Source organism: Rhamphochromis sp. 'chilingali', assembly GCF_963969265.1.
Source record: "Rhamphochromis sp. 'chilingali' genome assembly, chromosome: 2".
Taxonomy (NCBI): domain Eukaryota; kingdom Metazoa; phylum Chordata; class Actinopteri; order Cichliformes; family Cichlidae; genus Rhamphochromis; species Rhamphochromis sp. 'chilingali'.
Window position 1 is genome coordinate 1,875,917 of NC_137930.1, and position 256,456 is coordinate 2,132,372.

General features: G+C 44.7%; 4 protein-coding genes across 4 annotated transcripts; 2 read left to right on the plus strand and 2 right to left on the minus strand.

Annotated features, from left to right (window-relative positions):
• Positions 1-13,602: 13,602 nt before the first annotated feature.
• Positions 13,603-21,059, minus strand: znf277 (zinc finger protein 277; the record flags this gene model as incomplete). The annotated part of the gene is made up of 12 exons (XM_080875313.1): positions 13,603-16,059; positions 16,254-16,428; positions 16,514-16,556; positions 17,645-17,741; positions 18,195-18,262; positions 18,387-18,519; positions 18,598-18,708; positions 19,412-19,503; positions 19,739-19,821; positions 19,935-20,023; positions 20,298-20,511; positions 21,032-21,059. 12 exons carry the CDS (start codon positions 21,057-21,059, stop codon positions 15,870-15,872), a joined length of 1,323 nt encoding a protein of 440 aa, XP_080731439.1. The 3' UTR covers positions 13,603-15,869.
• Positions 21,060-35,504: 14,445 nt separating this feature from the next.
• On the plus strand, positions 35,505-238,070 carry immp2l (inner mitochondrial membrane peptidase subunit 2). The gene is made up of 6 exons (XM_080874409.1): positions 35,505-35,593; positions 58,616-58,757; positions 72,906-73,009; positions 197,251-197,316; positions 224,067-224,169; positions 236,028-238,070. The coding sequence occupies exons 2-6, from the start codon at positions 58,623-58,625 to the stop codon at positions 236,148-236,150; spliced, it is 531 nt and encodes a 176-aa protein (XP_080730535.1). The 5' UTR covers positions 35,505-35,593; positions 58,616-58,622; the 3' UTR covers positions 236,151-238,070.
• Positions 35,603-38,590, plus strand: LOC308392340 (E3 SUMO-protein ligase ZBED1-like; the record flags this gene model as incomplete). Its single annotated transcript, XM_080875316.1, has 3 exons — positions 35,603-37,201; positions 37,464-37,725; positions 38,072-38,590. The coding sequence occupies exons 1-3, from the start codon at positions 37,020-37,022 to the stop codon at positions 38,588-38,590; spliced, it is 963 nt and encodes a 320-aa protein (XP_080731442.1). The 5' UTR covers positions 35,603-37,019.
• On the minus strand, positions 171,986-190,073 carry LOC308391711 (leucine-rich repeat neuronal protein 3-like). The gene is made up of 2 exons (XM_080874408.1): positions 189,858-190,073; positions 171,986-174,755 (listed from the first exon to the last, which is right to left on the minus strand). The coding sequence occupies exon 2, from the start codon at positions 174,389-174,391 to the stop codon at positions 172,289-172,291; it is 2,103 nt and encodes a 700-aa protein (XP_080730534.1). The 5' UTR covers positions 174,392-174,755; positions 189,858-190,073; the 3' UTR covers positions 171,986-172,288.
• Positions 238,071-256,456: the final 18,386 nt, after the last annotated feature.

The window sequence follows — 256,456 nt, forward strand, 5'->3', positions numbered from 1 at the left end:
TCTGAAAGCAGAGCCTTTCAGCGCCGGTGGGAGGCTGAATATATGTTTACAGACATGCTGGTAAACCGTGCGTCTTATTAGTGGAGCTAATGTGGCTGTAATGAAGGAATTTAATTTAAGTAACTGCCGTCTCCTTACACATGTTTCTTAGATTAACCACACTTATACAGACTGTATATCACAACCAACTCTAACATGTTTGTTCGCAGAGAAAAGACACAGACAGACTACGCTAACGACATGTGATGTTACAACACTGGTGAAATATTAGTGTCATTTCATTCATTTCAAAGGTTTATTTGCATGACGCACAAACAGACACAGTTGAAAGGTACAAATGTGCATGACACGAATTCAAACGTGCTGCAGATGTGTGTCACAGGTTGATCTGGCTGTAGGCTGTGGCACTTGGCCAGAGGTGGCGCTGGTTGACTCGACTCCATGTTAGTGCACAAAGTAAACTGCTCGCTGTAGTTGTGAAGCAAAAACGCTGAAACCGGAGAAATAAACCGTGCGAGGGGAACGATAACAACGACAAGAGTCTCCCGATCGTTGACTCTTGCTGTCCTGTGAACAACATCGGCGTGGTGTTACTTGTTTGCTGTTTTCGCGATCGCGTCGCGCGTGAGGATATCACCAGGTAAACTCGCCACATTTTAAACATTTTGTTGTTCAACAGCATCAAGACTGACGGAGTGTGTTTGAGACAACCTCACACGTGTCACAGGTGACACATTTGGCGTTTTTTTGCTGGTTTGTCGGTAGCAGCTCCTGAAACGCAAGACTGCCACACATCTGTTCGACCAACGCCAGTTGATCTAAACTCCAGTAGATCTGGAACACCGGCTCTCACGGCCGCTGGCAACTGTCGGAGGAAGATGTGGGCGAAGAGGAATCCCCCCGTCGTCCGGTCAGAGAAAGGATAGCATGTGCTCCATCAGTTCGAGAGCCGTACCGCCACCCAGGCCTGAGAGGGAGAGGAGCTTCTCGGCTCGCTCTGCATCGGAGAGGGCATAGCGCCGAAGAAGCAGCTCCTTAAGGGCGGCGTATTTCCCTCGGGTGTGTGGGTCCCGGAGGAGAGTCAACGCATGACGGGTGGTTGGCGGGTCGAGAGAGGCCACCACATGGTGATATTTCGTGTCGTCAGCCGAGATGCCACAAAGGGCGAACTGAGCCTCCACGTGCACGAACCACGACGGGGGATCGTGAAGCCAAAAGTCCGGCAGCTCGAGCGCCACAGCAAACGCAGCTGCAGCAGGAGGCAGAGGGCTGGCGGCTGCTGATGCATCCAGAGCGGAGTCGGCGCCACCATCGGACTACAGCATGTTGGAGTCAGGGGTCACCAATGTGGAGGTAAACACAGACGACACGAGAGCTCTCGATTAACACTCCTCGTTTATTACTCATCACCACACAACTGAATACTTTTCACTCCAAAACACAGCAACAACACTTCCTGAGAACTGGGTGTGAGTGGAGCCCTCCAGTGGTCCACCACAATATTCTATTATTTTTTCATCGCTCAAAATAAGCGTCACACTCGCGGAAGCCGGTGTAGCCGCCGAAACGCCTGCATTTATCGAGACTTTCAGCCCCAGGTAGGCCAATTATGGATCTTCGGATCCACATTTTGTCAGCAGCTCCACCGTGAACTGTGTTAAAAACAAACACGCTCACGCCTCACAGACGACAGCTTACAGTCCTGTAAAGATGAAAGTGACTTCGTACAGCCCCGACCTGCAGACGCTGTGCGCAGAGGTTCAGGAGCAGAAGTCTTATTGTAAGCATACCACGGCAGACCCCACGATGTTTGCATGAACACGCTTTTCACACACAGTTGCTGACGCACACAGCCGGCTGTAGCTTTGCAGCTCACAGCCCGACACACACCAACACAACAGCATAGATCGCACAGACGTTAAGGTGGCGAGGCGTGTTTGCGGTCCCGCTCAGGTGCGTACTCCTCCCCTGCAGCGGCGCTGCAGACCACGCTGTCATTTCAACAGCAGGTCTCGATTTGTGGGACAATCTGAGAAAATTATAAGAAATGAATGTGTAAAATAAAAAAGGTTTTGCTCAGACTGTCCTGCAGCTACAGAAAGTTTATGTTAATTCATAGAAATGTTCTTAATTTAAAATGTGGGGAAAAAAAACAAAAAACTACCAACTAAACAAAACAGGGAAGAATTTTTGTCGTGCATGGTTGTTTAGCTGTTTGCCTATTACTGAATTACTTCGGTTTAGTAGGAATGACGATGTGGGAGGTCTTTACCAGCAGGACGAGCTGAAAATCGATGCCCTCCTTCACATTTTCCATCATGATTAGAGTCTTTCTCTGCTGGAAATGAGGCATAAAGCATGTAAACGGTAACAGTGCTGATAATATTCTGTGATGACCAGAACAGCACGCACACATCCAGCACTCCAGCTGCTGTCCTCTGGCAGGCTGTGATGATTCTCAGCGACTGTCACTTCCAGTGTATTTGCACCAAAGTGGGTTTGACAGTGTTGAGCAGTGAGTGGCTTTTGTGTTACTACCAGGAAACTGCGGCAGAGGGGGAAGAAGTGTCTCTGCACTTCGAGAGTTTCCTCTATGAAAACGGGAGTGATGACAGGACTCGCTCTTTCCTCCAGGGCTGCGGTCAGCTGCAGACTGCCGACGGCCTGGGAGGACGACCGCACCGGCAGCATCTAAAAAAAAAAGCACTGCTGTGCCTGCACTTACAAAAGCCTTTACAAATGTTGATGCAGAAAAGTCATGATGACAGATTAAAGTCTGTGAGTGAACCTGCTGCTGAGACAGTCCAGTCTGCACTGCAGGAGTAGCCACTTACTGTGCGATGCTGTGTAAACTGTGCACCAGCCTACCCTCGACTGCTGCGTTCACTTATCGTTAGCTCTGCAGTTTCAGAAGCATGTGAGTTTGTCTTTAGAGAATCCTGTTGGTTCTGCTGTTTCCGTGCAGGAGAGGGGGAATATCTGCAGGTTCTGGGATCCTTTTTTTTTTTTTTTTTTTTTTTGGCCTGTCCCGTTTGGCTCTTTTGCATCAGAATTGTTGTCTAAAGGCAAAGAAAGATGCCCAACGGATTTACTTTACCAAACTGACCATCCCAGCCTTGCCGTAATGGTCCATTTGATTCACCTTTTATTGTTTATTTTATTTTCACTTACTGAATACGGGACAGACTTGACTGGGGGAAAGAAGGGGAGAAAGAAAGAGGGAAAGAGAAACAGCTGAGAAGAGGGACGGGGGAGAAGGGCAAAAGACAAAAACCAACAGAACGGGCAGAGAAAAAAAAATGCATATATCAATCACCTGGATCACCTGCTGAGAAAGAAAAAAGAAAGCAAGCAGAAGAGAACAAGAGTAATAGAATAAACAACATCACAATGATATATGGGAATATGACAGTAAATACTAAATGTTAAACATTATTGTGCAGCACATAAGATCAACAGAACACAGTGTGCTTTGAGGTAGGAGCCAAAAAGGGTGTAGTTTGTGGGTGTGATCACCCGTGTGTACACCTGTGAGCATGGACGCGCTTGTTTTTTTAAAGGTTCCTTCATGTAATGATCTGCTAGAGGGTGTGGGGGGGCCACAGCCCCGTCCTCCAGGGCATGAAGCAGGTATGGAGGAGATCAAAACTCCAGACATCCAGAGGCCCCCAGAACACAAGAGACCAAGGAAGACCAACAGAGGGGCAGCCGCGCCACTGTCCCGGAAAGACCTGAGGAGAGTCCCAGATGAGGGCTCACTCAGCAGCCGCGGAACAGAAGCCAGGGGGAGTTGCAGTGACGCGCCCGTGAGCTCCGCCGGCAGCCAGCCGTGCCTGAGTGACCGAGCGCCAGGCCGAGAGGCCGGGGGCACCCCACCTCCGAAGTGGCCCGAGCGAGCCCCAGGCTCCAGGCCCCGATAAGCGGCCGCCAAGGAGTGAGCCGGTGTGTACCTGGACGCCCATCCCCGGACACAAAGAACCACCAACGCACCGATGTCTGAGGGAGTCCGCCACTGGCAGGGGAAGTGGTGGTAGGGGGAGATAGGCCTCCAAACCTTGGAGGGCCTGAGATGTCCCCAGAGAGGTGGCGCCTGACACCCAACCTGACATATAGACACAGACATACAGGCACACACAGATACAAACATCCATTCCCACCCTCATGCTCTCATATGCACTTACTCCACACTCAACCAACGTGGAGACAGACATAAAGAGACGTTGTACACACGATCACACTCCCCAAGCGTACTCTACAAACCGGGTCTAGCTGCCCCCGCCCCTGGAGGGGGGAACTGCACCCAGACCCAGGTGGTGTTTCCCTTTTCCCTGCGGTGGGGGGAGGCAGACCGCCCCGACTCCGCAGCAGCAGGAAGGCTCCACACTCCAGACCGCAGTCGGACGGCCAACTCCTCCTCCTAGTCCTAGCCCCCTTGCTCCAGCAGGTCGCAGAGAACGGGGGTGGGTTCTGGGATCCTGAGTCGGGCCTCTGGCTGCTGCTGCCACTTCAGTGGGAGAAGAACGCCGAGTTCGGCAAAGCTCCAGTCCAACGAGTCACGGTGAGGAACATGGTGCATGGAGATGTAACCACGTGGGCGGCTGCTTATTAGAGTTACCCTAACATCAGATTGTGTTTGTAAATGATGACATGGTGGCGCAGTGGTCTTCTTTTCTATCTGGACTTTCCTTGTTCTCCACTGGCCTGCATCGGTTTCTTCACGCAGTCCAAAGACGTGCATGTTGGGTTGAATAATCTAAACTGGTTGTGAGCATTGTCAGTCTGCCTGTGATGGACTGCTGACCTGCCCAAGGTGTAGCCCAACCGGCCAGTGTCACCGGGATGGACGATGGATGTTCATATCCCTAAGCAGGCATCAGTGACAACATAGATGACATTGACTCATTGACTGGCTGTCAGATATATTATGAAAGAATAATCTGGATTGTTGATAATCTCGTCTGTGAGCCAAAGAAGCTCACAAAGCACCTCTTAGATGAGCTTATCATCAGCCTTCGGGTGCCTCTGAGATCGGCTAATCTACCGGGCCATGGCCGAGTTTGGCTTCTTGGCCTGCAAACACATGCTGTGCTCAGTTTGTGGAGCAATCCCACTTGGACACCAAATGATGCTCATGTTCCTTTGGAGAAAGGTGGTGCTTCTGTGTGAAAAAGTACCGACTCTGAAATGTATTTAAAGTAAAAGTAGCTCCTTAAAGAACATTATTATCGCCTATAAGTATGCAAAGCTAACGAATACAAACTTTATTTCAGTCTAAATTTTAATAACTATTTTCTGTTGCTTGTAGAGATGGACTTTGCCACAACTCACAATAATTTCTGTCTCCATCTCTGAGTGAACTTGGCTCTCTGTCTTTTCTCTCCCTGTCAGATACACCAGCTGGGCCTTTAGCTGCAACACACTGTGACACACACAGTTTGTGTGTTTGCTGATGTTTGTCGAGCTGTTAGAAACGCTGCATTTCAGATGAGCTGACACTTAATAAACATTACTTCCTTTATGCTACTTCTGTAGCATCTACAGTGGATGCAAAAGTATTCGGCCCCCTTGAACTTTCCCACATTTTGTCACATTACAGCCACAAACATGAATCAATCTTATTGGAATTCCAGGTGAAAGACCAACACAAAGTGGTGCACACGTGAGAAGTGGAACGAAAATCATACAAATCCAAAGCTATAGTGGTGCTTTTTGGGAACATTTGAGTCAGAAGACGTTATATTATCTTTATTTTTGTCAGATATCTGAGCACCATGTGATCAAACATGCTGCTTTAACCCTACAGAGCCCTCCTGGAGAGAGAGAGTGAGGGAAGTCTGCTGTCTGACTGATGTTGTTCAGCACCTGAATCAGAAGCTCGCCGAGCTCGAGGCTGACAAGCAGGAGCTCCGGGAGAAGATCTGATCCCTCCTGAACCACCGAGCTTCTCCCGTCCCACCTGCCAAACCCGTCATCAAGCCTGCTGTGGACATCGGCCAACTGCGCCGGCTGACCCGGGAGCCGAACGTCTCAAACAAGCACCTTCGCTCCGTAGTTCACCTGGCACTCGCTGATTTTAAGAACCATCTGGGGCAGTTCGATTGTCCTCTGGGGAAGTTGGCTCAAGTGGAACAGGAGGCAACCAGTGAGGTGGAGAAGCTACGATCCCTCGACAGGAAGGAGGCGGTGGAGAGGAAGAGCCTGTACAACAAGCTGCTCGAGCTGCAGGGGAACACCCGGGTGCTCTGCCGCTGCAGGAAAAGCTCGGCCTCCAGCTGCTTGGATGACCAGGAAGTGGTCGTCATCCAGAAAGGAAGTAGAAAGAAGTTCCAGTTTGACAAAGTCTACTCTCCCAGCAGCACACAGGTAAAGGCTTAGACTTCTTCCACAATTCTGAACACACAAACTTACGATTTCAGACAGGAGCTCCTCCCTCAAGTCATGCCTATTTTTAAACAATACAGAAGCAGCCAGTGGTTGGCCTACCGACACTCAACTGGAAGCCCATTTTAACCACATCTTAAAGATAAATGCTCAAAAAGTAGAAGATGAAACCTTTCAGATGAAGACTCGTTTTTTTGGCACAGCAGTTTCATTCCTTTACGAGCTTTTCTGTTTGCAGGTAGCTGAACATTCGATACAAAGAGACGGATGCTCTCTGAACACAAACTCTTACTTTAGATTGCTTGCTGGTGATCTGGGGGAGGTTAAGAGGTTGGATTATATTACAGTGTCTGTGTTAATTAACAGAAAACTTAGCAGTTAAAAGCAATCCTGCATATTATTAAATACCACAGCTCTGTCATTAATTTTCCCACCGGGAAGGTTTGTTTTTGATCGTTAATTTGCTCTAGATTTTAATGAAGCCCGGGCACTAACGAGCGCTTGGCCTTCGCAGCACTCAGCTTATTAACGTTGATTGGTTTGTAATTTTTGTTTAATGCCTCATAAACAAATTGGCATGAGGCTTCATTTGACGATCCTGTGGGGAGCGTGGATCTGCATCCAGAAAACCAGAACATGCCCAAAAAATCCAAGCAGCAAACCTCGGATGGTCGAATGCCCGTCATGCTGTTTTTTTCCTAGCCAGCACTAATTATCTGCAGATTTTGTCCCTGCTCTCTGCAGGAAGTCGTGTTTGCAGGAACTCTGCCTGTGATAACTTCCTGTGTGGATGGATATAACGTCTGTATTTTGGCGTATGGACAGATGGGCTCAGGGAAGACGTACACCATGATGGACAACATCAGGTCATCCGTTCTCAGTAGGAACATTAGGTACATACATCCAGTTTAGTGCTTCAGGTTCTCTATAAGATCTTAGAACAAAGCACCAAAACGCAGCTGTAGCCTGAGAAGGTTCATTTACAGATCTGCATGTGAAGCATGGCCGTTAGAACCTGTTCAAAGGTTTAAAAATAATCTGCCGAGCAAGATGTAAACGAGCGTGTTTACAGTGGGGCAAAAAAGTATTTAGTCAGCCACCGATTGTGCAAGTTCCCCCACTTAAAATGATGACAGAGGTCAGTAATTTGCACCAGAGGTACACTTCAACTGTGAGAGACAGAATGTGAAAAAAAAATCCATGAATCCACATGGTAGGATTTGTAAAGAATTTATTCGTAAATCAGGGTGGAAAATAAGTATTTGGTCACCTCAAACAAGGAAAATCTCTGGCTCTCACAGACCTGTAACGTCTTCTGTAAGAAGCTTTTCTGTCCCCCACTCGTTACCTGTATGAATGGCACCTGTTTGATCTCATCATCTGTATAAAAGACACCTGTCCACAGCCTCAAACAGTCAGACTCCAAACTCTGCCATGGCCAAGACCAAAGAGCTTTCGAAGGACACCAGGAAAAGTATTGTAGACCTGCACCAGACTGGGAAGAGTGAATCTACAATAGGCAAGCAGCTTGGTGTGAAAAAAATCAACTGTGGGAGCAATCATCAGAAAATGGAAGACATACAAGACCACTGATAATCTCCCTCCATCTGGGGCTCCACGCAAGATCTCATCCCGTGGGGTCAAAATGATCATGAGAACGGTGAGCAAAGATCCCAGAACCACACGGGGGGACCTGGTGAATGACCTGCAGAGAGCTGGGACCAAAGTAACAAAGGTCACCATCAGTAACACACTACAACGGCAGGGAATCAAATCCCGCAGTGCCAGACGTGTTCCGCTGCTGAAGCCAGTGCATGTCCAGGCCCGTCTGAAGTTTGCCAGAGAGCACATGGATGATACAGCAGAGGATTGGGAGAATGTCATGTGGTCAGATGAAACCAAAGTAGAACTTTTTGGTATAAACTCAACTCGTCGTGTTTGGAGGAAGAAGAATACTGAGTTGCATCCCAAGAACACCATACCTACTGTGAAGCATGGGGGTGGAAGCATCATGCTATGGGGCTGTTTTTCTGCCAAGGGGACAGGACGACTGATCCGTGTTAAGGACAGAATGAATGGGGCCATGTATCGGGAGATTTTGAGCCAAAACCTCCTTCCATCAGTGAGAACTTTGAAGATGAAACGAGGCTGGGTCTTCCAACATGACAATGATCCAAAACACACCGCCCGGGCAACAAAGGAGTGGCTCCGTAAGAAGCATTTGAAAGTCCTGGAGTGGCCTAGCCAGTCTCCAGACCTCAACCCCATAGAAAATCTGTGGCGGGACTTGAAAGTCCGTGTTGCTCGGCGACAGCCCCAAAACATCACTGCTCTCGAGAAGATCTGCATGGAGGAATGGGCCAAAATACCAGCTACTGTGTGTGCAAACCTGGTAAAGACCTATAGTAAACGTTTGACCTCTGTTATTGCCAACAAAGGTTATGTTACAAAGTATTGAGTTGTATTTTTGTTATTGACCAAATACTTATTTTCCACCCTGATTTACCAATAAATTCTTTACAAATCCTACCATGTGAATTCATGGATTTTTTTTTCACATTCTGTCTCTCACAGTTGAAGTGTACCTCTGGTGCAAATTACTGACCTCTGTCATCATTTTAGGTGGGGGAACTTGCACAATCGGTGGCTGACTAAATACTTTTTTGCCCCACTGTAAGAGTTTGAACAGAACCTCAGAGGATTCGATAAAAGCAGCATAAAACACGACTGTTCTGTGTGGTCAGTCAGATAAATTCATGAAAACTCGCTGGAGAACAGTCCGAAACCTCATGGTGACAAAAAGACCCAACAAAGGCTGAGATGTCTGCACTGAAGCAGCACCAGAGAGGACAAAGACGGTGAAAGACTTTGGGTGGCTGCTAACCGTCTGAGGCATGACGTGTTTAACATTTATGCAGACCTGCTCGAGTTAACGGTGCTTTTTGCAGAATTGAACAGTACAGTCAGCGTTGGTATCGGTGCAAAGACGGTGAAAGACAGAAAGTGTTTGATATTAAACAAACCCTGAAATGTCTGCGTGTCCAAATATTTATGGTCCACACTGTAAGCTGCTGGTGTTATCCCCCCACCTGGAATAAGATCATCTCCCTTGCCATCATCAAATCAATACACCTGTACTGAATCAAATATTTATATCAATATTTCACAGAGCATAGAGAATAGATTGCATAATTAATAGGCGTCTATTGTTTCGGCTGCTTCAGGCTGCAGGAGGGTTACCTGTTTGGGGAAAGCCTGCGCTGATATATAATAAATGAAGTGTTTCAGCCTCCTCTGCACCTGCTGGCATACAGACACAGGCTCGTGCTAAGGCCGTGCAACACCGTGGAGTTTAACTCATCTTCTCTTGAACGCTGAAAACCAATACGAGAAACTTATTATCAGACACGTTCCAATCGACTCTTCTCTGAAGCCATTTACAGTCACCAAAACTAAAACCGAATCAGGTCGGTGGTTCAACCCCGGGTTCCTCCAGCCTGCGTGCTGGAGTATCCTGAGGCGTAAACCCCCCAAAACACTGCATACACCACCAGCTTACAGCTGACTTAATAGTGGGTGGTGGTGCATGGCCGTTCTTAACTGGTGGTGCGATTTGTTTGGTGAATTTTGATAACGGAGGAGACTCTGACATGCTACCTAGTGGCTGTAGCTCAGGAGGTAGAACCAGTAGAGGTCTTCTACGGATCGGGAGGTTGGTAGTTTGATCGACGGCTCCCCCAGCGTGCATGCCAAATGTCCTTGGGCAAGATACTGACCCCAAGTTGCTCTTGAGTGTGAATGTTGTACAAAGAAAGACTCAAATTTAAAATTCCATCTGAAAGACAGTCAAGGGAGCATAAACTGGAAGAGTTTAAATGTTTTCAGAAGCTGATCCTCAAAGCTGAATTTAGTACAGGGTTGTCTACATAGCTGGGAATAAACTTTGTGAATACCCTCGTCTACCTCCCTGGAACATGATCTGCTGTGTGGGCCCATTGAGACAAACCTGTGCCTCCTGACAGCCGTGCATCCATGTTTGATGAGGAGAAGCTGCAGCTCAGTGCGGACAGAGGTCGAGTTTCCCGTCAGAGAGGAGACAGAGACCAGCAGGACAAACCCGTCCCAGCCTCCTCACGCTCTCTCGTTACCTGCTGAGCGCTACGAGCCGGCACTAACACGAGTTTGTTTCTCTCAGGTCGGTGCGAGAGGTGCTGCGCATCTGCTCCGAGAAGGAGAAGGTGTCCTACACTCTGAAGGTACGGCAGCAGAGTTTCACCGAGCAGCCACGAACACTTCAGGAAAAAAAGTTGTTTCGAGTGTGCCAAAAGTCTCTGTGGGAGCGCTAAAGTAGAGCAGAGTCTACTTCTTTTTAATGACGACACTTCGACTTTAAGAGCCGAAGCGGAGATGTCGAGGTAAAGCGAAAGTTCGCTTGGCTGTGGCAGCGCCGCCTACGCCGATGTGAACTTTGGTTCGTAAGCCAACATTAAACTGAGACAGTTTTATCACACAGCTGGATAAAAATACTTAGAAGCTGTGAATGAACTTAAAAACCTAATTTATTCTTAACTCGTGAGTCTGATCAGTGCAGTCGATCCAGGAAATTACTTTAAAACCTGCACTCTTTCTAGTGACCAGCAGGGGGCGACGCCTCTGGTATTACAGAAATCTGAGAGACGTTTGTGGTGTCAGTCGTTGGTCTTTCTCTAAACATGGTGGTGCTGATTTTATAATTGTGGGGCTGTGTCCCAATTAAGAGACCGCATGCTTGAAGTACGCATTTTGAGTGCGATTACGTCACCGCCACGCAACGACGGATGTCCCAATTCGAAGTGTACTTCAAATGCGCCACGATCGCCCCATATATAAATATATATATATAGTCGACCTTAATCTTGCAGAGAATGTGATGATTTTGTGGATAATTAAAGTCAGTCATATATCCACAAACACAACAAGCTGAAAGTCAGTGATGCTGCTCGGTTTGCAGTCCTGAATATCACGGCACAAGCAGGATCCACTGCACTGTTAATGTGAGCTGTGTTATATTGCTGCCTCTGTTCGGTGGTGTCGAGCCAAACGGACTTTAACGTGTGTTTGAACGAGCTGACGGTTCACTCGTTAAGCTGAAAGAAAGATGCTTTAATCACAGCAGTCACACATGTGTCCACTGCACCATCTGGAACTCTTGTTTACACTCGTAATGACACAAACACTAAATCCTGCTTCTCTGTGCTGTTGTGTAGCAGTGTGTACACCTGAGACTGTCACCTGTCTGTCTGTCCTGCACTCTCTCTCTGTTTCTTTCTCTCTGATTGTGGAATAAAAGTATGAACGTGTGTTTATAAGTTACACTTGTGTTTGAATCCTGCAGCTTATCACACATTTGATGTCCATGTGTGACGACTGCAAGTGTCCAGAGTGAGGACAGACTGAGGGACCCACTGCTGCACATCATCTGTGAGGCTTTGCAGCCCTGATGATCCACCAGGACAAACTCGGCAGTGTGTGAGGAAGAGGAGGAGGAAGAGCCAGCAGCAGCTGACAGATGGAGAGAATAGACAGACTGTTCCCTGTTTGTGAAGGACTGCTAGGAAAGTTTAACAGAACTGTCTGTGCTGAATCAGTCTTATTAGGTAATGTTCACATAATGTGATCATCCCAGTGTTTCCAGTGTGGGAGAAAGTACTCAGAGTACTCAGGGCCTTCAAGTTACACACCATGAAAGGCAGCAACAAGTTTAATGTTCAGAAACCTAAAGTCTGTATCAGCAGCAGAATGGAGCTAAAATAAATGTTGGTTTCAGTTCTATGAAGCTTTGAGGATTTTGGATCAGTAGCTGCTGTGTTTGTTGCATCATATTGCTGTAACTGTTTATATGCTTTATATATTCTGAGCTAAGTTGATCTATAGTGTTACATCATATTCTATAAGGATGTTATGTGTTTGTAGACTTTCTGCCCAGTTTGACCCATTTAGCAGACGTCAGCCTGTTTAAGGCTCTGATGTCTATTCTGTGTGACTTACAGCAGTTATGACATGGTCTGATTTTCTCACCCAATAAAGGAATATTTCATATATCAGTCTACTCTTCATTCTATCAGACACAGTTATCACAGCTCGTACATTTGCTTTATACACATATGTAAGCATTGAGCCAAATGTAATAATGCCAACGTATTAAACGAACAATATTTGTCTCTTATATATAACACATCTGTATACACACTCACAGATACTCGTCTTTGAGTGAAGATTTAAGGTGATAGGACATATAAACAACTGTTCAAGCTCACTGCTGTAATATATCATAATAATCTGACTATAACTTTAATATTGGCCATATTATATTTACATTACCACAGTGAGATGACTTTAGTCTCATGACCAACATCAGCTAATTGTTATTTACTAGCTAATCTTAAATGACTGTTCAGCACAGGAATGAAGCCCAACAATCATGTTTTACGGTCCTTTGGTCTCAAATGAACAAAACATGTTCTCCTTCGTTTCTGTCACACAAAGCTGTATGACACGTTTCTCGCGGTTAGTATCATGGTTGCTAGGCAACCTGAGCAGCGCGACGAAGGCAAGACCGTCCTATTTCACAAGCCTCTCACTTCCGCACTTCTCATACTTATAGTACGCACCGTGCGTAGTGCGCGTACTTCAAGCGTGCAGACCCTGAATTGGGACACAGCCTAGTGGTGCCGAGCTGGCGCACCGAGTAGTTCCTGTTACCTGCTGTGTGTCTGTTTTTACAGGTAAGCTGGGTTCCAAATAATACATATGTGATAGACAACAGTAGCAATCGAAAAGCTAGAGAGCCAGTTCACGAGTTTAAGGGTTGATAGCGACGAACCACCACCAGCTGTTGCTAAAAGCACCTTTGTTAGCTAGCAAAGTATTTACAAATAATTCTCCCGTTCATTGATCTGAGCATGCGCAGAATGATCCACAGCGCTCCTTTGATCTTCTCGAACGATCATCGTGACGTCACGGTGACATCACAATGATCCTTTGAGAAGATCAAAGGATCATTGTTATGTCACAGCGACGTCACATTCTCTGCCACGCCCACCGAGTCTATAAATAGGAGCTCGTTCAACAGTTTACAGCAGAAAGAGACAGTTGTTTGAGACACAGCTACCCTTTGCATTTAAATCATTCAGAGATTTAACTTTTGGACACTTTTGAGCTTTAACCCTTTACAAAAATGTCACAGGGAGATCCGTCAGACCCACTGCAGCGTACGAGAGAGGAACTCGAGCATGAAAATGCACAGCTCATGGAAGAAAACGAACAACTCATAGAATTCAGTCAACATATCACACTAGTCAGTCAAAGAAATATACAACTCAGGGAAGAAAACGCACAACTCATCGAAGGAAATGCACAACTCAGGGAAGAAAACGCACAACTCATCGAAGGAAATGCACAACTCAGGGAAGAAAACGCACAACTCATCGAAGGAAATGCACAACTCAGGGAAGAAAACGCACAATTCGGGCAAGCATACGCACAATTGAGGCAAGAGATCGCAGAAGTCAGACAAACTGTGGAAAATCTTCAGCGCCCAGCGGTACATGAACAACAGACAACAGAAAGAGAATCGCCTGGTTCGTGGGGTGTAAACCTACTTAAAGTAGGTTTAACTGTTGCCGGATGTGTCATTGCGCTTCCTGCAGCTTTCTGGGTCGCCTCTAAGATTTTCGGCTGAAGCGAATGTCCCGCTCTGTGGGGTCATGATTATTGTCATGACCCCACAGAGCGGGGATGGCTTGCGTATGCTTGCATGCACACGTCCCATCGACAACTGTGGATTGTGGTCCGCATCCACAATGACAGTAGAGCTGTCATTGTGGATGTGGACCAGTTACCCTTTAAAAACAGTAATGATCTTTTCCAGCCACAGTCCACCTTCATCCTGGCGTTGTTCCCGCTGGTGCAGGGTCCGCTCCTCAGCAAAGGTTTCTCCGTTTGGTTCTGTCCAAGGCGTCCTCGGGTGACGCGTTGATGGTCTTAATGTCTTCCCTGATTTTGTCCATCCACCGTTTTTTCGGTCTGCCTCGAGGCCGGCGTCCGTCTGGGTCGATCCTTAATAGTCGTTTTTGCTGAGTTCTCATTGCTTCGAATCACGTGTCCATACCACCTCAGGCGGGATTCGAGCATCTTTTGAACTCGAGCCACAGTCCACCGACCTGTCATAAATACGCTGTGCTCTCCTTTATGTTTGATTTAATTTTGCCCCTCACCCCCCAACCAGTCATGGCAGAAGACCGCCCCTCCCTGAGCCTGGTTCTGCCAGAGGTTTCTTCCTGTTAAAAGGGAGTTTTTCCTCTCCACCGTTGCCAGAGTGCTTGCTCATAGGGGATCATTTGATTGTTGGGGCTGAATTTTTGGATTTCATTTAATTGGCTTGAACTGAAAAATCTAAAAATTCATGTGAGGGCTTCACATAGTGGAGAGCACTACATTTGCTAACTGCTCTTTGTTTATTTGTAGATTTTGTAGTTCTTCCTACTACAAAAACTACAAATGAAAACAAGGCAGTTAGCAGCAAATGAAAATAAATAAAACACTTAAAAAAATCTGCTACTGCTCTGTGTGTTTACTTCAGTGAACACTTGTATGTTTTTGTGTTAGAAGATTATAGATTGTCCAAAATGTCCTACAGCCTGCCAGAGTACGAAATGAGGATAAAACAGGAAGTTTGACAGCAGTGAGTTCCTGCAGCGACCTCTCGTTTCTCTCCTCAGTGCTGCATGTTCGTGAACGTGAGCCTGGACGCGAAGGACGCGGTGAAAACTCTGAGCGCTGCAGTTCGGCTCCACCATACGGCAGGTGTCGCTCAGCAAAGCGATGCAGAAAAACAACAGAAACACCAAATAGGACAGATGTTTCAGGCACGAGACGTCCCTGGGCTTTCTGAGGGGACAACAACAACAATAATAACAATGTGCAGTAAAACATACACTCATTCTTTTCATTTATTAAGTTCCTGTGTTGTGTTGTTTGTGTTGTGCGTAGTGCCGACGCGGGACAGTTTGCAATTGTGTAGTGCTGTTGTTCTAAGTGTGACTGTGCAATGACAATAAAGAGTCTCTCGTCTCATCTTGACGATGAGCTCGTCCACCACAGCACTGAATCCAGCTCAGTTACAAGTTACAAAAGAAAATCATTTTTACTCGAGTACTAAAATTCATATTCAAGAAAACGCATGTTTCAGCTTCATTGCACGAGGCAGAGCAATTACGTTTCAGCGGACATCATGGCGTCCGCGTGTCCAGCTGTGGAGAGGACTCTTCTTTTGCCTTTCTTATCTTTACTAAGTAGAGACGTACAGGAAATAGTTGAGAGGGAAAGGGCCGGACTCAAACCCGTGCCGCTGCGTTCCAGCCATGTGGCATGTGGTCACCATGAGCTGAGCTCAGCCGACGTCAGAGACGCCTTTGAGTCAAACGTATGACACGTGTCCGTCTGTGGTCCTAGCTGCTGCCTCCTCGCTCCTTCAGCAGCTGCTTGAGGACACTGGACTGTTTCAGCGCTCTCAGGTTAGAGATGTCCTCCGCGATGACCGGGATCTCCTCGCCGCGATGCTCCTCGTCACCGTCGCCTTCCTCGCTGTCAGAGAGCGTGCACAGGAGAGCGTCGTTCTCGTACGTGGGGAAGTAATACCTGCGGAGCGAGACGACGTTTAGTGCTCAGGCTCAAATTAGTCCCAAAAAGGACGCCATTTTCCTCAGCTGATAAAAATACTCCAAATGAAGTGTAAACATCTGTGGCGTTGACCACGTTCATCAGCAGCTGTACGCCAGCTTTAAAGCCCGCGCTCTCATTGGTTAATTCTGCAGGCGCTTCCTTAAACCTACTGCGGCTGGTCCCAGGCGGACATCTCTGGCAGTTTCATCACGTGACCTTCAGCCGCGATGTGACGCAGGGCGTCCGCCCGGCAGTCGAACATCCGCGTGCAGCCGTAGCAGCGGCTCTGATGGATCTGCCGCCGGATGAAGTTCACCAGTTTGACCTGCTGGTAGAACTTGAGGTCTGAGGGAGGACAGAACATTAGAAACACTCAGAAGGAAGAAATAGAAGCAAACTGCGCTCGAATTACCACGGCGATTTCACCCACTGAGCTCGGTCTTAAGGAGGTGGAGGTCGAAGCCGTGAGCCTCCTGCAAACACAAAACAGAAAGATGTCAGGGTCACGCACGCGACGCCCGTTACAGACTTCATAAATAACAAAACCAGAAAGCAGAGAGAAACTTTTCTGCCTCTCAGGTAAACTCGTCACTCGTGAGCACAAACTTAGAGTCACGTTTGGGAAACTGGTTCTGACTTTAAACCAGAACGTTTAATCAACGACAAAATCGGACTGCAGTCGACGTCCAATCCTAGATTTATTTATTGTTCACGAGTGTTAAGTCTAATTGTTGAATGTTGTCATCGTGTTTCTTAAATTTGTACGGTCTGAGTTCAACCTATAGGATCAAGACGTTCCTTTGTCTCTGACCTCTCCAGCCACTCTGTGCTGGGGGAGCTTTTATTGCAGATGCATCCTGACAGATCTGTTGTGAGCTTCCTGCTTTTATGACTGACACACACACACACACACACACACACACACACACACACACACACACACACACACACACACACACACACACAGAGCCTTGTCTTAGAACCATTGGGGGGTTTTACGTGGGAGGTGCTTGTGTTGTATTGTGTATTGTAACTGCCATGTCAATAAATAGCTACGGGGGAAGCTGCTCTTTGAAGGACTTCGGGCCTGAGACAGGACAGGGGCGTGGGCTCCAAGAGCTGGTTCTTGACCAAAGACTTCCCTCGTTAGCGAGTGAAAAACCGGTTGAAGATGTTCTGTTATGTCTTGTTTCCTTCATGATGAATAAGTCTCTAAACTAGCGGGGCCTGTGGAAACACAGACCCAACAACGAGGAAACATTTTTATTTGCTCGTTAAAGGTTTGACAATCATGTATTTATTTGGAAACTTTTCAAAATAAAAGGCGCTTCATTTTAAAAGCTCTTCAGCTTCGGTCCGTCTGTGTGTGAGGGCACTTTCTGAGTAAAATCCATGTTTTGTGCGAACGATGGATTCATATGTTTGCAGAGACCTCAGGAAGCAGATCGTTTCCTGTTAGTGTGCACTGTCTCCGTTCTCCCAGAAGCCTTTGCAGAATCGTTTCAGGGATGAAAAGCAGAAAACGATATTTTCCTTCTCTGAAACTTCTACGTTCCCGTACCTTCATATGCGCGTAGATCTGCTCCAACGTCTCCGATTGGTGATCACAGAACAGACACACTGCAGAGACCGGATGAGCCTGCCAGTCCGACCAATCACTGCGGACGATACAGAGATGAAACGAGCAGACTGAAAGCATTCACACAGGATCAGAGGAGGACTAGGAAGTGGACTTGATTGAAACTTTTGCATCCAGGCTGACACAGTAAATAAGAATATTATCAGGAGGGACAATCCAAGGTTCAGTATCTGGGATCGAGCCGGGGATCAAACCTCCAACCTTTCGCTGCACCTCCTGATCCACAGCTACCCCGAGCTCACAGCACCTGGTTAGCGCTGGAGATCAAGCGTGCTCGGACTGGTGATGTCGTGTTGGTTTAAAATAAACGTTACACCCACTAACTGCACCATCTGGTGGTAAAAGCTGGTATTACATGCAAGTGCAGCCCGGCCCGGTTTTTGCCTTTAACACGACACAGAGCAGTGTGTATGACATGCATCAGGACACTTTAGTTAATGCCGTCCTCACAGAGCTACATGAGGATACTTACTCATCCTCATCATCCGCCAGCTCACGGTCATCTTCGCTTTGCACCTCCTCCCACGTTTTTCCCAGTTCCTGACAGGACAGGAGGGACGCTTTAATATTGGAACAATACATTCAGGTCGTGCGTTTGCTTCTACAGAACTGCTTCGTTTATCCTGACGTGGAAGCGTGTGGCGAGTGTGTCGCTGGGTTTTACCAGGTAGTTGATGACGTAGAAGCGGTCGTACTCGTGGTTTTTGGCGTTGATGCGGCGGTGAGCTTTTTTCCTCATGTGATCCTTCAGCGTGGTTTTATCTCGAAACGTTTTCTCGCAGTACAGACACTGCAGACTGAAGCGAGGGGAGCAAAATGAAAAGGCGCGCGAAACAAAACTTAACGCTGTGAATAAAAAGCAACGATTAGCGTACCTGTCCAGTTTGTCCTGCAGCGTGTCGAGGAACTCGCTGCAGTAGACGATGTTGTCCGGCAGTCCGATGCTGAAGGAATGCTCTCTGGCCATGTGGTTCAGCAGAGACGACCTGGAAACAGCACGTGGAGCCATTTTTAATAAACAAAAGAAAACATCAGCTGACATCATCACTGTTAGCACTGCGCTGCAGTCCTTTGGGCTTCGTCCAGAAGTTCCCATTTGGACAAGACTTCAAGATCCACGCAGCGTGCCCATAGTGGCAGACAGAGGGAAGCAGCCTCTCTCGCCATGGGCCGCTGCATGTCCAAATGTGAGGAGACCCGGAGCGGACGCGGGTTATGTCTCTCGGCGTCCTCCCGCAAGGAGCTGGAGGTGGTGCCTGTGCAGAGGGAGGCCGAGCATCTGCGAACCAACACAGTGACTGAAAATGGATGGATGGAAACTTAACTGGAGGTAAGACACAGATCCACACAAGAACTGTGGTAAACACCAGTGAGTCACACCTTCATGCCATTCATGAACCAGCGCACACCTGCACAGGTCTCAGACCTGACCCTTAGCAGGAGAGGAAGAAGGGTGAGGAGCTGCACTGGTCTCAGATCAGCTTCTTGGTTCAGGCTCAGACATGTCACTGAATGATGTTTATGGAATTATGCGTAAAAAGCAGCTTTTTGGGGGTTGGATCATAAGAGATGACTACAGGAAGCAAAGAAGCTTTTAGTCACATGATTTCAGGAAGCTCTACCTTCTGTCTGCTTTAATCTAACACACGTGAGGTTTCCAGGACTGATGGGAATCCCGCGGCGCTTTACCTGTTTCCCGTGAACTCTTCGCTGCAGAACATGCAGAGACGATGGAAGCTGCTGTCGTCTCGCTCCTTCTGCTGCTGCTCCAGGACCTCCTCCTGTGGGAGCACAGAAGAAGAGCTCAGAGGAATTCTTCAGAAAACTACCTCAGAGTGCTCAGATATTTAAAGTGCAGAGGTTACAACGACACAAAGCGTGTCAAATCACTCAAATCTGCAATTTTTCTGATTTTTCCTGATTTTCAGACTTTGCCTCAAAACAAAGTTTAAAAGAAACGAAACTTCCAGCAGCACAAGATTCACTCAGGATGCTCCGAGTGTCACGTCTCCTCACCAGTCGTTTCTGCTGCAGCTTCTCTCGGAGGACTCTGTCTTCTGGAAGGACGTCACACAGCAGGAAGTAGTCCTCCTGCTTCTCTGTCAGGTCAGCGAGGAAGAAGAGTTTTTAATGAGTCATTAATCAGAGCTGGAGGAAGTGTACGTGGTTCACTTTGAAAGGTCAGGTCCTCTGTGGGTTTGAGTGAACTCACCGACTGGGCCCGTGGAGTTGGTTTTGATGACGCTGCAGAAATCTGTGAGCGGCTGCTCGAGGAATCTGCCCTTCCAGTACAGCAAGTACCTGATGGAGGAAACTCGTCAGTAAAAACCGACTCACAGCCAGGTTTACCGGCGCACAGAAACACTTCGTCACGGTTCATAAAAGCAGCACACTAACAGGCGTGGACATGCTGGACTTGTTGTATATATTTATACTTGTAAGGTAAGGGTTTCCCCCCATCACCCCAAATAATTACAGGAAGTCTTTGGTGAAATGATCGAGTTCCAAATGCTAAAAACATCCAAACGTGTTCCCGAGAGTTAAACGAGTGAGCCGGAGCATGTGTGGCTCGTACTTTGGGACGTCTGCGATGAGTTTGACGTCGGCGATGACAAGCTTGTGCTCCATCAGCAGGTGTCTGAGGAGGACGTCTTTCCGCGGCGGTGGGACGGACTCAGAGCAGAACAGGCAGACCAGCGGCTCGGAGCCGGGACACTGAACACCGGGAGGGCTGGAGATGTCAGCCGGCTGATCGGGGAAACACAGCGGCTCCAGAATGCTGTCCTTACCTGAGAAAGCAGAAGAGAGACTACACCTTATATACCACACACACTCTACTCCAGACCAGGTGAGTCAAAACCAAGCGGAAGCGAGAATGTACAGCCTGGCATGAAGAAGCATTTCCCTCTGATCTACAAAAATCTGTCTGTATACAATTATTTTCATCACCCGTGGGGACAAAACTATGATCTAAAAGTAAAAAAATAAATTAATTAATGAATTAAATAACTCATTAATCGAACTCAGACTTTACACGCTGTTAAATCCTGAATAAACTTCACAGCTGTCAGACTGAGTACTGACTGAATATAGAGATTGCTGTATAATCACAGTTAGCAGCCCAGCTATTTCCTAGCCTGCTAGCTTAGCCGGGCGGGTTCCCGCCTGCTTTTCTGATTTTTTTTAGCCTTTTTTCTGCTGATTGTGGATTCCCACAGACTCGGAGAGTCACCGACACCCAAACCTTTGCACGCAGACCACCAGATATCAGCATTAAAGCCGCGGACACGTTTAAAAGGTCACACTTACCGTCTTTACTCGGCTCGCTGGCGGCCATGTCTGGTGTCACGTGGTGCAAATAACACAAATCGAACCAATCGGAGGCCGTAAAATGCCAACGAAGCGCCTTCGCGGACCCCCGGTAAAACACGAATTAGAAAAGGTGCATTCAAGTGGTTCAAGGAAATATAAAAACTTAAGTTTCGAAAGCTGAAGGTTAATTAATGTGAATGAAGTTGACTAACATGTAACGTTGGACGTTGTTGCATATATATAGCAAAGCATATAAATCACATGAACACTCAGATCCTCAAGATATAGCTGAGCGTGTTCTCTGAACATGAAAGTTTAGTGTTCATAAATCCCCATTTATTAACATTACATTAGCATATGTGTCCTCCCCTCTATTACAAATTTTTAAATGAAACGTTATTTGTGAATGTGTACCATGTGTACAGGTGTAAGGCTCCCTAAAATAAAAGTCTGAAAATAACATTTGAGTTTCTGTACAGGGGGGCACAAGAAGGCTGGATATGGTGCAAATTCTTAAATAAATGACCCAAGTTTTATACGTGAAGTCAGTTTTAAGGTGGAGTGGCTGCTGATGACACACAGCTTGGATTCGGGAATTCACTGGAAGCACGTTGTGGTCAAAGACCACTGGGGGGCACAAACAGCTCAGTGTTCATCCTGCAGTCTGACTCACTCTGTTATTCTCAAAAAAAAAACCCCAAAAAACTATAGATAAAAGCAATGACAGCAATACTGCAGAAATAATAAACCTTTCTCCCTTTAAGCACAGAATGAAAATATGAAAACACACTGTCAGCTGTTTTTTTTAAATATTGCAAATACATACATGATGTGATGTCATGCCATGGTGATAATCTCATATATGACACGTTATTATGACTCTGTAATCACCGAAAAGTGCTCACAGTCAGTCTTTGTGACTGCAGTTTGTTAGTCCAGCATAAAGAACAAAGTATTTCACAAACACTTTTAACCAGTATATAAAAAAATATTTTGAGTTTTAAAAGTTCATGTTCACTGGCGCACACACTACCAGACACTCCTCCATGCTTCATGGTGGGAACCATGCATGTAGAGACCATCGTTCACCTTTGTGGAACCAAAGATCTCAGATTTGGACTCATCACACCAAAGCACAGATGGTCTAATGTCCATTCCCTGTGTTTCTTGGCCCAAACTAATCTCCTCTGCTTGCTATTTGACCATAAAGGCCTGATTCACACAGTCTCCTCTGAACAGCTGATGTAGAGTGTGTCTGTTACTGGAGCTCTATGTGGCATTTATCTGCGCTCTGATCTGAGTAGCTGTTAACTTGTGATTTCTGAGGCTGGTGGATGAATGTATCCTCAGCAGCAGAGGGGACTCTGGCTCTTGCTTTCCTGGGGCGGTCCTCGTGTGAGCCAGTTTCTTTGTAGCGCTTTATGGTTTTTGTGAAGTTTTTGCAATTTCCTGGATTGACTGACCTTCAGTTCTTAAAGAAATGACAGACTGTTGTTTCCTTCGCTGATTGGTTCTTGCCATAATATGAATTCTAACAGTTGTCAAATAGAGCTGTCAGCTGTGTACTAGGCCTGCACAATAAATAAAAAATTTATTGTCATCACAATATCAGCCTGTGCGATGGGCCCATTGCAAAAGACGGCGCAAACTGCGATAATTGGGTACCTTAAAATGTTTACGCACGTGCTTTAAAGAATTTGCCAATCAAAGAAACCCCTTTACACATTTGACCAGTCGAACAGAGCCCTTCACGGCATTAACCAATCAAATGGATTAGAGGCCCGCCTCCTATGTAGGTGGGGAGCGAACAACGCTGCAGCGACGAGTCGGAGTTGTAATGGCTGAGAGCGAGACGCATGACGAGAACGCTACTGACTATGAACTCGTGGCTAAAAAATAGTACCTCGCTTATTTGGAGGTACTTTGGATTTGGTAAAGACGACGTTCTCCAAACACAGGTGCTCTGCAAAACTTGCCGAACACTCGTGGCAACCACCAGAGGAAACACGACTCCACCATCATCTTCAACACGACCACAGAGAACTGTTTGAAGAGTTCCAGAAAGACAGGGCTAGCTAATGTTGCTAATGTTAAGACAAAGAGCGCCGCAGTCCAACGGCCGTCTCTGTATCCGAGTTTTTAAAGTGGAACTCCTTATGAGAAAACGTGGAAGCGCTACAAAGAAATAACAGAGGCCATTACACATTTTTTGACAAAGACATGATGCCTATAAATACAGTTAGCAGGGAGGGCTTCACCAGTCTGATACATAAAGTGGACCGGAGATACCGCATCCCCTCAGGAAACTACTTTTCCCATGTCGCCATTCCACAAATGTACGAAACATGCCGCAAGACTAGGGTGGGTTTTAATAATCGATTCATCGATTAATATCGATTCTGGCTTGGATAACGTGATATCGATTCATTAAAATCCTGAATTGATTTTTTTAATATAAATGTATTTTGCCCGAAATTCCAGAATCTCAGGTGAAACTTCACAAAATTTTGACAACCACCAAACATTTAAAACAGTGAATGAGAGCAGGAACACAGATTCTGCACAGAGACGTAAACACAAAGCGCCAACGGATCAGGATCAGTGAGATGTGACTTTCTCACCCGACGGCACGGACACGCTCGGGGCTGAAAGCCGACAGCTCGCTGATTCTGATGTTTCGGCGGGTCCGCGCTTTGTGTTCACGCCGTTTTTGCACAGATTCTAAAGCTGTTAGTTTGATCTCTCTCCAAACAATATTGACCGAACCAGCAGCAAAAGAAGATCCAAACTACGCTTCACATAAACATCGTCATGGATTCACTCTGACTGTTGCTGTTTTGCTTCCACCAGGATAAAATCACACTTCATGCACAGCTCTCTCTCTCTCTCTGTACTTCAAGAACAGTTTCCCGTCTGTCCCCGAAATCTGTTTTCTGCATTATTTGCTTGGTTGTTACGCACAAGTCTACTGTTGTTTACAGGCTGTCGGCCGATGTTTTTTTTACTTACTTCCAAAGAGAAAACCTAATTTCTGCCGTTCAACAGGCTTCTGAACAAATGTAAACTTTTTAAAATGATGCAAAACGCTGTCTCTAATAAAACCGCTGGAACTTCAGAGACAATGTTCATAAGCTGGTTAATGGTTTTCTTTCGTTTTTGATGTACTGCAGAATATTTTTATAAAATCCAGGCCAGGAAAACCACCTTCATGTGTTTCTGTGTTTTATCTTCAGCTACTTTGACACAAAGGCCTCTGCTGTGATGCTCACACCTGTGATAAAGTCTTGCGTGTGTCAGCTTCCTTTTTATAGATACAAAAATATGTAAATGTGCTGATCTGAATTATAATCTGACTGAGGCAAAATTTCCCAGATTTAAATCGAATCGAATCGAATTGAATCGAATTGTGTATCGAATCGATTCAGGACCTTGTGAATCGGATTCGAATCGATTCTAGAAATCATGGACGATACCCAGCCCTACACAAGACCGTCACATTTGAACTGAGCCAAGCTGAAAACTACGCTACAGACCTATGATCAAGTCGTACAACGGAGCCATATATGAGTTTCACAGTGCTCTTCCTCACCGAAGACTTTGAACTGAAAACACGGTGTCTAGAGACTGTGTGTTTTCCAAACTCTCACACTAGTGAAAATATAGCCCGTGTATTACGTGAGGTGCTGGCCAGCTGGGATCTTAAAGAAGACCCAAAAATTTTTATGGGGGCAATGTTTCAATGTTAAAGTGCACTTTGTTGTTACACTGCTAATACAGCAGCTTTCTTTAAATAAAACTGTTGCAGTAAAACGGAAATTATGTATTCGGGGTTTTTTGTTTGTTTTGCTATTTATTTTATCGCAAGTCATATCGTTATCGCAATATTGATCGCAGTTATCGCACATCGCAGGGTTTCCTGATATCGTGCAGCCCTACTGCGTGCCACCCTGACTTCTAGTCCCAACCAGATTCAGAAGGCAAGAAATTCCAGGATTCCAGCTTTGGAGTTAACACACCTGTGAAGTGAAACCATGTCAGGTGACTACAGCATGAAGCTCGCTGAGAGAAGGCCGAGGGTTTAATTCCATGTGTTCATCCATAGTTTTGATGCCTCCAGTGAAAATCTGTAAATAGTCATTAAAATAAAGAAGAACCAAATATAAATATTATATATTTGTGATTGTTATTTATGTTTTTGCATATTTCAGTACTTATTTTTGAGAATTTCTTGTTCTATTAATTGTAGTTATTTGTAATGTTTTACTCGTTGTTTGGTAGCATGCTGCAATACTGAGACCTGAGAATGTCACGGTCTGTGTGGCAGACTGTGGGGGAGAAAGGACCTAAATGCTGGACTCTGTGCAGTAAACAGTGCGTTGATTTACAGTGAAGTAAATGTAACACACAACAAATCTCCAGTGCGCTCCCACGACTCCCGTGTCGCGCCTTCTCCCAAGTGTCTGTACTCTGCTCCCGAGTCTCCGCACTCTCCGTGCAAAAACAAAATCCTCTAGCAAACAGAGCCCCTAATCCCAACGGTTTCAAAGTCCGACCGCACGTCCAGCAGCGCTGTCAAAACAGTCCCCAAAAAACTGAAAAAATCAACCGCAGTTCTGCCACAGTTTTGGCAGCTGGCCCGATGGACGGTGACGGCAGGAAAACAGCTCGAGCGGCCTGCCACAGGTCTGGCAGCTGTGGCATAGCAGTTCTGGTGGCCGGCCAGTGATCTGATGACAGCCTTGTAGTAGGTCCAGCCACGTAAGAGCTCCGATGGCCCATGGCGAAGCACTGCAGGTGGTTTGTGACACGCAGGCCGTGCTGGTGTGGCAGCTGCAGGCAGTGGAAATGATGGTGGTGTAGCAGCCACTGGGGGTAGATTGGACGGTGATGCAGCAGCAACAGGTAGGTAAAGTGATGGTGGCGTGGTTATGGCAGGCGGTTGAGCAGGTGAGGTCTCCAACATCATAGACACAGGAACAGCAGCACAATGCAGAAACAAACACATATCATATAACAAGAGTCATAAATGCTCATGGACCCTGGGTCGCTCAGACCCAGGTCCTGGACAGAGAATCTGTTTTTCATTCATATCATGTCAAATGGCTGAATGACAGTGAAGCTGAGTCTGAGCTCTCTTCTGCTTTAGTCATTTGTGGCACAAATTTAAAAAGTTTCTGGAAACATCCCTCAGAGGTTTTGGTCCATGTTGACATGACATCATCACACAGCTGCTCCAGATCCATGATGTGAATTTCCTGTTCAACCAAATTACATTCAACTCAGTTCACTTTTATTTATACAGCAAAAACAACAACAGTTGCCTCCAGGTACTTTATATTGTAGAGTAAGAACCTTATGATAATAAAGAGACAAAAGAGAAACTCCAACAATGACATGTGAGCAGCACTTTGGCGACAGTGGGAAGGAAAAACTCCCTTTTAACAGGAAGAAACCTCCAGCAGAACCAGGCTCAGGGAGGGGCGGGGCCATCTGCTGTGATTGGTTGGGGTGAGAGAAACATAGGTCTTACTGTAACGATCATAGCAGGTGTTCAGTAGAGCAGATGTTTGGTGCTGACACTGGAGCTGCTTTATTTCCTGTTCCAGGGCAGGTTGTTCCTGTTGCGCATTAGAGAGGTCAGTGGGAGGAGTCATCCAGGGGGGGGGGGAAGATTATTCTGGAGACTCCCACCAGGTGATCTGTGAAATCACCTTCAGATTAAAAGTGGTCACCTGGACCTTTATCAACACAAGAAAGCGCTCACAGTCAGTCACTAAAAGCAACAAATAGTTCAATCCAATCACTGAGCAACCACCGCTGTGTTGTCTTATTGTCAGGAGATTGCCGTCTTATTTTAAGTTTAGCGTGACATAATGCAGCTTGAGTGTTAGGACTGCCTGAGAATCTGTAAAACAATCAAATATTTATCAAACACAGTATTTACAAGCTGCAGTTCCTCCAACGTCCACCAGAGGCTCCAGCGCTGAGGCAGTCCCCACAGACTCCCATGTTAAAATGTCCGCCTTCAATGGATCCTTTCGTCCCTCATAGCAACTGTAGCAACCACAATGTTTTTATAAGTCGCCCGTTTGAATTGTACTAAGGATTAAATTTTGCATTACTAGGGGTGTGGCCTATTTGAATGACAGGTGGATGGTGACACAGGCGAGAGCTGTCTGCTCAGCTTCACCTGACCTGGACCTCAGGACCATGTTTATGCTTTGAGTCTTCTGGAGCATTTTTAATGACATCATCTGATCAATAATAAGACTGCTGTGAAGTTACTGCACCAACAGAACGTCCAAGAAGTCCGAGCTGCAGTTTTACTGAGTGAAATTTGAAGAGTTCTACTCACCAGAACTGGAAATTGTGAATGCAGAGTTGCCATGTAGAAAAACTCCAGACTGCCCGGATCTTTGAACTTTATGCTAAAATAATTCTCCTGTGACGATGTTGGATTCAACAAAGATGATCACAATCAGTGCAGCAGAACAGGAAGTACTTTATTTATTCATTACCTACATTACCCAGACCGTCACAGCTGATGTGAGGTCGGCTTCATATCGAGAAGAGCTGATCGGTAAATATTTCCATTTACAGACTCTGCATCTTCATCCCTTCACTGTAAAGCGTAAACACTGTGCTGCCTCTCACTGTACCTGTCTTACATCAGCCTGTTGCAAACTTCAAATTAGTGTCACTCTGTTCATCCAGGCCCCACTTTGCCTGTTTTTACACATCCTCCATCCCGGTCTTCCAGATTTATCTGCACCGTATCTCCGTTTGCAGCTGCTCTGGCCTGATCCTCTCCATTAAGCTTCCACATAATCAAATCTACTGACAGCTCGCTGCAGAAACGCTGCTTTCCTCCGGCTTTTCAAAGAACACACCACCCCCTCCGCCTGACTGCTGCTCTCCACTCGGGTCCAACCTGGATGCTGCTGGCGATGAATTGTTGCATAGCAACCGCCTGCTCGGCACCTACGCCGTTCCTCGTGTTTGGAGCCCGAGAACCTCAGAAGACGTCACGATGCGAGCTGAGTCACCCACACGGATCAGAGTCACAACAGCCACAAGGGCTCTTCTTCCTCTGCTCTTTATCCAGCTCTCACACACACACACACACACACACACACACACACACACACACACACACACACACACACACACACACAATGCTACACAACACAGAACTGTGTGTAACATGTTTCCTAAACATCTGCAGGTGACCACCTACACCTGTGACAGTGATGTCATGACTGCATCCATGTCAGAACAGCTCGGGAAATCCCACCAGATGTGGGTGTGTGTCATGTGTTTGTTGTTTTTCTGTATTTGTAGGTTTTTTTCTGCTGTCTGTGTTTTTGCTCCGTCTCTGTTGCTACATTTCACGTCACTTTTCTGGTCTCAGAAAATTGTTATTTTTCTTTTGGTTACTTCATGTTTTACTTTGTTTTTCTTGTTTTGTGTAACAGTTGTGTTTTTCTTTACTGTACTGAAGGTCTGCCTGGCTGTGAGTAAATGAGTGCATGCATTGTTATGATCTTTAATTCATGTTGTTTGTAACTTTTGATCTGGATTATTTTATCCATCCATCTTCTTCCACGTATCCGGGGTCAGAGACAGAGAAGCCCAGACCTCCCTCTCCCCAGCCACCTCCTCCAGCTTGTCCGCAGGAACACCAAGGCGTTCCCAGGCCAGCCGAGAGATATAATCTCTCCAGCGTGTCCTGGTTCTGGCCCAGGGCCTCTTGCAGTGGGACATGCCTAGAACACCTCACCCAGGAGGCATCCTTGTCAGACGCCCTTATCAAACCACCTCAACTGGCTCCTTTCGATGTGGAGGAGCAGCCGCTCTACTCTGAGCCCCTCCTGGATGGCCAAACTCTTTATCCTCTAAGGGAGAGGCCAGCCACTCTTCGGAGGAAGCTGATTTCTGCCACTTGTATCCGCACTCGTTCTTTTGGTCACTACAGCTCGTGACCATAGGTGAGGGTAGGGACGTAGATCGACCGTTAAATTGAGAGCTTCGCTTTTACTCTCAGCTCTCTCTTCACCATGACGGACTGTGTTGAAGGGTTTTTTTGTGTTGGAATATAATATATTATGCTCCGTAAATGTTCCGGCTTTGTTAATCTACTGTGTTGTTGTAAAGTGTTGGTAGATGTCGTAAATTGGGTTGTGTTGGGCCACCATGCGGTCACATTAGGTTAGGTGGGTACTCAGTAGGTGGAGCAAAAGTTTTCTGACTGTGGCAGTTTATAGTTGTTTTAGGTATAACACCAGGAAAGTGGGGAAAGCCTGAGTTAACTTAGTGAGTTTGTAACTGGCTTTGTGTGACTGCTTAACTTGACCACCAATGTCAGGGTAAGTAAATCCAGAAAGATGCTCTGGGATTTGAAATACAGGATCCTGTGGCTTGTGGATGACTCACTGATTTTGTCAGATAACGATGACAGATTACCTTTAAGCTCTACCTGTGAACACTGGATATCTTCCAATTTTTCTCAGCCATGTTGCAATGGTAGTACAGAAGGTGCAGGGGAAATAATTTGCATAATTTCAAGGCACACCAGAGGGCAAAATGTACACCTGTATTCATGTCTGTCCAAAAGATGCTCCGTGCAGCCTTCCATGTTGGATCTTCTTCTGATCATAGTGTCTTTCAAAAGTCTTTACCCAGTTTGAGACAGTTTCTCTGCTGTGCAGTGAGCTCCATCCGCCATCATCTTATTAAACACACATTCCAACAAACGTTCACAGCGGGAGCGCCTTTGATCGCTGGCATCTACACTTGGCCGACTTCTCCGATCACCCTCTCAGGTGCAGCTCAGCTGATAAATCCAGAAAATATCAGTAAAGAGGAAGAAAGAGCGTTTGTGGAAAGGAGAGAGCAAAAACACACCAAATGCCCCCATCAACCCACACCCAATACACTAACATAGATTATGTACAGGCTGCTCTCCATATGCAGACTGAAATTATTGAACAGTTGTTGATTTGTTGCTCAGAGTTCCTGTAATTGGTCGCATAATTGTTTCCAGCTGCTGAGGCAACAAGAGTCAAAGTTTGGTGCCTGGAGTCGCCCTCTGAGGTGACTGATTAGCTTCAGCAGCTGAGCTCAGTGAGGTTTGGAGGGAACAGACTCAGACTGTCAGCTGATTGCAGTCAGGCTAAATTATCCATTTACAAGCTGACATTTAGTTTTCTTCTCCTCGTTTTCCATTTCTTATCTCTAACCTTGAGTTAAGGCCTGGAGATGGTTGCATTTCTCTGTTCCTCACACTGCAGTTACCAAATTCTGACATACTGAACTCATCTCTGTCTGCTAATTACTCACTCTGTTCAAACAATAAGATATATGACATCTCATTCACAATCTGTATTAGTGATGTATAAACACATAGTAAGTGAAGAAGAAACACTCAGCAGCTTAGACCCATCTGCTCTTTAAGTGTGACGTATGAACCCTGCTGCCAGGTCTGAACTACTCTGTGTTTACTAAGACTGTTGTGTTTTTAACATGTTTTAATGCTTTGCATCTTGTTCTATTTAATCTGAACAAGCCCCTTAAAAAAGCCCAAACCATCGGGAACCTTCACGTTAACTTTTATCAAGTGGAAAAAAGTTAGCGTTCATCCTCCAGCTTCACTGTGTTTATGTTATGCTAACATAGCTGTGTCGCTAGCAATCACGTAGCACATCATTATATAGCAGCTAGCCCAACTTCAGTAACCCTACAAACGTCACTGCTGTTTAGTTTACTGTCTTCATTTATGTTGGAAATAACAGCAGAGCTGTACGTTTGAATTTTTCAGAACCCTCTCAGTCAGAACATGCTATATCATGCTTAGATGGAAGCTAGCGAGCTAACTTCCTGCTAACTTCTAACTAAACTTCATAAATCCTGTTTTCATGGATGCCTGGATGTTAAACTTAATTGTTACACCTGGTAAAGCAGCAACGCTGATCATTTTATTAAAGATGAAAGAATTTAGACAGTTTGTAACTCTCAGTGATGCCGCAGTGTTCGTTTGGCTTTGGGACCTGAAGTGGAGTTTGGATCCGGAAATGGCTAATGACGTCAGACTTACCGACCAAATAGACACAATCAACAAGAAACTGGAGAGACTTAACAAGATGCCACTCAAGAGGCTAAACCAACTAAAAACACAAAGACTCTGTTTTCATTAAATTCAGGTGTTCCATTCACCTCCATGTGTATAAAGTCAAGCAGCTAAGGATGGGATGATCTGATATCGTCGTGTTGGTGTTGTTCCCACATCATCATGAAAATGTTGTTCCAGGTTCAACATTGCAAGTGACCAATCACATTGTTGTGACGTTATTCTTTTGCGCGCCAAGCCATTCGTGCATTTATGAAATTCCAATGTTGCAAGGACAATATCAATTCTGCTTACCGTTTATTAAAGGGTTAGGGTTAGGGTCAGGGTCGGCAGACAGAGGCGGTTTCTTGCAGCTTAAGTACAGTTTTTTGTTTTACGGCGGTTTTTCCCGAAGTCGCAAAAGTATGACGTCACAACATTCTGATTGGTCACTTGCAATGTTGAACCTGGAACAACATTTTCATGATGATGTGGGAACAACACCAACACGACGATATCAGATCGTGCCTAAGGATGCAGACTGCTTCTACAAACGATTGTGAAAGAATGACTCGCTGTCAGGAGCTCAGTGAATTCCAGTGTGGTACCATGATAGGACACCACCTGTGCAACACGTTCAGTCAGGAAATGTCCTCACTACTAAATATTCCACAGTCAGCTGTTAGTGGGAAAGAGACTGGGAACAACAGCAACCCGGCCATGAAGCTGTAGGCCACGTAAATCGCAGCGCGGGGTCAGGAGATGCTGAGATGCATAGGTCGCCAACTTCCTGTCATTCGCTACAGACTTTCAAACTTCATGTGGCCTTCAGATTAGCTCAGGAACAGTCAACTTCATGGAAACAATGAGCAAACTAGTGATTAAACAGAAGCCCCCAAACCCAAAATCACTGGGTCAAAGTCCAAAGTTCATGTCAAACAAAGTGGAATAAAGACTACAGAGCGACAGCTTGGAGCCATCAAACACTGAACATGTCGATCAGGAATCAACAAATCACTGATTCAAACTCAGAGCTCATAAAACAACTTTCATGACTTTTCATCTTCTATGAAAACATTATTATTATCCTATTTTTGCTGCTTTATATATTTTAATTTATAACTCTCTTTTGTTGTAACAGCCTACGTGAGGCAACTTTGAAAAGCAACACAAAATAAATGATTATTATTCGATTATTGCATCGAGCCTTTAACCAAACTGTGCCCTGTGACTGCTCCTCTGTAATATTATAACCTCTCATCTGTGGTTCCTCTTTAAAACACTGTGGAGACGTGGAAATGGTGGTTTAAGGACCAGCCACTCGGTGTGATAATGGCTTCTACATTCCACTTTTAATTAAGCCCTGAAGGAGAATTCAGGCCCTCATCATAAAAGAGCTATGGCTGCTTTAAAACTCTGATTGGTACGAGTACTTCCTCATTTGAAGCGGGCCTGCTTCCTTCATGTCTAATTCCTCGGCTGCTCTTCTTTTCTCAGGCAGGAGGTGATTGTACTCGTGCTGCATTTGATCCCGACTGCTGCGCGCTCAGCTGAGACCGCTCAGTTGTCCATCAGCAGCCTGTTTGACGAAGCCAAGTCTTTTAAAACTCGAGTCTTTTAAAACTCTTTCTGCTTTTCTGAGGTATAATCAGCTCTCCTCCAGAGACACGTGAGTTATTCTGCTGAATAATAAACTCTTAAATTTAATAAAACACAAGCCTCTGTGCGACCTGAGCGGGCAGCAGCTTTGTATTTTCCTTCCTTACTTCATTCATAACACACGTGAAAAGACCCAGGAAAACCAAGTTAACGATAAAAACGATAACAAAATAACGCTGAAAACCGATAAAAACCCTGAAAACCAAACATTTCACACCTGAGCCTCAACTCTCGCGGCCCGGTACCGGTCAGAGGCCCGGAGGTTGGGGACCGCTGCTTTAAACCGCTCTCTTCTATGGCAGAAATTTTTACTTTAGCCACAAACCTGTTAGCGGTGACCAAAGTTACACCAATATTAACTGCCCAACACTTCCGTTCCTCTAATCTGTCCTCTACTGTCCAGTTGAAGCTCCAGCAGTGAGCCCAGCAGCAGAGACAGACAGGTTTGGACCATTTATAGTGTGGGGATAGCTTCAAACTTCACCATCTCGTCCAGTACGAACACTTCTGCCTCCAAAAGTCTAAGAAGGTGGCGACCGCAAATCTCATCAGCGCTTCAAAAGCAATCTCAAATTTCACATCCCGACCTCCTGTCCTCTTATCCTCGCCCGAACCAGGAAAGGAGGTGAGGACGAGACTTACAGAGGATTTAACGACGTGAGAAGACCTCACCTTAGAGCCTCGTTTTAAAGAGCTGTCATTGACTAAGTCACAGGACAGAACTGATGTATTTTATGATGTGCTCGTGGAGTAAGTTTGGTTGGCTGGTCACTCTTGTGAAGGTACTGGTGTAACGACTCTCACAAGCCTTAGAAATGCCTCTGTGACTTTTCAGACTGATGATGTCACCGATGTTGTTCCTCAGCTGGTTCTTTATATCGTGGCGTGATCGTGATGTGCTGCTGGTTGAGATCTTTCGGCCTGTTTCACTTTGTCAGACAGCTTCTGTTTAAGAGGTTTGTGAGTCAGCAGGTGCCACAGTGATCAGCTTTGCTGTGGCAGTGAAACTGGGCTCAGTCACAGTTAATTCATGATTTAACAAAGAGGGCCGGCAGGTTTGGATAGTTTGATGCCTTAATAAACGAACTCGTCATCTAAAAACCGGATTGTGTGTTTACTCTGATTATCTTTGTGTAATCTAAAAATTTGTTTGATGATCTGAAACATGTAGGTGTGACAAATATGCAGAATCATGAAAATGAAGAGTATATACTCTTTCTTCCTTATTGCTTGTGTCAATGAAATATTGTTTCATGAAGACTCGAGGTAACTTTTGGATACGACTACGTGACTCGCAGAGGTCAGAGTGTGCGTGCTTATGGATTAACGTGGATGTGAGGGACACACCAGGCTGTACTCTGACTTTTTGAGCCTTTGTGTGTTTTGCCTCACGATTCAGAGCTTTTAATCAAGTGTACCTACATCTGTCATTGACATATATGTATTAAAAAAACAAAAAGAACTGATGCCGAGCACTGAGTGACACTTGGGTGACTAACAGACAAGATGAACAGCATCCCTCTGAGTGGTTTTCTTTGCAGCTGATGTGAGTCATCAGTGATCATTTCCTCAGGGAGACACTGTTCTGCTCTGTAAGTGTGAGCTCTCGCATTCATTTCCCACAGCAGGCTGTCCTGAAAGTGTCCATTAACAGCCTGAACGTCTGCAGAAATGGCAACATGACTAAAATGTAAATGCAAAGGCTGTTGTGTCAAATTAAGAGTCTATCTAATCTAGCAGTCTGGGGTGTCCTCGAGCCTCTGAGATTGATTTCTGAAGAATATGGCTGGAAACACTCATTATTTCTCTGATGAGACCCAAACCAGCAGTATGTTAGTCCATCTGTTAATATTCCTCCCTCTGTCTGTGGCACTCAGCTTTAAAGGCCATTAGTCTGATTGAGCCAAAAACCCCAGATGATTTTAAATTATCAAATTTGGTTGGAAGTCAAGGTGATTAAGAAATTATCCACAGCTTTCCAATAAAAGCTCAAACTTATTTTTACAAATCTAACTATGAGATAAAAGTAAAAATCTTAGAAAGTCACTGTTTGTGTCATGAAACACAGGAAGATGCAGACTGTGGAAAAAGAGCTGAAGCAACAGAGAACAACCCTTTATCAAATAAAGCAAAGTCCAAAAAACACAGCAGGGATTAGAGGAAGAACCGAGCGTCCCATCACAGCACAAAACAACAAAGTGGGAGGTAAAAGCTGTGGCTTTGTAAGTTCATGTTTCAGAGATGAAACTAAAACTTAACATTCAGTTATTCAAAAGTTTGAAAGGTTTGAGGCTCACAAATCTGAGATTAAGGCACAAAAATCAAAATGAGGAGGTAGAAAGGGGAAACATTTTGTAAATCAAATTTTGTAGATAAATACATTTTATAAATATGTTTTTAAATCAATTATTATGTAACACTCGGGATTATTAGCTTAATATTTGTAGTCTCTGAAGCCAGCACATTTTGTAGGTCAAAACTTTACGTGATACCAAAATGAATGAATAAAATGAGAAAATCTGAAACATGTATTTTTCTCATTTTATTTAAAAAGAAAAGAATTGACTGATTTTCGTTGGATTTGAAAGTTAAAACTGTGACAAATAAAAATAATCAAATAGTAACAAAGCATAAAACAACTGTGCTTTTATCCTTTAATTTTACTATTCTCGTTGTCCAAAATTGACCTAAAGGGCTTCCGTACATCAGAAAACGAGAGCGGTACGGACAGGCTTTAGGACCGGGGGGCCGACACGTGGTGACAGGACAACCGGAAGCCAGAACTCACGTTACTGGTAGGTGTGTTAGCTTTTAGCTTCTGAGCCTGTATCGCCGCTGCGCTCGTGCTTTAAACGGTGTTCAGTTGGTGGGAGCTCCGCTCCCCGCGTGTCTCTGCCTCTGTGAGGTCACCCACGTTTGTCTGTGACCCTAACACAGTCTGAAAAGTTAGCAGGACGGCTAGCAGCAGCTCCAGCTAGCTGTTAGCACACACAGGTCAACAGCATTGACAGGGAGCCTAAAGGTGGACGGAAGAGATGGTGTGAGGATGAGTGTTGTTAAGGTGGACTGTTATCGAAGATAGTTGATGGGTTTTTGTGAAAAATGCTGAAGAAGTGTGCTTTGCTCCTTGTGCTTCATCGTGTTTGACTTTAATAAACTGACTCGTGTCATGTAAAGCTCCAAACTCAAGGGATGAACTGATGTTGCCACATAAAACAGGCAGCTTAGCAGAGAGCCAGCTGTAAAGGACATCTCTGGGATACTTAGGCAACACAATAAGCCTGTCTCAGGCCACATAGACCAGTGCTGCTCAAGTTACTTGAAAATTGTAATTAGTTACTAATAACTGATTAGCTCTCCAAGAAAGTAATCCCATTACTTTACTGATTACTTATTTTCAAAGGTAATTAGTTACTTTTTAAAAACATGATACACAACCTGAATACGTAATAAAGTTATAGCCCTCTAGCCCAGTTCTGTTTTTTCTGCATAATCCATCATATAAAATGTAGTAAAATGGAAAAATCTCTTTTTAAAACTTTTCATTAGTTTTAATCTTTTAACTTTATTCACATTGCATCAAGCAAAAATTAAATTATATGCAAGAAGAAATGTGTTTAACATTTAAAGCTATTTTCTGCATATTCCAGCATATAAAATAAAATCATGTTTTGTGTTTACACTCTTTCACATAGATGCAAGTAAAACACAGCAGAAAATAAATCAAATCAAAGACTCAGCAGCTCTTAAATCTATTGTCACCTGTTTAGCATTAGTGTGGCGGGTGGAGGTTTGTCCACGGCGGTCATGTCAGTGGGAGGATCCGGGGGTTTCTCTGTGAATGTCACATTCCCGTGGCAGCGTGCTCGCTGCTCGCTCAGATTTGAAGTTTAATTTTTCGCTGTAGAAACAAGTTTCTACAGCCCTACATGCCCATCTCTGCATACGACAGTGTTTACCAGCAGAAAGACTGTTGTATGTAGGGCTGCCACGATTAGTCGACTAGTCACGATTACGTCGACTATCAAAATCGTCGACGCCTAATTTAATAGTCGACACATCGTTTAAATGCCGTAAAATCCTGAAAGGTGCAGGAATAACAGTAGGATTTTAAGAGTGTAATAACGGACTGAAACAGAAGATGGCGGAAATGCACCTACAAGGATACCGTTAAACGCCAAAGATGAAGAAGAAGAAGAAGAAGCAGCAGTCTCCGTTTTCATGGCTACTCGGCAAAGGAACTCGAAAGTCTGGGAGCATTTTGACCAAACAAAAGAAAAGAAGGTCCAATGCAAAATCTGCAAAATGGAACTTGCCTTCCATGGCAGTACAACGGCGATGCACGAGCATCTAAAAAGGAAGCACGTCGTGGCATCCGACGACGAAGTGGTACAGTCGTCTCGGTAAGATAATTGGCTAGTTAGCTGCTAACATTATTATAAACAGCAAGCTGCTAATTATTTGTGCTGTCAGCGTTAATCTCGTTAGTATGATGTTAACGCCATAACCGCATTAACGCAGCAAATCCCCGTTAGTCAGTGCCATGCAGCCCTCGCACCGCGTTTTCGCGCTAACGGGGATTTGCCGCGTTAACATCGTATTGACGAGATTAACGCTGAGAGCACTACTTGTTATTGCTTATATTAATAGCTGTTAACATTACAGGACTGCTAAAAAAATACGTTCGTCTTCAATGGACGACTTTGTCACCAAGCCAACAACATGTACACCTCGGCAAGCAGATGTCCTGACTGAATCAATCTTGAACATGTTGGTGACGGACATGAGACCCCTGTCTATGGTTGATGATCAAGGTTTCAAAGAGATGATCAAGCAGTTCAACCCATATTACCATGATAACTACCTACCAGGCCGATCCCACTTCACCAAATTGATGGAAAAGAAATATGATGCTGCCTTTGAGAAGGTTGGTCTCTCTTTCTCTCCACTCTCTCACACCACAAACACAAAATAGCAATTTGTATTAGAATTTAATAAATTTCATGATGAAATAATATAGAGCTTGCTGACTGAGGAACCAATAAATTAATCTTGGTTAAAGCATGTAATGGAAAGTTGTTGTTTTTTTTTTTTCTGATATGTTGAATGTTTATTGTTTAACATACGTAAGTGTATTTGATGTAACTGAGTTATTCAATTGGTAAATTCAAATCTTAATGCATAAACTGACAAGCATTATTAATAATTAAAAAATATACTGTAATATATTTCCCTAATGCTTACTATTGTTCCAAATCATCTCATATCTTTAGGTAAAGCAGACCCTTGGTGGTGTCAAAGGTTTCTTCACCCTGACTGCTGATGTCTGGACCAGTCGTGCAACAGAGGCCTACCTTGGTGTGTCTTGCCATTTCCTGAGTGAAGATTGGAAGATGAAGAGCTTCATCCTTGATACCATGCCTCTTGAGGAGAGGCATACTGGTGCCAATATAATGACATGGATGGAAGAGGTGCTAACAAAGTTTGACATCTTGCCTGCCAAAATAAAAGCAGTAGTACATGACAGTGGTTCCAATATGGTGGCAGCAATGCGACTGCTTGAAGAAAAACATGGATGGGCCTCTATCCGCTGTGCTGGACACACACTCCAGCTCATAGTCAATACTGCTCTCAAAGAAACCACCATCAGCAGAGCACTAGGTGCTGCTAGGCAGCTAGTGGAGCACTTTAAGAGAAGCGAGCTGGCTAGTACAAGACTAAAAATGAAACAGGAGCAAATGAATGTGAAGAAAAATAAACTGATACAAGATGGAATAGTACATTCCACATGATAGAAAGACTCCTCGAACAGTGCTGGCCTCTCACTGCCACTCTTTCAGATCCCGAGGTAACGCCAAGGGGGAAACACTACTTCGACTTGAAGCCAGAGCAGTGGGTGCTGCTTGAAGAACTGAAGCAAGGTTTGGCACCTTTTGAGACTGCTACTGTTTACCTTAGTGGACAGAAGTACACAACGGTTTCAGGTCTTCGACAGGTGGTCAAAGGGCTGACACGGGCTGTACACCAAAGCCAACTGGAGACGAGCTCAGGAAAATCTTTCATTGCCAGTGCAGAAAAAGGCATAACACAGAGATGGGGGAGTATATGTACTTTCTCAGCAGACAAAGAAAACCCTGTTATTCTCGCAGCTGCCTTGGACCCCAGATACAGAAAGTTGACGTTTTTGGCTCCTGAAGATGTCATCAGAGTGCAGGGGACTGTTGAAGTGCTTGCTGTCAAAGAAGCAAATGCTGGGACACATGAGCATGCAAAAGTGCAGACAGCCAATGGTTCAGGTAGAACTGAAAAGACTGCTTTTGACAACCTCCTTGAGTCTGACACAGACAGTCAGGGTGACAATGAGGAAGAAGCATCTAAGGAGGACCAAGATGTCCAAGTTGTGAGAAGTGAAGTTCAGCTGTACTTTAAAGAAGCCACAGTTTCTAAAAAGGATGATCCTCTTAAATGGTGGAGCGAAAATGAGGGACGTTTCCCCACACTATCAAAGCTAGCTAAATCTTTTCTGTGCATTCCTGCAACCGCCACCCCATCGGAGCGGATCTTCTCCACAGCAGGGAACATCTGCTCTCAAAAGAGAGCAAGCCTTTCTGCAGAACATGTAGAAAAGCTAACTTTCCTGGCTATAAACAATAATCTCGTGTAGATTGCTATACTGACTATATAGTCCCAAAGTTCAATATAGTTGTGAGGACTGAGCACAAAATGCTATTTTGTTATATTTGTTTTCGGGTGGCTTCAAACTTGAAATTTCATTAAAAGTTTAATAAACTATCATCTTGTCTTTATTTTTAGTTTCACATACCTTAAACACTTAAAGCTGTAAGCTAATGATAGTTGTATAAGAGCAGATGCATGCTGCTGCAATAATCTGTACGTTTTACGTCCAATGGATGCATGATCTGATTAGTCGACTAATCGCAAGAATAATCGGTGACTAGTCGACTATCAAAATAATCGTTTGTGGCAGCCCTAGTTGTAGGTCAGCACGTGTCCTTAAGTGTCCTTAAAGAGCTGAACTTCCAGCTAGAGGTGGGCGATATAAACGATATACGATAGAGATTTTGACTATATCGCTCTATCGGGATAGTGCATGTTGATGATGTCATCAAGCTGCGCCTGTTTTGGTCGAAAGCATCGCAGTGGCTACAACCATTATCATCTGCAAATTATGGCGGGCGACAGTCACAGCAAAGACATGAAGCACTGTTGAAATATGGGGAAAGCCAAAAACTGCGCTTCCTCCACTTCCGTAACATTGATTCATTAATGTTGAATCCTCTCACAGCTGTTCTATTCCCATGTTGTTGCAGTATATTAATGACTAACCTGGTATTGTGGATGAATAATCTCAGTTGTTCTCCTGACTGAAGTTTGGCCCGTGTACAGCATCCTGCTATGCGATTGCATTTGTCCCTGACCACCAGAATCCCTCACATTAACTTTTATCGAGTGGAAAAAAGTTGGCGTTCATCCTCCAGCTTCACTGTGTTTATGCTATGCTAACATAGCTGTGTCGCTAGCGATCACGTAGCACAACATCATATAGCTACCAGGTAGTCCAACTTCAGTAACCCTGCAAACGTCACTGCTGTTTATTTTTCTGTCTTCATTTATGTTGGAAGTGGTAGCAGAGCTGTACGTTTTAATTAGTTTCAAAAATCTCAGTCAGAACATGGTATGTCATGTTTAGGTGGAAACTAGCGAGCTAACTTCCTGCTAACTTCTAACTCCGTTAAATTTAATAAATTCTGTTTTCATGGATGCCTGGATGTTAAACTTAATAAAGCAGCAACGCTGATTATTTACTTAAAGATGAAAGAATTTAGACAGTTTTTAACTCTCAGTGTTCGTTTGACTTTGGGACCTGAAGTTGACGGAGTTTTGGACCCAGATTACTCCGCGAAGCTCCTCACTACGGCAGCCGTAATGCTCTGACAATCCATCAAGCAGTGCGGCTTACCACAGTTGTACTAAAATATTTTAACAGATTTGTGCCCAAATCGGTTCGAGTTTCGATTTTTGAGAAAATTAAAGGATTTTAAGTGCGCCTTATAGTGTGGAAAATACGTTATACAGAAGAAAAGAATATATCATTACCGCACATGCTTCAAATTATATCGCGATATGAATTTTAGGCCATATCGCCCCGCCCTACTTCCAGCTGTGCCGACATGTGTATCATCAGACTGTGGATAAGACGAGCTGTCTACAGATCTGATTATTAAAGACACGTTTACACCATCAGCTGCATCACTTAAGCTCATGTGTTATTTAAACAAGGAAAATCACTTAGCACGGTTGTGTGTTTATCGGGCACAATGGCTGCACCTGTGCCCGTCGGTATCTTCTTAGTGGTTTCACAGATCCCACATCTGCTCAGTGGTCCAGAACCAGTTCTTGAAAGTCACACTCACAGACTGTATATAAAAGATGGCTGTAGCCACTGTGGCGTCACTCTGTGGTTTTCAACTCTGGATTTTTTAACCTCCTAAGACCCAAACTCTTTCACGACATGTATTTTTAATTTCTCTTTGCTATCTGGGCTGATTGGGACCTGATGAATGTTAAAACAAAGATTTACCTGATTTTTGTTTCTGATGAAAATAATATCCACATATGAGGACATTCGTTTTAAATTTCGATAGAACAGTGGCAGTATAACATCCTCGTAAGTGGATATCAGGCCCTTGTAGAGCAAAATTTATTATTTTGGTTTAGACAACACAACATGTGATGTCCACATATAAGGATGCCAGGTCCCAGGAGGTCAAAGCATTTTGGACATGTTGTTACTACCAAACACAAAATAAAATTCAAATGGAAGCTGCATGTTTTGGAATGTCACAATAATCTCCTCCTGCATTTCCAAGCTCTAATATGTTTAAGGCCATTCTTGGGATTTGCGTAGTTAAACCTCATTATTGGGAACGTGTGTTACAAATTTCAACCACGTAGTTTTGTAACTGATCTTTCTGCAGGCCTTCAAACATGAAACTGCAGCAAATGTTAAAGCAAATTCAAGTTTTCCAATTTTTACATTCAGAATGGATGGATGCAAATTCTTGAAGTCATATTTTCAGATCTTTGGCCTAAAAGTTTGAATGGCGTATCTGAAGCAGCTCTCTAGTTCCCATCATTTGAAAATCTTTATGACCAAACTCAGAACCTTTCTGTTAAGAGGTGTTTCAGCACTCTGTCCACGGACTTCAGGCTGGGAACTTTTCTTGAATTTGGTCATTTGATCGAACAATATATCTATTACATCAGCCTTGAGAAACAGAGCCTTAAAAGGCAGTCAGAAAATTCAAATGTAAGACTTCTGAAGACTAAATCAATCAGAGGGTTGGATAGAATCAAATTCCAAGGACAGAACGAAATCAAATGTGACAAATCTGTGTCCTTTTACTTTGAACAACCTGCTGCAGCCTTTTTTGTCCACTGCAGAAATGATCTGATCGTCTTTTGGCTCTCATCGTTTATTCATTAATCCTGAGAGCAAGTAGCAGCACATCCAAGGACATGAGAACAAAAACAGTCACAGACAAAAATATTGGTTTCAAACAGGAAGTGTCTGCTCTTCCCTTTAATGAACAGAGCGCAGCAGGATTCATGTGGACAGAGACAGAAATAAACTGAACTAATTACAGCAGGTGGATCAGGACTTCTTCAGCGGTCTGATTCACACAGGTCTGCTGCAGTTTCATTGATAATATCTGTGCAGAGGATGATGAAGGTGGAGCTGCCAGGCAGGAGGAAGACCTCAGAGGAGGTTCATGGATGCAGTGAAGGATTGGTGCAGAGGGTTGGAGTGACAGACGAGGATGCTGGGGTAGGAGGAGGTGGAGGCAGCTGAAGCAGTGTGGCGACCCCTAAAGGAAGCATGAGGCGGTGCACACTGGGTCTTTATATCATGCTCTTCCTCTTATAGCTGCTCAGTGGCTCCATAGTGTGGTGGTTAACACATTTGCCTGATCTGCACCCGACATGAAAATCTGGCGGATCGAGTGTGTGGATCCGCCCTCTGTGAGAGAGAGCGTCTGATTTCGTTCAGCTCGTCTCCATCACTGCTGCAGCAGTGCTGATGCTGTTTAAGTCCATCATCCTGTTATGTTTACACTCAGTAACTGACATTTGACTAAGATGATGCTGTTCTCAGTTATACCCTGGACCTTGCTGTTCCACACCAGCCTCACCGTCTCCGTCTGTCCTCAGATGTTGACGCGTTCGATACTTTGATCATATTTTTAAGGTCGTCCGTCCTCAAACGCCCGTGGGGATGCTTCTGCTGGCAGATAGAGATCGAGCTTAGCTTAGCAGCTGCTGCCGCCTGAATTTTAGTTGGTAGATTAACAGAACTGTCGTTCAGTTTGGGACTTTTATTCATTTTTCTTTTTGTTTAGATTAGCTGTAAGCTGAATATTGAGTTTCCGTTGGGAACACAGAGGGGCAGATTTGATGGACGTTTCTGACATTTTAAAGATTCATCACACAAAAAAAAAACACTGGTGGAAAGATAACTGATTCTAAAAGTTTGTGGAGCTCGGTAATAATTGCAGCTTTCGCTTCTTCCTTTGTTCGAAGGACCCTTTTGTTGTGTTTCAGTAATATGAATTTGATTAGTAACTCTAGATTTCTTTTCATGAAATACTCTGAGCTGCAGTATAATTTCCACAGTAGCGATAATGTTATGCTGTCATGTTGCTGAAAGGCAGTTTGAGCTGCCAGCTTGATTAAATGTCAGATATTACAGATGTAATCAGCCGCGCTGCTGTCCTCCCTCCTCAGGAATATCAGATTATATTGTTGTTGTGGACTCGCACAGCTGAATGATATTTTTTATTACTTTTTATTACATAAACAAATAAATCTACAGTACATAACAAAATGAGACACGCACACAAGAAAAGAGCAAAATATTTATTTATAGCACATTTTTCAGAATCCGTCCAAGGTCGAAACATGCGTTGGAGCCCATAGACTGTATATAAAAGATGGAGTACAAACACGGCAGCTTCCACCACCAGCTGCTGTGTGTTTTTAATGAATTCAGTTTATGAGAACGAATCAGTTTGTTGGAAGATGTAATTATGCATTAATGAGTGCATATTTATGAATATTTCCTGTATTCATTTAGTGAAAATGACTGTGGCGTGAATAAGACACGGCGGGACCACGGAGCAACGTTCAGAGTCATCTTTATTTACATCTCACCACACCACACACACACACCAACCCCTGAGTCCCCGTGTTTTAACACGGCGGGCGTGATTGCGGATGCCGTGCAGGTGCGTCCGCACGGCACCGCAAACCACGCCCCACCACAATGACTAAACGTTGTGATTGATTCTAATCAGTCTGCTGAGTCTGTTTTATGCTGCTTTAACTTCAGCAACGAGAACAATTCAGTTATAATACAGAACTAATCAGTCGCTCAAGCTGCTTTATACTGTAAGGTCGACCCTACAATAATATACACGGAGAAAAACCCAACAATCATATGACCCCCTATGATCGAGCACTTTGGCGACAGTGGGAAGGAAAAACTCCCTTTTAACAGGAAGAAACCTCCAGCAGAACCAGGCTCAGGGAGGGGCGGGGCCATCTGCTGTGATTGGTTGGGGTGAGAGAAACATAGGTCTTACTGTAACGATCATAGCAGGTGTTCAGTAGAGCAGATGTTTGGTGCTGACACTGGAGCTGCTTTATTTCCTGTTCCAGGGCAGGTTGTTCCTGTTGCGCATTAGAGAGGTCAGTGGGAGGAGTCATCTGTGGGAGCCACACTCTCAGGCTTCAGACTCTAAATGCTCAGTTTTTCTGTTCTTGAATCTGTGTGATGTCATAGAGAGCAGATTGCCCTAATATGGTCATGTCAGACGGCCACCCTGACTGTGAACGCAGAAGCCCCGCCCACTTCTATGTGAGCATTTAGGAATACAAATAAGGCGGCTTACATAAGTCAACTTCAAATATGTATGCATTTCATATTTCAGAGGGAAAATGACAGAAACTGCTTGGCTAAATATGACTCCACCCACCAGCTTCTGGTCAGCTGACAGGTGCAGCAGGTGTAGGTGACATGTGGTGTAGATGTGCGTCCTGGTTGCGTTGCTGCAGTGTGATGTGGCGGTGGGAGGAGTCGTGCTGTTCCGTGGTGTTTGCTGCTAAACGACCTCAGCAGGGAGGAAGATAACTTTTTTTTTCACCCCCAGCTCACGAAAGCTTTGGGGAAAGAAACCCACATTTCACCCGAAATATCGCACTCGGGAGGAGATGTCTCATTTGTTCTCTTCTAAGTGCTGTCATTTGTGATTTTTGCTGTCGTTTCTCTTGACAAGTGCATTTTGACACCTGCTATTTGGTTCATAACAAGCCTGTGAAGCAGCCACAAGGAGAAAGATGTGCAGTGCTGCCTCGGCCAGGTTATTTCGGTGTAATTTCTGTGCTGTCGAGTGGCTTTCAGCCTGTATTTGTGTTCCAGAGTGGCTGCCGGAGCTAATGACTGCATCGCTGGTGGGCCAAACTGCCCATTAGTCCTCCAAGGTGAGCGGAAGCAGGCATTTTTGTAATGCCTTCCCTGCTGCCGTTGCCTAAAAAGCCACGTCTGATGTTCTGCATGAGAGACAAATCCCATTTGTGTCCCGGGCAGTGGGCCTGGATCCGCCCAGCTTACAGTCAACACTGACACCCGTCCAGTAATCACCTTAGTTTTGGCTGAGCGAGCACGGCGAGGCTCGGCGGGCTGGAGATGAATAAATATTCAGTTAAGGTTAAAGAGATTATCTGGCGGATGACTTATTTCATATAAGTACCTCATACAAAGTCAGAGCAAATGTCAAAGTTGTCGAGGGGGGGCTTTTAGTTGGCCCTCTAAATGCGGGCATAAGGGTGCTTGTGTGTGTTTGCCGGTCACAGACTTTGTTGTGGAGCTCAGAGTCTGGTCTGTCACAGGATATATGGGCATCAGATGTGCTGTGGATGATCTGGGTCCACACAAGATCGATGTTTATCTTCCTGGTGACCTTTCCTTGAGATCTTAGCTGCTTGGACTTGGTGAACATCACCTACCAGTGTGAGGATAAACCCCTAAACTGCCTGTTCTCTTACAACCATTACCACACTATAAAATATTTTCAGTTTTACTCCTTTATTGATTTTTTGTGCAAATTCTAAAGCAGAAAATTCCCCTCCTGTGTAAAGCGTCTTCTTTTGAAGAGTCGGTGCCCCGTTATTAAAGTTACTACCAGAAGAACTCCCCACAACAGAAGCTGTCTGATAAAGTGAAGCAGGCTGAAAGATCTCCACCAGCAGCACATCACGCCACGATCTAAAGAACCAGCTGAGAACCAAAGTCAGTGACATCATCAGTCTGAAAGGTCACAGAACCACAGTGAGAGCCGTTATCTACACATGGAGGACGCTGGAACGGTGCTGAACCTGTGACCATCGACGACGTCAGAGGTCATGATTCAACCACAAGAAAGAGAAGAAATGGCTCCATGGGAGAGTTTAAGGAGAAAACCACTGCTGACCAAAAAGATCACAAAGGCTCATCTCACATCTGCCAGAAAACATCTGGATGATCCCAAAGAGTGTTTGAGCCCCGTCACATCTGATGAGAGATCATCACAGCAGCGGCAGACACGGTGGTGGTCTCGCTGTAACTGAGGGAACCATGAATCGACCAGAAAACCCTGACGGAGGATGTCCGCGCATCAGTTCATGCCATAAAGCTCAAGAGCACTCGGGCAGCAGGACAATGATGCAGATGAATTTGGAGTTGTCAGCACTAAATCAGACTGAGATGCTTCATGTTGGAAAACCCTCCAATGTGTCTGAATTCAAACACACCATCAGGTGACCTCCATGTGTATGTATCGCCAAAGGATGGACTCTTTCATATGATACTAATGTTTAGGGCTGCTCGATTATTTTCACTGATATTGAGATCTCGATTATTTGATGATATTTATTTAACAATAACAATGTGTTGAATAATGACTTTAAAAAATAATATAAAACAGTGCAAATACTGATAACAGTGCAAATGTTTGCAGTATAACAAATCAATGAAAAATGTAAACATCTATGTTTAGTGAACTTTGCAGTGTTGCTCTGTGGTGCAGCTACACTGTAGCAAAGTTTACACACTGTGTCCACTTGATCCACGTCAGGGCAGGGATAGCTCAGTAGGTAGAGTGGTGGCCCCATAATCGGAAGGTCGGGGGTTCGACTCCACTGAACGGCTACCCTGAGGTACCCCTGAGCAAGGTACCGTCCCTACACACTGCTCCCCGGGCGCTGCACTGGCGGCTGCCCACTGCTTCACTGGGTGAATGGGTTAAATGCAGAGGAACTATTTCCCTATGGGGACTAACACGCACACTTTACACTTTACTTTACACTTTACACGTCTGACTGAACCCATAATGTTTCCACACCACTCAAGTTTTGTTTTACCTCTTTTCAACCAACGGCAGTCACTCTCCTCTCCAAATAACTTCTGCTGAGCTTTCCGAGCTTCCCTCGGGTCCTCTTATTCAGCGGTCCCCAGCCCCCGGGCCTCGGACCGGTACCGGTCCGTGAGTCGTTTGGTACCGGGCCGCGAGAGTTGAGGCTCAGGTGTGAAATGTATAGTTTTCAGGGTTTTTATCGGTTTTCAGTGTTTTTTTGTTATCGTTTTTATCGTTGACTCAGTTTTCCTGGGTCTTTTCACGTGTGTTATGAATAAATCTTCTTTTTTTCGGTACCGGTACTAGTTTGATTTTGTTGTATTTATCCGCGACACCTTAAAGGCCGGTCCGTGAAAATATTGTCGGGCATAAACCGGTCCGTGGCGCAAAAAAGGTTGGAGCTCGATTTGCCACACGGAGCAGCGCGAGAGTAAAGCACGAGGGAGGGGCTAATAATCGGCTCAGTCATTTTTAATGATCGCTGAAAGCCCAGATCGTAATCGAGATTAAAATTCGATTAATCGAGCAGCCCTACTAATGTTTCACAGACCCGTTGGCATGGAAGTGTATCAGATTAAAATACGACGAGGACATTCATGCACGCTTTTATTTTTTTGGTTCATGATGTTTCACCATCAAAATGAAATGTTGTCTTTTTCAAAGGACCTGATTAAAAAAAGACAAATCTGCAGACCACACTGTTTCCCATGATGACACGTTAAATGAACAATATCCAGGTGAATCTGTTTCACATCGAGACCTGGGCGGTGTAGCTTCAGCTGTGTGGCTGCAAACAGTTTAACACGTCCACGTCGAGCACTGAGAGGACTTGAAGCAATAAAGTTTCAGATGCATTATTAACAGACGTGGCTTAAATTAAGTGTAACAATGCTGTGAGTGCACAGCAGCTTCCTGTTTACAGTGTTCAGCTGTCGTCATGAGGAAGAGTATGTCGCTGTTTTTACAGGATAACGAAGGTTCGCTTGTTTGAGAGTCTGCTGACATCTTTCCCGTGAAGACGGAGAGATGAAGAAGAGCTTCGTCTGCAGAGGAAGAAATGGCTGATGAGTCTGGTCGCTGTGGACTACCCTGCTGGTAATTATGGGATGTCTGCTGGAAGTCTCAGAGATATGATGAGGGGAAAATCCATTCGGTGTCCATCTCGTCCTTTGGGGGACAGGTGGAGGTGAACGCTGGGTCGCAGGCAGACCGTGACATTTGCGGGCGCTCTGGGCTCTACGTCCTCCTGAAGAGGAAGCTTCTCGTCTGTCCCCACTTTAAAGGACGACTTCCTGCATCTGTTGTTTTCCTGTAGAAGAAGAGACAAAGAGTTGGAGACAGAAATGGTTAAAAACAAACTCATGGGAAGGCGTCATGGTGGGATACTGAGACGGTGACATTTGAGGCTCGTTGATGGAAGTGGAAATTACACGGTTAAACTTTTGGTGAATCCAGACGTGGTGAGTCATCTCATGACTTTCACAAGAGTGATAACGTTCATGTCAGAGTTTTGCGTCTCTATAGAAGTTACGTCTTTCCTTTTGTTCAGCTGCTCTGCAATTACAGCGTCTCGGAGAGAAAGGCCCTTTTCATGTAACGACTACAGCCTGGAGGTGTCTGGGAGGAGAGTGGCTTTCTGGGGTGAATCCTCCTCTTTGCTGAGGTCCTGCATCACAGAAGGGCCACGCTGGTCTGAGTGGAGCCTTTAGGACCCCAGTGAGCTCAGTCTGTGGGTGGTGCTGGGTGCTTTGACTCCACAACGACAGCACAGCTGCTTGTCGATTGTCCAGATAAGGAGAGCTGACACAGTTTGTGAAGCTCTGATCAGAAGAACACATCTGGGCGGCCGTGCCTGCTGCAGCCATGTCCTCCATCTCAAAGGATATTCCTTTAAACGTGTGTCTGTGTTTATTCATCTTCAAGGCCGACCTGCAACAGCTGACCGTCTGTTATCAGTTGTTGCCACACCCATAGATAAGGTTCGCCCTCTTCCACATCCTCGTATTATGACGTGACCTGCGTTTGTTTAGGTTTTTGTTGTTGCTGAGCAGACGACACCCTGCATGCTGCATGTGAAAGCAGCAGAGGTTTTACATGCGCTGACTGTGCGCTCTTCTTTCTCTTTATTACAGATCAGAACGTATCGAATGCACATGCTGGGGGCAGTTTGTAAGCAGGGGGAAAGCTAGCACTCACTGAATCCTACAGTTTGATGAATAAAGAGTTTCTCTTTCAGTCTTCTGGTTGTGCAGATGAACACACTCCATGGTTTTATTCTTGGTTCTGCTAGAGCAGCTTTGCACGAGTCAGATTATCAAAATAATCTCTCTTTATCTCATTCTGCACCTTTGTATCTGAAGCCATCAGGCACGCCTGGTCTTCATATCCTCGAGGGGAAAAGGGAAAAGCCAATCCTTGCTTTTGAAGGTTGTTAATCCAGTTAACCCTGGAAACAGAGCCGCTCACCCTGACATCATGCCTGTGACGAGTGGACGGACACTTCTGCACTCATATTTGAGATGTCTAATGATTCCATATCCACAAGTCGTACAGGATGTAAATCTCTCCTGTTACAAGTGTAGTAAAAAGGTTCTGTGTAGCTTCAGGGAACCAAATGTAGATCGAATAGAAAGCACTGGACGGGCTCATTAATGTCAGATGTTACAGATGTTATCAGTACGGCTCCTTTTCTTCCCCTCAGCAACAGCAGATCATTTCTTTGCCGTGAACTCTGGCAGCTGACTGCTGTTATTTGTGGTTTGTTTGGTCGCGTAATAATAATGAAAAAAAGGAGTTTACTGGCAGGAAATGCATGAAATCAATCGACGGTGCACACAGATGTCTGAGATATCGTTCTCACACTGGCCTCATGCTCGGATGATTTCAGAGGCAGCTCTGCAGATTGACGCGTTTGTGTTAATGAATGGATTTTGCTGTACAGGCCGGCGTGAGGTTTGTCCCCCTGCGGCCTGATTAGCTGCATCTCAGACATTCTTTTATTGTTGGGTTGATATTTACTTTCATCACCTGCAGGCTCATAATATCACTGATGTCACTAACACTGGTGGCATTGATTGGCTGTTGAGCCAGAGGGACCCACAGCACAGTGTTACGGGTGCAGGTTTACAGAGAGCACAAAGTGTGCAGTAATTAAAACTCATCTCGGCTGCCTCGGGCATCCTTCTTCATCACCCGGATCCTCCCTCAGCACCACAGCCCTCTCTTTCCTAAACCTCCATCATACTTAGCTGTGGGTCAGAGCTTCTCCACGGCCCCCCTCCCGCTTCCCCTGTAAAGCCCAGAACTGCTGCGGAGGCAGAAGTGGAAGCTGGTTTGTGGGGAAATCTCCCAGCGGCTGGCTGTAATCAGCGTTCCTGCTGCCTTGCTGCATCCTCCCCTGTGGATTTATCGGTCTGGAAAAGCTTTGGGACGCTAACATTAGTCACCGGCTGAGATGGAGTCCAGCCCAGAGACCCAGAAATTCAATTTTAGCAATTGGAGCAAAAGCACAGCACAATGTCTCGGCTTGATAGCAGCTGATATGCTGACCTCAGGTCTGCTCCGGGGCTCACCGCTCGCTGAATCTGAAAGCGAGCGGTGTATCGGGCTCATCTGAATAAATTGAAGCGCTTAGTGGAATTGGGTTTGTTGAACTCCTGACGGATCTCTGAGAAGCTGCTTTTCGACATAAAGAGGCGTCCCCGAGCACACACGGAGCATCGCTCTCTGACTCTTGTTGCTCTTTGAAAGCAGCAGCCTTTGTTTCGTGCCCGCTGCAGTCTAATAACCCCAATAAGTGTTTGTTTATGGTAACCTGCCTGGTCTGTTGCCGCGGCTCCTTACAGAGCTCCTTCTGCATGTCGGGCACCGCCACGAATGCCAATGCGACAGAGAGATGTGCCGCGTTAACTCGTTTGTCACCGCGTCAACAATATTAATGCCTTCCCTACAGACTTGATAAAGACCGCTCCCCCGGTGGAGTTTAATGTGCTGGAGTGCAGTTGTCACCACGGCGGCGTGGACACCGGGTTCCTCAGACGGGCCCCGGGAACCACAAACCTCTCGTTCTCTTTAAGCCAGACGTCTTCATGCTGCAAGATCTTTGTTTTTGAAGCTTCAGCTTTAGTTTTCATGTAAAAGGAGCTAAAAAAGTCGCGTTGGCCAACAGCAAAGAAAGGACAGAGAAATGGTATTTTGCCAATATTTTTCAGATTTGGTGTTTTTTTTTTCTCCAAATTCACTCAGAATAAGAACTGAAACTGTTGACAAGTGTGGCTCAGGATGCAGATTTTACATTTTTGTGTTGTTATTACGCCTGCTTTTGATAAATTACTGAAAAATGTCTGAGAATGAGGCGAGACAAGCGAGAACTTGACAGCCACTCGCAGCTTGTTTTAAGAGCTCTTTGTTAGTAGGCCTGTATTTATCTGAGTTTTCTACCCATGAAAAGCAGCTGTGAGAATGTACAGTGTGTGTGGAGAGTCCTTCCTTTTATTAAATGTGTCATAATCAAAAGACGCGATTATTGATTGTAGTAGCTCATCACAGCTGCTGATGCTGAGGTTGTGGAGAGGCTTTAGGGGATGTTCTTGACCATAAACTGTGATCTGAGCCTCAAGCTGATGCTGATACCAAACAGACTGCAAGATTTTTAAATCCCTGGTAGCCCTTCGGGCCGGCACTCTTCAGTTTTTGGTAGCCCAAAATAAATTTAAGTAGCCCGCATAAAAAAGAGCAATTTATTTTTATGTTTTGTTTCCTGTTTTGTTTCCGTTACAATATTATACATTAAAGTATAATATTGTAACGGAAACAAAAATTAATCACAAAATAGTTAAAATACAAATCACAACATTGTATAAAAATTACAGTCATCAACTCAAATACTTGGTTCTCATTGAACAGACATTTCTATGAACTTGTAAGAACTGTGTAGGACATGAATCAGTCTGTGTCAGAGCCTGAATCTGACATTTCCACTGGAGTCACGGGTAAGAGGCAAGTGGAACCAAGATCGAGGCCGTTTGCTTTGTGAAGTTTGCAAAGACTGCTACATTGTGCCAGTGGTAGTTCACTCTTTGCAACATAGTAGCTGTTCTAAACAGATTTTCAGGTTTATTTTTAGTCTGTTTTTTGCAATTGGAGTTTGTTCTGGGAAAGATATTGCAGACTGAGCAATAATGCATTTCTAATGGGTTCTGATGGGGTCTTCCTTAAAATTACTGGTCCCAGTAACAAAGGCGCTTGTCGACTCCGAAATCGAATGAAACTCACAACACACCTGGCAGAACATCATGTTATTTAGCTCGTCATATTGCAGCCACAGAAATTCTTTTGTCCATGAAACCATAAAGCTGCACTTTCTTTTTGCCTTATAGTCTGATTTGTCATAACTTCTCCGTTTTGTGGTAAGCTTTTCTTTGGCTGTCACTTCTTCACCCTGACCTGTCTTATTTGGCTCAGCAGAACTGAAATGCTTTTACACACGACTCACATAAGCTCAGCGATTCTCTGCGATCAACCTCTCACATGTTTAAGCTGCGGGAGATTTCACTTGTCATGTTTGCATAGTAAGCTAACGATTAATAAGACGATGTCAGAGGAATTGGTGCACAAATTATCATCACTCACAGATCAGTGCTGTCGCTCTCTATACACAGTTCGCACGATTGCAAAGTGAAAGCAAAAAACAAGCGCAAATTCAAACGCGACTTCAATATGTCACATATTGACAGTGGCTCACCGATGCCAATGACATAATTACCCAGCTACATTTCTGAAAGAATGCAAAAGCATTGACATATATTTTTCCTTCCTACAATAGCCCGACGGGCAGGGCAGAGATAGATTTTGGTAGCCCGACTGGAAAAATCGCTAGCCCCGGGACGTCGGGCTAGCGATTTTGTGAGCCCCGAGTTCCTATGAATAAATGTGCGTTCCCAGCCGGTTGGCCGGCGCTTGCTGGGTGAAACCAGTCTCAGAGGTCAGACAAGCGACTGTTTTTACGCGTTATCGTTAACAACAACCACGGTAAACCCAGCGTGTGGCTCCGCCGTCCGCTTGTTTATTTTCCACATAAACCTTTCACAATAAAGCTGAAGATTCTGTTGAGATTTTTCAAAATAAACTGAAATGATGACAAACACAAAGACCAGTCCAAACAAATCGAGGACCTTGTTCCTAAACGAGTGGCTCCCTCTGTAGCACGGACATGGTTTGGTTATAAAAAGTCTGACGCGGACCAGAAAACTGTACGATGTAATTTATTCAGGAAAGCCGTCCCCACCTCAGACTCAAACACGACAAACCTCTTCACCCACCTACGCAAGAATCACGTGACAGCGTGGAGAGGGTTTACGCACGGGAAGCAACAAAGAGCCGTCAGGTGCTCCAAATAAACCTTAGACTCAACGTTAGAGCAGGCTTTTCCTCGCAGCACGCCGTGTAATAAATCCTCACAAAGACAACGGCGGCTGTTACAACTTATGTGTAAAAATGTATCGTTTCATGCATCGGTCAAAACACTCGACTCCAGGTACACGACGCCCAGCTGGGAACACTTCTTCTTATATCGGGATTTGAGATTTTAGTCATATCGCACAGCCCTATCTCATATGTCTCAAATAAAGACGATATTCCCAGACACAGCACAGCACGTGCTCTGAAGAGTCGAATGTTTCAAGTATTTTGACAGTTTGCACGTTTTCAGCATTAATTGACAGAAACTTTGGTGCTACTTTGTTAAAATGATGAAGCTGAAAAGTTTTGTGCCCACGTCCGTGAGCTATAAGCTTCTCGTGACTGTTAAACGCTCTTTTGCTGGAAAGCTGCAGAACTCAGTGAAGGCGCTGAATTATTGATAATATGCATTTTTTTAAATTAAAAACCCAGAAAGAAGAGTAGTTTGGGGGCGTCTTCCTATTAAAAGGAGCTGTATATTATGATGTGGACATTTAGCTAACAAGGGGAGAAGCTCATTTTTCATTTACCCGTCACTTTGATGTGGGCCTCGCTGTGTCAGCCATTTAAATGTGCCGACAGGAAACCGTGGGAAATAAGGTCGTTTTAATGCGAGCGCCGCGTGGCTTCGAGGTGTCGGCGCAGAAACGATTGGACCGTAAAAGCGAGCGGAAACCTTGAAGCTTCCTCTGATCATTCGCTCTGTGGGTGAATTATGCGGCCGGCTGCATGGACGTGTAATGGCAATATGTTCACGTCAGGATGGATTGTTATGGTAGGATGGATTTTCTGCACCGGCGCCGGAGTTTCCTCCCTGCAGCACATGGCGGGTGACTGATGTCTTACAAAGCCCGGTGGAGGCAGACCGCCGTGGTTAATAAGATGTAACGTACACGGAGGCCGTGGACGCTCCTTTATGTGAGGAGGCTGCAGCTCTGTGGTTGCTGCTCTTTACGTTGCCCGAGAAGTGTCCAAGCAGTCTCTTACTGTTAGACGCTGCTATTCTCATCATGTCTCACCTGTTCTTGATTATCCTCCATCCTCCTTTCCCAGGTTCCTGCTCTGTCACTCCAACCCTCTGCGTGCCATCAATCTTCTCCGTGGTCTTCGTCGTTCCTCCTCCCTCGCAGCCGTCTCCATTTTCCAGTCATCGCTCCTCCTTTCAGAGTTCCTTCTCTCACCTTTACACTCCTGCCCTTCCTTTCTCTCTCGCTGCCTCCTACGATGCCTTCCCCCTCTCCTCTTCCTCTGTGTGCCAGCAGTAGCACCACCGCCGCCCTGTTGGCCAACAGCACTGGACAAAGTTAGCCTGACTCTTTCCACATTTCCCAAATACACCAGATCTAAAAGTCGCTGCCTAACTGTGAAGCACAAACCCAGCTGTGAACACGATGATGTGACTGACAGCATTTCCATCTCCAGCACTTCTGTGAAATGATTTCTGTGATGTGCATGGGGCAGATGCTGCAGAGAGCCGAGCTGCTGCTCTGCTCGTTTCTCACTATCAGGGGACAAATAAAGCTAGCAATTCCCCAAATGCTCCAGTAGTCCTTTAGCCTGAGTCAAGAACTGACCTTATTGTGTAATTTATAAATGTACATGTAATTATTTTATCGTCCGGTTGAGCTTCTCGGGTTGTACAGTGTGCCTGCTGTCAGTATTTGTCTCCATGGCTGCAGACAGATTTCCCTCAGGGAGAAATCGAGTTAAACCTGAATGTTGTCCAAACACCAAATACACCTGTGGGTTGTTGTCCGTCCTGCTCCACCGTGTTTCCCTTTGTCAATGCGCTGCTGGTAAAACCCTATCAGCCCTATTCTGCTGATGGCTGTTTAGCCTCTGATTAGTTAACTGTCAGCGCCCAGTGACAGCAAACAGCCACCTTTTAAACCGCTTCATGGAACGGGCTGCATAGTTTTCATAAATTGCATAGTTACGTCACATATATAAGAGACGTTTCACCCCAATATTTAATAGACTTTTCTGTGAGTTTCAGACGTATTGGCTGTAGGTACGTCTCCCTTCTCTACAATATAATGAAGCTAAATTGCTGTTGGTGTGTGCTGCCCAGCAGCATGACCACCAAACACGACTCGGTTACTCCGAAAAAGCTGTAAAAACAAAAGCTTGAAAGTTAAACTTGAGCTACATGAACATCAAACACACTGTTTGGCCCGTTTGGTCTGTGCGTCCCTGCAGACCTGCTGATCAGGTTGATGTTGTGGCTCTGTGAGCTGCAGGGATGCTGGCTGCAGGTCGAGAATCGGTTCGTGTACCGCTGCGCTCGCCCAGCACTGAAAAGCAGCAGCTGCAGTCCAGAGGTTGGAAGTCCGCAGACCTGACGAGCCAGCTCGTTAGTCCGTCTGCAGCAACCACAGTGCGATTCTGTTAGAACCTGAGTCTCCCTTAAACATCTCCTGCAGGTTTTTCTGTCTTCTTTGCTGCAAACTGCTTAAACTGGAACTCAAGTGCAAGTTTGCAAGCGAGATGATGGCAGTTTGTTTACTTCCACCTACAACTTGGATTCTTCTGTGTGGAGCCAAGAAATCAGTTTTTCTTGGGAGCGTTTCATACTAACAGGGTTTCTGCAGTCTGTCTGCTGGTATGTTGGGAAAGTGTTCCTGCGCCTCTTCGCCTCACAGTACTGAAAAAGCTTCCTGGTATTGACATGCAGTATGCTGGTAAACTGCCACGTTGCATTGAGACGTTGAATTAGAGGGAGAAACAGATTAGCTTTTTTAATCCCTGAATGTGTTCACGCGGCCTCGCCGACACTCTCTGAAAGCGTGGAGGCAGAGTACAGTGTGCTTTGATGATGTTTCATCTGAATTCTTGTGATGTGGAGGTAATAGCTGTGGCAGATCTCCAGAGTGAGGACGGCCGATGTGGAGGCGAGGCTGTTAGCTGTTAGCTGAAGGCAGCGGTGCATGGCTGCCGCCGCCGCCGCCAGCTGCTCGGTCATTTCACGCCTGTCTGGGCTTCCTGGAGCGCACCAGCAGAGTGGATGAAAAACTCTGTCAGGAGGGGAACGGGCTCAGCGTGATGTGTTTTCAGCGTTCGCTGTCGCCAAACCTGCGATAAGAACTCGCAAAAGGACGACTTAATATAAGATAAGATAGAACTTTATTAATCCCTCGGGTGGGTTCCTCTGGGAAATTCGACTTCTTTCTGTGGCGAGTTTTCGTCAGTCAGGGTCGTTGGTTTACCCGCAGCAGGCAGGGCCGTCTCTTAATTTGGAAAGTATAACACATTTTTCTAAAGAATGCAAGCAGCAACCATTTAGATCAGGTTTCACACACACGACTCCAAATATCATATAACGTTTCAAATATAATGGTTAAGGCAGATTTTAGATGAATATTTGTCTCCACCAGCAGCTCGAGTCTTTGTGCTTTTCACTTTAATGGCGCACAAAAGCATCAGTATCAAACATTGCAGAACAGCACTACCCCGTGTTGTGTGCTGCGGGGCTCATTGTTCTTGCATCTTTATGACCTGTTGCATGTTTGTTTCCAGTCCTGCTGCAGGTTTCATCTGCATGAGTGCTTCTGCTTGATGCTTTCAGACAGTTTTGGAGGTATAACTGGATATGTGCATGACCTTGGCACAAGCATTGTTACAACAGCTTTACTTATTGTAAGAATGCTTCTTGTCAGTGACTCTTGTGCGACTGGAAACCTCCCTCTTGTTTCGTTTATCAACATTTTCTAAATTGCCTGATTTGCATTTTCTTTGTCACAAACTACAATTTTGGTTTTTGCAAATCTTTTTGATCTATGAAACCTTCACCACATTTTTTCTTGTTAATTGAGAATTTTGATGCCATTTTCCCTTGAATTTCATGCTCCCCTAATGTGATGCCAGTCATGTGGAAAACATCCATTTTCAGGTCAATGACTGATTTCAGTGTATCTGAAAGGTCTCACATGTACTTTTCACTTAACACACCTTATTTACCTTTTTGCTTCCAGGTCTTTCTCTTAGGGGTGGGGAAAAAATCGATTCTGTGTAGTATCGTGATATTCTGTTTGCTACTAATGTATCGATACAGGGACAGCAGAAATCGATATTTTGTTACAAAAAAGGTTTTTGTGCTCTGACTTCAGAGCATGTTATGGAAGCCCGTTTCCGCCACTAAAAAAAAAAAAAGGATCCATAACTCGAAATTTTGAGTTATTATCTCAAAATTCAGAGTTATTTTAACTCAAAATTTTGATTTATTAACTCAAAATTTTGAGAAAAGCAACTCAAAATTTCGAGTTAGCGCTGCCAATCAGTAATCTACGTGAATGACGTCATTTCCTTGTTACCCGGAAGCTGAAGCCCTCAGCTACAAATGCTACAGCTAAGCTACCAGCATTACATCCAGTCGTGAATGCACAGATTGCTGAGTGTTTTCAGCCTGGCTTCACAAATGATGAAATCCCCGTGTTATTAGCTGAATCACATGGTGTTGCTATCAGCAAACGTACTCGCATTCAGTTAAGTTGGACTAGACTGTAATACAAACCGTTCAGTTTGTCAACAATAAAACTGAAATGAGAGAAAGACTGAGTGCGAGACTTTGACATTAGATAAAATGAATATTGATAAAGTTTACCTTTATGTACAGAATCTGAATATCGCAAAATATTTTTTAAAAATTGCAATAATATCGTATCGTGCGTTAAGTATTGTGATAATATCGTATCGTGGGATTTATGGTGATTCCCACCTCTACTTTCTCTGGTGTGTTTCTATTAATCTCCCACTGCTGCATTGCCCCGCCTCCCCGCAGAGATCAATAAAGTTTAATCTAACGTAGTCTAATCTGAGCGCTGTTTATTTTCCTGCGTGTTGTCGCGGTAACGTCGACTTCCCGCTCTCATGTTCTTCTTCCCTGTCCAGATCTGCGATGGCTCAGCAGGCCACGGCGGGGCGACGCTGCCTGCGAGCATTCGTTAGCGGATTCTTCGTCGCCGTCCCCGTAACCGTCACCTTCCTCGATCGATTCGCCTACGTGGCACGAGTGGAGGGATCATCGATGCAGGTGAGATATCACAGCACATCCGCTTATCAGGGAGAAGCTCACAGCGTCTGCTCGCAGAGGTCAACGGGAGGGGAAGCCGCACTCTCTGGATGTCTGACTTTACAGATAAAGAGCAGGTCAGAGGTCGGAGCATCGTCACAGCGTGCTGAGGATTAGGAAGTATGAAGCCTGGAAAGCAGGTTTCTAACTGAAAACTCACTCCGGACCATTTTTTAGCTGGAAGCTGCTCACGTCCTGCTTACAGCCCAGATTCTGCGTTTCTCTTCTTCCTAGCACAGCGTCCAGTTTGGCAGCTGAATTAGAGCCAAACTGTCAATGTTCAGGACCCACCCAGGATCAAGCCTGCTGTGGACTGGAATCTGCTGGAACACCAGTGTCACTTCCACAGTGAAGCCAGTCTCACATCTCCAAGGACTAAGAAAGAAGCTCCTGCTCCAAAATCAACGAGCTCAACTGAAATCTGCCCACATGGACGAGCCAAACGGCCTCTGGAGAAAAGTTTGATGGTCAGACGAGACAAAGATGGAGCTGATTGGAGGAGCAAAGGTGAGGCTTTCAACCCTGAGAACACTGCAGCTGTGACGCATGGCGGTGGTAGCATCACGCTCTGGGCTGTTTCACTGCCAGTGGTGCAGGTACACAGTATAATGTTGGTGAAATCATGAAGAAAGAGGACTACATACACATTCTTCACATTCTTCTATGTATTCTTTAAATACATAGAAGGTTGAACCTTGGATGTAGTTGGGTGTTCCTGCAGGACAACGATCCCGAACAACCATCAAAACTGATTTTGGAATGAAAGCAGAATAACATCAAGCTTCAGGAACGGCATTCCCAAAAGCCAAAAGTTTGTGGAGCACAGGAGGAAAACCAACCAACTAAATGACTCTACCAGTCCGTCCAAGAAGAGCGGCCAAATATCAGCCAGCAAGCTGGAAGCTTGTTGTTGGATCCCAAAAGCATCTGGCAGAGATGTAAGTGGCTAAGAGGCATTTAACCAAATATCAGGGGTGTATGTATATATTTGAGCCTGTGTGTATACTTGTGTGTGTGTGTGGATTGGTTCTGGTTTATCAAAGCCATTGGAGATGTATGCTGTACAATCATTCCACACTGGAAAAAGACCAGTTGATGTCAGAAGAAATGAGCCAGTTCCAGGATTGATGAGTTTCTCTGAGTTAATGTTACGCAGTAGTGTGGAACGTCTTTCAGAGCTAAACTCAGGGAGTCCAAAGGATTTTAGCGAACAATGAAAGAGATTTTTTCCTTCTTCATTCACACATGCTCTGCTGAGCTTCTGTAGTGCACCGCATCACATTTCGTGGGAGAAACAAAGACAGAACTTTAAGTCACGACCTGCTTCCCTGCTTGGCAAAGAGGGAAGTATTATATTTAAAGGTTGCAAACAGTGCGGGTGGCTGCAAACATCAGCGTTCACAGATGCAGGCCTCTTCATCCAAACCGTAAATAAAGCTGCTCTCCTCTCACATGAGGAGTCTGCTGGGTTTTGACCGACTTGTTTCCTGTCGTGCAGCTCATTATCCCTGACATGTGTTGCATTATACATAAAACAATCTGCTGTCTATTTTTAATGAGCATGAATTTTAAAGCTGCGTGTCGCTCTTCGCTGCGTGTTGTAGAGTCTTGTAGCTGCTTTCGCCCGGGTCGTGACAGCGACCTGAGAATCCAATCAAATCTTAAAGCATCAGAGAGAACAGAGCTCCTGCTCTGCTTTGGGCTTTAATCTGTTGACGTCATGCTTTGATCCATTGGGAATTTGTCTCTGTGAAGCCTCAGCGAGGAACAAGAAGGAAAGAAATGGAACAAAAAGTACTTATTCCCTGGATAAGTAGAGAGAACGTTACAATGACCTGAGCAGTAAAATCATACACTGCAGGCTGCTTTGGTCTGGAGTGTATTCGTCTGCAGACTTTCTAATGGCCAGCAGGGGGCGAAAAGACGTTTGGTTGTGTAGAAGCCAGCTATCTGTTTGTATCATATCTATGTAATAGACTCCGATTTGTTCACACACTGAGGTTAATTATGGAGTTCCACAGGGTTCAGTGCTAGGACCAAGTCTGTTTACATTATACATGCTTCCCTTAGGCAGCATCATTAGAAGACATAGCAGACATAGTCACTGCATACACTTTTTCTGACGACATAAAGCAAAGAGGAAAACCAGCCCAAAGAGAGCAGTCGTCATGGTGATTCTACTGTAGAAACATGAACAGGTAGGACAGAAGCTCATCCCTTCGTTACCTGTTGAGGTTCAGCAGCTGCTCACTTCATCACGGTGCTGGTCTGGGGTCAGCATTTACCCAGCTTTAACATCACTCTTGGCTAGCTTAGCGTTAGCATGCTGTCTGCATGTGCTTGCAAAGAGCTGAAGTTGTGTTAGCAGTGTAATGCAGCTGTGTCTGTCCTGGAGCAGTCTGCACTTTACCGTCGCGCTCTCGTCCTTTTGTGCAATTAAAAATAAAAGAACCACTTTTTGATTCCATCCCTACAGATGACACCCAGCTCTATCTGTCCATGAAGCCAGATAACACACACCACTGAGTTAAACTGCAGGAATGTCTTAAAGACAAAGACCTGGATGGCCGCTAACTTTCTGCTTCTTAATTCAGATCAAACTGAGGTTATTGTATTTGATGATGATTTACTTCAGAAACTTAAACAGGCACAACTGATGCTGCAGCCTGACTGCTCATCCATTTGTTACCTGTTGAAGTTCAGGGTCTGGCTGCTGGGCTGGGGTCGGCCTTCACTCTGGGTCTTAGCTAGCTGGCTAGCTTAGTGTTAGCATGCTGTCTGTGCAGATGCTTGCAAAGAGCTGAAGTTGTGTTAGCAGTATAACTGGAAGTCCTGGATTTCTGTCCGTTATGGTGTCGTGTGATACAAGTGGTGGTGACTGTTTACCCAGTTTTAGCTGTGGGACAGACGGCCTCACATCTGACTCTAAAATGTTTTGGTATACCGAGGAGTTCATGGTCCTTTCAGTGACTGCACCGAGCCCAAAGCACCATCCCTCCACCATTGTGATGATAACTGTTTCATTTCCTCCAAACGTGCAGCTGTTCATGCCGCTGTTTGTTCCAGAAGTCTTGTGGTTTCTTCATTAATTTGTTCTTTTTAGAGAGAAGCAAGCCATACTTGTTCAGTCTTCTTCTATTTGTACGCTCATGAACTTTAACCTTTAACATGCTAACTGAGTTAGAGTCTGAGATGGAGCTCTTGGGTCTCTCTGCAGGTTCACTGAGCACTGCATGATTTGAAGTTGGGTAGACTTGCTAGAACCTCAATTCCTGGAATGATTCTAGCATTGTGCTAACAATCCAGAATGATATTGGCCTTTAAGGTTTGACACAGAAGTTGCAGGGTAGTTTCTCTGAAGCCTCAAAAAGGCTAAATGAAACTAATATAGTCAAAAAAGTCCAATCCATGTGTTTCCAAAGCTGTCTAGTTTCATAGCTACCCTGTGTAGGACCAATATGCCATATATTCTGGATAAATGTAGACTTTCTATGAACCAAAAAAAATGGTTGTCTGAGAAATCCATGTCAAACCACTCGGCTCCATTCGCTCCAGCAGAAAATGTTTGCCTTCTGGTTGAATTCAGATGCTATAATGACATTTTACTGGTAAGATACAAGGGAGTAACGATACAAAAACTCGGCCGCAGAATGAAATGTCAGCGCTCGACTGCCGTGGAGTCTTAATGTGGCCGAGCTCCGTGATTCGTCGGTCAGGTCACGAGAGTTTGTTTGGTGAGTGAGGATGAGCGGCTGTGTCCCCGCTGCTCTGCGTTTACTGCAGAGCATGGCTCGCTCCTTCTTTTCACGACTATTGCATGAATTTCCCAGAGGAACCCACCCGAGGGATCAATGAAGTTTCATCTAATCTACTTTCACATCATTGTCATAAAATCACGTAGTTAAAGCCGTTTCTTTTCTTTTCTTTAGCCTCGCTGGTTAGCAGGACTCACTTCAGAAGTGAAGTTGCAGACAAAGTGATTTCATTGATCCTGCTGTTACAATGAAAGTGACCACCCACCCACCTACAGTGCCCTCACCAATCACAGCATTACGGCGCTCCACACAGACAAAATGCTCTATAACACCTTATTAAAGAACACAAATGAGAGTCAAAGATGTTAAACCAGCCTACAAGAAGTCCCAATGCCATCGAGCATGCACCTTGATGCTGGGACAAGCTCAATTTGTGGAGCCACCACTCTGCAACCCACATGATCCAAAGATTCTTCTAACAGCACCCCAGAGCATGTCTGCACAATGTTCGGCCGTGACAGTGAGAGCAGTGAGTCTGCTGAGTCTGCAGGAAACATTTCCCTGAAGTCAAACGGCTGAATGTTTAGAAAAAGACTTCTGCAGCAGCCTCGTCGCAGAGCACTGAGAGGCCGAGGCTCTGGAAAGCACACAGAGCGAGTGGTGTGTGTGTGTGTGTGTGTGTGTGTGTGTGTGTGTGTGTGTGTGTGTGTGTGTGTGTGTGTGTGTGTGTGTGTGTGTGTGTGTGTGTGTGTCATAAACCCGTATACACTGTTGCAGTGTGAGGACCTGTCTTGTGCACCTGCTCCCTGTAGCAGTGGCTGAGTGTTCAGGCGTGTTTGAAGGTGAGAGCTGGGTTAGGATTATGTTATTAATGGCTGTATTTAATCTTGAACTAAGTCAACAGGAAATTAATTCCAGTCAGTGCGAGGTGTAGTCTCAGATTGTTTCATCCTTTCTGCGCTGCTTGGATTGTTGTCATGGAAACAGTGCTTTCCAGCCTCCTGAGTACGTTTGTGATCGTGTCCTGCTCGACTTCTTAATTTACGATGAAGAAAAAAGCAACAGTGTAAAACCAAAGACTGAATTTTCTCTCCATGAAGCCTGAAAGGTCGAGCGCAGGGTTTGCCCGAGTTGCTGGGAGCACCTCAGGTTTCTGTCATTGCAAACGCAGTTTCACGTCTCACCTCAGCTGTTTGTTTTCTTATTGTTTTATTTATTAGAAAAGAGATCAAACAAAGAACAAACGATAAAAAGAAAATTGTACTAATCAGTCAGTTTCCCTGAGACCACATCAATTATTTAGTCAAAGAAACAAACACACCTGAGCTGCTGGTATTGCAGGTAAAGTCTTCGTCTTTCCCTGATTAGCACTCTGCTCGCAAAAACAGCAAAAAATCAGACAATTTAAAAGCCACTTTACAGATACATAGTTACAGATACATAGTTACTAGGGGTGCAACGATACACAAAATTCACGGTTCGGTTCGATACTTTGGTGTCACGGTTCGATATTTTTTCGATACAAAAAAAATGTTCATGCATTTTTAATTTGTCATTTATTAAAATTATAAATATATATTTTAACTCAAAAGTACAGTTTTTAAATTTAACCCTAACCCTTGTGCGTGTTTTTTATTTTGACAGCGAATGCGCACCTGCGGACCACTTATGTGCAGCCCTGGTTATTTAGCTCGTCATATTGCAGCCACAGAAATAATTTTGTCCATGAAACCATAAAGCTGCACTTTCTTTTTGCCTTATAGTCTGATTTGTCATAACTTCTCCGTTTTGTGGTAAGCTTTTCTTTGGCTGTCACTTCTTCACCCTGACCTGTCTTATTTGGCTCAGCAGAACTAAAATATATATACTGCTGCTTTTACACAGGCACTCACATAAGCTCAGCGATTCTCTGCGATCAACCTCTCACATGTTTAAGCTGCGGGAGATTTCACTTGTCATGTTTGCATAGTAAGCTAACGATTAATAAGACGATGTCAGAGGAATTGGTGCGCAAATTATCATCACTCACAGATCAGTGCTGTCGCTCTCTATACACAGTTCGCACGATTGCAAAGTGAAAGCAAAAAAACAAGCGCAAATTCAAACGCGACTTCAATATGTCACATATTGACAGTGGCTCACCGATGCCAATGACATAATTACCCAGCTACATTTCTGAAAGAATGCAAAAGCATTGACATATATTTTTCCTACAATAGCCCGACGGGCAGGGCAGAGATAGATTTTGGTAGCCCGACTGAAAAAATCGCTAGCTCCGGGATGTCGGGCTAGCGATATTGCGAGCCCTGTATCTGATTGAGGAATCACTCATCTTTGGAAAAGAGAGTTTATTACAGAGAAATGTCTCTTTCCAAAATAAAAGCTATACTATCCGCTTCTTCTGGGCTATATTCTCAGCAGCATAAGGAGAATCATTACGTTAACGAGCTAACTGCGCTAACACACTAGTTCCCACCAATGTAATTGAGCATTGCATGGCACATCCAACATACTGTTTTACTTTAGTCCATGACTCGCTTACCTTCAGGGTCATACGTCACATGGAAACCAAAATAATTCCAAACGCCAGATCTGAATGAGAGTGGGGGAGGTCCATGTTGCAAGGAGAGCTTAACTTCTGTCTTGCTAGCTTGCCCTGCGCTCTTCCTTCTGACTATGCTGTCTGTGTTGAGCGCTCAGTGGATCTGCGCTCGACAGTGCAGCCTAGGCGGAGTAGTCGAACGCAGATCCACTGAGCACTCAACACAGACAGCATCGTCAGAAGGAAAGTTGATAAAATAAATTACAAAGTTTGTATTGTTCGATACATATGCGTACCGAACCGAAAGCACTGTATCGAACGGTTCAATATCGATACGAATATCGTTGCACCCCTAATAGTTACAGATACATAGTTAGCTTACAGAGTTTTATCACAGGTGTATCGAAGAGTCGGGGTACACCTGTCACTTAACTAAAGTCCACAGTAACTACATACATAGCAAAAAATAGAAAATCATTTGTTTGTTTTTTAGACATATTTCTAGTTACAGAATAGATTTCAGAGGTTTGTCCCTCAAAACTGTAAATGCAAAAAAGTTGCACAAAATAGTTTACAGGAAATTTATTTGGAGTGTCTTTGTAGTTTCATTTTTGAGATATTTTTTTATAAACTTTCAGAAAAACGAAAATAAATATTATTTGAAAAAAAAAACAGCATCAAAATAAACTATTTCCAACAGTGAAATTTAAGTTTAAGCCTCCCAGAAATTTTACAGAAAGACATAAAGTCAAACACGACTTTCAAAAACACCAGTAAACCTTTGAAAGGTCCTGCAGGGAGAAAACTACATTTCCCACAGAAAATGGCGTCACTTCCAGTTTTCGAAGGTAATAGCGGCCACGCCAGTTTGCGCCGACGTTTATTCGATTGTAGGAAGTGATATGAACAGCTGATCAAAGCGTGTTTCTGGATTTTAATGGTTTTGTTGTTGCCAACGCTTTTTATGCGATTTTTGCAAAAAGCCGTTTGTGGATGAGACCGTGACCTACGACAAGTTGAATGTGTGTTACGTAAGAACAACTCCTTGTTATTGCGCTATCTTACGTGGTTGCAATTTTACTGGCATTTAAAAATAGTTACACAAAACAGAGCGTGCATGCTCCGATGGGCTTAAAAAGATGTGCTGGTGACATTAATAAGTTAACTTCCACAGTCTGTATTATTATTAACATTTTTATAGCTTTCCTTTGTGGTCTTAAATAATCTGCTTTCATATAAACATCCTTTGGTTTCAGGCTTGTTTCACACTACAAGCATCATTGGTGTCATCATGCTACAGCTTACACACACACACACACACACACACACACACACACACACACACACACACACACACACACACACACACACACGTGTGTTGTTGTTTTTGGATCCAGAGAATATGCAGGTCACAGCTTTACTTCCTCCAGACTGACTTTGTGTTTCACTGCGACAGCACTCTTATCAGCAGAGTGAAATGTTTGGGGTGAAGGTCTCAACACTCTGAGCTGCTCTCTAAGTTTTCTAATAGTCAAACCAGTAAACCTGGACACTGTCCCATTAAAAGTTTGTGTTCAGCACTTTGGAACAAACCGAAAGTCTCAAAGTGCCCGGGGACCCGAGAGGCTCGATCACAAGGCTGAAGTAGATCAGACAGGTAGTCTTTTTTTAAGACAATAAAGAACTTTAAAGAAAAGTAAAAGGATTTTAAAATCAATACATAACCTGACAGGTAACCAGAGAAAACAGGAGTGATGGGCAGGAGTGAAGGTGTCATCAATCATCCCACACATGGGAGCAAGCATCAGGGATTCGGGTTTCTTGCACCTGCGTGAGTGTGACGGACTACAAACGCTGTGTCGGCGGTCGCGCTCCTCCTGAAGAAAGACTTCAGCCAGAACATGGTATACCGTCTTTAGACGTCAACGAGCTGTCTGACTTCCTCTTTAGTCTCGTAAATCCTCTTTTTCGCGGATGCCTGCAGGGTAAAAATGATCCTAACACCTGTGAGAACAGCCGCACTGATCATTTTAACTCGAGCTCAATAAATTTGGACCATTTCTAACTACCAGTGATGTCTCAGAGTGAGTTGGATTATGGGAATGCAGTTCAGATCAAGTCACAACAGCAGCCGCCTCAAAGTGCTTTACATGTTTACGTAAAGACCCTACAGTAATGTGGACAACACCCCAGCAATTAGACCACCCCAATAAACCTCCGACAGAACCAGGCTCGGTGAGGCGAGGGAGACGGGGAAATGCTTCCAGTAAAATACTTGAACCTTCATTTGTGACGTTTTTATTGGAAGAGTCCGCGTGCCGTGCAGACCGGGCGGCGTACAGCGGTGACCTTTGCTTAAAGACGTTCCCCGCAGTGTTTTGTACTTTGCAGCTTTTTTTAGACTTTAAAATACAGGCATGTGTGTCCTCTAGACTTTGCAACATGCATTTTTAATGATAAACCCACAGGTGGTTTCTGCAGGGTCCAGGAGGTAATTTCCCTTTTACAGAGGTCACTGCATCGTAACAGGCAGCAGTGCGTCTGTGTTCTGGTTCCGGGTCAGTCCCAGATCAATCAGCTGCAGTCTTTCTGGGAAAGCAGAGTCACTGCAGCACTTTCACAATCAGTGCATCATTATTATTGTGAATATAAATGTGGCTGAAGCTGGTGAAGTATCCGTCTCTAGCTGATAAATCGAACTTACCGGCTAACAGCGTTCATATTTGTTTTGGGTCTGACAGGAAAGCGATATTCTATCAATTACCCGGCAGGCGTGAAATGGCCTGCGCACGCACTGTTAAATGAAAGAGTCGCCGTGCGTCATGTTGCATGCTGGTGTGATTGGGCTTCGTCACGCATGGATCCTTTGATGAAGTGACATGAACAGAGTTGTAAGAGTAATGATTTTGTTGTTTGTAGTGGTGTCAGACAAGCGAGGGGGGGGGTCATCGGCGAGCGTGTGAAGAGCTGTCTCAGAGGACACGGGTATGCCCAGCTACAACACGGCGAGATGAAATGCTTGGTTTAGAGACAGCCCAGCTGACTGTAAACTAACCACGTGGGATCTGTCTTTACTCTCAAACATAATTTCTTCAATCCAAAATATTGGAAACTTATTTGTTGGCACGATTTATCACCCAAACAATTTTTGGCTGCTTTTGGCACTCGTGGCTCCGTTACCCCTCTGAACGATGCTGTGCGGTCCAGATGTGACTCGACAGTCATGACCTGGTCAGTCTTGATGTGGGTTAGGGCTGGTGTTGTGTGAGCCAGATGTGGCATGAAGCTCTTATTGTCTTGTCATTCAGGCTGACAGATCATCCCCCTAAAGTGCAGATTCCCTGACCAGTTGCGAGTAGTTGGCCGCCCAGGTGATTTGTAAAACCCAGTTCATGAAGACTGGCGAGTGACGCCCTGGCAGCAGCCAGTTGCTGGGGAAGGTTTGTGCCCAGTTTGTGAGTGGTTTCTGGAGACGGCTGACTGCAAAAAGGTTCGTGGTTCTTCGTCTAAAACCAGAACGGCCCCGTTTTTACAGATCTACAAGCTTTCCAAAGATGCATAAGGCCAAAGCTGACAGCTCTGACTTCTTCTTAAATGAAACTTTTGTGCTGCTTTCTGATGTTTCTTTACTCTTGGTTTGGGTTGTTGTCATTTAGGCACCAGCTGCTTCCTTAGGCTCACAGATACTCGTGGTTTAGGGTAAAACCTCAACCTTACAGAGACAGTTTAGGAGCCACATCTTAGCTCCAGCATATAAAGTTGGGCAGCTCACCAGTGGCTCGCTCTGAAATGTGAAATAATAAGAAGACCTGAATCACAGCCATTGTTCACAGCTGTGAAACTTGATTTTCATGCTTTATTGGACTAAACCGAAACAATGGCTGCCTGGAAGGTAGGAGATCGATCCGAGAACACGTTATTTCCTCCGTCTAATGGGCTTAAATATGAAACCACTAATGCATGTTCCCCTTTAAAGCCTGATATTAAACTTTCTGGCTTTACATAGCAGTTACATTTTCAATTAAGACCCAACTACTGAAATCCAGCAGCTGCACCAAGTAAAGAGCTGACACACGAAGTTTTCTTATATAGGTTTTGTTTTACATTTGGCGTCAGGGTTATATGTGGTATTTCTTCAGATGAAGTTTAATTCTAAACTCGCTGCATTTGTTTTGGGAGAAAATGTCCCTGAAGGTGCCGTATGCAGAGTTCTGCCATCCATAAATCAGCAGAACATATAGTTCAGTACATTGCTATAATAACCATAAGGGAACTCATTAAGCTGGGGTGATAATTCAAAGTAAAACCGAGTCATCGGGGTGTGGGGAGGCTGAGCAGAAGATTAAAGAAACAGGGACCGATGCAGGGAGGTTGAAACTGGGTTTTAATTGTTACAAAATTATATGTATGATAGTCATTAGTGGCAACATTCAAGTTTTCTGTGATGCAGGTGTTACCTTAACATGTAAATGCACAGACTGTAAATAATTTTAATGTTTGCTGAAATTGTCCCAAGGATTGATCATTGATCCAAGGTCCTACCCTCACCTAGTACCATTACCCCTGTATAGTTGAACTGGGCTTCCTCTGAAGGGACTTGGCTTTAGAGCTGGGGTGGGAGTTCAGAGCAAACCCTCTGCTCCTCCACATTCAAAGGAGCCAACTGAGATGCTTCAGCATCTCCTGGACTCTAGATGACGTGTTCAAGAATGCTCTGCCAGGTGACCCTGGAGTAGGAATAGGACACGCCGGAAGAGGTCAAGCAGGCATCCGGGGGGAGGAGGCTTGGCTTTCTCTGCTTTGACCGCTGACTGTGACGCATGATAAACATCAGATAATAGATTAATAGGTGGACAAATGTTGGATTAACACAATTATGAAGGTGAATATCAGGGCTGCCACGATTAGTCGACTAGTCACGATTACATCGACTATCAGAATCGTCGATGACCTATTTAATAGTCGACGCGTCGTTTGAAGCTTTGTAAGATCCTGAAAGACGCAGGAATAAGTAGCAGGATTTAAGAGTGTAATAACGGACTGAAACAGAAGATGGCAGCACTGCATGTACAAGGATGCCAGCTGCCGTTAAACCCCGAAGAAGAAGAAACTGTCCCAGAATTCATAGCGCAGCCCAGCGCAGTTTCCAACAATGGCGGCAGCTAGTTAGTTTTAATATTACTCTTATTAATCTTTCTGGGTCACAAAATAAACGTTTAACATATTTTCAGGCGAGAATGTAGCTGTGTAAACCTCAAATATCTGCTCAGTTTATCAGGACACCACATATTTTCAAAAGCGCTCCGACATTTTCGGAGACGTCTGTTACCCACTAGCTCGATAGCTAGCCGGGGGCTAGGCTAACTAGAGCCGTGAGAACACCGGACTCCTGGCAAATCATCTTCAACCCCACCGCCGTCTTTCACTACTCAGGTTAAACATGATATATGAGTCACTTAGATAACTTAAAAATGTTATTGTTTGGCTTTTTCAGTATTTTATTTGTTCCTGAGTAAATCGGTTTGGCTGAGATTAAAGTTATAGTTTTTACACAGCTGAATAAACGTCAAGCAGACAGCTGATTATCAGAAGTGTGAGATGCTCCAGAATTTACTCCGGTGTCCTGTTATATTTTAGATAGCAAGGAGTTTATTAAACTTCACCGAAACAATCTGCAAACTTCATTAAAATTTAACAAACTATCATCTTGTCTTTATTTTTAGTTAGAACAGACCTTAAACACTTAAAGCTGTAAGCTAATGATAGTGATCATTATGATGGTAGAGCAGATGCTGCTGGTGCAATAAGCTGTATGTTTTACGTCCAATGGATGATGATCTGATTAGTCGACTAATCGCAAAAATAATTGGTGACTAGTCGACTATCAAAATAATCGTTTGTGGCAGCCCTAGTGAAGATGCTGCAGAGGATGGAGATGTGCTGTTTGGTGCCATCCATGAAGCAGATGATTTACAGGCAGTATGAGAATAATGAAACTATCTCAGACAGTATACCAACGACCTTAAACCCCTACATGGAGTCTGTAGGTCTGGTGTCTTTCTGCTCTTATTGCTTAGAGCTGACCCTGAACTGTTAACAGTGCCCAGCCTTCAGATGAGAAAACCTTTTTATGTAGGTAACCCCCTGACACTGACCTCTGGGTAAACGTTAACATTTTAATCTGAATAAAGATTTAGCAAACACATCTATAATTGTGTTACCGGGTGAATATTGAGGAGGAACGGCCTCATGGGGGTCAATGTTGGGATTCTGTAGGGGGTGTGTGGATATCGCCAGTTGTTAAAGCAAACCAAATAAAAGTTTTGCCCTGCGTAAACATCACGTTTCTCGCCAACGGATGTGTGTCTCCCTTTCTATTTACCGGTTGTGCTGATGTGTTGTGTGAGAGCACGGTGCCTGCTGTTTACTCTGCGGGAGACCAGATAATTTCTGTAGATAATGCACACTGCTGTGCAAAAAGTTTATATGCATCTGATGCTCAGATTCCTATCCGTCGGGGACGCGTGGGATCATCTCGGATGCATTGTGCAGCACAACAATGAGCCCCAACATTCATCCAGAGTGATAAAGGACTATCATCAAGCAGAGAAGAACAAGCAGTCCTGGAACAGATGGTGTGGACCCCACAAAGCCCCCGATCTCAGCATCGTGGAGTCATTCTGGGATTGCAGAAAGAGATGGGGGAAAGTTTAGATGTTACTGCCAACTCGTATGGAAAAGGGAAAACTTTCCCTCGAACAGTGAATGCGTATACATCATGTAAAAGACTAACAGGACTCTCACGTGTCATATGGACTTTTTCATGCGGTTGCTGTGACAGCCCTTGTCCAGTCTCTGGATCCAACCATGGAGGAGTTTTCAGTAGGAGAGTCTACAGTTCTCAAACCCACGCATGGTCCATTAGCTCCAGTGTGTGAGCAGCTGAATGCTGCTTGTTTCTTTGGACTGCACAGAGTCCTGAGTTCGCGCCCTGGGCTCGGACTATCAGTGCAGAGCCGGCGCCCGTGGGAGAACCTTATGCAGAAATGACCCGGACCATGTTGATGCCATCTCTCGCCTGCGCAGTGTACATCTAAAAGCAACCCAACCTCACCAGGCTTGGCTCCCTGTGTGCTCGTCTTCTCCCACAAAGTGACGTTCTGGTCAAGCTAAACTAAAATCATAAACCAGCGGTCCCCAATCTTTTTTGCGCGACACACCGGTCCTACGATATTTTCACAGACTGGCCTTTAAGGGGTCGCAGATAAATACAGCAAAATAAAACCAGTACCAGTACAAAAAAAAGAAAATGTATTCATAACACACGGGAAAAGACCCAGGGAAACTGAGGTAACGATAAAAGTGATAAAAAATAACGGTAAAAACGCTGAAAACCATAAATTTCACACCCGAACCTCAACTCTCGCGGCCTGCTACCGAACGACTCGAGGTTGGGGACCGCTGTCACAAACCATACCTGATTTTTAATTCGGCTGCTCTCCCTCCAATCTAGTCTTCTTGTTCGGCGGCTACTTTTCAACGGCTTCCTGTTCTGACCATAGATCTCAAAATTGCACCGAAGACAAAGACTGGCTTCTGAACGTGAGAGATTTTTGGCCACACCCACAAACTGTTGTCTTGCTATCAGCCAGATTTGAGCTGTTTTCCCAGTCAGTTTAGTGCTACCCCAGGAGAAGACCATAAGAACTGAGATTATTTTTAACTAATAGGTTCCTGTCATTGCAAAGATTGTACACATAACATCTATGAACAGTGATTTTCTATAAACTGTGTTTGTGGTTCTGTGTTCAGCCATTCCTCAACCCAGAGGGGGGGTCCAAGTGTGACGTCGTCCTGCTGAATCGTTGGAGTGTGAGAAACTACCAGGTCCAACGAGGTGACATCGTGTCTGTTGTGTGAGTAAATAAACCAAACGACACACGTGTGCATGAAATGGTTGTTTTGTTGAGAAATTATCGGACGGTGATGATGTAAACAAAACCCCCGGTGCGTCTTTCACTCACGTTTCACGTGTACGTTTGTTTTTGTGTGGACGAGTCTCAGAAGTCGCTCTACGGCTACACAGCTAAGCTGCTGGGTTTGTGTTGATGCAGAAACCTTTTCACAGCCTCATATTCAACACCATCACTGAGTATAAAGACGTGTTTGAACAAAATACCTGCAAGAAAAGGACAACAAAAAACCAGCGTGTCAGAATGATCTGAAAGTGACAGATAACAAATATCTGCTGGAGAAATCAAACGAAGCCACGAAACGCTGTGATTAACAGCGGCTGCGGTATTTTAAAAAGTTTGCTAGCTCTGATGGGGAACGTGTTCCCAACATTTGTTTTGTTGTGTGTCTCTCTGTAGATGGCGGCTGCTTTGGAAAGCTTAGCGCAGCGAGAACAATAGGAGCGCTCTTTATCTGACATTTCACGGGTACAAGGAGATGAGTCACTTATAAAACTAATATAATTTTTTTATCAAAGCTGAGCCGTTGGTCTAACAGTTGGATTATAGCTGTGATAACACACTGCAGCCTCAAAGTCAGAAACACATTAAAGCAGGGATGTATGCACGTTTTCTTCCAGTGTTTTCCTTTTGTTAAACGGACACTCGGTCCGTTAAAAGGATTTCTGGAAGTGACTTTTAAGTTTTAACTAGAAACTAAGTTTGTGGGCGGTATGTTCCTCCCGGTTTGGAGGCTAAATCACTTTTGATGATTTTGCTATACAAGTTGTGATTGGAAAGTTTGGTCGGTCCATTGATCCATCCGTCTAAGATCTGGACAAAGGAAGGATTGTAAGTCTGCTAACTCGGGGAGTGGTGAGTTTTGCATTTATATGGATTTTTTGCGTATTCTGTGTGCAGGCAAACGATGGCCACCGCACTGTGGTGCATAAGATAAGATAAGATGAACTAATACCACAGTGCGGTCTATGAGTCTTTTGCCCAAGGTAGAATATTAATTAGAGCTCCTCTAAGTCTCGAAATTCTTGACTCCATGAACATTGAATAAAACAACAAGGATGCTCGTGGTTCGAGTTTGGACTCTTCGACTGAAAACTGTGACTCGGCCGGACGCCCCGGTCTCGTCTCCAGGTAAGTCAGATTCCCACATCCGCTTCGTGCGCGGCGGATTCTGCTCCGAGTGAACCAAACATAACAAACAGCGAGTGTGGTCCATCGAAAGAGCACCGACGCACACAGAGCCTTCGCTGCTCATTAGACAAATCTCGCTGGAGAATCACAAGTTTTTGCATCCGAGTGCAGCCGGAATGTCTCAGCCGTCCGTCCTCAGTCCCAGACGTCCGCCGCTCCATCGATGTTCCTGTGAGCGTCACACACACTGATTCAACCTGTTCAAACTGGAGAAGCTGCAGTCCCTCCAGCTGCTCCGAGACCCACAAAACTGAGATTTCACAATGAAATTGACAGATTTAACAGCCTTTTCCAGCTGTTTGATGGCGTGACGATGATTCTGTCATTTTCCCCCTAATTTTTTGTTATTTGAGGCAATCTGTGACAGGAGGCAGGAAGACGAGTCCTCCTCTGTGATTTTGCCCGGATGGCAGCTCCTCTCTGCTCAAGAGTCGGCGCTTTTGTAGGAAAAGATGTTTCTAAAAGTGTGTTCCTGTCGGTGCACGGAGCACAGCAGCTCCGAACCGTAATTTAGCCTAATCTGAGTCTGAGTGCTGCTCACTTTGAGCCCCTATATTGTAGCTGAATGCATAAAGAGGCCTCTTTCTGGAGGAGGGGAGGCAGAGCAGCATCACACAGCTGCACAGCCATATACAGATGGAAAGGGAAATGGGGACACTGGTCGTGTAAAGTTCACCTGAGTGCAGAATCTCTCTGACATTTAGACTCGATCTGCTGTTTTTGTGGCGTTATCAGCTCAGTGCACCTCAGCCCTCCTCCCGTCTCTGCCTTTTTCTCTGTTTGTCTTCCAATCTTAAATCACCACCCGTTTACGTGGCAGCCCTTTGAAGAAGAGGGGGATCTTTCCTCAAAGCAGCAGATAGCGAGTCCTCCACATGTGAAAGTGATCTGTATCGCCTCACCTCATCACTGGGGATTGTGTTCAAATCTCTCGTAAAGCCGCGTCTATCATCCTGCGAGGCCGCCTCGGATTTAAATTTCAAACGTGCGACTACGCTGCGGGCGAGGCTTGTAATTGGCACTCGTTTTAAGGAAGATCGTTCGGGGGAATGTGCCGGTCCGTAGAGTAAAGTCTTATTTACGCTGGTTGGCACGTGCTGGAGAAGGAAAGCAATTGCGTCCCTTTCTTTCTGGAGAGCTCGGCGCTTCCGTGGCTGTTTGTTTGGTGAAGACCAAACCTGATTGATTTTACGTTCGACCATTTTCCTCTGAGCGGCCTCGGAACAGATTTGTGCAAAACATCATTTTCTCCAGGACGGGGAGGAAATGTTTCAGGCGGGTTATAAATCTGCACCACGAACGACGTATGGAGTCCCGTGCTCCTGCGCTCCTTTTGTTTTGCAGGGTTTGAAAGCTTTAATGACGGCTATCCTGGATCGTCGGGTAACGTGGTGAGATGAGCCCCAACCCAAAGTTAGTTAGATGTGAACTTTTCCACCACTTCTCCAGACTTTTGTCTCAGAGGCAAAGCGACGTTCAATCAGGTTCAGCAGCCTGGAGAAGTGCCAGGAAAGCACCGAAAATTCATCCCAGTACTGTCATCTGTGAACTGGGTGTTACACTGGTGAGAAGAGTCACTTTTACCAACTCCCAGCTCCTCATGTTACATTTCAGAGGGGATCTACTCCACCTTTCCTTATTTTCTGTCAAACACATCCTGTTCCAAAGCTGGATGAGTGGGAGAGATGTGGTCAGAAGACCCACCCACCTGCTGGTCAGGCCTTCTGTTTATGAGGGGAAGCCAATCATAAAGACAAGTTGGTGTAAAGAGAGAGCAGCTTCGACAGCTCATGTCAAATGGAGGATAAACTGAGGGGCTGTGAGACCCTGTGTGAGGTAAATAATGATTATGAACTTTAATAAGTTACAGTTTTGTGATGTGCTGGGTTCATGTTGTAAAGGGGACAGTCGAACAGCGGCAGACTGACGTCCTTTTTGTAAAGAGTCGTCTGCGTTGCCAACTGGAGACACGCAGAGAAACGAAACCTGAAATAATTCGATTCAACTTTATTTATACAGTTGAATCGGTCAACAGTCGCCTCAAGGCGCTTTATATTGTACAGTAGATCGTACAATAACATACAGAGAAAACCCAACAATCATGTGACCCCCTATGAGCAAGCACTTTGGCGACAGTGGGAAGGAAAAACTCCCTTTTAACAGGAAGAAACCTCCGGCAGAACCAGGCTCAGGGAGGGGCGGGGCCATCTGCTGTGATTGGTTGGGGAGAGAGAAGGAAGACAGGATAAAGACATGCTGTGGAAGAGAGACAGAGGTTAATAACAGAGGTCTGTTAACACATAGTGAGTGAAGAAGAATCATGTCAAGTAACAGCTGGTCGGGTAACCGGTTTTATGACGACCTGTGTTCTGTAGTTTCCCTGAAATCACGTTGAGGTTTTATTCTTGGCTCGAGTTGGAGATCCTAATCACGAGTTCTTGGTCGAACGTTTCACTGTCGTTCTTGTTTTTCTAGCTCAGACTGGAAATAATCTAGTATTTCTAGTACTTTAACAAAACACTCAAATAATGAAGGAGAGGATGCTAAAATATATAAATGAAATGTAAGTACAGGTTATACTTGTTTAACGTTGGGCCTTTCCTAAACCTGATGTAGGTTTTTGGTGTCTGCAAGTCAGAATAAAACCCAAATATCACAAATATGAAGCAAGATACAAACTGATAAACTTGTGATTCATGCTGAACCTTAGAAACAGGGCTGTGAAGAAAGGATTTGGCCACATTCTGATTTCTTACTTTCATGTTGTTTCAGTTCATCGAACAAACTTTAAGACAAAAGATAACCAAGTAAATGCAACATGCAGAGTTCAATTTCACAATCCAGACCTGATCTCTGTCACACCTGCTGAAAAAAATAAAGTGAAGCAGGCTGAAAGATCTCAAACAGCAGCACATCACGCCGCGACCCAGTCAGTGACACCATCAGTCGGTCACAGAGACTTTTTAAGGCTCCAGAGAACCACAGTGAGAGCTGTTATCCACGCACAGAGGAAACCTGGAACGGGGCTGAGCCTTCCCACCTCCCCAACCTCTGATCGAAAAATACGAAGGTTTGGCAGCGGCCGAGTTGAAGTTGGACTGACTGAGGTCATGACAAAGAATCTCGGACGTGATATGAAGGAGTCACTGACGTTGTTAGGTTCAGGGGCAGGTCGCCTCTACATGGCTTTAACGCATCGTTCCTCCTCTTGATGTCCCGTGTGCCGAACTACCAGCTCGTGTGTTTCTGTCGTCGGCGCTGTCTGCCATGTTGGTTTTGATGCCCTGCGATGAGAGTGATTCTAGAGGCTACACCAGGCATGGGCGAACTACGGCCCGGGGGCCACGTGCGGCCCGTTAAACGTTTTGATCCGGCCCGCCAAACTTGAAAAAAAAAAATGTAATAAATTAACCTTGTTAATGTTTTATTTCCCCTGCAATTCTGATGCTTCCTCACTAGATGGCGCACTCTAGATATATTGGCTTTGTTGAGGTGAAGCGGCGTAGGCCTATTACTCCACGTTTGCACTTTACCCTGTGACCTACCGCCCCTCTATGAAGATGAGCGGACCCAAGAAAAGGAAAGTGGACAGAGAATGTCGAGTGTTCAAAAAGGAGTGGACAACTAAATATTTTTTCACTGAACACCGATCATCTGCTGTTTGCCTGATATGCCAAGAAACTGTGGCGGTTTTTAAAGAGTATAATATTAGCCGTCACTTTGCCACAAAGCACACAAATTATGGTAGCAAGCTCTCAACAAAAGAACGGGAATCTGCTGCTGAGAAGTTGGCAGCTAATTTGAAGGCTCAGCAAAGTTTTTTTCACCGTCAAACTGCCATTCAAGAATCAAGTACCAAGGCCAGTTTTATGCTTTCATTCAAAATAGCAAAGGCCAGCAAACCACTGTCAGAGGGCGAGTTTTTAAAAGAATGTATGGTAGAGACAGCAGGTATTTTGTGCCCAGAGACCAAAGACAAATTTGAGAAAATCAGTTTATCACGGCGGACAGTGACTCGCCGTGTAGAACTAATAGATGAAGATATCACCAGCAATCAACGAAACCTTTGAAATAACGGAGGAGTTTTTGACAATGGAGTCTCTGAAAGGACAAACACGGGGAGAGGACTTGTTTGAACGAGTGTCTGCTGCCATCGAAAACATGAAGCTTCCCTGGAGTAAGCTTGTTAACGTCACCACAGATGGATCTCCAAATTTAACGGGAAAAAACGTTGGCCTGCTGAGGAGAATCTAGAATAAAGTGAAAGATGAAAACCCTGACCAGGATGTGATTTTCCTCCACTGCATCCTCCACCAGGAATCTCTATGTAAATCAGTGTTACAGCTGAATCATGTTGTGAATCCTGTGGTGAAACTTGTCAACTTCATACGCGCACGGGGACTTCAGCACCGTTAGTTCATTGAGTTCCTGGAGGAAACTGATGCGGATCACCAGGACCTGCTTTATCACTCCCGTGTCCGCTGGTTGAGTTTGGGCAAAGTGTTTCAACGAGTGTGGGAGCTCAAAGAGGAGATTGGCGTGTTTTTGGAGCGGCAGGGGAAGACTGATGAATTTCCTGAGCTGAGCAACAAGAGCTGGATGTGTGACTTTGCGTTTGCTACGGACATATTTTCACACTTGAATGAGCTCAACGTGAAACTGCAGGGGAAGGAGCAGTTTGTGCATGACATGCACACAAACGTGAAAGCCTTCAAATCCAAGCTGGCTTTATTCTCCAGGCAGATTTTGAACAAGTCATTCACTCATTTTCCTACACTAGCCACGCTGAAAGAGGCCGGAGCAAAAGTAAAGAAATACAGTGAGTCACTGGATGCACTGCACGGAGAATTCTGCCGTCGGTTTTTGGATTTCGATAAAATTGACAAGTCACTTCAATTGGTGGCCTTTCCTCTGTCACAAGACCCCGAAACAGCTCCAGAGGAGCTTCAGCTCGAACTCATCGACCTTCAGTCCGACCCTGCCTTAAAAGAGAAATTCAGCTCTCTGAAACTAAATGACTTCTATGCTTCACTCAATGATGCCGCGTTTCCAAATCTAAGGCGAAAAGCGCAGATGATGTTGGCTTTGTTCGGCTCTACCTTCGTGTGTGAACAGACATTCAGCGTCATGAACATCAACAAAGCCAGCCACAGATCCAAGTTAACAGACCTACACCTCAGATCAATCCTGAGAATCGCCACAACAAAACTAACTCCAGACTTTGATGCGCTGGCTAAAAAAGGAGACCAACAACACTGCTCCCATTAAAATGTGTGTCTCTCCGTGATACGCACGTTGTTAAAATGAACAGTGCGCGCAGATCAAATATAACGCTTCACAGACTGACTTGCTGCAACTGTTTCGAACTTGCACTGGTCGTTGTTGACTTTTGGCACCGGAGAAACAAATTGAATAAAAGGAACAGGACAAGTACATCTGCATCTCCTACCGTTTTTGGGGAAAAAAAAAAAAAAAAAAGTTAGGAGGAGAGTGATGTGATATCCTGAAGGATAACAGAACTTTCAGTGCTTTAAAATAAAATGTTCATTTATTTGATTTTCAGTGTTTAAAGGCTCATTTCGAAGTCAGAGATTTTATTGTAATGCTTTTCTTCATTTAAAAAAAATGAAATTAAAGCACATGTTTTCTCCATATCCCAAGATGTGTATTTTTCCCCCAATGAGGTGATGTTTTCAAAGCATGCCATCTATCTACTCCTGTTCCGGCCCATTTGTCAAATGTTAGAACTCAATGTGGCCCACGAATCAAAAAGTTTGCCCACCCCTGGGCTACACGTATGAAATGAGAAGGGCGTGCTTTTGCATTGTGACGTGTGCCGTTTACGCGTCGGGTCTCTGCGAGTCATGGCGCGCTGAACATGGCTTCAGTCGTGTTTCTGGGGTTGCTGGTGTTGTTAGAAGAGGACGTGTGGAAACGTCTTCCCACTGTGGAGATTTGTGGCAGGTAACGCAGCACAGATTTGACGTGTCTCAGCTCCTGAGGGTATTCACGGGCTCCCCAACAGGACGTTCGAGTGTTAATTTCATTCCCTGGTTATTATCGTAATGAGATGAAATGTAAGCCTGACTGTTATAAACACGGGCTTCATTCCCACGTCTGTAATCTTCAGCACCTACGGCACACTGAGACTTTTAACCCTCTCCAGGCAGACGTTGCCGATTTGCAACAGTAAAAACTAACAATCTGATCACCCCACATACGAGTTTTTTTACTCAGAAGCACCACTGCAGGACTCGGTCGTGCATAGCAACAAAAAGTTTAATTTGAGCCTGAGAGGGTTGAGGTGTGAAACTAAAATCTTCCCCCTTCTGCAGCTCTTTGAGCATCGTTTCATCCTTCGACAGTAATTTCAATAAGCATTGTCGTTTCAGCGCAAAGACTCTTTCTTGTTATCTCTCTATACCTACATGCCTCTTTCTCCAACGTCTCCAGAGATCAGGACACGTGTCAAAGTCTCAGTTAGTCGTTTCTTAAAATTATTATTATTTTCTGAGGCGTAGACTGTTGAGGTGAGGAAGCAAAAAGCCTGTGGGGTTTCTATAAGCGTCTCAAATACAGATGCAAACGACAGGAGAGAAGAAACCCGGTGAAAACAGCGAGGCGGAAATAACGAAGGGAGTCAAAGAAATGAGCGCCGTGCTCGTGTGCTGAAGGAGTTCAAACTGAAGGAGCTGGAATAACAGTTATTGCAACAAATTGCGTTTTTGCTGCACGCTGTTTAAAAAGAGGTGAAGCATTGCTCATGATGCCACAGCAGCTGGTTTCCTTCGTCTAAACGAGGCGACTCCCAGCAGAACAGGTCACTCTGCAACACCACTGCAGTGATATTCATTCATACTCAAAGAAAATTACGAGGGGTTTGCTAAACGTAGTATTGTAACCGAGGTGTTCACTGAGCAGCACACTAATGCGTTTCAAACTCTGGATGGGTGGGCGTGCACAGCCCAGTTTATTTAAAGGTCGACACTTAGGATGAATTTTGAGACATAAAATGACAAAAAGCTGTTTTGGGTCTTGGAGTCCAATTAAACTTTCCACATATTTCAAACAAGATTCCCCAGATTGTGTCAGATGTCTTTGTTTTTCAGTATAAATCATTTTCTTCCAGTGCAAGCTCGTCTTATCCAGTCGCGTTGGTCTGTGAGATTTCCCACCAAAACAACGCTATCAGCTTATTGGATCTCACATCTATAAGAGCTGCAGTACTTCCTCATTAACTTAAAAACCTATCAGCTGAATTCAGCCATAAATAAAGTCAGTGTCTTTTACTGTAACACATATTATGAGGATCTGCCTCCCTAATAATTGGAAAAACTGACTCCTGCTCTCAGATTCACTTGAAGTTTCATATCCCTGCACTAAGATGAGTATCTGTGGAGTAATAATTCTCCAGTCGTCTCGGAGGGGCGCAGACGTGTGACGTGCTTTTAAAACCATTTCACCTTTCAGGTAGATGTCTACTCTTTTTCATGCTCTCAGCCTTAAATGACTGTTATTACTCTTCATCAGTGTCACACATGTAACCAGTAGGTGGCCGCCTCTAAATACCAGTAGGTTCTTATAACCGTATTAAATGCAGGTCACTGTGCCCCATTGAATAGAAATAATGGGTTGAGTGTTTCCAAGTGAAAACAGCAGGAAAATGAGACATTAGGAGGCTGATGGGCAGCAGACGCATGTCCTCCTGCAGGCTGCTAATGGTAACGTAACATTAGAGACCGATAACAGGGAAGAAGTTTAATGTTGTATTTCAATGGTTGTTTGGTTCGTTTCATTCCAATCTTGCACCACAAGAAACTTTCAATAATAATTAACCAACAGTCTTAATTTAATTACTGCTCATGTTTTGTTTGTGAGGTGTCAAAGATTTATCGTGTTGAGGAAAACATTGTAGATTTTTATAAAAATATAGACGCGGTAAGCATGCACGGTAGCACTGACACACAAAGCGCAACCTTTACAGCACACCAACACAACCGGCCAACAACAGCGACGACCAGTAACGCTGCCAAACACCAACCAGCGGCAACGACAGGCCAAAGACGAGAAGGAGAAGAAGGAGCAAGCGCCGTCGGCTGCAGGCGTCCTCCAGCAACAGCTTCGCTTCATGCCAAGTGGCTTTATTGTCATTCCAACTGTGTGCAGTGGTACAGCACAGGACTACATAAAGTGCAAAAACTGCAAAAATAGGAATGTGCAAAAAGTAGCTTCATGCCTCTCCAGCTGTGACAGAGTCTTGTCATCATGGTGGTGACCAGCAACTTTGACAAACTGGTGATAATTGATGTCCTGGGAATAACAAAGTTCAAAGATCATCAGTAGGGTTGATGTACGCCTGTTTCCACACTGTCGCACACTTTAAATGTGATTGTTTACATAACAAAGACACGATTAGTAATCGCAGATTACTGGTTAGAAGCTCGAGGAGGCGGTGCTTACTGTGGATATAAGGCTTTTTTTTAACCCGGCGTTGGCTGAGACAAGCGACCTGATCAAAAACAGGAAGAGGAAACAATGTTGGATTTCTGCTGTAAGGCTCAGAAACCATAAAAATAACACGATTTCACTCGTAGGATGAACCTGAAAGAACGTTTGATTTTTCTATAACAAAATGATGTTTTCCTACTTTTGCGCCTGAAACTCAGTTTAATGGAAACCAAGTTAATTGGACTTTACTTCCCCGCGGCAGTCACTACACCTTCACGGTACGATCGCACAGCTTCACACGGTTTAATCTGCTGTCATGCGTCAGACAGCAGCTGCCTCCTTCAACACATTTCATAAAAGAGAGGGCGAGCGAGGAAATGAGCGGAACGGCTGCGGTGTCTGTGTTCACCCGCTACGTTTATATATTTATTTCTCATCCGATTCCTGTTCAGCAGAGCAGGAAATGAAGTATTCACATCTTCTTAGAGCTCAGATTTATGGCCTTGCTGATTGCTAATTGGCTAGTGAATAATCACGTGTAGTACAGTGAAGACCAGAGAGCGGAGGGACCTCGTCGCTGTGGTTTACTGCTGAAGAGTGTTTGTGACGTTCCTCCTCACCTGTCTCAGGTGGTCATTAAAGGTGTCTTGCTGTGACACCTGGATGAAGTTCATCAAATTAGATAGAAACGTTTTAGATCTGCTTTTAGAACAAGAGTGCATGGTTTCATTGTTTCCAGTCTTCATCTCCAGACGTGAAGCTTTATTAGCTCAGCTCGGCATAATAAATGGATGAATTTGAAGATTGTGTTCAGAACTTACCCACCAATCATCTGATTTGATCATTAAGTGTCATCAAGCGTTCAGTAATGGCTGCCGTCCGCGAACGAGAAACTCTTCACAGCTAATTATGTGTTCTTGTCTTTGTTGAAGGTAAATAATCATTTAGAACAGTGGTCCCCAACCCCCGGGCCTCGGACCGGTACCGGTCCGTGAGTCGTGTGGTACCGGGCCGCGAGAGTTGAGGCTCAGGTGTGAAATGTATAGTTTTCAGGGTTTTTATTGGTTTTCAGTGTTATTTTGTTATCGTTTTTATCGTTTACTCTGTTTTCCTCGGTCTTTTCATGTGTGTTATGAATAAATATTTTTTCGGTACCGGTACTAGTTTGATTTTGTTGTATTTATCCGCGACACCTTAAAGGCCGGTCCGTGAAAATATTGTCGGGCATAAACCGGTCCGTGGCGCAAAAAAGGTTGGAGACTGCTGATTTGGATCAAACAGCATGTAAGCACGCAGAGTGAAATGCTGACACACGTTTATGCTAACGCAACGAGCCAGAGTCCGCTCTTTGTCCTGCTGCCAAAGTATAATTCCAGCACAGTTGGTGGAGAATAGCAGGAGACCCAAATCTGAGAGACGGCACATGAGTCCATGCTGGGCTCTGAAGCTGATTTCCATTAAACTGGTGTTACAGGCGGGCTAATTAAACGGGCCCACAGAGGTTTCAGTCTTAAAGAAGCAAAAACACTTCTCAGCTTCTCAGCAGTGAATGAGACATTCAGCTCAGTTTACCTGCTGGGAGCACACCTGATCTATATAATACATGCAGTATGTGTTCTGTACACATGTACTGTTTACCTTCAGATCCCCCCCACTGTCACTCAGCACCTGATCCCACAGGGCTACGTATTCAGCCACCAGCTGCACACCAACCCACCCAACCACCGTCATCATCATGTATACCGATGACGCCACCGTGGTTGGGCTCATCTCTGATGGAGGTGAGACAGCGTAGAGGGCGGAGGCAGACGACCTGTCCCGCTCAGAGACCGTCCTTAAAACCAAAGAAGTCGTAGTGGACAGACACAGGTCCACTGTCCTGTCGTTATGGATGGAGAACAGGTGGAATCCGTCTCCACCTTCAGGTTCAGGTTCCTTTGCAGAATCAAAAGTTAATCCCAGTTGTTGCTCTGACAGATGGATTGTCACTGACTTTGGTTAACCTCAAGATTGTGGCTTTTAGTGAGTCCTGTTTCCTGTAACACCAGTACGAGAGTCCGCTTCACCCCGTCCCAGCGATTAGCCTGTGGCAGGTGCTAACTGTCATCTTCCCACAGCCTCCCTGAAGCCTGTTCATAGGCAACCTAACAACACCGCTGAACACACTAATCACAGCTCTCGCCTACATTATAACACTCCTCACCTACTGGATCGTTTTTAAACTCTAAGTACTCTCATGTGCTGCTAATGCATTGTTAACTTCAGAGTCCAGAGCAAACAATGACGGCTTCCTGTTGAGGACCTGACTTGAAGTGAATCATTAAATTTATGTTTGCTTTTCATCGACTCTCGTTCTGAAGTACTCACGCGCTTTCTTTGAGCCACAGCTGGATTAAACCCCACCCCTGCTGGCCTGCCTGGTTGCTGTCCAGCGATTGGTCACCACGCTGTCTCCTTGTGAGAACCCTGATTGGACATCCTACAGCCGGTACTTCAGTTACCGATCAAATCAAAGAGTGTAATCAGACCTCTGTATGATTACAGGTGTAACTGTGACCGATTATCAAGATGAGTAAAGTCGCACACCTGTTGCTGTCGAACTACTTCGACCAAAACCGCCGTTTGCTCCTCCTCAGTGATGTAGTTGCCGTGGGATGAGACTACAAATGGAGAGCGCTACATACAAGACAACATAATATCTGCTCCTGCCCTAATGTTCTGCCTGCACATGCTTATCCACGCCTGATATTGATGCAATTAAAAGATAAAACACTCGGAGGCAAACCCATTTATTTCTCTTTCTGTCTGTGTCCTTTCTTCTCTGCATGCTGGCTAATACGGGAGACGTCGTCAGCGTCCAACCACACGGCGCCTTCTTTGTTTTCCTCCCAGTATCTCGTACTGGCATCAAAGCAGCACACGGCTCTCCTCTAATGTTTCCTTGTCTGCCCGTTTAGTGGCGGCGGATGCCTCCCTCCCAGCACCCGTTAGTCAGTTGACATATTGAGGGCACGATGAAGGCTGTACGTTAACGCTGCAGGGAGCGACACACTTAAAGGAAGCAGGTGGGAAAAGAAAGGGAAAAAGTTCTTTCTATCAGGATGTCGTTTCAACTTTTTGGCATAAATACACGATAAAAATCCCACATTGGAAATGTGGATGTCGCCACAGAGTGACTAACCCAGCCCAGTATGACCTCAGAGCGCTTTATTAATGTCAGGCCGGCAGAGTTGAGCTCAGCTGTAACTCGGCACTTTAAGGCGTTTCTGTTTGCTGGCTCCGTTTAGTCATGTGCTCATCACGCACAGTGTGTGCTTTGCTACCAGTTAAAGTGCTACACCTGAGAAACCCTCCTTCTCAAAGGTTTTCAAGGCGATTAGGATAAAATAGAATAGGATAGAATAGAATAGGATAAAATAGAATAGAATAGAATAATCCTTTAATTGTCCCACAACGGGTAATTTGGTTGTATCAGCAGCAAAAAAACACACATATACAAAAAGAACAGGACATAGAACAGAAAACAAAAAAACACAATTGTTACATATTTGCATCATGACAACAGTTACCAGAGCAGAGTTGTTCAAACTAGCGTACAGATAGTGTGCAGACAGAGCAGGACACTGAAAGATGTTTAAATAGTTAAGAATAGGGCTGCTCGATTATGGCAAAAATGATAATCACGATTATTTTCACTGAAATTGAGATCTCGATTATTTGATGATATTTATTTAACAATAACAATGTGTTGAATGATGACTTTAAAGATTGTCATAAAATAATATAAAACAGTGCAAATACTGATAACAGTGCAAATGTTTGCAATATAAGAAATAAATGAAAAATGTAAACATCTATGTTTAGTGAGCTTTGCAGTGTTGCTCTGTGGTGCAGCTACACTGTAGCAAAGTTTACACACTGTGTCTACTTGATCCACGTCTGACTGAACCCATAATGTTTCCACACCACTGAAGGTTTTTACCTCTTTTCAACCAACAGCAGTCACTCTCCTCTCCAAATAACTTCTGCTCAGCTTTCCGAGCTTCCCTCGGGTCCTCTTAATCAGCGGTCCCCAACCCCCGGGCCTCGGACCGGTACCGGTGCGTGAGTCGTTTGGTACCGGGCCGCGAGAGTTGAGGCTCAGCTGTGAAATGTTTGGTTTTCAGGGTTTTTATTGGTTTTCAGCGTTATTTTGTTATCGTTTTGATCGTTTACTCGGTTTTCCTGGGTCTTTTCACGTGTGTTATCAATAAATCTTCTTTTTTTCGGTACCGGTACTGATTTTATTTCTTGTATTTATCCGCGACACCTTAAAGGCCGGTCCGTGAAAATATTGTCGGGCATAAACCGGTCCGTGGCGCAAAAAAGGTTGGAGACCGCTGGTGTAAATTGTTGTGACACGTGTTCGAAACACAGAGAGGTGCGCTCGATTTGCCACACAGAGCAGCGCGAGAGTACAGCACGAGGGAGGGGCTAATAATCGGCTCAGTCATTTTTAATGATCGTTGAAAGCTCAGATCGTAATCGAGATTAAAATTCGATTAATCGAGCAGCCCTAGTTAAGAATATTTAGAATAAGTAGAAAAGTGCAGATTGTGTGATTGTACCTGTGCATTAAAAAGTAGACATGTAACTTCCAATAAGTTAGTTTATATATAAGCTGAGAAAAGTAATGTGCAGTTACAACAGTAGAAGTTATTACAGCGCACATGTAAACATCTGTGTTTGTTGGGAGCAGTTCTGATTGTACAGTCTGACAGCTGCAGGGAGGAAGGACCTGCAGAAATGCTCCTTCATGCATCGAGGATGCAGCAGTCTGTCACTGAAGCAGCTCTGCAGCAACATCTACATGCATGGGCTGGGAGACTCTGTCCATCAGAGATGTTATTTTGGCCAGAGTCCTTCTGTCTCCACCACCTGCACTGGGTCCAGGGTGCATCCCAGAACAGAGCTGGCCTTCCTGATGAGTTTATCCAGCCTCTTCCTCTCAGCTGCCGATAAACTGCTGCTCCAACATACCACACTGAAAAAAAATGACAGATGCCACCAGAGTCATAGAAGGTCTTTAAAAGCGCTCCCTGGACTCCAAATGACCTCAGCCGCCTCAGCAGGTAGCGTCTGCTCTGACCCTTCCTGTAAAGAGCATCAGTGTTGTGGCTCCAGTCCAGTTTATTACTCAGGTGAACACCCAGGTACCTATGAGAGTCCACTATCTCCATGTCCACTCCCTGGATGTTCACCGGTGTCAGTGTGGAGGCTCTGCACACTGACACTGGTGAACATCCAGGTAGTGGATGTTGCACCTTTGCACTGTTTAGGCCAGACGCAAAGAAGACGCCACACACGCGACGGTTTAAGCTGAACATGTGGCGATGAGCTGGAAGTCCCAGCTGCTCCACATCCTTTAAGCCAGCGCTGGAAACGAGCTTTGATCCAGGCTAATTCCTCTGCTGCCAGGAGGCGTTCCCCCGCCCCCCCGAGCTCCCAGCAGGCTTTGTGTCGCCAGCGTTTTAACACAGTTCCGTTAATTGGTCCTGTGGTGGTGCTGCATTAAAACCAGAGCAGAGAATCAAACAAAGTGTGAACGCGCTGCACAGGAGTCCTGCTTTAAACCTGGTTTCACTCTGTCATCAGGTGCAGCCACACGTCATGAAGAATTAGTGGAGGAATTTCCTTTTATATGCGTGAGTTATAGAACCAAGAAGTGGAATTTTGAGTGTAGTTTTACTGTTGAATCAATACATCGTTTTATAGAGCCGAGACATTTACTGCAGTGCGATATGCAGCGTAGCAGCGCCCCATTAAATCACAGCTCCCAGCAGTTCATCTCAAGGTAATGATGACAAATTAAAATGACATAAAATAAAGTAAATTTAAGATCATATTTTTAATGCTGGCTTTTAGCTCTGGCATACAGACGTGCTGATGGCGTCCGTGCACTCGGAGGATTACCTCCAGCTTAATGTTCTTCGGTTTAAGTCGGAATTAAAAGTGGAAGCATAAACATGGATGTGGATTTATGGATTTGTGACTTTGCTCGACTGTTTTTTTCCCACAAAAGCTGTTTAAGATTCTTCTTCTTTGATTTTGGGGTAAGACTTGATGATGAGATGACAGACGAGTGAAGTTTAGATATTTGCTGAGTGGGCGTCCATCTCAATATTTCCTCCAGTGTCCGAACAAAATAAAACATTTAAACAAGTTAAAAACGGGTTTTTCCTTTTCCACGGATGCAAAGAAGACATTTGAAGCAAAAAGTAGAAAATGCAAGAATATTGTTGTTTGTTGGCGTCTAGAAGTTTGTTGTACACGTACAATGACAATAAGAGGCTATTTTATTCTGTTGTGTCGATCACAGTGTGTCGGTGCTTGTTTTTATCACGTTACTGCAGCAGGGAGTCGGGTTCAGAGACCCAGGATGGGCTGGCGTCCCCCTTCCTGCTCACTGGGAGCTGCTCTAACACTCAGTTTAGCTTCACCTGTTTTTCTGCAGTGAAATCTTTGATAAATGGCCGGCGCTGAGCGGTCACGTGGTCAGTTTGTATTTTTGGATGTGTGTGGTGGCTCAGCCCAGAATCTCAGACCGAAATGGACGATTCAACCTTCAAGGCCTTTTTTAGACGGCCGCGATGAAGCTTTTCTCTCTGCGTCCGTCACCATTGTGTACTTTGTATTTTATGCTTTGGTGGTTGAATTCGATCCAGGACATGATTTGCCATCAATAATAATAAATTCCATTCAGGTTTATTTATTCATATAGTGCCAGTTTACAACAACGGTCACCTCATTGCACTTTATGTTGTGACGTAAAGAGCGTCTGATTATAGAGAGAAACCCGAACATCCTGCTATGAAGGAAAACCTCGCTTTTAACAGGAAGTGACCTCCGGCAGAATCATCTGCATCCGATGGAGCCTCTGTTCAGTTTCTCTCAGAACATTTTAATATCTTACTTTTTATTTTACTTTAAGACCAAAGACTAAAACTGGAGCGATGAATGATGTGTGGATGTCTTTCTTCGTGGTTCCTAAAACTACACTAAACTCTGTTTATTTTATGTAAAATTCAAATTTTAAAGTCTCTGAATTTATCATTTTCCCCCTCAGTTCTTTATCCTAGATACGTTCACCACTTTAATCACAGAAAACATCCAAGTCAGCGATGGAAGTGCTCCATGATTTTCTCAGATATCACTCGGTGTATGTCACAGTCAAAAGAGAACTGATTGACCTGAGGCGCCCACCTGAGCGCGGCGGCAGGTGGTGGGCGGGGTGTGAGGGGTCACCTGTGATGGGCCTGGGCTTTTACCAATGAGAAAAATATTCTTCCAGATGCTGTATTAAATTTTATGTTTTGAAGAGTAAAGAATGAGATGTGTTTTCATCTGATTAATAAAACTTGATGCATTTGATTTGCTATGTGGGGGCTAAAACAAGTAACCGAAGCAAAGTGTTAAACTTTGGTGTTTCCTGGTGAGAGGCTGCGCGTCCATCAACAATGCAAATGGAAATCAATGCCTCAGGAACAGGAAATCGTTGGCGTCCAAATGAAAGAAGGTGGAAATGCCAGTCACACCCCAGGAGGCTGATGGATGGAAAGAAGAGGCCTCCTGGACGCCCTCAAGGCCTGGACGGGAATACAGAGAGTGCGGTAACCGTGTCCAAGGAAGATCCTGCATCTCCGCAGTTTGATTTAAACAGACAGGATGCAAAGATTAAAAACCAACGTTAATGAATATGGAAATGGAAAGAACTAAAATTAGGCCGAACTAAAGGAGCAGTAATGTTACAGTTGTTCTTAAATGAAACTTCTGCAAAGAGAAAGAAATGAAGTCGTGATTTTTGAAAAGAAGTAATTCTGCTCCGTTTAACAAGCCATCCAGTAACGTCTAGTTTCATTTTTCTAAAGGGAGAGAGTCAGAAACGTCCACAGGCTCCAAAACTGAGCAAGTCGCACTAAAATAATCCAGCTGGATAAATGGCACCAAGGCCAGAGGCAAGAGGTATAAATGTACTTTTAAAAGGACCGTTCACCCCAAAACAAGATGATTGCAGGCTGTCTGTGTAAAACCGGTGAACCTGAGACTGATTGAGCTCGAACAGTCAGTTCACAGCATGAATGAATGGCTGTTCATCCGCGTGCTGGACAGTCAAACGCACAGTGACAGCGCCATTAAACAGTGAGTGTTTCCCAATCGACGTGGCGGAGCGTCCGTCCCTCATCCATCTGCTACTGTCACAGCGTGTGAATCACCTAAAGCAGCGGCCTCCAACCTTTTTTGCGCCACGGACCGGTTTATGCCCGACAAAGTTTTTCACGGACCGGCCTTTAAGGTGTCGCGGATAAATACAACAAAATATAACACACGTGAAAAGATCCAGGAAAACTGAGTTAACGATAAAAACGATAACAAAATAACGCTGAAAACCGATCAAAACCCTGAAAACCAAACATTTCACACCTGAGCCTCAACTCTCGTGGCCCGGTACCAAACGATGGACCGGTACCGGTCCGAGGCCCGGGGGTTGGGGACCGCTGACCTAAAGTCGTTTTAATCGAGGTCTGCGTTGCCTCTGCTCTGGCCGCAGGAGACGGATGACTGAAGTCAAGGGAAGGGAGGAAGAGGAGACTGATAGAGCAGCATCCGTCCGTTGCCTTGGTAACTTGGTGAAACTCTACAGACGGGAGGAGGAAGCAGCCAGGTTGATGTGACTGACAGATCTGGTACAGAGCGCACAGAACGAGCGGAAGTGGGCGATCGTGACTCAAGAGTTAGGTGTTCGTCTTGTAATCGGAAGGTTGCCGGTTCGAGCCCCGGCTCGGACAGTCTCGGTCGTTGTGTCCTTTGACAAGACACTTCACCTACCGCCTACTGGTGATGGCCAGAGGGGCCGATGGCGCGATATGGCAGCCTCGCCTCTGTCAGTCTGCCCCAGGGCAGCTGTGGCTACAACTGTAGCTGCCTCCACCAGTGTGTGAATGTGAGAGTGAATGAATAGTGGAATTGTAAAGCACTTTGAGGGGTCCCGAAAAGCGCTATATAAATCCAATCCATTATTATTATTATTATTATAAGTGGCAGCGAGAAGAAAGAAGCTCCGAGACGCCGACGAGGCGAGCGCTCATCTGCTTCACGTGGGTTCCTCCTCTCTGCGCGCCCTCGCCTCATGCGCCACGAGAAGACGATTTGATGCTCGAGTTTCCAGACTGTGGGTCATCCCAGTCAGAGGCTGCGTGAAACTTTCACAGCATCGGTGGAATATAAATGCGTCGCCAGCTGAGGCCCGCATGTCACTTTTTATTGAGAGATTAGCGGGATAATTCCTCACACGATACTCGGGGTCCTTGTGTTACCACAGAGCTGGCCTTGGTGCGCCTTTGTCATTCGTCACGTTTAAAGCAGGGCTGTCGAGGAGAGCTGGATGTTGTTGCGAGAGGGGGTCGAGGGGGGAAGCAGCCTCGGGCTACGGGTCATATTTCATCGTTTAAGCGGAGCATCGCCTCCAAACTCCCCGCTGCCTGGCTCAGATGAAAGATAGCAGCGTGAGGCTTCACGCCAAAGCTTTGAGGCCTGTTCGTCACATCAGTGACTCGGGCTCTCTGAGGACTCGGGGAGGACCACACCTCGGGCAACAAAGCCTAGCAGCGAGGCGGGGAGAGGGGGAATTTGTAATGTCACTGGTAGACGCTGTGAGGTCTCAAACATTCATCTTTACTGACAGCGAGTGTCGGCAGGAGCAGAATCTGGGTTCCTGCTCATGTGAGATCAGGACAAAAAGAAAAAGTGCAGGGACCCTCTGCTCTGTGACATTTGAGTCAGATAACTTGATGCGTACAGCACGTCCGGACTGCAGCAAGAACGATTTGGGATGATTGATGAATTATAGTTTCTAAGGTGTTTGCAAATCTCCTTTTTTCACTTCTCTTATCTCCTCGAAACTGACGAGGAAGCAGGAAGAGGTCCTCTGCATCTCAGCCTGCCTGGGGCATTTTTCATCGTGTGGCTTAATCTTGTGTCGCACGGTGAATCATCTCCTTAGGAATCAATGATCTGTCAACAACGCTACAGCATATCTGGAGATTTGACAGTTACCGTCATGTGAAAAAGGCATTTCTGATACGACTCTGCAATAAACACCAAGTCAGCCCTCACTGCTTCCATAGGACTTAAGAGAAAAATTACCAGCCATCAAGGCTGGACTGGGACAAAAAATCGGCCCGGGCATTTTGACTAGAGACCGGCCCACCAGGATAAAGATTGGAAATGTGACGTCATTCAGGGGTAAAACCGCAAAGGATTCTGGGAATTTGTGGCAAGAGGTACTAGCGCACGCAGGCTTTCAATTGAAATCAGTTACACAGCGATAAAAAGAAACCCAAAAAATGGCAAGAAGCTGTTGTATTATTAACTGCAATAGCCGGTCGCATGACAGCCACGGGAAGCCGACGGGTAAAGAGATCGTTTTTTTTTTTAATCGGATTACGTCGTTGAAGAGAAATTTTTTAAGCCATGTTTCCGAAGTAAGAGCCGACGGATGGTCTGGATATACCAAATATAACGTCTCAGAACACTCCAGCTCACATGTTAGTCTGCTCCAAGCATTCCCACAAAGGTCAGAGTTTTGTAGTAGTTAATGCGTCATTTTTCTTAACATAATTGGTGATATAGGTTACAAGCAAGTCTGGCGCTGAACAGAAATTGTCGCGCTATGCTCCTTTATTTATTGTGCATAAATAGTGAATTGTCCTGACACAATATTGCATTTCGCTTCTGTTATTATGGTACACTGACAAAAACATATACTTTTATTCACAGGATAAAACAGTTGTTTTGTATCACTAATTGCCCAGTGCGATTACAACATACAGTATTATTGTCACTGCTACATTTCTGTAATGCTACCAGAAATTATTTCCACTACTAATTAATTACCGTTGAGCTCAAAGGTTATATTAATAAACGGTTAAGGAATGTGTATTTATGACGACGATTTGTGAGACTGGTAAAATTATGATACGTACGATGGTCTTTACTTTCTACACGGTGCATTTCAAGGTCCTGTACCCATCCGTCGGTAAACTGTACCTGGGCTTGTTGCAGTGACCTGAAGTTACTAAAGTTCATGAGTGTGTGCACTCACTCCAAGAACCGTATAATTATAAATATGAGCGTGGTGAAAGTTGGGCAGCACGCTAACGTCTTTTGTCCACTCTGTGCGCTCATAAGGGTCTGACCCTTTCACTCTGATTTTTCCTCGTATCTTTTCTTTGTCTTTTCGTCGAGTCTGTCTTTGTACGGACCAGCATTGTTCTCCTTTTGTTTTGTACATTCCTTTTTTGTGCGGCAAAGAAAAAACAAGAAGGTATTGGAACCGGAGAATGAACGTTTTGCGGTGCTGCAAATTCTTGCATTTGATGCGGTACTTGGATTGTTTTGCCACGAGTTCCCGGCATGCAAAGCGCGAAAATCACGTGATTGCTAAACAAGGGGGAGGGTGCATCCGGCCTCCTCGGCTGTAATTGGTCCAGCTCAGAGTCGATCATGACCAATTGGCCAATCCAACACCTTTCGTTATATATACCCTTCCTAAAAAAAAAAAAAAAAAAATCCATCGGCCCATGAAAACAAAAAATCGCCAGCGGCCCACCGGGCAAATGCCCGGTATGCCCGATGGCCAGTCCAGCTATGCCAGCCATGGTCAGCACGCTGGAGGACGGATGATGATCTGAGTGGACCATGAGCTCCTCTGTAGAGTCAGTGTGAGGCCGTGTGTCCCACAGCTGAAGCTCGGATCACACTGGGTCATCAACAGGACAAAGATCCCAGCACAGCAGCAGGTCTGGAACAGAACGACTGAAGTAGAGAAGAACAGAGCTGCTGCAGAGCTCAGAGAGCTGTGCATGAACGAATGCAGCAAACCTCAATGAGCTGAACCAACACTGTGTTTTATTATTCAGTAATTCAAAGGTTCAGTACCAGAGTGAGTAAAATCTCAGTAAAACACACACACGGGTAAATCAGTGATGTGCAGCATTCATTGACTAACAAACATGTAAACAAATAAAGATGAGCACACTCTGGACAGAAATACCAAAAGCTGAAATGATGGTTTCAGTGCAAACCGTGACTAAAGTGTGCGTCTGTGATTTAATTATCACTCAGGGAGGTGTGAATGTAAGCTGAGGTAGAAAGGTGTGAAATTAAATGCGAGTCTTTCCATAGCGAGCAGTCGTCTTTAATAAGCTTCAGAGGATAATGACAAGAAACACAATGTGAGCGGAGTGCTTCGGTGTTCAGGCGGAGCTCAAAGTCCTGCCTAGGAAGAGATGATCTGATGATGTCCCGACTATTTGTGATCCAGTCGGTCCGTTTATCATCAGCCTACTGACAAATTCAACCTCTTTTAAATATCGGCTGCTTGTTTGCTTTAAACCGAAAATGATGAACAAAATTAAGAAATAAGAATAACAGGAGAAAAGGCTTGATGATGGCCATCAGTGAAATCAAAGTCTGTATGCTGGCAGTCTGATCCAAATGAACGGAAATCGTGTCAGCTGTAGACTGTGTGCAGCACGTATACGGATGGGTTCAGCTACTTTAGATCCATGCATCAGTTTCCTTATGAGGCTGCGAGGTGAGCATCTTGGTTGCCATGGTGTTGGTTCTCTTTGGATCCACATCTGGATGAGAGGATGCAGCTGGTTGGATCCATCGACGTGCGGGTGCATCCCACAGGCGCTCATCAGTGTCTGTCAGGTGACGGCATTCACAAAGAGTTTATTTGTATTATCTGTTCATTGTTGGTTGTTTGGCTCTGCTCACTCCAAACCATCAGTTTGAACACAGAGGCTGTCCCTAAAAGCCTCTCGCTGCAGTCTCGTTTTGCTCTATAGTGCCGTCTCCATCCAGGGATGCTACCTGCTGCTGTTGCTATGGTTACATTTCTGTCAAACTCATTTTCTTCCCTCCCGCCATCAGATCTCAGTGAGTTACTTCAGCGTACGATCGGGGCCTGCAGCTTCGCCCTGCCTGTAATATCTGCTGATCATATGAGCCGAGCCACAGGTTCAGTTTATGGTGACGATGAGTCCGAACTGCAGCAGGAATTCTGTTAGCATCATCAGGAAAACCGGCACAGAAATTATTATTAATCGTTCAGCCTGTGCTGGTTTTGTGTTAAATGGCTCTGATCTCTCTCTGCAGATGCAAACCTGTCTGCTGTTACTATGACAGCTGGCTGCTGCTGAATGCTCCTGCTGACCTTCTGCTTCTCGCTGTCTTATTCTCGTGCCGTATGAAAGGTCTCTGAGAACAGTTCTCAAGATCCAGACTTTGGTTGCGGGCAGGTGAAAGCAGCACCAACAAAACACTGTGTAAAGCAGTTTGCAGCCAGAGCGTTTCCTCCACTTGGAATCTCGCAGATCTAAAACAGAACTTCCTCCACAGATAGCTGTGTTGTTGCTGCAGGACCTCAGTTTGTTTCCAAAATGACGCTCAGCACTTTGCTTTTATAGATGAATACAACCGTTTGGCAACTCATCAGTGAAGAGTTGTGCTCATCGGTGCAGACGGACTGATGATTGCAGTCGGTCTGCAGGTATTTGTAAATCCTCACCGGTTGGTCCAAATTCAACTGAGATTGATTGGAGACAGGTTTCCTTCCACCAGGTAAACTGTGCAATCACCTTGCACAAACGTGATTAATGTTACGAAATCAGTTTCACCCCGGTCCTTTTTTTTCCTCGAAGGATCCAGAGACGGCACCGGAACTCAGTAGTCATTTCACAAAACCTTTGTTCATCTTTATTCATCTTCATTTAAGCATTCATCTTCTAGAAGGGGAGATGTGCCGGGCCGGTGTCCCTCTGCAAAATCTTCCACTGAAACACAGTTTTGTAGAAGCGCCCCCATCATAAAACCCCCATGGTGTGCTGCAAACTCTGTGTCTGTGTGTATGCACGAGCACGTGAGTGAGTGTGCATGTAGGTGTGAGTGTGTCATAACAGTTAAAGCACTGTGTGTGTGTCTCTGTATACGTGACTTAGAACAAAGGCTGCGTTCACACTGCAGGTGAAAGCGCATCAAATCCGACTTCTTTGACCCTCTGCGACCATCTATCCATCATGGTGTGACAGCGTGAACGGCACAAATTCGATATTTTCAAATCCGATCTGGGTCACTTTCATATGTGGTGCTGAATCCGACACATATCTGATGTTTTAGAAAGCGACTGCTGTGTGAACGGTCAGGTCGCATTAAATCCGTCTTTTACGTCACTGAGAGAAGACAGACGCCAACTATCAGCGCCGGAGAAGACATCGCGAATGCTTCCTGTCCATCCGGTGAAACTGCTGAGAAGACAACGTTGGAGAAACGTGAACATTTTATTTGTACTGTATAATCTGCAGATTCTGACAGAAATCTGCAGCTATCCTTTGAAGCACCGCTCCTCTGAAACAGCAATGAGGATCATTATTAGGTTATTTACATCATTAGGTAAATAACAAAATAACTTAAAGCAAAAACTGGGAAACGTAAAGTCCGAAGTCTTTATATTAAGGCCATCAGTCAAACAATACTGTTGCTCTGGGTCTAAACAGAGCGCGTTGTGTGTGACGTCTTCTTTTGCGCATGCGGCGCTTTGAGCGTTCACACTAGAGCGCGTTTGCTGTCGCATTTTATTTGTAGTGTGAACGAGCAGACAAAAACATCGGATTTGATCAAAAAATCGGAATTGAGCATTAAGACCTGCAGAGTGAACGTAGCCTTAGAAAACAGAGTTAACATATTACAAACACTGAGGACCCCACTCTGCATCCACTGGGCCATTGGCCTCTTGTTGTCTTACATTTACAGATAAGCAAAGTCTCCTGCAAACCTACTTAACCTACCTACAGTGGGGCAAAAAAGTATTTAGTCAGCCACCGATTGTGCAAGTTCCCCCACCTAAAATGATGACAGAGGTCAGTAATTTGCACCAGAGGTACACTTCAACTGTGAGAGACAGAATGTGAAAAAAAAATCCATGAATCCACATGGTAGGATTTGTAAAGAATTTATTCGTAAATCAGGGTGGAAAATAAGTATTTGGTCAATAACAAAAATACAACTCAATACTTTGTAACATAACCTTTGTTGGCAATAACAGAGGTCAAACGTTTACTATAGGTCTTTACCAGGTTTGCACACACAGTAGCTGGTATTTTGGCCCATTCCTCCATGCAGATCTTCTCGAGAGCAGTGATGTTTTGGGGCTGTCGCCGAGCAACATGGACTTTCAACTCCCGCCACAGATTTTCTATGGGGTTGAGGTCTGGAGACTGGCTAGGCCACTCCAGGACTTTCAAATGCTTCTTACGGAGCCACTCCTTTGTTGCCCGGGCGGTGTGTTTTGGATCATTGTCATGTTGGAAGACCCAGCCTCATTTCATCTTCAAAGTTCTCACTGATGGAAGGAGGTTTTGGCTCAGAATCTCACGATACATGGCCCCATTCATTCTGTCCTTAACACGGATCAGTCGTCCTGTCCCCTTGGCAGAAAAACAGCCCCATAGCATGATGTTTCCACCCCCATGCTTCACAGTAGGTATGGTGTTCTTGGGATGCAACTCAGTATTCTTCTTCCTCCAAACACGACGAGTTGAGTTTATACCAAAAAGTTCTACTTTGGTTTCATCTGACCACATGACATTCTCCCAATCCTCTGCTGTATCATCCATGTGCTCTCTGGCAAACTTCAGACGGGCCTGGACATGCACTGGCTTCAGCAGCGGAACACGTCTGGCACTGCGGGATTTGATTCCCTGCCGTTGTAGTGTGTTACTGATGGTGACCTTTGTTACTTTGGTCCCAGCTCTCTGCAGGTCATTCACCAGGTCCCCCCGTGTGGTTCTGGGATCTTTGCTCACCGTTCTCATGATCATTTTGACCCCACGGGATGAGATCTTGCGTGGAGCCCCAGATCGAGGGAGATTATCAGTGGTCTTGTATGTCTTTCATTTTCTGATGATTGCTCACACAGTTGGTTTTTTCACACCAAGCTGCTTGCCTATTGTAGATTCACTCTTCCCAGTCTGGTGCAGGTCTACAATACTTTTCCTGGTGTCCTTCGAAAGCTCTTTGGTCTTGGCCATGGCGGAGTTTGGAGTCTGACTGTTTGAGGCTGTGGACAGGTGTCTTTTATACAGATGATGAGTTCAAACAGGTGCCATTCATACAGGTAACGAGTGGGGGACAGAAAAGCTTCTTACAGAAGACGTTACAGGTCTGTGAGAGCCAGAGATTTTCCTTGTTTGAGGTGACCAAATACTTATTTTCCACCCTGATTTACGAATAAATTCTTTACAAATCCTACCATGTGAATTCATGGATTTTTTTTTCACATTCTGTCTCTCACAGTTGAAGTGTACCTCTGGTGCAAATTACTGACCTCTGTCATCATTTTAAGTGGGGGAACTTGCACAATCGGTGGCTGACTAAATACTTTTTTGCCCCACTGTAAGTTATGGCAATTATGACTTTTATTAAAGGTACAAGCATCAGCAACCCCCAACTGCAGCTTCCTGTCTCCTTCTATGGCAGCAGACCCCCAGTGTCCATAACTTCCTCTCTAAACAGTTACACACACTCTCAGGCTACAGCTAAGCCAAACTAAAACACAATCCTTCCTTATTCCTGTGATCTAAACAAACTTAACACATCATATTATAATAATTATTTTCTTGTACTCACATTCACCAGAGGTGCGGGGTGCTCGGTCTCTGTCCACCACTGGGCAACCGCTGGTTAATTTCTTCTTCTTTGCATGAACTGTAAGCGAGGCGCTGCACGAGCCTTCCTCTGTGTGTAAAAGACAAATCTGTCATATCTGTGTGGTGGATGTGTTGTACTTGCATGTCTGCATCTGTGTTTGTGGGGACAACGCTCTATTTTACACGGCAGGAATGAGGACATTTAGGGATGGACCTCACTCACTTCAAAGGGCCGTTTGATGGCGCAGGCTTGGTTTGTGTTAGGATTCGGGTGATGCGTTATTTCAGCGAGAGTCCTCGCAGAGATACAAGCACAGTCGGGCACGTGTGAGTGTGACAGAGTCTCAGAGGTAATGAATAATCGTCCACCGTCATGGAAACCACTCGGGTTTTCTCCTCGGCATCCCAGATGACATCAAACGGCGCCGCCGCCATCATTAGCCATGGGATATTTTCCTGTTTACTAAAAAACCAAAAATGTTGTTTTTCTTTTTTTAACGAATTCAGAAGGAAACCGACAGTAATAAAAGTTTGTGCTGTCATCAGGAAGCTGTTGTTTTGACAGAAAGCTTCGCTCTCGCACAGACGGTCGGATTTTATGTTTTCACTCGGAGACGCTTCTCCTTGATGAAGCTTCCTGTGTGAGCGCTCGTCACGGGGCTGCTGTCAGCGCGCTGCCTGTTTACCTGCCTCACACCTGACTGTGACTCGATCACTGCCGTGGAACGAACACATTGGCAGGTGAATTTGAGATGTCTTTAGCACACAGTAATGACTGCTGCGGGAGACTGTGAGGAATGATGGCCGCTGCTGTCGGGCTTGATCACACCAGGAACCTCATTTATTAAATGGATTTACAATAAACAAGCAGCTACGTATAAAAACCTTGGTTTGGGACGGAAATGCAAAGTCTGCACTTGACGGAGCAGCAAAGAGAAGAGTGCAAATTACTCCTAAAGTGAGTCGGTGCCCATAGACTCACATGTTGACACTTTACAGCATGAAGAAACCTGTTTACAGTCTGTTACAACAGCAGCAGCCAGTTTAATCGCTGACGTCCTTCGACAACCTGAGTCGTACCAAATGAATCACTCGCATCTGCACGTGAACATAAAGGAGGCTTAGCACACGAGACGTGACCTGCTGTAGCACAACTCTATGAATCTTCAATAACTTGTAATATTGTGTGACTGTATATTTAAAATGAAAGAATCAGAATTGCATGCAAAATTTGTAAAGACTCATCAACGACGAGTCCGTCAGTGTGATTGTTTAAATTGCAGAGCGCCTGAAGGCATCACCCGGGAATCTTTTGCAGCTCTTTCAGCCTTAAAGCGTTGACCTTTGACGAAGCGCCCCCCTCTGGACCAATTAGTGTAGTGTTAAGAGGCGTCCTCACACATGTCCCAACTAACGTTTGCACATCCCTGCAGTCAGACGTCTCCCTCAGCTCTTTCATTGTTAGCCGGAGCTCAGAGTAGACGTCGGGCATTACGTACCATTGAAGGTCCAGTCCGCTGAAGCATCGACCTGCAGCAGCGAGGTCACTGCAGCCAAATCAAAAAGCCGCTCTGGGCAGTTGTGAGGAGGGCCAGGCTGCGCTGGCCTCTGCAGGTGCCACAGACTGATCCGTCTGTGCAGCGCGCAGCCAAACAAACGGAGGTGGCTGCTGATCCGATGTTTGATCTTAATTATCACACCGCTAAAGGAAAGGTTTTGCTATTAGATGTTCTTTTTTTGTGTTTTGGAGGGGTGGGGCTGGAGGTGATTATCCACAATGAATTTTGCATGACTGAAGAGACAAGAGAGCGGCTCTCATTCCTAGTTTGAGCACAGCCAGCACAGAGCAAATGAATCTTAAAATTACCATAGGTCACTGAATTAATTCTCCAAATGGCAATTGGTGTGATTTCTCCAGGGGGACAGTGACTGGCACGGTGCTTGCTGGCTCACCTGTAGGGGTGGATGTGAATTTCCACCGGCAGAGGTGGAGGTCGCAAACTGTTTTGGGGAGATTCGCCTGTTACGCGAGTACTCTAGAGTGTCTGTGAAGAGTTTGTGAGCCACCAGCGCCTTCTCGTTCCACCAGTTAAACTGACTGGTCAGATCAGATGCTTTTGTGATGTACGATACGTGCTGCTGTTTACGGTTAGGCCACATGTTAACAATATCCCTGCTGTTAAATGTCATTTCTATCAGTCTTTCTATGTGCACAGTGTTTCCAGCATTAAAAATACTTTTAGTGTTATTCATTGTTTGTATAATGACTCTAACAGCAAGCTTGGGGGCAGCAAAGTCCACCATAGCAGCAGATTCTGGTGCTGGCTAGCTGCAAGCTCCACAAAGTGCCCAATGCTGCACTTCCACTAATGTCCACTTGAGGCCGCCTCCAACAGTTAGTCAGCCCCCATCGACTCCATGGTAAAATGTTCCAGTTGGATATCTGAGTCTGAAGCGCCATGTTGTCAGTGGGAGAGGTGGAGGTCACGAAGTGTTCGGGGAGGTTCTGGCTCACCTGTTGCTTAAATACTTCAATGTTAATCAAGTTAATTAATTAACATAATGAATTAAGTGAATAATTTAAGAGAGCAGCTGAAGATCTCATCGTTGAGGAGACGCAGTCGTCTTGTTTAAACATCATCAGCGCACAAAGCAGGCGATGGCCGTGCTGCTGGCACTGAAGGCAGGCTCATTACATCGTGATATGTGGATGACATGTTGTGCAAGGTGCATAAAAACGGCTCCGTTTCTGCCCATTTGTCAGAGCTACCTGTACGAACCCCGTGTCCAAAAGTAGTGGGACGTAAAATAAAAACAGAATTCAGTGGTTTTTAAATTTTATGTCTCATTTTACATAAAATAGTGTAAAACAGGGAACAAATGGAATATGGCGCAACACAATTTTGGGAATATTTAACTGAATGTGATGATCTGAAGGCAGAGCTGATGCCCGAACTTCTCAGACTGTTTGGCGTCCATCACACTTCCACAGTTCCCAGTGAACAGTCCAGCACGAGTACCTTTTTATTATGGGGTTTACCTCCAACTCACAGTATGTTGTCTCCCTGTGACAAGTGTGAAAAATGGCCTGTTTGGTCGTATAGCTTTATCCTTTATCTGTGAAAGGGCGATGATGTGTCGGTTTAAAGGCAAACAGACCAGACGAGACAGATTTGGATGCCAGTTATTCGTTTATTTGCCGAGGGAATAGTGAAGCACCTGAGATGTGCTGAGTCAGAGGCGGTGCTGTCAGTCGAGCACAAATGATGAAACAATCCCGAACCCGGAGGAAGGGCTGGGCCATATCATACCGTTCACGGTAACACCGGTATGATTTTGGGCAACAATAGAAAAATGAAATATGGCGATAGAATATGAGTAAAACGCGCAGCGCTTTTGTTTTCAAACACACACGTCGGACAAAGCATGGCGGCGAAAGCAAATCGTTGAATGAAACCATGAACCTGAACTGGTTTGTAAAAATGCTGCAGCTTCACTGGTGTGGAACTGGTTTAGCTTTCGTCCGTCAGATACACAACAAAGCACTATTTTTGGTAGCGCATGCTAGCGGGCCGTCGTTATTACCGTGTTGTTTGGAAAATACGGCGCACTTAAAATCAATCCTTTGATTTTTCTGAAAGTCGACAGAGCCCCTTATAATCCCGTGTGCCTTATGTATGAACTCTGGTTGTGTTTACTGACCTCGAGACGATTTTATGTGCACGGCGCTCGAAAATCTGTCAAATGTTTCAGTACGACTTTGCTGAGCTACGAAGCCGCACCGCTTGATGGATTGTCGGAGCATTACGGCTGTCGTAGGCGGAGCCTCGCGGAGTGATACGTGCTGTGCTTCAACATAATATTACTGTATTGTGTGTGTTTAACCTCTTTTTAAGTTTTGTGGATGTTATACATGGTTATGCTGAGGATGTGTCGGCCAGTTTCCACTGGAAATGCCTTTTGGTTAAACTGTCAGCGAGGAGTTTGCATTTGCACTGTTACATGTTTATATAACTTTAATGCAGATAAAAAACAGCTGCTTGTTTAAGTGAAAATACATTTATGGGTTTTTTTTGCACTAATAAAGTTGTGGAGTTGTAAAGTATTTTGTCTTGTGTCAATTATATCGTCAGTTATATCGTTATCGCAAACTTTCAAATGTATATCGTGATAAATACTTTTGGTCGTGTCGCCCTGCTCTACCCGGAGGTGTGGATCGGGGTCAGAGACCACAGACACGCCTGCACCTCCCTCTTTGGTTTGGAAAGGCTTTGCTTGGAGCTTTTTCAGCACTTTCTGCAATGGCACAAATTTATTGTTTCAAGCGCTTTGCCACAAGTTTACATTTGTATTTAATTCATTGTCTTTATTCTGCACTCAGAAGTGTTTGGAAGGTCCTTGTTTGAACTGCAGTTTGGTGTTTGGATGTTTTCCTCGTGCCTGCGTTGGTTTCCTCTCACATGCATCAGTTCCACGTCCAGGCTTCGTGTTCCAGTTGGAGTTTAGTTTTCCCAGTGTAGTCCAGTAAGTGTTGCCTTAGTTTCCTCCTGCCTTTGTTTTGGATCACTCAACGCGATCCTAAACAAAGTTTTGGTTTCCACGCGTCTGCTTTTGGGTTCACTCGTCTCCACCTCCACACAGTCTGTCAGCCCAGACGGTGACAGGATGGTACTTTTGCTTTGGCTGCTACAAGCTGATTTCAGTGCTTACATTTCTTCCTACACTTCCTTAAGCAGAATTATTATTAAGTGCTATAAATACTTCTTTCTTCTTACATGGGCAGCGCAAACTGTTGAAACTCTGCAGCCACTTGTCATCCATCTGTATGAGGGCGCAGCGCCAGACACGAGCCTGAGAGTCAAACCAAAAGTCTTCTGGTTTGTTGTGAGCAGTTTTGAAACTTTGCAGAGACAGAAAAGGACGACACCATTAGCAGTTGCCTCTGAGGACCTACTGATGCTGCAGTGCTATAACACTCCTGTTGCTGCTTTGTGTCGCACGTTTCCACCAGGATCTCAGGAGCGACTGTGCATGGTCTGATCAGCTCGTTGTCAGGAGCACATTATCGCAGGTTAGAAAATCCCTGAGCTTCTGTGTTAACTCCAATTTGGACACCACCATCAAATCTCGTTAACCTGCTCACTGGGATGTCAGAGCATCCTCACGTTGGCCGTTTTAGAAAGCTTTGAAGAGCAGCTGGAAGCCTCCTGTTGTTTCCTATGCAGGAGTTCATGACTACGATCCAGTTTCCACATGTAACGATGTGGTTCTCTACTTTTTAATACGAATAATAAACACCAAGACATCCCCATATGATGTTTTCATAAAATACAAAGCTAATGACTCCCTGTTTAAAGCTGTCAGCTGTAAGCGCGTCTTTATTAGCGCCGTGTCCTAATTTCTTTCGGCGCGCCCTCGTGTTTCCAAGAGTCTGCTTCCAGCGACTAATTATTACGACTCAAATGCAGAAAACATTTATTTTGGCAGAACGTTTCAGACATCTGTTGTGGGTTCATGAAAGCTTCCCTGTGAAACGCTGACAGGGACACAATAAGCGTCTCTCTTCAGATGAAGACAAGTTTTTGTAAATAGAAAAAGGAGGGAGGAAGCGTGCTTCGTTTGAAGGTGGAATTAATCATTTATTCTGTCAATAAACAATCGTCAGTGTTCAGGGAAAAGAACACAGAGGATTGTTCGTCAGCACGCACTGCAGACAAAAACCAAAAAACAGAAGTGGCGAGAAAGGATGCAACATAACAGGTGCTTATTGTTGACGCCTCATTTTATGTCATTGCTTTTATATATAAGTTGCTTTTCTCTTTCTTACCTGTTTGGTTGAATGCAATTTTGCCTTTTTTCCCCATTATTTTGACTTGATCCATTCTCTTTGTGTCAGTTTGAAAACTGAAGACGATTTAACTGGAAACGTGTGGGCGGGACCAGTGTTGGTCAAGTTACTTGGAAAAAAGTAATCAGTAACTAATTATTGATTACTTCCCCCAGAAAGTAATCCCGTTACTTTACTGATTACTTATTTTCAAAAGTAATTAATTACTTAGTTACTTTTTAAAAACACGATTTACAAGCTGAAGAGGTGATAAAGCGATAGATCTTTCAGCCCAATTCTACTTTTTCTGCATAATCATCATACAAAATGTAATCAAATGGAAAAGTCTCTTTTTAAATTTGTTTTATTAGTTTTAATCTTTTAACTTTATGCATCAAGCAAAACATTTAATTATCTGCAACATTCTCTGACTGGAAGAAATTTGTTTAACATTGAAACCTATTTTCTGCACATTCCAGCACATAAAATAAAATATTTTTTGTGTTTACACTCAGTCTTTGAAATAGATGCAAGTAAAACACAGCAGAAAATAAATAAAGTCAAAGACTCAGCGGTCCTGTTGCTCTATTTTCACCTGTAAAGCAGGAGTGGGGCAGGCGGAGGTTTACCCTGGTGCAGGTGTGCCGCGGTCAGTGGAAGAATCCGCGAGTTTCTCTGTGAGTTTCCCATTACGTCGTAGCTACTCGGTGCTTGTTGGAAGTTTAGGGGTTTTTTTCGCTGGAAAAAGAAGTTTTCTTCCCACGCACAGCGGACACTAATGTTTTTGTCACTTTTTATGGAATCAAACTCAAAGTAAGGTCAGTACTTCCACGCTTTAAACGCTGCACGCTCATACTCTCTCTGCACTCGATATATGATCCATTGTTGATCTGCACACAGCTGTTGTCACCAACGTCGCACTCGCTTACGTCACTGTCATGAGACATTCTCGCAAAAATATCACGGTTTTAGTAACGCAGTAACGCAGCGTTCCTACGGGAAAGTAACGGTAATCTAATTACTGTTTTTGCAATAGTAATCCCTTACTTCACTCGTTACTTGAAAAAAGTAATCGGATTACAGTAACGCGTTACTGCCCATCTCTGGGCGGGACATACGGGCGAACCGCAGCCGTCGTGGGCCGCGTCCGTGCATTTCAAGAGAGGTTGACTTTGGATTATGGTGTAGGGTTTCCAGGCGGTTTGCAGATAGAAGAATGTATAGTGAAAAATTCTTTAAAAAGAGAAAGTGTTGGCCCCGCTCCTGATCTTTTTTATAATGTGTAAATGCAGATTTCTCCTCCTAGGAAGGTTCAGCGCTGTTCCAGGTTTTCTCCATGGGTGGATCACGGCTCTCACTGCAGTTTATTGGACTCCCCATGCCGTAGAAATGGCTCTGCAACCCTTTCCAAGCTGATAGCTGTCAGTGTCAGTGTTTCTCTAGATCGTGGCGTTATCTGCTGCTGTTTGGGATCTATTAGCCTCACGCTATCACACAGCTTCTGTTTAAGCGATTTCTTGATTCAGCAGGTCTTGCAGTAATCAGGCCTGATCACTGGGCTGTATTTTAAGTGGTTTATGTGCTTTCTGCAAATCCCATGGATTATCTATAATGTACAAATGAGGTCTAAATCATATTTAAAGTCCTTTTTTTTTTTTTAAAGCTTCATCTCTAAAATGATCTCAGAAAGCTTAAAAAGTCAGAGCAGGGCTATTTACAGGCTCTAAATGGGAGCGATAACATAGCATTAAGACGAGTCCCTAAATGGACAGATCGCAGGTGTAAATCAGCAGCTGGTTTCCTGTTTTCCTCTGTGGATGGTGCTAATGGAGCTAATGCACCGCAGGAGAAAAAGCCTGAAATCGTTTCACCCATAAACTGCACAACTGTCTCACAAATCCAACCCCGGCCATTACTTCAGCAGGACACGGCCGTATTTCTCCCAGCCTGTAACTACTCCAGGCAGAGGACAGTTTATGTGTTACTTCTGTAATTAAATCTTTGGATACTTTCCCCGAATCAATGGATAGTACCGGCATAAAACACCGGCTTCGAGCGCGTCTGTGTCTGCGCGAAGGCCCGTCAGATCGATGGTGAATGGTGGCGTCGCTGGAGGCTCGCTGGCATCAGACGTGTGACCTTGACCTTTCTGGTTCGCTGCCATTACTGCACCTATTACACGTTGTTGTTTTATAACAAAGAAGCTCCGCCTCCGTCTCTGCTGCTGGCTGATGTTCCAGACGCAGCCTGGAGGAGGTATCGGTGGCAATTAGCTGCTAAAGACGGCTCTTTGCGGCTATGTGCCGTCACTGTATTCAAGTAGTAACATGTGCTCTGTAGGCTTAAAGAAGGCGCATGGCTGCAATCCTGATTAGGGTATCAGTGGAGTTTGTCTGCCCTTTGATGGGCAGAATGGACCAGGAACTTTATTTTGAGGCACAGCCAAAGGGATGCAGGGGTTCGCTCCGATGGCCTCGGGGTGATGCTCCTGCTCTGATTTGTCTCTGTTGGTTTCCTTTGTGACCTCCAGCTCACATCTGGGTGGTTTGCAGCTGTAAGTGTAGCAGCACAGAAGAAAGTTAGCAGCTCAAAGTCCCAGGCCATGGTGCGTGGTTCAAAGTCCAATGCCAAGTGGGGTACCCACTCCAGGCTGTAGTGGAGTTTCTGTTCTGGGTGGAAGACCCGCGTTCACATGTGTGGACAGAGTGGAGCAAGTGGCATTATGGTGTTGTCTGAAGGGTGGGAGGGAGGCCTACGTAGACTGTTGCCCCATCACCTTGGATGAAGCAGATGGAAAGGTGGTGTAAATAATCAGGTACGCCATCATCAGCCATGTTGGAATATTCTGTGTGCAGAGGAAAACATCTGCTGTTATGTAAATGTGGACTGCAGCCGTCAGTGGGAGAAAAAGGTGCTCGTGCCGTTTTGAATCTCGCCGTGTGGTTTTATTGTTTGTCTTTATTGTGCTTCCTGTGCGGGTGGAACACTGACAGGTCATTATGTGGCTGCCTGCTAGCTGCGCTCGCTGGTGTCAGGACGCCGCCGTGTGTGTTCCTGCCTTTGGTCTGAGCCCTCGCCGTGACAGGCCCTTGCCTAAGTCGTGGCTCCCGTGCTGGCCTCATTAAGTGGAGTGTTGTGTGGGTTTTATATCAATGTCACGGCTGTCGGGGTGTGTGGAGGTGGGCCGAGAACAGGCCTGGTGCAGCCTGCCTGTTTATCAGTCTCGCTCATTAGTAATCAGTGTTTGCATCCTCTTGCTTGTTTTTATTATCCCTGCTGTGCGATCCGTGGAGCCGCAGCTGCCGCTCCTCCTGAGCTTTCCGTGCAGCCCGGCCTCATGTTTAAGCATGTTGGAGTTCCCAGGCGACTGATTTATGCCACTCTTATTTTTGCTCCAACAGGGAGCTCATCTGAGCCGGACAGCGGGGCGTCTCTGAGCCTCGATAGTGGAAACTGCAGTTGCAGATTGCTGTCAAGGCTTCTCTGCAGGAAGCTCAATGCGTGACTTTATTTTTGGGGGATAAAATTTGACTCTATAATTTAGCTGCTTGCCCCCCGCTCACTGAGCGACGGAGCACGTTCTTTCTTTGAACGGCCTTTTCATCTGGCACTTTTCTTTTTCTCTCCTCTTTCGTGTTTTGTGGCTTTCAGACAAAGGCTGGGTAACCAGTCGGCACCCTCGGAGCTTCAGTTTAGCAGTTTTGTTTATCCCTTGTTTTCATCCTGGGTTTTGCCCCCACAGGCCTCCTCATGGCCTCTGCTGGGATCTCTGGGACTCTGCAGTGTTTTTCAGCTCCAGAACAAAAGCAAAGAGAAGCATGCGGACCTGTGGAAGGATTCCTGCTGCTGCTGATCATTGTTCTGCAATTTTTAAAGTAATGGACTGACTTCAAGTCGAGCTATAAAATGCTAAAGCTAAAGTGGATTTAAACGAATCACAAAACATTAAAAACTACAAATGAAACTCGAGTTTTGAACAGACTCAACCTTTGGGTATTTGCTTACCTGGATGGTTGAGGGTGAGACTCTTTGTGGATGAAGCTCAGAGACGATCTGCACAGACACGAGCAGAACATGAGAGGAACATGACTTTGTGCGGTGAGGTGACGGTGCTAACCACCCCGCCACCGCGACCTCGGAGTACGGATGCCAGCTGCTGCATGCGCACATGACCATCTCTGTCATAAATGGGACATTTGTTGGAAACACTCGTGTAACTTTCGTCTTTTTTGCAATAATTAGTTGCAGAAACATTGCATTCTCGTCCTCAGGCGTTCTGACATGCAGATGACCTTTGTGTAGCGTGCAGCGCTCCGTCCACAGCACACACAAAACAGGCGTTGCACCTTCAAACGAGGTGGCGAGTAAGCCTGCGTCGATGACATCATTTCACTAAGTCTATAAGTCACAACCATCAGCACCAAAGATCAAAGGAACTTTGAACTTAAATACCAAACTGCTGCGAGTTTTCTGACTCAGAAGTCAAAGTTCGCAGCGATTTCTCTGACAGTCGGAAACTCGCTCTGAGATTATCTCGTCAGAGAGCGTTAACTCCAATCCTCGAGGTAATGTGGAGGAAATACAAATTAATACTTAAAGATGCAATTAAAACATTTTAATCAAAGGCTGCACTCAGGAGACGAAATTAAATCTGTATTAAAAGAGAGTTTGTGGGAAAGTAGGCGTATTGATCTATCGTGTCTGAGTGTCTCTGTGTGTCCTCGGCCGCCTCACGGTGTGTGAAAGCAGCAGGATCAAAACTTCAAATTTAAATATACAAGACCAAGGATGTAGAGCTGTATTAATTTTGGGGGCTAGATTATTAATATGACAGTATATATATTCTACTCTGCGAGAGTTTTGAGTCACCTGTTTTCTGTTTATATTTACTATGAAAATAGGTGCAGGATTTATTTTAAACATGTGCAGACATAAGTGGAAATGCAGCCTGGGAGGCAAAAACAGAGTTTGTGCAGCCTTAATGAGTTTGACCAGGACTGCTAATCTGGCATATCCAGCATGTTCCTGGTGGGCTGACGCACTTTTAGGCCAAACGCCCTGCAGCAGCCCATTGGTTCACTTTCATTACTGACACTGGATTGTCCAATCAAACCTCTTAATCCCCTCCCCTACATTGGCTGTATGCTCCTGCAGCTTGTAGAAAAGTGTAGAGTGGAAGAAGTGACTAAAGGTGGAGAAACTAAAAATACAAACAGCAACTGTGTCAAATTAAGCAACGTGTTAGTGTCAATGCTGCTGCACAGGTGGCTGCACCGCTGCTCCTCCCGACCTGCTCCGTACATCAGACCATGATTTGGATCCATCACTCCGGCAGACCTGTTCCTCTGATCTTCAGTCCAGTTCTGGTTTAAAGGCCACTTTAAAGCATTAGAAAGAAGTGGTGTCATTGTGTTCGTGTGATCTCGGTGTTTCTGAGTTAGCTGCTTCAGTTTATTAGTGTCTTCTGAGTCTATTCAAGCTGGGCTGTTGTTTTGTACACGACACAATAATAAAGAAAAATCAGTCATGTCTGTGAAATTCAGAGAAATGCATCGCTCATCGGTGTTGCACTCGCACCTCGAAGCCTCACGTTGGCCTTTTTGCTGCCACCACGCTTGGACATTTTAACATGGCAGTCTATGGGACTGACTCAGGTGGACTTGAGAGGACCTACAGGTCCAGAGGTTTACCCCTCGAAGCTTTAGATGCTTGCTGAGGAGTTGGAATTGGTTGAAAGTCTGTGTTGTACTTGTGGAGATGAAATGCCAGCATCCCAGCTCCAGGACACCTGGATTGGCTGGAGGACTGTTTACTTAGCCTGATAGGCCGAAGGACACTGTCTCAGCTAAACTATGGACACGCACACACACACACTTACACTGATAAGCACTCACTCATTCCCCCTCCCTTTCCAACGCCTTCGATGCTTGTGCCCTACCGGGGATGATAGCAGTCAACTGGACCAGCGCAGATGCTGCAGGACCGGATGCGCTGTCTACGCCGGCTCTCTCTTACCCTTTACCCGCCCCTGTTGCTTGTCTCGTGTTTCTATGGTGTATTGATAGTCATGTGCTTTTGTGCTGAGGTGTTTTTTCTTTTATCAAACTGTTCTCCCACTAGGAGCTCAGTCTGAGTGGAGTTTTTTTTCTCCTCCTCTTACCTCATGTAGTGTATTTTCGTTGTTTTTTTCCTATCAGCCTACCTTCTGACATGTCTGCCCAATGTGATGTTTGTGTAAAGTTGGTCAGAAGGTTCCTTTGTGAGTGCGCATGCGCCATTAGCGTGCTGCCTGCTGTAACCCCTAATTTCCCTCGGGATGAATAAAGTATTCTGATTCTGATTCTGATTCTGAGATCATCCGTCACAGCCGGCGTGAAGCCTCACAATACGCTAAGCAGGAGAGGAGGCCTCTGCAGAGAGCGAGCCGGTATGAAAGTCTGCTGCTGTGACCGCTGTTTGTCTTTTTTTAGAGTCTCATCTGAAGTCCATCTGTCACTGTCAGATGTCTGCTTCTGTCCACGGCTTTAACACTTCCATCAAACAGGATTTGACTTCTTAGGAAGCGAATCCTGTCAGCATCCATGTACTTGTATAGGAATTTAAAAGAGCTTTCTGTTCTCTGAAGCATCGAGTCTCAGATTTTGGTGTGCTGTGAATCAGAGATTATGAGGAAAAATTAATCTTCAGGGGGAGAAAAGAACCAGTTCTCACAGCCCCAACAACAGGAATGTACCAGAATGCACTGCAGCCACGAGGCAGAGACATAAACTGTGCATTGAGCTGCATGGACTCTATCCGGTTGTTCAGTCTGACGTCACTAGCCGTGTCTGGGTCTAAACTCCGCTGCAGGTCCATATATCAAACGATCACTGTGGCATTACTGAGAGTTGAAAACTGTCTAAAGTCTTTCATCTTTAATAAAATGATCAGCGTTCTGCTCTACCAGGTGTAACAACTGAGTTTAACATCCAGGAATTTATGACATTTAACGGAGTTAGAAGTTAGCAGGAAGTTAGCTCGCTAGCTTCTATCTAAATACAATATAACATGTCCTGACTGCGGGGTTTTGGAAACAAATTAAAACGTACAGCTCTGTTATCACTTCCAACATAAATGAAGACAGAAAACTAAACAGCAGTGACGTTTGTAGGGTTACTGAAGTTGGGCTAGCTGGTATATAATGATGTGCTACGTGACCGCTAGCGACACAGCTATGCTAGCATAATATAAACAAGCTAACTTTTTTTCCACTCGATAAAAGTTAACGTGAGTGTTCTCGGTGGTCAGGAACAAATGTAATCGCATGGCAGGATGCTGTAAAAGGACCAAACTTCAGCCAGGAGAACAACTGAGATAATCCATCCACAACACGAGGTTAGTCATTCATATACTGCTGCATGGGCTGGGCTGTAGTTACATCCTAAGGTTTTAAAAACTGAGCTTAAATAAATGATTAGCGGTAATAAAAGCCGAGGGAGGTCAACAGGGATCACTGACTGTTTTAGGAGCTTTTTGAGATCAAATAGAAGAAAATACAAAACATTAAACATGTTAACAACACAAAAGCCATATTAAACGCAGACTACTTTAGACCCGGAAGTAGGATTCGTCGCGTCATCACTGAACAACCGGATAACTGTCTTCAAACCCGATAATGTATCACAGGTCATCTGAAGAGCGATTGGTCGTCTCACTCTCTGTAACTGTTCGCTGGCGTTGACGAGCACTGCATAAGTAACACCTCTGATGTTTGTTTGGCTTCGTCATGCTGCTGCAGCATGAGTCTTCCTCAGCTGTAATACAGGAGCTCTGCATGACTCGCAGTGCAAAATAAGCCTTATTTATGGTACACTGTAGCGCTACAGTTCATCCTCTACCTGAAATGAACCATTTAGCCCCGCCCCTTTCACCCAACTTTCTTCTGATTGGGTGCCACTTACAAACAGGAGGTTCATATTGGGGGTGGGTGGGGCTTTTATGCATCATGTGACCATGTAAGGGATATCCTCTACCTTTGACCATCTACTATGTTTGGGTTGCTGAATTTTTGTTTCTCTGTGCATGAAAACACGTTGAAACGCACCAACGCGCTTCACTATCTCCCACTTATTAAATCTTCGTGATCTTCTGGTCTGCTCGATCCTGTTTTTGATCCAGTGTCCACAAAGTGTGTTTGAGTTCCCTGCAGCTTCAGTGCCTGACTCTGACTCTGAGAACAACAAGCAGATTTCTGACTCAGGGTCTGAGGCCGTTTTTCAAACGATGAACCATATTTCTGACAGGTGAACGATGGCTGCAGTTAGATGTACTTGAACGAGCCTCTGATGGGTCGTTTGAACGCTTACCTTTGTGGAGACTCCTCTTTGCCATGGACCAGGAATACCCGTGAGAGACCACCGTCTCATTGCTTTAATTATATGCTTGTGTTTGCTAGCTGAGCTGGTCTAATGATGCAGTGAGACATCTCCATCAGCTGGAAATAAGTTTTAGCAGATGGAGTTACATAAACATCAGGTCTTTGTTTCGGTTTGAGCACAGTGAGTTCATCTCTTACCTCTGGGGCTCGTTATGCTGCGTTTTAAGAAATGTTGAAAATCACTAAAACAGAAGCAAATTTCAGGCTTACTCGAGATGAATGCATCGGGGAGATGGAATGAAGTTTTCTTCCAAAAACAAGCAGGAAGTTTGAACATCAGAGAGTCAGATCAGATTTAAAGTGTCTTTGCTTTTAAAAGACGTTTCCATCCAAAACAACACCGATTTTAAAAAGGCTCGCACATTAGTTTGACCTGCTGTGAATAATCAAGAAGTATGTTCTGAAACATTTGTGAATATGTTTATCGGCGGGGCCCGTATATCTGCTGATGCAGTGATGGATACTAAATGTTCCCAAATTGTCACAATTTAGGTGTTAAAATCTCAGTTTCACAGAAGCCCCGCCCACCAGATCTTTTGTGTGCAGTGGGATAACCGGTTGGAAGAAAGGTTTTGGGTTACTTTTGGCTCTTTTGCATCAGAATTATTGTCTAAAGGTGAGGAAAGATGCCCAACGGATTTACTTTACCAAACTGACCATCCCAGCCTTGCCGTAATGGTCCATTTGATTCACCTTTTATTGTTTATTTTATTTTATTTTTTATTTTCACTTGCTAAATACGGGACAGACTTGAATGATGAAAAGAAAAGAGAGAAAGAAAAACAGCGGGGAAGAGGGACGGGGATAAAGGGCAAAAAACAAAAAACAACTAAATAAGCAGACAAAACAAAACCTGGATCACCTGTTGAGAAAGAAAAAAGAAAACAAGCAGAAGAGAACAAGAGTAATAGAATAAACAACATCACAATGATATATGGGAATATGACAGTAAATACTAAATATTAAACATTATTGTGCAGCACATAAGATCAACAGAACACAGTGTGCTTTGAGGTAGGAGCCAAAAAGGGTGTAGTTTGTGGGTGTGATCACCCGTGTGTACACCTGTGAGCATGGACGCGCTTGTTTTTAAAAGGTTCCTTCATGTAATGATCTGCTAGAGGGTGTGGGGGGGCCACAGCCCCGTCCTCCAGGGCATGAAGCAGGTATGGAGGAGATCAAAACTCCAGACATCCAGAGGCCCCCAGAACACAAGAGACCAAGGAAGACCAACAGAGGGGCAGCCGCGCCACTGTCCCAGAAAGAGCTGAGGAGAGTCCCAGATGAGGGCTCACTCAGCAGCCGCGGAGCAGAAGCCAGGGGGAGTTGCAGTGACGCGCCCGTGAGCTCCGCAGGCAGCCAGCCGTGCCTGAGTGACCGAGCCCCAGGCCGAGAGGCCGGGGGCACCCCACCTCCGAAGTGGCCCGAGCGAGCCCCAGGCTCCAGGCCCCGACAAGCGGCCACCAAGGAGTGAGCCGGTGTGTACCTGGACGCCCATCCCCAGACACAAAGAACAACGCACCGATGTCTGAGGGGGTCCGCCACCGGCAGGGGGAGTGGCAGTTGGAAGAAAGTTGATGACGTCTTAGTGCTTACCCTGTAATTCCATGGAATTCTTCATATTCAGCAACCAACTGGTTGCACATGTAACGCCCTCGACCTCTGAGTATGAAGAAGTTTGTGCAGATCGTCTGGTGGGAGGCAAACTGTCTCCATACAGCTGTAGTCTGATCCAGACTTGAGCGCTCAGCAAGCTCTGTTGAGAATGACAAAGCTGTCGCACATCCATACTCTGATTAACACGTTAGGAGTCACTGACGTTTAAGTATCGAGCCCCCAAAACCAGGGATCGAACTGCCAACCTCACAGTTAGTAGATGACCCGCTCTGAGCCACAGACTGACTGCAATTAAATATTTGCCAACTGGTTATATTCTAGTTATGTTCCAATAGAGTAAATACGAGGTTGCTGTGTCACTTTACAGTTCGATTGGCACCTTGCAGCAGGTATGTGACTGTTTATGGAGGAATCTCTCTTCCATATCGAGGAGGTTCTGGATGGTCTGCCACTGCGCTGCTATGAAGGCAGCGGCTGAATGCAAGTGTTTGCAGACTTGGTCCTTCGAAACAATCATTTCACAGACAATGAGGGTTCATTGTACACGCTCACAGTAATTGTGGTTGTGCTGCAGTTAGGGCTGCTCAATTAATCGAATTTTAATCACGATTACGATCTGGGCTTTCAACGATCATTAAAAATGACTGAGCCGATTATTAGCCCCTCCCTCATTTATCCGCGACACCTTAAAGGCCGGTCTGTGAAAATATTGTCGGGCATAAACCGTCCGTGGCGCAAAAAAGGTTGGAGACCGCTGATTAAGAGGACCCGAGGGAAGCTCGGAAAGCTAAGCAGAAGTTATTTGGAGAGTGACTGCCGTTGGTTGAAAAGAGAGTTTAAAAAAAAAAACTTCAGTGGTGTTGCACACTATTTTATATTATTTTTTTAAAGTCATTGTTAACCCTTTAAAGCCGGTCAGAGCAGCACGCTCCGTTTTGTGTAACTATTTTTAAATCCCTGTAGAACCTGAACCGTGTAAGCTAGCGCAATAATTTGTTTTGCATATGAAACCGGAGGAGTTGTACTTACATCTTATGCCATCAGCTTGTCCTCGGTCACGGTTTCCTTCCACATATAGCTTTGCAAAAATTGCATAAAAAGCGCTTGCAGGAACAAAAACATAATATTCCAGAAACACGCTTTGCCGTTCCTATCAGCTGTTCGTAACACTTCCCACAGTGAAATGATGCACCTGCTGTTTTCTTTGCAAATTTGCATCATAGGATTGTTTTTGTTTTTCCTGCAGTATATAAAAATTGCTGTATCTCCAAAATAAAACTATGAAGACACTCAAAATAAATTTCCTGTGGTGGGAAACTATTTTTTGCAACTTTATTGTATTTAAAGTTTTGAGGGATAAACCTCTTAAATTTCTCCAAGTAGAAATATATGTAAACAAAACAAAAGCGATTTTCAATTTTTTTTGTAGTTTATTGCACTTTTTTGCAATTTATGTAATTACTATGCACTTAATGCATACATATTATTAAAATATGGGCTATAACAGTTGTATTGATGTATAGCAACTTGAAATGCTCCCACAAATGGCACTACAGCATGTAAAAAAAATAATATAAGCTCTGGTGGACTTGGTTCTATAGTAGGTCTTAAAGGGTTAAATAAATATCGTCAAATAATCGAGATCTCAATTTCAGTGAAAATAATCGTGATTATCATTTTTGCCATAATCGAGCAGCCCTAGCTGCAGTCTCCAGCTGCTGGTTTCGCTGCTGTAGCATTAAAGGAGGGCGGAGGATCGGCTCGTTTCAGTCCGAGGATGAACTGAGAGAGCGCTGAGCGGACCGCCACCTATTTCTACGTCTAAGTGCTTTCAGTCTAACATTCACACTTCAGTGATCGCATCAGGAGCAGCTGCAGCTTCATTATCTTTCACAGGGATACTGAAGACAGCAGAACCACCAACCTTCCCATCAGTAGGCGACTCCTGTGCCACAGCCGCCCCAAGGCTCCTCTTAAATATCTGCCAGTGCTTTTTCATTTTTTTATAGACGTTTTTCCATCTTTAAAAAAATTAAAGGGGATGTTGAAAAATTTGGAAGATTAATACAGAAAATTCATGTATTTCAAATTGGTTCTGTATTTGTATAGATGTGTTCCCCGTCCTCGGTATCCCTGACATAACTCTCGGCTTGTCACTGCTGCTGAACTCATAATGGTGTGAAAACTTTCCTTGCATGACTGGCACACAGCTTGGTCTGGTTTTGTCAGCTGAGATAAAAAAAAAAACATCAACTACAAAAATAGGAGCTAAAAAATCCTCCTCCCCAGCACGGAGTCTCACCTGGACACTTTCCGTCGTTTTCGGGGAAGCGGAGAGGAAGCTGCTGGTGAAGATGGTTTTCCTCTGACAGCTGAAGTCTGCCGTCGCACAGCCTCATCCATCTTTGGGACTGCCTCCGCCCTCCCATAGAGAGTTTTGATTATGTTGAGTGCTCAGTCTGCTAGAAACAAGGGCTCAGTCAGGAAGATCTGTCACTGTTATAAATTGCAGCTCCACTTTTTTGTCACCGTGTCCTGTCACGGTTTTAATTAAACAAGACAAAGAGCAGGAGATGGGAGCGGTCGGCCATCAAGGAGAAAGATGGTTTGTAGGTTTCTGATAATAACCGGCAGCGAGGAGGAGGAGGAGGTGTGGAGTGGGTAAAGGCCCTGGCATGGTTTAGTGGAGCAAAAAGCACCGGCTGTTATTAGCCCCCCTGCTGGCTCAGCATGCAGCACACCACACAGTCTGCTCCCTGCTGGTCTGCTGCAGGTTTTCATACTTAGAAAGTTAATCTTTGTTTTTCCTAATTTCAACAAATCCCACTTCCTGGCTCCCAGCCATCAGTTCCCCCCTCGAGACACAAATCTTCCTTTATTTGATTGCCCATCTTGTTTTATGGGAACACAGGAGATTTAAAAGCATTAACAGAAGGAAAAGTTGTGTACACTGGAGAAAATGTGCCGATATCTCAAATGCACCGAGATCCCACAGCTGCAGGAAAGATGGGAAAAGCTGCCAACCAGAGCACACCTCCACTGAAGCCTGAACCCAGATGGTCTGTGCAAAGGTTTGACTCAAAGGCTTCTGCTCGTTCTCCACCAACAAATGAAGAAGATGCATGTGCACAAATGATGAAGGTCTGGCTGCCTTTGAACATAGAGGTGTTTGTTGATGAGCGTGTGGAGAAGGAGCAGGTGGATGCTCCTGCCCTCACCTACATCAGCTGTGCAGATGTCACCAGCAGAAACGTGCTTCCTCTGACAAGCGTCTGAACTCCTACAGTCACAATGAGCATGATCAGAAGTTCTGGTTCGGACCCGGGCAGCTGTGTGGAAGGTTTGCGGTTTGATTCCCGGCTTTTCCAACTGTCCTTGTACTGAACCCCTTGAAGGTTTGGTTAGAAGTGATTGGCTGAATGATGTCTGCAGCAAGAAAGTGTTTTGAGTGCTCGGAGTTGAGTAGGAAAAGTACTGCATGAGGACTCGTCCAATTACGTGGGCCGAAAAACTTTGTTTTGGTCCTCAAAGCGTGCTTGGTGCATCGAGATGAAAACAAAATGATAAAACATGAAATATAGCCAAAACAGTCTGCTATCAGTCTGCGAGTGGAGGGAGTCAAGCTGGCAGCGGACTTCCAGTTCTCCCAGTACAGTAGAAGCCAATAAAGCTGACACGATGATGGAACTGGAAGGTCAGAGGTTTGATCCCCCACACAGTAAAATCAGTGCACGAGTGTTAACATAAAGCCCTCTGTGTACACAAACATGTAGAAATGTTTGACGTTTTCGGTTTTCTTGCTCATAAACAGTGTGCTGGTAGGTTAACCTCCTCGTCAGAGTTAAAACAATCAAAAGAAACTGGTGGAAGTGTTTGTAATCGTCCGTCACAGGAAACCGTTTGTCACACGTTCTGTTGGGTTCGGTGTTTCCGTGCGATTCATTGGTGGTAAGACAAATATGTATATCACCAGACGGCATTACAGGAGCGGCAAAAGTGCATAATAATAAGTCTTATTTACACGTAGGTGTACAGTAGGTTCTGGCTGCCATGGTAACACGCCGATGTGCAGAAGGTGCCTGGTTTTACAGACCGAGAGGCGGGTCGGTCTGTATTGGAGTGATTTATCTTGTAAAACATCTCCAATCCCCAGAGTCCGGGCTTTGCTCCGCTGATGAAGGATGGGGGCGCGCAGAGGACAAACTGAGAAGCCAAAGACTTTAATTCAAAACACACACACACACACACACACACACACACACACACACACACACACACTCTTCGTCTTCTCCATCTCTCATCTCTCCAGTGAATAGGTCTATATATCTGTGGTTTTATGTTGTGGCCTTGTGTTGGCTGTGTGTGTGTGTGTGTGTGTGTGTGTGTGTGTGTGTGTGTGTGTGTGTGTGTGTGTGTGTGCGGGCCTCCAGGGAAGCTCATTAGTTTCTGTTTGTTGCATGTTGCTGTAATAGGAGCACATTCATGGTAAACAGTGGCGCTCAGTCTGAACACAGACGGTGGTTTTCGCTGCCTACAGGTGGGAAATGTCTCCAAACCAACAAACTGGTGTCGACGTCTCATAAATCGTTAATGTCCCCTCACTGGTGACCACAGATGGGCAGTAACGTGTTACTGTAATCCAATTACTTTTTTAAGTAACAAGTAAAGTAAGGGATTACTATTGCAAGAAAAGTAATTAGATTACTGTAACTTCCCCATAAGCACGCTGCGTTACTGAACTATGATTTTGTTTGTGAGAGTGTCTCATGACAATAACGTAAGAGCGTGCGACCATGGTAACAGACGTGATGGAGAGAGTGCGACCGTGCAGCGTCTAGACCGTGGAAGTAATCACATTACTTTGAGTTTGATTCTGTAAAAAGTGACACAAACATTAGCTTCCTCTGTTCACTCTGCGTGGGAAGGAGACTTGTTTCTACAGCGAAAAATTAAGCTTCAAATCTGAGCGAGCAGCGAGCACGCTGCCACGGGAATGTGACATTCACAGAGAAACCCCCGGATCCTCCCACTGACATGACCGCCGTGGACAAACCTCCACCCGCCCCACTCCTGCTAAACAGGTGACAGTAGATCTAAGAGCTGCTGAGTCTTTGATTTGATTTCTTTTCTTTTCTGCTGTGTGAAAGAGTGTAAACAAAAAACATTTTATTTTATCTGCTGGAATCTGCAGAAAATAGCTTTAAATCTCAAACACATTTCTTCTTGCATATAATTTAATGTTTGCTTGATGCAATGTGAATAAAGTTAAAAGATTAAAACTCACTTTTTCCATTTGACTACATTTTATATGATGCATTATGCAGAAAAAACAGAACTGGGCTATAACTTTATTACGTATTCAGGTTGTGTATCATGTTTTTAAAAAAGTAACGAATTACCTTTGAAAATAAGTAATCCGGAAAGTAACGGGATTACTTTTTTTGGAGAAGTAATCAGTAATTACTTACTAATTACTTTTTTGAAGTAACTTGAGCAACACTGCTGGTGACCAATCATGGGCGAGGGTTTCGTGAACGTCCGCCTGTGTTTGGCGCGTCCAAGTAAAGATCGAATGATTTTGTCTGAAAGCAGCCAAAACAAACCCAGCCTGGACCTGCTGATGCAGGAATCGTAAGGAAACATCCATCCATTCGCTTCCACTTATCTGTTACAGGGTCACAGGGGGGCGCTGGAGCCTATCCCAGCTGTCATAGGGCGAGAGGCGGGGTACACCCTGGACAGGTCGCCAGTCTGTCGCAGGGCCGACACACAGGGACAGACGTTCGCCCTCACATTCACACCTACACCACACCGGGAGGAAGCTGGAGTACCCGGAGGACAGCCACACAAACACGGCGAGAACATGTGTGGCAACAGTGCTAACCACCGTGCCGCCATAAGAAGAAAACATCAGATTATATTAAATATAAGTGCAGTAAACCCTAGTTTGAGGATCATTTGGAGTTTGTTCCACTTAAAGGTGCGAGTGGAACACGAGGCCTGTTCTTCAAAGGGTGCCGCGTACATGGGGAACATCTGTGGTTAAGTATTTACTCCATTACGAGTTAAGATGTGGCGCTTTGATCGAAGCCTGATGAATGAATAATGCGAGCAAAAGTCCATCTGACCTTTTCATACAGAGAACAGTGATGTGAATGAAAGCTCTCATTAGTGATGAAGTGTAGTGCACTTTAACATGGAGGGTTTCTCTGCTGACAGGGCAGAATGTCATGTAGTCAAAGATGGACCTGAAGCCAGAGGATGCTGAAGATGAAATGGAGTCTTCAGACTGAACAGGAAGCTGTAGTTTCACCTGGAGTGAAGCATGTGAACAACAGTCACTGGAGCGTTTCAGGCCCAGTTTGGGAGGTTGTTGGTCTGGAGCATTCAGTGTGAGTGGGTGTTCCACTAAATTCACCCCACAGACAAATTGTGCAAAGCTCAGTTCCTCCAAAGTTCCTCCGTGGTGACTCATGAGGACTCTGGTTCCACAGTTACTGGCTGTGATGCAAAGCACTGCGATCAGCTGCGCTGACTGTGCTGAGTTGTGTCTGCACGCCTCTGAATTCTACGTGTTCATTGGCTGCAGCAGCTGCGCTGATCGTTTAGTCGTGTCTGATCAGCCTCAGTTTCATTTCAGTGCTGTAGACAGAACGAAGCGGCTGGCTCCTGTTTTACTTCCTCCTTTCAACCTGGATGATGTAACTTTGCAGACTGTTTGATGAAGCCTTCTGCTAAATATCCAGTCATTAGCTCTAAAGCTGGGGGAGGCTTTCAGTTGTCTCTTTAAATGAGCGAGCATCATTAAATGTCTGTGTGAAATCAGGCCTCCTGCAGTAATTGGCAGGCTAATGAGGAGATGGAGGAGTGTTGCTGTGCAGCTATGTTAGACGTTGGTCTCGTCTGATGCTTTGCACATGCAGTTTGAAGACGCAGTCGGCCGGGTAGAGCGAGCAGGTAAACGTTCCTCTGATGGGTGAAGATCAGGAGGGTTTGGGAGAGGTTTCATCGCACGGGGACCAGCAGGTTGGAGGGGGGAGGTGATGAGCTCACAAGTTCACAAGACTGAAACAATGACTTTGTCCCTGCTGCCGGTAAATGTCAGGGAATTTAATTACTGTTCAAAGAGCCGGGTTCAAACCCGCCCTGCTCCTTCTTTTATCAGCTGAAAGGGCAGACGAGCTGATGGTGGAGTCTCCGTCCAATCAACAGTTACCGAAAAAATAAATATTTAAGGTCCTTAAACTTTGAAACTGAGATAAACACAGTTCCTACTGGAATACCTGCTTCTTACTTTAAATTTCACATCGATTATTGCCTCTTATTTCCTGCCTATATGCAAGATGAATAGTGATAATGTAGAATCTGATCACTCGTTGCAGCTATAGTCACTACTTTTCCAGCTAAACCCAGCGTTTCCTGTAACTGCTGTAGGCGTGCGAGGCTTGACGTGGGACCAGGGATCTGCCTACATGAGTAAATATTATTAGTGTTTTCTAAAATGAGTAAATGATAAATTGTTGAGTGACACATTTGGAATGACCCGGCTTCTGCGCTTACTGTAAGCCTGGAGAGAAGCAGTTTTCCTTTTTATTCCAGAGATCTTAATCTGCCTCATGATGTCCCAGCTGTGAGAGCAGAGGAGGGCAGCAGGATGACAGTGACAGTGCATTACTTGCTAATCATGTCCCATTACATAATTATCCTTCGAGTTATTGCCAGGATCTCCTCCTCATTAAGTGCCATGAATCAGAGTCTGTGTGCTGATAAAACATCCCATTAGCCACGTCGGGATATTAACACACGAGGGCGGCGGGGACGGTGCAGATTTCACACTTTGTCTGGTGTGATTGCACGAGAGAGAGGTCACCCGAGGTAACAAGAAACACCACAGATGATACTATTATACTTTTTCTAGAGGAAACATCACATGAAGCTGGAGCTGCTGATAGTTCGCCTGCTTTTAATGTGTCCGTTTGCCCAAATGTTAAAAAAAAGGAGCTAAAATTATCAGGAGGCTGCTGATCTGTTGGTTACAAAGTTTTTGATGGAAACAACTTCACCTGCGTCCAAGGTGCACGGAGAAGACAAAGATCTGATGATGTGGCATCATCAGCGTTTAAGAGAAAAGAAATCCACGTGGACCAATCACACCTTCACAAGTAAACCAGTACACAGGTAACAATTAACGAGGTGTTGGCTAATTGGTTAACGCTGCTCTGGATGAAACACAGACAGAAATTTGATTAAGAGAAATGATTTACCGAAAAACATTAAATTCACCTTTATTTATTTATAGGGATTAAAGTCATTAAACCCAGTCAATGTTAATTTATCAGAAAGACAGAGAAGCATGTGGAGTTTAAACCCTACAGGCATGAATGAGGATTTATCCAAGAATGAGTTTTACTTTAATTTTGTGTTTCTATGTTTTTAACTCGATTTTTCCCTGTTTTAATGTTCCATACTTTATTTTTATATTCTTATTTGCATTTTTCTGTGTAATTTTGAGTTTGTGTTACGCTAAGACAGGCAAGGAATTTATTTATTTATTTATTTATTTATTTATTTATTTATTTATTTATGTTTTTCTCCCCCTTTAATCTGCAGTGGGTCAGTCCAGAACCTATTTGGGGTGTGGCCTAACCAATTAGCCAATACCACCTGTTAAATGTTAATTGGTCAGCTGGTTTATTTGTGAAGGTGTGATTGGTCCACTTGAATTTTTTTTCTGTTTCTTGATTTTTATTTAAACACTGATGATGCCGCGAGCTGAAACAGCTTTATCTGCTGCTGCGGTCGAGTTTTTTCCAGCTTGTCAGTGTTATTTACCTGTTATTCATTCATTCGTTATTGTAACAAAAGAGTTCAAATCCACACTGAGCATGTGCAACAATACCACAGAGCAGGTATGAATAACAAAGCCAGTTCCTCAGGTTAGCAGTGAAAACGATCCCGTCTAGATGTTGGAGAAGTGCTCTGAACGGTCCAAATACATCATTGTTTTTATGCATGAATTGGTTGTAAAAACTAATTACAAGTGAAATTTGTCATCATTAGATGCAAATGTGTCAACTGTTAAGAGCCTTGTCATCACTTCCTACATTCATTTGATGTTTCTTTCACTGTAAGACGAGAGTGAAGGAAATGTTTGACGTCCAAGTCGGAAACGAGCCGACGAACATCTGACACTAAAATGTCAGCAGGAAGTGAAAGACCGCAGACTTCGTTAGTTTGTTTGGATTTTAACAGCAACGTTTCGAGGAGCGCCGAGGGACGTGAGTATCTCGAGTCCAATTTAACGCTTTAATTTCATGCAGAGAAAATAAATGGTCTCATTTTGATGGCTGAGATATCGGCAGCGGCGGTCCAGGAAGACGCTCTGCCGGGATTTTAATGAGAGCAGATGAAATGGAGGCATTAATAGCGTTTTGGCTCGTTTGTAAGCTGAACACTGAGAGTCCACGAAGGCTGACGGCATGTGGAAACCTGCTGTTCTCCAGATTAACCAGATTCACATATTTCCCCAACTGCTGCTTCACATAAGCAAATAAATTACAGTGAAATATTAATTCCCCTCTAAACCTATTAGCTGGCTGTGCCGCCCTCCTCAGCAGGAACTGCGATCAAGTGTTTGTGATGAGTCTTTGTGGAGAAATGTTGGTCCACACTGGAACGAACGCCTGTTTAAGGTCACGTCAAAGGATTTCATTTCATTAAGCTCTCTGTAAGCGATGTCTTGATTCAGCAGGGATCGGTGCAGTTACTGAAACTAAACTCAGCTTACTGAAACATGTACTTAATCACAGTGAATGATTCAACAAGGGGTCACTGCCCGTGATTAAATCAGTGATGACTTGAAGCAGTCTTCTTTCTAGGAACCACAACGACAGGTCCAAAACAGTCGGGATGCTGTGCAAACGTGGGAAAACAACAAATGCAAATCTCATGAAGCCATATTTTATTTAACATGGGTTGTAGCTGCATGCAGCCAGTCATAAAGTTAAGTGTGTCATCGTGCTTGTTTAAAATGTGAACGCGAGTTGGGAGTTGCAACTTTTGTGAAAACAGTAAGAGATGAATGTTGTTTACCCGAGACAAAAATGATATCGGACAAAAATACAGTGAGTATTTCTAATTCACGGAGAGTTTCACCAGCTGAGTCATTTTATAAAAGTTTTATAGGATTGACTTACTGTGTTGTTTGAACTGTGGGTTAAGAGCCTTTCGAATGGCGCCCGATTTTAGTTAAAATAGAAGAACTGCAGTTATAAGACCAACAACAGTTGGTTAAAAAGTTAAAAAGTTGTCGAGCTAGGTGAAGAAAGATTTTTCAAAAAAATTTCCAAGATTTTCAAATTAAAACACACCCACTACTTCAAAGCTGCTCCAGGTTCAATTCAATTCAATTTTATTTATATAGCTCCAAATCACAACAAAAGTCACCTCAAGATAGATAGTCACCTTCATAGATACAGAGAAAAACCCAACAATCATATGACCCCCTATGAGCAGCACTTTGGCGACAGTGGGAAGGAAAAACTCCCTTTTAACAGGAAGAAACCTCCAGCAGAACCAGGCTCAGGGAGGGGCGGGGCCATCTGCTGTGATTGGTTGGGGTGAGAGAAGGAAGACAGGATAAAGACATGCTGTGGAAGATAAGATAAGATAAGATAAGATAACCTTTATTAGTCCCACACGTGGGAAATTTGTTTTGTCACAGCAGGAAGTGGACAGTGCAAAAGTTATGACGCAAAAATTAGAATACAATAAGAATAAATACAGTACACAGCTGTACAGAATAGAATAAAATAATATACTATATACAGTAGAATAAAATAGAATAAAAATATACAATAAGATAAAAATAGAATACGAATGCTATATACAACTGAGTAAAAATACAACGATGCCAGAAAAGATTATTGCACTTAGTGTTATTGCACATGTATGGATGTGTGTGCTTGATCAGTTAAAGTCTTTATTATGGAGTCTGACAGCAGTGGGGAGGAAAGACCTGCGAAATCTCTCCGTCCCACACCGTGGGTGCCGCAGTCTCCCACTGAAGGAGCTGCTCAGTGCTGTCACAGTCTGCTGCATGGGGTGGGAGACGTTGTCCAACAGGGATGACAGCTTAGCCGCCGTTCTCCTGTCACTCACCACCTCCACTGGGTCCAGAGGGCATCCTAGAACAGAGCTGGCCCTTCGGATCAGAGGTTAATAGCAGATATGATTCAATGCAGAGAGGTCTGTTAATACATAGTGAGTGAGAAAGGTGACTGGAAAGGAAAAACTCAATGCATCATGGGAATCCCCGGCAGCCTACGTCTATTGCAGCATAACTAAGGGAGGATTCAGGGTCACCAAGGTTACAGGCCTTTTATCACTCTGTATTTATTGAAGGTAAACTTTAGTATATTTTTCTGTATCAGAAAACTTTTGCATATCTGCACTGGCCGGGCCTAACTTGATGACCACCTGTCTAATGTTAGGTTGGTCCCAGGTTGGTCTGGACCCTGAAGGTGTGCTGTGGTGTCTGCACCAACATGTCAGCTCTTCGGTGGGACCTGTTTGCCCAGCACATCCCACAGATGCTCCCATCCCAAGTTGACACCTCAAACTGGTTGTCGTGCTCCTCGAACCGTTCCTGAAACATTTCAGCTTTCGGTGCATCACCCTGCTGAAAGAGACCACAGCCATCAGGGAGCAGCGTTTCCATGAAAGGGCGAACGTGGTCTGCAGCAAAGCTTTGGTCGTCTGTGTCATATAGAACAAAGCGTGGTTCAGACCGGGCCACCTTCTTCCTTCGCTCTGCGGTCCAGTTCTGATGCTCACGTGTCCACTGTTGGTGGACGGGGGCAGCACGGGCACCCTGACTGGTTTGCGGCCCTGTACACAACAAACTGATGCTCTGGCCTTTCTATCAGACCTTCTTCAACAGTTACAGCAGCTCGTCTGTTGGACAAGACCACACGGTGCCAGGCCTCTCTCCCCGGGTGTATCAGTCAGGAGTTTTTGCTCTGACCAGACATTACAACCTGGCCCTTGTTAAACTCCTTCAAATCCTCATACTTGCCGATTTTTTTCTGCTTCTGACATCAAATTTAAGGACAAAATGCTCACCTGCTCCCTAATATATCCCGCCCACTAGCCGGTACCATGATGATCAATGTTCTTCACTTCACCTGTCAGCGGTCACAACGTTATGCTGATTGTGTATGTCACTCAATCATTTTGCATCCAAACATGAGCTGGCGGTGGCGCTCCCATCGAGCTGTGTTGAGCTTGTGCACATTAAGAGGTCCTGACAGCCGTCGATAACTCCTGAGCGGATCACGTCAGAGTTGAAGCTTATGAATATTGAACAGCCGTAACTTTAAATTCCTGCAGCAGTGAAACGAGAGAAGACTTTATGGACTTGGACCGATGGCTGCTGTGTTTGTGTTAAAGCCAGCGAAAGATTAAATCACAGCCGGCAATAATTCATTTAACTGAACAGGAACTGTACCAACCCCAAATCAGACCAGTGGTCAAAGAGGTGTGGCGAGGTGTGTCATTACAAATAAAATGTTGCATAAAAGGAAAAGGTGAGGTAGGACAGATGTGGTGGGCAGGTGTGCGGGGAAGATAAAAGTGTTGAGATGCATGTCGTGTAGCTGTAATGAAACACGATGGAGCAGACTGAGCTCCTGCTGTATTCCACGGTGGATTCTTGCTGTGTTCACAGGAGAAACGGCCTGATTGACGTTTCTGCCAACTTTTTACTGCCTTAAATATTCGCACAGAGTCGCATCTTTGCATGTTTGTATATTTCCTCCTTTGCAGAGTGTGTTATGAGTCAGCAATGGTCTGCAGCTCCTCGAATAGAAGCAAATGGATAATACACACACACACACACACAGTGCCCTATTAAAGAGCAGTGGTGGCGACGGTGGAGGAGGCAGTCCTGCTGTTCAGGCATCTGGACTCTGCTGTTTCCGGGAGGATGCAAATGAAGTATGTGCCTCCTCCTTCCACACACACGGCAACAATTCAGTCTAATCTCCCCTGATGGGGCAGTTACCAGGACCGCCCATCCAGCCAGGAAATTACAGAAACTCCTAACGTAAGCACACAAACATTTAGTGTGTGTTACTCGTATGGCCCTGTAGTTAGCAGTCACCATATCTGCCGAGAGAACTTAGACTTAAATGCCCTGAAATGTCAGAGTAGCACATCTTTACCAGGCACACTTTCAAATTGGAGAAAATAGGTGGAATATGTCAGGAAGCTTGTGGCTGACAGTTTTAACAGCAGCAGCAGCCATAGGAGAGGAGCAGGGGGAGGTGGAGGAGCTGCAGCTGTAGAGCTGCCGAGGTTGCCCATTAATCACCTGGTTGGTGGGTCTGTCCCCAGCTACTGTTGTCATGTGTCCTTGAACACAGCAGATCGAATCAAAGGAGAAGTCGGTGCAAAGCACAAAACATCGACATGTAAAATACACACTGAGGAACTGGTGCATTAGGTTGGAGGCATCTGTCATAGAAGGACTGATTAAACCACCAACGACACACGCATATAATGAAATAAAACTTTTTGTGTGGCCTTTTGTGTTAAACATGAGGTATGAGTTGGTGTTAAACGCATTTCCAAAGAGGATGCTCAGTGATCAGGAGACTCGGACCTTTTCTTTCTCTTAAATGAGTGCCATCACTTCGTATCAATGAAGCTGGCGTTCCTTCTGATGTGAAAGAAATGTGCAGATGTGAGACGGAAGCACTTCGGTGTAAAAAGTGTATTCATTGATCCGCGGGTGAGATCCTGTCGTGTTGCACGTCTGCTCGACGTGTCGTGCCGTCTGGTAATTAATCTGTTTGCCGCTGACGCGGGACGCAAGTCAGGGTTCTTCTAAAAATAGCCCCCCAATCAGCTGGCTGTCAGATGAGCGCTGGTTCTGTAAAAGCATCTGTCCTCTGAACATGTGTCTGTGAAAGTTTGCTAAGAATAGTAGAGTGGAAACAACACACGAGGCTTTGTACCTGAAGACGTCCTGAACGATGGATTCATCTCGTTTGGTTAAACACAAGAGCAGCGGAGGTCCAGGACTGTGCTGCTCACATCATCACCGTAACTCCTCCATCAGTTAGACCACAGCAGCTTCTCCTTCAGCAGCTCCAAGATTCTGCTCCTCACCTACAAGGGGTTAGGGTGCACTATAGTGCAAAACGCACATCTTTAAACTCGCATACCCACTCTGATCGTCTGATGTGTCACATCAAACCCCTTAATGATTGTTTATGTTGTAGACAAGTTTTTTTATTTACTTGACTGAGATATTTTCATTTATTCTTGCTGTGTAAGGTGACCTGGACTGTTAAAGACATCTAAAATAAATTGTATTATTATGATTATTAAAACTCGTGTATGAAAAGTCTCTGAGACTGTCTAAATTAATAATAAATAAACAAAAGTCATCCCTGAATCTGTTTTTTGCTGTGCCCTTTAAAGTGATGGTTGCTGCAGTATGCTGCCTCCAGCCCTCCTGCTGGGGTTTGATCTCTCTGCAGGTTGTTAAAGCAGGATTTCCAAACAAAGCTGGATCCCTGGAAGCCTAAAACTGCTGCACATAAAGTCTGTTTAGAGCAACTAGCGGCCATAATTAGATCTGGGATGATTTTGCTTTTTAGAGGATCAGTTATCAGATTTTTTCTTTTTTCTTTGGCCTTGTATCGATTGTTGCTCATTCGTCAATTCTGGGTTTACCAAAAAGTAAGACAAATGAGAGGTCAGAGGTGCTTATGGATGCATTCCAATACCCACACTACCCACACTACCGTACTGTTGAGGATGCCAAAAAACAGTGACCCACAGTGTAGTGTAGGGCTGTTTGATATAAGGATATATATCGGATGACGATATAAAAACATCTGTCGTTTCATTTTACGCTGTCGTTTGTTTCGTGGTGTCACAAAATAAACTGTTTACAGCAATATTTGTTCATGTTTTGATGTCACTGTAGTTATTAAGTTCTCTCTTTCTCCTATATTTAATATAACCACACTACAGACGGACAAGCTCCTGTTTTTATGCGTTGTCGTTAGCAACAACGACGGTAACAGCATCGCGTGTCCGCTTGTTTATGTTCCACATAAACCTTTCAGAATAAAGCTCAAGATCCTGTTGAGACTTTTCAAAATAAACTGAATCACGTGAAAGAGCAGATTTATTTACGGATGAGAAGTAAAAAAAGAGCCGCCAGGTGCTAAAAAATAAACCTTAGACTCAAACGTTAGAGCAGGCTTTTCCTCGCAGCACGCCGTGTGATAAATACTCACAAAGAAAACGGCGGCCGTTACAACTTATGTCTAAAAATTTATCGTTTCATGCATCGGTTAAAACACTAGACTCCAGGTACACGACGCGCAGCTGGAAACACTTCACGCAGGTCGAGCTGCCCGAGATTCACAGAATTTACAGAAAATGTTACATTTTTGTGATTTATATCGTTATCGGACGATAGATGTCTTATATCGGGGTATGAGATTTTGGTCATATCGCACAGCCCTGGTGTAGTATGTCAAGTGTAGTATGCCAAGAATATCAAGAAGTTAGAATGCTTTCCTGCCGGTCTGATCTGATGCCATCTACGACAAGAGGGTCAAATTTCAAGGTCACAGTGTAGTAGGTCTGAATTACAGCACACACACAGTTGCGTTGCTTGTTACATTGTTTACGAGAACAGGCCCTCTGTCTGAAACATAAAACCATAAACCTGTAAAAGGCAAGTTTATCCAGATGTAGCTGACTTTGTTGTTGGAAACTTCTGATAATTCCGACTTCGCCAAGCCTGAGGACACTCGGAGTCATGGCACTTGATAAGTAGGGAATTGAGCTTTTTTATGTTTGTGAAGATGCCTCTCACCATGAAAAATCTTCACCAGCCTAAAGTCAAGCTGCTGTCTTTTACCAAGCTATAAAGACTACCGTGACCTGGATGACTGAGACCTACGCAGACACTGATTACATCAGATCTTTAAAAAAAACCCTTATAAACAGGACATGTGCACAATGACTGAAACCAGCACCACTGAATGAACAATGGGCTGGGAGGTCAGTTCTTCGATCATTAATATGCAAATTCTCATAACCATTGATCAACAACCACTTATCAAAGACTGCTGTTAAGGGCCAGGTGGATTGTCATGATTTCTACATCGAGGAAACCAAACAACCTCTGGCTAAGATGATGGCACAACACAGAAGAGCCACCCCGCCAGGCCAGGACTCTGCAGTCTATTTGTCCAAAACAGCATTCCTCCCTGTCCAGGATGTGTACATCCCTGTCCGGGAGGAACGCTGGTTTGAGCACGGAGTCAAGGAGGCCATTTATGTGAAAAGGGAAAGACCATCTCTGAATTGAGGAGGAGCCTAAGGGTACATCTGTCACCATCTTACAATGCTGTGATTGCAGCCATTCCCCAACTCTCTGTGAATGGGACTCAAGGCCATTGATCAGTGGGCTTTAATGTGATCCAGCAAAGACCATTGCCTGAGATGGATCACAGCTCACTGTGTGATTGTGTAGAATTTACTCAGTACTGATGACAAATAAAAGCATAGAGTTGTGCTGTGATTGCACTTACTGCTGCGCGGCGTCAACCACCGGAGGCCCATGTCTACGATCAGGTAACCTCGAGTCTACGATCAGGTAACCTCGAGTCTACGATCAGGTAACCTCGAGTCTACGATCAGGTAACCCTGAGTCTACGATCAGGTAACCTCGAGTCTACGATCAGGTAACCTCGAGTCTACGATCAGGTAACCTCGAGTCTACGATCAAGTAACCTCGAGTCTACGATCAGGTAACCTCGAGTCTACGATCAGGTAACCTCGAGTCTACGATCAAGTAACCTCGAGTCTACGATCAGGTAACCTCGAGTCTACGATCAAGTAACCTCGAGTCTACGATCAGGTAACCTCGAGTCTACGATCAGGTAACCCTGAGTCTACGATCAGGTAACCTCGAGTCTACGATCAGGTAACCCTGAGTCTACGATCAGGTAACCTTGAGTCTACGATCAGGTAACCTCGAGTCTACGATCAGGTAACCTCGAGTCTATGATCAGGTAACCTCGAGTCTACGATCAGGTAACCTCGAGTCTATGATCAGGTAACCCTGAGTCTATGATCAAGTAACCCCGAGTCTATGATCAGGTAACCTCGAGTCTACGATCAGGTAACCCTGAGTACGATCAGGTAACCCTGAGTACGATCAGGTAACCTCGAGTCTATGATCAAGTAACCTCGAGTCTATGATCAGGTAACCCTGAGTCTATGATCAAGTAACCTCGAGTCTATGATCAGGTAATTCTGAGTCTATGATCAGGTAACCCTGAGTACGATCAGGTAACCTCGAGTCTACGATCAGGTAACCTTGAGTCTACGATCAGGTAACTCTGAGTCTACGATCAGGTAACCCCGACTCTATGATCAAGTAACCTCGAGTCTATGATCAGGTAACCCCGAGTCTACGATCAAGTAACCTTGAGTCTACGATCAGGTAACCTCGAGTCTATGATCAGGTAACCCCGAGTCTATGATCAAGTAACCTCGAGTCTATGATCAGGTAACCTCGAGTCTATGATCAAGTAACCTCGAGTCTATGATCAAGTAACCCCGAGTCTATGATCAGGTAACCTCGAGTCTATGATCAAGTAACCTCGAGTCTACGATCAAGTAACCTCGAGTCTACGATCAAGTAACCTCGAGTCTATGATCAAGTACTAAACATATTTAGCATTTGAGAGCATGGGAATACAACACCAGCGCTGTCACTCTGAGACGAGCCTTATGCTGACCCAGAAGGCTCGTCATTCAAGTTTCTGAAGAACATTAAGGAACCATTTAAGCTGTTTATAGCTCACTCTTTGCTGTTACCTTTGGTCATTCTTTATTAACATTATAAAAATATGTCGTCTTCTTTTTGACTTTTGGAAGTCAAACTGTTGTGAGTCCATATGGTTCTTTAACTGGAACTGTTAAGCTAAGCTGTCACCTTAAACAGAAGCTGCGATCAATAAAACTCCTGATTTGAACTGGGTGGTGATAACGATCTGACTGACCCGCCGATGTTTATTGATCGTAGCTCTGACCTGTCAATAGCCCCGTCGTCAAATGCCCGAAAGTCAACAGAGATTCAATTAGAGATTAATGTTTTCATTACAATGTGAGGATTAACAGAGTGCCCGGGCTTTATTAGGACTGGATGGGAGGGCTGTTTCCTCGGCTGTAATAACGCTCATTAAGACTCCTCGCCTGTTTAAAGCCTGTTATTCATCATCACATTTATTGTGGTTTTAGGCTTTATAGAGTATTAAAATAGCCCATAATTTATCTACTGCTGTCATGGCAACAACCGAGTATCCGGCCCAGTTGTGCAAGACTGTTTTTATTTCCTCTCAAACCGCATCAAACAGATTGTAATTGTTGGATATAAATCTGAGCTGTAATGGCCCTGTCACATTCGCTCCTATTAGTGTTTGCAACTGGAAACAGTTAGTGATCCTCCGTGTCTAAGGAGGCAATTAGTCAGCTCTAATTGGACAGAAATCCACCGCAGCTCTGTCGTAGCGGCGTCCGTCTCTCCGAGGCAGAGCTCCCTCTCCATTAACCTGCGGCTCATTTGAATGCAGGAGCGTAGCGCCGAGGTTCAGGCAGCTCTGAACCGGGCAGTTCTCATCCATTACTGAGCCAGAGCCATACAGCGACAGCAAGCAGCACCCACCCAATCTCGCTTCAGCACCTTCTGAAATGCGATGGCATGCAGATCAAATTGCAGCGCCGTGGCTGCTGCACATCTGTCAATCCAACACGTCAGCGCCGAGCAGTGCCTGCCATCGTTTTCAGCTCCGGGCCTTTTAAAATGAGAGGCTATGACTTTGTTACCTGCTTTGAACAGAGTTGTGAGTTACACCACAAATACATCCATCCTTCTCAGACACTTAGAAAGTATTCACGATACAACCTGCCTAATTTCATGTGACAGAATTTTAATTCTTATCCTTTTGTCGTGCTGTTCCATCAATTGAATAACTGGAAAATGTTTCAAGTTTTCATGAAGAGAATAAAAGGGGAAAAGAGCTTTTATTATGTATTGTTCTGCCTGCTTTATTTCCCCAGGCCCCATGTGAGCCACGGTGTTGCTTTCTGCTGGTCAATTTATTTTTGAGAATTCCCAACACCACAAAACTAGGCCACCTGGTGCATGGAACACCTTTTGAAATAATGGAGTTAATAAAAAACCCAGACAATTGATATTTGGTGTGAGCACTTCTCCTCAGTGCACAATTTTTCAAGGCATTTGGCAGGTAGGTTGTTCCAGACAGTTTGGAGGATTTGCCACAGTTCTGTGCATTTAGTCTGTCTCTGTGTCTGCTATGTTTACGCTGCATGACTGAGAAGCCTGTGTTCTGCGCTGTAGCTACCTCGAGGTAGAGTCTAAATGTTAGCATTGCAAAAGCGTAGTAGACCAAATGCAAACAGAGCGAGGGCAGAGACACAACAGCCTGAGGTAAAACTTGCAGACGGATAACAAGGCACTGGTGAATTCACTGAAGACAACATTAGGGAGAAATGAACCTACAGTATTGTAATCGTGATGCTTTGTGCTTCTTCTTGCATTCAGTCCCCCCAGAACCTCCTAGATCTGACGCGTAAATCCCTCCACAGATAGTGACGTAGTTGTTGCAGGACAGCGATTTAGTTGCAAACTGAAATAGGCGCTCAGCAACCTTATTTTCCTTTTTTTTTTTTTAGCATTCTTGCCTTTATTGGAGCACGGGGAGAAGGAGAGAGGGGAAGACGTGCACCAAAAGGGCCGTGGGTCAGGCTCGAACCTGGCCATGTGGTCACCTGTTCACCCACTGAGCCAAGCTGGTGCCAGCGACTCGGATTTATTGCACCATGTTGGCGATCTGCCTGCATTTTAAACTGTTATATGAAAACCTTCAGCAGGCTGTCTGAGAGTGATTGCAGTCAGTTGGACTGGGCAACAAAAGTGGTTGCTCAGAGCTCTTCTACTTTTTCCACTTAATCTACTTTCGGAAAATCATTTCAAGTTCATATTAAACTGTTTGATAACATGTATAACACATCATATGAAAGCACGGCTCCGCTTCCTGAACTTTATTGAAGATTTGTTCTAAACTTTAAAACTTTTTTGCTGTCAAAGTCCATCTCAAGAAGTCATTAGAGGACTGCAGTCCTAAAGATTACCATTTCATTCCCGTTGGGAATTTGTTACTGTTGCATTTACCATTTTTACCAGTCTTCGGCACCTTGCCGTCATCGCCTGCTTTTCTGTGCTCGTTTCGTTAGTTTCTTTCATCTCACGTGTCTTCTCCGTGGAAGTCGGCTCGACATCATTTCACAAAAAACCGAAGTAAATCTCATCTGTCCGTGACAAACGATCGAACGGTCGGTCGGGGCTCCGGGTCAATGAATCACCTCACTGCATGTTTTCACTCTCAGGCTCTGCAGTCACATCCATGTTTATGTAAGAGAGTGTGGAAAGTGATGAAGTGAATCATTTTTATTGATCGGCCGACGCTCTGAACCCCCGGCGTGGACGCGGCCTGACTGGGGACGTGCAGGTGCATAGCGTGCTGAGGCTGCAGCGAGGCATTGTGGGTCCACCTGTGCGAGTACGGCGGCCAGTAGGTGCATATGTGTGTGTAGGTGAGGGTGTTTGTGTTCTCCTCTCGTTGCGAGCAGTTGCCATGGAAACCACCATGTCCGAGGTTGCCTCTATTGTGCCGCCCACGTCTCAGTACTGTGTGTGTGTGCCTGTTTTTCATTAACACGAGGCATGAACATGTGTCATTACTTATTCCTTACATGTCGCTGATGATGTATTTGTAAGGAGATTTTGAAGTTAACCTTTAGAAACTCAAAAACAATAAGAGTCATGATTATATGTCTTGTGCGACTAATCAACATTTCTAATATCCTAATAATGTTTCTAATATCCAAAAAATATCCTCCTCCCCTCGTACATTTATTGTTCTGTTACCTGAGTGGGCAGCCGCTGAAAATAGTTTGGAAGATCACTTTGATTCCAAACGCACACAGATGGAGAGCCAGCTGGTCACAGGCGTCGGTAGCCCCATCTGTGATTTCCGCATTCAGTCCATGTTGTTTGTTGTCCATGTTGCGGATTTTGCAACAGCTACGTGTTGGATCTGTGATGAAACACAATGAGATCTTCCTCACACAGAGTTGTGTGCAAGTATTAAAACCAACAACATAAAGACAACCTGAGCTGTGCACAGCATGGCACTGTGTCACGCGTTTACAGAAAATGTGCCTGTTGTTGAAGTTATGGTGCATTCTCTTTAGACCTTGAGACTGTTGTTGTGTAACAAAGCCAGACTTCTCTGCTTCAGGCTTTTTTATGATCAACACATGCAAAATCATTATTCAGAGGTATCTTTTAGATTGTGGCAGTGTTGTAGGGTCAGAGAGCGAGTGTTCCTTGTCTTAAACATCTCGTATCATTAAGGATGCATTGAATACAGTCGGGTCCTGTATCTTATTTTTAATGTTCCGACTGTCTTTAAACATGCAGTCGTGCAACCTGTTATCAAGAAGAGCGTCACAGCACTGAAACTGCCCTACTAAGAGTTTTCGATGACCTTCTTCTGTAGTGGTGGCTGTAGCTCAGGTGGCAGAGCAGGTCAGCCACTAATCAGAAGGTCGGTGGTTCGATCCCAGGCTGCCTCCTGGCTGCATCCAAATATCCTTGGGCAAGATACTAACCCCACGTTTGCCTACTGGTGGTGGTCAGAGGGCCCGGTGGCGCCAGTGTCCGGCAGCCTCGCCTCTGTCAGTGCGCCCCAGGGCAGCTGTGGCTACAATGTAGCTGCCATCACCAGTGTGTGAATGTGTGTGTGAATGTAGTGTAAAGCGCTTTGGGGTCCTTAGGGACAAATGTACAAATGCTTCTTCTAATTGCTGACTCTGGGCGCTCTGCGGTCTTAGTTCTATTGGCTTTGACTTCCGCCTTTGACACGGTTGACCATCAGATTCTTTTGGCAAGGTCTCTCATGGTTTAAATCATATTTCTCTGAGAGGTCGTTCTCTGTCATGATGGGAAAATATTCCTCTTCTTCTGCCCCTCTTCGCTGTGGAGTGCCCCAGGGCTCGGTGCTCGGTCCTGTGTTGTTCTCCCTGTACATGCTGCCCTTGGGCTCCATTTTTGAAAAACATAATGTCTCTTTTCATTGCTATGCTGATGATATTCAAATCTACCTCCACCTGACTGGGGATGTTTCATCTTCACTACATCCTAATGATCCCAGATCGAGCGTGCTTCGGTTCGTCTCGGCGTCTCAGCTCCTTTTCCTCTCGCCGCCTTGTTCTCTCTGTCATGCACACTCACACTTTCAAAAGGCGCTCTTGCTGTCATGGTTGGCTGTGTGGCAGGCGTGCAAGCAGGAGTGGTGGATCCAAAATGCAGGACTCAGACACAGAAGTTCAACTTAAAGCGCAGCTTTATTGCTGGAAACCCTCTTACTAACTAAAGGCATCAAAAGACAAACAAAAACGCTGGTGGACTAAAACACTGAAGCAGAAAACACTGAACTGGAACTGGAAACAAAACACTGGTAACACGGAGGCAAAACACACACAGCTTGTTGAGGGTACGACGCAACACTGACTCAGAGAAACACAGGGACTAAATACACTGGGAAGTAACGAGGAGAATGAGACACAGAAGGAGGGCACAGCTGGGGGAAATTAGAACTGACGAGACAAGCAAAGCAGGACACATTCACATAAGACACGGACCTACAAAGTAAAACAGGAAGGATCACACAGAGACGCGAACTTGACACAGTGGAGACAGGAACTAAGAAACACAGAGACATAAACCATAAGGCAGAGGACTCTAAGAACCGAGAGACACAGAGGGGAACTCAAACCTGCAGACACAGACTTACACAGAACAGAGGGGACACAGAGAAACATGAAGGGCAAGGGATCGAAACTAGAAACTCACACCAAGTACAATAATACAAAAATCACAATGAACTAAAACGCTGTGTCAGGAGACCCAGGACCCTGACACTTGCAGAGTTTAATGAGATTAATGATTTTATGCACTTAGTGGCTTCATTGGAGCTGCTTTTGCAAGCGCTAACACGCTGTCGTCTCTCACGCTTTATAGATCTGTTAGCTGCTTAACAAAGTGGTTTTTGCAGCTGTTACAGAGGAAGAGATCGCACTGCACGTGTACTATATGTGAGTCCCAGCGAGCTGTGGCCCAGCGCATGGTGCACGGTGATCAGACTGGGATGATTTTGGCTCAATATGCTGCTGCGGTTTGAATTATTTTGCACTAAGATGCAAACAAGCTGGTGGAGCATGTCTCTAAGGATCAGTGCTGCTGCTTCATGGTCAGGGATGTTATGCGAAGAAAGAAGAAAGCCTCCCTCCCTGGTCTCAGCCAGTCTCTCCTGTTGATACCAAACTGGGATTCATGAGTAAATCAGACTCACTGCAGAGGTTTGCTATGATTTCCCTCCTGAGAAGTGTTTCGGAGATCGTCCTCTGAGGACGCTTCATGTCAGACTTCTTTTGGACTCTTGTCTTCTTTGTTTAGTAAATTCTGTCCTTGCGGTGAAGCTGCGGGTTTCTCTCAGCAAACAAAGCTTGATATATCGATCCCCTGTGCTCGCTTTTGGTCTGCTTGATCCTGCTTTCCAGCGGTTGCACTTTCCACAGTGTTTTATAGTCTGTGCACTGTCCCTTTAGAAACCTTCAGTCCACCGAGGCTGAGAGAGGCTCTTTTATTCTTGCAGGCTAAAACACCGAATACACCACCAGCAGGATGTTTCTGGGTCATTCCAGGTGACGTGAGCGTGGAGGGAAAGATGAAATTCTTTTCTTTCTGCAGAGGAACAATAGTAAAAGTTGTGTCATTGTCCCAACACTTGACTGTATGTGGTGGAGACAGACTTGCAGAGCACTGCTCTAAACGCTGAAGAGGCTTAAAGACTGAAATTGTGATTTTCTGTTGATGCACTCTATTTTACACAGCACTTCTTTCTTGTCCACTAAATGCTGAAGTGCTCTAATTGTCGGTTGCGTTCATGTTCGGCTCCTCCATTCTTCTTGTCTGTTTTTCTTATCGCTTTCCTCCCATTGCTGTTTGCAGCAGCAGAGGCCCAATTTCCCCACTGGGATCAATAAACTTTCATCTGTTCTGTGAAAGCTGATGGATTTCTGGTTCAATTCAGTGATATTTTCAGAGTCCGCAGCAGGTTTGTTATGTTTTTTTTCTCTAGTTAAATGTCTGGCTGTCCTTGCCACCATGACTCTTGTCTTTACAGTTTGACAAAATAAGCTAAAGTCACGTTGAATGCCGTGTTGTCACAGAAGGAAATTCTTCTGTGTGATTACCTGGAGGCACTATGAGGACAGTTTTTATGTCCTACGCGTCTAAAAGTGATTTTTTTCCTTCAGTTTTCTAACTTCCTCTCCATCACGTTCCCCTCTGGAAGCCGTCTCTTTAAGTTGCTGCCAGAAATCCTTTTTTTCAGACGGCTGTGTGCTTGGAAGAACTGATAGAAGAAGCAGTAGGATGTAGACTCTGTAGGCCTGTGTGTGTGTGTGTGTGTGTGTGTGTGTGTGTGTGTGTGTGTGTGTGTGTGTGTGTGTGTGTGTGTGTGTGTGTGTGTGTGTGTGTGTGTGTGTGTGTGCAGCATGCTGGGCAATAATTAAACCCAGAGAGAAATCACGAGTGAGGAAGAAGCACACTGGTTGTGATCCTGCCAAGGCCTCCTCCTCCTCTTCCTCTTCTTCATCTCGTTCTTCTTGATCCGCCTTCTCCCGAGTTTTTTTTCTCTTTTTCCCTCCCTCCTCACATTGCTGCTGGTCATAAACAGCATTCACACTCTCCACTCTGAGAGTTTGCTTTTAAAATCTGGCTCAACTCAAAGTATTTATTTTATTTTTAGGGGAAAGGTTCTGTGCCGTAGACCAGCTCCAAACATCTGTAAACATCTGTACTCAGCTGCAGCAGAAACCTGAGGTACTTCTGTTTGATTATGTGGATCTGATGAGTTTCTGAGCCAACACTTCCTGATCCGTGCACGGCACGTTTAACTTTTTGGGTGTACATTTAAAGAAAAGACTGTTTTAGCGTCACTTCCCTCTTTTGCTCCCCTTTCACTAAAACTATGCACGAGTCAAACGTGATTGGTCAGTAGTAGGGATGGGTACTGATAAGATTTTCATGATTCCGATTCCAGTTTCGATTCTGTTTAACGATTCGATTCTTTTAAAAAAAAGGAGAACACTAAGGTTGATTAGCTTAGGACTTTGTTTTATATCTTCTCTTTGAACAAGATAGAAATTTAGGAGTAACATGGCCTTACAAACCCAGCAGTGAGATCTTAAGAGATCCAGCCTACGGCTCTTCAATGGGTGTCATAGGATCCCCAGGAAAAACATTGTAAATGTAAAATAATAAAATAAATATTCTTCTGTAGCAATAACAAAGTATAACATCAATTATTCTGTAGCAATTACACAAGAATATCCAGTAATGTCCCTGCCTACAATTAAACACACTTACTGAAAATCATCTGCTGTGGCAAACGGGTGCAAACCTTTGACCACAAACTGAGTCACTGCTCGGTGACATTAGTCTATCCTGGCCTGAAAGGAGATGCTACCGGCAGACTGCAGCGAGAACTGGCAGCATCTGAGCCAGACTCTGTCTCATCATGGTCACTAAATGCACAGTAATGGCAGGTTTGTAATAAGGCAGATCGCGCTAACATAATATGCACTGTTAGTTGATTATTTACCTGCCGCATTAACGGGAGAGGACGTGCAAACGTTACCGCTGCTGCTGGGTTGAGATTCACGAGTCCGGAGCAAATTAAAAACACGACATTCATTTAAGGTCATCGCGTGTTTGTGAGCAAATGCTTTTGCATATTCGTAGTGTTTCCTCCCTTAGATGAAATCTCTACTTTGCAAGTATTGCAAGTTGCCCTGTTGTCATCCGTTCTCGTAAAGTGTAACCAAACTTTTGAGCGTTTGAGTCGCCGTGTTTCCTGCCAGGTAAATGACGCTCCGCAACGTGGGGACGTTATTCGGGGCGACTGGAATCGATAAGGGAATCGTTTGCAAAAATGGCAAACAATTCCAAGGAACTGAAACAGTGGGAACCGGTTCTCAACAAGAACCGGGTTTCGATACCCATCCCTAGTCAGCAGAACTCGGAATGCAAACTGAAATCAGAAAAGACTCTGGTACTAGAACTCGGGACCTTTTCTGCAGAGATATTTGGGGTTGGTGATGCTGGTAGTAGTAATAGTAGTAGTGCTGTTGTTGGTAGTTAGTCCTCCAGCAAAGTCCAGCTCCCCCCCCCCCCCGTGTCTGCATTAATGTCCAGTCCACCTGAGAACTGTCACTCACATTAGACTCACACTGAATAGGCTCCTCCCAGTCATGTCACATGCACTGTCACATGTTGGATGTGTTTTTTTCTGTCAGACCTCAAAATGATTCTTTTTTTAACTTTAACAGTAATTTTACCCTCGCTTTGTCACAATTTAACACCTGGACTGTCGTTCTTATTATTTTGTATAATTATCTTTCTCAGTTTTAATCTCTGATAGTCTAATCGGCCCAGCTGGCAGTTTTCGCACCAAATTGTCACCACCTGCGGTTCACCCACAGCCAGAAAGAGATGCAAATGTATAAAAACTGAGTTTTCAAATCCTTGATAATTTCATTACAATGGAAAACGAGATCTCAGAGTGTTCGTCGGAGCCCAGAGGGGATGTGCATGTGATCTTCAAAGAGGAGGCGTGTGCGCTATACGGTGACTCGCATTCATCCCTCATGAGGTCACAGTCGGCGCCAAACTCTTTGATCAGGACACCAGACGCCATCAGCTCTCTGCAGGAGAATTCCCACTAAAGAGTGTCTGTGAAATCTGTGATACAATTAAGATGTATTTTTCTGTCAGAAGGTCCAATGACAGATGTTGGTTTCACACAAACCGGCTTAAAGCTCGAGCCTGCCCGTTGATCCGAACTAATTCCAGCCGCAGAACATTCCTTTCTCCGCTGCTTCCTTTCTCATTCTGCTAAACGTGCAAGCTTTAAGAGTTTAATGCTTTCGTTCTTTTATACATCAGACTCGTAAAGTGTGTTCTGACAGAATGTGAAATGAATTCTGGAGTCGGGTCGATTGGATACAAAATCAATGAAAATGTGCAATTAGATATTATTTGCCTGGGGTGGTGAGAACTGATGCAGATTTGCCCGAGGCTTTGTTGTCTTGAATCTACAGAGATAAGAGATAGGCTGAGGTAAACAGACGCACTCGCCCAAACTGAACATCCAAATCCCTTTGAAGTGTACCATCCTGGTAGATGGTCCTATAATAACGCTGGGTACATGCATAATGGCTGTCAGACTGATTTTATGTGTATGTGAACTTCGGGTCTGTTCCAGTTGGATTCAGAGTTGGCAGATAAAGTCATCCAGTCATTGTCAGTCATCTTCATTAAAGTCTTTAGTAGTGGACAGGAAATCACAAAGAGAGAAGTGGCAGGAAGACGTGCGCCGAAGGGCCTCGGTCGGACTCAAACTGCTGCATTTTAGCCTTGCGACCCACGTTGTGGGCGTCTTCCATGCAACCGAAGCACCTGCAACCACTTGCCACATGGTTGGGGACGAGACATCGTCCATCATAGTGTGAGGTTGCCACAAGGTCACCGAACGGTCTGTTGGCCTGTTTAAACCAAAGTTTAAGACTATTTTATTTGCATCAATCAGCACTCAATGTTGTGACAGATGCTTAGGGCATTGTATATGTGTGTGTGTGTGCGTGTGTGTGCGTTTTCCCTGAAAAACGCACACACACGCACACCAGCTCAACTCTAAAGTAGAAGGACTTTATTTAAAGGAGTCTAATTCTGTCTGTCTGATAGATTTCAAGCCTCCGCTCAGTGCCTGTCGCTGTTAAACTCGCTGTATTACATTGTTAACAGAACCTCGGTGCTTACTCGCTCATTTTCAGATTAAAAGCCCTCTAGCATTTCAGTGCAGCTAACCCTTTCTTTTCAATGAGGCTCGTATTGTGAAATATTTTCAGGGACATGTTGTGAAAAATTGTTTTCCACAGCAGCTTATTTATTTCTGGGGTCACCCACCAGCAGATTGTCCACTCATTACCGGCTGGTTGGTAAGTGTTTTGTGTAGTGGACGACTCATTTGTTCTCCAGTCTTCAGCCACAGTTTCAGTGGGAAGTGTTTTGAGTGTGATGTTTCCTGGTGTAACTGGTTCATCTATTTTTTTTATTTTTTTTGGCCCATTTGGTTCTTTAGCCATCAGAATTGTTGTCTGAAGACCAACAAGGATACCCAATGGATTTATTTTACCAAATGGATCATCGTGGCATTGCCGTATTGGTCGATTTGATCGCCCTTTGTTTTTATTATTTATTTTATTTTATTTTCAGTTGTTACAGACGGGACAGACATGAGTGAGGGATAGGAAAGGGAGAGAGAAAGAGGAAGGAAAAGAAAAACAGAAGGGAAGAGGGACAGTGAGAAAGGGGGGAAAAAAATCTCCTGGATCACCTGTTGAGAGAAGAAGAAGAGAAAACAAGCAAAAAAAAACAAAGCAACATACTAAACACAACACTAAGTGTAGACAGCAGTAAATACTAAATATTCAATGTTGTTGTGCAGCACGCAGGACAGACAGCGCACAATGTGCTTTGAAGTAGCAGCCAAGAAAGGTGTAATTTAAGTCTACGAGCAGTGAACACCCGTGTGCACACCTGTGTGGATCAGTGCGCTTGTATTCAAATGGTTTCCACATGTAATGGTCTGCTAGAGGATGTAGGAAGCCATAGCCCCGTCCCCCAGGGCATGAAGCAGGCATGGAGGAGATCCAGGCCCCAGACATCCAGAGGCCCCAGAGTGCGAGAGCCCAAGGAGGACCACCAGAGGGGCATCCGTGCCACCCTCATGGGAAGGGCTGAGGATCCCCAGACGAGGCGTCACCCAGTAGCCACCGAGCAGAAGCTAGAGGGGGCTGCACCGGCGTGCCCGCCGGCTCTGCTGGCAGCCAGCTGTGCCAGAGTGAACCGAGCCGCAGGCCCAGAGGCCGGAGGCCCGAGGGCCCCCTTTGCCCCGGAAGAGGCCTGACCGAGCAACAGGCGCCAGGCCCCGCCAGGTAGCCACCGGGAGTGAGCTGGTACATACATGAGCGCCCAGCCCCGGACACCAAGAACCACCAATGCACCGACCCCTGAGGGCATCAGTCACTGGCAGGGAGTGTGGTGAGGGGAGATAGGCCTTGGAGGGCCTGGGAGTTCCCAGAGAGGTGGAGTCTAAGACCCGACCTGACATATAGACACAGACAAACAGGCACACACAGACACAAACGTGCATTCCCACCCTCATGCACACATATACAAACACTCAGCACTCACCCAACGTAAGGATTGACATAAATGGTCATGTACACACAATCACACTCCCCAAACATACTCTATACCCCGGGTCCAGGTACCCTCGCCCCCAGAGGGGGAAACAGAACCCAGACCCAAGAGATGTTACCCTTCCCCCCGGGCTGGAGGCAAGCAGACCGTCCCAGGCTCCGCAGCAGCAGGGAGGCCAATCGGACAGCCAACATCTCCTCCCAGCCCCCCCGCCCCGATGGCTAGCAGAGAACGGGGGTGTGTGAAGACCCCATACCTCCCTCCTCCCGCTCATGTGTAGTGTTGCTGCATGTTGCTCTAAAGTGCATTTAAAACAAGGGAGAGCATGGTGCTGCTGCCAGAGAGCAGCAGGTGTTAGCACGGCCCCTCCCGAGAACCCTCAATGTCTACATGGATTTAAAATTGAGAGGTGGGCACCGGCGCCAGAGGTAGGTTTGAGTACACAGACCGTCCACTGGACGCCGTTAACGTGCCCACCCTAAAGGCCCTATATATATGTGTGTGTTATGAGAGTGTAAGTAATGTGGATGTCTAAGTTGTGAGATAAAATTGAGGCACAGGTGGCCAGAAGGGGACAGAGGGGAGGGGGATGTCTCCCCTGCACCCTTGTGACACCCCAAGGCCCTACCTGTGTGGGTGAGTGTGGTGGAGCGGGAAGAGGGAGGTAGCCGGGGATGGGGAGGAAAAGGAGGGAGGGGAGGATGCCCCTCCCTAGGGCCAGCTCCCCCGCTGACCCCAGTAGGCACCCCCGTCCTCTGGTACCCACCAAGGCAAGGGAGCCCAGGTCCATCCAGACCGTGGCCTACGGTAGCAGCACTGCCAAGCCCCACAGGACCCGGAGCAGCCCACCCTACCCCACCGCAGAGGAAACTGTACCCACCCCAACATTCAATCATCTCCCAGACTACACAAGACAACAGACACCCAGGTTAAGTTTATTCTCCACCTCTCCTATGTCTCTCCCCCACCTGCAGAGTGGACTCCTGCAAGGATGGAACAACCTCCCCGCCAGTTGAAGAGCCCCCCAGTTAGGCCGATGCACAAGAGGCCCCCTGCGCCAGGGCTGAGCCCCCGTGCACCCACCCGCCCACAACCTCGGTGACACACCGACGAGGACCGAAGCCCCAAGGCCCAGCCAGAGCCCCAGCACGGAGGCGAAGCACCCCCGAACCCCAAACCCCCACGCCTTCCCCGGATCCACGACTCATTTGTGTGGTTCTCCGGTCTTCAGCCACAGTTTCAGTGGGAAGTGTTTTCAGTGTGGTGTGTCCTGGTGTAACTGGTTCATCTAATATTTCTCACCAACACTTTTGCACGGCTTTCGTTTGTTTGCCAAACTGACATCTGCGGTGGCTCCTAGAGACAAAGCACGTACAAACTCCAAAACACGTCTAAACACGTACAAACTCCAAAACACGTCTAAACACGTACAAACTCCTAAACGCGTACAAACTCCAAAACACGTCTAAACACGTACAAACTCCAAAACACGTCTAAACACGTACAAACTCCTAAACGCGTACAAACTCCTAAACACGTACAAACTCCTAAACACGTCTAAACACGTACAAACTCCAAAACACGTCTAAACACGTACAAACTCCTAAACGTGTACAAACTCCAAAACATGTCTAAACACGTACAAACTCCAAAACACGTACAAACTCCAAAACACGTCTAAACACGTACAAACTCCTAAACACGTATAAACTCCTAAACACGTACAAACTCCTAAACACGTACAAACTCCTAAACACGTATAAACTCCTAAACACGTACAAACTCCTAAACACGTACAAACTCCTAAACACGTATAAACTCCAAAGCACGTACAAACTCCAAAGCACGTACAAACTCCTAAACACGTATAACCTCCTAAACACGTATAAACTCCTAAACACGTATACAACAACAACAACAATCTTTATTTATAGAGCACATTTAAAAGCCTTGGGCATACCAAAGTGCTTTACATAAAACAATAAAAGGTTCAAACATTGATAACGGATAAATAAAAATAACGAGTTATGTTCATAGATAAAAGCTACCAATAAGAATGACTACAGCACATGGGTAATAGCAAGATAAAAGCTGTACCACCATAATAAAAGACACCAATAGAAAGATAGGAGGGAATTAATACAAGAGGTCAATAGGTCACAGCAACCAAACAAACAAACAAACAAACCAGCAATTAAAAGGTGGAGAAGGCAAGTTTAAAAAGATATGTTTTAAGCTGAGATTTAAAAGAATGAATAGAATCAGATGCCCGGATGCCAATCGGGAGATTGTTCCACAGCACAGGTGCGACAAGAGCAAACGATCGATCACCTCTAGTCTTAAGTCGAGATCTGGGCTGAGCCAGCAGTAACTGTGACGATGACCTTAAAGCCCTAGCAGGAGCATAAGGGTTTAAAAGGTCCTTAAGGTAGCTGGGTGCAGTGTTGTTAGTAATTTTAAAAGTAAACAACAAAATTTTAAATTGAATACGATATTTGACAGGCAACCAGTGCAGATCGGCAAGGACAGGAGTAATGTGGGCAAACTTGCTGGTTTTGGTTAGAATGCGAGCTGCAGCATTCTGAACTGTCTGTAATCTCTGTAAAAGGGAAGAGTGGAGACCACAATAAAGTGAATTACAATAGTCTAGCCTCGACGTTACAAAGGCGTGGATGAGCTTTTCGAGATTTTTATGCGGGATGTAGCGCCTAGCCTTAGAGATAAGACGAAGCTGGTAAAAACTAGATCTGACAACAGCAGACACTTGTTTGTCAAGTGAAAAGGAGCTGTCAAATAAGACACCCAGATTCCTGACAGTATCAGAGAGAGAACAACTAAGAAAACCAAAGGCATCCCGGAGTTTGGCACGAAGGGCATTACTACCAAAAATCATAATCTCGGTTTTCTTCTCATTAAGGATAAGAGAATTCGACAACAACCACTTCTTGGCCTCAGACATGCATTCTCGGAGGCTATTCAGAGACAGAGCAAGATCGTCGTTTAGCTCAAAATAGAGCTGGATATCATCTGCATAATAGTGATAAGCAATATGGTATTTCTCAAAGATGGCACTTAAAGGAAGCAAGTATAATGAGAAAAGGGTAGGGCCCAGCACAGATCCCTGGGGGACACCACAGCAAACAGGTACAGCCGAGGAAGAGGATGTAGCCAGATGTACCGTAGAGAGCCGATTGGAGAGATAGGATTTAAACCAATCCAGGGCAGCGCCCTTGATGCCTACAGTGTGCTCAAGTCTCGCTAATAAGTATAACCTCCTAAACACAACAGAAGTGCTCCAGGATGCTCGGGGGCAGTGTTGAGCTTTTGTTACCTAGTGGCTACACAAGCCAGGAAGTATCAACGACCGGATTTGGTGTGTGGTAGTAACAGGTAAATGAACATTATTTTTTAAATTATTTGAATATATATGGGAGTGTGGTTGTTCTATCCTTGCAGGTGTTTTCTGCCGGTATCCAACTCCATGTGTTTGTAACAAACTTGCCGTTTATATTGCAAATCGAGCTCAACACTGCCCCTAGCGTCCTGGAGCACTTCTGTTGTGTTTTGGAGTTTGTACGTGTTTTGGAGTTTGTACGTGTTTTGGAGTTTGTACGTGCTTTGTCTCTAGGGACCACCGTAGACCTCAGATAGTTGAAGAAACACTATTTCCTCACAGCGCTAGCATAACTTTAGTCATTGCCACTGCAAACCTGAACACACAGACCTGACATAACCATCATAAATATGTCATGAAATCTATGAAAAGGCTCAAACTTTACTTTGAAAGCAAATAGTTTTCATTTGACTACAGCAGCAGGCAGCAGAAACGACTGCACCGTCTTCCTCATTTTCACCAACTGATCATGGCCTACACACTTTCCTGAAGCTACCAGTGGTTTCCAACCAGTCTCTAGGCCGGTGTTACTGGGTGTTAGGTTTAGGCAGTAAAATTAGTCAGTTGGCAGTTGAGGGATGAGTTTCATCAGAGGACTAGGAGGTGTAGGCAGAAAACTTCGAATTGAAACAGACATTTATAACGAGTCAAACTCTTTTATTAACTGGGTCCTGTGATGTCAGCTTAGTAGACGTGGCCGTACTTTAGGAGCTGCTTGTAGCTACAAATGCAGCTTGTTTTCCTGCTGGAGCAGAAGCTGCCTCTGCTTCTATGATGCTTTTAAACACGGTCTAAAACTAGGAAGCAGATCTCCTAATGACGTTCCCGAGAGGCTTCCTCTGATTCACAGCAATCGTGCTCCATCTCTAACATCTACATGCTCTGTTCGTGTTTTTCTGGAAAGTGTGGGTGAGCCGAGGAGTAGGCTAACTGCTCAGCTCCCCTTTGGGCACCAGGGTTGACAGTTGGAGCCTATTTGTCATTTATGAATTCACAGCTCTGCCGTGTATCGCAGAGGCTGGCCTGTAAAGAGCCTCTCTGAATAAATAAGCTGTCATCCGCTGAAGGAGGGAGAGGGAAGAGTGAAGTCCCGCTTTGTGTGATGAAAACAGTTTTTTGACTCGTGGCAGAACATGAAAGGAAACATACTTCACGTGTTTGCACTCTTCTGAGGGACGGTTACCACCAGTGCAAAGTAAATCTCTTATTATAGTGCAAAAAAGGTCCGACTTCACATTCTTCCATCAGTTTCAGGTGTTCAACACTTTCCAGGAGGGCTTAATCTGCTCTTACAGGATCCTAACCTCTCACCTCTCATTTTTATGAACGCCACAGTCATAGAGCCGAGGACTTGTTCCTTTAAGGTGGGATTTTTTTGCTCAGCTGGAGAGAACCATAATCACAGATTGGAGAACTCTGTGAGCTCCCTTTATTCAGACCACAACCTGCATTTTTTCTGCTCTATTTCCTGCTTCTGTTAGTGCAGAACCTGCTGTCGGTGTTCTCAGGTGTTTTTTTTTATCTTGTTGTGTTGAACATTGCTAAAAAATAGCAACAGACAGAAGACTCCGCTCTTTGATTCAGAGGATCTGTCAGCTATTTGACATCTATTGTTAATGTTTTAGATCGCTGAATCATTCTCTGCTTTCAAGCTCCTCCAGAGCTACAAAAATACCACCTGGGTTGAACAATATATCATCTGCATTCGGCCAAGATCAGATATTCTCTAAACTGCTAAACTGAGCCAGTTTGACGGCGCGTGTCCTTAGAAGTCGGCTCCAACAACTCCAACTGGTTTATGGTGAAATTTTTCCGCAAAATGAGTCAGCGCTGTTTGATTGAAACATCAGAGCAGTTGTTGTTGGCAGACATCTGACTGAGACAGATGGTATGAAGATGAAGGTTTCTACAATTAGACCTTAAAAAGATATTAAGCTCATCTCTGAAGGGACTTTCCTGGACTACTGCAAAGGTTTTGTGGATTTCTCTGTCAGTGTCAGTCTGAAGGGAAGCTTCTTGGACTCCTGACTTTCACTGAAATGTCCGGATGTCTTCAGTCTGTACGTGCATATTGGAGCACACAGAAGACAGCTTTTTATAGCACCTAGCAAACAACAACTATCGTCATCATCATCTGTTTGAGTTTGTGCACCAAGTGAGTCTGTTAAGCCTGGATTATCTTTTAGTTTTGCTTAAATTTGATGTCCTCCATCTCCTGAGACACTTTCAACCTGATACATGGCCACTGTGTGTCCGTTTCAGAGACGGTGTACGACACGGATGTAGCTTCCAGGTCAGAAAAGGAAGCCAAAGAGTGTCCTAACCTCCTAAGACCCAAACTCTTTCATGACATGCATTTTTAATTTCTCTTTGCTATTTGGGCTGATTGGGACCTGATGAATGTAAAAACAAAGAATTACCTGATTTTTGTTTCTGAGAAAAATGAGATCCACCTATGAGGACTTTCGTTTTAAATTTTGATAGAACAGTGGCAGTATAATGTCCTCATAAGTGGATATCAGGCCCATGTAGAGCAAAATTTAGTATTTTGGTCTAGACAGTCCAAAATGTGATGTCCACATATTTGGCGCCAGGAGGTTAAAACTGTTTTCTCCTTGAAGGCCACCAGATGGCGATAGCTATGGTTTCAAAAACACAGTAGATGCGTGTGAATCAAAATAGCTCTCTAACTTGACGCTGAGTAAATGCTTTCTTGCTGAGTTCATGGACTCAGTCACACAGATTATTGAATTTTAATTCAATCGATTTTGTAAATCTTGGTCATTATTAGTTAATAAGTCTTGAAGTTTCCAACCAATCTGTTTGTCCTTCCACCATGGCTGACCTGGCTGAGGAAAAGCCTGAGGGCAGCAACCTCATACAGCAGCTTGTCAATCGTAGGTTAGCCCCGCCCTAAATTATTACCCTGGTTCATCAACTTTTACAACGTAATTAGGACCATAACGTACAGTTTATTAGAAAAAGAGAGTTAAAACTAGTGATTGAGGTCATATCAGGGCAGCACTGTTTTCCCCTAGACTGTTATACTAACAGACTTCTATTTACAGCCAGAGGAGTCGCCCCCTGCTGGACACTGGAAAGAATTAAGGTTTAAGTTTTTCCCATTGGCTTATTTGTCATGAATACAAGCTGCATCCTCATGTGTCTAAAATCCAAATAAAAAAAGTACAAAGAGCCAGAAGGAAAGGTCAGTAGAGCCGTAGATTAGGACTCTTTAGGGTTTTCTGTGGGTTCTAGTATTTTAACTCTGAGGGCAGGATTTGAATTTTGCCTAAAACCAAAGGTCAGTATTGACATTGTAGCCAAAAACAGAAAAAAGTTGTTGGAGTAGAAGGAGGCAGTCTGTTTTTACCACTATCTGGATTTCTGTCTGCTGTTTCCAGACACCATCAATATTTTATTTGTTTACTAGACTGCACAGTGTTGCTCATAAGTGAAACTGGTAGTAAGTCGCTGTTAAAATACCGAATTTCAAACGTTTAACATTGTTTCCCCTGATCTGTGATTCTCCTTTTCTTTCCGAGTTTATTTTATCTAAACCCGACCAAACTTTTCTCCTCAGCAGGCTGGACTCAGCCTGACACACACGCTGCCTTCACAGTAATAAAGAAACCAAAAGCATCACAAGAAGACGCAAGAAGCATTTCTTGCTTCTGATAAAAGGATGATCCAGGTTCTCGTCTCACGTATGACGTACATTCAGCGAGTCTTGATGGCCAGAAAGTTGTTTTATACCAACATCTTTATACGTAGTTTTAGTTTTCTTGTGTCCTTTCCTGTCAGTAAGTCCATGAAGCACAGGAACACCTTTCAGTCCTTTTTACTGTGATGTATGGCTTTGCCCCCTTATATGGTCTCAAAAGGCAAATTGGTCCTGATTGTGAGGCCAGAGCAGAGTGATTCACAAAACCCCCATAAAAACCAATAAAGGACCAGTTTACCCTGCCCGGTAAATGGGGCACCTCCCCGGAGCCAGGCCTTGGGAGGGAGCTCAAGGGAGAGCGCCTGGTGGCTGGGCCTAAGGCCATTGGACCCAGTGGCTACGCCCAACTCACCACGAGAGGCCCGCCATCTTGTGGGTTCTCCTTTAGTGAAAGGATGAGGAGTTCAGGCATCTGACTAGGATGCCTCCGGGGTGTTTTGGGCACGTCCAACTGTGACGAGGCCCGGGGGTAGACTCCGCACACAGTGGAGAGATTGCATCTCTCAGGGAAGACCTCCGAGTTCCCCTGCGTGAGCTGGTGTCTCAGGACTGGGCGGTCTGGGCGTCTCAGCTTTAGCAGCTGCTCGTGTTACCTGGGTCGGATAAGCAGCAGGAAATAAATGGATGGTGGGATGGCCTCAGAGCAGAGCTGGACCCACCCAACATCTTATCATCTTATCAACGAATCATTGCTTTTGTAGTTCAGGGTATTTGAGTTACGCGGTTTGGTTGGTCGTGAAGGAGTTTCATACCTGTTTTCATACCTGAACTTTTATACATGATACCAGACTTTTTCTCTTTCAATCAACAAATCCATGATGACAGCTTTGTGCACTTTATTTTTCTATTTGCTTCCTGGATTGAAGGCTAATTGCAGTTGGTATTTCTTGTCTGTTAGTCACTTTGCCCTCCTGCCTGTAGATAATCCCTAACTCAGTTTCTGAGCTCGGCTAATGAGGTCAAATGTTACTGCACACTGAGCTATCAATACTGAATAAGCTCGGTGCAACGATATGTTTAATACAGCAAAAACAAACATTACTCCTGTTTAAGCACTTTTAAGATTGTCCTTCTTTTTTCCAATACCTCATTTAAAAGATCATCTGCATTTCTTGCTCAGGTTCAGGTTTTTACCCAAAAACCAAAGTGAAATTGAAAAACCTTCAACAACCTGTTTCCTGCACAGTCACCGGGGAGCTATCGATCACACAGTTAATTGTTACAGTTATCTGATGTTCCTGAACCTCCACCTTAAGGGCACTTAAGCGTCCTTGGAGATTTTTTCTTTTCAATCAAACGCCTGCATGAAAGCAGCATGTCGACGATTGCACCACAGAAGCAGAAAGCAGGGGGGAGGGCGGGCTGCCGGGGGTCGCCGTTCTCCGTGTGATTGTATTAACAACATTGATTTCATGTCTCTCCACCTGTCAGTCACTCTCTCAGGTAATAGTTGACCGGATGGGGATAAAGGTGATGGAAAGATTCAGAATGTCAGGCGTCGTATTTTAAAGCAGAGGTGGAAAATAACCGAGCAAGCTTTGTTTCCAGTTTAAGCTTTAGCTGCAGCTCGGTCGGTTGGTCGGTCACTCAGTCCATCGTTTTACTGTGATTGGGCAAATATGTTGTTGTAATGAAGACTGAATGCTAAATGGAAGAATATGCTGCTCAAATCCCATCTTGTAGAGTGAGAGGATGTCTGAGGAAGAAATACTCGACTGGTACTGATGTCAATAACCAGGGTGACGTGCAGAGCTGCTGTGACTGCAGAGGGATAAAGCTGATGAGCCGTGGCGTAAAGACAGAGTTTTTGAAGCTCGGTTAAGAAGAGCGGTGATGATCGGTGAGCAGCAGTATGGCGTCGTGCAGACAGAGAGCTCGACAGGTGTGATGTTTGCTTTGAGAGTGTGAGCTCAGACAGGAGTCGCTGTGAAACTGTGAGTGAGAGTAGGGAGCAGGTGGAGGTATGAACTGGAGAGGTGGAAGGAGCTGAGGTAGTAAAGGTGGATGACCTGTGGTCAACCATCCAAAGCCGGGGAAGTAGAGAGTGCAGGCAGGGTGGAGTGGGTTCAGAAGATGGTGATGAGTCCTGCTGTTAGGTAGCGCCACAGATACAAAGACAGGAGGCCGATCTGAAGGTGAAGCTGAGATGTGTTAGACACGTGCAGAGGAGGGAGGGGGGATATATCGGGCAAAGGGTGATGAGGATGGAGCTGGAGGAAAAGAAGAAGACCTCAGAGGAGGTCCATGGGTGCCGTGAAGGAGGACACGCAGAGGGTTGAACTGACAGAGGAGGATGCTGGGGTAGGAGGAGATGATCTCTGCGGCGCCCCCTAAAGGGAGCAGGAGGAAGAAAGAAGCTGATAATTGGTTATTCTGTTGAGATGATTCCTTAGACAAAGAGCCTAATACACACACATCAAACACACATCAAACACACACACACTTTGTCTCAGAATCACCTATCTGCCATCACGTTGCATTTCTGTCTCTGTTTCTGTCTCTGTTTCTGTCCTGTGCTCCTCAGTCAGCCGGTCTCTTTTGTAATATCGCTTCTTTGTGTGTTGTATTAACTTCAGACGGGTTGTGGCCACGATGCGAGCTAGCTGGATGTTCTTTGCCTCTCTGAAAGGACTGTTACAGTGACCTCTGACCTCTGTGTTGGCGGTCTGTCCTTCTTCTCTTTGTTTCTCTTGCTGATCTTTCGTTTCCTTTTCTTTTTCGTGCTCTTTCGTGTCTTAGACATTTTCCCTCCAACATCATGTTTGGTGTGGTTGCATTCACAGCTGTAAAGTAGCTCTACATGATGCTGCACTCTCCACTCGCAGCTTGTATGATAACTAAATACCGCACAGCGTGGAGGGGGCGGAGCAAAGTGCACCTGCGTGTCTACGCAGTGTCTACTTTCTGAAGAACAGGAACAACGCACTGAACTACTGAAGTATTGATCCACTGTGTTATCGATCTGACACGAATGCTTTGGTACCGATGCTACTGATATTTGGACCGATCCGCTCAAAGTGCAGCATTATACAGAATTTAACCAGTTTAAAATGTTGTTAGCTCCGTGCTGTAGCAAATTAAAAGTAGGTCAGCACTCAGAGAGGATTATTACTTTTAGTAGCTGCTGTAGATTTTCGCCTGCATAGTAATATAATTTTAATTTCTATGGTTTAAAAACCCGAAAATCTTTAAAAATCTTTGGTCATTAGAAGAAAGTCTGGTAGATTTAATTAGTTCTTTCTGCTCTTCTGCAACTGCAGGAAAGCATGGAGTGTGCATTATTAATAACGTGCATTATTTACTGCATATTTCACAGCTCAAATGGGAGCATCATGGGGATAAATCTTTCATTAGCACATATAAACGCATACGTGTTCCCATCAGCCTATATGCTGTGGCCTCGGGGCTTTTCCCTGGAAGTTTGGAAACCTCCCCTAAAACACAGATGTTTTGTTTTTTCCTTTTTGTCTTTTGGATTTCAAGGTTGGAGCGTGTGCGTGTCATGAAGCCGTGTCTGAGGCCTTACTGTAGATGAGTTTGTTGGAGGTGCGGTGGCCATCTGGCGTCAGACCTCCAGCCAGCGGTGATTTATCTCAACCTCATTTTTATTCTCCTGCGAGGGCTGCAGTAACCTTTGACCCCCGGTCTCTCTATTACCTCCACTCCCTGTATCAGTGTGCCTCTCTCCTCCTGCTCTTCAGAGGCCAGTTACATTTTTTAATATCCCTGCTTAATATTTTGATCCAACCTCGAGCTCCCTGCAGGGGGCTGAGCGCTGAAGCAACAACAAAATCACTGTAATTTTAAGGACACGCTCATAATTTACACAACAGCACTGCATAAACATGGGATTTTTGTTAGTAAACAAGCAGAAGGTACACCACGATATTTATCATAACTTCGATTCTATGAAGTTACAGTCAAAAACCAACGATTAGAAGCTCCTCGGGGAGAAACGGGCCTCAGACGTCGAGGTGTTTGCTTTCACCATGCTGAGACTTCTTTAAGGCCTCTCTAATTAGGCATTTTTACTCCAAATGATTGTGGGTAAAAAATGCCATGATGGTGGCAGATTAATGCAACTAAAACATGTATGGATGAAAAAAGCAAAAGCCTTGAACCATAACTGTACAAAAGCATAAAAACTGGTAATTACATTTTTTTTGTGTTTTTTAAACTATATTTATATTTTGCCTTATGTATTATATCAATATATCATATTATATCATTTTTATTAGAGTTAATAATAATGGATTGGATTTATATAGCGCTTTTCGGGCCCCTCAAAGCGCTTTACAATTCCACTATTCATTCACTCTCACATTCACACACTGGTGGAGGCAGCTACAGTTGTAGCCACAGCTGCCCTGGGGCAGACTGACAGAAGCGAGGCTGCCATATCGCGCCATCGGCCCCTCTGGCCATCACCAGTAGGCGGTAGGTGAAGTGTCTTGCCCAAGGACACAACGACCAGGACAGAGAGCCCGGGGATCAAACCGGCGACCTTCCGGTTACAAGACGAACACCCAACTCTTGAGCCACGATCGCCCGTTATGACTCCTGCAGTGAGCCTGTTGCTGGTGTGACTGCAGACTTATATCAGGAAAATGAGATTGAGATGAAAGAAACAGTGTTTTCTAACTGACTGTTGTTTTATTCTGAACGTTTCCGTAGCAGAAAAGATTTGCTCTCGAGCATCGTAGTACTGTACGTCAGCATGTTTTAAACATGTTTGATTTTATTATGCTGAGCTCAGCAGAGCTTATCGGTCTGACACTGTCACTCAGCAAGACCCAAATCTGACAGCAGCTGGTGGGAGATTAAATTAAAAGAATCACCCACCTGAGGGATCGAGTTTGACTCAGGAGCACTTTTACCTGGTCAAAAGTTTGTGTTTCCAAACTGTATAGATTTTCTCACGATGAGCCACCCAGAGTGAAGCAGGGGTGTGACAGTGGACAATGATGGGGATCGGGTGAGACGGAGGTCGGTGATTGTTGTGGCGACCTCTACAGGAAGCAGCTGCAGAAGCAGTCAGGTGGCAGAATGAGAGAGCTGAGGCTGTTTCCCAAAGTCTCAATACAGTTAGAGGGTTTTTTTAAACAGAGGATTTTCCCTCTGGACAACACATCAGCCGCCCAGAAGCTTTACACAGACTGCTGTGGTTACCAAGATCGTAAACGTTGCAGTACATCTTAATTTGTTCAGAAATCTCTCTGTCAGAACATGCTGTATCATGTTTAGGTGGAAACAAGCGAGCTAACTTCCTGCTAACCTTTAACTCAGTTTAATTTATGTATCCTGTTTTCATGGATGCCTGGATGTTAAACTTAATTGTTCCACCTGGTAAAGCAGCAACGCTGATCGTTTTATTAAAGATGAAAGAATTTAGACAGTTTGTAACTCTCAGTGATGCTGCAGCGATCGTTTGGCTTTGGGACCTGAAGCTGAGTTTGGACCCGAACAGCTGATGACGTCAGACTTACAGAGCGGATTGTTTGATGCAAGAATAAGTTTTCAGTCTTCAAAACTCCTAAATGCTTCTTGGAGGTACTGAGTTGGTTTTAAATGCTGAAAAATAACAATTCATCTCACTACAAAATGAAACAACTAGTTGAACACGGTGGATGATGGGGAGGCAGAAAAGGTGCTGCCAAAGTGTTGGCTTTACGGCTTCATGTACTCTCTCCTCTCTGAGCACTCCACTAGCTCAGTGCTGAGATAAATCACCCTCTTCTGGACTTTGTATAGGCTTAAATTAGCTTTTCTAAAACCTCACAGCGTTTATTGACAATAGCAGTCTGGCCCGACTCGGCGTGCTGCGGGGTTTTTCTGTGAGTAGATACTTGCAGTGATGAATTCGGGTCATTTTCACCCCAGGACGGCAACCGTTACATTTCAGCTCAGTGTTTGCCAAATGTTTTCTCATCAGGTTTTCAGCATTAAGCCGAGATTGATGACTCTATTTTCTTTTTGCATCGCCTGTCTGGGAAGTGTGGAGACTATCTGTTGAGAGGGAGGGAGGAAAGGGGGGCTTTCTGCCGTTACAGAGCATGCCACTCAGCAGGAGGGGAGGAAATGACTCCAGAGCAGATAGACTCAGGCAAGTCATTATGTCATCGATCCCTGGAGCATTTAAACAGCAGGCATAATTCACTGCGATCCAGACTCTCCGATTGATCACACAGGTCTGCGGTTACGAAAGGTGACAAATCAAATGGGGATGATGGAGGCGTCTCCTGGTATGCTCGCTCGGCTTGTTCTGTTCCTCTTCTCATCGACTTGTTTCAGACTCCCACAGCCGGCTCTCCAGGCACCATGGGGACAGTTTGACATTTTTTAACATGAGGTCATTTTAGTGAGTCACTGCGAGCCACTGATAGCTCGGAGCCTCGTGTGCAACGATGACTTATGGGAAGCCAAAGAGCAGTAGTAGAACAGAGGAAATAATAAACGGCAAACATGACGTCAACCTCAGTGTTTTCCAGGAGCCGGTTTCACAATCCAACTTTTTCTTTAAGCACATTTCAAACAAAGACACTGACGGTACAGGTGAGGTCAGAAGTTTTGAACGGTTTAGTTTCCAGGGTGGAATGAATGGACGTCATATATCAAGAAATCAGTGCACAAGATTGCAGTGATTGGTTCTTCTGTGATCCACACAGGATCACATATAAACACACTTTCACTTAAATCTTTTAATAAGGGGTCCTGAAGGTTTTACATCGTCTTCTAACGTGACGAGGCCAAGCCATTTCAACTTTCTGTTAGGGATCCTGATTGACTTCTACTTTGGTTTCTCTTTGCAATCTACAAAGGATTCATTCATTGGACTGACCAATACTTAGAACAATGGCAAAGTCCAAGGAAGTGAGTGAAGATCTAAAAAGGAAAATGATAGAGTTAACCCTCCTGCCATCCTTTAAAAAACTCACACCCATCACCCTAGGGACCATTCTCAGCCACGCCATAAAAAGACCATATATCCATATTTTATTCCACTTTAAATTAGCCAACCTTGTAAAACTACTTCTCCCTGAAATATTCATGTAAAGTTTTAATTATATTTTCGTTGTTTTAACCCTTCAAATCCCAGTGTTATTACATGAGCGCCCTGTGTTATAAGCCCCAAAAACCAAAAAACGAAACTAAATATTTCCACAAAAAACCAGTTGAAGTAATATGTGATTGTCATTATAAGTAGGCCTTTAGATGGACCAAAGATTGGCACCAACATACATTTTGACCTGCCATTATTTTTTTTGCATTTTTTTTTGCAATTTAAAAATTAAAACTTCAAGGCCCTGAGTCTTCATTGACATCCAAGAAAAGAAGAAAAAATAAAATCATATGATGATAATTTGGGGTTGAAAAATAGCGTTTATAATGGAAGTCAATGGGCAGAAAATGGTCCCCAGGGTGATGGGTGTGGGGATTTCTGCTGCTCAGCCATTTTAGGCTGATTTAAGGAATTCACACTGGAATATTAACATTGACAGGTAAAAACTATCCTGTGGCAAGTTTGGTTATATTCCACTGAACACAGTGGAAATGGCAGCCATTTAACACATAGCAGTGGCACAAAAAGGTCCCAAGAAGGCAGGAAGGTTAAACAAGTTGGGGAGGTTAGGAACAACCCGGGAATCACCAAGGATCAAACCATGGACATGGACTCGATATCACCATGGATGAACTGCTGGAACACCAGCATCACCGCCCACAGTTTCACGACTCTATGGACAGAGAGGGTGGTGACCAAAAAATAAGCTCCTGCTCCAAAATCAACACCTTCAAGCTCAACTGAAATTTGCAGCTGCCTATGTGGATGAACCAGACGACTTCTGGAGAAATGTTTGATGGTCGGACGAGACAAAGATGGAGCCGTTTGGCCACAAAGACAAGGGGATTTGTTTGGAGGAGTAAAGGTGAAGCCTGAGAACACTGCACCAGCTGTGAAGCATGGTGGTGGTAGCATCACGATGACCTGGATAAAGTGGATGGAGTGATGAAGAACCAGGACTACCTCCAAATTCTTCAACTTCACCTCAGATCAACATCTAGATGGTTGAAACTTGGACACGGTCAACACAATGATCTCAAACGCACAACAGAGCTCTGTCATCGTGGACTGGATAAAGCAGGATAACGTTAAACTTCTGCATGTCTGTAATCCACAAATTTCCAGCCCTGTTGAACATTTGTGGATTACACCTAGCACGCAGGCGAGATCTTGCATGGTAAGCCTGTCTGTACGAGCTTATAGTTATTGTTTATGAACCTCCTGTTGTTCAACATGGTGGCGTAATGGTTAGTGCTCGCGTAAGAGTACGACGGTCTCGCTCTGGTCTGCTGGTCATCTGTGACGTTTGAGGGGATTTTGCTCTCACTAACAAACCACATTTAGACACAACAGTTTTTTTCTAGACTGCTTTCAAAGATGATTTTTCACCTTTCCCTTTCTAATGAAATCTAAATGTTGTTTAAATGTCTTCTTTTCAACGAAGTTTTACTTTGATCCAGAACATCGATCGTATTTCAAGGACAGGTGGAGGGTTTTAAAGACCCTGAAGTACCTCCGAAATCTCTCCGTTGTTATAAAAGGAACTCGTTTTTCATATCACTGACACATGTTGCATGAATAAATATTGTCTGATAGCGGTTCTGGTCTGCTAGTCTACTTTTTCTTCCCCCCTGTGGCGTTTATGGGAGAATTATTCACGTCCATCAAACCGTTGGTTTTCTGGCTCGTCTCACTCACATCTCGGTTTGTTCTGATCGTTCTCTGGCTCAGCTGGAAATCTTCATACTTCCCTGTTTGCTTGTTTTTTAAGCTCTTAGCTGGTTTCAAAGTTCACGCTGACTCCTTGAGCACTTGGAGCAGCCTGAGGCGTCCTTTCCCAGGTGTACCGTTCAGGTTTCTGCTTGTGTTTGCAGTGAAGCTTCTGGTTCAGGCATTCAAACGAAGACGCGTTCAAAAGGCTGTTTTCTGTCCGTTCAGCGTATTTCCTGGACTGTTCTTTTTAATCAATAAATGATAGATTTTGCGTCCAGTTTCCCACAAATAGCAGACATGCTTGCTTCCCTTGCTGCTTTATCTCTGTAGAGCCCCTCCTGATATCAGCCCCCCCCTGATGTGGCCGCCGGGTGTTCAGAGATGCTGCTTCCTGCTGTTTCAGTTTGCTCAAATCCACTACTTTGTGCTAATGTGCGCGCTGTGTTTGAGCTCTGCTGCATGCATACAAAGATGTCTCACTCACTTGTGTCTATATTTAACCACACTCTTACCTAATAGATTGGGGATTTAATGGGATATAAATAGATAACTGGTGCGTTTGATGAGTTGCATGGTGAGCGTGTAGGAGACTCATTGCAAAATTTAAACCTCGAGTCTTTTATTGATTCATGTAGGTTTCATTTAAATTGCTTCTTTTCAGGCTGATGAGCTTGGTTATAGATTTGCAGCACTGTAGTTAAGAAGAGTCGAGAAATCTAATTTCTTATAAGCAGCTTAAATCCTGCTGCCTTACAGTAAGATGTTTCTTTGCTAATTTGTCAGATATGTTGAACTTTTGGCGAATTACTGGAGAATATATTTTTACTGTCTTTTCCTGGAGAGGATAAAAAATAATCTGTGGGGTCAAATCCTGTACTTGCTTTCAAGAGCTTTTAATAACCAGATAATAAAGAATTACAATTGTCAAGTCTAGAAGTTGGAGATGAACGGACTCGGTTTTGAACATCAGCTGAGGACAGGCTGTTCCTCCCATCCATTTTCCTCTGCTTGCTGGCACAGCGGTCCAAGCGGATATACTAGACTTCCCTTTACTGATGGCACCTGTTATACACACCTGTTAGGTGTTACCAAGCAAGCCAATATTAATATTAAACTTTGTCCTCAAAACTGAAAAGGACCTGTCCATTAATTTTAGGAGGCAACGATCGTCCCACTTTCATTCATGGAGAGCTGATCCAGCCTGAGTGTAAGTACTGTAGGGTCGGACTCCTGGACTGATTGCCTAGAAACCTTTTGCCCTTCAGTCTGGACTCCAAACATGTTCTGCTGTACTTTCATTGAATGTCTTCTGTATCATCACTGTTTTGGAAATGCAGTACATTTTCTTGGAAGCTGCATTACTGAGTCTGAATCTACAGACGAGTGATGAGAGGCATCTATCTGACTCTTCTTTTATACCTGCGCAGCGTGATCGTCTCCTTACTCGAAACCTCAAGCCATGTGCAACATATGGGTTGCCCAGCTGGTCTCACCAAAAGATTCCTCAGGTGCGATGAAAACCTTTGCATGCATTGTGCACTTTTGTGGTGGTGATTTTTGTGGTGGTGATTTTTCGTTTTTATGGGCTGATGGTGTTTTTTGTTGTTGTTGTTTTTGTAAAACAACAACATGTTGTTGATGTTTGGTGGTGGCTATGGTTGAGCTTCCACAGAGGCCAGCAGGTGGATGAGGGAAGGGGAGGAAGGAGGAGGAGAGACCCGAGGCGGCCGCCGGGCCGGCGACGTTTCGTATTGAGCTGAAAAGGAACGCGATCTGTCCTGAACTTCAGCTACAATGGAAAAGACACAAAGCTGCCTCTTCTTCTCTCATTCTCCCCCCTCCCTCTCCTGTTGCTACTTCAATCATGAAAACTGATCAATGATCAGCTGATCGTCTCTCTTGTTTGTTTATCGCCCACTTTGCGCCAGAAAGAGGAAACCAGCGGATGTCGCGCTAAACAACAGCAGCACGTTTAAGCTTGATCAGCTGTTGTTAGAATTTATTTAGTATTAATTTCTAGTATCAGCTGATGTTTGCTGGAGCCACAGCTGTAAAGCTGCTGGTCATGATGTCGGTTTGGATATGTGGTGAGAGGGAAACATGAAGATGAAACCAGGAGATGTCCTTACTGGATCATCAGAGCTGAACAGGTGATGGAGAAACAGGTTTACCTTTTAGGTGACAGGAATGAGTTGAAGTTATGAACTGTTTCTGAGAGACAAATAACACCAGGATCCTTTTCTAAGCAGCTGACAGCTGGTAACTGTGCAGGGGCGGGTCTAGCAAAGTGCTGCCAGGGGGGCATGTAGGGCATTAACAGGGAGAGGGGGGCACAAAGAAATACTTTTCTTTCTTATTATCATTTAAAATGTCTCACTTTTAAAAAAATAATTATCTGAATCTTACAACCAAAGTTTTTATCTGATGTAAAATGTATAGAAATCATACATATACCAACAAGACTGAACATCACTGTCACAACAGCATTTGTTTTTATTTTATTTTTTACCCGGTGGACCGGTCTCGAGTCAAAATGCCTGGGCCGATTTTTTGTCCCAGTCCAGCCGTGACCATAATCCTGCATTCTGTTCATAAAGTTAAGACAAAGAGCAGCCAGGGCGAAGCCCACTGCCCACCAGGAAGAAGATGTATAAGCCAAAGCCTCATTACAGTTGCACAGGGACTGAATACCTTGTAACAGCTGGATCCATATCCCCATACTCCCAAACATCATGGGACACCTCAAGGAAGACGGGATGAATACTTTCTCCAAGTCGTCAAAAGTATCCAGCCTCAAGTATTCTCTGGAGGGTAAAAAACTGCACTTTTCTCTGTGCATCAGCACTGAGAAATAATTTAGAGTGAAACACTCTCATCCCAGCCTGCGTGCCTTCAGATTGAGTGGCATCAGTGGAGGCTGTGTTGGCGACGGCCCGGTGCTGAGGAAAGTGCTGCCAGTCAGTCTGCTGTAAATTGAGTCAGATCGGTGCTTTTAAAAAGCTTTCATGTCCAAACTCATGTTTTCACAGCATCCACACAGCTGAATGCACCTTAAAAGCTCTGCTTGAGACCCGAATGCATCCATGAAAGACGCTCTCAAAGGACAGCGTTTACTTTGTTTTTTAAAGATCTAAAGTTGTTTGTCAGAAGCCATTTGTGTGTGTCGATGACATTTGGTCGTGCAATTGTGAGCAGCGCTAACATAGCGGCGCCGTTCGGCGGGACGGCACTGCTCGCAACAGCCCGCTCTTAATTTCCCTCTAATCTCCCTTCCTCACGTTGACTCCCTGCTCTAATCACTGCTGTAAGAGGAAGCCAGTGTTTAAATGGAGCAGCTTACTGGCTGATTAGGAAAAGGTAAATTATTCATTACAGGATGTGTAATCGTGGAACAGCCTTTGGTGGACGATGAGGGAATTCGCAGCCCACTCTCCGGGTGCGAGACCACACCCATTTCCTTCAACACTGACGACAGGAAGCCGAGAGATGAAAAGGAGTCGGAGAGAGGTTAGGCAGCTGTGGCAGATCCACAGGTGATGAACAACAGACCGGAAAGCAGCTCATTAGCAGGAGATCATCCTGTTCTCTCTGCTAGCGATGCAGCTCGCGTGTTCAGCTTTCCCTCTGATATTTCCAGCCTGAAAGCGTTCACTGAGACTCGCACGCTTTGGTTTGGTGTTTATATTTGAATGCAGTCCTGCAAAAAGCTGAGTGGATCCTGTGATTCAGCAGCTTGTAGAACCTGCTTAAGAAAGTTGCAGTGATGGTTTCTGACCTCATCAGTCTCTCACTGTGGAGGAGTTTTGGCCCACTCTTCTGTACAGCGTTGCTTCAGCTCAGTGAGGTTTGCAATGCAAAGCATTCATTCATGCACAGCTCTCTGAGCTCTGCAGCAGCTCCGTTCTTTCCTTCTTCAGTTCTTCTGTTGCAGACCTGCTGCTGTGCTTGGATCATCGTCCTGTTTGATGAAACAGTTTGGTCCAAGCTTCAGCTGTGGGACACACAACCCACTCAGATCATCATCCCACTTCCAGATGTGCTGCTGTGTGTGATGAACAAACATCTCCACTGTGGTCTCATCTTTCCAGGAGTCCTGAGCTTTGTTCAGATGCAGCTTTGCAAACCTACGCCGTGCTGCTGTGTTCTTCTTAGAGAGAAGAGGCTTCCTGCAACTCTTTCAAACAGCCATACATGCTCAGTCTTTTTCTAATTGTGCTGCCGTAAAATTGAACCTGTTAATGAGGCCTGTAGACTCTGAGATGCCTTGGTTGATCACATTTTCTGATAATCAATTAACAAAGTGCACCTAGCTGCTACTTACCCTCTAAATTCCTGTGGAAGCGATATGAACTTTTGTTTGTGGATGCATTAAAAAGATGGAAACGAGGACTGGGTTTGCTTGTAGTTTGGATTTCCTGGAAAGTATTAAAGTGAGAAGATGAAGATGTAAAGTTGAAATGTGAAAACGAAAGCAAAAATGCTTCATGTCACGCTAATTAATCAACCTTCCTTGTTGTTATCAGTAACTCAGCAGTTATTCCAGGACTGCTTCTTCAGCTCACTGTGACGTTTCATATTTGTTGCAGATGTTTGATACTCTGAAATGAATTGATGTGGTTTTGTTCATAATTCTCTCAGAACCTCATAAGCTGCCGGCTGCACCGCCTGAACCACCGTCAGTCGTCGTCAGTAAAATAGTGCCGCTTACAGCCCGTCACGTCCAGCACGTCCAGCATGTGCACTCCAGGGTTTCATGAAGTCTAAGAGCTGCAGTCATTCTATCGAGATTAAGCAACAGTCACATCCTGTTCTTAGCTCCAAACACTGTTCACACAGTTTACTTCTCACTTCTGTTCAATTTTATTTATACAGCTCCAAATCACAGCAACAGCCGCCTGAAGGTGCTTTATATTGTAAGGTAAAAACCCTGCAGTAATACGGTTATTATTGTAGACACCACAAAATGACTCAGAAGTCCCTGCAAACAATGTTCATACACGACCATATGTTTGGATATATACTTTATTTTGAGTAGTCAAAGTGCTCTCGGAGTCGTGCTTTGCTGTAAGACTCTAACTGGTGCAGTAAAGGTTATATGGTTTCTTTTTCTAAAGATAATAAAATACAACAAAGCCGCTGCTGAGTATGAAAAGTTCTGTCTACACTGAAAAGAGTAACACGGTCTTAAAGCGAGGCCGGTTTGCCTCAGACGAGATCTCGCCTCATGAATACGTCATGAATACGGCTGTGAGCATCGACACGCAGCCCCAAACAAGCCTTTTCCTGTACAGCATCTCAGCTACATGCAAACGGAAACTGCTGGGATTTTGCCACACAAGCGACTCTCGAGTTTACAGAGAAAGTCTGAAAGAGAGCAAATATGCAGTGAGATGCAGTTCTCTGGGTGAAAATACCTCGCTGGTGTCAGAGGTCACAGAACAATAGACCGACTGCTTCGAGTGGCTCAAATAAGCACTCGTTACAACCAAAGTATGCAGAAGAGCGTCTGTGAACTTTGACGCTGATGAGCCACAGCAGCAGAAGACCACCAAAGGTGCTGCTGTCAGACAAGGATCATTTAAATAGACTCACCAGAACTGAACAGTGGAAGATGGAAACACGTTGCCTGGTCTGATGAGGCGCCATTTCTGCTGCAAAGGTCAGATGGTAGGGTCAGAGTTTGAATCCATGCTGCTGCACATCAACACTTCAGGTTGCTGCTGGTGTGATGGGTGGGGATATTTTCTTGGCATACTTTAGGCTAGGGATGCACCGATACTGGTATCGGGTATCGGGTACCATACCCGATACCCGAGGGTATCGGGGCCGATACTGTAAAATATGTTTGTACTCATACTCATAAAAGTTAACCGATACCATGAACCGATATCAACTTATTTCACTAATCAGAGGGTGGCTTGCCATTTCTGTTGTAGTTTTTTAGATTGGCCACTAGGGGGACATCCCGCACTAAACAGGCACAGGGTTAGGCGAGTCAGACTGGCGGCTCCAGATAAAAAAAGAGAAACTGGAGGCTGCTGTAGCTAGGCTAAACAAAATGTCAGCAGTGTGGACCGCAACAACTTTAACTCAGGTTTTGGAAAAGCGATGGAAAATGTCAAGAGAAAATCCACGGGCAGTTAAAATAACGGAGGCTCTGACTCATTTTATCGCTCTGGATGACCAGCCAATGCCGGTCGTGGAAAACATAGGATTGCATCGTCTTCTCAGTGTACTCGTACTCGAGCTGCGATATGAAATTCCCAACCGCCCACACATCAGGGAGATAATGGTGCCAAAACTTTCTGAAGAGGTAAAGACAGCAGTGTGTGCGCGATGTCAGTCCTCGGTTTAACGGCACACTGATGATCCACGGGCAGATGAGTTTATTCGTCAACGCCAAATACTTTCGTTATTTTGTTTGTTCGTTTACAATATGGACACTCTGCAACAATTTAAAAGTTTATTTTATTCTCAAACCTAATTTGTATTTATTTTATTCCAAACAGAAGTGTTTATTTATTATTCCGAAAGCTCGAGACAGTGCCAATAGTTCAGTGATCTTTTGTTAAATTACAATGTGGAGACTCTGCAATAATTTAACAGAAGTGCTTGTTTTTCACTTGAAATTTTTTTGTGGTCATTTTTATTAAGATTAAATTTTTTATCGGCAGAGAATAAAATAAAACCTGTCTTCCAATTCATTGCATTTGTGTGTGTGTGTGTGTGTGTGTGTGGTAGAAGTATCGGTTTTTGTATTCTTTATCGGCAAGTACTCCGATCCAAGTATCGGTATCGTATCGGTTTGAAAAGATTGGTATCGTTGCATCCCTACTTTAGGCCTCTTAGTACCAACTGAGCATTGTTTAAACTCCACAGCCTCCCTGAGTGCTGTCTGTCCCTCTGTGGCCACAGCGTACCATCTTGTGTTGGCTGCTTCCAGATGAATAACACTTCATTAAGCTCGAATCCTCTCACACTGGAGAGGATTCTTGAACATGGCGACGAGTTCACTGCACCTTTTGATGTGCTGAACATCGGTCCAGGCTGGCGTACCCAATGAAGTGTTTCATGAATGCAAGTTTGTTTTTTTAGTTCAAGAGTAATACTCATAATAAACATGTTTATATTAGTTTTACTGATATATAAACCTTGTATGTGATGTTTGTAAAGGACCCTTTGGCATCACATTTAAACGCTCGGTGTAAGAATTACTAACGTGAAGGTTTGATGTTGTTAACCCGAGCCGCAGCAGCTCCTTGCTTAATTAAGAATACATTTTTTTAATCATCACCTTCAGTGGTGCCGGCTTTGTCAACACCAAAGTGCGTGTTGTGCATATCTGACCGACTTGCACTGTTTTACGCCCTGAGATGAGAACCAAACGAAGGGTCACTGTCACCAGTCGTTCTGCCATTAAGCCAAACACAGGAGCCGAGAGCGTTAGAGCAGCTCGCCGACGATCGCCGCAGGGCCGACCGTCGCCGGCAGCTCGCGCCGAGTCTGTGTGTGTGAAAGTGAAACTGTGTGTCCTGAGTCAGTATTTCCTGGAAAAGATTAAAAAAGGACGCCCACGGAGCCAAGAACAAAAACACAAGTCAGAGGTGGAGTCATTAATGGGTTCCTGCCGCTCTACTGTATATAACCTTGTCTTGTAAGTGAGTGCTATCTGCTGCGGTTTATCAGCAGAGGTTAAGTGCACTCTCGCCATCTGCAACCTGCCATCACGAAGCAGCAATAAAAGCTCAGAAAGCTTCGTGCTCCAAGATCACCCAAAGTCAGCGATGTTGTTCGAGCCTAATGGGCCGATGAGCGGGAGAATAATTACTTAAAACCCAGGAGGTTCTACATGAGGGATGCTAGATAAATGTAAGGCTTTTTTTATTCGTACCCGAAGCAAAAAGCTGCAGGCCTGGCCTAAATACCAAATGTTTATAATGGGGTAATAATTCATGAGAAAAATGGTGTTGCTCTCTCGCCAAGTTTATTTTCCCCGCTAACACGGAGCGGAGAAATGGGACACTTTACAAACGGAAGTGTTGTAATGAGGTATTAGCTCACTTGTGCTAAGATCGTTAGATGTTTTTCATGGATTATTAGCTGAAAATGAAACGGGGGGTGGGTAAACGCTGGTAATGTAATCGTATATAATGGCTGCAGATATGATTCTGCTGGGACTAAACGTGCAGTCAGAGCTCATTAAGCTCGGCGGCCGGGCTTGTTTTTCCTGGTCTCGTTGTATTTGCAGCGTTTCTCTCTCGCTTTGAACATCTGATCGTCTCTACGACATCGACTCGTGTCGCGCCCTCGCCAACGCCGCCTTTGTTTCATTCGCCAAACTGCAGGATCTCTGAGGTGAATGCTTCAGCGTAACTGTGTTTTTCGAATATCTACAGGGATCCACGATGTAAACATTTTTTTAATTATGAGCAATAGGAACTAAAAAGTGCTGCCGCAGACTTTCACACGGTGATTATCAGGATTTTTAAACTTCGATTTAAAAAATAGTCTTTATTTAAAAATCTCTCCATCTGTCCTCTTCCATCCATATCAGGAGCCGATCCCAGCTGGGCGAGGGGCGTCCGCCCTGGATAGATTAAAATGTTGAATTTTTACTTCATGTTCATGGTGTATATTGTTTATTGTGATATATACTGTTACTATAGATAAAGATCTAGTACCTTATCCCTTCGGCCAGCCTTTTCCTTAGAATAAACTGGGGTAAAATAAAGAACCCGGCGATCACCAGAGGATGATTCTGAATGTTTCTCATTTCTCTCCATTACTTGAGCTTTGCCATGAGGGCAAAATTTCCATTCGACACAAAACTAATATAATCTAGTGAGGAGATTTTTTGAAGTTCACTGAGCACATTTAGACTTTCCACACGATGCACCTTATTATTCTGAATGCAGCACAAGCTCTAGGCGAGGATCAGAATCCGGCCAGCATGTAAAATATTTCAAAGGAAAAAGCATTTTCTGTGATGCCCTGACATCCTTGAATGTTACCGCACTTCAGAGCAACTTTCCAAAGAGGATAAATGAATAATTTGATTGCAGTGACATGTACTGAGCATGTGGCTGCTCCTCATTGGCCAAACGTTTAGATTCTGCTGGCCACGTGACATTTTTTCTACTGGTCTGAATCAAGTTTCAGTTTAGTAGCGTTGCTGAAACGGCTTCAGTACAGCTTTTCCACCAATAAGGTGACCAGTTAGCCGACATTTCTGCAAAAATCCCATCAACGGAAAAGTACCACGAAACTGCTCAAGTCGGGTCCATTGATGTTAGAGTCAGCTAAAGCATTCCCAGTGCTAGTGTGGTTTTCTGCCGTTCTACTGGTTTGTGTGGAGTCCTGGTTTCAGTGTCACTGGGACGTGAGGATTTAATTTAACCTGCCAGTTGGGCTGGGTGCTGTGTGCGAAGCTATTCTTGTTCCAAGATGTTCCCTCTGGATCTGCCACAACATATTGTGCACACACCCTCAGCAGTGAGCTATTACTCACTTGGAGCTTTTTCGTTTTCTTAGCGTGTATTGGCATTTCTTTTTTATCTCTGACAGAGTTTAAAAACACCGAGACGCTTCCTTTTTTTATTTGGTTTGGTTGTGAGGATTATATGTTGACATATTGCTCCTCTCAGTGAGGAGTGAACCACAGCTGAACCCAGCAGGTGAGGGAGGAAACGAAAAGCTTCTAAATGACCTGTCAGCTCCTTTTTAAAAATCCTTCCTTTCTCCTGCAGCTGCTCTTTTAAATACCCAGAATACCTTTCCCCATGCTGCGCTGAAGCATGCGGCTATAATGCAGTGCTTCCCAAATGGTGCGCAGGTTCCAGGTGTGCTGCAGAATTCATCTGTGCATGCAGGAAGTAGTGGATCCATTTTTAATTTAGTATCAGTACCTTGCTCAAAAGGAAGCCAGTTCTGTATGCAGACAGTTGCCAGATGGTGGGAATTATTACAGCGTGACACATGAAAGGCTGTAACTGGTAGTGAGAGGGACATAATGTGTGAGTGGGAGGAGAAAAGCATAACTAACCACCAGCACGACCCACGAGTTGGAGAAGAACCTGCAGAAACTGTTGTCTGTTAACGGCCTTCAGTGCGAGGCTGAAGAAGATGCTTCGTGCTGACATGTTTCCGAGCACGCTGAGGAAACACTTACAAACCCAAACATCACTTCTGAAAGAAACTTGGCTCACTCTGAAGAGTGCTGGAGCTGAGCCAGAGGCAGGTGCACCGCGTGGACTTTGTGAGAATGCCTCAGAGGCAAACCGTAGTAAAGGGTGCTTATTGCAACCAAAAGTGTCATCGAGTAGCGCAAACTGTGCAGGTGTGCATGAAATTAAACTTGTTGTGCAAACCCAGATCTGGTTTAAAGAGCACTGCCCGTCCTCCCCTTCGTCCTGTTTAGGACTGAAACTACTTTATCCAGGGTGCCTAATCTCGCCCCTCCTCTGCAGTCAGCATTGAGCACTTTACAAACGAGCCCGATAGTTGCTGAGCTGTTCCTGCGACGGCGGCGGTATCTCTCCAGGGTCGTGCCGGGAACGGGCCGGCATGGGCGCCACGTTCTTGCTGACCTACTCACTACCTGCCTCTAATGGGTCATATTTTAGCTCCTGTGGCGGTGACAAATGGGCGCGCTCTAAAAGCCCTGTCCAAGGCGCTGAAACTCGGTTGATCTATGACTGAGTCCCGCTGATAAATGCCTCCTATCAATTTGTGCATGACGCCGATTCATCACCGCGCCGAGGTTTGTTCTGGGAATCCATATTGGATTTTTAATGAAAGAGAATATAATGCAATTCAAAGTCAGTGGGTTTGCCAATGCCCTCGCACTTTACACACACAGTCATTAAGGTGCACACACACATGCTTACGCACAAACAAACCATCTCTCTTGTCGTGCTGTTGAGATTGCATTGCATTTCCCTAACAGCGTTAAAGTGTCTGCCTTGAAGGGCGATCCCTGTAATTGTGTTTGTCTCCTGCAGACCTCACACACAAACTACACAAACGTCATCCACACAAAGTGGTGTTTGAATTATTTCGTGCCAGCGCACACATGCTTTGTTTTTTTTTGGTCTAAATTTCAAGAGAAAGATTGGAGTTATGACACTACACAGGTTTAATGAAAAATGTATTTCTTCATAAAATTGTTTACATTATAATCAGGTTTATTGTACACTAGGCTAACAAGTTTCTCTCTGCCATTATAAACTATCTTTGCTTAATGTAACACGGCAAAGAAAATGCTTTCTGCAGACGTCAAAGCTGCTTCGACAAGGTATTTAAGACGAGAAGAGTTCCTGTGCTGTGCTTTAGTCTGGCTGCACTGCATGAATGACCAGTAGCCGTGTGGATTACAGTCGCGATATCTGCCTGATTAAGCTATAATGACACGATTTCAGATAGAAAATAGTTTTTAGCCAGTTACGCAGGAGTATGATTTATCCGCTGCTGAAGTCCGCTCGTGGAAGGAGGGTTCGTAAACTGTCCAGTGTCCCTCACTCTGCATCCTCGCTTAATCCCAGAGCGCTGTTACATACAAGGACGCGTCTTACACAGAGTCATCCGTTAAGTCTATTACAGTTGCCGTCACCTTGATCCCAGACGCACCAAACTCAAGGAAAGAAGAAGACGAGGAACGAGTGCTGGCAATCAGCAGCGCTTCGGCTTGGTCGGCCATTAATTTCCTGTAAAACACCTGGCTGTGCAGGGACGTGTAGACGACAGAGCAAGCCACAGCGACCACGATAAAACACGCAGCACAAGCAGCCATCGCCACAACGTCCCATTTGTGGGTCGTCTCCCTCGGGACTGCCGTCTCCTTTGTGGTCACATTGACGCAGTCCCTGCTGTATCCAGGCTGCGCTGACACCACCTCAACACAAACCTGGTAGCGAGTGGACGGCTGCAGCTGCTTGATGTGATACTCTTTGACATCAGCAGGAAGCCTGGCTGTAAATGGCATCGAGAGGCGGCGGCCCTCTGCTAAAATGGACCAGTTTAGTTGTGAAAGCAAAGAGCCTGTGCTTTCCCACGACACAATGACAGAATAGGACTGGACAGACATGATATATACATGTAAAAGTTGTTTCGAAGGCAGGGCAGTGTATCCGTTCACTGAAACGAGCACAGACTTTAGGTCTGCCCCGACGAGATTGTGGGCGACGCAGGTGTAAGAGCCAGCCTCCTGCTCCGTGGCATCGTAGATGTCGAAGGTTCCCTCTGGGTGCATGTAGTACTTATTGGAAATGCTGCCAGGTATGACCCTGACACCCGACGGTGTCACCCAGTAGATCTCGGGCTCTGGTTCTCCAAACGCCCGACAATGCAGTGACACTGAGCTCTCTTTGCTGATCTCAACTCGATCTGGGAGGCTCCCGGGTGAGATCAGGGGAAGGCAGATCTCCGTCATCTCCCTGAAGTGCACCTTTCGGACGTGCTGCCCTTGGTACTCTGGAGGTTCCACGCAGAACAGCGAGTCAGGCTCCATGAAGCGAACGGTGGTTCTGTTCGTGTTGACCCAGCGGATGACACAGTCACAGCGGATCGGGTTGCTGTGCAGGCTCACCTCTCGCAGGTTGGGCAGTGACTCCACGGTACTGCGATGAAGGCCGCTCAGGGAGTTGCTGTTGAGCATCAGAGTCTCCAGTCTGGGGAGCTTGTGGAAGGCCCGAGGGTGGATGTAGGACAGCCTGGGATTGTTTGTGGCCTCGATTTTTGTCAGTTCTGGCAGGTTGTTCAAGGCGAAACTGTCGATGGAGACCAGCTGAGGCATGCTGTTGATGCCGAGCTCTTTGAGGTGCAGCATGTCCATAAAATCACCTCTCTGGATTCTCTCAATCGGATTCTTATTCAAATCCAGAAACTTCAGGTTCTGAACTCTTGTCAGAGCTGCTCGGGGTACTCGATTAAGCAGGTTGTCAAAAAATGAGATGCTCTCCAAATTGTCGAGCCCGACCAGAGTGTCATCAGGAATTTCAGTCAAATTCATCCTGGCGAGCACAAGGCTTCGGAGGTTTGCCAAGGGCTTAAAGTTCATGTCTGACAGGTGAAGGATGGGATTTTCTCCCAGCATCAATATCTCCAGATTGGGGAGAGGCCTGAACCACTCGCTGTCGATGCTTGTCAGTCGATTGGAATTGAGATGGAGCCTCAGCAGCCTGCCCAGGCCCTGAAAAGCCCGGGAGCTAATGGAGAAAATCAGGTTGTGGTTGATGTAGAACTCCTGGAGGTTTGGGAGGGAAGCGAGGCAGCTGTCAGAAAGCTCCTGAACCCAGTTCTCCTCCATGTGGAGTGACAGCAGCTGGGGGAGAGACCCCAGACGAACATCGCTCACCGAGGAAATGTTATTCTGGGACAAGTCAATTTCAGTGATGTTGGCCAAGTAATCCAAACTTTTCTCCACATTAACAATGTTGTTCGTCTGCAGTAGCAGCACCTGTGTTTCTGAGGGGAGTCCCTGCGGTAGCGCCGACAGGCCCAAGTCATTACAGTCCACGGTGGTAGCCTCGGCGTAAATAGAGCTGGGAGAGAACCAGGGTCGTATCTCGCATCGACACAACGCGGGGCAACGAGCGGCCCCCTCGGAGGCCAGAACAAAAGCAGCGAGACACAGCTCAGCCAGCAAACAAGCCACAACTGCTGCCTCCTTCATCTTGGCCCCGTATTCCCTTCAGCCAGTAATTGGCCCTTATGGAGTCAGCTGTTAGCGGTGTTAACTTCACAAATAAAAGCTCATTTGTTACTCCAGCAAGACAGAGCGGATTTCTGCTGACGCCTGGTCCCCGAAGCTTTGGCCCCGTTGTCTTCCCACTCTTGGCAATGAGAGGCAACCTTTCAGCTCGGTGTGTGTCAGGTTGTCTCGCACGCTGTGATGTGTCAAGGTCGACGCGTCCTTCAGGGAGCGGCGCTGAGAAGCAGAAGGGCGGTGGAGGAGTGCTGAGGCTCTGGCTGGGGACGAATCACTCTGCCTTCCATCATTATTATCCTCCGTCGCTGTCACTGGTGGCAGTTTCCATCTGGGGAGACGGGAGAGAAAGAGAGACCGATATAAGACGCTGCTGTTGGGGAATGTTGAGAAACATTGCCTGGGATTACTACTTCAGAGTTACATCACAGTTTCTCTGTTAAGATGCAGTAACGTGGGTGGCTATTAGACAAACCCCAACTTTCAGTGAGGTGACCCGACCGCTGTTATTATGTATATTTTTGGATAAGTTTGAATGAGCACATTTCCACAGCTGAAGGGTGAAAGGCAGACAGGATGAAGTTTTTAATTTTCTGTCAAACATGGAGCTCTGAGATGATGCTTAAAAATGTTAATTCAAGAGGCAAAACAAGTCCTCGCTTCTTTCCCCTGTGTTGTAATTAACAGATTCTCGCCGCCCCCTGAACCGCTCCTCTGCTGTGAACAATGCAGCTGCGCACACTTATCAAATCACCCACACACAAAAACACAGCAGCCGCAGCTGATGCGCACAACCTCGAGGTGTTGTAGACCCACCACAACTATCTGTCGTGCAAGCTTGCCTGCGCCGCTTTCTGCCTAATTCATGAGACGCTGAATCAACGTTGTCGGTACAGGTGACAGGTCTGCAGCGAGCTTTGCCTATGTCGACTGCACGTATTGATGCTTTGATTAATTTGTGACCTTGAGTGCAGAAGCCACAGTCGAGTGTACAACAGTAGATGAAGCTGTCAGCGTGAGCTCGAGCAGCCGGCTGCTGATGAGGACGAGCTATGGCACTTCATGCATATATTAGCTTGTTTGTGGCGCTCTGTGCGTTCAGGTTTGCAGAACTGAACGTTGCTCTGTCACTTATTCTCATTCCTCGTTTCTTTATCGTGTGCTCTTTTAGAAACCTTAAGTACTGTTCTGCACGATGGCTTTGATGTCTCCTAAAAATCAAGTTTCTAAACTAAACACTAAATTCTGTTACATCTGCATGTCTGGGGCTGATGTTAACATACACCCGTTTTTATTAAAACTATTGTTTGTTTGTTTTTTATTATTGTTTGTTTAAATTCCCAAATCCAAAAAGCTGCAAAAACAGAGACGTGGTCAAAAATTTTCCATCTACATCCTGTCAGATGGCCCCGCCCCTCCCTGAGCCTGGTGCTGCCCGAGGTTTCATCCTGTTAAAAGAGAGTTTTTCTGTTCCACTGTCGCCAAAGTGCTTGTTCACTGGGGGTCGCTGGCTTGGATTGATTGTTGGGATTTTCTCACCACATTTCACTATATAGTGTCTTGAGGATTGAATGTTTTCCAAAATTGCAAAGCCTAGTGGGAGGCAACCAAAAGACCAGATGTAAAGCAGGTCAAATAAATAGGTACATATTTTACGGTAATGTTATTTTTTAAAGTCATAAACGACCACTTGCAGTACCTTCACAGCCCACACGGGGCCTGCACTGGGAGCCGGTGACGTAGAGGCGTCGGGGCCAAACGCTGACATAATCGTATCGAAGTTACTTTGTATGAAAACAAAAGTTAACTTAAACTCAAAGCTCCCACTTCAGTTCAGCAGGAGAAGGCACTGGTGCAGAGTGACTGTTTATGTTGTCAAACATGAATGAAAACTAATCTGAAAATTCAAATCATGACTTTAATAATCCTGAATGTTACTGACAGATGAAGCAGGGAAGTGTTCCCGTGCAGCCATCAGGGTGGAGCTTCTCTGCCTGCATCCGTCTGTGTGCAGCAGCTCGCTCGGCTGAGCTGACAACGTTGGAACGAATGAATGTGCCGATCAAGCACGTTCATTCAACGTGTAATTAGGCTGTATTGGACACTTATATTTGGACCGTCTGCCTTACGAGGCTCACTTCAAACTGCGATCATTCCTCGCTTGTCTCCGCTCATTAAAGCGCTCGCGGGCGTCCATCGCCCAGACAGCGAGCTGCTGTGCTGTATCTAACCTTACAGGATTATGTAAATGCCTCTTCACAGACACAGAAACAACAGCGTCGTGTATAGTATTTAGGTAACGACAGAACCGAGCTCTCTGCTAATGAAGCAAGCGTGGTAGGAATGTTAAACGGACGGTTTAATAGTGGATGTTTTCTCTTTCGGCTGGAGAGCGCGCTCTCGGGAGACGCCGCCGTACGCTGATTTAATTTCTCCTGTTTACCTCGGCAGTGCTCGCACACTCATTTCCCTCTTATTACTTAACTCTAAAAGCCCGCAGGGGCTTCTTTCATTTCCCCTTCCTGCACAAACACAGTTACATCAAATGGAGATCAGAGTGGTGCCGCTTTTCATCATGTGACAGTTTAAACGCCGTGATTGTTTTAGTTTTTATTGAAAGAGGAAGTGATGGAGATTCACTGTCCACTCTTTATGCAGTCACGTGTTTAAGGCGTCACTAATTTCACTGCTGTTAAAGTGTGAAGGCCTGCTCACTTACACACTTGCACCAATCGCTGTTTAAAGTAATCCTTCTTGATCTGTGGGTTTATTGTTTCAGCCCCGCCCCCTTTGAAGCCAGCTTGATTGGTTGTCTCAGTAACCATCTGAAGCAGAGCCTCCAGAGACGTTTTCAGTTTTCAGATTTAAAGTATGGACAAAGACTAAAACAGGATATTGTTTGTTTGCTTCACTTTGATTTGTTTAAGCTCACAGTAGAATTTCACAGTTTTATTCTTTCAAATCTATTTTTTCTCCACAGCTGGTGTTTGTGTTCAGTTCAGTTTAGTTTTGGCACACGGTGATAATCGTAGAGACGCCCAGTACAGAGTGATTGAACCTGAGTGTTTATAACAGTCTGAAGCTTCACCATCACCACTGGATCACTGTACATACACAGTACATATACATACACAGTACATATACAGTATAAATGCTGTACAAAGTATTTGACCCCTTCCTACTTTCTTTTTTGCATAGTTGTCGCACTTATCATATCAGACAAAAATGCCCAGAGCAAATAAAAATAAGTTTTTCAGTGTTTTCAGAGCCCTGACTTTCTCACACAGGGCAGGTTTGCGTAGTTTTGGTATATTAATAAATGAAAACATCACTAAAATCTGCATTTTGATGCTGATTTTATTTGTAATTTCCACCAGGTAAATTTAGGGAAATGAATCAAACTTTTAGTGACTCACAGTCTCAATAAAACCATCTGTCTCATGAGCTAAGACTGCTACTAAATTAACAATATTTCCTCTGCATTTCTGTTTTATTTTAGTTTTCCAAATTCCCCAAATCATTTGTTAACCACAGTAACCTTGGTCTGAACCACCCTACCAAGTGCTGCCAGTGCAGAAATAACTGGGAGGTGGATTTATACTGGAAAGAGAAACCATGTGCGGGGACACGATTGTTATTTAGGTCAGTTTCATAATAGTTTGATATTGTTGTCACTAATCATACGTGCATATAAACTCAGAGGTTCACCAAACCTTTGTGAGATACTTGTTTTTAATATTCGACGTCTTTGGTAAATAAAGGAAATTCTTCCTTTGAATTCTGGAATAAAGAATCTTTTTGTGGACGAGTGTAACTGCTGTATTGATAAATTCAGTCACCTGTAGCTCTACACAGTTAATGGCACGACTAATGTTTCTCGTCCCGGGTTGAATCTTTCATTAAAGAGGAGTTTTCTGCTGCGACGGGCCTTTCGCAGTTTCTCCAACATGTTTAGCTGACGTGCAGGATCACTGCCCGCTGCACAGAAATGTCACGACCTCAGAAATTAGAGATTGTACTCTCCCCATTACTTTTCTTTGCCGGGAATAGAAGCGATTGCTGCTGAGCGCACGGCGCGATCCGGCTGCAGGACCTATTCCGGCTCACTCTTTGCCAGGGCAGCACTTAGGGAGAAAGACCCTCCCACTGTTGATAAAAGTATTTAGTAATGCATTATACGACCTGCATACAGACGTGGGAGCTGCTCTGTTTAACCCGGTGGGACTGCAGGCCTGGCCACTTTTTTTAAGTGCTGAGTATTGACATTTGGCGAATGGATTAAAGCAGCTCGAATGTGAAATATTTATGCATTTCTTATACAGCGGGGGGAGAAGCCAGGGGCCACAGCTCTTAGGGCTCCTCCGTCCTAATGTGGCAGACGTTTCATAAAGTGGTCCCAGTTCCCCATGTTTTATTCAGGACTCGCTGATACACACGGCTATCCGCAGCTCGCTGCTAACACCCTCCTCTGAGCTGCTGCTCCTGGAAATGTCTTAATTACATCTTTGGAGATAGATGTGAAAGCAAAAAACAAACTGACAGCCCACTGATTACACTGAATTTGTTTCTGCTGGTGGAACCTGATCGTAGTGGTGATGGTGACAAACTGCTCACCCAGAGGTTGACGTGCAACTTCCTGGCAACACGAATGCACAAGGTTGCCTGCTGAGAGGCAACCTGTCTCCAAACAGTCTGCCACCGATTGCTGACAGTTTAGCTTAAATGTTGCAATCAGTCAGAAGATAGCAGCTTACCACCTGTTCCTGTGTTCCTGGACCCAGTCGCTGAAGCATTAAAGCCACAATGTCTACTTTAAAGGGGTTCATTGCACACGGTTGTGTTGCAGCCTCCAGCCACTCTTTTTCCTCTGTGTAGCGTAAACCAACCAACAAACGGCAGAAAATCAAACGTCTGAAAAAGTATTTAAGGTGGTGGATGAACCGCATCAAAGCCCAGTACAAGATGAAAAATACATTTTTGGAAATGTAACTCGTGCAAAGCTACTCTAGGAAAGTCCAAAAATAAGAAGAACATGCCAAAGCAACAGGTGGCGATATGATTCTAACCGTGTAGAAATTGGCCAATCAGAAGCCTAGGAGCCTGGGAGGGAAAGAGTAAACAAAGATGGCGCGTAGAATCAGTCTTTCTAAGTGGAGCGACAGTAACTGCGTGTCTACATGGAAGTGTGTAAAACCTGCAGATAGCCTCTATCCGCCTTTGTTGAAATTCATCTCATGTAAACTTTAACGGCGTGTACGTGTGGACCGCATGCACAGACAAGGCTGCGTTTTTGGACTTGGCCTGAAACAGACAGAAAAGGAGCTCGTCATCATCTAATGTTAGCTAACAGGCTATGCTGTTGTTGCCATGCAGATATTTTGGGATATTAAATTTCTGTTACTGCTGCAACAGTAAATTCTTACTGCTCAGGATCTGCAGACACTTCCTCACAGTGAAACAGACATGTGAACGATGCATGGAGCTGCAGCTGCGTCACAGCATCGGTTTTCACAAACGCCTGATTGCAGATGTTGCTGCCAACAGCGGCACATCCAGTTTTTAGGTTTAGGGAGCCGTTACTTTTGCACGGTCACGATGGCCGCCTCGCTGATGAGAACGTGAAGCGTGGACATCTGAACATAAGCATGACAAATGTGAACAGAGTGGAGCGAGCAGTGAGAATAAATAGGACAAATAAACAAGCGCTGACTCGTTCTTCGAATAAATGTTGCTGTGAAAGTGTCCAAAACACGAGGTGCACAATCATATAAATGAGTCTGTGTTTGCAGAATAAACTGTTTGCTTTCAAGTTTCTAATTAACACTTTTATTCACGGCACCGATGCACCCGGCCTTTCTTTTCTATAGATTGCACATAAATAACTCTCCTCCCTGCAGACAGATAATCACCGTCAGATTCTCTCTCATCTTTATTAGCTGCTGTGTTTTCAGTCAGCCGCTTTGTCTCCACTCTGCAGGCGTCTGTCCTTGAGACCCTGGGCTAACACAAATGCCTTTAAGCAAAATGCTGAACACCCACCGGCTCTGTGTTTGCTGACCTCTGACCTCCCCGTGGGAGGGAGAAAACTACTGCAGTGTAAGAAAACCCCGTGAAATAAGCTCATCTGCTTTTTCCTTTCAAGGACATCTCATGCAGCAGACCTCGGCCTCGGTGTAAGCAGACGGTGACAGATTTATGATTTCTGCTGATTTATCACAGTTAATCGTCGTATTATCACAAACAGATTTCATGTTATACCCACTTCATAAATTGATAGCAGACTGCGTCTCGTTGCCACTTTAACGCCGTCTCCATGCACCAATGTGGCTTTGGAGACGGCGGCTCAGTGCGCGTGGTCGCAGACCCGGTCCTCGTCGAGTCAGCCATTTTTCAAATCAGACAAAGTAACAAGTGCTGATGTCACAACACCATCACCCCGGTAACGAAGGCCCAGCAGCTGCTGCACTTCCTCCGTCTCCTGAGGAAGAGTAACCTGGACCAGGACCTGCTGCTGGCCTTCTACAGCTCCTCGGTGGAGAGCGTGCTCTCCTCCTGCCTGATGTTTGTACTCAGGGGCCACGACTGAGAGCAGGAAGGCTGCACAGAGGGTCATTAACACCACCCAAAACACTGGCTGTGCCCCCCTGGAGGCCATCACCACATCCTCCTGTCTCAGGTAAACCAGGGCCATGACAGGTGACCCCTCACACCCTGCCCACCAACTGTTTGAGCCACTGCCCTCTGGTGGGCGCCTCTGGTCTTCCACACCTCCAGACTCACCAGCAGTATTCCAGCATTTCTGGGCCAAATACGATGAGTTTGATTTAGAGATACAATGACTGCAACGCTGCAAAGGGACAGAAGGTGGAGCCTTCTCATTTTTTGTTGCGTTAGAGTGGAGAAATTTACGCTGGTGGAGATTCTGCACATTTGATGAACAGTTGTATGAGACCTGACATGTTAGCTCGATGTCTAGGACTAAGACTAAAGGACGACTCACAAACACACTCAGGGAGCTCTCTGGGGTTCAAGCCGTCACCCCTCCTTTCACTGCCTGACACCAAAGCCAACGAGCCGGAGATGAACCTGCTGCATTTAGAGGCAAAAAACTAAAGACGACAAGTTCGTAAAGTTTCCCGAGAAACTTCAAGATGTACAGAGTGCAGCGAGAATTTCAGGGAGGGAAACACTCATCAGTTTTGAGGACAGTTGATCCTGGATGAGTCTTTATGGATCTTTCAGGACTTCTGCTTAGTCCATAGTCGGTTGTGGTAGATTTGATCACAGCAGCAGAAACGATGTGGAAATGCTAACCAAGGAGAACCTCCAGGACTGTTTCCAGCCGAGGTCTCTGGAACGTTCTGCCAATGCACACCATGACCATGACTATGCTGTTGGCATTTTCCTCCTTTAGACGATTTGTACCCGAAAACAAAACCAGGGGTTTCAAATCCTCAGAGCTAAAGAGGTAGCACCTGAACATGCTGGAAAAGTGCATCCATGTCTCCACCGTCACAGCACTCACCTCGCCTGAGAGCCACCCCATTGTCATCCCAGGCAGGTGATTGGCTAATCGTCCTTTCCTCACCCTACTCTTTTTGCACTGTGAATCACTCAAAGAAAGGACTCGACTTTCAATAAAAGCATCTTTGAGAGGCGAGCTGTCCAGAGACACGTGACGAATGATTACAGCAGGAAAAGCTGTTTCTCGTGGCACCAGAGTTCACCTTTGAAGACGGATTTTGTTTCTGGGAAATAAAACACTCCGTGCTTCGTGTAGTAAAAGCGATGTTTTTTCCTGTGCTTTCTGCCGAGCGGCTCCTGTTCTAATAAACCTTAAGATCGTTAATAATAGAACGTCTATTTAAAAAGCTGCTGATCCTACTGCGTAGTTACGTCTCTATGTGATGGTGAGGCCGGCTGCAATCTGGACGTATATAAAAGCAGCACACACTGTATACACGGGCGCACACAGACTCAGGTTGCTGTGTTGGATCTTCCATCTGTGCTGTTTGTTCTGGGATAGCTCTGTTTTTCTTGATCTTCCCTCTGCAAAGAAATCTCTGTTTGGTCTCCTCTGGTTCAGCAATTTCAGACATTAAATGGTGTTGACAGGAAGTGGCCGGTCATATTCGGGCCCATCTGTTAAGTGATGGATTAACTGGTGTAGCTGGGAGGTGTGGAGCTGTTCTATGTGGTTAGGATTCATTAGACCAACGTTGTTTTTTAAGGCATTGTATATTATTATTGTCTTGTTCCTTGAGACATTTTAAGTGCTGTTAATCAGCCAGATGAAAATAATGCTAACAGTAGCAGCACTGCTCTTGGCTTGCTTGTCTCCAGTACTACCTTATACACTCTGATAGGGTTTGCTGGTATTATCAACATGTTTTTAACCTAAAACCATCATCTTTTCTCAAATCTAACAAACAGCAAGCAAAAAAAGAAGCCCTTAAGTGCCAGAAAATGCAGTACCTCTAATGTCCACTAGAGGCTCCAACAGTGACAGTCCCCATAAACTCTGATGTCCAGCAGAAATAATCCTGTTTACAGCCACAGAGAGGCAAATGCTGCCATTAAGGCCTGAAAGCGTGTGAGAGCCATCTTTTATATACAAAGATAATAATAATGTCCTCATCAAAAGTCCTGAAGAGGAAGGTATTGTCACAACTCCAGCGATACAGGACAGTCCGGTGCAAATTTATGAATTTCCAGCATCTAGGACAGAAAAGTTACTGGAAGGACGTCATGACATCAGCCCCTGCTTTGTGATCTGTGCTTTGAAGAAAGAAAGAAAGAAAGAAAGAAAGAAAGAAAGAAAGAAAGAAAGAAAGAAAGAAAGAAAGAAAGAAAGAAAGAAGGAAACTCCATCCAGCAGCGAGTGACCAATGGTGGAGCTACTAATGCAATAAAAATAAAAACTTTAGCAAGAGAAGCTCTGAAATCCTTAAAACAACTGCATAAAAAGCTGGAGTGTGTACTTCTGCACACATTTAGTCTCTTGAGCTTCGTGGATGTCTTAAAACAAAGTCTGAATGCCTGTATTCTGTTGCCTTCATGCACGGGACAGTCATTCAAACCCGAGACCGTTATTAGGGTAATGTGACACATACAGCGGCGTCGCTTCATCTTTTTTTCTTTACCTGACATGAGTCAGCGCTGTGGTAATCCTGTGCAATTCACATTGATTTATATCAAATTAAGGATGGTCCTAACAGTGACAGAGAAACGACCTCAAAAAGCAGCAGACTGTCAGAGTTCTGGACTTTGGGGATCATTTAGAGCCTTTCTGTTAATTATTGTCATGTTTCTGAGTTTATTTGGTTTATCCTCACAGCGGCTGCTTCCTGTGTTTTGTCTCTACTTTAACTTCTCGCTCTGACTGATTGGGTTAATTGTCTCCCCGTGTGTTTTGTTTTTTTTCCCGGAAGTAAAGCTGAGTTTGGAGTTCACTCCCCATCTCCGGAGTCCAAACGCCACCTGCCGCACAGCAATATGATTCCCAAAGTTTAGTTTCTTACGTGGGAACAAGAGCGACTCGATTAGAGAAACAAAACTAAATGTCACTACATGATCCATTTTAATTATGCTTTTTGTCATTTCCATAAACAGAAATGGTAACATTTGTTGCCCAGTTAAAAAATACGGTGAAATAAATTCACACTGAAAATTCCTTCAGTTGAATCCTTGGACTGTGTTTTTACAGACATGTTAGTGCACTGTCCTTTAGCTCCGGCTGCAGCGGTATTAATACTCCCACACTTGTTTTTCTCTTCTAAAGATTTATAAAAGTCCTCAAATCTGTACAGAAATTCTGGAAATTCTTAGTTGCATAAAACCTTTTTGTCGTAGGAAATGTGCAGTAGCACTCTCTGCTATCCTGAAAACTTGATCGGTCCTGTAAGAGGATTCTGTAAAAGACTGAAAACTGAATGAAACTTCGTCGTTTGGATCAGAAGACTCGTTTTCGATCAGCCTGCAGCTTCGCTCCGATCGACCCGACTCATTATCAGCAGCTCGGGTTAGCAGCAGACAGCGAGACACGAGCAGAACAGTGTGTACCGGTTTCCTGTATTTCCTCTTTTTACTTTAATTGATTTCTGTGGGTGTTATTGGCACGAGACGGGGAAGACGACGTCGCCAAAACATCCAGATAAGATCCGAATTCCCGCATTAAATCCCCCGTTCCCTCCCTTCTTTCTCTCCTCCCTCCGTTTGCCATTGATTTACGATTAAACCCATCCCAAGCGAGGCTCGTCCGCCCATTTATCCGCTCCCCCTCCTTCTGCACACGCTCCTCGTTAGCATCACCAACATTAGAATTCACATTTAGCCTCCACTCCCACGAGTCGCACTTCTCTCTTTAATCAGCAGCCAGTCTTGCTGTTAATTACCCTCACAGTCACATGCATGTGGAGCACGTAAACACAGGCGGGTTAACAGCCTGACCTCTGTTTGTCAGCTGACGACGGTACATGTGTAAAGCTAACCATCTCCTGTGTGTTCAGTGCGGAGGAGGCAGCAGCAGATGGGTTCTTATATCGACTCTGACAGGTCGCTAGATACAAAGCTGATGGTGCTGCACTACATTTCAGACTGTTTCATGTGTGGCTCGATGCTGGCGGATGGTGGGCAGGGCCGTGGGCTGCGGATGCCCGGGAAGATCGAGCAAATACTAAAGCAGAATGTTGGCGAGCGGCGTGAAACTGTTGATTCTACTCGCAAACGCTGTCACAGCAGAACCTGTTCTAATCGCCCTGCCGTGAACTTTAACCTCTGCCACGCTGACCGAGGCTTGTGCACGCTCCTGGGTTTGGGGTACATTTGCTGGGACGTCCAGTCCCGGGAATACTGGTGACTGTCTTCACGTGGGAATAATCTTTCCCACTGGAATTGTTTGGATTCATATCATTTTTTCAGTATTTTAGGAATAAAATCAGTCAATAAATCAGGCGGTGCTAGATGAATGATAGATGAGCAAACCTCTCAGTCCAAACCTCCAGAACACAACCAGGAATAAAACTGGAAACTATGGTTTTCTCCATTTATGTGACACGTTGAACTTTTCCAGCTCAGAAATCTGAACGATGGATAAAGCCGGGTTCGAAATTCCTTTTGATTTGGAGTCAAAGGTTTTTACAGAGGGGCTTCTGGGTATTTTGATCATTTCATGAAATCCATGAAGTCCATTTCCTCCATGCGTCTGTCTGAGTCAGGCTCGGAGCGATGTAGGAACAAACGTTTAAACCTCCAGAATGCCGACAGGAGGAAATCACGTGGACCTTATCGTTCACCTCCCCACGTGGGAAAAATTAGTTTCGGTTATGGTGACACGTTTCCGTCAAACATTTTACACGCTGATCCTTTTTATTATTTAATAAATCAGAAAATGTTCTCAAGAAGACGTCGGGCAATTTTCCCGTGTTTCAGGAGTGAAACGCTCCGCAGATCTGTGTGATTTATGATTCCCTCGAGCCCGGAATAAAAGTGAAAAGTTTGGTGGGTGTCAGCGGTGCTGAAGTGGAGATTTGTGGCCTCTAACGTTATGGTTGTAAATTACAGACATTTTTATTGCAAAACACATGTTAGTGGTGAAAATCCATCAACTAACATCACCATGAAACTTCCCCAGCTGATGCATAAAGACTGGTGTGTCTACATGTGCAGAAATACTCATTCTGTAACAGCATATGTGCTCATCTTGGTCATTAGTGAGCTATGAAGTAATAATGAAGCCAGGAAATGATGTGTGCATGCTTTAACGTGTCAGGTAGCTGAAGGTCGCGGGTCATCTTCATCTACCTGAGATGCTCTGAGTGCTGATTACACCCCGTCCACCGCCCTGACCTCCTCGCCTGCTCTGGCCTCGACTTTGAAGCGCAGAATCAGCAGATGTGAACGGGCTCCAGCTTCAGCAGCAGCTTACTTCACGTTTGATGCTGGAGTGAGTCTTTGACAACGATGGGCCGGGAAGCCACAGTGATGCTGCTTTGTTTCCCTGAGGAGAATTCTGGAATATCACCAGTAAAGACAAAACGACTCTAAAGTAATTTTTTGGCATCTCGTCGTCGACGGGAGGCTCGGCAGAGGAGATTACGTCTCTCGGAAACATCTCCCCCTCATTGTGTTTTGTCTCTCGGCGTGAACGCGTACGAGGAAACTTCGCTTTATTGTCCGCTCTCAGCACCACAGTGTCTCCGTTTCTGTTCAGCTCAGCGCTTCATTTTTGAAACAACCTCCAAACAATGAGCCCGATTTCCAGCATGGGGAGAAGAATCAAGCAAACATGATTAGCGCTGATTTGTGTTGGGCAAGTTTTATTCCGCAGCAATATCCTGATGTATTAACCGATGCAGACATGTTGATTTTCCTGGCGGCGCTGCGTACTGCACAAGTGGTTTAGTATAGATAGTATAAGAGGCCCAAATCCATTTATGAACACGGCCACAATGAGAGAGGGCCAAGAATACATCGTGATTCATGTGACAAATGAGTTTCTATCACCATTTGTTACAGACTGCATTTGTTTTCGGGAAAAGTCCCCCTCAAGCATCGATCTGAGAAATGGAGTTTCCAAAAAATGATGAATCTCATACAAAGTTTCAGGCAGAGCTGCAGCAAACGCTACTCTCCTACACCTGAGAAAGATGCTAATATCTGCCAGACACGTTGAAATGCAAAGAAATGCATAGAAGAAAACAAGCAGCAGCTTAACTTTCAACTTTTTCTTCCAGCTGAATTTAATTCTGCCAAAAACAAAAGAAGCAGCTGAGTGTAGAATTACGCCGAGCGGCCGTGGCCCACTCAGACCTTTAATCACAGCTCTGATTAACACACCAAACTAAGATGAAGTGTTTTCTTCTCTGTGATTTATGTTGATTTTCTCGTTAACAGCTTTCCTTTTGACACCAGCAGGAAGCTTTAATTTCAGTTCGGGGGCTTTATTGTATTAGTTGTGACTTTTTTTGAGCCTACATATGTTTTTATAAATATTAATTATATTATGAAACAGCAGAAAATATTTGATTTATCGACCCCAAACACATGTAGTAACATGAGGGAGCTCTAGTGGGCAGCAGACTCCACTTTGACAATCACCAGAGACCTGAGAACCGGGATGTCCCCCACGGGTTTTAGACGTCTCACTGTCGCAGTTTTAGCCGCGGCCATGTTGGCGTTTTAGAGCTCCAGGTGACCATATTTGGTATCATTTGATCATAACCTCATAGTAGCCACATTATTGGTCACATGATGTCATTAAAAGGCTCCAACAGCACAAATGCGGTCAAGGCGTCCAGTTCAGGAGCTAGCCGAGGTCAACCCTAGCAGCTAGCAGCTGTACACCTGTAAGCCAAAGAAGCCACGCCCCCCAGCAAGCTTTGACCAAATGTAGCCCCGTTATCTACAAAACATCTAAACTTCTTCTTGAAGGTCTCCTGGACGCCCGTGTGGGACTTTCTCTTTATTTATTGATTTAAATAAAACACTAATAATAGAACAGTGACGTTCTCGTGCAGTAATGTGATTCACTGCTTTAGCCTCTGGTGGCCGTTAGAAGAACTGCAGTTTTTGGCACCTTTTAAATTTTGCTTCTTTTTGTTCTTTTTTCTAAATGAACACGGTCCTGCGGAGCTGGAGCCAAAGAACAGCACATTTCCAGCAAGCCAATCGGCAAAGTGGTGCAAATGTAGATAATGAGTGTTCGTATGTGCGCTGTGTAACCGCTCAACTGGAGTTGCATGGGTCGTTCAACCTGCAGGAAACTGAGTTGCTGTGTAACGGTTTCATGCTGTTCATTCCCACACGTGAAGTCTTAAATACGCATTTTAAGTACGTGCGCGCCGTCCACTAGATGGAGCTCGGTTTAAGCTGCAGCTCTGGATACGTGAAAGCTTAGATGATGTTTATCATTATTGTGACCCGGTTTACTGGAAGGTTTTTTATTGTTTCTGTGAGATGTCGTTTAAACACATGGATATAGAGTTCAGCACTTCGTAATTATCCTTTTGTTACTGGTTAGACTTAAGCGTATTTAAAGTAATAATTATGATTCCTAATGAGTCTGTGATCAATTTGCATGTTTGATGGACAAACTGAATGTTAATGCCTAAAATCCAGATTAACTGTCGGTGCTTTCAGAGAATGAGAGGATGGGACTTTATCCCATCAGGAAAAGAGAGAAGACAACATGTAGTTTGTGCTGTGAAGCTGGGGATTCCCGTAATGATAAGAGTGCAATAAGTCCCCACAGAATAATTAACTCTGAGCTGCGTGGCTCCCTTAAAACATGTGATTGTGATAAATGGGTCCAAACGTGCTTGTGTTTGTCCTCCTCCTCCTCCTCACACAGGGACGGAGTCTCCGGTTTAAAAGACCTGCTGTCATTATTTAATTAGGAGGATTATTCCAAAGTGACTTAGCACTGTTATTGTCAATTAAATCAAAATAATAGGCTATTTTGCTCATGCAGTCTAATCAGTCCAAATGTGCTGCGAACCCTCTGAGAAATCACGCCATGAAAATTGAGGATGAACGTTGACGTATCAGTCTTGGAGCTCCGGAGAGGGCTGCGTCTTTAAAGTGTCCACGGCCGACGCTCCGAGCCTGACGCTGCTGCATGTTGACGTGAGGAAACTGAGCTTCGGCGTACTTGACCCCTGTTTAGCCGGGCAGGGGGGAGAAGTGCTGATTTCAGTCTGAGCACTTAAAGACGCCTCCGTGCACTGCTGCTTATTATGAAGGAGGCTTAAATACAGCGGGAGTGAGGACGGAGGAAGGAGGGAGGCAGAGAGGGGCTGAGGTTCTGGCAAATTAGGCAGGCGGTGGTGGAGATCACCCCACAGCCAATCCTGTGACCCCTCTTTCTCTCCTGACTCACGTCGCCACACCGCACGCTGGCATCGGCCGCCAGTCCACGGCGGCTCTGACGAGAGCCGACGAAGCCCGGGACGCTTTCGCCTCATTGGGAAGTGTCCCGGCGGCTCGGTTTCCTGAGGGGACGGTTGTAGCTTTCGCGTGTTATCACGAGTCTTTCCTGCTTCTCGTCACTATGAAAAGACACAAAGCTCCCCCGCACCCGCCCTTCCCTTTATCCAGGCTTGTTGCACACTCTGCCTTTCTCTGACTTCAGGGATGAACCTGTGGAGTGACACTGACAACACCGTGTCCCCTCACGCTCCACTGCAAGACACCAAAGTGACAAAACGCGAATAGCGACTAAAGTGACGAGGCGTCCTCGCACCCCTCCGGAACGAGAGAGAAAAAAATCCCCCAGCCCTGTTTTCCTACTCCCCTCAGCTGTCAGAACCGCAGGCTGAGTCGCCACAGCGCTCAAGGACTACCGCAGTCCTGACAACGCACACACACAAACACACAATCACACGAGTACACGGACACATTCCCGAAAAACCACACACAGCAATCAAACACTCACCAACAGAAAGTAGGAGCTGCATCCATCACATCCCGTGCACCGCGCAGATGGACAGCAGATGGACGGCAGGTATTCCTGGCATGGTTGCAGCGCCGCGGAGTGTGTGTGTGTCAGTGTGTGTGTGTGTGTTTTATTTAAGGCATGCAGTGCTGCATTTTAACATCCAGCAGAAGCAGCTATTTTCTTGTTTTCCTCGAGCATCTCCAAGAACAAACGTCTTCTCTCTTTGGCTCTCCACAGCGACAGAGATGTGGAGAGAGGAGGGAGGGGGGGCGAGCGAGAGACACTCATACAGAGAGAGAGAGAGAGAGAGAGAGAGAGATCAGGAATTAAATAGAGAGAGAGCAACAGAGAGACACTGAGAATGAGTGATCCTTCCTCTCCTCTGCTGTTGGAGAGGAGATCATCCATCACTCTATTACACACACACTCCATGAATGCGCACACACACACACACACACACACACACACACACACACACACACACACACACACACACACACACACACTCCAGCTCCCCTGGGAACTGCCAATGAGTGTTCGCCTTTGAAGCTGTGGATGAATCTGATTGGTTTAGCAAGCTGCCTGTCAGTCATGATCCCCTGTATCCCCACGGCAACGGAGAGGAGGTGGTGATGGAAAGGGGGTTTGGGGTGGAGTGGGTGGGTAGGAGGAATTAGAGACAGAATCTGTGGAAGAGAAGGATGGACGACAGGGTGAGCTGGTGAGGAGGAGAAAAAGATGGAAGATGATGAAAAGTAGAGACCAGAGGAGGAACAGCCTGCCTGGGAGGGGTCATAGTGCAAGTCACAAAGGTCCAACAGGCACAGGCGAGGGTAATTCACAGACTGTATATAAAAGATGGGCATTGCACCAAGTCTGAAGAGTTTAGCTTCTCTAGAGGTGCTTTACACCTGCATTCTTTCTTATGACCAGCAGGGGGCGACTCCTCCGATTGCACAAAGAAGTCTGACTGCATAAAAGTCGAACCTCAGCTCAGTCGATCTGGGGCCTGATGATCTTATGGCCTCATTAAACATTTCAACTCTTATTGAATACAACCTGTCCATCCATCACAGGTGGAGCGAAAATGCCCAGACATCCCTCACAGTCGCAACTAGAGCTGGGCGATATATCGAGTTTTTTAAAAATATCGATATATTTTCATACGAGATATAAGATGTGACCATATCCTTTATATCGATATAGTCTATGTTACGTTATAATTATACTTGCGGAGCCGCAAGTTTGCCTCTCTTTCGTCCACTTTCGTCTTTACGCAACGTTACTCGGCCTCGCCTCTCCTTCACTGAACACAACTCCCCCTCCTCCCCCATCGCTTCACCTGCAGGAAGCGACAAGATGGACACGGCAAATCTCCGTTAACGAGTTACTGCGCATCGCCCCGTGCGTGGGGCTGGACGGCGTCAACGTGTTAGCTAGCTAACCACGCTAACGAGCTAACCACGCTAACGCCATGCAGCCCAGAGGTGCTGCACGGACTAAAATCCTTTCATTTTCTCAAAAGTTGACAGCGCGCCTTATGTATGAATTCTGGTTGTGCTTGATGGCCGCGAACCGATTTTATGTGAAACACAGCACTCAGCAATCTGTCAAAAAATGTTTTAGTACGACTTTGGTAAGCTACGGTGCTGCACCGCTTGATGGATTGTCGGAGCATTACGGCTGAGCCTCGCGGAGTGATACGTACTGTGCTTCAACGTAATATTACCCTACTGTGTATAAGGACCATAAATGGCACCTGTTAAGAGACGTGGTTGCGAAGCGGATTTCAAACTCCAGGCTGTCAGTCACACAGTAAAACTTGGGAACAGAGCAGCTGTGAAATCTGTCTTTGTTATTGTGCTCAGCGTCTTTTAGTTTACATTTTGACTGCACAATTGTGAGCTTTTTGTTATGCACAAAAACAACATTGTTTTCTTTTATTTATGGAGCATTATTATTTAATAAATGCTCATAATTTATTTTTGAGTAAATTTTATGTACATCTGCTCTATGTTAATAAAAGTGCCTGTGTGACATCTGGGACACAGCTTTGACTAAGAACTCTCTTTTTGTTCTTACTTTATGGCTTAAAAAAAATATATCGAGATATATATCTTATATCGCCATCCAGCTAAAAAATATCGAGATATGAATTTTGGGTCATATCGCCCAGCCCTAGTCGCAACCAATCCACATCTGAAAGTTCAGCAGCTCCAGACAAACGACTGCAGAGATGTGGGGAAAGCGATTTGGTTCGAGGACTCGTGTTTCACAAGATTCTTTAAATGTGGCCTGGAAATGTTGAGGAGATCCAGTTTGTCAGTCATGCTGCAGTGTGCATTTCACCTGCACCGTTTGGCTCCACCTTAAAGGGTTGAGGATCACAGCTGTGCAAAAAGTTAATAAGTGGTCATCTTTATAGTAAACCTTTCCCTCTTCCATGTCCAAAGGACACGAAGGTTACTAAATGCTTAGATGCAAATGACGTAACTCATAAACTGCTAGAGACTTGGCATCGGTGCCACATGGTGGTCCGACTACCCGTTTAAATCGATCATGCAAAACATTTCACCTGCACGGCTCATTTCCAACAAACAGTTATTTAATTCAATTCAGTGTTATTTGCACAGCGCCAAATCACAACAACAGTCGCCACAAGGTGCTTTATATTGTAAGGTCGACCCTCCAATAATACATACAGAGAAAAACCCAACAATCATATGACCCTCTATGAGCAGCACTTTGGCGACAGTGGGAAGGAAAAACTCCCTTTTAACAGGAAGAAACCTCCGGCAGAACCAGGCTCAGGGAGGGGCGGGGCCATCTGCTCTGACCGCTTTGGGCAGAGAGGTCTTTACATGCTCTATATTTGGTACTGTTGCAGAATTGCATTTTTTAAAATGAGTTTTATTTTGATTTCCATCCTTTGCTGTTATTGAATAACACCAAGAATATCCAGTTCATTCATTGATTGTACTATTTTTTTGCCACATAGTTGGTGTAAGAACACTTTCAAATTAAATGATCTCTCCAAACTTTAAACATAAAAACATGTTATGAATCAGCAGGTTCAGCTACAAACGTTTGCTCTAAGACTTTGTATGAGATTTATCATTTTTTGGAAACTCCATTTCTCAGATGCTTGTGGGGGACTTTTCTTGAAAAATAAATACAGTCTGTAACATTCATTCACGTCTGCGTGCAAATAGAGACTGGACCTCTAAAAAGGACATGGACACAGCTTCTGGGTCTGCAAGGTGAAGCTAATGAAAGTGTCTTAAACAGACAGGCTTTCTAGTGACCAGCAGGGGGCGACTCGTGTGTTTCAGGAGGACGGCATGTTGTATAGAAGTGTAGAGGAAAATGAGCCTACTGCTGTTTTGATCTCTGACCTCAGTTAACACAGCTCATGAGTTTATGGTCTCAGTTACTGAATACAACATGATTATTTTATTATTTTCAATATTAGAGCTAAAAAAAGACGAAGTTTTGGTTTTGTCAGATCCACCACTCGCTTCAAAACACAAAGATGACGTTTGGGCTTCAAGCTCGTGCTTCTGTAACCAACATGTGACATCACAGTGGCTGTGTCCATCTTTAGTTACAGTCTGTGTGTGAACAGGTTAGTGGGAGGCGCCTTTGTCCTCTAAGGTAAAATGAAAGTGCGGTGAACTGCTGCCTGCACGCTGTTCATCACCGCCACATGTTCACTGCCTCAGTTTAGCTGAAGATAAACACACAATCCAGGAGACGCTGTTAATAAGACTTAAATCAGAGGAAAGAGATCTTTCATACATTACAATAATCGTGTTCATTCAGCGCTGCTGTCCTGAGGGTTTGCCCCGCCTCACTGCTTTGGGACTGTTGGTGGAACATAAATGGGCAGCGGTGTGTCCTGATGAGTCGGTGGTCCGAACAGCAAACTTCAGCATCTGTGGCTCGATTTCCTGTTTGATGTCAGCTCCATGATGAGCGATTAATAAAAAAAATTTAGCTTTTAGTTTGTTGTTTTTTGATGATCAGATAAAGAATCACTCATTCTTCCACGTTAGATGCTGTTGATTAAAGGAAAGCTGAAATGTGCAGCGTGTTTGAATCCAGTGTGATCTGATTCGTCTCTACAGCTGTAACGAGCCAGAGTAACAGCTGAGTTTGGGTAGTTTGGTTTGTAGTGTTGCAGCTGGTTGAGTAAGGCAGTGAATCAGAGATCGATTCCTGTCAGAGCTTCATCACATAAAAGAGACAAAAGAGAAAAAACAGCAGAGATTATTCAAGCCTGATAACCCGACTTATCCCAGCAGGGTCTCGCAGTGATTCAGAGAGCTGCTTATCTTCTCAGGAGTGTTCGGCTTTCTGTGTTTTCACGAGTCGCCATAAATGTTCAGCGGGGTCAGGGGTCACCGCTGTATCTCTGTGCTGCTGTACAGTCACTGAGCTCTGCCTGGTGTTTATCAGCACTGTCTGTGAACTACTGTCTGTGTCTTAGCTGAGGCTGTGCAGGACTTGTTGACCATCAACACGCTTGGTTAAGCTTGGTTAAGCTTGGTTAAGAAACTGGTTGGCTACCAGTTGGTAACCACCTGAGACCACCAGTCTTTGGGGAAAATGAGCGTTCCCAGACCAGTTGCTGGGTGGTTGCTGGCAGTTGCTGTGAAATCAATTGCTAATCACCAGCCATGCAGGCCTAAAGACCAGTCAGTGATGCCATAGTAACCACCAGTTACCAGGGCAAAACTAGTTGGTGAGTGGTTGCAGAAAGTTTCTTGCTTTTGCTACGTGAGATTGGTTGCAAAGAGTAAAAGCTGTGCTTTTAGTGAGCTGGTTTCAGCAGAAAGGCACAACTTTTATTCCATTCCCAGTTTGCATCGCACTCTTTGGCTTCACATCTACTTGGCAAGTAATTTGTGTTCAGACAAGTCTTCAATGCAAAGTACTGGTAACCACGGCAATCTGCTAGAAACCAAAGCCAGCACAACGAGGTTTTCTATGCAGCAATTGGTTTATCCAGCAACCAGTCGCCATGCCGTCAGGAAATAGACATTTTTACTTAGCAACAGGAGGTTAGAGTTCTTCATATTGGTTCAAAAATAAAATAAAATTTTATTTTTAAAGCAAGGATCTGGGAATATTGTTTCAACATAAGATAAAATAACCTGTGTCATCGGTGTCAGCCCACCTCTGGATGAACTCTGTTGCCCCCACAGTTCACGTTCAATCGGAGCTGGAGATGGAACATGAACATGAGATTAATGTTTCCTGCTTTTCAACACTGCCACTTCTTTTGTTGGGGGGGTCAGGCAGAGGTTACTTGCAAAGTCGTGATGACCATCACAAAAGATCGGACTGGATGACGGCACCGCCTCTGTGAGGGGAAGCTGTAGCAGCAGCAGTAGTTTGATGTATAAAGTAAACTATGCAGTAGACTGGCCTATAACCACAGAGCGATGTGTGACCACGCTCTGCACAGGCGTGTGGACGTTAACCTGCCGCTGCGAGCCATGCTCTGACCACGCTCTGCATGTCGTCACCTATTTACCTCCACATTTGCTCTTGTTTCCCCTCAAAGAAGTGGTTCAGAGACCTAACTTGTATTTCCTCCCATCCATCCATCCATCCATCCATCCTCCCATCCATCCATCCATCCATCCATCCATCCATCCATCCATCCTCCCATCCATCCATCCATCCATCCATCCATCCTCCCATCCATCCATCCACCCATCCACGCATCCATCCACCCATCCATCCATCTATCCATCCATCCTCCCATCCATCCATCCATCCTCCCATCCATCCATTCATCCATCCTCCCATCCATCCATCCTCCCATCCATCCATCCTCCCATCATCCATCCATCCTCCCATCATCCATCCATCCATCCATCCTCCCATCCATCCATCCTCCCATCATCCATCCATCCATCCATCCTCCCATCCATCCATCCATCCATCCATCCATCCTCCCATCCATCCACCCATCCATCCTCCCTCCCATCATCCATCCATCCATCCATCCATCCTCCCATCCATCCATCCATCCATCCTCCCATCCATCCATCCTCCCATCATCCATCCATCCTCCCATCATCCATCCATCCATCCATCCTCCCATCCATCCATCCTCCCATCATCCATCCATCCATCCTCCCATCCATCCTCCCTCCCATCATCCATCCATCCATCCATCCTCCCATCCATCCACCCATCCACCCATCCAAGCTCCTCCCAAATAACTGAATTTCTAACCATCTCTACAGAAGAGGCCAGCCACTCTTTGGAGGAAGCTCATTTCCGCCGACTGTATCTGTGATCCATCTAAGCTGCTTTCTCAGAGAGATGTATTGGACCTCAGCACAATGACACCTGCTGGTCTGAGTCTGGTCTTTTAGCTTAAAATGTTTTTGTGAACAAGTTCTTATGATATGGTAAAATAGAGAATTTTTATGATAAATCGATGAGATTGGGGAGTGGATCCTGCTAAACCAATCATTTGACATATTGCTTCATAGAAATGATACGACCTCCATACATGTCCAAAATGTTAGCATGTTTGCTGCCACGTCAAAATAAGTTGGTGAAATTGAGATTCTGAGGTTTTGTGCATGATTCTGGTTTAACACCATGGATGTGGGCACTGGGAAGGTGCCTCCTCTTCAGAGACTGAATGTGTCCTCTGTTTCCCGACAGAATTAACATCACCACCTCTGCGGCTGATTTTTCTGTTTCATGTTGGTGACTTTGTACCAGAAGTCTCTAAATACGTTCTTGATCAAATGCTTTTTAAAACATCAAACAAAGACACGTGTGTTTAATTACTCACCTGCCATAACCTAAATCAGCGGTCCCCAACCCCCGGGCCTCGGACCGGTACCAGTCTGTGAGTCGTTTGGTACCGGGCCGCGAGAGTTGAGGCTCAGGTGTGAAATTTTTGGTTTTCAGGGTTTTTATCGGTTTCTAGCGTTATTTTATTATCGTTTTTATCATTAACTCGGATTGCATCCATCCTTCGCCCCCAGGCACCTCCTCCAGCTCAACCAGGATGGGATTTTAGACACTTTGTGTAAAGTTGAGACAGGTGGCATGTCTCACAAAGTGGCATCATTTCAAGCCCTGGGGTGATAGCTTTCCTGGTTTTCCAGATTTACTTAAATTTTGACAGATTTGCAACTCAGATCTTTAGTCACACCCGCGTGCACTTTTTGAACAAATCATAAAATAACATATATGATGACGTCAGGTAAAAAGATGCTGCAGCCTCAGACTTGATCTGAACAGAGCTGTTTCCACAGTTTACTACAACACGCTTGTAAGATTTTAATGTGGCTGTTTTCCTGTTTGGGTTTTATGCTTATTGCCTTTAATGTATTTATATTTATTGCTCCCTCAGGTCCCCGAGGAATCCAAAGCAGAAGATCATCAAACGGGTCATTGGCCTGGAGGGAGACTTCATCAGGTAGGAAGAAGCTTCTTTTTTCTTTGCTGAAAATCCAACCGAGGCGTCGCAATTACAGCAGCAGCTACAGCGTTTCACATCAGATCTGTGCTGCGAGGGAGCGAACGTGTCGCCGCATCGTGCTGCAGTCGAGACATTCGCTTCACCAGACGAACTTCTAATCAGAGCAGCTGGCATCACCTCATGGTGAAAATAAATCACTAGCGTGTTCTCACGTGAGCACAAACTCTTCACTACATTTAGAAACAGACTTTTGTTGTCACCATATTTTTAGTCTTTATGATGACGGGACACGTCCTTCCTGCCAGTCTGAGACTCTCAGACTCTGATTATCTGCAGGTGGTCTACGCGTTGTAATTAAACGGACGTAACAGTAACGTTCCTCTATTTGAATAACTGTCACCTTTAGGTGTGTCTCTCTTTATGTGGGACTGCATAACATTTTAATGTCTTATCCTTCTGTCACACACACTGAGACAGTATCCCGTATTTCGATCGGCTCTTGTTTACAAAATAGTCTAATTAAAAAAGGTATTTAATCAGAGAGTGAAACATCTTTTTGCTAATCACTTTAACTCAGTGGAAAAACAGCATGCAGTGAAGGAGCAGAAGCCGTATCTTTACTGCCAGACACCCATCTGTTAGCCCACGGACAAAGCTGCTGAGAGTGAACTTCTTTGGGGAGGAGCAGGAGTGGACGCTGGGATGTCCAGCTGTGGCGAGGCCCACACAAAGCTTAAAGATACAGAGCATGCTCCTGCAAGGTAACCGCCGGAGATGGCAGGAGGCCCAGATAACAAACACAGGGCATAACCTAAAACTGGGAAGATCCACATGGGAGTCACAGGGTTGATACCTAAGGTAGACTAGGTCACTGATAGATAGAAAACAGTCCACTAACCAGTAATAAACAGGCTTCCTCCGTAGTGTCCAAGTGAAGTGTCTCTAAATGGTCCAGATAAAGGTAACAAAAACACCATGAAAGATAAAAGAATAATTATCAAAAAAAGAACAAAATCCTTCTGACCAGCCAATGATGGCACCTCCCCTTCTCCGAAACACCATGTACCCCCCAGTGTGCCACCCCCAGAGGACCTGTCTTTTATTTCTGTTCATATTTTCATTTTCATTCATTCATTTCTTTTCTCTCTTTCCCTCCTCCTCCTCCTTCCTCTCAGTATTATTTTAGTTATTCTCAGTGTTAGTAGAAGTAGTTCAATTCAATTCAGTTTATTTACACAGCGCCAAATCACAACAGCAGTCGCCTCAAGGTGCTTTATATTGTGAGGTAGATCCTACAATAATACATACAGAGAAAAACCCAACAATCATATGACCCCCTATGAGCAGCACTTTGGCGACAGTGGGAAGGAAAAACTCCCTTTTAACAGGAAGAAACCTCCGGCAGAACCAGGCTCAAGGAGGGGCGGGGCCATCTGCTGTGATTGGTTGGGGTGAGAGAAGGAAGACAGAAGGAAGAAGCACCCTCACAAGTGTACGGTGTGAGGCTGGCCCATAGCGTGCCTCACCTCTTGTCTTATGAGAGCTGGGATAGGCTTGGATAAGCTCTTAAGAAAGTGGAAGTAAAAGGAAAGACAACAACATGAGGGTTGGTCCTTCAAAATAAAACAGGAAGTAAATCAAAGTTGGAGAACACAGGAGGCAAAAGAATAAATAAAATCCAAGAATGTGTGTTTAACCACACAAAGGACGAGTAAAGACCAAGGAAAATGGAAACAGAAGCAGATAACAGACAAACCATCACAAAGAGAGGTCGGCGATCCTGATCTGATCACCTTGGTGTTGGAGGAACTAACTTTTCCATCATCTGCTAACACAGCTGAAACTGTAAGACCACACTTTAAGAAAAAAGGTTTAAAATGCGTGTCGCGTGCTTCATGTGTTCCTGCCATAACATCAGAGTTGCATTCATTTCTCAGAAATTAAAAACAGCTGTGGGGAATCACAGGAGGTGGAAATTTTAATTGTTTTTGCAGTTTTCACCGACTTTTCCCTGATAACTCCTAGTTTAATGAAAAATGTAGGCAGACGCGAACTTGCCATTAATTTCATAACCGCTTCATTCTCATCTCTTTTCGTCGCCTCCAACTGAATAATGAAAACAAGCGAAATAAACGAATGTGCCAGCGTTCGTCAGATTCAGCCCAACTTAATGAGTCAGGGGTTACTGAGTGACATTTACAACAACTGAATGTGTCGCAATAACTCACAGAAAACATGGAAAAGTGTCTGAAAAGCTCTTATGAGTGGTATAAATCAGCACACGACTACGCCCCTTAAAACATGACTTTTTCCTGCTTTTTGTGATGATTAAAAGTGAAATAATACAGAGAGACATTTAAGCCATAAATTAAATTATTTATGTTTGCAGTCAAAGACTTTCTTCTAATTCTGTGATGTTTTTGCACATATATTTACCTCCACAGGAACGGTTTTCTATATTTCAACATAAATCACCTCAAACTAAAAAGTTGTGAATTTCATATTGATGATAAAAGTCTTGCAAGGTGCTTTATGTAATATTTGAGACACTCCAACATGAGGAAGAACTGGGTCCGGCTCAAGCAAGGGCAGAAGGATGCGAAATAAGGAACCTCGACTGGAGTTTGGGGGGAAAGAGAGGAAGGAGGAGCATGGAGAGACCACAAAGAACAAACACGATGCAAGATGGCAATAACATACAGTCTGTTTGTGATAGTACAACAATTAATGGATATTGTTCACCAAAAATTGCAAGTCTGTTGCCATCTGTGGAAAATCTATTATTGTCTACATCAGAAAGGCACAGTAAAAATTCAGAATCGAGCCAGAACATCATAGATCGTAGCTTTGAAACTCAAACTCAGAACTTCCTCCACAAATCATCATGTCGTAGCTGCAGAATCGGATTTAACTGAAATATGATATAGATGCTCAGCAACATTGCTGTTAGATAGCAACATAACCATACCATACTGGAATACAACCAGTTGCCAATAGCTGGATCGAGTTCCACAGACTGACTCAGATTGATTGCAACCTGCTGGAAATCTGAGTTTATGAGTTAGACAGCAGTAAATTGCAATCCTTTGCCAAAATGCTACGTCCAGGTGAGCAGAATCAACTTTTGGGGGGATTTGAAGCCTAATCTTGAAAGTAGAGATAGTGTCTGTCTCCTGAATCCAAACTGGAAGCTGGTTCCACAGAAGAGGGGCCTGAAAACTGAAGGCTCTGCCTCCCATTCTACTGTTAAATACTCTAGGAACAACAAGTAGGCCTGCAGAGCGAGAGCGAAGTGCTCTAATAGGGTGATATGGTACTACAAGGTCATTTAGGTATGATCATTGAATACTGTGTGAAAAGGATTCTTGATTTCATAGGGAGCCAGTGAAGAGAAGCTAACAGCCAATCAATACTGAAAGTAACACCTGTGTGAACCAAAGACAGGCTGAAATTTAAGACATTAGACTTGCTCGTTAATTCCACTGATGCTTGATTCTTCCCCCGGTTTGCCTCATGTGTAGTTGTTAGGGGCATGAACCCTGGACTTCAGTGAGACATCTTGCCTCTGGGTCTACAGAAAACTAAATACAAGAATAGAAAAATTAAAAGGAGGAAAAAAGTAGAATCAGAATCATGTGATGAATGAATCTTTGGGTTTTTTTGCTATTTATAGAAAACTTGAAAGGCTTCTAACACTTTATCCTGAACATCTCGTTCTCACGTTAGAGTTTCCTTCACATTTTTAAACATCCTGAACAAGCAGAGTCTCCAATCATCAATACTGTTGATAGAAAACACCTGCTCCTCCTCCTGGTGCAGCTTTTGTAAGTAAGTAAAGTAAGTAAAATTTTATTTATATAGCACATTTCTAGATAGACATCACAAAGTGCTTTACAGATATAACAGATTAAAAGACAAAAAACAAACAAAGTTAACAAAAAGCAATTTTAAAAAGATAAGTTTTTAGCTGTTTTTTAAAAGTAATCAATGAATCAACGGATCGTAGGTCCTGAGGAAGGGAGTTCCAAAGTCGAGCGGCCACAGTAGCACAAGCTCTATCACCCCTAGTTTTCAGTCTCGTATACTGAATGACAAGTAGGCCCTGACTACTCGACCTCAGAGACCTACTAGGGGCATAGGGCTGCAAAAGTTCAATAATATATGGTGGTGCTTGTTGTTGAAGAGCCTTAAAAGTTAAAACCAAAATCTTAAAATGGACTCTAGATTCGACAGGAAGCCAATGTAACTGCATAAGCAACGGTGTTATATGTGAATATTTAGAAGCTTTCATCAAAAGTCTTGCTGCAGCATTCTGAACGATCTGCAGACGCTCCAAAGAACCTTTGTTTAGACAAGTAAACAGGGAATTGCAATAGTCCAGTCGTGATGAAATAAAAGCATGAATAACAATCTCGAGTTCGGTATAGGATATTATAGAGCTCAATTTAGAGATATTTCTTAAATGATAAAAGCAGGACCGAACAAGAGATTTAACATGACTATCTAACGTAAGAGCAGGATCAAGGATAATCCCTAAGTTCCTGACAGATGGTTTTACAAACGCTGAAAGAGGACCAAGAGCATTTATTATACTGGGTCTATGTCTATCTGGGGCGCATAAGAGGACTTCGGTTTTATTTTCATTTAGTTGGAGGAAGTTTTCAGCCATCCAGCCTTTAATGGTTTCCAAGCACACATTTAAAAGCCGCAGCTTAGAAACCTCCTCCGGCTTAAAAGATATATAGAGTTGGATATCGTCCGCATAACAATGGTAAAAAAATATCCTCAAAAGGGCTCAGAATGTGCTGGAGAGGGAGTAAATAAACTAAAAACAGTAATGGCCCCAGCACAGAGCCTTGTGGCACACCAAAAGACAGAGATGCAGAAGATGATCTATACTTAGAAACTGCCACAGAGGAAAATCGGTCAGAGAGATACGAGGAGAACCATTTCAATGCAGTCCCAGAGACACCGACCCAGTATTTCAACCTGTTAAGTAAAATAAAATGGTCAACAGTATCAAAGGCCGCCGTAAGATCCAACATTAAGAGAACAGAACATTTACCTGCATCACTTTGTAACAGAATATCATTAGAAACTCTAAGAAGGGCTGTTTCGGTGGAATGGACTTTACGAAAGCCCGACTGAAATTTGTCGAAAATACTATAATTATCTAAGACTGCTGTAAGCTGCTTAGCCACGATCTTCTCTAGAATCTTAGCGATTACCGGAATTTTTGAAATTGGTCTATAATTGCTAGGGAGAGATGGGTCCAGCATAGGCTTTTTTAACAAAGGATGAATAACAGCAGTTTTAAAATAAGCAGGGACTATGCCTGAAGCCAAAGAGGTGTTAATTATAGTAAGAATGCAAGGACCAGTAGAGTAAAAGACATTTTTGAATAGTGATGCAGGTAACACATCAAGAGAGCAAGCGGATAATTTTGTTGCACTAACTATTTTTTCCAACTCTGGTAGTGAAACAGGTGAAAAACCTTCTAAAACAACAGGCCGAGCTGGCGTGGGAGCAGACAGCGCAGACGCTGAAAAAGACAAGTTTTTCCTTATGTTGCTAATTTTTTCTAAAAAGAAATCAAGAAAAGTTTCACAATCTTCAACAGAGGAGATAATGGCGGCAGGTGGAGCAGGAGTAATAATATTAGTAATAGTATCAAATAAAACTTTAGGATTACCTCTGCTCTTTGTAACCAACTGAGAAAAGTAAGCAGCCCTCGCAACTCTAATAGCACTGTTAAAGGAGGCTAAAAGATCCTTTAAATAGAGGAGATGAACATTTAAGTGCGTTTTCCTCCATAACCGCTCGGCTTTACGACAATTTCGTTTTATAAGACGAATGTTGTCATTTAACCAGGGTACAGACTTAGAAACAAGCACAGGTCTCATTTTAATCGGACAGATTTCATCTAAGATCGAAAGACAATGATAATTGAATAGATCTATAGAAAAATCAACATCGTTTTGTGGGGATAATGTTAAATTAAAAGCATCAGAGAACTTCTGTGCTGTGGAGGGGTTTATAGCACGGGAAATGACTGTCCGATGAACAGGAGACATAGGCTCGCAAAAAGACATATTAAAAAAGACACAATAATGGTCAGAGATAAAAATGTCCTTAGAACAAATAAAATCAATATTCAGACCCAAAGAAAAGACAAGGTCCAGTGTATGGCCTTTGTTGTGTGTGGGGCCAGATACATGTTGGATAAAATGAATTCATAATGCTGGTAAAACCCCTAGCAAAGGGTTCGGACTCATCATCGACATGTATATTAAAATCTCCCACAAGAAGCAATTTAGACAACCTCATAGTAGAGGACAGAAAATCACTAAACTCAGCTAAGAACGAGCTGTTTGGGCCAGGAGGGCGATAAACCAGTGCACAGTGAAAAGGATCCTTCTTTCCGATTTTGATGAGCTGCAGCTCAAAAGACAGAAAGTGTCCAACTTTCACTGGATGGCAGTCTAAACGGCTCCGATATGCCACCACGAGGCCTCCTCCACGACCAGATCCTCGAGGCTGGCTAATGACAGCGAAGCCGTTTGGGCACATTTCAATAGTAGACGAATAATCCGAACCCCGTTGCCAGGTCTCAGTCAAAAACAGGAAGTCCAGATTTTTAGAAACAATAAAATCGTTAAGCACAAACGATTTATTCGCCAAAGATCGGGCATTAAAGAGCGCCATAGACAGCGGGGTGAAAACATTGTTGTTGGTAGAAGCTCGAGTTTCTCGAGCTAAAGGGCGTAAATTCCCGAGATCAGAGCCTTCATGTTCATATATTCCACTCACCGAGGGGATAAAAAACCAGTCAGCAGAAGAGTCTGGATGAACCCTTCTGAGATAACACGACCTCGGAGAGCCAGGCCCCCTCTATCCAAGTGGGGCCTTGGGAGACGGGTTCCTCTCCATATAGCTGTCATGTGCATAGGCAACAGAAAACGCCCAACATCGCTTTCTAATCAGCCCCCGCCGCCAAAGGAGCCTAAACTTCACCTGGCTGCCTGATCTCTTTCCTCTTCTTCTCCGTAGTCTACGGGGAACGCTGAAAGCGCTGGCCGAAGATTCAGTCACAGGCAGAGGGTGGAAGGTACCAGAGGAATGCGGGAAAAAGTGTGGAGAATGGAAAGTCCCACAAAAGGAAGAGGAAAAAACATCTTTGGCCGTCATTGACGAACGGATGGATAATAGCGTCAGACGGTCGTAGACCAATGCAGCCAGAACATCATTAAAACAGTTAAAAAACAGCAGAGTAGAGAGAAAAAACACAACAATAGAGCGAAAACGGCTACACCCGACAGCGGCAAAGCCAAACACAGGCGCCATCATGCCGGAGGTGATGGCCGGAGAAGACCATGTGGCCTGACAGAAGTGGACTGAAACTGACTTTACTCCTACACAGCACCCATGCTATCTTGCATAGATGGAGCGCTTTAGGTTGAAGTTGTAAAATGTTGCTTTTTTTGTTTCTTTCTTTGTTTTTTGTTGCCTTTTGCTGTCATCATGCCTTTTGCTGTCAAGAACATCATCTCTGTAGTGTACGCGGGGAGTAAATCCTCTCCCATCGGCAGAGTTTTTGCTCCTCTGTCAGTCCCAGAAGACGCCAACGTCTCTGCGACGACACTTTCAGACTGACTCACAAAAGATCAGGTCCATCCTGTCGCTGTGGCGGGTGTTTGATGGACAGGAGAGGGGATAACTGTGGATGTCTGTGACATTGTTGATTCATCAACCTCGGGCTTCAGATGAAGAATCAAAGTGTTTATACATTAAAACTGATTTTTGTCAGTTGTCATCAGAACTCTTTGTCTCCCAGAAAAGCATAAAGTCCAGAGCCGGCTGCTCCTCCTTTGTCTCTTTGGTTTCATCCAGTTTGCTCCTCTCTGCCCTCCGTTACTTCCTGAAACTCTGAAAGTCTTTATAAAAATCCTCACCCATTTCAGAGTTTTCCTGACTTTGTCGGCTCTAAATCTTTTCTTCATGGAGTATTTTCCACCATTCCAGGATCTCTTCCTGTTTTGTTTTCTCCAGACTTTTTGGCCTCAGTATTTCTCTCCACGTCTTCATTGAATATTCGCTCTCATCAGCCACCTGCCTTACATCAGCTCAATCTTCAGCCTCTGAGTTTCCAGGATATATTTTTTAATGCATGAAATTGCTTTACGTAGTGGACGTGAAGCGATACGTTCATATATTCACCAGCTTATTGTCAGACACACTTTATCTGACACCATTTGTGGAGGCCAGTTGCACCCTCTGTTTGACCACTCGTTTGACGATGGCCTGTGGTCACACAGCTGCGTGCCTCAGCTGTGTTTGAACAGCCAGGCTTGCTATTCAAAGAAGTTATCACAACCGGAAAAAACGATGTCCTGAAACTGTGAGAAAATGAACCAAGCGGATAACAAGAAAAAACCCTTCTGGCATGAGTGTTGCGTTGGTGTTAAAACGGCGGGCGCCACGGTTCGTGCAGTTCGTGGTTAAGACACCTCAGGAAGTGACGGGAACACGGGAGTTCTGACACTCGGGGACAAACTCATGGTGCACGACCCTGTGAATGTGGACTACGAGCACTCTCGCTGCCTGATACTCGGATGCTGCAGACTCTTCCACTAAGCTTGTGAGCCGTAGCTTTCATCAGCAGCGATTTAAAGGAGAACCATGCCCTGATTCATCTATGAAGGTTCTCAATCATCCAGGTGATCGAAGTCTAAGGAGCTTGGAAAGAAAAGTGTGCAGATGTGTTTCTTAACAAGCTCCTTACACACAGATTCAAACTGAGCAGCATTTCAGCTTTTTTATACATCAGATCACAGGATCAACCCTTTTTTTAAAGTTTTTCAAGCATCCTTCAGCTTTTACGCATTTATCCAGCCATGTGCACACCGGCTGAAGGCTGCGTCATTCCACGAGTGTGTTTCTAGTTCCCAGGTTGTAAATTTCTTCTGGATTCTTGTCAGCCTAGCAAAGTCAAACCAGAGAAAAACCAGAACTTTGATTGATTGATTGATTTCTGGAGAAATTTGTTCTTTCTTCTTTTTCTCCATCCATCCATCTTCTTCTACTTCCTTAATTCAGGGTCGTGGGGGCTGGAGCCTATCAGCTTGCGCCCTGGACAGGTCGCCAGTCTGTTGCAGGGTTTCCTCTCCCATTAACCGTCTCACATTATGATTCATGGGTAGACACACTACTCACCAACACTTTGTACACTGTTTAACTTTTTAAACTGCGTCATTCAGGTATGTGGCTGGTATGTGAGGCTGTTTCACGGCCTGCTGGACCTTTACTTCCCATCGTTCACCTCCTCTCTTTTACATTTCGAGCCTCAATGTTCAACATTTTCTTTTCTTTTCTTTTTCTTTAGATTAAAGTGTTTGTCTACAAGATGCATCACTTTATTGCATTGACTATAAAGCGGCTCCCGCTGATAATGGGAGCAGAATTGTTGGCATCATGTGTTGTGCTGCATTTACCAGGAGGCTGAACGCATTAGAGAAAAGGATTTTGGTGCAGCACACCATGAAACTAACATGTCAGAGTGCTGAGATCAGTGTCGAGCTTTTTTTTCTCTTTCTTGCCTCAAACTGAAACTAGTCGTGTACAGCAAGGACCCAACAAGCAGATGGGATCACAGCAAAGGCTTACCAGAAACTCGTGTGATGCCAGTCGACTCGAGCATGTACACACATCAGATAAACAGTGGAGGCTTACGAGTCTCAAGCAGCTCTGCAAAATTAAAATGTGGAAAGATGTACGAGTCAGTTGGATCATTTATAAATCCGAGCTCGTGCGTGTAGTCGACCGCTTGCCTGTGATACGTAAAATGTCAGGTTGGAGTTTAAACTTCCTCTTAGTGCTCGTGGTTCTTTACACCTCAGGTACTCCCAGCCCAAGCAGCCATCACGTTACGTAGTGCAGTAAAACCCAGTCTCCCTCACAGGGTTGCTTCATGTCATTGAGATTTGCAGCATTTATTCATGCACGGCTCTCTGAGCTCTGCAGCAGCTCGATTCTTTCCTTTTTCAGCCGTTCTGTTGATGACCCGCTTTGGTCCAAGCTTCAGCTGTGGGACTGACGGGTTGGAGGAAACCTTTTGGTGCATTATGGACACAAATCTGCTATTTAAATCAGATCGAATTGTCCTGGTGCTACATTAAGTCTTGAAATTGCACCACTGAACCAATGTAAAGAACACGTGAAAGTTAGGCTGCAGATTGCTATTTATATATTCTTGTATGAGTGCACTGTGTGTGTGTGTGTGTGTGTGTGTGTGTGTGTGTGTGTGTGTGTGTGTGTGTGTGTGTGTGTGTGTGTGTGTGTGTGAGAGACTGAGTCATGCTCTTTTTCCTGGATATCCTTCAGGAGGAAGTGGGAGCTGTTCTCAGCCCTGTTACGCAACGTTCTCGTGAGGAAATGAGCTCCACAGTTCAGTTAATGAGACACAGCAGGGGAACAGAGCAGCCCCGGCTACTGGCTCTAATACAGCAACTTCCTAAACATCACCGTCTGAACGTTAGACGGCCTTTTATTTATTACCGAGAGCATCGTGTCCCCAGACATTCTCTGTGGCCATTAGCATCACTGTCTTTATTTTTAACCTGTAAATTCAAAGAAAAGAAACTTTGGCAAACTCTCAAATCATGAAACCTTTGGCTGAGTTTATTTTCATCGACATAGGGACATGACACCGACTTGGACTGGTTTTGACAGCCCATAGTAACCATACTATGGAAAGTCTACTACCTCGTGAAGCAAATCTTCTTGGGATTGACCAGCCTTGTTTGGAGCTGTCTCATGCAGTGTAAATGGACTAGCTCTTCTACAGCACTTTTATACCCTACAGGCTTACAATTAAGAACTGACAGACATAAGAAGTTTGAAGGACTGCTAGAGGCCAACATATTCGCTTCTGATGCAGTTTAAGCAACAAAATTTCTTGGTCAGGTTTGCCCAACAAAGATATGTGGTTCAAACCGTGTGGTTTAGGCAGCAAAGGCATTAAAAGCATTAAAACCGCCTGTTAGATTGAGCTGGTTTGGTTTAAACCACAGCTGGGCTTCAGTCTTACGTGGGTTCATTATTATTTACTCTTAGCTGCTTTTTATTGTGTTTTCACCAACTGTGGGTTGGGTCTGATTAGAAATGGGCCTTTCTTATAAGCTTTGTCACACGATAAAAACCGCTGCCATGCTGTTATTAATTACACCTTTAATTTTTTTTCTTATGCCATGAAGTCTTTCAATAAAAACTGCAGTTACACTGAGTCAGTGCACAAACAGTTGGAGCAGTTTCCTCCTCTTGATGATTCACTGCTGAATTATCTTTAAAGTTTATGTCTTGAGACAGTTGGCCTATTCTTAGTTCTCCTTCAAATGGACTCGGTCAAATTTCCGCCCCCACGCCTGTCAATCACCTTGACGAGCTGTCATCTGCTCTGAAGCCGAGGCCAGCAGAGTCCATTAAGCCTCCACATTAGCTGAAGAATGAGACAAGCAATGCAATTAAACACCAACACTGCTCCACTGGGCTATTTTTTTCTGTCCTTCCTCTGATACTCGGAAAAGCAGCAGAGCCAATGGTAAATAGGTAAACAGCCCCCCCCCCTTTTTTTCCCAATAAAAATGCACATAAAGATGTCTCATGGTCCCAGTAATGATAAGATTTTATGTCTCATTTTTATATTTCTTCATGTTTTTGCTTTGTCTTTGCACATCACAGTATTTTAGAGAAGGTTTGACCAAAGAGAGCTAAAATTACGCCCCAAAATGTGCTCGTATTACACCAATTTATCTGTTGTTTATTTAATTTTTTTACTGCTCACCTGGGCTCAGGTGCAGCAGCCTAAGCAGAGCAGCCCAGACTTGCCTCTTCCCAGTCACCTCCGCCAGCTTATCCACAGCAACACCGAGGCGTTACCAGGTCAGCCGAGAGACATAATCTGTCAAGTGTGTCCTGTGCCAACCCCAGGACCACCTCCTAACTCGACATGCCCAAACCACCACCAGAGCTGGCTCCACTGTAGCATCTCTACTCTGAGTCTCTCCCAAATGATTGAACTCCTTGTTAAGATGTATGTGTCCTACTGCGCAAGTGTCCAGTGGGGGTGGGGCATGGCTACGCGCAGGCGGGAAAGGGGGTGGAGAAGTTTGGAGGGTCCGTTTTTTCTGTGGTTGTACAAAAGAAGGCGACCATTAAAGTTGGAGTTACTATGCCAGTTGTGTGATTATTGGAGTACCACTCCTCACCCCGTCTCTAAGGAGAGCCCAGCTACCCTTCAGAGGAAGCTGATTTGCGCCAATTCAATCTCTGTTGTAACTTTATCGCAGATTTTTGTTTGATAACAGCATTTTGGTTATTTTGTAAGTGATTTAAGTGTTAGCCACATGTTTAGTGAGAGCTGTTAATTATAGATTTAATTTTCTGCTAAAATTGAGCATTTAAAAGGTATTTCATTAGAAAACTGCGTTTCCCAGAATCCTTTGTGGTAGATGAAAGTTACTCAGGTTTTAGCTAGCAAGGAAAGTTTCGGGAAGCCATTATATGTTGCTCTGATGTCGAGCAGTTTATTTGTTGTACATTCCCCTTTTTGAAGCCTTATATAAAGACTCGTTTCTACAATTGATGTCCGATCCATTTTTTGGCTAAGTGGATTCGCCACAATAATCTCGTTCTTTCGGTCAGAGCTGAGTTGAGCACAGGTGAGGGTGGGGACATAGATCAACCGCTAAATCAACAACTTTGCTTTCACTCTCAGCTCTCGTCAGCACAACAGCCCGGCACAGCTTACGTATCGTTGCAGCCACTTCACCAATCCATCTGTCGATTTCTCGCTCCCCACAAGACCCAGAGATGCCTAAACTCCTCCACCCAGAGTGGGCACTCCACCCATTTGCAGTTGAGAACCAGGCCTCAGACTTGGAGGTGCTAATTCTCATTCATGCCGCTTCACACTCAACTGCTACCCACTCCAGTGCGATCTAGAGGCCACCACCTGATGAAGCCAACAGAACCAACATTGAGGCAGTTAAACAGCTGCTTGGTCCCTGGAGTGAATGATTCACCCTGGGTCCCTAAAGGCTCTGGATGTTGTCGGCTGTCTTGGTTGACACGCCGCTACAACATTGCGTGGAGATCTGGGATGGTGGTTCCCATCTTTAAGAAGGGAGACCAGTTGGACCTTCCCAGATCCCCTTGTAGTGGGGGGATCCAAACGAGGGTTTATTTGATTTTAGATTTATTTTGGTTCAACTTTCAGCCCCTGTCAGGGGCGGAGCGTGGGGGTGGCTTACGGGGCTTAAGCCCGGGTTGTTTTGTCAGAAGCCCGGGGTATTTTGGAGTGTAATTTTTTCATAGTTAGAGGCCTGGCTGACAACTGTATAAAACAAAAAGTACACACAATATTCGAAGCACATAGTGCACACTGTGGGAATTTACGACTGTGCATGAATCCCCCCCTGATATTGGTATGATCCAAGCTCAGGCACTAAGCGACTGAGCGAGGGGGCGGGGCAGCTGCTACCTGTGAGTGCACTGTTGGAGAGACGGAGCCAGCCATACTAAGGAGAGCTTAAGTTTGACCAGGTACCAAAGCAAATCATTCGTACCGTATAAATAATGTAAATATGACGGTGAATCACGAAAGATTGATATGAAACTGATCACTTGACCAATATTATTTTACTTGCTCTTCAAGTGAATCAACAAATGGCGAAATGAAAAGCCGAACAAATGCTATTTTTTAGAGAGTCTTAGCTTACGTGTGTTTATTTCATATTTTCAGTTCTTACCCTCCCCGACTAATTCGGTTTCAGTTATGTACTGAAATATAAGAATGGACATTCGAGGGTTCTTTCAAAGAAAAAACTCAGGTAAATGTTATTTTATATATTATGCTTTGTATGTTGTTCAGTATATTTCTATGCAAAACAAGAGGGATTTCAGTACACAGCAGGATATTCACATTTGTAACCAGATATTTACACTTTAGGGAGAAAACATAAAACATTTTTACTGTACAACATCAATTTAGAGTAAACTTTTGTTTTAGATAAATATTGAAATATATTTTGAATTAGTTAAATGTCAGAATAAAGAGAGACAGAGCTGTCTATTTTTTATCACTTTCATTAAATTTAGGAGTACATGTACACTAAGTTTATTGTTAATTAATAAGAAAACTCCAGACGATTCCATTCTGAGCTGAAGAAGCTTCTGATAGGTTAGTAGAGTCCATGTGAGTAAACTGGTGGCACAGCTGTGGATGCATATAAGGCAAAACACAGAGCCTTCTTCTTTGAAATGGGAAAATCAAGAGATGTCAACCAAAACACCAGGAAAAGAACTGTGGAGCTCCATAAGTGTGGCTCAGTTTGAATACAATTTGGTGCCATTTGCAATTAAAAAACACAGACAGTTTCTCTCTTTACTCTTAAAGTTAACAAATATGTTTTTTATATTTATCAATCTAAAAAAATAAACATTTAGTCTGATTTGATGTTACAATTAAAAAAGTGTTTGTTTTGATCTGAAGAGTTTGTAAATATCTGGTTTCAACTGTATATTTGATGATTGTCAGCACAAAGAGAGAGAGAGAGGAGCAGAGATTGAGATGGAGAATGAGGACAGAACAGAGATGAACAAGAGCAGGTGAGACACACATGTTAGTCAAATGGTTGCTTACTAAAAGTATCACCGTATCATAGGTACTCATGTATCTCGTACCTAGTGTTTCTTTTTAGGTTTGCTATTTTTCAAATTCTATATTTATTAAGTTCTGCAGGCTTGTTTGCACAACAAGGCTAAATAATTATATAAACTTTTCTCAATCTAAATATTGGACTTTGGTAGAATTAAATAAATAAGTGTAGTGCAGGTCTATGATGATTTTTAGTGCTACTATCATCTGGTTCTGATTGTGGTTATGTCTTGGTTAAGTCCCCCCCCCCCCCCCCCCCTCAAAAAAAAAAAAAAAATCCCACATGCATACTACCCTTTAGGGCTAAGCCCCGGGTGTTTCAAATGTCTGGCTCCTCCTCTGGCCCCTGTTAATTAAAGTAATCTTAAGAGGTTTGTTTATGGTTAATAATTATTTTATTATTTCTTTGAAGATGAGTTTTCTGCAGGTAGGGCAATGCTGAATTTTGAAAGTTCCTCCCCCAACATGATGGGAATTTATTATGGCTTTCTTATCTTTTGGAAAATTGCTGCAGGACTCCTCAATGAGAGCTTATAATGTGCTTGTGTTTCTTAATTTACTCCTGTTAAAGGACCATGGTATACCACTACTGATGATAACAGAGATATCGGTGTGAATGAGCCTCCTCCTGTTATTAAAATTAGAATTTCATGTCTGGTTTCTGAACACCAAGATCCAGACGGCCAAAATTGAAAAGCTGGAAAAGTCCACATTAAGTCGCCACCTAGAGTCAAGAAGTTTATGTTGTTCATGAGAAGAGAAGATCGGGTGGAGCATCGTAGCACCAAAGCTAATGAATTATTTACTTACCCCGATCACGAGCACGAGTATTGACTGAACAGAATGAGATCCATGGTGTTTAAAACATTTGAGGTGATTTGATAGGATAGGATGCCTCCTGTTTCAGCATAGGAAGAGACCAGGATACACATTTGATTGGATGGAAAAATAATGGCACTTAAACCTACAATGTGGCATCTGCTTTAAAATGGACAGACAGCTATGAAGCATGTTACAAATGTAAAAGGTGGTCAGTAAAGTCTCATTTTTGAGCTTCTACTTCAGCATTTTGACCAACACCATGTTCGTGATTGGTTCTCTGTCAGAGTAAAGCCAATCTCACCATTCTGCACTTCCTGCAACAAGGACAGTGAGCATGGTGACTTTTAGTTGTAAATTTGCCCTTTAACCTCGAGTGTCTTCCAAACATATGAGGGTGTTGGTTGTTTGGTCCATAAAGGTTCATCTGCTGTTTAAACTGCTGAAGGACTCGTGAGCTTTCTATGTGCAAATGAAAGACTTCTTTCCCGTATGAAGACATTATTTAAGGTGTTATTGTGTGAATCGCTTGGTTGGAGCTGGAGCGACTCTTCATGTCAGTGCTTCCTGCTGGAAGGAGACCTTTAAAGCTTTAACAGACAAATAAACTTTATTGATGTGCTGCTATTAATTCAGATCCGCCGATTCTCCTGCAGCAGGCCACAGGTCGCACTTTGTGTGTCCTGACAGCACCAACGGGAGATTTACGAGCAGCGTGGGCTGTTCGGGGGCGAGTCTGTGAAGCTGTTGTTTCTATGTGGCGGGCGTTTCTGGGCTCAGCTGTGATTCATGCTGACCTGATAGGGTGGTACGGGCTGAGCGTCATCAGCGCCACCTCTGATATGAAACCCATCACAGGCTGGTTAATTATTCATCCCATCACCAGCAGGTGACCTGTAATTTGCACAGAGGCGTCTGACTCCAACAGCTGCCAGGTTGAATCACATGACGATGGCGTGTTATGATACGTGAACGCGGCGGTACGATCTGCCACTTCCTCTCAGTGTCTGGCGCGCTGCTGCAGGGTCTCGCTATGGTGTTTGCTGGTTGCCAGGCTGGCGCGTGCTGCCTGTCAGAGCGCGGTCGCTTTCTGTGTCACAGTTAGCTGATGTGACCTGATGCATCATGTGGGTGCTGCATGTGTGATGTTACCATCTGAATCAGGAGATGGAGATGATATACACGCTGGATGATTTTAGCAGTACTGTGCAGTACGACAGTTTGAGAAGTCTGCCAAAACCTTTGATCGATACTCTGATCATCACACGAGCTAAAGATCGTCCTCTTTTGTGTTTACGCTGATTCATTTTAATTCTTCGTCGACAGCTTTACTTTATTTGGTACATTAAACAGCCAATCACATGGCAGCAACCTCAAAGCAGATGGACTGCAGCAGCAGAAGACCACACTGAGACCGCTGCTGTCGGCTAAGAACAGGAAACAGGAAACAGTTCACACGATCCCATAATGGAAACACGTTGCGTGCGAGCTTCAGATAGTAGGAGCAGAGTTTGGTTTAAACAGCATGAAAGCTTGGCTCCATCCTGCCCCTCGTCAACAGGTCAGGCTGCTGCTGGTGTGATGGTGTGGGGATATCTTCCTGGTACACACCGGGGCGCTCAGAACTCCACAGCCTACCCGAGTGTTGTTGCTGACCATGTGCATCCCTCCTCCTCCTTCTGATGGATAACACACCGCGCCGCAGACTATCTTGTGCATAGAACATAACGATGAGTTCCCTGTACCCACATTACTTCCACAGGCACAGATCTCAGTCCAGTAGAGCAGCGGTCCCCAACCCCTGGGCCAAAGACCGGTACTGGTCCGTGAGTTGTTTGGTACCGAGTTGAGGCTCGGGTGTGAAATTTTAGTTTTTCAGGGTTTTTATCGTTAACTCAGTTTCCCTGGGTCTTTTCCCGTGTGTTATGAATAAATCTTATAATAATCTCACCTTAAAGGTCGGTCCGTGAAAACATTGTTGGACATAAACCGGCAAAAAAGGTTGGTGACCGCTGCAGTAGAACGCCTTTAAGATGTGATTTTATGGGAGATTTTCATTATCAGTGACTGTGTGACGTCATCACGGACCAAAATCTCTGAGGAATGCTTCCTTGTTGAATCTGCAACATCAAGAATTAAAGCAGCTCTGAAAGAGGAGAATCAACTGCAGAATGACAAAGGAGCTCAGCAACTTTGCTTTTATAATGAGAATGCAACGAGCTGAGAACTGCAGCGCAGACGAGTCACAGTCGTCGGTGCAGACGGACTCTGATAGGTCGAAATATGTTTGCAGTTATCAGCAAACCTTTGCCGGTCTGTCTGTGAGTAGAGACCGGTTCCAGCCAGCCAACCCGTGCTGTCACCTTGTAATCGGAAGTGGGCGCCCAGGTCGAGTACACCTGGGATAGGTCACCAGTGTATTGCAGTGCTAACAGAGAGAAACAACCATTTATGTTTACATAACATCTACAGTGAAGTTAGAATCGGTAAATATTCTGAAAGCACGTCTAATTATCAGTATTTATTTGTATGAAATATTGTTCAGAGCTGCATGAATTTAGCACCAGCTTTCAGAGTTCATATGTTTTTATCAGAAGTACTTCCAGAAAGAGCTAATCCTGTGTCTCTGGCAGCTTTAGTACTCGGTTTGATCTTTACACAGGACAGTTCAGGAATCCATACATGCTGAGACCCACCTGTAAATCTCTCAGTGCACATATTTCCATCCAATTATGCTGAGCCGTGTCTGTAGTGTCTGACAGCCGATGTCAGAAATCATAGAGCAGACACGCGGACTCGTTAGGAGGGAAAATTAGTGGAAAACTTTATTAGCACTGGAATTTCCCTGCATGAACAGATGGAGATGTAATGATCGTTATCGACGTGTCCGGTCCAAACACCTAATCATCTGAACTGGCCTTGAGGAGCGCAGGCAGCAGGTTTACCTGACCGTGTGGATCTCTCAGCAGCTGTCCACCTCGGCCTCATTAAACTCCTCCCAACCTCTGCTGTAACATCCATCAGCTGCTGTTAACACTGATGGAAGGAGGTGTGTGTGTGTGTGTCACAGTAAAAATGTGACTGTGTGTGAGTGGAACATCTCCCTCATCATCTTAGTGACGCACACCAGCCCTCTGTGGAGAAGAGCCGGTGAAAAATCCACTGCTGTGTTCACACAGTGATGATGAGGCAGTTTGTAGCATCTGGAAGCTCTTCGAGGCGTCTGTGGCGTCACTCTGCGCTCTTTTTGTCATTTCTCTGTGGATAAGTACATTTGGGGCGAGTGTGTCCCAGTTCAGCCCTCCGAAACAAGATCCTGTCCATCTCAGGTTAGTCTGGGGACACGCCGGAAGACTTCTGAAGCTCTGTTATTAAAAAAAACTAAGTGGATCACAGGCTTGTTGGAGCTGTGTGTGAGTCACAAAGCCAAAATATGAGATATTTTAGATGAGGATGAGATCATTTTGAGCATGAATGGACTCTGTGATCATGCTTTTCTCAAGCAGTTGTGTGATTGTTTGGTACATATGATTCTTTTCTGACTTTGTGTCTCAGTTACCAGGTAAATTGGACGGTCTGAGTCAGATCTCTTTATTTTGGGTGCCTGTTTTCTCTCTTCGAGTTTCCACCACTAAAACTTACTCCAGGAAACTTTGGAGCAACTCACTCCCACAGCAGGAACCAGGATGTCATGCTGGGTGGAGTTGTTCATTCTGTGAGATGAGGCAGTTACCCCACGAACACACTGGACACAGCTGCCTGTCCAGTAAGTGGTGCAGAGGGTGTCAGCATGATCCATGATGGATAACAGCTTGTTCAGCAACAGAAGTGTCCGGTTTGCAGCCAATCAAAGAGCCCGCCTTCCTCATCAGTTTGTTCAGTCTGTCGGTGTTACCAGCTCAGATGCCCCCCCCCCTTCCCCCCAGCAGACCACAGCAAGATATACCCCACAGGATCTTAGACACAGTCATTCTCCACCACCCTAGGGTGCATGTCTGATTTTGACCTCAGGACTTCCAGGCCATACTCGGCACAGATGTTCCTGCTAGCATCTTGCACCCTGCTGTTATGTGCTGGATTGTCTCTGGGGCATCTTTACACAGCCTGCACCTGGGGTCTTGCCTGGTGTGATAGACCCCAGCCTCTATGGATCTTGTGCTCAGAGCTTGTTCTTGTGCTGCCATGATTAGTGCCTCTGTGCTGTCTTTCAGTCCAGCTTTGTCCAGCCACTGGTAGGACTTCTGGATGTCAGCCACCTCTATCTGCCGGTGGTACATACCGTGCAGGGGCCTGTCCTTCCATGATGGCTCCTCTCCTTCCTCCTCTTTCTTGAGTTTCTGTTGTCTGAGGTATTCACTGAGCACTCGGTCGGTTGTGGGCATCTTCCTGATGTACTCGTGGATGTTGTCTCATCTTCAACAGTGGTACTGACACTTATCAGTTCCCGGCCTCATTCCTTCCATTTATTATACAGTCTCAGGGTGCTGGGTCTGGGTTACAGCTTTCCTAGCGACCTCTTCATGGTTCCCATTTGCCTGCGGGATCCCCAGGTACTTGTATCTGTCCTCGATGTCTGCGATGTTGCCTTCTGGTAGTTTGAGCGCCTCGGTTTTGACTACTTTCCCTCTCTTTGTTATTATCCGACTACACGTCTCCAGTCTGAGTATCATTGCTGTATATCCTGCCGGTGTGGATGATGTGATGTCTCGCTCACTCTTGGCATACAGCTTGATGTCATCCATGTAGAGGAGGTGGCTGACAACTGCTCCACTCCGTAGTCTGAGGGGGTTCAGGCTTACGGAGAACGACAGTGGGGACAGGGCATCACCTTGGTAGATGATCCTCGGGGATCAGGACTGTCTGGCCTTCAGTTAGCACCCATTGATGAGACGTTAGTAGAAATGCTAGTAGATGAGAGACACCCAGAATGACCTGATGTCCCCCCCCCCCTTGCTGTAGCATTTGTGTTGTACATTGTCGATCTCCAGCTCTGAGAGCAGTTCCTTCTTCTGAAAGTTGGAGCTACTTGTTGTCTAGCTGTCAGTCTGGATGCGGGGTATTGAAGATTCCACATCCTCTTCATGTAACCCCTTCATCACAAGCATGAATGTCAGGGTAACCTTGAGCTTTTATGATTTCTTTGAACTGTTCCAGTGTGGAAGGATTGCACAAGATTTACACCAGATTTAAACACGTTAGCAACCATCTCTGAACCATTTCTAAACAATTGCAGATTTCAAGATCATCAGTTCAACAACTGTATGTTAGTGTAAGTTATTTAGGTGTGTCACTGCTTTACTGAGGTCTGTAAGAAGACCCAAACTGTTCATCTCAGGTTTGAGGAAATTGGTTAGGATGTTAAGGAACCACCGAGGCTCAAGCCTTCCATGATGGCCCCGCCCCTCCCTGAGCCTGGTTCTTCCTGTTAAAAGGGAGTTTTTCCTTCCCACTGTCGCCAAAGTGCTTGCTCATAGGGGTCATATGATTGTTGGGTTTTCTCTGTAGGGTCTACCTTACAATATAAAGCACCTTGAGGCGTTTGTGGTTTGGTGCTGTATAAGTAAAATTGAATTGAACTGGAAACTGCTGGAACACCTGCGTCAACAGTGAGGCCAGTTTTGCATCTCCATTGACTGAGAGGGTGCCAACAAAGACAGAAGCTACAAAATCAAAACTTTTGCAGTTGTCCATGTACGGTTTTCAGACATGACCAAGACTGAGCTATGTGGCCACAAAGACAAGAAGTATGTTTGGAGGAGTAAAGATGAGACTTTCAACCTAAGAACAGTGCAACAGCTGTCAAACATGGTGGCGGTAGTATCTGCCAGTGGTCCTGGTACATTAGCCACAGTGGATGGAATAATGAATCTAAATTCTTCAACTTCTCAAATCAACAGCTAGATGGCTGAAACGTGGACAGTTTAGTGACAGTTTTCCAATTCTGCTACGAAGAGTGGAAAAATATGAGACTGGATTATGCTGGGATGATGTTGATGGGTACCAAAAACGTCTGGTTGAGGAGCAACTTGCTAAGAGTTATTTAACCATATATTAGTGGGCATATATGTATATATCTGAGCCTATATGTATACCTTTGACCCGTGGGGATCAGAGAAAACCCCCAAACAGTTTTTCTTAAAGTCATTAAAGATGTATGCTGTACAATCTTTCCACTCTGGAAAAAGACCAGTTCAAAGGTATCATGAAAGCCCAGGATCACCCTGACGCTCGTGCTCGTTATGAGTGGATGGATGGTGTTAAATGTGCTTGAGAAATCAAAAGCAATCCTCACCATGCAGCCGTTACTATCCACAGTGCATTCTCTGCAGCATGGAGACTGTTGCAGCATCCCCCCCAGATTTGGTCCGTACACAAACTACATAATACACCACATGATGCATACATGACAAACTACAACACACAGCTATAACAACAGGATCAGTCAAACACGTACTCATAACATGAGAAGACTTCCACATGACTCTATATGTTACGCTTTTACTCAAAGAGCTCAAAGCCAGTGCAGTAAGCTCCGTCAGTTCTGAGAGATTCTTATGCAGCATTTATCCAGTTATATGTATATTTATAAAATGCATGTTCTTCGTCTCTCTGGGAGAGCCTTTGTAGCAGTAAAATACCTTTTACATTATGCATATTATTTTCTTTTGTAATCCAGAAAGACCTCAAAGAAAACCAGACACCGACAGATATGAAAGTAAGTTTACTTGTGAAGCACTTTAACTGTAAAAGCTCAGTCGGTGTAGCTGCGAGTGCTTCTAATGCAGCATTTTCCCAAACTGGGATTATTAAGACGCAGCTTTCTCTAGGTTTTCTATGAAATTCTGCTCAAAGGCACTAAAGATATTAAAAACAGATTGGGAGGCCACAGCTCTGCTGCTAATTTCGCTGTGGAGATAACATCAAGGTCGCACCTTTTTACTCACTTGAAAGGTGCACGTGGAGAACGCACTAATTGATGTAGAAGCACGGCGGGCATGTTAATGGAAAAAAAGTTAATTAGAAAATTTACATTTCATCAAAAAATAACTGCTGGGATGGATTTTTAAACCACAAATGATGATGATTTCTTTTTCTTGTAGCTCTGATTCATCACCACAGCACACCAAGCTGAGTCGAATGAAAGACTAAATGCAGTAAACTCAATTGTCCTTGGTTCTTTAAAGATTTCATACTCATTCCTTGTCAAATGTAGCAGAGAATTGGTGTCATATAAACTGCAACCTTTTTATTTCTGCAAAAAGGTCCCAGCTTGTTTTCTCTTATTTCTTTTCCTTTGCGAGTCAGTAAATTCAGCTGCTATGGCTAAATCAATATTTATGTATCCAAGGCCTCTTTGGTCAGCCTGCAGGACCAACCTACACACACACACACACATGCGTGAGGAATTGCAGACAAATTTCCATTTAAAAAGTCACTGAGGCTATAATTCACAATGTTCCCAAGCTGGATGATAAATCAGGGCTGGAACAGCCTCGTAACAGTCCAGAGGGATGATGAAGGGCGTCGGACCTTCTCCTCATAAACGCGACGAGCTAACTGAAGCGGCTGCAGGACGAGATGAGCACCGCCCCCCTCCACCACCTCTGTTAGGCTGAATCCTCTGATCAGATCTTTGTTTGAGCGATAAGGTGACGGAGGGAAGTGACGCTGCAGGAGATGATTTGGAGGCTGATGATTAAGGATAATGAAATGAAGGCGATAATTTGATCCACCGTCAATGAAAACGTTAACGGCTATTCTCTCCTGATTTTCATCTTCTTTTTTTTGTCTTCCCACATGAACACTTTGATCAGTTTACCGCTGGAGATCATTTTGTGAGCTCCTGTTTGGTTTCCAGAAACTGTTAAGATTAAAAGCACAATACAAAAAGTCTGAAACATGCTAAAAGCAGAAAATGCACTTGTGATTGTAGCCATTCCCCAACTCTCTGTGAATGGGACTCATGGCCATTGATCAGTGGTTGTTGATCAATGGTCATGAGAATTTGCATAATTAAGATTAAGGAACTGACCTCCCAGCCCACTGCTCCTTCAGTGGGCTGGTTTCACTCATTATGCAAATGTCCTGTTTATAAGATTGAAACCTGCAGTCAGCTGAGCCTGAAGAAGTCACTTGGATGAGTGATGAAATGTTTCTCCCACAAAACGCTACGTCCAGATGAACAGAATCAACTTTTGGAGATATACCAGCAACACCACTAACATTAGCTAATGCTACAGTTAGAGACCGTAACACAATCAAAATGATTCCAACCGTGTGCAAACAACTTGCATCCATGTTACCTTTGAAGATGAGGACCAGGTCTCGGACAACTCGCAGTCAGCTGCAGTCGTCAGAGTGACTTTAGTGCATCACTAAGGCAATGAAATGATGATAAGACACAGCAATTATCAGTTTACAGTTGTTCTGGTGTGAACCAAAAACACATCTCGATCAGGTTTCAAATGAACTCCAGAGCAGTTTGTTTATGTTGTGAATGTGATCCAACCTCAATCCAACACAGCTACCAGGTGTATGCTGCAATTTGAGCTAAGCGCCCTCCTGTAGTTGGGTGTGTTTTGCAATCTGAGATACAACAGGTACCATATATGTGCAGAGTACACAAACGGTAAGTGTGGAATAGCAGCTAGCAGTAGAATTAATGCAATCTGGCCACTCCGGTCTTTAAGTGATGACGTATGAATCCTGCTTCCAGCCCAAACTACCCTACGTTTATTAAGGCTGTTGTGTTTTTAACATGTTTTAATGTTTTGTATCTTTTTCTATTTAATCTGAACAAGCCCCTCAAAACAGTCAGTGATCACTGTCGGCTTCTCTCAGTTTTTATCATCGCTCTTCATTTTAAAGCTCAGTTTTTAAACCCTTATGATGTAACTCCAGCCCATGTAGCAGTATATGAATGACTAACCTCGTATTGTGGATGGATTATCTCAGTTGTTCTCCTGACTGAAGTTTGGTCCATTTACAGCATCCTGCCATGCGATTGCATTTGTCTCTAACCATCAGGAACCCTCACGTTAGCTTTTATCCAGTGGAAAAAAGTTGGTGTTCATCCTGCAGGCTTCAGTGTGTTTATGCTAACATAGCTGTGTCGCTAGCGATCACGTAGCAGATCAGCTACTGATTGGAAGGTTGGTTGTTCGATCCTTGGCTTCCCCAGTCTGCATGCCAAATTATCCTTGGGCAAGTTTCTAACCCCAAGTTGTGTGAATGTTGGTTAGATTGCACTTGAATATACAAGTGCTTGTATGAGTGTGAATGAGTGTATACAGCACTTTGAGTACTCTGGGAGAGTAGAAAAGCGCCATGTAAGAATCAGTCCATTTACCACATCATTATATAGCAGCTAGCCAAACTTCAGTAACCCTACAAACGTCACTGCTGTTTAGTTTTCTGTCTTCATTTATGTTGGAAGTGACAGCAGAGCTGTACGTTTTAATTTATTCAGAAACCTCTCACTCAGAACATGCTATATCATGTTTAGGTGGAAGCTAGCGAGCTAACTTCCGCTAACTTCTAACTCTGTTAAACTTCATAAATCCTGTTTTCATGGATGCCTGGATGTTAAACTTAATTGTTACACCTGGTAAAGCAGAATGCTGATCATTTTATTTATTATGTAACTCTCAGCGATGGTGCAGTGTTCGTTTGACTTTGGACCCAGAAACGGCTAATGACGTCAGACTTAAAGAGCGGATAAGTGGACTAAACATTCTCATTTGGTTTAAAGAGACTTGCTTGGTTCACTTGTTGTTTTTGTCAGTTTTGGGAAAAAACTACAGGAAAAGGCTGAAGTTTACAACCTCATCATCTGATTCAGAGTAAATGAACTTTAAGTGTGAAAGTGTGAGTGACTGCAGTCAGTCCAAGTTGGGCAGCTTGCCTCCATCCAGGCAGCCTGTATAGTTGCCTTGTGAATAGTTGTCATTATATTTTTACTGTATTGTGACTGAAAAAAATAACATCATGCAGGCTACAGTTAGCCCGCTAGCTTTGTTCCTAGTCATTCCTAGTCCTAGTCAGTTCTGTTTTTGAGTCGGGTCGTCATAGATATCCAAAGTTAAATCAAAGAATAAAGCTGGGTGTGATAAAATATAAATATATAACTGAAATAACTAACTGACCCTAAACTGAACTGAAAACAAACAGTGGAAATTACAAAACCATCATAATTCTGGTGAACATTTCTTTCTTTTATTATCACTGCCATCAATACTTGGAACCTGATTTATTTCATGCATCAGTAAAAATGGGTGTAGTTGCTGTCATCGCTGCAGTTTAACAGTAATAATTTTCCAATGCTGGTGTTGCATTAAATGTAATGCTGCCTGAAGTCTGAATATAAATGGCGACATTTGATTTTGTTGTATTTCTGTGTTTGAATTGAGGAGTTTAATTGTGGTCCTCTCAGCATGAGTGGAGCCATCATGGTTCACTGTGGTCACAAAGAGATGGACATAGAAACATTACTCAGGTCGGCTGCGGAGTTTAAATTATGCTCAGTTGGGACCCAGGAAAAACTCTCCTGCAGTCAGTCCACAGCCAGCCTGAACTGCTGATACAGGCGGGATGGAGCCATGCTTTCATGTTGTTCACGTCATACTCTGACCCTACCGTCCGAATGTCGCCGCAGAAATCGAGACTCAAAAGATGTTTCAATGCTTTTCTATTTTGCAGTTCTGGTGAGACTCTGAAATGCAGCTTTAGGCTGGCAGCAGCGACACCCAGTGTGGACTTCTGCCTCAAAGTTCAACATGTTGTGCACTCACAGATGCTCTTCTGCAGGCTTTGGTTGTTATTCGACCTACCGCTGCCTTTCTGTCAGCTTGAACCAATCTGGGCACTCTCCTCTGACCCCTGACATTAGCAAGGCACGTTACTGGATTACTGTGGCTCACTGGATTTTTTGTTTTCAGTCCGACCTCTGTAAACACTAAAGATGGGTTTGTGGGAAAATCCCAGCAGATCAGCAGTTTCTGAAACAGTCAGACCAATCTGTCTGGCACCAACAACCATGCCAAGTTCAGAGTTCCCTCCATCAGCTTTCTTTCCCACTGTGATGCCCTAACCCTAACTTCAGCAGGTCATCTCGACAATGTCTTCTCGATTAAATTGAATGAATTTATAATGAACGTCTGACTGAAAACAAAGTTCTTGCTTTCTTAGAAGTTTATCTCATTTTCCATCTTTTCAGGACTCTGGCCTACAAGAACCGCTATGTTCGAGTTCCAGATGGTCACTTCTGGATCGAGGGAGATCATCACGGCCACAGTCTGGACAGCAACAGCTTTGGACCGGTAAGCACTCATCCCACTGCAGTGACACTGATGCCCTCCTTTGGTAGAAACATCTTCTATGTTCAGGAGTTTTCAGTCAGTCTGCGATACACAGTAAGGAAACAGTATTGGGTTACGTCTCTTAATCTTCATCAGTATAAAAACACATGACTTTGCAGATGATGCTGCAGCTGCTGTGATGGCCTGATAGAGACCTCTTCTTCCTTAACTTCTATTTCACCACAATCACTCCAGCCCTCTGCACGGCCTCCTTCACTGCATCTATGAACCTCCTCTGAGGGCTTCCTCTTTTCCTCCTTGCTGGCAGCTCCATCTTCATCATCCTTTGTCCAGTATATCCTGCACAGGTCCAAACCGTTGGTGGATTACGTGTTGGAATCTGTCTGACTCTATAAAATGGATGTTGATTAACTGCAAACCTTCAACAGTCTGTTTGAATGATCCCTCCAGATTAGACTAAGGTTGCCTCCTGACAGCAAACCTCTGCACTGATCACTGAAGCTACCTGCAGTCAGTCCCAAACATCAAAAAACCGAATTATACACCAACCACCATCTTTACCTGGTTGCACAGTGTGTCAGAGACATCACTGAGTGCAGAGACGGTCGAGCAGCTCCTGTAGGTGTGATGTGTGCAGGCTGCGTCATACTTGTGTCCATATGTGTGTTCTTGCATACACTACAAGTTTAAAATGTTTCAGCGGGATCCAAATCTGGGCTTCGATTAAACCTGTGATTGAAATGTTCTTTAATATAATTAATAATGAATTAATTCCTTTACAATCGTTTATTTAAAATTAGGTGTGTTTTAAATCCCTCTGCAGAGTTTTAGCTCCTCACCCAGTAGGCTGATGGACAGACGTGAACCTGAAAACAAATTTATCATAGACACACACACGCGTCAGCGTTGCCATGGAGACCTGACTAATGAGGACCCAAAGTCTCGCAAAAATCTCACTGTCAAAGTCGAGATTCACACTTTGTTCATAAATGTGGTGTAAAGCTTTATTATGGCTTAAACAGAAGGAGAAATAATGAAGCTGTGAGCAAGGCATTACTGCAGCACACTGTACTGTTTGGGGGAAACGGTAAAGAAGGAACATGGAGCTTTGGGAGAATCCACGGATAAATAACTCCAGTATGTTTCCTTTACGTGCACTGCATACTGTGGGCCCGGTTTCATCTGCCCTGTCCCGATCCGAGCTGGGTCCTCTCCTCCTGACTGGAGCCGAGCGTCACAGAGTCCGTAGGGAAGCCAGAGTGACGGCTTGTTTCGGCGCCATCTTTCAGCGTTTTGTTGTGGTCGGCAGATTGACAAGTACGTTAACAAAGCAGGATGTTTGTGCAGACCTAGTTTTTTCATCCTGACAGACACATAAAGATTTCATTAACACCGTGTTTCAGGCTCATCTCTCCAGGGCAGGAAGAGTGTTAAAAGTCTGATATTGACTCCTGTTCTCTGCGCTATTTGTAGTTTTTCCCCTGTTGGTTGGAGCGGGATAAATTTTTCAGCAAAGAAGTAGTCGTTTGCTATGGACAGCACATTCAGAGCCAGACAGAAAGCCCTGCTCTCCCACTGATGCAAAGCTATCCAAGGAGCTGAGCAGAAATCCCCTCTGAGCTCAAACCCAGAGCACATAGAGCAGCAGCTCTGCAGAGCCTCTTTGTTCCTGAGACGACCGGCAGCCTACAAAGAGAGGCTGAGTTTTAAATATGCTGTGCCTCTCTCCTATTATGTTTCTGACCACACCACTCTTCTGCAGATTATGAGTTTTCTTTCAGTATTTCCAGCAAACGCCCGTTCAGTTCCAACTTTTCATTAAAGACCGCTGTTTCAGTGTGAAGTCTGTGGCTAAATGTAATTTAGATTCACATGATGATCATCTGCAGAGAATTTCCTACGAAGGTGTAAACTACAGCTCCTTCTTACAAACTGCTGCCTCTGACATCCTGTTAGACGTCTTTGCTATGAAGGGGGTCTGACCAGATGTCATGGCTGCTGGGATGGGCTGATAGAGAGGAGCTGAAATCAACCCTAACCCTGCCTTAGGATTGTTCTGGTCCATGGTTCTGTAAAACGTACTAAACAGTGAGTTCAGCGTATTTATTAACTTTCAGTCTCAGTAAATGGCACGCTTACTGCTTCCATAGGAATTAAGAATATTAAAGGTCAGTACCAGCCAGGTGCTGCTTATTAAATGCACAAATGCACTTAATTAAAGGATCATCAGTTGGTGTGAGCACCACTACTTATGGCACTTTTGCTAGTTTGAACCAAGCCAAGGAGGAAAGATGTCAGCAAAGATCTTGGGAAGGATTATAAGGCCGTCTACAAATACTAAGGGAGATTATTCACAAATTGAAAACATTCAGCTGCAAGTCTTCACGGCACTGGACGTTCCAAAGAATTCACCCCAAGGTCAGACCGTGCAAAACTCAGAAGAACTCCAAAAATCCAAAAGCTGGTTAGCAAAGAGTGAACAAGTATGGCTTGTTTAGGGCTTCAGGGGAAAGAGTCTTCTCTCTAAGGAGAACATACCAGCATGGTGTATATTTCCAAAACTGCATCTTAACAGACGAGACCACAGTGGAGATGTTCGTCCATCACGCACAGCAGCACGTCTGGAGGAAACAAACACCTCATACAGCCGTCAGCACGGTGGAGGAGGGACGATGATCTGAGTGGACCATGAGCTCCTCTGTAGAGTCAGTGTGAGGCCGTGTGTCCCACAGCTGAAGCTCGGACCAAACCGGGTCATCAACAGGACAAAGATCCCAGCACAGCAGCAGGTCTGCAACAGAACGACCGAAGAAGAGAAGAACGGAGCTGCTGCAGAGCTCAGAGAGCTGTGCATGAACGAATGCTGCAAACCTCAATGAGGCGAAAAAGAATATGAAGAAGAGTGGACCAAAACTCCTCCACAGTGATGTGAGAGACTGACGAAGCCACAGAGAAAATCCTCCCTGCAGGTTATTGCTGCTACAAGCTGTTGAATCAGGGGTGGACTCAGTCTTTCCCTCGACTGTCACATGAAAACTTTCTTTTACATATAATCGTCTAACACTGTCACTGCACGGACAAATACAAGAGCGAAAGGTGTGAGGCTGTGGTATCTTACAGATATTTGTAGCTTCACGTTATTCTGCAGCTTGTGATGCTTCTGCTCGTTTGCTGGGGTGAAACTGGAGCTTCTGCCAGACCCAGAGTCCAAAGCTGTGGCCGTTTTTTTCTTTCTTCAGCACGTTTGAAGAAATCTGCTGACGTCAGAGTCAACAACAACATCAACCTGTGTTTATTTCATCCACACCTGTCACCATTTTCACAGCTATTTGTCTGTCACTGCTTAATGGCACAGAAGGATGACATCCAGTCGTTGCTCCAGACTAGCTCTGGCCTGTTCCAGCCTGGAGACGTTTCTCTGCTGCTCAGAAAGGTGGTGTGAGCGCAGTGGTCTTTGTCAGTAGATGTTTCATTGCAGAGTTGAAGAGCACACGTCAGCTTCTGCCCCTCGTGACAGACGTCACCGGCGTTCTCGTCCCTAAAATCACATTACCCTTTCATTGCTGCCAAATGGCCAAAGCCACAGCAGCAGAAGCCTCAGCTGTGTTGTATCATGAAACACAATGTGCTGACAGTTTCATATTATTACCAAATATTCATACCACAGGAAATAGACTCGAACAGCTAAATCAATTGACTATATTCAGGATGTATCCTCTCCAATGAGGAGGTCTCATTTGAATAAAATGTTCTTTTTAAAGTCAGCCTGGCAGTCCTCGCTGCCACCCACCTCACAGTCTTTCAGTGCAGCAGATGATGCAGTCAGCCTTCGGGTCGATCAGAAATAGTCCAAAACAAAACAGAGAAAAACACCCACAACCTCTATATACACTATATGGTCCGAGTGCAGCGCTGTATGGAGCTTTTTCCTCCACATTCTTTTGTTGCTAAGTTAAAAATGTTCTTTCTTTGTTTGGTTTTCAGAACTTTGTAAAATGTGAAACCGAGGAGATTTTCATGCATATGCAACACGAGTCAGGCTTTCATGTCAGTCGATCTCACGCTGTGGGAAGTATGGCCTATTAAAGCGTTTATAGGTGCAATAAATAAGATTTCTACTGAGCCCAAAGCATGAAACGGCCGCAATTCATCTGCAGAGAGTTGATGGGGGGGTGTTGATCAATACGGTGAGTCAGCCAGATGCTGAGGTTTCTTCCTCTCAGAGCTGAAAAGCCAATCCTGATGTGGACACAAACAGAGAAAGTAATGAGCCGAGAGAGCGCCGAGAAGAAAAGACTACGGGACTAAGTGATGCAGCGTGGAATTCGGCGCATGACCGCTGAACGGCAAAAGGAAGCCACTGACCAACGATCCGGAAAAATACAAAGAAAACAAAGGCGCAACAGAGACAAAGAACCTGAGAGATGTTCGACTAACAAGCAAGGAAATTAAAAATAAGGCTAATGAAGACCCCAAAGGAGGACCCGATGGACAAAATCAGGAAAACAGCAAACCGTAGAGGCAACGGAGGAAGGTAGGAAAGTACGAAGCACAAAAGCTGTTAATTATTAGGGCGGTCGCCTTTAAAAGGTGAAACCAAAACAGAGAAATCCAAGAAAATAGAATCAAAACAAGTGAAGCAAAAAATTATGGATGAATTACAAAAGTCTAAACTATACCAATAACTTTAATGGTTTCTTTAATGGTTACCATTAAAGAAACCCTGAGCATCCATCACGCAGGCCACCTGTAAAGTTTTTTATTCTCATCGTTCAGGAACCGTTTGAGTCTCTCGCCCAGCGTTGTTGTTCAGTCACGGTAATGTGACGTGTACCTGGAAACACCTGGGCGGAGCTCATTATTCTGTTCAGCACCTGATGAATGCTTGTTGCTACCATCGTCCATCAAAGCTCCTCTCCTGTTTTCAAAACCATTGAAATCTGTCTGCAACACTAGCAGAGTCGTAGTCATTGAAAAATGGGCTCATTAAAAACAGTAGTGTTAACCCGTCCACTTTCTGCCCACATAAAACATTTGAGGAGCAGCATTCAAGGCAGAAATCTCCAGATGTCTCCCCGGGAGGGGTCACTCAGGTGTTCCCAACTCTGCAAAGAAGCCTCCTCCCAAACCATTCAGGAGGAATCAGGTTCAGTAAACCACCTCCGCTGTGCAGGGTTCGGAGTGACAGAGCCCAGCAACCCGACTCTGGTCGTCTAACCCAGCGGTCCCCAACCCCCGGGCCTCGGACCCGTGAGTCGTTTGGTACCGGGCCGCGAGAGTTGAGGCTCAGGTGTGAAATGTATGGTTTTCAGGGGTTTTATCGGTTTTCAGCGTTACTTTGTTATTGTTTTTATCGTTATTATGTTGTATTTATCCGCGACACCTTAAAAGCCGGTCCATGAAAATATTGTCGGGCATAAACCGGTCCGTGGTGCAAAAAAGGTTGGAGACCGCTGGTCTAACCACAGCTAGTGGTCATGGGACAGCAGAGGGCAGCAAAAAACCATCTAAAGCATGAAACTGCTAAAAAATAAAAACATATCCTGAAAGGAAAAACCTCCAAGAAACAAAAGAAGGAAGAATTTCTATATAAATGCATTTTAATTAATTCTCAATTTTCCTGTTCTGAAAAACCTGAAATTAGGCACGTTCACTTTCTCCTACATGCTTGTCTTTGTCAATCGTCGCCTTAAAAATCTCAGTGTAAGAAAAGAAGGAAGCAACGTGTTATAAAGAATCCAAGAAATGAAGCTAATCCAATAATCAACAAAAAAAACCAAATATCCAAATAAGCCAAAAACAGAGCATCGAAAGAAAGAAAGCATCAATAAAGCAAAGGAAGGAACAACTACGTGTCACCTTGGCAGCCATGTTTTAACCATGTTTGGCGTAAAGAAGCCAGCGTGGATACTTTTCCTGATTTTTGTCACCAGTTGAAGGAATCTTCAAACCCAAATCGTGGAGCGAAGGTGCAAAACAAACGTTTTTGTTTGAAGTTTCCAACCTCGTGTTTCTGAGATTAAAAGAAAGATGAATCTGTGCTGACCTGGAGGTTCTCTGCCTCCACAGCTTTCAGGTGTGTAATTTAGTAATTCCTCACTGTCTCACCTTAGCAGATAACAGCTCAGTGTCATCTGCAGCCGGATGAATATTAATCAGCTGTTTCATTACCACATGTTATTAAACTGGAGCTTGACCCGCAGCTGTTGTGAGGTGGAGGTTTCTTTTCCTTCCTGTTACTCAGACTGTAGCGTTGAATTTGCTGCGTCAAATCAAACGTTGCTTTCTTTCTCTGAAACCAACTCCTCATAATACCTCCAGCCCGAGCGCGAGCTCTCTAAAGGTTATTCTGGAGATGGAGATGAATGCCGCATATGTATATATGGTTTTAAATATAGAGGCTGGCTTTGAGAGATAACAGGAATCATTAAAAGCTTATGACATTTGCTGGTGTGTGTGCGTTCGCCCTTATGCAAAGCAGATCTAATTGATGCGGCGAGGACGATGCTGGACAGCAGTGAGTGGACGGATCTTCAGCTGTCAGCGCGCCGGTTTTAATTATCTCTGCCGTTGATGTCTGCAAGTCTCTGCACCTCAAGCTGAATGTCAACCTGTGAAAACCTAAATAAGAAGCACGTCACTTCAAAAATCAGAAAAAATCAGTTTTTGCTCATTTCAGACTGCCAAGGCAACCAGTGACTCAAAAAGAGGAAAACCAACCCACGGCGTCGTGTTAATTCAGGCTGCTTGGATACGTATCTTTAATATATTCAACAAAATCGAAGCAGAGGATTGGTGCCTTTCACAAACAGTCCCTGCAGGTTCTGGATGTCAGCATCTGATGTGTTCGATTCAAAGAAGGCTTCAGTTTTTTTACATTCAGCATAACTGAGCTGTGGTTGTGACTAAGCCCAACCAAAGACTACATTTAAACAAGTTCAAACATCTTTTGCTGTTGGAGTTTGCAAGTACAATCAAAGCGGTCACCCAGAAACACCCTCAACCTCTGGGTGACCGAATTTAATGGCGAGGCGACGGTACTGGTGGAGGCGACCTTTCTCCAAACCACCGTGGTCGGTTGGAGCGCCGTCACTCTCAGGTTGGTGAAGGTTTGCAGATTTACCAACGTGTTGCAGTAAATCTGAGTCAGAGTGTCGACATCATCTGTGACACGCTGACTCGGCTGGTTGTATTCTGGTTATATTCCTTAGAAAAGGAAGATTGCAGAGCAGCTTTACCATTTTGCACTTTCTCTGTATGTAGACGGCAACATATTTGCAGTTGTTGCCATTTTATCCCCGTCAGCACAATCAGATTCAATGAGATGATGATTGCATGCATTTGCAACATAAAGTAGACTGGCTCTGATGGGGCACTTTGAAAATGGCAACTTACTGTGGTTGCAGATCTGGTATCCATCTCTGAAGCAAGCATTGGCTGCTGAGGCCTCCAGCTCCGTGATGTGACTGGAGAATAAACAATGAGAAAACTATTTTTGGATGACAGGTCTTGACACGTGTACTAGAGGAGGGTTTTTGAGCAAAGAAAGGCAGCTGGAGCCGTGTTTTACTTATTTCTGTTCACATTTCATTGCCCAATAATCTTTTCATTTTGAATTCTTCAGATTTTGTGGTTTTATAAGACTCATGCTGTCACGAACTGCACTTTCCCCCCAACGTCAGTCAAAGACGGTGGAGCATTACAGAGAGAAAGCCATCGATTGTAGAACTGAAAAGCCTGAACTGTGCTCAGTTCACTTTGTTCCCTTTAATAACAGATGGTCTGCTGGACCTGCTAAAGCAGGTTATAAAGGGAGCCCTGAATCACCTGTTATGACAGGTTGACCTGCTCCATGGCTGCCACAAACATCCTCAGACACCCTGCTATGCAAAACTGACTACTCGACTGCTAACCCTGACCGCACGCGCTCCATCCTGCAGGGCTCCACCCACGTCTGCAGGTCACTGCCCTCTGTGCTGTCCTGCTGCTAGGACAAACAGGAAGGCAGCCACCTCCGTATATGAGGCTACTCACCCTCTAAACTGCAGTCTGCTCCGCCCACCTGTTCCTCTGTCACCCCCAAACCTCCTGCTCCACCACAGCTGCTTCAGTCAGCGATGCTCAAAGAGATTTCCATGACAGGCTCACTTTAGGACACCTGTGGTGCCTGAGGACAGGATGGCTCTCGCTCTCTGAATCGGCTCTCTGTTGTCAATCAATCCATCAATCAGTCTTTATTTATGAAGCACTTTTCACACAGAAATGTAGCACAAAGTGCTTTACATGGTTAAAAGCAGCCCACCCCACCCTCCAATTCACTCCCCACACTCTCTTCAATTCAATTCAATTCAATTTTATTTATATAGCGCCAAATCACAACAAAAGTCGCCTCAAGGCGCTTCATAGATACAGAGAAAAACCCAACAGTCATATGACCCCCTATGAGCAAGCACTTTGGCGACAGTGGGAAGGAAAAACTCCCTTTTAACAGGAAGAAACCTCCGGCAGAACCAGGCTCAGGGAGGGGCGGGGCCATCTGCTGTGATTGGTTGGGGTGAGAGAAGGAAGACAGGATAAAGACATGCTGTGGAAGAGAGACAGAGGTTAATAACAGATATGATTCAATGCAGAGAGGTCTGTTAATACATAGTGAGTGAGAAAGGAGACTGGAAAGGAAAAACTCAATGCATCATGGGAATTCCCGGCAGCCTACGTCTATTGCAGCATAACTAAGGGAGGATTCAGGGTCACCTGGTCCAGCCCTAACTATATGCTTTAGCAAAAAGGAAAGTTTGAAGCCTAATCTTGAAAGTAGAGATAGTGTCTGTCTCCTGAATCCAAACTGGAAGCTGGTTCCACAGAAGAGGGGCCTGAAAACTGAAGGCTCTGCCTCCCATTCTACTTTTAAATACTCTAGGAACAACAAGTAGGCCTGCAGAGCGAGAGTGGAGCGCTCTAATAGGGTGATATGGTACTACAAGGTCATTAAGATAAGATGGGGCCTGATTATTTAAGACCTTGTATGTGAGGAGCAGGATTTTGAATTCAATTCTGGATTTAACAGGAAGCCAAAACAGGAGAAATCTGCTCTCTCTTTCTAGTCCCTGTCAGGACTCTTGCTGCAGCATTTTGGATCAGCTGAAGGCTTTTCAGGGAGTTTTTTGGACATCCTGATAATAATGAATTACAGCCGTCCAGCCTGGAAGTAATAAATGCATGAACTAGTTTTTCAGCGTCACTCTGAGACAGGATATTTCTAACTTTAGAGATGTTGCACAAATGGAAGAAAGCAGTCTTACATATTTGTTTAATATGTGCGTTGAAGGACATGTCCTGGTCTTAACATAAGCGGTCATGGATACATGACCGCCCTCTGGTCTTCGTCAGCACACGAGCTGCCGAGTTTTGCAAAAGTTGTAAAGTTGAAATATTCTTCTTAGGAAGACCAGAGAGCAGGGCAGTAATCAATGCGACTGGTAATAAAAGCATGCATCAGCATCTCCGTGTTGGCCCGAGAGAGAATAGGGCGGACTCTGGCTATATTCTTTAGATGATAAAATCCAATTTTGGTCACATGTTTAATATGTGGGATAAAACCAAGCTCAGAGTCAAAAATAACACCCAGGTTTTTCACTTGTAGCGAAGGACATAGTGAAAATGCCTCTAATTTAGACAAGAGTTTCTCTCTCTGAGCCTCGGGACCGACGATTAAAACTTCAGTTTTGTCCTGGTTAAGCTGTAAAAAGTTTTCTGCCATCCAAGATCTTATATCTAGAATACAGTTAAAAAGAGCATCCATTGGTCTGGTGTCATCAGGAGACACAGAGATGTACAGCTGCATGTCATCAGCGTAACTGTGGACGTTCACTCCATGCCTCCTGATGACACCGCCGAGAGGGAGCATACACAAATTAAAAAGTACAGGGCCTAGAACCGACCCTTGAGGCACACCACATGTCCTTCTATGGATCTTAGAGGAGCATCAGAATCAGAATCAGAAAGGGTTTTATTGCCAAATGTTGGGCAGGTTTACAACATTAGGAAATTGCTGCGGTGCTTCAGTGCAAACATACTGTCATAAATTGCGCTTAAATAGACATGAAAAAATAAAAGTAAGAATAAGAATTAAAAGTGCTACGTAGAAAGATATATACATGAGTGCAGGTGGTGATCAGTGCCAAAACATGGAATGATGCAGTGAACACAGCGTAGGGTCACGTGTTAGTGGTGGGAACAGTCGTACGTTTATTGTTCATGTGTCCAACAGCATGTATCCATACTCACCATAAAAGTTCTGTCTGAGAGACAGGAAGTGAACCAGTTGTGTACAGCACCAGAGAGGCCCACCATGTGTTTCAGTCTGTTTAAAAGAATAGCGTGGTCTACTGTATCAAAGGCTGCGCTTAGATCCAGCAGCACCAGGACTGAGAGCTGTTGGGAGTCCCAGTTACATCTAAGATCATTTAAAACCTTTAGGAGAGCCGTCTCTGTGCTGTGGTTCACCCTAAATCCAGACTGGAATATCTCCAGGATCTGTCTATCATTGAGAAAATCAGTAATCTGAGTAAAAACAAGTTTTTCTAAGATTTTACTTAAAAATGGTGAGTTGGATACAGGTCTGTAGTTATTAAAATCATTACAATCCAAACTGCTCTTCTTCAGAAGGGGCCTCACCACCGCCGTTTTAAAGGCAGCAGGGAAGACACCCAACTGAAGAGAGCAATTCATCATGTATAAAAGCTCAGCCTCAAAAAATCCATAAAGTGTTTTAAAGAGTGAAGAAGGGATTGGATCTAAAAGACATGCGGTGGGTCTCACTGTGGAGAAAACCTTCTGAAGGTTCTCAGCATTAACCAGGACAAAGCTGTCCAGTGTCTCCTCAGGTACAATCGAGCCCTCAGATGTGTTTACAAACATATCGCGATTAGATAAAATATCAGATCTGATGGCGCTGACGTTTCCCCTGAAGTGGTCTGCAAACTGCTCACAGAGCGAGTCTGTGGGGCTTCTTTTGGAGCTTTTAAAATCAGGGTTAAATAAATGATCTATGGTGGAAAAGAGGACCTTGGGATTATTTTTGTTATTACTGATTATTTTGGCGAAGTGTGAATTTCTTGAGTTCCTTAATGTATTATTGTACATTTTAAGTTTTTGATTTTGATGCTTAATTACATTTTTATTTTTCCTCCACCTCCTTTCTGCTGCCCTGCAATCTCTTTGAGTGTTTTGACTTCTTCGTTTCTCCAGGGTGATGCATGTTTTACGTTAATCTTGTTGGTGGTGAGTGGAGCAACAGAGTCAAGGCTTTTCTTCAGTTTGCTGTTAAAATGATTAAAAATCAAATCGCAGGGTGCAGGTAAAATCACAGGGGGGCATTCGTCTAAAACCCTGGTAAAATTTGCAGCCACTTCAGAGGTTAGATAGCGCCTCCTCACAGTTCGCACCGAGGTCTCCCGCTGAATAAAACCGGTGATGTTAATAAACACACAGTAGTGGTCAGAGACAGCCAAGTCAACAACAGAGGACACGCTGGTGGACAGCCCATGGGTGATGACCAGGTCCAGAGTGTGTCCTCTGTTGTGAGTCGGCTGCGTGACGTGCAGGTAAAATCCAAACAGTGAAGAACGTTTAAGAATTCTTTTGCTGCAGGGTCAGAAGGATTATCTATGTGCAGGTTAAAGTGATTTTGAGTGTGTGTTTGTTAAAACTTCTGTCTTTAGGTGGTCTGTAAAGTGTGACAGATAAAACTGGAGGGCTGCTAAAAACAATAGCAGGGAATTCGAAAGTGGTAAAACGATCAAATAAAATTTGTTTAATTTGACCATTTGTTAAAAGTTGTGATGCTGTTTTTTTCCCAGGTGTCTGTGGGGCTGCTTCACGGTCGGGCCTCTCACATCATCTGGCCACCAAACCGCTGGCAGCGAATCACAGCATCGCTCCCTGCAAACCGAGGACCGCTGGACACCGAGGAAGAGGACTGACCACGCCCACAGAGTTTCTGTATTTTTCTTAAAATGTCAAATTCACAGCAAGAGCCGCTCGCTGTGACCGTGTGAGTCAGATTACTGCATGGCTTTTATATAAACCGTGCTCATTGTACACTCAGGTGGTGTTTTGTTCGTTTCACTGCAGACTTTTGTTTTTAAATATTTCTTTCTTGAACGCTGAAAAGACGACAAACTGAAGTCCTGTCCCCGAACTTCACATTATACATGAAAAATTAAAGCTTTTGTCTGTAAACCACCAAGAATTTTAAGTTAAGTTTGTGGTATTTTATCAACTAAGCTAATAATCACTGGCAAAGTGATGTGATGGGCAATTAAACTCATTTGTAATTTCCACCCTATCCTGGTGTTGAATGTTTGAATCTGCTCATTTCCAGCTGCATATTTTTATTTTTTATGATTTTTTTAAATGTTTTCTCCTCTGCCCTTAAAGCTTCTGACCATATTAGGGATTTCCCCTCTCTGTGACGGCAGTCTCATGTCTTTATTCACATTTTAACCTCATCTTTAGCCTGCGAAGGCTTTGAGCTTGTGGGAAATTATTCTGAATCCTTAAACCAGAAATATGAATTTTCTTAATCTAAAACATTTTTGTAGCAGGTCACAAAGTGCGGGACTTTGACCTTGGTCAAGGCTAAGATTAAAACTTTGAGGTTTCGGTGTTCGTCTCAGTGAACAGCTTCAATATTTCAACAACACCCCAATTTTTAGCTCTTATGTCATCTGTACTTCAACAGGGAGCCCCTGCGTCTCTGCTGGGATCTCCTCCCGAGTGGGTGTGACCAGAAAACCCAGGAGGCACGCCTCTCTCTTCACTATGATGGTCCAGTATAACGCCCACACCAGTCAGCCTGTTTCTCTCCCACTCTGCTTCCCATCACTCGTGATTCAGCGTCTCTTTAGCTCCATAAATAATTCTGAATTAAAGCACCTCTTCGATTGTTCGGAGGTTCTTTCTTTTTGGCTCCGTAAACAAACAGCAGATGTGTAAGAATCGTTCAGAGGTGGAAACAAGCACACAGCTCTCTGCGTTTGTCCCTCATTAACTTCGAACTTCCATTGTCCACTTTAAATTTTTTATATTTTCCAGCGTAGGAGGCGGATGTGTGTTGCTACAGAATTCCAACTACAATTTTAGAGGTTTTAGTCTCATTTCTGTGTTTGAGAACTGAGAAGTCAAATTAAAGACGTGTTTCTGATCCATCTTCATCCGCTTTATCCAGGGCCGGGTCGCGGGGGCAGCAGCCTAAGCAAAGAGGCCCAGACCTCCCTCTCCCCAGCCACCTCCTCCAGCTTATCCGGGGGAATACCAAGGTGTTCCCAGGCCAGCCGAGAGATATAATCTCTCCAGCGTGTCCTGGGTCTGCCCCGGGGCCTCCTCCCGGTGGGACATGCCTGGAACACCTCACCCAGGAGGCGCCCAGGGGGCATCCTTGTCAGATGCCCGAACCACCTCAGCTGGCTCCTTTCGATGTGGAGCAGCAGCTGCTCTACTCTGAGCCCCTCCCGGATGGCCGAACTTCTCACCCTATCTCTAAGGGAGAGGCCAGCCACCCTTCGGAGGAAGCTCATTTCTGCCGCTTGTATCCGCGATCTCGTTCTTTCGGTCACTACCCACAGCTCGTGGCCATAGGTGAGGGTAGGGACGTAGATCGACCGGTAAATTGAGAGCTTCGCTTTTACACTCAGCTCCCTCTTCACCACGACGGACCGGTGCAACGTCCGCATTACTGCAGCTGCAGCCCCAATCCGTCTGTCGATCTCCGGCTCCCTTCTCCCATCACTCGCGAACAAGACCCCGAGATACTTGAACTCCTCCACTTGGGGCAGGAACTCATCCCCGACCCGGAGTGGGCACTCCACCCTTTTCCGGCTGAGAACCATGGCCTCAGATTTGGAGGCCTCAGATGTTTCAGATCATCAAAGTAATTTGACTATTAGACAAAGATAACGAGAGTAAATACAAACACAAATCCAAACCCACCTGGACCTTCTTGTTAAAAACGAATTAACTCTCGTTAACCACATTTTATTGAGCTTCCGAAAAGACCTGATCACTGTCACACCTGCTGGATGATAAATCCCTTAAACAGAAGCTGCTTGATAAAGTGAAGCAGACTGAAAGGTCTCAACCAGCAGCACGTCAGCATCACGCTGCGATCTAAAGAAACAAGTGACATCATCAGCCTGAGCCAGCCTCTGTGAACCACAGCGAGCGCCGTTATCCACACATGGAGGAAACCCGGAACGGTGCTGAACCTTCACAGGAGCACGTCGACTCAGCCAGGAGGTCACAGAAGAACCCAGAGCAGCATCTACAGACCTGCAGGCCTCGCTCGGCTCAGTTAAGGTCAGAGGTCATGGTTCAACAACAAGAAAGAGACGGGGCAAAAATGGCGTCCATGGGAAAGTTTAAGGAGAAAACCACTGCTGACCACGGCTCGTGTCACATCTGCCAGAAAACATCTGGATGATCCCTGAGAAGGTTTGAGTCCCGTCACATCAAAATAACAGCGTTTCATAAAGAGAACATCACAGCAGCGGTGGCGTGATGGTCTGGGCTGCTGTAACTGAGGGAACCATGAATATGCCAGAAAAGCCTGAAGGAGGATGTCTGCACCTGAAGCTCAAGAGCAACAGATGATTATGTTTGTAAAAATAACTCCCAGATCAGAGGCTGTGGCGTCGACTGCCTGCTGACGGCAATCTAACGTCCGTGCTGCAGTCAAACACACTATTTTCCATACATCGCTCAGAACCGCTCATGTCCTCAGGTCCTGGTGGTATTCCTCTTTAAGGATGTTGTCACAGCAGAGCTTCCCTCATCTGACCTCCGAGGTGCTCCTGATGATAACTGAGCGAATTCAATTATTTTGCAGTGCGATGGGAGCGAGCTGTGTCTGGGTCATTATCTAAAAATCTGTTTTCACTTTGCTGTTGTTTGTGTCGCTGCTGCTGTCGGCTGTAAGCAGAGTGCTGCTGACACTTCACAGACGCTCTCCCCTTTTATTAATTGCTCTTGGAGGAGAAATGAGCCTTTAGCCTTCCACATCAAGCGGGGTGTGTGAAGTCTTAATTAGAGGGGAAAAGCACATGTGACAAAACATGTGCAGCCAGCTGACCTCTGCAGCAGCTGAAACGCTCCGTCTTTAAAGATGTGCGTCGCTGATTTGCATAAATCAGACCGAGGGAACACTTGTGGTGCATTCAGCCAAACTGAGCTCCCAGATGTAGCTGCTGATTGTGCGACGCTTGCAGCTGTGTCACAGTGTAAGGGGAACCCGGAAGGATAAGTGGGGCTAAATGCAGATGTACCCGAGCCTCCCGCTGAGGCTCACATGTGCATGATTAATTCACCTAAATGTTCTGTGCATCTGTGCATCAGCTTCATCTGATGATTTAGTTGATAATATATTTGATGTTCATGAAAGACGGCTGCAGACGGCATCTCTGACTGACTGATATCCTCTCTGGGTAGTAAAGCCCGTGTTTGCACATTTCCCGGTACTTTGCATCCTGCATTTACCTTATTTACAGAGAGCTGAAAAGACTCATCAGTCTGTCTCTGTGTGTGTGCTCGCCTCTAAGCCTCTGTGCTGTTTCCGTGCCAACAAACACCATCGGGTGCAGCTGCTAGGATACCGGTGTCGCCGTGGTGAGATATGGCCTTGTTTAGACATTCGGGATTACTGCACTAACAGAAGGGATGCCACATGCCAGCCCGTCCTTCCTCCGTGAGTTAACAGATGCACCGAATCCTTCTGCAAACGTGTTCTTTACACAGTTTTCTGAATTTGCAGGTTCTGTGGTGTGCAGTCTCAAACCTGCTGCAGGTGCCAAACACATTAACGAGCTCACATCCTCAAGACTGCTGAGAAAAACTCAGCCATGAATACAGAACAATGATCTTCATTTAAGACTTCAGGTGACGTTTCGCCTGATACCTCTACATCTAAGAGTTTGGCCTTTGAGCATGAGACCTGTAATGGGGTCTCGTACAAAGACTGTAGGACTGGTTCTCCCAGTAACACCCAGCATGTGTAGAATTCATCGTTTATATAGAGGCAGAACAAAACAAGACGCAGGAGAAAAATAAGCAAAATGACAGGATTTTCTGTGAAAATATGTTTAATTTCTCCTACTTTACGCACAAATATTCACAGATTTACAGGGTAACCTCGGGCAGAACTGCTGAACGTTTGGTCTGAACACAGCGTTAACGTTTACAAGGTGACAGGCTTAGAAACACAACCAAACTGTGGGGTTGGATGTGAGGATGTTTGAGACGCTCGTCCGTTCGAATGGCGGACTCCTGTACTCACTTTTCGAGAGCACAGGTGAGTTTACAGGCATGAAGTGCACTACAGGTCTTCATGCCTCTGTACTCTTCACAGTCAGAGCTGCACATGGTGCTTTTCCTCTCAACTCCCTCAGCGAAGTGGAATGGAAAGGACTCCAAACCCATTTCCATCAGCACCGACGGGGACGGCAAACGTCATGTGTTGCGTTCACGCGTCTGGATTTTATACACGTCAAATTTCTTGTCGTAACTGTTGGAGAATTCAGTATTTGATGTGTGGAAAGAGGCTTAACAAGCTGTAAATGTTTTAAGTTAAAGCACCGAGACTTTCAAGTACTATGTCTAGTCCGGTGCACAAGCTGCAGACTTACTGCAAATGCAGCATTCATTTATGCACAGCTGGTCCAAGGTCTCAGTCAGGTTGAGGTCTGGACTCTGCACCGTTGCAGCAGCTCGATTCTTCTTCAGTCGTTCTGCTGCAGATCTGCTGCTGTGCTTGGATCATTGTCCTGTTGATGGTCTGAGCTGTAGCTGTGGTCCACTCAGATCATCATCCCTCCTGTGTTTGGTTTTCAGTAAAACGTCGTGTTGGGCAGTATGGACAAACATCTCCACTTCAGTTTTGGTCTTCAAAGAGTTTATTAAGAAATAAAGCTTCACTTTCCAAAGCCGGAGTGTTGAGATCCGTTTATGTTTGTGACTTAGCATTAGATTGTAAATTCAAAACAATAAGCAGCTGCAAACCGCTTTGCAACCCACCTCTGCACCATCTCACCCACACCACTAAAAATAAATTACTACAGATGAAAATCTTTTATCTGCAGTGGTGAAATTATTCCTACCACACACAGGTATCAGTGAAAAACTTCATCTACAGTTTATTTTCCTTCCATTTATGGTCAAAAAGGAGGCGGGTCAAATTAAAAAACCAAATGTTGCCATGAATTTGTCTCTTTGTGTCTGTTCTGTGCCAAATTTTCAGTTTTTTATGCGAGAAATGATCCAAAAAGAAGTGTAACAGATCCAGATGATGGAGTCAAAGTGTCGGTCTGACATTTATCCTCAGGACTTTCACCTCATTGTGTTTGTGTAATTGTAATCTTTTCTCCGTTTCCCTCAAATCTGTATTAAACTGACAGCCTCGCTGATTTCTGGCTGATCGGGAGTCCAATCCTCTGGGGAGAGATTTCTTGTATTTTGTGGTTTTATAAAATCCAACAGTTTTTCCTGTTCCTGGTTTTTGTGGCTCCCTAATGAATTAATGGTGCAGCTGTATATAAACACCCCATGGCTCATTTGACTCGGCTCTTACTCCTCTCTCACCGGTGTGAATGCTGTTATGCTAATCGTAACAGCACACAGGCTCATTCCTGCACTTTGGGCCTTAAGCTCACCTCCTGAACGGCAGCAGGGGTGAGCAGCAGCAACAACTCGCCGTTTGTTGAAATCTGAGTCAGCCTGATGATGTTAAAGGCTCAGGCAGGGGGCATAAAAATCCCAGCTCGGCTCTGACGCATGTTGAAAATGTTCTAGAGCAAACGGCTGTAAGATCTGGTTGATGTTTAAAATCTGTCGGTGGTTCAAATTACAAAGAAGCGCTTTGCTGAAATGCCTCCATTTCACCTGCTGTCACCTCGTTTTAGGAGATGTGCAACACACAGTGTGAACATTTCAGGATTTTCTAAAAACTAACCAGGTTCAAACAAATTCAGCTTCATTGCCCCCCATGGCGATCAGCCACAACATTAGAAACACCTGCAGGTGAAGTGAAATCGTTGGTTTTCTCTTCAGAATGACATCTGTCACGGTGTGTGATGGAAATACCTTTTTAATCTTTGTATATGGTTTCATTCATAAAGTGCTGAATTACAGCAACTGACACCTCAGGGTGATTTTTGCTGCACGTAAACACCCTCCAGGAGAGCCAACTATCAGACCAGCACTCGACAGCAATGGGAAGGAAGAAATTCCTTTTAACAGGAAGAAGTCTGCTGCAGCATAACTGAGGGAGGATTCAGGGTCACCTGGTCCAGCACTAAGTATATGCTTTAGCAAAGAGGAAAGTTTGAAGCCTAAAGTAGAGACGGTGTCTGCCTCCTGAATCCAAACCGGGGTCCTGAAAGCCGAAGAAACTTGGATCCACATTTAAGTCAGCAAAGAGAGAGTAAATTCCTCTGTTAAGATAATATGGTATTATATTTTTATAGATTTTAAATTCTGCATTTAACAGGAAGCCAATACAGAGAAATCTCTCTTTCTAGTCCCTGTCAGGACTCTTGCTGCAGCATTTTGGATTCACTGAAGGCTTTTCAGGGAGTTTTTAGACTTCCTGATAATAATGAATTACAGTCGTCCTCAACATCACAGATGATTTGGATTTTAGTGATACTGTTCAGATGACGTCTGCACACTGATTTTGATCAGACACACATTCTGTCTGATTTTAGAAGAAGGAAATTTGAAGTCATCCAGGTCTTTGTCTGTAGTTTAACTAGTGGATTTGTGTTGTCTGACCTTACGGATAAATAAAACATCATCTGCATAGAAATGAAAATGCCGTGTTTTCTAATAATATTGCCTAAGGGACGCATGTATAATGCAAAAGGTATTGGTTCCAACACAGAACCTCGAGGAAATCCATGAAAAACTTTAGCGTGTGTAGAAAACGCCTCATTTACATGCAGGAACTGAAGTCATATGATACAGATATGATTCAAACAAGCACGGGGAATTTCCTTTGATACCAACGGTGTGTTCTCACCTCTGTATTAAAACGCTGTGATCAGCAGTATCAGGTTGGGATGAGTGGCCTCCAGAGGCCACACGAAGATCACTTCAGTTTTGCTGTCTGTCGGAAAAACGCCTCAAAGAAAAGTTCCTTCAGCTGACTTATGATGATTCAATAAAGAAAGGTTAGACATCGTCCTGTGATTAGCTGCAACAGCTGGATCATGTAAAGGATTTTAAAGTAATGGTTTCATTTCTGCGACCTTGAGAGCATGTGCTGTGTTCACACATCATTAATTAACCTGTTAGTAAGGGAACGTCTGTGTTCACCTGGAATAAATAAAACCCAACAAAGATTTCTTGGCTGAGACAAAAGTAAGAGAGTCGAGAAAAATTAAAAAATCAAACTGTGATTTTTGTTTTTGCTCTGATGTCGATGAACGTAGCTGGATATTGCTGTCATATTTTTATCTTTGATGTTTTTGCCAGTTTTGCTGTGTTACAATTTGGCATTTTGCAGTAATTTCCGGGACATTTAATGTCAGTATTTATTGATCGTTCGTTGTCTCTGGGGTTGGAAAATACAAAAATCAACACTAATAAGATCCCTGTTGCTGCAGATGATCATCAGATATTGATAAATGTTCATGGACAGCATTCCTCCTGGAGGTTATACAGTTTGATGCTGATTTCAGAATTGAGACAAATATCAAACAAATATATTCTTATTTTGAAAATCCAGATAGTTTCTGTAAAGTAAGAAATATTTTTCTTGTCTTCAGGTCAGGTTCTTGTTTTTTATGCAGTTCTTGTAATGTTAGCTAAACTCGTGGAGCCACGTGTGTCTCTGAAAGCATCTCAGAGGGGTCATTTATTTATGCAGTTGTTTTCAGTGATGCAGAACAGAAAGCTTCTTCTCTTTGAACCATGCTGTGGTACATATGTTGGAAACATGAGCATCGTCTGAAGATACAACTAAGAACCTTGTTTGTAGCAGTAAAACACGTGTTACAACTTCTTTCACTGAACCTGTGAGAAATACCAAAGACGACACAGTTCAAAGCTGACATCTTATCTCAGTGCACTGTGCAGTGTGTCCTTAAAACACTGAGGAAAAAACTGGACAAAAGAAGAAGTGTGGGGCTTAAGGAAAGGTGCAACTGGGAGGAAATACTGAGGTATGACAATTATACAAGAACTGGACTGAGAATGGGTCTGCTGGAGACACGGATCCAAATCATGGATCGGCATGGATGGAGGTGGTCAGGAGAGAGTCTCCATCCATCGGTGAAGCACTGTGGGCTGTTGTTCAGCCAGTGCTGTTGGAGATCTTTGTGAAACCTGATTGTGATGGAGAACAGTACCATCCACCGTGCAGGAACAGCTGAACAGTGTCTGCATCTCCATTTTTAAGCACTGAGATCAAACCTGTGTGTTACACCAGAGTCCATCCACTGAAAGGTGGTTTGATCTCGAATAAAGGCCTTTAAATATAACTTTATTTATACATTACTACAGACAGAGGCAGCCACATGTAAATAAACCCATTCTGAGTTATTAACATTCATGTTGTCCTGGCAGCCTTTCAGTCACAGATGGCTTTACTGTTCACTTCCCCGAGTGTGTTAGTGGACCAGCAGCTCTTTGCTTTGACTCATTAGCTCGGTGTCGGGGTGAGGCCAAACACTCGGCATGGGGTTAAACACCCGGATTAGATTTACCGAGCGGCTGGAGCTTCCGGAGACCTTTTCGTGTTCCGCGAGCTTACACCAGCATGCTTTTTAGAAGTCATTACCTTCATAATGATAACAGTAATTGCTTAGCACTTATAGAATGCTTTAAAACAAAAGCACCTTAATAAACCATCAGACACGCTAAAGAGAACATTTCCACCGTTGGCTAATTAAAGCCTGTTATTTGGGTTGACTGCACTGATTTAAAACACTCTTAGATTACCAGATCCTTCCAACGAGATGGGAGCAATCAGTTATCACAAGCTTTCAGTGCTTTAATTTTTAATTATCTAAGTTTTCGAACCACATTTTGAAAAAGCCGCATCTAATTTCTTTACGCACAACGCTGTCCTCTAGTCTGGCGTTGTACCCGTTCTCACCAAACCAGTGGAAACACCTGAGCCTTAAGTTTCACCTCTGCAGGAAAAGCAGAAGCTGGTTCAGCCTGAAGATCTTTTGGATTTCAGCCCGTTCATGGATGATTACACCGATTCACAGCAGCTTCTTCTTTCTCCCACACACCTTTCTTTTCCACAGGTGTATAAAGATGCAGCAAGATGCACAGAAACGTTTGAAAGATGACAGGCGGGGCTGGATTTAAATTTCAGAGGTGACGTTGGAACTGCCTGACTGAACATGTACCTACTGTACTTTGTTTCTTTGTGGGATTGGTATCATTCTGGATGCTGATACGCTCCAACGTGGTTTGAAAGTACCAAAGGCCTCCGCGGTGCCATCCCTAACCCTACACCAGCCCAGTACTTTGGGAGTGATGAATGATGGTTTGAATTGTTCCCCGATTAGCCCGGGCCGTGGTCGGGGGTGAAGCAGTGAAAGTGAAGCTGTCCACACCCCCTCTGACTGGTCTCCTCCTCTCGCTGTAATGGAGAGACGTCAAGGTGTTCGTCAGCCTAACATCGTCAGAGTGTCCTCAGAGTGTGATGGGCGTCGCCTTCTGATTAGCGTGACGACTTTTGGAGCATTTTTATTACGTGCAGTTTTCAGCGAAGTGTTTTATTATTATTATTTGATTAGAGCGCCTTCCTGCTCTTTGTCAGATGAATAATAGAAACTGTGAAAATACTGCTGAATGTTACTTTAGCTGCTTTATTTAACAGCCTCTGACTCTATGCAAACACTGATGCAACTATTAAGCTACGTCACAACATATCGCATCAAATTATAATGCACGTGCAACTTCTATGACACGACAGGCTTTTGTTTGAAGACGGGTTTAAACTGGACCTCCTTACAGTTTAATTGAACGCCCCCCACCTGACAATATAAAGCAGCCGGAGCTGGCTGCTGTTGTGAACGTGTTCTATGAATAAAATAGAATTGAATTTGATTGTGTTAAATTAAAACTAAAAACTAAATCAAATGCATTTAGCTCCTTCTGGACTGCTGATTCAGTCCATCCAGGGCTGAGTAAGCTTCAAATTCAAATTCAAATTTTATTTGTCACGTACACAGTCATACACAGTACGATATGTAGTGAAATGCTTGGACAACTGCTCGTGACCTAAAGAGAACAAAAAAGGAAAAGGCTATGAATAAGATAGGAAATAAATATGAAAAATTAAAAAGGGTAAATTTAACTAGGAAGGAATAAAATATAAATTAAGGTTAAAAATGAAATAACTGTACAACACAAATTAGAATGAAGGGTAAATTTAACTGGGAAGAATAAGATAAAATATATAAATTAAAGTTGAAAATAAAATAACTGTACAACAAAATACACAATATAGAACTATATAAGAATGTATGAATATGGGTTCATATGGTCATTAAGGGAAAAATAAACGAGACATTTCCTCTGAAACAAAAGGAGCAGAACTGTGAGGCAGAAACAGGCAAAAACATTGGCCAATTTCAAAATAAGATGACTTCCTGTTTGAGATCATCTTCTGGAGGATGTCCTGATAACTCCTGCAGCTGTGCCCGAGTCCACGGTTTCTGAGCAGACCAGGTGAAGAGCGCGACGAGGAGCGCCATCATCATCTCTCCATCCATCAGTGTGACGGCGCTTTGCAGAAACGTCCTGAAGTGGCTCCACTGATCACGTTTCCTCTGCTTTGACTCAGGTCAGCATCGGGGTGAGACCAAACTCTCTTTAGTGCGCAAAAGTAGCTGACCTTTGACCTTTGCGTGTTCTGCAAATCCAAGCAATCACGTTCATATTAACAGCAAATTAAAGTTTGGCTGACCCTGTAAATTTAAGGCTCCCAAATCACTGAGCAGAAGCTGCATGAGAGTTCACCAAGTTTGGAGTTGTTTAGCTCTAAATGAACATCTTTTATAATTGGATTTCCTCCAGGAAGTTTAGCAGCGATGGGCAAGAGATGATTTAAAAAGTTAATTTTAATCTCAAAGTACTTTCTTCTTTTATTCCAGGCTGCCTCGGCTGCTTTGTCTACTTCAGTTAATGCCTTCTCATTTTCCCATAATGCTTTCCTCCAGAATGACTGTAATTAAACCACTTTTTCAAAGAAGTGCAAATATATTATTCTTGATTGATGAAAAAATAACAAGTAAAGCACAAAAGTCTGTGAGAAGTGTGGAAAATGTCCATGAGCTTCAGATGATGTTATGCTGCTGATGGTGCTCTCAGACCTGATCCTGCTACCCCGCTGAAACCTGACCACATTCCTGTGGTCATGTCAGGAGTGTGTAGAGCGGCTGGGAGGCTTGTGCTCCGTTTGTGTGTGATGGAAACCAGAGGGTGGAGTGTAGAGTAACTGCCTCCATTTAAAATCAGTTGTTTCTCTGGCTCTCGGTGTCCAAAGCTCACCACATTGATTTCTTGAGGATGTGTCATATTTGATTGTTGTACAGTGGTGGGAACGACTATTTGTATGTTTGTTTCCAAACAAATGTAAATACTAGACAAAGATAACACAAGTGAGCACAAAATGCAGTTTCTAATGAAGGTGTTTGTTATTCAGGGCAAACCTTGTAAATCTGATCCATGCAGCTTCGGATTTATTTAGAAGCTGCATTTTGTGTTTGCTTGTTTTATCTTTGTCTAATATTTAAATTTGTTCGATCATACGAAACATTTAAGTGTGACAAACATAGAAAAAATAAGAAATGAGGAAGAGGTAGGGATGGGTTCCTGAACCTGACCGCGACGTTCTCAGGCTGAAGTGGTTGATGTCTGATGTCTCTGATCTAACTCCTGCAGTTACTCTGGGAGATAAGAAGCTCTGGTAAGAGTTTCACTGATCAGTAGCTTTGCTGCCCAAAACTTCTCAGACAATACTGCAACAACTTCTTCTTTCAGCTGCTTCCTTTTCATCTCACCCAACTGAAAATAAAGTAGAGATATATATCTCTGATTTATCAAATCTGAAAATGGTTTAAAGCTGCTTTCTGGCGTCTCACAGCCTGATTATTCAAATTCAGAAGTCTTGTTTGATCGGTTCACCTGGTGCGGCTCTTTTCTCTCCGACATCTCCAACCACCGCATCCAATCACACTGTATATATGTATGCAAAATAAATAATCAGTCATTTATTTCATGTAATTAATATGAACAGTATTCTTAGATGAGATGGTTGAACTTCCTGTTTCTGTGAATGTGAGCCAAACTTCAGGCTCACAAAACTGAAATGATACAAATTTAAGAAGAGTGTAAACTGCATGTCCCCTGGAGACTCAGCTGTCCTTTAAAGACATTTAAACATGTTTTTGGTCATTTTATCCATGTCACGTAGGACAGCTGTCCCCTTTAAGGTGTCGCAGATAAATACAACAAAACCAGGACCAAAGAAAGAGATTTATTCATAACAGTCGGGGAAAGACCCAGGGAAACCGAGTTAACGATAAAAAGGATTAAAAATGATAAAAACTCCTGAAAAGCCTCAACTCTCACAGCCCGGCACCAAACGACTGTGGCCCGGGGGTGGGGACCGCTGATGTAGGACATCACATCACGCTGAAGGGCAACAATGATAGTTCAGTATATGAAAAACAACAACACAAAAAGTATTTTTTATAGGTCACCTGTTGGGGGCGTGGTCTCTATGACTGACAGGTGGGAGGCTGTTAATTACCGTGTATCCACCAAGTCACTGCAGCACGTTGTCCTTCAAATCCTGGTTCCAGAAAACTGAGACGGAGCAGCCAGAATCCAAATGATGCTTCACACTGCAGAGTCCATCTTTTATATACAGTCTAAGGGTCTGCAGGTCCACTATGGCAGCAGTCCCCAACCCCCGGGCCTCGGACCGGTACCGGTCCGTGAGTCGTTTGGTACCGGGCCGCGAGAGTTGAGGCTCAGGTGTGAAATGTCTGGTTTTCAGGGTTTTTATCGGTTTTCAGTGTTATTTTGTTATCGTTTTTATCGTTAACTCTGTTTTCCTGGGTCTTTCCACGTGTGTTATGAATAAATCTTCTTTTTTTCTTACCGGTACTAGTTTTATTTTGTTGTATTTATCCGCGACACATTAAAGGCCGGTCCGTGAAAATATTGTCGGGCATAAACCGGTCCGTGGCGCAAAAAAGGTTGGAGACTGCTGCACTACTGGGACACCTGTTACCTGAGGTGAAGCCACCTTATAGCTACAACCGCCTGTGTCACCATCCACCTGTCAGTCAAAGAGGCCACGCCCCTGGTGAAGCAAATTTTAAACTTCTATTTGTGTTTTATAGCAGTACATGTGTTTATTGCTGCTGTAAACATGAACATTTTAACATCTACGGCAGGGGTGTCAAACTCAAATACACAGTGGGCCAAAATTCAAAACAGGAACAAAGTTGTGGGCTAACGTTAATATTTATTGAAAAACATACTTCCTCCAGATTTAAGAATGAATCTTTTCTTATGGACTCAAACACGTTTTGCTGAAAAACTGAATATGGAACAAGCAAAGCTTAATACTAAACAATATATATATTAGCTGTGTAATACCAGTAGGCCAGCTCTGATAGTAATTTGGTATGGCTTCGCGGGCCAAATGTAATTAAGCTGCGGGCCAAATTTGGCCCACGGGCCAGAGTTTGACACCTATGACCTACGGGACCGACTCGCTGCTGGAGCCTCAAGTGGACACCAGAGGAACTGCGGGTTTTTGGCACTTCCTCCTTGGTGTCATTCCTCCCATCCAGAGGCTCCAGGAGCTTTATCAAGTTCCAGTTTAGGTGTTCAGAGGATGATGAACTGTGAGTCATTTTCTCTAAGCAGTGTAATAAAATCAAATATGAGAAAATCTGAAATATTACTGCTAATTCAGTTCTAATTAAATCCCAGCCGCCTGCGGCTCCACGACCGCCCTCTCCGTTATCGCACTGCCCCCCAAACAAACCCGTGGCAGCTAAATGGACCCCGCTATCGACAGCGTGAACCCTCCACTGGGTGTGACCAGGATCAGCACGCCAAGTCCACAGCAGGCTGATTCTCAAACCGAAGCCAACATGGCTGCTCCTGCAGAGACTCCCGCCACGCAGCAGAACCAATTAAAAAACTCCATTTAGCAGCTCAAAGTCCCGCTGAGAGAGTGATGGTGTGGTCGAGCTGATAAGCGGCTCAGCATTCAGACACTCTGTAATACAACCGCACCATCTCACACCACCACCGCCCCCACCCCCCAAAACGATTCCTCTCCTGCTGAGGAGATGCTGCGCTGACCTGGGCAACAGCGCCATGGCAACGACAGGCAGTCTGAGGACGGTTACCCGGGATAATCACCCAGAGTGCTGCATGTCGTGATCGTGGTTCCCTCAGGGCGTCTGCTGCACGTAGAGACGAGCGGCAGGTGGAAATGAAGACAGTTTTTCACAAACAGAGGCTCGTTGCGCCAGTAAGCCCGATGCACACTGCACGTCAGTAATGAGCAGACCCCACTGAGACCTGTCAGCTCAGCTTTATTTCTCACAAAGTGCAGATCAGGGTTTGTCAGGAACTCTTTGGAAGGACTGAGAGTGACAGAGAAGTCTCAAGTTTCTCTGAAAAGCTGCGCTGAAGTGCTTTTCCTGCTGTGATCTGCACGTGCATTTAGTGTTGTTGAAGGTTCATCAGCTGTTTTGTAAATGCCTGGGTTTTTAGGCACTGTAGGGGCTTTGCAACATAAAGAACCTTGATGTGAACTGATTAAATTAACGGCTCGTTAAAAGGTTTAGCCAGCTGGGGATTGGACTCCTACAGCCTCCAGTGTGAGCCCATGTGACTGGGCTGAGCTCGTCCACCACACCCAGCTCTAGGGTGGGTCTGAGGACCACAGGGCCATGATTCATGGAGGGGCCATAAAAGTGAGGAGCTACTCTTCTAGCTCAGAGGAGCCCGCTGATCTGACTAGAATGAACTTAAGACACATTATATCTCAGCTGGTATGGGAGTGTTTTAGTGTGGCATCGTGTTTATTTGTGTCAGCTGCGTTTCCCCAGGTGTTTCCTTTCCTCATTACCTTAGTCCTCTGTCTCGCTCTGTTCAGTGTCTGTTTGCATCACTTCATGTCACGCCAGGTCTTGGTTTTTACATGCGCCTGCTCAAATTCATGTCCTCATGGATTTCTTAGCTGTTCCCAGTTTAGTTTTAGTTTAGTTCTGCCCCAGTTCACCTTGCCTTGTGTTCATGCATTCAGCCTAATAAAAGTCTCGCTTTTTGTTATACTTTGTTTCCTCTCTCCCGCTCTCCAAACATACCGACCAGCCTTAACACCTGCAACCCAGACCCACAGAATCAGGAGACGATGGATGGATGTAAACTAGTACCACATAAGTAAATGTAGCTACGGTTAAAATAAAGCTACGGTAAACACACGGTGTGTTCTTCGTCCTGTAGCTTGGAAAAGAAAAGCAGCTTTTTCTCTTTCACAGGGTGTCAAAGGCTGCGGTCCTTCCAGATCACACCAGGTGTCCTTTGGTGCAGGGATGTAAAGGCTCACAGTGAGACCAGTTTGTCCGGTGCTGATTCAGACCGTTCGGTCAGATTTCACCCGCATGCTTCATGAAACTGTTGGGAAACTCTGCACGAGGAAATTGGAGGTTGCAGGTTTGGTTCACGACCTGTTCAGACGTTTGTGCTTCGCACTGATCGGCTGGTTTTGGACTTGAAGGACTTTCCTCCAACATGGAAGAAAAGCGAGGCGCTCCCACCGTCAGGGCTCCTTCTGGCCACACAAGCAGAAAGAATAAAGTGAAGTCGCTGCTTTGCTTTGGGATGCAAAGGTTGGCAAACAGCAGCTTCATCGCACACCGACCCTGATCTGTGAGTCTGCAGCTTACAGGAATCGACCAGTGAAAATCCGACTTTCATGTTCCACATCCAAACTGTCCGACGCCATCAGCCTCCATGAAGGAGACAAAGAGATTCAAAGACACAGAAGAAAGCAGGAAAACATCACGTGGTGAACTCTAACAGCTGTGAGCTGCTGTTGCAGAAACGTTGTTTTAAACTTCATGTGGTTAAAGTGGAAGTGAAAGGACGTATGAAGAGAAGCGGGTGCTGCTCTGAGAGGCTTCATCCCACTCGTCCCCTAACAGTGAGAAAGCCTCGGCAGGCCTCCGTGTTTCCCTGAATACATGAATGGGATGATGGGACGCTCAGATAAATGTCTTCACGGCTGCCGCGTCCCCAGTGATCGGAGAAAAGGGGATGAAAGAGGAAGGAAGTCCGTCTGGCAAAGGTAAACAAAAAAATCCCTTATCTGAACATTTTGATCTCTTTCAGAAACATGGGACCTCAGCGTGACGTAATGCAAATACGTTAATGCAATAACTGGGCTTCAAAATTAGGACCAATGGTGCTGCGTGTTGAAATCCATCTTTTATATACATGCACAGTTACTTAACCACGCTCTGTAGCACAAAGTAAGCCTGAGGGAGGAACGTAACCAAAGCTGTCACATGACTGTTGCTTCTGACATCTTTTTTTTTAACCCCCTTTTATTATTTATTGCTAATGCAGTTTTTTTTATTTATTTATTGCAGCCATCTGTTGGAGTAGACGCATCAGAGCCAGCGACACCAAGAGGGAGAACAAGCTGATGAGAAAGGTAGGCTCAGACTCTGGAGCTCCTGCAGGTTGTTACTGAGTAAAGGAAGCTCCACAAACTGCTGAACATACCGGACACCACCTCACACCCGCTGCATGATCTACTGCAGCAGGTTCCTTCAACTCTGCAGTAACAAGGACAGAAACCTTTCCTACCTGCTGCAGTTAAATAGATAACGACTCTCTCCGACCCTGTTTGCAGCAGAGGACTCCTCCGACGGGCGATGCAAAAGTTCAGTCTGCACACTTCATTTTATTTTACAGTAGCTGTAACTAACGATACATTAACAGATAAATCATGTAAATAAAAACAAAGAAGTGCAAGTATAAATGTCACTCTCATTATATGGGCTCATGCTTCCAGACTGATGAAGGTCTGGCTCCACCTTCTGGCAAAAGTGGCTCATAACAGCTTTTCTTTGTTTCTGCTCACGTTTGGTGGACAGTCCTGCCGGCAGCTCTCGTTTATAATCACATGCGTCTGAACGACATGCTGCGGCTTTTTTTTACCTCTTTTATAAGACGTGTGCTTCTTTGCTCTCATCGCTCTCTCCTGCTTCTTCTTCTCTTTTTTGAACATCTAAAATATTTTGATCTGTGTGTTGACCTTAAAAGAGCTGATCATCGCTTTCATCATCATCATCAGTTCTTTCTAAATCCTTGTCTCGGTGGACTGCAGAGATGCTTTCGTGCTCTTTTAATCACGCTGCCTTATGTAATGTGTACAGTAGAGATGTGTTGTGTCGGTGCGTATGAAGCTGAATTTGTGGATTAATAGTTGATAGTAAATCCTTAATTAGAAGGTCAGGAAGCAGACAAACTGTAACCGTGCAGGTGGGGACGTACAGACAGTAAATAAGAGGCAGAGCCTCCAGTTTTTAAATCCTGCAGGGACAGACATATTCATGCATGTCGACTGGGTGCATGTATCTTTAAATACCCAGCAGCAGTGGGAGAAAAGAGCCAATAAGTTAGCACATTTCTTTTCTTTTGTCCACTCATTCATCATTTAGCAGGTTTGGATGGTTACACTCACTTTGAAATGAAGTCATTCGCCTCAAACCTGCATTAATATATTTAGAAGATGCAGCAGCTGAAGATGAAAACACAAATCAAACGGCTTTGATGGATTTTATCTGTAATACCTGTGAGCTCATAGGGGAGTTTTTAAAGGGTTGTTCGAGAACAGTGTGACACAAACTTCTTTGTTGGTACAATTAACCGCACAGCACCGACGTTATTGCTCCCATAATTACATTAACCGCAGAAACTTGGACCATAGATCCGGTTCAGGGATGCCAAACGTGGCACATGTGGCACCATCCACCCGCCAGTCAGGAGGCCCGACTTTCTTCTTTTTATCAGGTTATAAATGTGTTTTTTATGCTCTAAAGTTTAACATGGGAGTCTGTGGGGGCTGATCCACACTAGGAACCAGACTATAGAATAGAATAGAATAGAATTGTGGACACTCCACACCAACTGTGTGTTGACAAATTATGTCAATTAGAGGAACTGCAACCTTCGTCTGACAGCTTGAACATATTACATTTTCATTGTTTTACTGGCCAACTTTCTTAAAGGCTCCTGGCTGAGTCTGTGTGAAAGCTGAGAGCTTTGGGGAGCCGTTCATTTGCTGTGAGCAATGCAGATCCAGGAGTTTATGATCCTCCACCTTCACCTGGTCCTCCATCCTCCCCGCTGGTCAGTGAATCCTCTTTGAGCATCTTAAGCAGCAGGGTTCACATCACTGTATGATTAATTAAAAGCCAAAGGCAGCTTAAAGTTTGGTGACTTAAAGGTCGGTGTGAGGTTTTATTCAGCGTGGGGGGCGTGGTCTTCTCACGGTGTAAAACATAGGTTGTTTTAAACTCAGCATCTGTGCACGCTGTCGTCTTCATTCTGCCTCCACCACAGGGGACAGAAGATGATGCATGTGACGAAATAAGGAAACTAAGGAGATATGAAGGCGACAGAGACGAGAGGCTACACCCCACCGGGGAGAGGGGTCCCTCATTTCCACCCACTTAGATTATTAAAAGTTTTTAAGAAAGGAAAGGTGAAGCACATCGCCGCCTCCTCCTCCTTTCAGTGAAGGTCAAAAGGTTATCTGCAGTCGGCCTGCCAGAGGGATCAGAGTGACCTGTGACATAACCACCTGCAACTTAAGTCCACTGGTCACCACTGCCTCTTTGCCTTGTGCTTTGTTCTGTTACTATCATAAAAATATTCTTGTATTTTCCACACTTGGTCGTCAAAATGAAAACCGTTCATGTTTTTCAGCCTCGAGCTGATTTCATCGGGCTGGAGATTAAATATCGATGTCTTAGGCTTTGATTCGGGTTCTGTAACCCACAGGTCCATCAGAGTAATTTACTAATTTAATTTAAAGTACATCAAATCAACAACTTTTTGCCAGCTTCTAATATTTTGTCCTCCTCCTCAGTAAGTCTCAGTATTTTGCAGGTGCACCTCCCCTCTCTGTTTCTAGCTGATATACATTCTTGTGTCATAAACTGATGGAGCGGGTCACCCGGAGCGCTCGCTTTGGCGTCAAGCCGGCATCTTCTGGTCCAGCAGAGGAGGAGAGTGTCAGACCTCAGCAGCTCTGATGAGATCCAGAGCCATCGCTGTTAATTAAATCTGCTGCTAACAGGAGACTCACTGGGACCGAGTTCATTCTGCACGAGTTCCACTTTATTCTGCAGCTTGTAGAACCTCCTTCAGCACCAATAACCTGCAGCGATGGTTCACGTGTGACTTTATTAGTCTGTCTCATCACTGTGGAGGAGTTTTGGTTGCTTCAGCTCGTTGAGGTTTGCTGCATCCGCTCATGCACAGCTCTCTGAGCTCTGCAGCAGCTCCGTTCTTTTCTTCTTCAGTCGTTCTGTTGCAGACCTGCTGCTGTGCTGGGATCTTTGTCCTGTTGATGACTCGGTGTGGTCCGAGCTTCAGCTGTGGGACAGTGACACACTGACTCTACAGAGGAGCTCGTGGTCCACTCAGATCATCCACCACTTAGAATCCCTTTACCGTGACCTCAAGTCTTAGAAAGACAAAGCTGATTTTTCGGCAACTGGAACAACAAACTGTTTTGCTCTTGAGCCTTTGAATTGCTTTAAACTGAATAAGGACACAGCAGCTGAATGCCTTGTGTTATATATTTGAACGCAAAGAGTACACAAGTGTTTATGTGCTCCTCTGGAAAAAGTCAGCGTGAAAGCGAGATAACGGGATGAATAAAATAAAATGAGGAAATAAAACGTGAACTAACTTTGCAGCAGAGCCGATCTATAAAATGGATTTTGAGGAGAGATTTAAAAGCGCACACGTAGCCAGGAGATATAAAGCTAAAGTGAAATCTTCCATCAAACGGGATGAATTATCTATCTGCAGTGTCGAGCCTCTCAGTTTACTCTCAGAGCGTAATGATGTGGAGTGAAACCAGCACCTGCTGGGAAGCACCGAGATGAATCTGAAAGCCGCTGCTATGATTAAAAACTCAGCAGAGATTCAAAGTGCGGCT

What these genes read in the sequence shown, in the direction of transcription:
- immp2l (XM_080874409.1), top strand. Translation starts at nt 58,623, where the DNA reads ATGGCTCAGCAGGCCACGGCGGGGCGACGCTGCCTGCGAGCATTCGTT. An exon ending in CTGGAGGGAGACTTCATCAG is followed by an intron (nt 197,317 to 224,066) that starts GTAGGAAGAAGC and finishes CCATCTTTTCAG; the next exon opens with GACTCTGGCCTACAAGAACC. An exon ending in ACAGCAACAGCTTTGGACCG is followed by an intron (nt 224,170 to 236,027) that starts GTAAGCACTCAT and finishes TTTTTTTCCCAG; the next exon opens with GTGTCTGTGGGGCTGCTTCA.
- LOC308391711 (XM_080874408.1), bottom strand. Translation starts at nt 174,391, where the DNA reads ATGAAGGAGGCAGCAGTTGTGGCTTGTTTGCTGGCTGAGCTGTGTCTC.